The following is a 288358-nucleotide window of genomic DNA, read 5'->3' as shown; positions in this document are numbered from 1 at the left end:
CATTATTCACAACATAAACAACAAGAACTTACGATGTGTTAAAGCAGATTTTCCATCATGTAAACCAATCAGCCACAACATTATAACCAAATATCTTCTTAATATTGTGCAGCTTCCCTCTTTTACCACCAAAAACAACACTGAAAAGTGTCCCTAATATCTTGGACACCAGACAAGAAGACTAAAACACTCAACCTGTCACAAATTAGAGCAATTGCCTGCACCTCTGGGAACAAAACACACCAAATACAAGGAAAACACACAAATTATTTCAGTTCAATGATTTAAATCTGCCTAAATGCAACCCAAATAACAATCAAACACAGAAGAATCTTGTATAAAACCCCATTAAATTAACAAATTAAAAGGCTGATACCAAACATCAACAGAAATTTCAAAAATAATCAAATGTTTCTCACTTAACAAAGCAAGAAAAAGCTGTGAGATGATCAAAATTCATAAGAGAAGAGGGGAAGCATGAAGATTTCGTAATAAAGAAGACTTACCTTCACCAAAATGCAACAAAAATCCAGATATCCACCTCACTTCAAGCAAGCCAAACAGGAACTTGAATGAACTAAAATGCAGCTCCTCTCCTGGTCCTAGTTCCTCATTATCCAGGAAATTTCCACAAAACCAAGTGACTCTTGGATCCAAATCCACTAAGTTTACTTTTATGCTCATAATTTTAAAGCACAGGTGAGCATACTCTGCTCAGGTTAAAAAAAAGAAAAAGAAAAAAGGGGCCAATCTGAGCGTTTTTCCTTTCTGCAGGTTGAAATACAATGAGTGACACCCGGTCTGAGTCCAGCCCTTGTTCTGCAACTATGTTTAGGTAATTTAAAAGTGAATTTCTGCTTGAGCTCATTTAAAACTAAACAAAATGGAGGAATGTAAAGGAAACTGGTGCAAAAACGTATTTTCTCATTTCCTTGAACTAAGAATTTCAAATCTCCTCCTTTATGTGCGTCATTATGAAACATCACACTTTCTTTTAAGCTTAAAACTTTAAAATGTGTGTTCGTTATTGTAATCAAGCACACACAATGTGAAAGTGATGTTAATGATAATCAACTTCAAAAATGATGCTGATGCCACCAATCATCAGATAATTAAAAACATGTTTAAAGAGGAAAAGCTACATTTTCTAACTCAATGTAGTTTGTTGCTTGAACTTAATTTCATTAAAAGTTTCTATAAGTGCATAAAACATGCAAACTGATGTGTTTTTGTTATTATTATTATTATTATTATTATTATTGAGTGTAAACATATTATTTAGAGAGTAATATGCCAACTCGGTGATTTATGTTGGAGTTCATTAAATATTTCATTGACAAACTGGAATTTGGACTTGAATTTAACCTTACATAGATGTTTTAATATAAACACTATAATGTTAGTGTCTTGAATGCAGCCAGCAGGTGGCATCACATCAGCGTTCCCTGTGAAGCTCTGTGAGGATTCTCAGTCTTCCAGGTCACTAAATATCCATCCATCCATTCTCTATACACCTCTTTATCCTCACTAGGGTTGGGGGAGTGCTGGAGCCTATCCCAGCTGACTCGGACGAAGGCAGGGGACACCCTGGACAGGTCACCAGTCTGTCACAGGGCTACATATACAGACACACAATCACACCTACGGGCAATTTAGAGTTATCAATTAACCTCAGCATAATTTTGGACTGTGGGAGGAAGCCAGAGTACCCGGAGAAAACCCACACATGCACAGGGAGAACATGCAAACTCCATGCAGAAAGATCTCAGGAAAGCTGGGAGGTGAACTGGGGATCTTCTTGCTGCAAAGCGAAAGTGCTAACCACTACTCCACTGTGCAGCCCCGAGATCCAGGGTAGATTAAAACACAGATTTTACTGAGTAAACTCATGAGAACTTAATTATTAACTCAAAATCAAATCCTATTCATTGTATTATTAATAAAACAGAGAAATCCTGACACATTTTTACATTCATTTCATCCACCACCGGTCTGTTCAGTTAGTTTGACTCCATTGTATAAAAAGACAAAAAGAGACTGCGGCCTCACCAGCAGATAGATAGATAGATAGATAGATAGATAGATAGATAGATAGATAGATAGATAGATAGATAGATAGATAGATAGATAGATAAGACTTAAAGAGGCACGTCATGAAGAGTCTCAGTTTTCAACCCAGCAAGAAGAAAGCAACAAACAGCTATCAACAAAAACAACTTCTCTCGTGAATTTACAAACTAGTGTTGAATTATAAATGAGCAGTCGGTTGGGAAAACTTAAATATTGAAGGACAATTCACCTTAACTGATTGTTGGAGTTAACTTAGACACTGAGATTACCATAGAAACAACAGGCAGTTGTTACCTGTGTGTAAACAGGGCTTCTTTGTACAAAGATCAATCTGTGCTCATTTGTAAAAGTCTTGGTGAGACCAGTGAGGGACAAATTATTCACAAGCTGTCCCTAATTACCTGCTGTACCTAATTATGTTTGTTAATTGTCATGCCATGTTTTGACTGTATTGAAGACACGATTTAAAATTCATGGAAAACTTCAGAGCCGTGATATAAGACTGTAAAGTGGAGGAAAAGCACCAATGTGGAACAGGAAGGAACCTGCCATGACAAACCAGCTCAGGAAAGGCCTCAGATCTGAGGAAACAATGAGCTCTGCTAAAGTAGCAACAATAAAAATGGAAGGATTACAAATGGTTAGGATTCATAGTGTGGGGACTTGTAAGTTGCAGATTGCAGGAAAAACAACTGATTGTTCATTGCAATGAGATACATTTATCACTTTCAACCCTCTTGACACCACTGTGCTTAAAAGGCTTGTTTTCTTTATTAAAAAAATCTTTAAAATACACATATTTAGAGCCAAAAACTGTAAAAAGGAAAGAATGTTTCAACTTTCAAACTGTTTGTAATAAATACCATCAGTATTGTCTGGTTTGGTAGAGAAATATGATTTATATTAATAAATAAGCTTAAAATCATATTTTATTGTAGTCACTTTATTCAAATTGTGAAATGCAAAAATTCACCAAAAATGATGTGTTTTGCACTTAATGAAAGTTGCATAAAACCAAAAAATTCAACTGAGACGCCATGACTGACTCAGGGCAGCTGTGAGCATCAACCATGTGACCAAAATCCAGACACTTTTTGAGTGAACCTTTCAATTCATTTTCAATCAGTTTTATTTACCGTTTCAAATGTGTCATCTCAAGACACTTCAATTGGAAAAGTAAAGACAAAATTATAGAGAGAAACCCAACAAATCCAAAGTTTCCTTTGGATTCCCTGTCTGAGCAAGCACTTGGCGACAGTGGGGAGGTAAAACTCCCTTTGTTCAGGAAGAACCCTCCGGCAGAACCAGGCTCAGACAGGGCGGCCATCTGCCTCGACCGGTTGGGGTGAGGGTAAAGGGGAGAGACAGTAGGATAGTAGATAGAAAACAGACAGACAAAGCACAAGAGAACAACAAACACTTCAAAGGTTGACGAGGCCAGGAACTGCAGCTCCAGAATGTGAATCCAGTCAGTTATTCGGAGTTGAGAACTTCCACTTCCATTCTCTTCCTCCCGTGTCTTCCCTTTGCAATGTGTGCAAAAGGTCTTTAGAGAAAGACAGAAACTTAGGAAAAATCGTAATTTCAAGCAGCAAACTAACGTTACCATTACCCGGATTCCATGTTGTATTGCTTCAGATGCATCTGCTGGTGGCTCTGCAGTGGTCTCAACTGGTCTGTCATTTTCATCTTCCTCCACTGTAACAGAGATATATATGTTCAATCAATTAGTCATATCTGTCGTTTAAGAAAAATTTTAAAAAGTTGACTTGAGACAAACTGTTTTTCTAATATATTTTGGCACCATCTATGCTAAAGACAAGCACGTGTCATTTCCCTTTGAATTATTTATTTTTTTGATCCAATTAGTCTACATGTTTGAAACTTAAGTTTTTTAAAAAAAAAATTATTGTTACCTTTTAAAATCCTTTTATATATTTAATGCAGCACTTTGAGATTTTGCTTAAATGAAAAGTGCATTATCAATAAGAAAATATTATTTTTATTATGATTATTAAGTCATTTTAGCTTTTTGAATTGAATTAAATTCTATGTAAGCAACTAAGTTATGTTATTTGGAGTAAGCCTTCGCTTACTGGCAGTCTGTCTGACTTACTAGAAGAAGCCTCCAGCAGAACCAGGCTCTGAGAGGACGGCCATCTGCCTCGACTGGTTGGGCTGAGGGTAGAGAAGAAAGAGATCAGGACAGTAGACAGAAAACTCAAGAGAACAATAAATCCTGAAGGTTACTGAGGTCACAAACTGTGAGTCTGAAAGTGAATCCAGTCCATTAGTGCTGCTCAGTCCATCGCATCAGACACACAGCAGCAGCAGCAGAACTTCTTCTTTATCCAAGAGAAGACGCGTTGGAAGCAGTTCTTCTTCTTCTTTGCCTTGCTCTGCTCCTTCTCACTGTCCTCATCATCTTCATGATGGACACTGGCCTCAGTGTCTTTATCATCACCACTGTCCTTTATGTCCTCAGCATCTTCATGATTGACACTGGCCTCAGTGTCTTCATCATCACTATCCTTGGAGTCCTCACACTCATTGATCTCCTGTTTGACAGGTTTCTTATTGTCTTCACTGTTCTTCCTGTCCTGGATGTTCTCAGGATAACCATCCTTTTCCTTCTCAGCCTTGATGTTTTCTCTGTTCTTTTCCTCAAGGTCACTGTCCTCATCAGGCAAGCCTGTCAAGTTACTTCTGGTTTCAGGGTCTGCAGGCTTAACCATGATGGACATGCTGGTGGAGGGTTTAGGTTCATCACTAAAAAAAGGAAACATGCACTGTTGAGTTTACAAGCAAACAATGTAAACATGGAAATCAGCAAAAGTCCATATCAGTCTTTTGTCACCTGCTGGGCTGCTAATGTCTCACATCCTGTGTACAAAGTAAATAGAAACACACTTACCAACTGCTGGTGGGGGAGCTGCTGTTGAGGTAGCTTCTGGTGATAAAGGGATGGTTGAGGATACCACTGGGGGTGATTCTGTCCTTCTCATCCCACTGAAGCATCGCCTCCAACAGCTCGATGCACTCCCTCCTTTCATCAGCCTCTACTGGGTTATCCGTCTCAGAGCATACCTGGTGCAGAAAACATTTTGAAAGTCCAACAGTGGTCAAATCACCTTCCACCGTGAAATGTGAATACAATAAATGAGTGTGTCTTTTCAGCAACTAGTTGCTGCTTCCAAAACTACCTACCGTTTTCATTTCATCCAGAGAAGGGAATCTGTGGCTTGCAGAGTTTATATGGAAGATAAATGCCCCAAAATACTCTCTCTGTGTCTGAAAGAAGAAAACAGTGATGCTTACTAAAGTCTTCATCTTACTGAGGGAGTAAAGGTCAGAGAAAAAAAAAATCACAGTTGGAGTATTGTACCTTCAGCCGCCACAAACCACTTGGCATTTTCTTAAAAAAGCATCGTGATCTCCGGCCAGCTTGGATGAGATGTTGCGGCGGCAGACCCAGCAGACAGATCATTTGTTGGAGCTGCAGACAAAACACAACACCACGTTAGACCTGAAGCTATTCCTGTGACAGCTTCTAATGTGTTTCAGCTACAGTAATTTACTCACTATGCTGTAGTTTGTGTTTGCCATGAAGAGAGGAGTATGAGCCACCATCCTGGCCATCACGCAGGCCAACGACCAAACGTCAATGGCCTCTGAAAACGGCAGGCCCAGGAAGATTTCTGGAGCTCTGAATGTGGAAAAAACATCAAATGAAGATGTGACGCAGTGGAGAGTAAGGAGACAGCACTGAACTAAAGATGTCTCAAAACTTATCAGCATTTCATACCTATTTGGCGGTGTTTGGAGAAGCATTCCTGCTCTGGGTTCGGACGTGTGCATGGCCAAACCAAAATCTATGAGTTTGACCCTGAGGGGCTGCTTCACATGATCCACCATCATGATGTTATTCGTCTTCACATCAGCGTGGATTATGCCAGCATTCTTTGTTGTATTCAGAGCTACAGCCAGCTGTAAGTAACAACAGAATATTTATCAAGAGTTTGTTCAAGAAGTCTGTCATATGACAAAAGTAGAAGTTGTAGAGGTTCCTGAACCACTGACGCTGATTATAGCACCACTGTAGGAGATAAATATAAGGAGACAATAGAAGGTCACACCTGCTGAATAACTGTACGGACGTGTTCCAGTCGCATTGGCTGTGATAAACTTCGCACATATTGCAGCAGGGTGATGTCCAATTTTTCCAACACCAGGAGCCGCGTGTTTTCTATGAAGACATCTCCTTTGCACTCAATGATGTTGGAATCATCCGAGTTGTGGCGCTTGAGCTCTTTCAAGATTTCCGCCTGTGGAGACAGAATATGTTTGCTGAGCGGCATAGTCCAAGCAGTTCTTCTCAACAACTATAAAGTATACTGACAGTCAATAGAAACTTTGAGGTAGAAATGTACGCAGAATTCTACTTGTAGGGGGGTTGTAATTATTCATTGTGGATTTACTGATGATCTAGTGCCCTGGTAGTTGAGATCATGATGAGTTGTCATTTTGCATGATTCATTGCACATGGGTTGGTCACTTTGCAAAAGTGAACCAAATACACACCAAGCAATACTCAGTGAGTATCTGCACAATTTGAGAATGGGGTTTGAAGGCCTATATAAAGGCCCAAAAAAGGCCACCATTGTTAGTCCAGTGAACAGCATCATGCCGCGTCTATCACATGAACAACGTCTCCGGGCACTGGGTATGGTGGAGGCCGCTTTGAGCTACAGTGATGTAGCCAGGCGTATGGGCTGTTCCCAACCCGCAATCAGAAGCCTGGTCCAAAGCATGCGCCGACGGATCGCTGCCTGCATCCAAGCAAATGGAGGCCATACTCGGTATTGACTGTTGTGACTTTGTGTTTGGCAGGTGCCGTTTTCTTTTGTCAAATTCTTTATTTTGAAATCATTCTTGAAACTTTAGATTTTTGTTTCTGTATGCCAATATGCTAAACAAATGATTCATATGAAGAAAATCCAGTTTCGGGCTTCAAAATACAAATTATGTAGAAAAATATGGTCTCAGAGTTTTTAATGACTGTCAGTGTACATAGCATGACCAGTAACACTACTGAGAGTCTTGTGGTGGTACTACCTCTGTTTAAAAAAATGTTTTTTTGTGTAACTGTTTAGCTAAAAGAATACATTTTGCACCACTCCTTGCAACGGTTATCCCACCCAAATAGTATGTTGACTTCATTCCGCTCAAAAGGCTATTTTCTGTTCAACTATATATAGTTTTAAAGGTATATTCTACCAACTATACAACTTTCTGAAAGTCAGTTAAAATCAGTGTCCTACCTCGTGGTCCAGCTCGTACATTTCAGACACCTTTATACCCACGTGCTCTCCGGTTTCTTCTTTCATGCATTCCATTACTAATCCAAAGCCGCCTTTTCCCAGGACTCTCACAAACGTGTATCCTTTTGGGACTGGGACCCATGACGGCTTTTTGGTCCTCTCAGGGGGAGATGATGAGAGTAAACGTTCAAGGCACATTTTTATCTTGTTACAGAAGACTGAAAGGGAAACAGACACAAAAGAAAGCCATAATCTATGGATGTCCTGTTAAACCGTTGGTAATCTACCACACTGCTGTGATCTCAGTTTTCAATCAAATTTGTTAAATCTTGAACCAGTTATCACAAAACAACAGCAGTGAGTGTTACAACCTGTTCTGAATTGTGCTATAAGACATATTGGACAGTACTGTAGCAAAATTACATGGATGCTTCCTCAGAAACTCCAAAGTGTTTACTTCATTAAACAGAAGAGTGGAGTTACTTACTTCACAAAAGTTTGCTTATCTGGATTTTGTTGAAATGTGGATGTCTCCGAGTTTGGTGTTAAGCTGATCTCACTAAACTACTCAAACTAATAAATAACTGAACAAAATAAGATGAAAGGCTAATTCCACTCTGAGTGTGTTTGGCAGGAATTCTAGAATGCATTTAAAAACAATCAGAAAGCATTGTATATTTTTGAATATGTCATGTTAAATTACAAAAACTGGCACTGCTTTTCTCATCTGTCTGCACTTAATAACCTATAATGACATGCTCTGATTAATGTTATTATAAACTGCTGAAATCTCAAATTTGTTTGAATATTTTCTGCTCAACCATGTCTCATTTGCATGATTTTTTATAGCACAAAATATGGATATTTAAACCTGTATTTGTGTTTATTTTTCATTGATATCAAATACTTTCAGATAAATAAGAAACATAAAATGTTTAAATGACAGTATCTCAGGAACTAAAACAGATAAAAGCTGAATTTTTCATTATTATTTCTCATCTACTACAGGACAAGTAGACGAAATAATCTCTGATTATAGTTGAATTGAAATATGAAAAACAATTGAAGCTGTTCAGGAAAGTCCCATCTTTGAGCACACATTACCCCAAAAAAATATTCGACCAATGATGCTTTCTAGTTGCATGCCAGGATATTACAAAACAAACAGAATAATGTTTTAACATTAAATGCTTGTTCACAAAAATGAAAACGAAAATGTGACGAACTTCAGTAACTGATTGAGCAGATAGGACAAGTTGTACCACAAAAAAGAAAAATATTGCTGGATAGTGCAATCCCATTTCATTTTTGTATCCCATGTTGTAACTTGGAGAAACAGAGCGAACTGTTACCTTACTTATTACACTTATTGAATTAATTTACTTAGTGGAAGAGAATTTACCTGAAGTCTTGCTCACATCAACACATCAGATTATCATTAAATACTCCAATATGAATATTTGCCAGTAGAAAAATCCTGCTATTCCAACATATCTATGCATTTGGTCATGGTTATTCCAAGTTTGGGGCTTGAAAACCAAACTTTTTATCAACAAAAAAGTGTTTTTTCTGCACTTTACAGGAGTAGTGGTTGGTTTTAATTATCCAGTTATGACCAAACCTGAACACATCACTTACCTACCACACTGTTGAAACCTTAGTTTTTCATAAAAATATGTTAATAACTGTAACCAACTACAAGACAACAACAAAACTGAGTTCCTCACCTCAAAAATGCTTGCTGATTTTGTTGAAAGGTTGACGTCGTTGAGTTTAATCTCAATGTCCTGCTAGTTTCAATGTAGTCCTGTTGTCCTGCTGAAATCTGTAAGACACTGGTTCAGAACTGCCTGCACACTGAGATTTAAATGATGCAAGAATTCTAGAATGTCTAATTCTGAACTATTTTTTAGAGGTGTTCATTCTGAATAGAAACCATTGCATATCTTGACAACGGTACATCAGATTAGGTTCAGACTTGGTGGGAGTATTGCAGAGGTACTGAGGAAGTGCAGTGTGGAGTTTGAAGCAGATTAAATGAACAGCGGTTGTTTTTTGGGCTCCTTAACTTACAACAAAGTCAAGGTTGTTACATTCTGACAGCCCTGTTTAAATGTAAACAAACCCAATGAAGCAAAAGAGAAATGTTGTTATTGTTTAAACTTTTTAACTGCCATTGTTATAATCCAAGGGCTGCACAGTGGAGTAGTGGTTAGCACTTTCACCTTGCAGCAAGAAGATCCCCGGTTCAAATCCTGGCCTGAGCCTGGGATCTTTCTGCATGGAGTTTGCATGTTCTCCCTGTGCATGTGTGGGTTTTCTCCGGGTACTCCGGCTTCCTCCCACAGTCCAAAAATATGCTGAGGTTAATTGATAACTCTAAATTGCCCGTAGGTGTGAATGCAAGTGTGATTGTGTGTCTGTATATGTAGCCCTGTGACAGACTGGCGACCTGTCCAGGGTGTCCCCTGCCTAGGCTCCAGCACCCCCCACGACCCTAGTGAGGATAAAGTCTATAGAGAATGGATGGATGGATGTTGCAATCCAGCCTCTAGGGGTTGGCTGGATGCAACAAAAAACAGACATTATTGGCCAAGGTGAAGGGATTTATTGCTTAGTGGTGAATGGAACATAAAAGTGGTAACAATGAACACAAAACTGGTGAGTGTTGCTAAATCAAAGAACAGAATAAAACCAAATGAAGGCTGCCCACATCTGTGGCATTGTGCTGTGTGATAAAACTGCACCTTTCAGAGTGGCCTTTTATTGTGGGCAGTCTAAGGCACACCTGTGCACTAATCATGGTGTCTAATCAGCATCTTGATATGGCACACCTGTGAGGTGGGATGGATTATCTCAGCAAAGGAGAAGTGCTCACTATCACAGATTTAGACAGATTTGGGAACAATATTTGAGAGAAATGGTGATATTGTGTATGTGGAAAAAGTTTTAGATGTTTGAGTTCATCTCATAAAAAATGGGAGCAAAAACAAAAGTGTTGCGTTTATGTTTTTGTTGAGTGTATATGAATGTGTCTGATAGGTTTTAGGCTGTATTTGCTGTTTAATAATTCTATTTTTTATTTTCATTTTATAATTCATCATTTATTTATTTTTGCTATGGTCCGCAAAGGCCTCCATCACAGCCAAATTAACATCCTGTCGCTTTTGTTGATTTTTCACCGGCAAAAAAATAAACATTATCTTACAATCCATCAATGTCTCTTTTGAAAAAAAAAAACAACAACCGGAAGTTCCGGTTCGCGGTTGTTGTTGTTGTCGCCCCTCATTGAGTCTAACTTGACTCCTCGTTTCTTGTTTCGGGTTTGTGCACGTGTTGCTCGATTCATTGAACATTTCGGAGGATTAAACGCCGCTTTTCTTTTCTTTTCAGACCCGTTCTTGTCTCTGTGTGTAAATACGGTTTCATTCATTCATTCATTCATTCATTCATTCATTCATTCATTCATTCAGCTTTATTAAGGACACAAAGATGGTCCATAGATTTAAAAAACAAACAAACCATGAGATGTGAAATATATACAGGTAAATAAAACGAGAATAAGAAATAAGATGGGGTAAAAATAAAGCTACCACGCTTTTAAACGGCATACAGACAAAGGCCCCATTGCTGCCACATTTTTGATGTGAATCTGGCTGAACTTACCCTGGGACAAGCCAAGGATTGAACAATGCAGTTTTGATGACCCAGAAGATGACACATAAATGAAAATGTACAATGTCTCACATTAGCTGCACAGGATCTGACATTGCAATAGGCAAACATCTCACTAGCACAGCTGTGTCTTGGGATTTTCAGCAACAATTGTAAGGAGTCATTATATGCCACTTGTAATGACTGCAGGCTCTTTTTCTTGTATCTGCACCAAAGCTGTGCAGTGTACAGAGGAGCACAGAAAGATCGAAAAAGCGTACATTTAACATGTGGAGAGCACATATAAAACCTGCGGGCCAGAACATTTGCCTGGCCATAAAGCTTACATCTCTGCCTGTGGGTATCTCGATCATCTGATAGGTCACTTGTGATGTAATGTCCAAGGTATTTTACCTCATCAGTTATATGAAGTGCATTACCACTGAGATAGAAATCAGGAAAAGACATGTGTTTATCATGTTTTGTTCTTACAATCATCATTTGACTTTTTAAAGCATTATACTTTATGTCATACTCAGTCCCATATGAAGAGCATATATTTAAGAGCTTCTGCATACTCGCACTATAAGGGCTGATCAGGACTAAGTCATCAGCATACATCAGGTGGTTACAACCATTTAACTGCACAGACAGATCATCCATATAGACATTGAACAAAAGCGGGGACAGAATACCTCCCTGACGAACACCATTACTCACTTTAAATGAGTTTGAGATGGAATCCCCCCATTTTACCCTCATAGTCTGGTAGGAATACCAGAAAATTAGTATTCTAATCAAATATCCAGGAACCCCTCTTTGTGCAAGTTTCATAAACAGCTTATCGTGATTGATCCTGTCAAATGCTTTGGAGGCATCCAAAAAGCATGTAAATATTGTGGATCCTGCGGTATTGTATTTATCTATTACTTCTTTCAAAGCATAAATGCACATGTCAGCTAAAGTTTGATCTCAAGTAGAGGGCCACAAAATATCGTCCCACGGGCCGCAGTTGGCCCGCGGGCCGCGAGTTTGAGACCCATGATTTAAAGCATTATTATTATTATTATTATTATTATTATTATTATTATTATTATTATTATTTTATGACTGGAGCGGCCCAACAGTAAAGCGGCCCACCGGGGATATCCCCGGTGTTCCCGATTACCCAGCACTCCATTGGGCATGACCATAGTCAATCTTCATATTTACAATGGAGGCATGACCATCTACAGTGCTCACACAGTGGTCAAGCCATGATGTAGTGTGCCAAGCATCACTCACATAAGTGTAGCTATTAATTGGAAGCATCGCCTGGCTGGACAAAATCAAACCACTATCATGACAGAACTGCTTCAAATGATTGCCAAACATGGATCTAGTGTCAGAAATGTCGGTATTCATATCCCCAATTATATATATGTGTGAGCAGTCCATATCTTGCACAATCATGTGCAGAAAGGCTAATCTGTTTATGTACTCATCTTCATTCTCAGTACATTCATAGGGCACGTAAATGTAACCCACAGGGTCTGCACGTCTGCTATATTTGGCGCCATAGGCGTCAGTTTAGGGGGGACGGTGGGGATGTGTCCCCCCCCCCCCACACTTTTTGTCAGGGGTCATTTTGTCTCCACCCCATTGAAATTCTTCACATGTAAGCTGTTGTAACCCCAGTTATTTTCAGCAGTATAGAAAATCCCGACGCTCCTGAACGCACCATCCGCACTCCGACCCAGGGTGTGCAGTTCCATCTGACAATGCCTGTGGTGAGTTTGAAAACCTGTTTGCTTGTTTAACCCTGTGATTATCATATTTAATAAATATATGCAAGGGGGGCGGTTGTTTTGTTTTGACGAGTGGACAACTACACTGAACACACTATCATACCAAATTTACTAATGGTACAACTGGCCATGAGTAAAACGCTCTGTCAGGAAAATGTGCATTATTCCTGATATAATAATACCAAATCCAGTTAGAATATGGGATGCCAGATGAATTTCAGCACTTTTGGAACAACATTTTGAAGCTGTTCGGCCTTATCTTAGCAATACCTCAGTCGGGATGGAGCGGAGCTGACGTTAATTATCACTAATAATTATCATCCCTGGGATAGCACCACATGGTGCTACTGAAACTAAAGAAGCTACTCTTTGTATAAAGTCACCTGCTTTGGCAGATCTTTGTTTATTTCTGTTGAACTCTGCTTCTAGACAAATAAAATAATGGAAAAACACACCTGAGATTGATGGTTTTCTGTGTTTCGCGTACCTTGAATGTTCAATAATGTCTGTACTTGTGTCAATGGTAAGGTCACCATTTTAATATATTTCTTTAATGGTGCCAGAGCATTTTAACCATGGCAAAAATGTAAATGTTTATATTTGGTATGTTAGCATGTTGAGTCTAAAGATATTTGAGGACATCTAGTGGCGATTATTAAGGATTACCAGATTGTTTTGATTTGCCTCAGTGAAAGCCAGAACGTGGTTGTATGGATGGACAGAGTTTTGATAAAATGGCTCCTAAGGCCAAAATGTTTCAGTTGTCATTTATTAACTAAAGTTGTTGATGACAGTAATGGTAGTCAAATTGGTCCTGCTAGCTAAACCAGAAGGTATACTCCGTTATATTCATGGAGTTATTGTACAGTAACTGTACAAATATCAGTGCTATTGCTGTTAGATGGCACTTACGTTGCATTTCTGCGTTGTGAAAAAAGCTCTGATGTCGGTTGCTTTTCTTTTTGACATGTTCATTGGGTATTTGCTGAGATTTTATTAATGAAAGAAGGCAAAAGAATGAATGGCCGCACACCGGTTGTTTAGGAGGCGGCAAACACAACGTAGCAAGATCGAACTCTTCCAAGAAACGCCTCAGAAGAAGAGGAGGTCATGACCCGGATTATCCATCCATGGCGGAATTTCACTTGAATTAATAAAGAAAGTAATCATAATTATAATAGTAAATGTTTCCAGTCTACAAACAAGAAAGGTAATAAAATAAGGCTTCATATTGTGATATTTTCTTCTTCCGCTGCTTATTTACTGGGTTTTTGCTACAGTTTGAGTTGAGTTTGAGTCATGAGACAGATTTATCGTGGTGGCTTTTTTGGAGAGCTGGCTATCTGTGTTTTTGTAATTTTTCCTTTTACTCCTTGAGTTGCTTTGTACTAAAACTGTTTGATTTGAGTGGGAATGGCTGGTTAGGCTTGAAGTCAATATTCTCCCGGTCACGGATATACGATGCGGTTTGAATGGGTTGTCATGGTAACAGCTTGTGCGCCGATGTTACTCCAGCTATGGTCCTCAGTGACCCCTGGTTTATTCTTTTGTATTCAAAATGGCTTAACCTTTACCTTATTTGCGATGAAGAGAGTTGAGTGGGGGCTGCTCAGCGGCGTAGTGGTTAGCACTTTCGCCTTGCAGCAAGAAGATCTCGGTTCAAATCCTGGCCTGGGCCTGGGATCTTTCTGCATGGAGTTTGCATGTTCTCCCTGAGCATGTGTGGGTTTCCTCCGGACACTCCGGCTTCCTCCCACAGTCCAAAAATATGCTTAAGATGGGGAGTTTATCCATCTGAATGAACTTTGTCCTGACGGCTGCTCGGTGTTTGGGACGCCCCGCCCTTCCCGTGGTGGAGGCCTTGCTGTGGTCTACAGGGACAGCTTCTTTTGTAAAGTTATGGATTCTCAAACTTTCCCCTCTTTTGAATCACAGTTGCTAAAAGTTGGGTCTTCAAATCCATTTTATTGTGTCTTGGTTTATCGCCCACCTGGCTATGCTTCTAACTTCTTAAATGAGTTTTGTGTATTTTTAACTACAATTATAAAATTGGAGAAGGTTTTAATTCTTGGAGATTTTAACATCCATATTGATGACAGCAAATGTCGCCAAGCAGAGAAATTTTTAACAATGATTGAAACTTTTAATTTTGACCATCATGTCTCTGGACCAACGCATAAGGAGGGCCATACTTTAGACTTAGTGTTTTCACTTGGCCTAAATATTGAAAATCTCTGTGTTGAGGATGTTCACATGAGTGATCATAGTTTTATTTCTTTTCAGTTGATTCTTACTCCTGAGCCTGTACCTCCCAAGATGAGAATAAGGAGGCGGCTCATTACTGGAAATACTGCAGATAGTTTTTCTGCTTTGTTTGATTCTAATTTGCTCCTGAACTATCACGATGTAGATAGTCTCACTCTCGGCTTTAACAGATACTGCGAATCCATTTTGGACCAGGTTGCACCCTTTAGATCTAATTTGGTGTCCAAAAAACCCGTATGCCCCTGGATAAATGATTCTGTTCGCGAAATGAAAAGACTTTGCAGAAAAACAGAGCGTCTTTGGAAATCCTCTCGACTTGAGGTTCATAGATTACACCTCAGGGGTCTTTTGTCTTCTTTGAACAACATGATAACTGAGGCCAGATCTGATTATTTTCGGAAGCTGATTACTGTTAATAAGAAAAGGCCACAAGTTTTGTTTGACACGATCAACTCTATTGTATCCCCGGCTGCTCCGATTACACCTGTGTTCTGTAAGGCAGATTGTGATAATTTTTTAACATTCTTTACCGGCAAAATCCAGGTTATCAGGGACAAAATCCAAATGTCATCCTTTACGTATCCTGCTGTTACTGAGCATGTAACATTTAAGTGGTCCTCCTTTAAGCTGGTATCCCAGGATGACATTTTAGCTTTTGTATCCAAAATGAAGCCTTCGTTTTGTTCTTTTGATACCTTGCCGTGTAAACTTTTTTTAAATTTGTTTGATGTGATTGGTCCATGGATTACTAAATTGACAAATATGTCCCTTTCCAGTGGTGTTTTTCCTTCTTGCTTTAAGCATGCAATTGTCGAACCTCTTCTGAAGAAAACCAATCTAGATCCGGGGGAGCCAAAAAATTATAGGCCAATATCCAAACTGCCGTTCATGTCCAAAGTTCTTGAGAAGGTTGTTTGTGAGCAACTTATGTCCTTTCTTGGGAAAAATTATATTTACGACACTTTTCAATCAGGTTTCCGCAAACAACACTCGACGGAGACAGCATTGTTAAAAGTGTCTAGTGACATTTTGATGTCTGCGGACCATGGCAAATGTACTGTTTGGGTGTTGTTAGATCTTTCTTCAGCTTTTGACACAGTAGACCATGACACCCTGTTAACTCGACTTCGTGATTTTGTTGGCCTTTCAGGATCGGTCCTGGCCTGGTTTTCCTCGTATCTGTCAGGCAGGAGTTTTAGTGTCCTTGCAAATCAGTTCCAGTCTGTTTCTACTGACCTTCGGTGTGGAGTGCCCCAGGGCTCTGTTTTGGGCCCAATTTTGTTTTCTCTATACCTCCTCCCTTTGGGAATGTTAATTCAAAAGTTCAGCGACGTTTCATATCATTTGTTTGCTGACGATATCCAGCTTTACTGTTCCTTTAAAGTTTCTGAGATTCATAAATTGAACTCATTATTAACTTGTCTTTCCGAAATTAAAAAATGGCTGGGCGCAAATTGTTTGAGTCTTAATGACGAGAAAACTGAAACATTGGTGTTGGCTCCTGATGATGCCATTGCAGGGATCAATCAGTACCTATCTAATTTTAATTTGTCAGGAAAATCGAGTTTCCGGAATCTTGGTGTTATCTTCGACAAAGACATGTCTTTAGAACACCACTCAAAGCAGCTGACAAGAAATTGCTTCTTCCAATTGAGGAAAATCTCTAAACTTAGACCAATGGTATCTAAAAATGACCTTGAGTTGATAATTCATGCTTTTGTTTCTTCTCGTTTGGACTACTGCAACAGTCTGTTTTCATGTCTTGACAAAAATGAGCTTTCTCGTCTACAGCATGTTCAAAATGCTGCAGCAAGGTTATTGACTCGTACAAATAGGCGAACTCATATTACCCCAGTCTTAAAAATCTTCATTGGCTTCCAATCCAGTATCGCGTTTATTTTAAAATTTTGGTGTTAACTTTTAGAGCCCTCCATGATCAGGCTCCTGTCTATATCAGAGATCTTGTGCGTCCTTACGTTCCCTCCCGGACGCTGAGATCATCTGATCAAATTCTTATTGCGGCTCCTCGAACCAAGTTTAAAACTCGCGGTGGTCGTTCTTTCCAGGCTGTTGCTCCACAGCTCTGGAATGCTCTTCCACTATCCTTGCGTTGTCTTGATTCCGTGGAGGCTTTTAAGCGTAATCTTAAAACCCACCTGTTTCTCCAAGCATTTTAGACTCACCTGATATGTGACTGTTTATGATCACCATTCTTATTGTTTTAAGTTATACTTGTTATTTGAGTTTCTATTGTGTTTTCTTTTCTTTTATGCTGTTTTTTGTGAAGCACTTTGTGACTGTATTTGTCTGTGAAAGGTGCTATATAAATAAATTTTACTTACTTACTTACTTACTTACTTACTTAATTGCTTACTCTAAATTGCCCGTAGGTGTGAATGCGAGTGTGATTGTTCGTCTGTGTATGCAGCCCTGTGACAGACTGGCGACCTGTCCAGGGTGTCTCCTGCCTTCGCCCGAGTCAGCTGGGATAGACTCCGGCACCCCCCGCGACCCTAGTGAGGATAAAGCGGTATATAGAGAATGGATGGATGGATGGATGGATGGATGGAGAGTTGAGTGGTTGGTTTATGTGCTGTCCTTAAGCTGTAAATCCTGTTGAGATGTAGGTGGTCTATTTGACATGCTGATTTCAACATCGTTAGGGGTTCGTAATTCATGTAAAAGTGTCGGCACAGCTCTCAAGCGGGTTTTATTCAATACATGACAATTACTTAAAACATGAAATAACTCTTAAGCATTTTATAGTAGCATACCAAAAGCAACATCAGTTACAGTCATCATCCCAAGCACGTCTCAAAAGTCACTTTTGCCAGTCTCCATCCCCCCCACTTTTAAAAACAAACTGACGCCCTTGCAAAAGTACTATTTCTAGAAATAACAGTATTGCACATATCACTGGTATTGCATGAGTATTCCAGGACTAGAGCTAGAAATAATGAGAGAGGTATTTATATTGCACAGATGTACACTGTTCAAGCTTTGGGTTCACTTAGAAATGTCCTTATTTTTGAAAGAAAAGCTTTTTTTTCCCAATAAAGATAACATTAATGTAGGAGCCTAAATGCAGTTTATTTTATGTTGGACATCGACTTTCAGTGATTTAGAAGTTAAGAAATACACAACTCATAATTTCAGTAAGATAATAAGTTAATTGTTAAAATGTCTTATAATGACAGAATGATTGATTGAGTTAAGCTAAAAACGTTTAAAAATCTCATTCATATTACATTTGTGGCTTTTTGGAGCAAGTTGTTGTCAATCAAGTTGTTGATAATCTTATCTGTTTGTGGTTGCACTACTTTATTTTGGTAGATTCATAACGTGAGATTAGAGTTTGGGCCAGGTGGTCACACCCACAGCAGTTCAGTCAGGCTAAAGGAGAGTGGAGCCACACAGTTTTTTGACCTCTCTTTTGTGGATCGATTCCTGCTTTTACTAACTGTGGAAATAATTTTGTACTACATTTTTGTTCTAAGTAAACCTTTAAACGATTCTAGTCGTTCTGTGGATTTTTTCGTTGTGGATTAGTAGGAGTGGAATCGTTGAGCGTCAAGCTAACGGCTACATTCATTAGGAACTACAATTAAATAAATCAAAAATACAGTCTAGACGTTGTTAATAATGTGGTAAATGACTGTTCTAGCTGGAAACAGATGATTTTTACTGGAATATCTCCATAGGGGTACAGAGGAACATTTCAGTAACCATCACTCCTGTGTTTTAATGCTACATTGTGATAGCTAATGGTGTTGAAAGGCTAATTAATGATTAGAAAACCTTTGTGCAGTTATGTTAGCACATGAAAAAAAGTCATGGGAAACATGAAATTGCCTGGGTGACCCCGGACATTTTGAATGATAGTGTATATAGTTCTGCATCACTGGAACCCTTTTAGCTCCATATATACATTTAAATAAACAGTCATGATTTAGATCCACCTTTCAAAATAGAAAAGCATTTCTGCCTGTATGTGTGTTGCAAAAAAAACTTATTTCCAGCTGTTTCATTGAATTATTTAGCCTTTTAAAACCCTTAAACTGTGTTGTTTTGTGACATCATTGTGATCAAATGAAGCTAAGTTCTTCGTGTTTTTACTCTTTGACTTTTTTGCTCGGCTTTTTATACACATCCATTTAGATGTCTGTTGTGTTTTTGTCCATGATTGTAACTCAATATTATATTGTATTGTTATGTTTGTCTAGTACGTGTTCCTCAGTTCTGTTTGTCAGTGACTCAGTGTTTTTTGTTGTGTTATTTGAGGACAGGTCTCTCTTGAGAATGAGACCCCCTGTCTCAGTGAGATTACCTGTATATAAAAAAGCAATAAAAAAATAATGCCACTGACAAATATAGAACATTATCTCACTTCTTCTAGAAACCTTTTGCTTTAAAATGATCTGCAAACCAAACTTTCTCGTGTCTCACTGCTCTCCTGTCTCATAATTGGCTTCCTCACTTTTTACAAGCACCTGTAGGTGAAACAAACACACACTCCGGATCTTCATACACACAGATGTATGTTCATGCATCCGCACCATGTAAAAGCTGCTGCAGACAAACACATTCTCATGCGCGTTCAGGTGTATACAAACACACAGCGAGCTACTGCAGGAGTGTGAACACACCTCCATCGGTAACGAGAACGTTCTCACACCTGATCTGATAGAAGTCACCTGCTGAAACACTCACAGATGTCATCAGAGACGAGTCGAGGCTCTTTGTTACTTTCACTTCTTCTGTTTTGAACCCTGATGAATCCAATTCCAGTTCAGTTGGGTCTAATTGGGGTCTGAGCTGAGGTTCTTCCTCCAGAACTCAATGGTGAATGAAAACAGTCAATTCATAAATGTTTTGTTGTTTTTAGCTTTTCACAGAGAGGTCAGCTTACAAACCCTGAAGAGATTAACTTAAGAAGAACGCAGATAAATGGAGGAAATTTAAACATGTATTCTGTAAATTTACATTTCAAATTTTAACTAAACATTTTAAATTACAAAACTTGAAAAAAGATTAAATTTTAACTCTTAAACATATACATGCTCTGATATTTTTGTGGGAAGTAAGACATCTTAAACCTCATTATATCAATAAGTAAATTGCTCTAATTTTATTTTAATTAAATTAAATGTATTACTTAACTTCCAGCGTAATTTTGTCCTTCAGTCAATTTAATTGCATTTTTCAAAATAAAAAAAATAAAAATGATTGAATAGTAAAAATACAAACTCTTAAAATTGTACATTTTTGGATATTTTTTATGGGAAGCAAGACATCTTAATAACTAATTTAAAGTGGTTGTTTATTCAGGACCAAAAAAAGTACATTGCTGTTAGTTAGTTCAATTTATTTTTTATTTATTTCATTTTTTTGGCTTAATTTTGCTCTTTATATGATTTAATTTCAATGTTTAAATTAAAAGATAAATAATTAAATTTTAATTTAATTTTATTTTTTTAGTAAATTTTACCCTTCCGCTGTTTAGATTTCAATTTCTAAAATAAAAATCAAAAATGCATATATTTTTATGTATTTTCTTTACATTTTCATGGGAAGTAAGACATTTTAATAATCCATTTAAAACCACATGATTAAAACTAATTAATTCAGGACTAAGCTAATAAGTAAATTGCTGCTGGTCTAGTTTATTTTTATTTTTTTGGACTTTATTACTTATTTTTCATGCTTAATTTTTTAAAAAAAAGCACTCAACCACATTCTGCCCCTGAAATTGAAATTGCTCCACAGTTGATCAAGTTGCTATAATGAGCTGAGAGCAGTCGCTTAACAATTCACACTGAAGCGTTTTAGCTTCTTTCACCTCATTTTTTTGGTTGTGCAGCAAATATCACAACTATCACAGCTGTCATCAATGGAATTTATCACAATTTGAGGCTGCAGCAACAAAACTCCAATAAACCAACTTTAAATCACCTGATAAACAGCAGCACAACGTTTAGGAGCCACATTATTCCCTCATTATTTGGATTTGGTGACAAAAAACGATGCTAAAAGGTAAAAAATTATGAGAAGCAAAGCAACTCTGAGAGAGACAGATGTTTTTATGACTCGGCTGATCTCTGTGCACAGTGCTCTTTAAATCCATGGCGTGGTTACAGAAACTTTAAACTTTGTTATTATAATGAAGGATGGAAGTGAAAAGCTGCATATTCATGGCCCTGCATCTGACTGCTGCAAGTGTTGCCATCAAGTCCTGCGTCTCAGTGTGTCTGATAGAAACTTTAATAGCTACCAGCGTGAGACACTGATCAGCCAAGCACATCAGCATAGTGAGATCCAATATGTCACCGCCATGCAGCGCTACATAAAGTGTGTGTGAGTGTGTGTGAGAGGAAGGCTGCTGCATGCGTGCCTTGTTAGCGCGGGGCGTAACAGTGGAAGTGATGGCAGTAATTTGGGAATGACAAAGGAGCTCTTACTGTGAGCTATATGAAGACATGTGAGATGAGGGCGGCTCCTGCAACATGTTACATCCAACCGTGTGTGTGTGTGTGTGTGTGTGTGTGTGTGTGTGTGTGTGTGTGTGTGTGTGTGTGTGTGTGTGTGTGTGTGTGTGTGTGTGTGTGTGTGTGTGTGTCTGTGTGAGAGAGAGTGCGCATTTTTGGCAAATTAATCCCACACAACACATCGAGCACATGTTCAACATCAGTCCCAAAAAATATCTAAATTAGCATATGGTAACAACTGAATGTAAGATAATTTCTATGCTGCTTTATTCTTTACAAACAGCTGAATAAATTTTGTACAATTTAAATGCACTTGCAGTTGTTAATTGTTGCTATTTATATTTTAGAAGAAAGTCAGATATTTTGAATTTAATGTAAATAGGTATATTGTTGTTGTTTTCTATTTAAATTAAATTATTATTATTATTTTTTGCTTTTTGGGTGGGTGTGAGTTAATTTTGCTCTTCAGCCAATTGAATTAAAATTCTGAAAAATAATTTTAAAAATTCTGTGCCACTTTATTCTTAAGTAATTGGTTGATTGGATAAATGAAGTGTATTATATTAATACACTTGCCAACAAAATGTAATTTTTAGCTGTAAATTGTTCCTAATTATATTTTAGGGGAAAGCACTGAAATAAATAAAATTGTTGTTGTTTTCTAGTTTATTAAATTAAATAACATTTTATTATACTTTATTTTATTTACTTATATTCTAGCTTAATTATCAGTAAACTGGATTTAAAATAAAAATAATGAACATTGAAAATTTACAGTATTTGAACTATTTTTAGATTTGAACAGCTAACTTTTATTTTTCATAACATTACTAGGATTTAGTTCAATTTCAAGATTCTGGCAAATGAGTGGAAATCAAGCAAACAGTATTTGTCTTTTTAAGTTAAAAGAGCAAGATATCAAATTATGTTTTAATTTTTGATATTAGTAGATTGAAACTGAATTGTACCCTCTCCGAATGAATGCTAGAAATAGTAATTTATACGTATATTACTTCACCTTTGACTAGAATACTTTGAATTTCTGTTGTGTCGATACGGCGATCTTAAAGTGAAGTGCATTTTTGAAGAGTTGGGCCGAATTCCTCAAAGAATATACTTGAAAGGAGGCTGTATTTCATTGAACTCACTTTTAATGCTTTTAAACGGTAGCTCTGCTGTCGAGTAGCTGACGTTTGATTTCTTTTTCAAAAACAGTGTCTTGTTATTGCACTCATTCCCATCCAACTTTGTAGACGTTGATTATCACTTCAGGATGTATTTTAATCACTGTGGTGATACAGTGAAACTGAAGTTTTGCTTTTTACCAAAGTTTCTAGTGTTGCACCCTCAGGAAGAACAGCTTTAGTGACCAATCAGCTATCATCGTGTCAAAAAAGTTGATATTTCCATTAAATTTATTGCATTTCTAAGACAATAAGGTTCTAAATACCGGTTTGAACATTCACTTTGGCATCGTCACTGTGAGCATTTTAACATTATCATTTAACCCAAAGTAATGTGTCTGAACACAGCCTCACAGCCACAGATTCTGCTTTGTCAAGAAGTACGTAATGAATCTACAAAATCCAACTGAGCGTAAGATCATGTAAGATCCTAACTTGGTCTAAATATCTTGAGCCTGTTAGTGCAGAGGACACTGTAGTCTGTAACAACCTAGTCTTACTTGTTTTTATTGTGAGGTTCATAGTAGAATATAAAGATCTGTGTCTGGTAACCTCAAACCCTTTGTCCTGTGAAAGGTTTCTGTATAATATTAATACTTCTGTTCAACTGATGCATTAACTATTTTGTGTTTTTTTTATTTGGGCTTGATATGAATATTACCACAACTTCCATCCTGCTAAGGTGCCATTCATTTCTGCAGACTGCATTAGTGCCGGTTAGATTTCCTTAACAGACCTGGAAATATCCTAATGTTAAACTGATGTAATCTCCTTTCAGCAGCTGTTTTTGACCATTCTCTCCTATTTCAGCCTTCCCTGTCCTTGCCTTCTCTCCTCTCTAATTACCGTCCCTCGTCCCCGGCTCTGGTCCAGCCTGCAGCTCTCGGTGGGATCCACAGGGACCATGGCGGCAGCTGGACCCCAACAGGGGCTCTGCTTTCTGGGGAAGAAGCTCTGGATGGTGAGGCTCACTGAACCAGAGTGGGAGGTCATGACAGCTGAGATGTAGAGCAGAACAGGCTGTGACCTCTATCTATCTATCTGTCTATCTATCTATCTATCTGATATTTTAAGGGTCAAAAGTAGACACTAGGTTTTAACACTAGAGGGTGCTGGTGGTTCAGCGGTGGGTTAAATTTAGCGCATTTGGATTCCTTACAAATTAAATATTTGAGCTGCTCAGTGCATTAACCTTGACAGAAACAGTCTTTTTTTAAAGACTAATAAAACTTCCTTTCTCCATATGTTCCCTTTTTGTGCCCTCATTATATCTGCACATACGCTTGGATCAACAGACTTCCTAAAACTAAAGGGCACCAATGGGAGTCATTGAAAGTACATCAAAATCATGTGACTTTAGTGAAAACTGCCCATCAATCCTGTGAGCAGAGCAAGCAAAAAGAGCAGCAGAAAGAGACGGCATTAAACTAGATTTAGCAGATGGAATTGCATGTTTTACAAATTAAATATCTTCAAATACCTTTGTTAAAACACAGATATCAACAGTGAGGGAACATTTGGAGTTAATAAATCTTTATTTAAATCAAAGAGCAGATAAAAACATTAAGGCAGACGAGCAGCAAGCGTTGAGCTGCAAAATGGAACGTCAGAATTTGACTATACAAGGCTTGATCCATTAATAAAAAAATAGAAATTATAAAGCCAGAGAAAACAACAAAACACAATGTGACAAAGAGCGTGTTTGTGTGTTTGTATATGACTGCATTTAGGAGATTTATTCTGTGTGTGTTTGTGTGTTCATGCAGGTGAAGCCTGGTCTAGCCTGTATGTGTGTGATGAGATGAGCGAACGGGCGCTTGCAGGACGAATTTTCAGACATTTACTTGATAAAACAATAAAGTGCTGTTATTATTGACCTTCTGTGACTGAAGAGAGTTCCAGTCTAGAATTAAAAACTATGAGTCAAGCAGCCAGCCTCTCCAGGAGAGAGTTAGTAACAGCAAACTAAAGTGCATGTGTCACAGTTTGTCTTTTTTCCCTGTTCGGCTCGCATCAGCTGACATAAACTATGTCAAAATGACGCCATGCATTTCTTTAACGAGTCGCTCTGGTTTAAGTTCAGGGAGGCTGTGACACACTTCTTGTTCAGAAATGCTGAGTTGAATATTTACAGTCCAGGAGAGAATTTGGGATGTGGATGAATCAAAACATGACTCGCGTAAAAGTGACTGCAAAAGTCTGCAAAACAAACTTTTCAAACTTTCCTAAATCAGTCAAGTGAAGCAAATTACGAAGAAGGGCTTTATGTTGTGGGCTTGTTGTTTTTAATCGAACAAAAAAATAGAATAAAACCTGTGATACAGAGCGTGAGAATAAGCAGAAGGTGGAGGCAACAACCAGCCCTGAGCTGTCCAGTGTTGTGGAGGCATGAACACACGTGGAACCCTTGTAGACTTTTATAATGTTTGAGGCTGCCGCAAGCATCCTCCAAGAACATGTCCACAGGCATGTTTGGGGTACAATAAAACCAACCAGCGCTGCCAATGAAAAAAAAAAAAAAATCACTTCTGCTTGTGCCACTAAAACATGACAAGAGACACCAGGAACTACTCCAGACATGAACATATCATCCAAACTTTTGCCTGCACTCGAGGAACAGTCTCACTATTTGGGAAATATTTGCTTTCTTGAGAGAGAAAAGTGAGAAAAATGAACTAAATGCTGAATATAAAGCTTATCACAAGCACTGGAAACAGGGGAAACAACTGGGCTCTGTTTAAAGGTTGAGGTTATATTTAATTAGTGAGGCATAGAGGTGGGCTTTCTTACATCTAAATAGAGCTAAACTAGCAGCCTTGAACTATTTGTAATTTATATGATAAGCATAGCTAACCTGTCATACGGGATTTACATTTTTCTTACAGATATGAGAGGGTCATTAATCTTCTCATGGACCTCGTGACAAGAAAGCAAATAAAATTTCCCACAATGTTGAAGTACACCATTAAGTCCATTATTTGCAACTTACAATACACCCACTTCAACTTACTTAAACTTCAGTTAGAGTACTTTAAAGTCTGTCAAGAAAAATGGAAATGATAGCACTGTTCTTGTAATTTTTAGTAGACATCGTCCATAAAACTGTATATAAAGACAGACAAGGAGCAAGTCTGGCTGCCCCATAATTTGCATGAAAGCACAGCAATATAAAATGCTTTTTTGCAACTAATTTATCACTAAACTCATCTAATTCAAGTGAGATACAGGCCTTTAATTCTAATGCAAACTTTGTCGCAAATCATGATGAGTTTTTAAAGAGCAGATGCCTTAATTTAGAGGTTTTTACATTTGCACGTGCACAAGTGTGACTCCTAAAGCTACAAAAAATGGACTGCTTCAAAGCTTCTTTCAGTTCAAAGAAAATCAACAAGAAATGTCTGCGCAGGGAAAAGATCAACAGTTGGTCAAAACACGCAGTATGAAGGTAAAGTGCTGTTAACAAGTAACCGTTACCGGATGACGTGACTTTAAAGTTGTTTTACTTGCATCTATGCACATTGAAAGGGCTAAAAGTACATACCCGCAACTTGACTGCTGACTTGTGTAGTATAGTACATTAGTGCTAGAAAAGCTGCTGTGGATGCATGAGTTTTAACTGGTTTTGCACACCTGTTGTCCTCCCCAGCCTTATCCTGCCTGTGAGATCACATAAGCTCAGACGCAGGCATAAACGATGAGTGTTGACTTAAAAAATGTCTAATCTGAAGCACACAATCATCAGATTTTCACCTTCTTGTGTGCAAATGCAGCTGTGAGAATTGAAAGAGGGTGGTGATGCTTCTGGAAAGGGGCTTTCATGTGAAAAACAAAACAAAAACACAACCATAACACTTAAAAACAATCAGACGAGAAGGATTCAAAAGAGACAGTGAGTGAAGATTAGACTTCCAAATTTCTGTGTGTGTGTATGTGTGTGTGTGTGTGTGTGTGTGTGTGTGTGTGTGTGTGTGTGTGTGTGTGTGGTGTAAGAAGCTGCCAGTGACAGGCAGCGTGGTGTCACTCCTGGAGAGCCCAACCTCCAGAAACCTCCTACACCACAACACCAGCACACCTCATTGGTTAAACAGGCCGACGAACACACGAGCTAACTGGGTGTTACAGCAGAGTGTTTCTCATCTAATTTCCTACGTTCAAAGCTTGCTAAAACACCGACTCCAACATTTACATAATCGCTCGAACCATTGTTAGATTTTTTTTTTTTTTTTTGCAAACACGGGTTTTCTTTGAATGTTTGCTCTTTAGCAAAAAAAGCAAGAAGCACAGAGACATGAGTTAAATTTATGTGTGTGTGTCTGTTTCTCCGCATCCGTTTTTTCTATTTCTACGTATTTGTGTCTGCATGCCCATTCCGCCGTTCATCCCTCTGTGTATTTGTGTTGTTGTATTTGTTCATCAGTCAGTCTTCTTCGCCCATGCCATGTCGTCTGATCGTGGTTTCTGCCCTGTCAGGTGTTCGATCAATCGCTCCATCCGTCTCCAAAAGCCCAGCTGGTCCAGTGGATAGTTGCACCAACCTGGGATGTAAGAAAACAAGAAAAAAAAACTGTCAGGAAGGTGAGGAAAGACGAGAAAAATTAGAGAGGAAAAAGCCAAAAATATTCCAAGATAAGAACTGACCAGAGCAAAGGGTGAGTGGTTGATAATTATCACTGAACATCAAGCACAGCTAATGAAGGTAGCAAGATTAAAATCACTGACAGATGAAGTGCATAACAACGGTCATCTTGTTACAATGCAGTGTCTGCAAGGAAACCTTGGATATTACTTTGACACCCACCTAAAAATTGTTTCAAACCAAACACACCTGCTCAGGTAACAACAATCCTTCAGCAAGTCAATTCATCCAACATCTTGCAAAAACGTCTCAGGAATCGCTTGAGGAGTGCAACAAAGAGCCCAAGGCATTGACCAAAATCCCCAGATCCTGCTGTGGCCAAGGATCCACAGGATGTGCCCAAAACCAATCCCAAAGGATCCGCTGGAAATGTCCCAGTGCCAGACAACACAGAACACCTCTCCACAACAGCGACAGCCTTCCCCCAGCAGGACAGTGTGTCTCACCACATCACAAAAACTGCTCAGGAATGGCCTGAGGAACATAATCAAGATTCCACAGTGTTGACCTGGTCTTCAAAATTGCTCAGATCCAAATCTGATCTAACGTTTGTAAGAAATGCTGAAACAAGCTCAATAAATGGTGACCAGAGGCTGCAACACACAAAAAATCCCACTGGAAACATCTCAGTGTCAAACACACATCACAGAACACTCCATTCATGGCAATGATACTGCACAACAGTGGCTGCCTCTCCCAGCAGGACAATGTGTCCTACCAACTGCTCAGGAATGGCTCTAGGACCACAACCAACATTCAAAGTGTTGACCTGGTCTCTAAATTTCCCATATCCCACTGTGATCAAGGATGCACAGGATGTACTGGAACAAGCCCAATCCATGGAGGCCCCAACCCGCAACTTCAATGGCCAAACAGATCCACTGGAAGCATCCCCAGTGTCAAACACCACAATACACCACCGCATGGCAATGATACTTCTAAACAGCACCAAGACAAGGCATCCCACCACATCACAAAAACTGCTTAGGAATTACTGAGGAACATGACCAAGGTGCTGACTTGGTCTCCAACTCTCAAGAACCCAATCTGATGAAGCATTTGCAAGATACACTGAAAGGAGCCTGATCCATGAAGGCCTCAACCTGCAACCCACAAATCCTAAAGACCAATGTCCCACTGATGGACACATACACAGAGGTCATGTCCCACGTCCATGTACTTGCAAAAAATATGCCATTATATCTTTCATCAACCGCAATAACAGGCAAGTTGAAATATTTGTGTTGTCTGGTATGTGTGACAAAAAAGAGCTTTAAAGATTCACATATCTTACCGTAAAACTGCATTATGTACAAAAGACACAGACTATACTACTGCCTGACATTAGTTATAGGCTTGTTCAGGGGTTATTTTTCTGAGAGGTGGTGACATTCTAAGCTTACTGCTCCGCAAACAGACATTTTGGATCCACACTTCAAACACAGTGGAGCCCTTTGGCATTAATAAAGAACTGAATTTATCATGTTTTCTCTGAGGTGTCAAGTTTGACAGATATTTATATATTTTGTGACTTTAAAAGAGGTTGGTTTTGTTTCTGACATGATCTGAGCCCTCTGGCATGAGAAACTGCTTGATTTGTCATGTTTCTTCTGGGTTGTCACCTATAACAGATGTTTGTTCTGATTCTTTTTGTACTTCTGTTCCCGTAACCCAAACTGTATTCATATATGTCTGGCATGAGGTGTGGCGACTGCTGCTCCTGGATTCATCTTTCAGGAGATTTAAAACCCTTCCTAACCAACTATTCAGTGAGTATTAGGCTAAATTTGCTTCATGGGTTTGTCCATTTCTAACAAGGCTGAGAATAGAGGAACACCAAACTCCATCCATCCATGAATGACTGTACAGAATTAAACAGCCATCCATCTTGGGTTCTTATAATATTTTACCATTTCGAACAAAGTGGTGGATTAACAAACACACTGTAGAGCCAAAGCGCTAATTCTATAAAGAACATATATATAAATAGCAAGTCAGTAAGCCAGTAAATATAGCAACCTAAACAGCTCAATGTCTGCATTTCTAAAGCAGATTTTGTCAGACACAAGCGATGACACTGATGTACAAGCCTAAGCGTTTTAGACAGATCACTCCACTCTTGGACCCGAGGGGAATTTCGCGACTGTATTTAGATATTTGTTTTGTCTGTGGCCCCGCCCACTGCTCCAACTACACCCACAGGGCAAACACTGATTCACATTGGCCTATTTCTAAATATCCTCCTCCTCCTGTCTTTCTCTCTCCAGACATCCTGAACGGCTCCTCCTTAACTCCTCTCAGCTTCACCTCACATTTCACTCTCCTGTCCTTAACTTCCTCCAGCATCCATCGTCTTCCCTTCTTTAAAATTCCTTCATTCCTGATCCTCAGTTGTTCTCTCCGCATCTAAACCTCCCCATCTCACTCTCATCATCAGCCTACATATCAGAGCGTTGGAGGGGATAGAGGGACTCTCCCGGGAGACATCTTTAGCCCCGACTAACACACAGAAACACCCACACATGCCTACAGTATCTACAGCTTCTCCATTCTTGTGCACTTTACAGAACTCTAATAGTTACGAATATATGTCTTTGAGGTAAATACATTAATGCATGTATGACTGCAGCCAAAGTACATTTACATGTACACATGAATGCATGCATGACTGTCGAATACTCTCTGTGAGCACATGTCTACAGCGGGCACATGTACAAGCTTTAGAAGCAATCCCCCGACAATTGAAACCCAATTTTTACCATTATTACAACCGAATGTAGAGACTCAACACAAATGCGGCTTTACTTGCAGAAGCCCATAGTCAATCACACGCACATTCGGTTACAAAGAAGACACAGAGGCAAACAGAAACATCCACATGGGCTGTGTGTGTTTAAGCTACCCTTGTCTGACGCACCGCCACCCATGATGTGTTTGCATAGGGTGCATGCTATAGCTGCAGGGGTGTGTGTGCGCACGTGTCCCTCCGGTGACCCTCTCTTGGCTAAAACACAGTACAGCAGCCAGAGGTTTTGTTTGATTTCACTCTTCCTTTCCCTTCTTTCGCCACACACACACACACACACACACACACACACACACACACACACACACACACACACACACACACACACACTCTCCTCCTTTTGTTTATTCCTCCAAATCCCTGCTTCCTACCCACCCTCTCCTCTCTCCTCGCCCTCCCTTCCTCCCCTGTCCTCCATTCCCCCTTCTGCCTGTGAAGTCCTATTTGTTAGAACAGACAGCAGGTTAGCATTAAATATACATGGGGATTGTCAGCCGGTGGCAAACACAAAGGCAGCTAGGCGAGCCCCAGTGGAATCCAAGCGGGGCCCAGGCAGCCGGGCTGGGGGAGCAGGGGGCCGCTGACGTCCCCTGTGGGCCCCCGCGACCGCCACCAACCCGCCACATCCACACACACACGCAGGTTAGAATCCGAAGAGGAGGTCAAAGAGACTAGTGCACACACAGATGCTCGAGTATGCAGATGTACACAAGTGTGTGTGCACACTAGTTTGCTGCGCCGCCGCCGCCGCCCCCTCACTCACACGCACATCTGTCGTCCGCTGGGGCGCAGGGTGACGTACAAGCCCAATCCCCCCTGCGAATCCTCCCTCTTTTTTTTCCTCTCTCCCTCCTTCTCTCACCCAGATGCACACAGAATACCGAATGTGGATCTATTACGGAGGCCTCGCGTCTCCGAAGACCCAACGCGCACGCAAACAGAACATTTTCTTTTAGTTATTTATAAGAAAGCCGACCGACAGACAGACACCAGCCACCATTTTATTGTAATGTGCCCGAGATCTGCGAGGGAAATCGTTCCGGAGTCATCAGCTTCAATTATGGCGATTCTAAAATGGCCGCCCACGACGATCACGCTGATAAACATGATACAGTGCTCAAAAGTGATGTTAGATACAGTTCATTGTTCAACTTTTAGATTTTGCGACAGATGGAAAACTTAAGAAGGCGAACTATGCATTCACACTGTTTAGAGGAGACTAACACTTCATATACAAACAGAATTGGTAGTAGCCACGATTACACGACCCAAATTCCATCATGCACTTGGGGTACAACTTTTTTTTTGGCCTTAGTCAAGAGGCAGAAGAGTGGGTCACACACTCATCCATTTGAGCTATCTGGGCACCCTGTAGTATAACTTTTTTGTACTTAGTTTGTGTTTAGTAGTTTTGCGAAGAAAATCTACTACAACATTAAAACCATTGACAGGCGCAGTGAAGGGATCGTTTCGTTACTGGGAAATCTTCAGCTGCATTGCAGGAAGTTGAAGAACAGTTCGAGGACCACAACCAAGAGTCCAAAATGTTGACCCAGTCTCCATGTCCTCCAGATTCCAATTTGATTGAGCAAACACCAAACAAGCCTGATCCATGGAGGCCCCACACCACAACCCACAGGACCCAAAGGATTCCAGTGTCACCCCTCTACGAATCAGATCTATTTAGGCTGCAAGTGGTTTGAATATTGTGGCTTATCAGAGAGTACTCTGAAGGCTTTTTTTGATTTGTTTTTTTGAAAATTACAATTTGGATCTCACTGTGCAGAGTTTGACATGAGTACCATCTTTGCCAATCAATCTTTTGCAGATTGACAGCTTTTCAGAGCTCACCTTATGAGATGGAAATGTGGAACTTTCTATTTCCAATCTATGATGTCCTCACAATTGTTAGTTGGTATTCTCCCTTTTTTTTTTTGTACTGTTATTCAAAGGTGGAGCCCCAAGCAATTTTTAGATGTTTTTTTTACTTTCTTTTCAATGTAATATAAAGTCCTACACCTCTTTGGAAACCGAATACATTGGTTGGAAGAACTCAACAATGCTGTCTGCTCAATTTAACACAGTCATAAATTAGGGAAAAAATAGTTTACAAAACCCCGGAATCAACACGTACAACATTGTGTCCAAGTATTATCAAAAACAGCAGCTGTACAGACTACATGAAGGTAGCTGGTGTGAGAAAAGAGGATGCAGCAGACAGGGTTAGATGGAGGCAATTGATCCGCTGTGGCGACCCGTGAAGGGAAAAGCGAAAGGAAAAGAGGAAGACAGACTATTATATTTTACTAACCACATTTTTGTTTCAGCTTTTCTCTCATGTCTGCTCAGATTAAACACATCCTGCAGTTCAACCTAGTTCAGCTAATAAGTCCCAGAACGTTCAGCCATAAAACCACTATCAGCTTCAAAGTTGTGCTTACTGACGCTTTTTTTTTTTACTTTTAAGAGAATCTGGTTAGAGCAAATGGTGTATTTTTGGCAAATTGTAAAATTAAACATGAAATATAAAGTGATTTTAATTAAATACCATGTTTTTAAGCTGACATATAGATCATTATTCTAACTTAGCAACATGTCAGACACAAGAGAACCGAGAGGAAGTTAAAAATCTGATGATATTTTCTGTTCTTATAGTGCTATATTGCTCGGATTAATGATGTAATTTTGGCGACTATTTTAAAGATAATGTGCCTTACGCACCCATTGACAGGTTTTGGGATTTAAAAGGTGAAGTATTTTGATATTCTATCTCTGCCAAAACCTCTAATGAAACTCATTAACTTTATATAGGTTGAATACAGTGTACATGTAAAAACCTGAAACAAAGGCAGCTGTCCTTCATTCACATTCCTGTTCATTTGTGACTTGTTTTGTGTTTTGAATACACAATAAAAGTATGAAACCTTTGCCTCTCTACAGTATTGCAGTGAAGCATTACCACTACGTACCTGTAGTAATGCAGTAGTACGTCTCGTGTGGCGAGACGTGGTGGATGCGGTGGTGTTTCCGTGGCAACACCAGATGCCAGTCCTGCAGCAGGGTGACCCAACGCGGGAGGCCGAAGTAGGAGTGGCTCCACTTATGGATCTGATTGGTCAGCGTCACGAAAACTGCCAGGGCAAAGACGTAGCAGTCCCAGGGGTAGGACGCCGCCAAGGCCTCTGGAAGGAGACGGGAGACAGACGGACATTTACAGAGAGGGAGGAAAATAAAGGGAAGAAAGCGAGAGTAAAGTTAATAGAATAATTGATCAAACTGTTTAGTGTAATGAAGAGAGGCCAGCACGAAGGCGTCGCACTCCCACAGAGAGGATGTCGGCGAGAACCTCGGAGAAATGAACAGATAGAGAGGGGAGGATGAGGAACGAGGAGGGGGAAAAGAAGAGACGGAGAAAGATGAGGAACAGCAGCAGCAGGAGAGAGAGGAGGACGGAGATAAGTAGTGAGAGATGTGGTGAGAGTGTGTAATAGTCTGTAACGTCAAAGAAGCTTCCAAAAAGTGCCAAAATCAGAAAGGCTGAGAGGAGATCAGTCATCTGACACGAGCAGAACAAATTATTCCATTTCTTTTTTTTTTTTTTTTAATCACAGTGCTTATGATGCAGCATCACACACTTCTAAACCAGTCAATCAGGAGTGAGACATCTCATCTATGCCTGCTGCCGCACAAAAACTACACTTTTATTCCGTCTGTACTTTATTGAGCCACTAAGAGTCCAACTGATGTGAAAGTGTAACTGTGAATCATCACCCCTCACCTTTAAATATTTAACCAACTCTCATTCTCCAGAAGAACTTCACATCTTTCCTACAAAGCCATCCTGGGACCGGACAGACAGTGTGCCGCTGCGTTTTTATGTCGTATTCACATGGAGCTGCAGCTGAACTTCAGATGACGGCCCGATAATGAAGGACTGTGGTTTACCGACTCTGAGAGGAAGTCACATGCAAACAGAACTTTACACCGTAAGACGTCATTCAGTAATGTAAACCAACGGCATTAGTCGGGGAATAAAATATACATGGATGTAATTGGTAAATGGAAGGGAACGGTAATAAAACCCTTCTATTCAGTGGAATTTTTAATTTGTGCCTAGAGTGAGGTGAGTTATAAATCTGCTGTTTTATAGGAAATAAAAGAAATTAGATTTAGAAAAGAAATTTAATTATTTGATCTTAATTTGCACTTTAAAATACTATAAAGTCTCAAATGACAGATGCAAATCCTAGTTTGAGACACTCATCCGTTTGTAATGTTCAGCAGCTTTACTCCTACTACTCCTTCTGTCTAATATATACACAGAATATACACGGTTCAGCTTAAACATAAAACCATGGGCAGGTGATGTGACAGCCTGGACCCTGACATTCATGTAGATGTTACCACCTACTTACCATTGTTTCAGACCATCTATACCCACAGGACAAAACACTCAACCACACCACAGGAAGTTAGCATTGCAATCATCCAGGTTTGTTTTGCAGTTAAGTTTGACCTTTCTATCTAATGTCCCTGTTCTATGCATGGAAACATCATAGGTTGCACAGTGACTTGCTAATTTTGCTATCAAATCTCTACCTGGAGAGAGGTACATTGCAAACAGTACTGGCTTACATGCTAATAGCTAAATAGCTTGTTAGCTAAATATCTTTAAAAAACCTTTAAAATCAGCATTGGATTATTTCATTGCTAACAGCTGTGGGTGCTACTCTTTGATACCACTGCTAACACAAAAAGCATCCTTCAGCTTTGAACAACAAAGCCCATTAGCTTATCTAGTGAATGTAGAGTAAAATATAAGCAACATTTTCAAATATGACAAAACAAAGGTAAAATCAGGAGTAAGTATTCATCTGTACCACAGACATGTTGGAGAAAATGTTTGGATGGAAATATAGATCATTCTCATGTCTTTTGGCTTTTCCCTAATATTATAAAATTTTGGAAAGATGTCCACTTTGTTATTGTCAAAATTCTGGGATATGATATACCTAAGTCATGTATGCTTCTGTATTTTGGCAATATGACAGGGAATGTTGTGGCAAAAGAGGACAAATATTTATTGAAAATCTTGTTAGCAGCGTGTAAAAAAGCAATCACAAGAAAGTGGTACACGCCAGATCCACCAACACAAGTTAACTGGTAGAAAATTGTGACTGAAATACACGTTATGGAACAGTTGATGCATAGGATAAGAACTCAAGAAGACCAATGCCGAGGAAAATGGGAGAAATGGACCATCTACTCACCAACAACAGGATAAGGACTACTACACTAACAATACAGAGACAGAACTGTAGAGACATGGCAATCCAACATGGTTTTTTTGTGTTTGTTCGTTGTTGTTTGTTTCTGTAATGTCTGTGTTTAATCGAGAGATACAGTAACTGTTGAAAAAAGTGCAATAAAGAAAAAGTACAAAGAAAACAAGGGATTCTTTGGTTTCTTCAAAAGACTAAGATGGCAGGAAAGACAGAGGAAGAGAGAAGGAGCAAAAAAGAAAAAAAAAACATGGCTGCTGCAGGTAGTTGCATTGAAGTGCGACGATGACAGCAAGCTCAGGAGGCTGCTCTCTCAGCGTCCTCCCTCTCCTCACCCTTTCTCCATCCTCCACCTCTCCATCCTCTCCTCCTCCACGACCATCCACAACCATCTCCTTATTTTCTTATTTGTATTTATTTTTAAACATTTCAAGCATTGCTTTCTAGAGTGGATGGTGCTCAGAGTTACAGTGAAATATATAGTTTAATTAACAGAATGTTTCATGACTATCCAACTATTACACATTTATGGGTCAGTCAGTGAGTCTGTCATCTCAGATTTAGTTCAGAGTTGATTTATTTGTTACTTTAGACCCAAAACTAAGTTCTCTCAAAATATTTTGGCTGAATTTGAGAATTGAGAAAACTTTCACACCCATGAGAATGAGTCGAGGAAATTCTCAGAAGCCATTCTCATGTCTCTGTTGGTCTTTATGTCAAGTTTGTATTATCCTTTCAGTCACATTAAGCTTTTGTTTGTCATCTCCTCCTCATAGTAGTTGGAGTTGGGATGGATAACAACTAGTCCAACTACTATAGGGAGGAGATGACCACAAAAGTTCATTACAGACAGTATTTAGTGAAGAAGCTTATTATATATGATTAGCTTGGGACCCCACAGCAGATTCAAATTTGGAACTGTTGCTACAAGAGCTTGTCTAAAAAATATCCATGTTTTGCTCAGGACATCCACCTGTCCAATTTGGACATCTTCACTTCGGGGTGTACTCACTTTTGTTGCCAGCAGTTTAGACATGAATAAAGAGGCCAAGCTATTCATGACAGGCTCTCTGCTATCACATGATGTTAAAACATTACATTTAATGTTTAAGTTTTGATTATGTTTCCTGAATGTAGATTGCCGACCTGTCCAAAGCCATAAAAAGAGTTCTTAAAGATGTCATTGGTAGCTTGGAACTGTGTTTTGTGTCAGAGCTGATTTGAGCTGACAGGTGACAAAAACACCAGGACTCACACATAGGAACAGCTGGGAGCATAATATCTGGAGATAATGCATGAACACAACATTGTTGTAACACGAGCAGCATTTGGATGGACATGTAATTGATCCACCCACCCTCGCTTAATCAAACGGTCCGGTTTCCACGTCTGTGCTCTGCAGAAAACCAATCAGAAGTGTGCAGCCTGTCTGTCACATTGCTAACTCCTGTTATTCACTGGAGCCTTTCTGTCGGTATGACTTACACCTGTCCTCTCTTGTCTGCCTCCATCCCTTTGGTTAAAACTGCAATGCCTTGACCCCGGTTCAAGTGCAGACATGACAGCTGGAGATGTCACCTCACGGTTTCCAGCTTCCCCACATCCACCTCCGTCTCCGTCTTTGTCTGGTGACCGCCTGACACCGCGAGGAGCTTGACATGACAGGTTTAGATGTCATCTTACCGCTACATGACCCTCTGCTACCCCCATGCCTCGCTCTCTCTCTGCTTCCTGTCCTCTCCGAGCGCTCTCAGCCTCTGTCTGAAACTCTTAGCGGTGACCTCTTCAGGTGCAGACATGACAGGTGTAGATGTCACGGCGTCTCTCTCCGTTTCTGTTTCCTGACCTCTTGACTCCCTGTGGTGTTTGACATGACAGGTGCGGATGTCACCTACAAGTGGATCTCACCCTGCTCTCTCCCCTCTAATCTTTCCTCCCTTGTCGCCTCCATTCGCTGATCCCTGATGTGGACAAACAGTCGACCTTTGCACCTGTGTTTCCTTTTTGATCGTCTTTCCTCCATTTCTTTATTTCGACAGATTTGTCACATTCTTTCCAATTTTGTCAGCCTATAATCAACTCAATGACAGCAATCATCTCTTACATTTGTCCTATCACTGTCAGAGAATTCCACTTTTAAACCTAGTTTTCATATGTTGTGGTTGACATATTAAATGGGAAGAGCCTTGTTTAGCTCATGTGCTTCACTTGAATCATCACAGGACAGTTAGCGATGCTGTAGTCGTGTGTTATACTTTTATAAAAATAGAACTGATCATATAATAGCTTTAAGACAAAACCTCTGGCCAACACAGTAAAAAAAGGTAGTGGTATGTCACTGGTTAGGGCTCAGAAGGTTGAGGGTTTAAGCCCCAACAGCTCCAAGCTGCCACTGCTAGACCCCTGAGCAAAGTCCTTAGCTCTGTCTGCTCCAGGGACACCTTAGTGTGAAAGAATTTCTACATTTCTACAATACGCTTTAATCCAAAGTGATGCACATCTGAGAGTAGATACAACACAAGTAAGGATATAGTCGGGAGAAAACAACCTGGATAAGTGTCATAAAACATATTCAAGTGTAATAATAGGACCTTGGTGCCTGCAGGCAGAATTTATAAAATGATAATTTAAAAAAAGTTATGTGATGAGGTGTCGTTCATGCAAATGTCAGGCAAAAGAGAAGACAAAATCTCTCTGATAATACATTTTTTTTTTTGTTATTTTTTTTGGCTTTTTAGCCTTTATTATATAAAGAGTAATGGAAAGAGACAGGAAAGTGGGGAGACGAATGTGGAAAGGACCTGCACCTATGAGCACCGAGTCAGTGAGCCGCTGGTTATGGGTCACCTGCTCAACCAGTTTAGATACCCCCTCTTCGATCAGATATTTAAAAAAAAATTGAGACTTTGATCAAGAAGTGTCTTAACCCGTAATAGAAAGTATGCTTCAATTAACTGTTTCTAGTACAATAAAATATGTTATGGAAACATATTTTGCACTGTGGATAAAACCAACATCTACACTGCAAACCAAAAACAAAACAAAAAAAAAGCAAGGATCTATTGAATGGAAAAAAATTAAGTGGAACCCGAGTATTCCTTTGTAATTTAAACATGAGTGCATGTTGTTAGCTTTTTACATTAAAGGGTCGCTCTTTCCATTTCAGCTTTTTCATTACAAATACCAAAATGTTTTCTTTAAATACTGAAAACTACCTCAACTGTGTATTAAAAGCATTACTGTCCTAGGAGTCTTTCTTGGTGTGGCACATTTGGTAAAATTCTGGAGTAGATACCAGCAGTGATTCTCTGAACCAGACATTGTACCTCTAAATGTGATGAGTGTCAACTTGCTCATCAATGGGCTTGGGCTTCAACTTGCTGTTGCTCAACTCTTCGCTTACTTTCAGATGTGCGTCCAGTCACTCTGCAATGTTTTGCTAATTGTAACACCAAACTCCAGTACATGGGTGTTAAATATGCGTGCCACTAATACCACAGCACAAAAAAAATGAACTCACTCCTGCCCAACTGAGTCATTTTCAACAACAAAACAATAAAATATCAAACAAAAAGTCGCCGATTTGGGACAGAATTAAGTGTTTGGCAGCTCTTCATATATTCATAACTTGTAGTTAGCAGTTGGCTTAAGAAACAAATGTTCAATTAACTTTTTTAATTCAAACAGAGATGTTCAGTTGCAGATGCTTGTGAACAGCTTAACCCCACCAACTCATAGCTCCCCAAGCCTTTAACCTAACAAAGTGAGGCCGCTGCCCCTCCTCTCCTCCCATTACTGACCTCTGAGCTCCAGTTGAAGTGCAGACATGACAGGTGGAGGTGTCACCTCCTCAATAACAGCTTCCTCTGCTCCTCCTGCTGATCCTCCTCCTCCAGTCCCTCCCTTCCTGCCCTGCACTCTGAGGTCAGTGCACATGATTACCACCAAAACTGCCCCACACCTTCCTGCAACTTCCCATGACTTCCCAGACTTTGGCACCTTGCAGCACTAAGACACTAGCACAGATAGTTGGACACCGAGTACGCAACCTTCTGAAGTCCTTCCATTCAGGTTTATGGGATGTGTTCATGTTCGTTGATAAGAAGCAGATGAAGGATCATATTCGTGTTGCTGCAGTGGTGATTCTCATTGCTTTGTTGCATTTTTGGGTCCTCAAACTTCTCCATCACAGATATTAAGAAGGTGAATGACATCAATGAACATTTTTATTCAACTTTCAACACATTTTTTGCATGTTGAAATTTGAGGCTATTTTTGGACAACAATGTCTCAGGAACTACCAAAGACAAAGCATGAGATGTTTACTGGTATTAGTCATCATGGCACTGATTCAGAATTGGCAATCTAATAAATATTTTAATTCTATCTTTAGAACTATTTTGAAACTCCAGACATCTGTTCTATTTGGATTAAGGCATCCAGCAATATTTTTGTTTCTGTGGTAGAACTCCCTGCTCAATCAGTTATGAAAGTTCAACAAAAACTCAGAAACTACTTGACATATCGAGCTAACATTTATCCGGTGCCATTTTAAATATCTGCACTTCATGATAAAAAAGTTTCACATGCGGCTGAGCAGAAGATGATGATCATATATTTGCATATGTGCATGTATACCTGGTGTGTACGTGAGGAACTTGTTGGCCATGTGAGCCAGTGGCAGGATGGGGATCATGCAGTTGTCGCCGTTGGTTTCGATGAAGTCGTGGCGAGTGATGGCAGTTGGATCGATGTGGTGCTCCCTGAACGGTCGGATAAATGCCTGTAACGAGTTAGAGACAGAGAGAGAGAGAGAGGTTATAGACTGTAAAAGAATGAAATAGTTATCTTTATTTATTGCTCCACTGTCTGAGCTCAGTACAACCTCCTGCTCAAACATTTTATGCCTTTAACATGTAGTACTGGGTTTAATTTGAGAGGAGGGACTCTCATTAACCAATCATTAGCTTATGTTTGAATGGAGACAGAAACATGGAAATCCTCATGATGATAATGTTAATGACTCCTTTTGATAAATAAAATGAAGATTTAAAAAAAAGGATCAGTTTCCACAGACTGTAAACAATCTTGAATATAATGCTATATAATTACTGAAACCTCAATCATTTCTATTTTCAAAATGCTCAAAATCAGCAACATTTAACTTTAAGGCCAACAACATCTGTACATTTGCTTTTTCCTTTAGTTGAACGTACACATATTCAGTTTCTGTTAACGGAACTAATGAGGTAACAACAATAAAGCACAGAGACAAAAAGCTGAACGTCACTGGTAGACTCCTTTGCTTCATTTACATTCACTTTATATCACAACGCAAAACACTGTTTACAATCTTTACACAAACGCAGATCAAACACACAAACACACGCAGCACATTTAGCGATGCCAAACATCCTGCGTAACCCCAGAGCTCATATCCAGCATCCTAATAAACCACAGAACAGCAGTCAACTCCAGCAAACACGCTCATACGCATAAATGACCCGTGGACGGTGCACATAAAATCAGAAATGTGAGCTTCACAACACAGAGGCGCTCATGAAAACCCCACCTGCCCTGTGCAGAGGCAGACACCTGTCTGTGAGAACATGGGGGTCTCAAATGAAAGACTGGATCTGAATCTCAGAAGCACAAAAGAGGACAAAAAGAAACACACCCACATGCACACACAGGATAAAGGTAATTTATTTCCCTCTGTGGAGAAAGCAAAAAAAAAAAAGGGAAGGTTTGCATGTGTTTTCACTCGCCGTGCATGTGTCCACAGATGTGTGTGTGTGTGTGTGCAGCCACGGAAGCATCAGCATGAAAACTCATTATAGTCGGCGGTTAGCTGTTCGAAACAATCGCACTCGCCCATCAGCGGCCACATCTTTTGGTAGGTGCCACTGCAAACACTGAAACTATCTGTTCATATCTTCACAATTATGTACCCATCTCGCTTCTCGTCTGCCTCTCCCCCACCTCTCCTCCCCCGTCTCCCCCCTCCTCCTCTCACTGCAGCCCTCAGCTAGATGAAAGGCCGGCTAAGCCGCGGAGGTCGTGCCGAGCAGGGCGGCATCGGCGCTCCCAGTTAACGGCGGGCCACCGGTCGCTGCGTGTCCTCTAATCCCACACCGTTTAACGGCCTGCCTTGCAAGACGTCCGTTAATCACCAGCTCACATCGCCCATCGCCCCAGCAACCAGCGCCGTCCCACTGCTCCAACAGACACGCCCTTCCACCCCCTTCTTTTTTAGTTTTTTTGTCCTTCCGACCTTTTTTACGATATTTTCATCGCACTTTTTGCTGCTGTTTTTTGGTTTCCTCTCTGTCTTTCTGGCCAAATATTTCTGTGCACCATCACTCTCCTTTCTGGCCTTTAAACAGGAACTGACTTCCATTATTCAATTAACTCTCCTAATCAGTGTCACTAGAGATCCTCCTTGAAAGAGACATGTTGGTTAAAGATGCAGCCAGAAAAGAAAGAAACAAGGAGAGAGAAGTGCTGTTGCCTTTACCAGATGACTATAGAAGTAAAGCAGGCAGGGAGAGAGGATCTTCAAACATACATCCCTAAACTGGAAGCACATCTGGCAAATTTCAGTGTGAATCGAGCATCATTGGGAACTAATGAGCGTGACTTTGTCCTCAAAGTGGTGTCATTAGAGGACTGCGAAATCCTTGTTGAGTCAATTAAAGCTCAACGACATGATGACGACAAAATAACAGCATGGCCCAAAGCCTCGCCGAGGAATTGTTCTCAACACTGTTGGGAGATTGTGGTGCACTTTTTTTGAGAGTGTACTGCAATTTTAATGCTGCGGAGAGAAGAAAAAAAAGGCTTTTATAGGCCTGAATCAAAGCAGTTTGTAATGATGAAGAGCAGCAGCACAATGTGGAGTCATTCTGCTTCTTCTGAGAAACACTAAAGGAGGTGTGATGAAAAACTATGTCACTTTTGTCATTCAGGTTTGGGATTTTGCACATCGGAGGTTTGTGCAAGAGAAAAGTGCATTTTTTAAAACATTTTTGGAGGAATAATGTGAATAATATATGTTTTGAATGTCTCTGATGAGCTGCTCAGGAGGCATTAATGGCGTTCTAATTAAATCAATTGCTATTTAAGTAAAAATAAAAATAAATAAAATGTGAAACAGTGCATGTTTTCATTAACTACCTTCATGCAAATATCTTCAACAGGACATTAGGAGGTTACATAATTAAATGGCTTTTTTTTTTTTTGCTCTTCACACTTATTTTTGGGTTTTTATCAGCTTTTATTTTTATTTAACCTCCATTTAACTAGGTAAATCCCACTGAGGGTAGCAACCTGTTTTTCAAGGGAGACAGGACAACACAACATTGGGCACACACACACACACAAAAAACTGAAATCAAGGTTTGAAAAAACACAGGTGAAACAGAATATGTGCAACCACTTAACCCTTAGATGCAGAAGTGGGTCAAAAATGACTCCATTTTTTTTGCAATATCTTTGTAGTGACAAGTTTTTATCATTTCATATTCCAGATATTTCTCAAAAATGTTTTTGATATCATTCCATTTAAATTTTTCGTTGCCTTTTATACTTTAAAAGAAACTGTGATATTTGTATTGCTACTCCACGCTCTTTACCAATATCACACAAGAGGACATGCAGTGCACAGACTTGGAGGGACAAACAGTAGCAGGTGGAGGAAAAAAGTGGAAAAATGTCAACAAAATGGGCGTTCTTCTATTGCTGTCCTGTGTAATATTCTTTTTCAATTATCAAAAAGCTCAAAATCCACCATAAAATGAAAAGTAAACCTATTTCAAACATGAAATCTTCCTTTTGTGGTCAAAAACGTAATAAAAACAATAATACAAATTATTATTCTTACCCAAAATGTCAGAAAAACACAATGATTCTTATACAGGTCATATTTGACCCACTTGTGGAAGAGTGTAGGGTTCAATCACTCGTGCATCTCGCCTTCTTCACTGGCAAAATTGGTTACGATACTACAACTGAAGATTTATGAAACTGCAGGCTAAGTATGGCAAAAAAAAAAAAAAAAAGAGAGAGCCGGAGTCCATATGAGCAGCCAACATGTGTCTGCATTAATACTTCTACAGCATGACGTCTTTAAAGAGGTCTTAACTCAGAAAGACAACAGAGGAGTGGAAACAAAGCGAGGATGTACACATGTACACACAGGACATACTTACAGAAACAGAAAAAAACAACTAACAAAACACAGAACAAACAGCGACAAAGAGCGACACCGGCTTCAAATGTTCCGTCTAGCTTTATAACTGCAACCACTATTAGCCTCAGGTGTTCTGCGCCGCGCTCCTCTTTCATATTCAAACTAGCCTTAACTGGGAGCACAGGCCTGCTTTATTCTCAGGCTGCAAACACACACAAAAACACAACTGAGGTGTTGTACGCCTGAGTTTGTTTGCTGCACACACTCACACACTGGATTTCCACTGGCCTATCGTCATCCCTCTGTTCTCTGCAAAAGTCCATTCTTCTCTTCCTGTTAAAGTCTTTATTAGAGGTCTCCTACAGCGTCCGACACACCATGCAAATCTGTGCCTGCCGCTGAGCCTTTGGTCCCGGTAACTACCCCAAACCTCAATAAATGCCACATCATAAATAAACATCAAACCGCATAATACCTTGGCGCAAACACAAACAGTAACACGGGGCTCCAAAAAACATCATCGTTTAGAGGCGTCAGACTGTACAGTGCAGCACAATACAGTAACGAAACAATCCTTATTAACAAAAATACAGGACGCACACAGAAGCAGGTGACACGAAACAAACAGCAAGTCAAACGAGAGTGACATCAACTGCTCATCACACCAAACACACAGTCAATTAGCGTCAGAATAGATTATCTATTCTGTGATGACACTTCCAGAAAGCTTCCAGTTTCCTGTGTGGAGATGAAAAAATCATGAAATATTGCTGGTTTAGCAACTAACAAGTCTAATTATGCAAACCAATCAAACGCTGCAGCTCATTATTGAACCAATAACTATGACTGTTTGGGGTCTCTGCAGCTACGCTAATTCGTAATCTGCTTTTAATTTGACTCTGTTCATTTTGAAAAACTTTTCCCATAAATTTGAAAGTGTTGCAACTGCAAAATCTTAGATATCATCTTAACTAAAAGAAATTAGGTTGATGTAAGACTTCCACAGGATGAATTTTGAAATTTAAAGCAGAATTCACGGTTCAAATTTAGCTTTTTTTTACTGCTTAAGGACAGAAAAGAAAAGTATGATATGAACACAGCAGTGTGATATTATTCTTTTATGAAATCGTCACGGAGAAGAAGTTGACAACCAGCAGATATTTATAAAAAAACTTTGCCATTCCTTTAGAGACACATTTCTAAGCGTCTCAAGGTCTAGTATTTTTTCCATTTTAGCTTTGTTTCGGTCTCCACCAAATTCTCAGAAAAGTATGTGGCTGTTTAGCTGCTAACTGCTCTCACAGTCACACAGAAACAACGCAAATCTGACAAATCTTGCAATAACCTGCAGGTTCACTAACTGGGGATGGTGTCAACAAATGAAGCTGAAAAAAGCAGTTTTTTTTACCTTTTTTGCATGTTTTTTTAAGCATGACAGCGCAAGTTTGACATTTGGACAAACTTTATCCCTGTTAGAGACAAATATGATTTCTTTTTGATTTTGTTGTTAAAAATGTATCAAGTATTCATATAGAACAGGCGGCTCTGGGTTGAAGTAACATACCTGCTTAGTTCTCTCCGTTCCATCAAAAATGAACCGGATTTTTTACACAGATACAACCAAACCATGTATGAAATGTAGAATTCATGCCTTAGAATAACCAATTCTGATTCATGTAATTGTGACTTTGCTACAATATTATAGACAAATATACATAATTATTCACACTACGCAGCAATAAAAGTAATACAATGATAATCTGTGCTCCCTGTGGAAAATCAGTGCAGCTCTACGTTGCGTTTTAGTCGGCAGTCAGAATATTTGTGGGTGCAGAAACACATGTGAGCAGTAACGGTCAGGAATCCGGCGGGAGTGGGATTAAGGAAACAGTCCCGCACAGGGTTCTAGTTGCTAACTCTGTCTGCCGTCTGTCTGATGCCGAGCGAGTCGCGTACGGTGGTTTATGTGAGCGGTCTCACGGCAAACAGCTGCCTGAGGTAATGAGAGCAGTGAAGGACAACCGAACAGTGGAGCTGTGGGCTGTTAAACCAAAGCAATGAGTTGGAAATTGCTAAAATGTTTCATAAAGCTGATAGGAAAAAATAAAGTGTTGACTAATAACTAAGAGCAGGTTAGCTACGATGAACAACATCTTTCAAATTAAGCTCATCAGATTGTTGAATTACTGTCATATTTATGGAGCTTGGCTCAAGTTTCTCCCATGAGAATTCAAAAAATGACGGCCTGTTCAAGTTAAACATCTATTTTTGTAACATATAGTCTGTAGAGTTTTACATGGGAAGAATTAGAACAATATCAAAGATCTAAGGTGTGTTAGATGCATCAGGCAGCTGTCCATTAAGAGAAAATACAGTGTTTGTTGTATCATTTAGATGAAACTAGAAGTCTATTTCTTGTTGTTTTTTTTGTTTATTACATGAAAATTTAAGGGTGATGCTCCTTGTTGAACATTTTGTAATTAAAAAAACACAGACTTGCTTTTTGTTCAAGGAAGAGAATAATCTTTGGGGAAGATGCTGTTGAGCAGCTTTGGACAGAGGACAACAAGAAACAACATTTCTGATGTCTTATAAGTCCATGTGGGCTGGATGTATATGCAGGGCTGTAGATTTTAACTCTTACACAATCCAATTCTCATTTGTTAAACAATTTGTGGTGTGACTTTCATAAGGAGAATAGCTCAATATCAACAGTCTTCCAGGATTATTCAATTATTTTTGGGTGCTGGAGGAACAAACTACCGGCGAACACTTTTACGTTTTCACAACTTTGATCTGGCCCAACCTAATGTAAACTACTACGTCTACATTTAATGTTTGCTGAACTTTTACTTGGAGTCAGTTCAAAGCTTACTGCCTTATAATAGAAATGTTGAGAAAACAGAGAAGACCTGAGTGTAAACTTCATAGATAAACAACCAATATGACAAATTATATAAAAACAGTTGATGAAGTTTTATTCTCAGGAGTAATATGAATATGGGACGGTGTGTGCGCGTCTACTCCATAGAACATAAGCACTAATGGTTATACTGTAAATGTGCAGGTCATCTCTAACAATCCATAAGAAATCCATTACTCTTCCTTAATTTATGAGATGCTTTCCATCTGCACTTTTCAAGGGTCACCGTCCTGTAGGTTTGTAGTGAAAGAGGGAGAAAAAAAAAATTCCAAAAAAACCACAAAATGACAGACTTTAGTCACTTTAAAGGACTTAAACCGCAAGTCAAATGCACTTTTAAGGCTTCAGCGGTCAAGCGTGACCGTGTTAACATATAGTATCAACTTATATAGGCTTAAATAAATACATGAATCATCACTAGTGTGTAGGTTTAACTTCTGACATGTGATAATTCATTATAGGGTTGATTCTGTAAATGGATGCTACATGTGTGACTGAGCATTAGAGTGTAACCTTGTTAGAGTAATGACATTACACATGAATACAAATGACAACACTACTGATTCAGTTCTCTTATAATGAGCGTTTGTAAAATACACATTTTGTCTCACTGAAGTTCATGGCACAAATTACATGAATTTTAATTAAAGTGTGAATAACATAGTGTGATTATTAATCATACAGTGATAATATATGAGTCCGGCACGAATAACAACTATTGTTTTAATTGGGATTTCAAAACACACATTAGCTTCAACATTTCATTGAATTATTTATCTATGAATAATTCATAAATACAAGAAACAGTAGACGAAACACACACAAACGCAGACACATACACACACATGTACACCCACGAAATTCTCATCCCATTAATCAAAACAAAGTTCACATGAACCAATCTGCATGCTGTACCTGATCACCCTGATTTTAATTGGATGAAATGAAGGTAACCTTTACTCTAATTGGCTGTGGGAAATGTGGCAGAAATGTGTGCGTGCATTAATGCAGGTGATGTATTTTAATGTGTAAATGAAGTGTGTGCGCATCCGTCTTAGACATTTCCATTTCCATATGAGGCATGTGTTCTGCGAGGTGGCAGGTTGTGAGGATTCAAGGTGAGGTTATGAACAACATGTGCCCCGGAGTGTGTTGGGAATCGTGGACATCACTGTCTGCAGGGAGTTTCCTCCGTGTTACGGTGACATTTAGTTTCCAGGTCACTGTGGCGGTCCTAAAACTCAGGGGAATAAGGTGCAGTACGATGCTGCCATGGTGACACAGCCTCAGGAGAGATGAGACGCTGCTACAGTACAGTGTCATTAATCCTCACTGGGTCATTCCAGTGTTTTACAATAATCAGAAACATCTAAAGCAGTTATAAGTGTGTCGTCTGAGTTTGTCACACATCCAGCCGAATTTGAGTGATTCAATAAAGTTGTTAACTTTAAAAAAAGACTTCAAAATAGTGGAAAATGCTGGAAATGAGACTGAAATTACAGTCCTCTCTTTCCTCCTATAGAGTTGAATGAAAGTAATCTGAACTGTGCTGACCCAAATTTAAAATCCTCCACAAAAATATTCTAATTCATGGATGTTGACAGACACAAGCAAAGGTCCTCGAAGCTGTTTATTTCTGTAGCAGCAAAGTGAACTCTAAAGCATCAATGAGATGAAGAATAATGAATTTAATGATTTAAAAGCAGAAAAGTACTTCTAAAAGCATTTGAGGTAATAAATAAGCTGTGCAGTAGCTGAATCTGTAATCGTTTTAGTTTACCGACGGCTAGTTTAGATGTTTGACGAAAGTTTCGCGATGCGTCAGAAGGAACTGTGGCAGCTCAAACCGCATTGCATGTTGCAAACTTGTCTTTTTGTTTACCCGGAATGGGCAGCAGTTCCTTTTGCATAAAGTAGACTCGACATCTATTTTATGCAAATTTGATGCGGTCAAATTTCAAATTTCACGATGCATCGAATGCATCGTGAAACTTTCGTCAAACTAGCCATCAGTGAAGTGAAACAAGGACAGATTCAGCTACTGCACAACTTATTTCTCACCTTAAATGCTTTCAGAAATACTTTTCGCTTTAGTGTTTTCAAAATAAAAGAGAAAGTTTGCGCCAAAGTTGTGGCCCACTAGTGACCATCCACCATGCGTGCGATTTTCAGATGCAGTGTATTTACATGCTGGAGAAACGCATCTAGTGGACATGTACCTTAAGAAATGTTCTTGCAAAACACATTACGAGTCAAATGAACTTCCTATAGTCGTATTTGCTGAGCTAATCTTGCCCAATGGATCTCAAAAAGTAGTTTGTAAACACTTCTAAAATCCATCTACAAACCAAAAACAAACAAAAGCCAACTACAGACTGTTAAAATGGCCTCAAACTCATTTCTAGCGTGCTATCCCAGGGAATTTAAGGACAATGAAGTTTTATTTGGGAGAGAATTGATGTGAAATTACCAGAATGTGTTCATTAAAGCCTGGTTGTGTGTTTGTGTGTGTGTGCTCACCTTGCCAATAACAGGGATGTCCACAGATCCCCAGGTATCTGCCCCCCAGTGGACCATGCCCGATGCAAAATCTGCCGTCACGATTCCCAGGACTGGCAGGTAAACACAGAAACAGAGTGGAAATAAAAAGAGGAATAACATATGTTGGTGTTCGATCCAAACATTGAAAAATAATTTCCAACATTAGTACGGAAAATGTTTCTAAATGACACGAACAACTCTCTTGCGGCGACTACTACGGGTAGTTTTAATTTAATATGTGTGGAAGCTTTATCTTAATTTGGTGATATCTCTGCAGCAGCTCACCGATGCCGAGGATGATCTTGTAGATGTGAACGGTGGAGAAGTGCAGGAGGAGGAAGGAGAAGTTGATGATGAAGAGGAAGAGGCACAGAATCACACACACCCACTCCTGCAGCCGTTTACCTGCAGAAACACAACCAAATTAGTTATCTAGGCATCGTGAAAATACAGAATTTACTCGCTTGGCAGACAGGAGAAGAGAGAGGAATCAGAAAAATGCTGGAATGAAGAAGAAATTGAGGGTTTTTCGGCTCCGATATTCTGTTTTAATGAACTGGTCGAGGTCCCTGCAGCCGCTGGGAGAACAAGTCGCTCCTCGCTGAGGGTCAAAGGACAGATTCACCCACAATCAGAGAGTGTGTGTGTGTGTGTGTGTGCGGGGTGTTAATATGTAATCAGTCAGATGAAGACAAGTGTAGTCCAGGCTGCAGGGTCACGACCTCTCATATGTGAAACACCAGCGCTGATGCAGCAGCGACACACACACACACACACACACACATATAAAGGCTGTTTCAGGTGGGAGGCGTCTCTCTGCAGGGACGAGGCCAAATTCACAGGTCAGCAGTATGAACTAAAGGACGCAGGGAGAGGGACCAACTGGAACTACTCGCACTCCAAACTGGCAATTCAGCAATATTACGAAGGAGGGTCAGACTCCAAAGCCTTCAGCCACACAGCGCCGAAGATCAGAGATGCTGAATTATTGAGAATGCACATATCATTGATCTAATTTGCACCATATTCCGTCCTGGTGGCTTCGGTTTTCCATCCACTTGTCTTTAACTTGTCACTTCCTTTCTTGTTTTCCATTGTCCTGGCTGGAAATATGGCATCACCTCATAGACGTGCAAAAATAAACTCCAAAACGTCCAAATATACACTTTTCTAGTCACTTCCTCCTTCGAAACCCTTCCCCCCTCTTCCTCTAAATCCTTCTGTCTTTGCCAATCTAATGTGCTTTTAAAATTTTAATGTGTTCAGATCCTATTGTATCACACAGCATTAGCAGCCTATAAGATATTCATGACAGTTTTTTCTAATAAAGCACAGCGGCCTGTGCAGTGTGTGCGCCTATAGACCCGCACCACTATGAATATGCTATCAGCCTCTCATAAGGTATGGACTGAAGCGGTCACGGGAGATTTAGAATATGTGATTATGGATATTTCGCGAATCATCAAATGTGACCCTTCACCTTCTAAAAATAGACGCTATCAAAGATGCGAGGAGACAGATGGCTAATTCAAGTGGAGCTGGAAGTTCAGTTCCTGAATGAGTTTGACTTTGCGAGTTGTTGCAAGCTGTTTTCAAAAACTCGTTTCTGCTGCTGGCTGGGCTGCAGTTGGACAAGAGAAAATATCAAACGTCCACTGGCTGCTGTGAGGCTCTGCACTCCTACACGAACCAGATACTTCTTAAAGTTTGAAGGAATAATTTAACATTTTGCCAATTTTTTTGCCTGTTACCACTCTCATATCTGGATGATAAATATAAACTAAACAGCTGGTTGGTTTAGCTTCCAAACACTCCACTGGTTCTGCGTAAAATATCAAAACCTACTTCTAAAACTAACTTGTAAAGAAGCAACAATTTGTTTAAAACACACTGAAAGTGTATTTGGTGTAATTTGTGTATATTTGCAGGTCTCATCTCTTGCCTGGCTGTGGTGATTTCTTGGTGTTTCTGAGTCCATTTATACATACATGCTACCATCACAGTTTTGAGGTTCATTATCCTTTTAATCATATTTAGAAGACAAGATTTACATAGAGCACTGAGAAATCAGGTTATTCATTTGCCCGTATCCGTCATAAACAATAGCAATACAGGGTGGGGAAGCAAAAATGTCCTGTCAGGTAAAAACAACTATAAATGGGTATAACTTTTTTATTCTTTGGAATTTTGAACTGATTTCTTGAAGAACACAAATTTAAAGCTTTCAGAACACGTTTATTCAATATGTCCTCCATCAGCCATGATGAAGGCCTCGATGCAGCTCAGGGCACAGGCCCTCCTGATATCCTCCTTGGGGTAGGCCTCCCATTCTCTGGAGAATGCAGCCTTAAGTAAATCCATATTGGCATGAGGGGTGGCATTAGTCCTCAACTCAATGGCGCCCCATCAGAAAAAATCCAGGGGGTTTAGATCAGGGGCGCTCAGGGGCCAAATACCTTTGGGCCAGAAGTTCACCATATTCTACTCACAGAACTTTTGAACCTTGATTGATGTGTGAGCAGGAGCCCCATCTTGCTGCCACACATAGTTGTTGTCAGGGTAGGTGGTCTTCAGCCAGGGCAAAACGGTGTATCTCAGAACTTTGTAGTACACATCAGCCCCAATTTTCTGATTTGGCTTGAAGAAGTAGGGGGACATCTTATTGCCATCTGAGCCCAAGACTCCCAGGACCATCTGGAGATCTCTTGGTGCCCAAACTGGATTGTCTGCAGGGTTCTCACCAGGATTTTTTTTACAGCGTAACGGCAGGTCCTCCCACACGCGCAATAGCCTTCATTAAATCTCGCGAGCGGCCGGCCCAAATGTCACCCAATGAGCGTCATGCAGATGCTCCAAATGCTCGTGATTTAGGTCACTATTCAGCATACATGGCATCACGGAAACAACCGAGACATGCTAATTGTAACCCCGAGATTGGAAGCGACTCTTAATTTTAGACGGGAACGGGTCAATCGACAGGAAAGTATGGCTGAGGTGGGGAGACATAAATTAACCTAGACAGGCACCCAGTTGATAAAAACAAACACACATGGCTTTATCTGTCAAAATAACAGCGTAGCGGTCCTAATCACAGCGTAATCTTTTAAACTGACAGCGTAACGGCCCGTTGCGACAGCGTAAATACGCTGGCGAGAACCCTGGTTTGGCATGCTGGATGCGGCGAATGGTCCTCTCACTGATGCCAACAATCTTGGCAATGTCCTTCTGAGGGATTTGGGCATCCAGGAGATCACAAACCCTATTGCGTTTTGCTTGTTGCTTGCTCACTTCACAATGCACCAAGGTCTGACAAATACTAAAAAGACTGGTTAAAGGTAAGGAACTTTGATTTGAATTATTGTTTTGATTACCCTCACTGTTTGGGCAGGACATTCAAATTTGTCAACAGGACATTTTTCTTTCCCCACCCTGTAATCTGGTTACTGATTATTGGGCTGGTTATGCTGTAAACATCATTGATGCCTGCACAAACTTGCAATCTAATCTGACATTCCTGTACCTGTTAGCCCACATTTAAATGAATTTAACTGTGGCTTTTGAAAATGAAACAACTTTTACGTATAACAGGCTGAGCATTGTTGTGGATTTTGGTTTAGCCACATTTTTTTTCTGCAACAGGACATGAGAACAACAGAAAATGGCAAACATTCCCTCCATTTTGACCGGTTTTAACCCGACACTGCTCCAAAAAAGGACAAAGAAGACATTTTATGAAGATACGCTGATGTGAATGATGGGATCAGAATCAGAATCAGAAAGGTTTTACTGCCAAGTAGGTTTTCACGTACACAGAATATGACTTGATGTTTTAATGTGTAACATCCATACATTAACTATGCACCACTTAATCCTCATTAGGGTCGTGTGGGGCTGGAGTCTATCCCAGCTGACTTGGACCAAAGGCATGGGACACCATGGACAGGTCATGCCTTTCGCAGGGCTACAAATAGAGACAATCACACTCACATTCACACCAATAATCAATTAACCTCAGCATATTTTTGGACTGTGGGAGGAAGCCGGAGTACCTAGACAAAACTCACACATGCACAGGGAGAACATGCAAACTCCATGCAGAAAGATCCCGGAATGCAAACTTGGGATCTTCTAGCTGCAAGACAAAAGTGCTAACCACTACACCACAGTGCAGCCCTTTAATGTGTAACAGTAAAAGTAAAAGTGTTGCAAGTCAGAAGGAAGAAGGCAATGGCAACGCAGTACTTAAAAATTAGTGCACTTGACCAGGATCTTAGTGTGAATGAAAAATTATTCTTCCCGCTAAGGTCATAATGGCCTTTAGACAGACAGACACAGCGGGAGAACAGATCTCCATATTGATCTGTAATCTAAATCGGACATTCTCCCAACTACAATATTTACCTAAAGATCAAAGAGAATCCTCAGAACTGATGCTGGCATTGCTTGCATGTACTGCTGCTCGGTTGGTGTCACTTCTCCTGTTATCAGTAAGTCATCTGAGTCAGCATTGTGACTGTCTGTCTCCTCATACTCTCCCGACATCACCGAACTTCCACCACACTTAAATTGTCTCTATGAATTAGGCAAACATATATAACAGTTTAATTACGGAGATCCAGGGTAGCTACTTCTTACTAGTTCCAGTATTTGGGTTGTGCTAATCAAACCAGCAGCTTGATAGGTTCGATGTCGTCATGGTTTAGATCAATGAGTATGAGTGACTATGTGACACTTTTAAACTGTGTGTAAGACCAGAGGAAAGTACAGAATGAGCACCAGTTCTGGTACCAATGAAAGTGGTCATCATCTTATACAAACTCAGTTTGTGTTTCTGTTTGTCAGCCGGATGAAGCTAGCCTAGCTTAGCTAGACTGTATTCCCGTTATAAGGGATATACGGGAATACGGTCTAGCCCTCCTCCATTGACACATTTTGACAGGTTTTCAAGCTCCGAGCAGATCAGACCGAACCAATCAGAGCACCAGAGGCGGGAGTTAACGATGCGACCGCAACAGAGCGAGGTTTCTCTCGTGCGCTTTCCTCTGTTTTGCACGGGCTGAATTTGTCCTTAAAACCTCAACAAGAAGCAGCTCTTAAAGCTTTTCTTTTTAAAAAGGATGTATTTTTAATTCCGGCAGGCTGTACAATAGAATGCGTAATGCTGCCCTCCACTGTTGAAAGGGAGAGCTTAGATTTTCCTCAGGACCCCTGTACGGCGAAGGAAGCTGTTAAAACTACAAAACGTCATGGCGGAAAGGCAATTGTTAAGTCGCTTAGTGATTGCGTCACACATATGTTACGCTGATTGGCTCTCTCCAATTCAAGCTGTGATCGGTAGTCCCGCCTCTGGGCTAGATTTGGTTCAATGGAGCAGTTCCAGACTGACTTTATGTGTATTTGTAATACACAATATAAAGGCTGTCTGGTCCCCAGGCAAGGATGAAGCTGCACACGTAATCGGTAGCAGTCACAAACCAGGAAAAGATCAATACATGGCTCCTTGGGGCAGGCATGATTAGGTTCATCAACACTGGAATGAGAGGTTATCAAGCTGTCTGATATTAGGATATGATGCACACACAAAAACAGGCTACAAACACACAAACAAGAGATGCAAATGCATGTGAATAGAGTCTCTGCTGGTTGTCTAGCAAACTCACAACACCAACATAATACTTATACTTTGGCCAGCATCTTCATTTTTCTACAAATTAAGCAAATTCCAAGATAAATATAACAATTTATATGCCGATGGGAGTTTATTCCCACTATTTCCAGTATTCGTGCTGTGCTAATCAAACCAGCAGTTTGTTATCGCCTCACATTTACTGCACAAACATGACTGGTTCTTCCAACTTTCAGTGAACAAAAAGCACTTAAATACATTCCCTGATGCTTTTAACAAGTTTGATAACTGTATTCAGCTTCACCTTTACATCATCTGCTTCCCTTCAGGTATTCCATCGCTAGCAACAGTGACTAAATTAAATCGGAAAAAAAACAGACTAGACCATATGTTGAGGATGTAACCTGTTTACAGTCAGCAGTATATCTGCTTCACAGTGGTAACAGGATGAGAACATCTGTTACTTACACAGAATATGAGCCTTGTGTGCCTCGGCAGATGAAGCTACTCAACAGGCGAAACAAAATGTCACTGAGAACGCAGCAAAAGTCAGATTCAAGCAGATAGAATGGAAACACCGAGCAGATTTCATACAAGTCGCTGCCGGTAAACGGCATCTTCTGATTTCCACTTTCACTCATGTCAGTCTGTGGATCTGACACCTTTTTAGCACCTGTTCTGCTACATAATGTGGCTATTTGTTTAAATAAAGAATGCTTTGTTTCTGCATTCTAATACATAAACAACACATAGAAGGAACTCATCACTTATGGTGATACATCCTTAACACTGGGTCTCTGTCAATTCAGTGTATTAATTCAGTAACATGGGTGCTGCTAACAGGAAAACATTGGATAGTCACAGGCCTGAGCACTGCTTTGCATCATTTTATGATTAAAAAAGCTGTATAAACCTGTTTTTTATGCATTGAAAATTGCTTAATGTGTATATTTATACATTCTGCGGTGAATTCACAGGTTGCAAACCAGCTGTGTGATTCAGGTAATTAGATATTTGCAACATTTAAAGTGAGTTGATGCAATTTAATAATAAAATGTTTGTCCCTCTGTCTGCTTTTTTGCAATAATTATACACGTTGCAGTGAATTTCACAGGACTTTAATTTCTGCATATGTTTATATTTGGCATTTGACACTTCATGGTGCATTTTCTTAATACTTAACTACTTTTTAAATCATAGTATATTTTACATGTAACTGTGCAATTTGTACTTTAGTATATTTTTCTTATTTATTTGTATGATAGTGGTGGTAAATTTACTCTTTCTGCTCACAACAGTAACAACAGCTTTTCCTTTTGGGATCTATTGTATTCTATTCTAACTGATATACTGTAACAGGCTTTAAATATTCTGTAAAATGACCTGCTGTGCAAACTGCAATCTGGTGCGACTCATATCAGAACGTGACAAACTATTTAGCACTTTTTTTCCCTCATCCTTTGCAACAAAAAGCATCTGTTTGGGAGAAATGCACGAAAAGTTTCACCTGACCTGCAAAATGCATCTCCATATGAGCGGCGTGTAAACAGTGCAGCTGCATCAAGCTGTGGGGCTGTGACAAGTGTTTACTGTACGAAGTGGATTCCAACACTGTGTTCAGATCCGGTGCAATAATTTACTGTGTTTACATCATACAGTCCAGGTGAAGTGTTTTTAGTACACACAGCCGCAGTCCACACTGAGGTTAAGCAGACCGCATTTAGCTCTGTTGTCTCCGAGCTTCGGGTGACACCATTTTCTCCACACACACACACACACACACACACACACACACACACACACACACACACACACACACACACACACACACACACACACACACACACACACACACACACACACACACACACACACACACACACACACACACACACACACACACACACACACACACACACACGCCTCCAGGGATCAGTACACCAAAATTCTCTCTCTTCAACTCTCCCTCACTGCAGCCGCAGACAATCCGCCAACACAAACACGCGCTAACAGACATACCGCGACGCTCCAGCTGATGGATTTCCTAACGCATCTCTTTCTATTACACACACTCTGACACACACCCAAATTCAGACACTCCATCTCCGTCACGTACACACACAAACACACGCAGGCAGACACACACCCATGGTGCAGGGCCGTGGAGCAGTGGGGCGGCTGTCAGGTGATGTGCGTCAGTCCTTGGATCCTCCGGCTCCCTGGTGAGGGGAAGGAAACTAGGACAGGCCTCCGCAGAGCGCATACACACTCACTCACTCACACACACACACACACACACACACACACACACACACACACACACACGCACATAAGCCCTCGTCCCTCAGGCCATGGCATTGCTGGATATCACACACAGCTACTCGACAGACACACAAAAACAGCCTCTACAAGCATGTACGATTGGACATATGCTAGCTCGTTTTAACATACACAAGGCAGACATACACTCACACATCCGACCTGCCTTCACTTGGCATACAAACACCCAAAATTAAACACTTAAACACACACACAGTCTACACACACACACACACACACTCTTAGGGCCAGAGGAGCGCACTCATTAATATCGTTCTGACAACAACTGGCTCCCTGGCAACCTCTCTGCCATCGCTCACCCAGCAGCGCCCCCTCCTTCCTCCACCCGCCTGAGAGCGTGCACGTGGGTGTGCACGGGGATTTAACCTGGGCGGAGCCGGGGGAGGGGAACGAGGGGTGCTAATAGGCTGAAATTAATCAACGCCGGCTGATTCGCTGTCTGGGGAATGAGTGGCGGGCAGCAGGCAGGAAGGCAACACATCCTGAATACTAATGGACTAATGGAGAGGGGAGACGGAAAAGTGGATCCCTATACCTCTTCATGCTGTCTGTCAGGTCACGGGGATAGACAGGGAGAGGTTGAAATATGCTAAAATGAGAAAGATTTTGACCAATATTGGCAGCAAAAACACAAAAAAAGACATCATGGGGCTAAATTAGAAGTGAAATTTACACTGCATGTCGGAATTTTATTGGAATTTAATCAAACTCTGCTCCTTAACAGTCCCAGATAAGAAAATGCAGCAACAAAATCTGCACTTTTAGTACAAGAGGAGAGTGCAAAGAGTTCTTCAATCATCACTGTTTAAAAAAAAAAAAAAAACAAAGAAAAGAAGAATAGCAGGGTCAAGTGTTCTCCACACTAAGCCAGCTAAACATGCAACCACATCTGTTCTTTCCTTCTGTTTCGGCCTTTCAACTCCAAGAAACTGGAGCAAGAAGAGATTTCGCCGCTTTCTCATGCATCACCATTTCAGTGTGGAGGTAGACGTTTTAAAAACACCAAAGTCAAAGCAGGATTTACATGCGAACATGGCCGGAGCTCAGCTAACAGAAGCTCAGCTGCTTTGTGCGAAGAAGCGCACCAGGCGGCCAATCAGGAGCATTGATTTGTTCTTATTTGATTGCCCCACAGCCACAGCGAGTGTACAGTAGTTAGCGGGACAATAAATTGAGCGCAGGTCAACACTGATGACTGTGGAAGCCCGAGAAGGAACTTAGAGGGAGGCAGATTTACTGTTTTACTAAGTTGCTGCCCATCGCGGCGGGTAATTAGGCCACAAAAGACTGCCCGTTTTTGCTGGCGTTCGGCTCAGTGGGAGTTATCAGATCATATCCATTATCAGGAAACCAGGAGAGACTCTGTCCCCTAATGACCTCAATGGGCAAATGATGGAGGACGAGGAGGAAAAAAGGGTAGCGAAATAAATGAAGGATGGCTTTTGTGGCTTGTTTGGTTAAAGGAAAGCATAGTGAGAGGCTAGAAGTTTACAGTTTTTTTAGACAATGTAACATAAAAAACAAATATGTCACCTTTTACTTGTAAATTGAGGTAGTTTTCTGATTTGTCCAGTGAATTTGTGCATCTAAAAACCCTTTTATTGTGTGTCTGCATCAGCCATCATGACAAATGGAAGCAAAATATAAGAAAAATTGCAGCCGTCTCACCCAAAAAGTGATGCTCCCAAACAACAAAAGTGCATCTAAATTCAGTTTTTAGGGAAACTAGATTACATTTGTTTAGGACGTATCACAAATATGTTTTAAAATCAGATTTTTTTCCTCACATGTTGTTTCTTCTCTGCTATCGCGCGATTTCGGAACGAGATTTGCTTTCTAGCGTCCTGAGATTTGGATACAGACCACAACAAAGAGCGATTGCCAAGTAATGTGGAGGTTTTCGTTCACTTCTCATCCCTAGTATGTTGTGGGACACTCATTGAGACTATCTCAGCCGGTCAGTGTGGGGAAAAAAGCACGTTAGGGCGGACTTTGGTGCGGGGGGGCCAGCTGCCCCATACTTTTCGCTAGCCGAGCTGCTAGCTGAGCTGCTAAGCTGCCTGCCTGGCTAAATACTGGAGCTATGTCGAAAATTCATTTCTCCATCACTCACATGTATGAAATTACATATGGAAACAGACCCCAGGTTGAAAAAAACCGAAGTTCCCCTTTAAAGAGTTACTTTGCATTTCACTGCACATACTGTACAAACATGTCACAAATCTGAACTCTTGAATCATGAGAAGATGGAGGAGAATCTTCAAATATGTTGAAAAGGGTCATATTTTAACCCAAACTGAGCTATTTTCCTAATCAAGTTTCTAACAGGTAGTTATCAGGGTGAAAGTGTTGCACCAAAGTGTGGTATTTACCCAAACCTAGCTAAAAAACAAACTGAAACCCAAAGTAAATTCCAAGAATAACAGCGTCATATGAAACTCTTGAGTAAAAGTCATGTTTTTGCAGCCATCTTTCTGGAAACTTTGTGACTCTTTAAAACTGCAGGTCTTTTCCTACATTGTCTCTTTTGTGGCGAAAATAAGTTTCTTAAAAATAGAGTTTAGTTGTAAAGGAACTCAGTTTTTGGGGTTGGTTAATTCCGCTACAGGAGATACTTGACATTCTCCGCAATTTGGTGCAAGAAATAAGTGTAAATATCAGGAAAAATCGGTCGCAAAATATCAGACATTTGCAACAATCCAATATCGTGCCTGCCTAGTTTCCTGGTCTGCAAAATACTCACACAGTTCAAACATTTTATCCCTCCTGACAGTTTATTTCATGTGCAGAGGAGTGAAAACATGTAGGAAGCGTCTTCTTACTCACTCAATCACTATGGAACTACAAGTGGACTTTGTGGTTTTGAACAGAGCGGAGCATTAGGAGTCAGCAGGCTGCAGCTGCTCATTAATTGACTCAGATACATTTAATGAGCGTTTCAAATAATATGCGGCTCATGCCTCCTTACAGGATGTAGCTACAGGTTGTAAAGGTTAATTAGGCTGCCGTATTTCTCAGCCAACAAAAGGCGATTAGACATCTTTGAGTTGGTTTAGTTGCTTGTAGATGCTGAAAGGTGAACCTATAAGACTTTATGCTGCGCAGCTGTAAACACCTATAAACTGTCAATACGTCTCCACTGCCAAGGACATATATTCCCATGTTAAAAGAAAAAACAAACTGTCTTTTTGATTCTGTTACGACCAATCAAGTGAACACATACACTCAGCGAGGGACGAAACCAAAGGCAGGAACACAGAAAAAAAAACCAAACAGCAAAACACACTCACTCTGAACAACCACCTACGGAGCCTCTGACAAAAAGAAACTCTGAACAGGAGCCTGACAGCAGCTCAAAGAGCGATACCTCGACCACGCCTTTTTTCTCGCTGTTTCTTTCATGTCCTCGTCATCTACGGCCTGAAACAGACTCCATTTACAAACACTTACTCACTCTGATGTATAGACTGTTAACACACCAAACCACAGAGGTGTGAGAGAGAATGTGAGAGCAGAATACAGTAAGCTCTGCCACTGTTTTTTCTGTTTTTTTTTTCTCTTTTAATTCTCTGTCTGTCTCTCTTTCTGTGTCCCCTGGTTTGCTCTCAGCGGATCGTCTTCAGATGGGACTTGGGGAGAGTGAGAGGGGGAGAAAGGGGGGAGAGAAAGAGTGATGTGGGTGGTAAAAGTGGGTCACATGCTCAGAGAGAAAGAGAATGAAAAAAAAAAAAAAGGAAGGGGGGAGAGAGATGAGGGAGAGCGACACCGAGGGAGAATGACAGCAACATGGAAGCATGGGTGAGAGAGGAGGAGGTAGGGAGACACAAAGAAGGTGAGACAGAGAGAGAGAGAGAGGGAGAGAGAGGGAGAAGGGGGGAGGAAAAGAGGGGAGGTCGAATTCCCTTGTTCAGAAGGAGTGGATCAGTCACAGGCCTCTTTCCTTTCATCTGATCTCGGCGGACCGCAGAACCTGGGACACACACACACAACAACAAGTACACAACACAGCCAACACACACTCCTCACACACACACACAAAACCAACATCAATCCAAAGTACACACACACCACAGATGAAGAAACGATACACACAAACACAATATGGACGTCTTTATGTGGATGTGCGCACACAAACACACAGTCCTGCCAGACAAACTTAATAAATCCATTACCCTGTAGATTCAACAGCAACAAAGAGAGGAATGTAGCAAATGAGATTCAATAATGGCATACCGACACAATGACTCACACACACACACACACGCACATAGACAAACAGATGCATATATCCAAGCACAATAACACACACATGAATTTAACCCACATGAGAGTGGAAGTAGGCGCTGCTCCAGCCTGCCTCCCTTGTGGAGACACACACACACACACGTAACACACACACATGCAACACACACACACATATACAAAAAAAGGATGGACAGATCCCATCATGTGTGTTTTCCTTTGTGTGCGAGTGTGTGTTGTGTTGCTGTATGCCATCCCCTCATCTCCCGGGCTTTCTGCTACCACAATATTCATCTGCAGTCCTCATAAGGATAATTACACACACACACTACACACTACACACTACACACACACACACACACTACACACACACAGCTCATCTCTGAAAACAGCATTCCCAGCTCCACTCCTGCGCTGGTCAAGGTCAATAGCAAAATCCTGCCTAGAAGGCTCGCCTAAAGCCATGGATGCACTGCGTGTGTGTTTGTGTACAGTGTGTGTGTGGCTGTGTCTAAATTCTGTGTGCACGCCGTTCATGCGTATGCGCGCTGTGCAGTATCTTTGTCTGCAGAAATAAAATGCACGCCCTCAGTTTTGTCCATTCAGAGAAAACACATCAACCTTCTGACTGTTGCTGGTTAAATCCTCGCTGTTTACTAATTAATGGAAATGCTCGCGTTTTGACATGAAACTGTGAATTTAAAGCCATTGAAGGGACTCATTTTAGAGCTTAAGATAATGTTCTTTATGCCGCTGTCACTGTAGATTCTCTTTTTTGACTGGGTGGAAGCTGGAGATGCACTCTGACACCAAGAAAGCAGGTAAAGTTCTACATTAATGTAGCTGCAATAAACGACAGCAATAAAAAGATGAGGAGATTCTGCTTAAGAATAGCACAAATGTAACTGCAAACAAGATTAATATTTGCGAGAATCTGAATCTTAGCATCAACTAACCTCAGGACAAGGGATGCGACCACCTGTAAAGTGACATTAAGCAAAAAAAAAATATTTTTCAGGACAGAATAAGTGTGTTTGAGAAGGCACAAGTTAAAAAAAAGTTATTTTTTTCCAGAATGTGTCCATGTCTTGTGAACGTCTTTCTGTGTAGCGACGTGTGCTTCTGATTGCTTCTGAACCAGGACACCTGCTGGTGGGTTTAAAGGCATGTCCTTTTTTTTTTTTTAAATATTGCCAATATCACACCATTAATCACAGCAAGAAACTCAGATTTTTTACTTTCTGAAAGTCCTTGAACTACTCATGCGTGATATTCATTACTGTCGGGAAAAACAACCAAATCGAAGCTAAAAATCTGAACATTTCATCGAAATGTCTTTATTCTACACATCTCATTTTGAAATATGCCAAAAATACACCACTTGCAGTGATTGCATGGTGTAAAAAATTGAAAAAAAAAATGTGAAAAATTCAGGAACATTTCAGCTGAACTGGGCTGAACTGCAGGCTGTGTTTACACAAAGCTGACGTTAGTAAAATATCTTTAGTATTCATTTTCTCAGTGTTGGTAACACATGTGGGCAGATGGGATTGAAGATGTTGAATATGTTATACATGTTAAATCCCGTTTTTTTTCCTCTCTTTTTCAGCGTTTTCTCCTCTTATCACAGAATTTCTCTCAATAAGTGAATCATACCGCACAAAAGACATGTTTGAACTCTCTCTACTTTTCGCAATAGCTGTTCTTTTCCCGCAGAGGAGCAGGACTTTGTATTGCAGTGAAAAAATGAGCCCACAGTGAGTGAAAATGTGACAAGAGCAAAAAACAAATGCCCTCACACTGCCTGGGGATAAGAGGCTTAACAGAAAAAAACATTCAAAGAGATGCTATAATGAGACACAATTAACAGAAATGAAAAGACACAACATCAGCTAAAAAAAGAGAATGTTTCTTTTTTCTTTGCAAAAACTTGAATGATTCTTGCTATTCTGGTACAAAAACATTCTACTTTGATCAATCATGAACTGAACTGAACCAATCTTCTGGGTGCTCAAATAAAGCCTATGAAACACGACGTGACAAGTATTCAGTGCAGTAAAACTGCAGTAAACTGTGAATGAGGCAACTTAATCAACGCTTGAATGTTTTATGTTTGCAGAAGGTTAAATTCCGCTATTTCATTTAGCAGACACTTTCATCCAAAGTGACATACATCGGAGAGTAGATACAACACAAGCAAGGATCTAGTCAGGAGAAAACAACCTGGGTAAGAGCCATAAAACAAGATCAAGAGTGATAATAGGACCGTGGCGCCTACAGGCAGTGTGAGCGTATGAAGAAGTTGTTGTTTTCTCTTTTTCCGGAGTCTGTTAAGTGAAGAAGTGTTCAATGAATAGCTGGGTTTTTAGTAACCTTGCCAGCAAGTTGATTTCTCGCGATATTTGTGAGTTCACAAATCTCTCAAGAAACCATCTTGCTCCGCTCCCGCATTCACTGTTCGTACAGAGCCAAGTTGGCACGGGCCAATCACGCAGCAGTATTCGTGTGTGGGGCGGGATATCCGGGTGTGAAGACGACACCAAGCGCCAGTAGATCAAAACAAACATGGCAACGGAGGACAACGATCGTGTAGATGCTGCTATTAAGTCAGTTTTAGCTGAATCTCCTATCGCTTCTTTGAAGGAAGAACAACGAGAGGCGCTTGCGCATTTCTGGATGGTAAAGATGTTTGTGCTTTTTTACCTACGGGTTTTGGTAAGAGTTTAATCTACCAATTGGCTCCGCTCGTTGTGAAGATCCCGCGATTGGCTAAAAACAAACCTGTCAGAGGCGGGACATACTGTTGCATTGTCCAATCCGTGCCTCTTTCCTCCGAACGGATTTACATGGAGCGGTCCCAGATTGATATTGTGGAGTACTATCAAGTACTACACAATTATTAATCTGGCTATTGCCAGGTTAGGTTTTTAGACTGATCATTGTACAGTTTGGTAACTCATTCCTCCACCAAGAACCACAGAGGAGAAGAGTCCAGCTATCAATACAGCACCCTCCATAATTATTGGCACCCCTGGTTAAGATGTGTTGAAAGCCTTGAAATAAATTCAATTTTTATTGCAGAAGCATACTCTCACACTGAAAATTGTAGAAAAATGTATTATAGGAGAAGATCTGGTGCTGTTTTGTTGGCAAAAGGGGGTTGTACAAAGTATCAACATCAGTGATGATAATAACTGTGGCACACATGATTTGATGTAAAAGAATTATTTCTTAATGTGTGATTTTTTTTCCCCACTGAATAAATGCACTTGAATTAAAGGTTTGGATTTTGCTCTTTTTTTCATTGTGGTCCTATATTATTTAGAAAAAAAATGAATTTATTAGAAGCTAAAGAACACATCTTAACCAGGGGTACCAGTAATTATGGAGGACGCTGTAAATGACTGTAGATAAGAATAAAAAAAAAGCTTGATAAAAATGTCAGACTTTTTTCTAGGTCAGAAAACTGATGTAATCAATTTGCACCCACAGCATGAGAGATCTCATCCAAAAAAAGAAGGAAAAAACGTGACCTTTAAAATTACAGGATTATTCACACTTGCAATTCAAATAACATCTGAAACTGACTCCAGCTCAAATATTCCAGGACACTTGATGTGGGTTTCTGCTCAGAGAAAGCAGGAAACACAGAAAAAACATCTCTCATTCTGACCTCTGACCTGTAAACCCTGAAGTCAGCAGTTCATGTGTCACTCACCAGAAGCGGCTGATCTCACAGCAGCATCTCTACAACAGACAAAGCAGACATTTCAGGGCCGAGACCTGGAAGAATTTTCTGACATTTGTCTTCACCGCTGGACTCTCATCCACTAAACCAAAGTGTTCCGTTTCTGAAATTATTCTTTTTCCAAACAGGATAATTGTTCCAGGACTCTCTCCCCGGAGCACATTCACGTCTTCATTAAGATCTGCTGTTAGTGCTCAGTCAGCTACAGCAGGTGGTTTTTTTTTTTTTTCTGGATTCATTTTGTGCTCTTATTCCCCAGTGACAGGAGAAAAAATAATAAATCAGATGTAAAAGATGCAAAGTTTAAGAAATTTTCAATCAAAGTCCTGAATGTTGGTACAAATTCATACATTCCTACTAATGTCAGTCTGGGTAGAATCAGCCAAACTGAGATGCCTTTGGAATTCAAAAACAGCAACAAAATAACGTTTATTCTCTTTGTTATATCAGATTCAAAAACCCTTGAATGAAAGAGTGAAGCATGTTACATTTAGGTTTTCGGTGATTCCTTTTTTATGCGTTTATTTGAACCAAAAACTAAAGTCACGTGACTTTTTTTCTCCTATTCCCCTTGTGGGACTAATAAAGAATATTCTATTCTATTCTAATTCTAAATTGTCTTAATTTTAAGACAGAAATGAAGAAAAATCACTTGCTTTTTTTGTTTCCAAATGAGAAAACCAAACTCAAAAATTCCTCAAACTTTGCTTTTCTCTTTTTTTGCTTCGATGAATTAAATCAACATAATATCACTGATCATAATTTTAGGGAAAACATTTAATTCTCGTGTTGTTTTTATCATACAAATTGGGATAAAGCAGCAAAATACAAGTTGCCTGCTCAGTGAGAAGACAAACAACAATTGCCAAAATGCTTATTCGGTTTCACAGTTGGTAAAAAAAAAAGTCTCGAGCTTTTGAAGTGGAACCCTTTTGGTCAATTTTCCCACTTTCAAACTGAAAATGAAGCAATGCAACAGTGAATAATAATAGCTTGCTGTATAATTTCATTATCTGAGGAGATAAGGCTTGCAGAGTCAGTAACTTCTTTGAAATTTTGAAATCGCTTCGGAAAACCTGTTTTTTAAGACTTGCTTTAATGTGAACTTTAGTTAGTTTAGTTGTAGTGTTCTATTTTGTATTATATCCTATTTATTTTAAATGTCCTCTCCTGTTTTATTTCATTTTTAGCTGCGTCTTTCTTGGGTGTGATGTCATCTCTTTAATTCTGTAATTCTCTAATTTTAATTTCTAACTTTTACCCTTAATATTATTCTTTAAGTTTTAAACTGCGTAGTTCTCTTGTTTGATATGAGTGCTAATCAAGCTGATTACTCCTTAATTTATTATAATTTCTACCATTTATTTTAACTGATTGCTGTGACTTGTCTCCTACATTTTGCTTGATTGTGTTGCATGTTTTGACTCTGTGAACGCTGCTCTTAAGGGTACTATATAAAGAAGTTATTATTCAATATTGAAGATTGTACTGTGTATGTTTTATTATGGATGCAACACAAAAACCTCATTGTTTTGCATTTCTTGTCACAAAAAGTTCAAGATAATGCTACACATCAAACCACTTCTACAATCAATTCGCACACTTTTGAGATCAGAAACAAACACTGTAAATCTATTTTTTTTCTATCAAACAAGCTAATATGAGAGAAGATTTGCAGCATCTCCTTCTTTCTCTTTCACCATTCCCTAAGAGGAAGTTCAAATATTACTGCACAAGTCTGTTTGCCGTTAACAAAAACGCTAAATTACGGCGGTGCTCTGTAGCGTCTTTGTGTTTAACGGCAGCAGGTGGACATGTGAGAAGAAGACGAGCCGAATGAGGCTGAAGATCACCTTCACTCTTTAGATCACAGATTACATGAAGGGACTGCAGACTGCAACCTGAGATCAAACACACGCCAGACACGCATGCGAACGGAGACATCTGGCAAAAGAAACATAGGAGAGGAAGAGGATGGAGGATGGAGGAGACGGAAGAGGAGATGGTATTCAGTGGACCGTGACACTTCAGACATATGGGAGGACCGAGGAGAGACGAGGGGATGAATGGAGGGTTGCTGAGAGAAACGGCGAGACGCAGAAACAGAGGGAGAGGGAGCAGCATCCAGCTGTTTGTCCATCCTCGCTCTGCCGTAATGAGCCCATGTTTGGCTCTGTGGAGCATTGCCAACGCCTCATCTAACTTCTCCAAACTCTAACAAGCCAAACTGCTATTTAGATTTACCTCCTACCGGCGCTGAACCGAGCCCAAACAACTAAGCACATAACAGCGTGGCGCTCCCTTAAATGGACACTTTGACATTTTGAATTTCAGCTGTTTATTTTTCTTTAAACAGACACTTGTCAGCATGTGGGGAACATTTTTGCTTTTAAGTTTTCATGAAATGGCTCGGCAGCATTGTTAGCGTCGCTGAGCATATCTTCCACTTGCAGCCTGCTGTGCCCTTTGGCTGAAATGAGGGAAAAAGCTTCTAAGTCATTTGGAGATTCACCTGCACAGATTCACACAAACGGCCGTGTTCTTATTACAGCGACGAAAACAATGGCCAATAATTTGAACAAAAAAGAAAAAAAACACTCCCCCCCTTGCCCAGTTTTTATAGTTTACCCCCAAAAGTGGCTCTGTCCTGCTGCCATCATCCCTCAGCAACACAACCTGTAGTTTTAGCAATAAAAGCCGAATAACTACAAAAAAAACACCACAATCCACTGATGCAGGACCAACAACAGCAACTTGTCTCTGCTGGTTTTATTTTTAACTCAATGAAGCTAAAAATACTCCAGAAACACATTCTATTTTAAATGACTCTTTAAAATCCCCAATTTATTAAAAAAATAGCTGCTCTAAGCCTCGCTTTGTACTAAAAATGAGCCACTAAAACTAGAAGCTATTTTTGTTTCTGATGTTAATTCTCGTCGCCGCATTTATCCATTTATCTGAAGCCTAAAAATGATTTCTGCCTCTCCTCTGTCCTTTTTCTCCATAATTCGTCTACATGCGTCAACAAAGGCGGCGGCAGCTTTGAATGTGATCATGAGGTCAAGTGAACCTGAACTAGTTTTAATCCCAGAGTGCAGATGATTCGTACGGAGAAGGAGCTTACGGTTTTAAGGATATATGTTAGATCTATTTCAGAAAAAGCATCAGTACAAAACATATCTTGGCTGCAGTTCTTTAAAAATTGAGTTTAAGGGGTAGTAATTAAAAAATGGGCAAGACATCCTTATCAGATGGTATATATGCATATATGTGGGCCATTCTAGGATATATTCACCACATGCCCAGCAGATTTTTTAAAAGTGTTTCATATTGATTGAGTCTGGGCTCATAGGTAATATTAGTTTTTTAGTTCTAAATTCTTAAAGAACGTGGGTTGTGTCAATTTTTGCATCATTTACTGCACTCCAATCTGTGAATCAATGATTAAAGTGTCATAACTTGAGAAATAATTTAGCTAAAGTCTTGAAATTCTGCAGATTTATTGGTATCTACATCCAGTCTTCAATGGTACAACCCTGCTTTGATAGAATAATACAAACCAGTTAGATTATTGGTGCAAATTTGGTCAAAAAATGTACAGGCTGACTGTTAAAAGTTCTTCAGGAAGGTGGGTCCATGTCGATTTTTGCATCTTTTCTTTGCACACATGTGAATCAATGTTCCAAGTGTCATATTACCATGTTTCATAAAATGTATTTGAAGCACTATCAGTTGGAAAACCCCTATTTTCCATTTGGGACACTATTGGAATGGTTCCACCATCATACCTGCTCAATGCATGTTAAATATTGGTCAGAAATGCAAAAATAAATAAATAAATAAAAAATTCTCATAAAGTTTGCCTCTAACTGGTACCATACTCTGCATTTTTAAAGCTCCTATTGTTGCCAATCATAGGAAAATAACCAGCCTCTTGAGGAGATTTTATGATTGGTGGAATATTGGAGTACACATTGACTTTTTTTTTAACAAATTTACACCATCATATAACTGGTTTGTATTATTCTATCAGAGCAGGGTTGTACCATTGAAGAGCACATGTACATATCAATAAATCTGCAAGATTTCAGGACTCTAGCTGCATTATTTCTAAAGTTATGGCACTTTAGGCATTGATCCACAGCATGATACTGCCACCACCATGCCCTGTAAAAATGGACATTACCCCACCTTCTTTAAGAATTTTTAACTCAAAAACTAATGTTACCTAAGAGCCCAGACTTTACGTGGACAACTCAATAAATATTCACCACTGTATAAAACAACATTTGGAACATTTTTTTTAATGACGTGGAATGACACATACTTCACAATCACTAATTTGTTTAATCACTAATTTAATCATTATTGAATTTCCCTTCGGGGATCAATAAAGTCATTCTATTCTATTCTATTACATAACATTTTTACCCAAACAGATAACAGTCCAATTTTGACAGAAGGTTTATTACACATATGGGACTCCATCATTCTTTTTGAAAATACTTTTTAGGGCATGTAAGTTTACAAACTCCAGCCCTTTCAGCGTCTTGCTTAAAAATGGTTCAAAAATGTGGCTAGCAGGAGCCACGGAATCAAACTGGCAACTCTGCAGCCATTTTTTCGATTTGAAAGGTGTTGTAAGCAGAAAACAAACAAAAAAACTTCTCTTAATGTGCATTTACTTTTTGCACAAATGTGCAGTAAATGCATCACGAGTCACTTTGTTGCACCTGCACCCGATTCCTCAAAGCAGCAAATTCTACACAATAAAGCTTCCTTCCAGCACTAGTTACAACATCAGCTCGTAGCCGGTAGGTCCATGGATTATTCAGTGTCCAGGATATGGTTACTGTTGGATCAGGTTACTGCTGATATATGAATATCTTGCTACATAAAACAATGACCGTCTGCACGTACACTGTTTCGTGTGTCTCTAATAAAGGTGAACTAACCCTTTCATAAGAGTTTGACCCACATCTTTTAAGATTATGATGCCTTTTTATTGCCTGCACTCTTGGTAAAGTTTTACTGTCACTGTTTGATCTATAGCCCCTGACCTAGTTGGTTTCTGTCGTATTTACTCACGTACTCTGACTGAACGTAATTCACAGCTTTACAGAGATCTACATAATTAAAATAACTTATCACAGGGTTAATGATTCACTAGATGGACTAAGAGTGCAAAAATAAATATGAATTGAAACAAAGGCAAAACAGAAAGGCTCCAGAAAACTGTGTGATTTGTCTTTTCAGCCTGTTTTATAGCAACTTCTGCTGTCGTTTCCCTGCATTAAACGAAGAGTCACGAATAAAACCTCGATAAAACACCAGGTTCAATGACCGAGCGTAAACTTTCCCACTGAGTAGCTTTGTGTAACTCACAAATGTGAAGTTTAGCAGCGGAGTGTGTGTTGCATCAGGATGCTGCCCATGTTACAACCTTGTCTGGGCTATTTTTACCCAAACTCAGTGAGCTAACTGAGCTCCGTGGCCACAAAGTGAGACGGGATAAAGTGTCACCACCCCAAATGCATGTGTGATCCTCTTAGGCATCAATCAGCGCTACACTCAGCGACAACAAGGCGGCAACACAAACACGACTTCTCTATCAGCATCTTCACATTTAGTATCTGTACTATGTGTCGTCCCCTTATACATGATACTTTACAGTCATTATTGGTGATTTCAGGCCACTAAAGTCCACCTGAGGACACTTATTTCATATTACGACATAAAATTCTGCTACAAAATTCTTATATCAGCACAAAAAATGAATGGCAATAGCATGAGATTGTACCTGTAAGTCAGGCTGATGGTTGCTATATTTTTCCGTCATAAACAAAACAATTCATTCTGAGAAAATTCTTCAGCCTTTGAAACACACTGTAAAAAATTAACTTTAAATAGTTTTGAACTACTTACTGTTGTATTACAGATTTCCCTTTTTTGTTTTATTACAGACAATGACTAGTAAAATCATTGAAAAATAAACAACAACAAAAAAGATTAACTTACAGGTTAGACTTTAAAAAACTGGTAAAATTATCCAAATTGAATGTTATATTTTTTTATATTTTATTTTTATAAAAGTTAATTGGTTCTTTTAAAGCTTTTGACTGCAGATGTTTTTTACTGAGTTCAAATGAGCAAAAATATGATTGTTTGACACATTTTTGTTATTTTACGAAGCAAAATCACATGTATCTTAAAGATTAATGAAAGGCTAAATGATTTTTCAACTACTATTTAACAAAATTTCCATGTTTTGTTAAATATTATTTAAGTAAATTTCCATGTTTTATTAAATAAAATGTCAAGTAAAATCACAGAAACGTTAAAAAAAAGGCTCAAAGGCATCAAAAATAATGTCTACATCAAAAATCTGTATTAGTACAAAGAGCAAATATTTCTTTAATTATAATTATAATTTTATTGTATTTTAATTTGCTAATAATGCAATTTTTTTAGTGAGATTTGTCATTGTTTTCACCAGTTTTTTTTCCAGTTTCTGAGCGTTACAGTGGTCCACTTTTTTTTTTAACAAACTGTTTTCTGGGATCGTTGCTGCCAAATTTGAATTCTTTTTTATTTTCATTTATTTTTCTTAAAGGTTTACTATTTAAAATTTGAGTTTGAGCCCTTCACTTTGATTATAATGAGTAAAACCTTTATCATGATGAGTGCATGTTTACAATTCAGGAGATGGATTTTGATGCCATTGACCTTTCTGTTTAAAATAACACTGAAATCAGTTTAAAACTACACTATTTCATTTAATGGGAATTAAATGGAAACATATAATATAAAAGGAGTCAGTGGTTGAGATAAACCAAAGGAGAATGTGTGGTTTTCCAGTTCTGTTGAGCCTTTGTGTGTCTTTCACTTTACTGTTTTATTTTTACAGCCTATTCCTTTACTACTTCGATCATCTGCTGTTTTCTCCTTAAAAAAGCCCACAGTTTACTACCTGCCCAGAAAACACATACAGAAACTAAATTATGACCAACTTCTAGTCATTGAAAGTAACTTCAGCTCCAGCTCAAAGCCGAACTCCACCCATTGCATAATTTTGTAACAATAACAACCCAAGGCCAGAGAAAACAGAGAGCATGACAGAATCTAACATTACTGTGGTGGAGGGTTTTAGTGCTCCAGAGCTGTTTTAATTCAAGACTTTGGCTGCAGCTCTTGTAAAACCTCGTGCAATCTCCTCGTGCAACCTGACCTCATCTGACTTTATGTGAGCTCTTTACATCTGTTTGCTTCTCTCCTGCTCTCTGTGCTCACATAAACTGCGTTTTAATACAGTCAAATTCCCAATAAAGCTGTTTGCATTCACGTGCTTTCTGTTTCCGTTGGCAGACAACAGAACGAGGATGAAATACAGACTGAAGCTCGGTCCATTTAAACTACATGTTAACCAGCACTCTCTTCCAGGTTGCTGCTCTGCACCGTTTAAATCCTGATTTTATCACCACAACCTCTCCGTACACGAGTTAAAGACGACGGCTGTGCTGTGAACTCGGCTGTATTTCCATGTGAAATAATCACTCAGAGAGAAGACAGAAGTAACAGAATGTCTCGGTCTCACATTCATTCATGTCAGCTGCTGTTCTGTCAACTGTGCTGCTCAGTGAACAGAGACGAGGCAGAAAAGTTACGACGCAGCACGGGAGACTTTTATGAGGAAGGCAGCTAAAGTTTCAACAGAAAGTTGGAAGATTTGCCACTAGATCCATTTTAGAAAAGTAAAAAAGTCAATATGTCATTCTGAAGTTAAAAATTGGTACGTTTGCGTTTACAGACTCTCACTCAAGAGTGGGGCCACATCTGTTCGAGTGTTAACATGAATTTTTTTGAGTTTCATGATGCAAAGATGTCTCAAATGAGTATCTCTCTGTCTGTATGGAGCTGGAAAGGTTCAAGATGTGGCATATCACTCAGCTTATGGCTCAAAAAAGATGTTAAATTGTGCAGTCCATCTTTAAACCTATAGCCAGCTCTTCAAGCATACATTTTCCTGATTTCTGCCAAACTGTATGTTCAAATACTGACAAAATCACAAGCATGGTTTCATATTTGACAAGTTTCTGGGGTTTAGTTGCTCTATACGGGATGATAAGTTGTGATTTTTTCAAGTGGTCACCTCCAAATGTTGTTTGTTCGTTGCTGTTCTGCAGAAAAAGTGGACAAAAAATAATTTAATACAGCTTTAAAGTTTGTATGAGTTCATTTAATGCAATAGTTTTCATTCTTCAACTTGTTGCAGGAACATTAAAAGTGGACAGAACACTAAAAGTACTCATATTATGATATCAATGAGCAATTTCAGCTTAGGTAAAGGTTTATAGTTGATTTTGTCTAAATTTAATGTCACATTTTGATAAACTTAATTACTTATAATTGCTTATTAACAGCTTAGTTAGAGCAACAAAAACAGATTACATGTGCAGCAAATCACACAATATTACAAAGAAAACTACGCAACGATTTGTAAAATAGAAAGGCTAAAAACAGGTGCAGTGGTCCTGAAGTGTTTCTCTAACTGACTTTTTAAATGACGAGAGCGATACATTTGAGGTGAGATTTAGGGATTGTTGCAGAGAGTTCCAGTCATTAGCGGCAGAAAACTGGAATGAGGATCAGCCGAGAGTGGTACGGACTTTAGGAATGTGGAGGTTGGTGAGACTGAATGAAGAGTACATGTGGAGTAATGATCACAGATATGGTGGTGTTTTACCAGTGAGGGTTTTTTAAATGTACACAAACTAGTGTAATTGTCTGTGGGAGTGAGTTACCTCTCTGTGTACTGTTTATATCTGACAAGTCATAATTGCCAGTCACTGTGTTGCATTTCTTATAAAAAGTTAAGCGCATTGAATTAAACTTGGTTCAAGAGTAAACTAAAATGAAACCCAAGTGACTAAAAATGCTACATAAACTACTGTTGTGTTGCTGCATTGTAATCAATTAGCAGTAAGAGACTTTACAAGTGGATACATTTATCACTATGATCTACGAAACCTCTTGGTTCTAGTCCAACATTCATCTTTAATTAAGCTAAATAATCACTACTGCGTGTGCTAGTGTTTGTGTGCACGTATGCTAGCTCAACATGAATGTGTAATGTTAGCGTTGCCTGGGAGGAGGAAACACTAAATGCCAGGATGGAGATGGTTATCTCTCTAATGTAATTGCACTGAATAATAACGTAGATCCAATTCCATTAAGGGCGAAGGTGACTCTTTTACTCGCCGCATCTAAAAATAGGACGGCTGGTCTCACCGGCTTTAACTGAAGCGAGGGCTTTGCTGTGTGACGGGCTGCACGCTGACAGGGGTTAAATGAAAATAACGTTTTAAAACACGTTAAGTCAGGAGTCGGGTCAGGAGATCCTGCTCAGCTCAGTGAGTCAGTGGGAGGCACGTAGGCTGAAAGGGTCAACGGTTTGTGAATACGAACACACTCATTGTGCTGGAAGGGATTTGGATTGAAGCGCCAACACGATGACATATGTCGCAGCCTCATATGAACCAGACAATAATGTGGTCGTAGCGGCGCAAAAGCTTTCTTTTCTCTGATCATCAGTCCTATTTTAGAAAGTGTCAACAAGTTGCCAACACGGCTCGACTAGAGGCAATTAAAATGCTCAGTGAAGTGAGACGCAGGGCAGATGGTCAGGCAGAAAGTGGCACAAGCCAGCTTGATGCACAACTGGTACACAGGTTTTCTTTGCTAAGGTCTGGGCCACAGTGTGTCTGTCGTCACGCCAAAATCAATGTATCTACAGCGATAAAATGGCTCAATTTATCTTGTGGGCTTGTTTCTGCCTTCTTCCCCCTTTCACTGGTCAATAAAACACAGTAGAGATGTGATGTGAGATGTGCCTGGTAGGAATACAAATATGGATCATGAAGTTAAAGAGCTGAAAACCTTGCGAAATGTTTTTCTCTGCCACTGCTTTTGAGAGTAAAAACAACTTATCCAGGGTGTTTTCTCCTCACTTTGGATGAAAGTGTCTGCTAAACGAAACTGTAGATTGAAAATTGGGAATTAGAATTTTAAAAATTGTAATTATTATACAAAATCTAACATTTTATTGATGTTTTTTTACCCAATTTCTGTCCACTTGTTTAATTTCACTTCAGTCTCTACTGCTGTCATTTGCCGTTTCCTATTTTGCACCACAGAACATAATGTTACATGAGTTGGTCACTGCTCTCCACATTGGAAGTTACCAACAAGTCTGAATCTGTCTGAAACCAAAAATGGTCAGCTCAAAAAAAAACTAAATTTTTTTCCTGCATCCATGCACCCAATCCGAGTCTGGCCACGGTCAGAAGGATACTAGAAGCAGGAACTTGTGGGAACCTTTATGGGCATTACAATTGCCCCTGTAGAATCACCTTCAGGGATATTTTTGGCCAGAAAAAAGTACAGACTCCGACTTACATACTTCAGACAGGTACAGAAGTTTCCAGTAAGTGTTAATCCGTCTTAAGCTAAAAATGGATAGATGTCAACAACGATAGATTTCTCAGTCAACCCAAATATCAGCATGTTTTCTTGTATCCATGCACCCAACCTCAATCTGTACAAAGTCGTAAAGATACTAGAAGCCTTAACTTGTAGGAACCTTTCCAAATGTAACAACTGTCACAGTAGAACCTTTATCAGGGTCATTCCTGGAAAGAAAAAGGTACCGACTCCAGGTTACACACTTTTGAGAGGCATAGAAGTTTCCAATAAGTGTTAATGTGTCTAAAACTGAAAATGGACAGACGTTGACCCCAATAAATATGTCAAAGTCAGTCCAAAACATCAGCATTTTTTCTTGTATCTACGCACCCAACCTCAATCATGTGACAGTGTTGAGGATACTAGAAACAGGAACTTGGAGGAACCTTTATATGTGTACTGACTGCAACATCTGCCTCTGTAGAATCTCTTTCAGGGCTGTTTTTAGGAGATGAAAAACCTAATGACCCATACTTCTATGCAGCACTTAGGTGGTACAGAAGCTTCTAATGAGTGTTAATCTGTCAGAAACTAAAAATGGACGATGACCCAAATAAATCTCTCAAAGTCAGTCAAAACTGTGTTCATGTTTTCTTGCATCCATGCACCTAACCTGAATCTGGACACGTTGAAGATACTAGAAGCAGGAACTTGTAGAAAACTTTTCAACTTTCAACAAACCTTTATCACGGCCATTTTACGCAAGAAAAGGTACCGACCCTGGATTACATACTTATGAGCGACACAGAAGTTTCCAATAAGTGTTAATCCGTCTTAAACCAAAAATGGACAGACAATAACCATAAACATCTCAAAGTCAGCCAAGAAAAATCTGCATTTCTTCTTGCATCCATGCACCTAACCTGAATCTGGACACAGTGGTGAAGATAGACGACACAAAAACTTGTAGGAACCTTTATGTGTGTTCCAACTGTGAGAACTGCCCCTGTAGAACCTTTGTTAAGACGGTTTCAGGGAGTAAAAAGTATCAACTCTGGGATAGGGCTGGACACGAATATCCCGAATATCCGAATATTCGTTCGCTACGGCGGTATCCGGATATTTGGCCCGCCCCCCCTCTCGGTCGGACGTTACCGGGCGGAACAAATATTCGGCGTTACTTTCTTCCCTCTGCCTTTGGCCCACATCGGCTCATATCGGCTAATCCCGCTGTGTTCGGCTCATCTCGGCTCATCCAGTTGTGTTTGTTACCACCACCCGATTGGCTGGGTGGCTGCCGACTCTGACGTCACGCTTCACTTCGTTGCATAACCAGAAGACAAGATGCCGAAGACCTCTGCTGTTTGGGAATTCTTCAGTTTAACTGAAGACAAAACGAAGGCAGTGTGCAAAATTTGCATCCGGGAGACCAGACGAATGGATCCAAATACTCAGGCAGGTCTCCTCTGGTCCGGAAGACCAGATGAATGGATCCGAATATTCGAGCACAAAAATTTCCAGTCAATTTTAATCTGTCTTACACAAAAAATGGACAGATGTTGACATTAAAACGCCTGAAAGTCTGCCCAAAATATCAGCACTGTTTCTTGCATCGATGCAAGGTTTATGTAGCTGTTGGTGAGATTGTGGTTGAAGCTGTCGGATTTTGCACAACAATGGAAACAGAAGGGCTAAAAGGGATGACTATAGTAAATTTTGCCCCATATCTCGACTACTCTAATGTTACAGAGAGAAAACACTCCTCCTGGCTCTACAAAACCCATACTGATCAAGTTGAATGCAGAAGGAAACACAATTTAAGTCAGCTCCATGCAGTTTTGTGGCATTCAGACTACCACAGTCAAGCTTAAGGCAGAAGCAACAGAGAATTCATCAACTATACCAGAAAAATATGCATGACAACTGAAAAAAATGGTCATTACTCATGGAAATAAATGGAAAAAAATACAGAGAGAAGCCAACTGAAAGGAGAGGAATCATCATAAGCATCCTCTGGAAAACATTGATCAGGTCAATGTAGCAACGAGTGGTTAAGAAAACGAAACTCTTCTGCATCTCGGATAAAAGTGTACATGTTTACAAAACAAAAAGTACCAAGTAAAAGCTCTAAACTAAAACCTCTGACCTCTCAGCTCTGTCCACAGCAGCACACACTGTAAGATCTTTGGTCAGAGGTCTTTTGTTTGTTCTGGGGTCCGGCAGAAAACTAAAACAGACGGAGCGTTTGTAGTCAGGACCCTGAGGCTCTGGGAAGATCTGCCCGAGGAAATCAGGTCAGGCTGAGTCAGTGACCTCTTTAAGTCCAGTCTTAAAACATACTTTAACTGGAGAGTTTTAACTTCCTCTAAACCATCCATTTATTTACTGTTCTACACTTAATGCATTGATCTGTGTTTTAAAACCTGCTGATTTCATAACTAAAGTGCTCTATAAATAAAGATTAGTGGTATTATTATGAAACAGAAGAGAGTGGGAGCTGTGGTGAGGCCTGATGGGAAACGCTTAATAAAACCACAATGTGTGATACTCAGGATCATGACACAGAAGCAACACTTTGCTGGAACGGATGCAGGCGATTCTGCAGTAGTTGTAGCCTGAAATTCAGTCCTACAGGATCCAGACTGCTGCTTATTTTCTATTCCGCCAGGCAGTTTTCATTCTAGACACCTAATCACAGACTTATTTGGACTGGGACGCCAGGTGAATTTAAACTAGCAGGTGGAAAAAAAGAAAACCAGCATCAACGCGGACCCCAAGGACTAGATTGGAGGATTACTGCTGTAGACTCTGTCACAGACATTGATTTTGTCCTAGAACTAAACACCTGAAGGCAACAACTTCACTAGCATCTGAAAACTTTACCCAGAAGCCCTGTGGGAGCACGGGTCTTTATCTGAGATATTTGACTGCAAGGTTTTTCATGCTGGGAGCATTTTAAACATGTGTACTTTACTAAGGTTAGCTTTAAAGACCCCAAATTTCCTGCAAATATTCCAGAGTACTCCGGTTTATTATCGTATTTCCATACAGTTGGAGGATTTGCAAGAGAGAGAGGGAAACAAAGAACGCTGAAAACTGATGCAGCAAATGCAGTGATATCCTGCTAAATACAGGTGAAGATTCAAAAGCACTGCATCCTACACCTCCCCTGAGGACAGCATCTTTCATGGGGGATCTGCTCGCCTGGAAATGCCTTCGTCTTTTCTAACTCCGGTTCGTGTCTCATGCTTTCTGTTCAAATATTTTGTCTCCGGGCCCAAGCTGAGATAACTCCGCTGACTTCAGGTTTATTTTCTTAAACTTTAAATGCTCTCGAGAGAAAACCCACAGAAGAAACAACAGCTTTAACAGGCAGAGCAGTGTTTCCTGACAGGTAAATTGATCTTAGAGTGAAAGAACCCCTTCAGCAAAACAGTCGCCCTACCTTCACCAAGTAGAAGCACAGGATGAGTTCATTCTTAGATCTCTATCAGTATATAATATTCATGTGTGCTGCAAAAAAGTACCACTGCTGTACAACAAATACATTTAATTGATGAAAAATAGCAGTTAATAGGTCACTGTATTAATCTTTGAAAAGGACAGTCAAACTCTTCAGGAGGGACAAACCGATTATCAAATTATCGTGGCCAATTTTGGCATTTTTAAGATAATCTGCATCGGCAAAATATTGGATGATTATTAATTAATTAAATGCTCTATTTCAGGTCTGTCTGTCGTCACTCTGTGGTTGCAGAAATGTCTCTCAAGCAACAAAAACTCAACAAGAAACACAAACCAGGAAATAAGCTTCTCTCAGAGTGGCTAAAGCTACGCTAACGGCTAGCGGCTAAGTTAGAAGGCAGCCCTAGATTAACCTGAAACAGAATCTGGATAACGATAAGTATTAATACTTCAAGATCTGGACCTTAGTGGGCAATAAAAGTCACAGAACAGTGAAATATTTTAAAAAAAATAGAGAAGAACCTCAAATATAAGGGCAGGAGACAAACTCATCAATCTCAGTTGATCCCACATAAACAGAGGAGAGCGTCCAAATTTAATCCCTCATATTTCTATTTTACATCTTCAGCTATCATCACCATTACTAATGAAGAAATCTAGCTATGAATGACAGGTTCTCTGATAACACATGCTGTTAAAATATTACATTTAATCCATATCAGTTCTAAATATTGTCTGTCTAATCTGTCTTTCATGATTACCACTAATCTGCATCGGCCCTAAAAATAACCATATTGGTGTTTCCCGACTCTTCAGTTTCACATACACGTATCCTCGTGATCAATATTTTTGAGGAACATTGTGACTAAATAAGGGACAAGAGATGAGATTAGAGAGATGAGACACAACAAACAGCAAAGGTCACCGTGGGAACCATACTTCCTGTGGGCCATGAAGGAGTCTGACATTGAGGTTTGAAAGTATAAATACAAAAATACCCCCTCGAGTCTGTGAGTCTTAAGTTAGCAGCTGGTTTTGAACACTGAGCTGCACTAATGTGACATGAAGTGTTTCTGGGTAGGTCAATACACAGCGATCAGCCACAGGATTAAAACCAATGACAGGTGAAGGGAATGACACAGAACATCTTCTTACAATGCAAAGGTTATCTAGCATTTATGTGCAGGTTATGTTGGCATGCAATCTAGCAACAGCCTCAACAGGTGCAGCTTCTCCCAGCAGATCAGTGCATCCTGCAGTACTGTAAAAACCGCTCAGAAACAGCTCCAGGAACACGACCAAGAGCTCAGGGTGTTGACTCAGCCCCCAAGTCTGACTAAGCAACAACTCTGAACTGTGTAGGCTCAATCCTGGAACCCACAAAACCCAAACAACTACACATTACACCCCCAGAGGCCCCATATCTATAGCCTGACCAGTCAGAGCTGCTTTGGTGGCACAACGAGGACTTACACAGTATTAGCTAGGTGATTAAAATGCTGCTGACTGGTACATTTAGACCTCAGGATAACCCTCAACTTTATAGAAGTTTTACAGGAGAAGATGCAATTTGCTTGGCCAACTTTAACATAGAACGCCACATTCTGTGAAAATCAAATTCCTTATCTTGCAAAAAAGTTATTAAGGTGATTTTAATATACTGGAATATGGATCCTGATGGAAACAAACAGTCAACACCTTGAAACTGCAGCGTACCAAAGACTTGCTTTAAAACACAGATCCAAACTTCCAGGGTTTCATACATTACAAACCACAGGAGCCACTCCTGTCAGCTTGCAAGCTGGGGTTTGCCAGATTCTGTCAAATTCATATTAGAAACATTACCGTTCAAAAGTTTCATGTTTTCAATGAAAACTCACACTTTCCTAACATAACTGCACAAGGGTATACTAATCATCAGTTAGCCTTTCAGCACCATCAGCTAACACAATGTAGCATTAGAACACAGGAGTGATGGTTGCTGGAAATGTTCCTCTGTACCCCTATGGAGATATTCCATTAAAAATCAATAGTCATTTACCACATTACTAATGTCTAGACTGTATTTCTGATTCATTTAATGTTATCTTCATTAAAAAAAAGATTTTCTTTCTAAAATAAGGACATTTCTAAGTGACCCCAAACTTTTGAACGCTAGTGTAACTTGCCATTGTGTAGCTCAGAGTCGTTAAACCCTCCTGTTGTCCTCATTTACAGGCACCAAAAAATATTGTTTCCTTGTCTGAAAATTTTTTTAAAAATCAGCAAAAAAATTCCCCAAATTTCTGAAAATTTGCAAAACCTTCAGGAAGAAAATTCCAATAATTCCTGAAAAATTTACCTTAAAAGTTTTGAAAAAAAAAAAACAAATTTGACAGGAAATTTCTTGTAAACATTTTCAAAAAAAATGAGTACAAATCTTCTAAAAAAAATCCTAAAAATATCTAAAGTCATTATATATACATCAGTAAAACTAATATTTTCTTTAGAACATTCACAGAAAAGTCAACGAATTTCGCTGGATTTTGGTTGATTTTTTTGTGAATGTTCCAAAGAAACATTTTTAAACATTTCTTTTTTTTTCACAAAAAAAAAATCGAAAATTGCCCAAAAATGTTGAAAAGTTTTCACTGTGAAAATCTATTTTCTGTTTTTTTCCCCCACATTTTCAAACTTCAAAACAGGTCAATTTGAGCTGCAGGACAACATGAAGGTTAAGCAGAGCTGTAGGTGAGCTGAAGTGCTTGAGCTGCAAAGAGTAACAGACGTGGGTGCAGATAGCAGCACATTCTAGAGGAAGCTGCTTAGTTGCAATTATGTCATTTTAAGGCAGGAACGGATTATTGCTAATGGAAAACCTTGACAATATGTAACTTGAATGCGGAGAGATGAGATTTTATGGGTTGAATCGACAGCCAGAGCTGGACTGTAGCTGAGTGAGACATGATCCTGCAGATTTTACAAACCCAGCATAGTGTAATCTGGTTGTAAACTCATCTGCAGACTAGAAGTGTGCTCCTGGATCTGTGCAGCAGGCCTTCTCACTGCCATGCAATAATTCACAGCCTTCTATATTCCAGCCAGTGCAGGAGCCACATAAGCTTCGTAGTAATTAGTCATGAATGACAAATCGTTGCTGAGGTTGCCTATAGCCACACACTTAGCAATTTGTAAACAAGAGCATCCTCCTCCTCCTCTTCCTCCCTGCGTCCATCTGCCCTGATGTCGCACTGTGGCTTTTAGGCCTCAGCTCAAGTCTCAGACCTGCGACCCACACAGCTCACAGCACACACACACAACCAGGCGTTTTTGCTCACCTGGCGAGTAGAGCCGTGCTAGCTGTCGGGCCCCGGCGTGCTGCGGTCCCCAGCGAGGCGCCGCGCTGCGTGCAGCCGCCCCATGCTCGTTCCCGTTCGGATCCTCCTCCGCCATCGACCGGTGCCTGATGTCGGTCTCGGAGAGAAGCGACGCCGCCATAGCTCCTGCCCGCTGCCCTCTCCCTGCTTTGGCTTTCAGCTACAAGACATCAACCGGGGGAAGCGTCTCGGTCGGTGGAGCGTGTTCGCGTCCCGGCCTCCGGCGCTGGCTGCGGCTGAGCGGAGGAGGAAGGCTGAGCAGCTGATGCTCGCTGGGACGTACCGGAGCAGCTCGTACCACCCGGAAATACACGGACGGAGCTGCGCTGACACACAGACCTATTTCACAGTTCTTTTTGTTTTTTTTTAAACAAGCAGCTCCTGCAAACACCGAGCCGCTGTCACCGTCTGGAGCGGAAAAGCTCCGCCGGCACGTGTTGCGTCGCGCTGCGTCCTGACGCACCGGATTTGTGCACAACAAACTTTTATTTGCGCGTCCGGTTTAATGGAAGGTGTTGAGAGTTCAACTCGCTGTCACGTCAGATTTAGGGAGCGTCTGCAACGAGCAGGACTCAGAGAAAGAGGAAGTGGTGCCTAGAAGAGCTGCACGAGCAGCAGTGGTTCATGTGAGCAACAGTTCACCGCAAACCTGGACGTGTTTATCCAGCTGGTTCATAAAAACAGCCCAAAACGAGTGCAAACCCTGCACATGCCTGCTCAGGGAATTTAGTGAAATAAATATCAAGCATTAAATCTTATTTGAGCCCGATATTCTGGAGCTGAGTCTCGAGTTTATAAAGTCAAATTATGTCAACATTATTTGCAAATCAACAGACATTATATTACTTAAAAATATACAAAATATTCTAACAATAATGTATACTACTATACACGATATGACATTGTAGTAACAATAATAATATTAATGATAATAATAATAATGACAATAATATTGCTAATAATAATAATACTAATAATCGTAATAATCATAATAAACAGAAATAAAATAGAAAAATAATATTGTTTAACCTAACCAGTTTAAATATTGAGGTTAAGACACTACAGTGTTATTTATAGTGTGCACATATCCAAGAAATTTAAATATTAAGAATTAAAACTATACAAAAAATTCTATAAAATACAACTTTATCCGGTTCTAATAAAAATTAATGCTAAGCAAATACAGTATTATTAATTATAGACTGACAAACTTGACTAAATTGGAGCTACCTTTCAATAATATACATATAAATGCATCAAATTCAAGGATTCCCTATAAATGAACTTTCTTTTCCTCCGTCCTTTATTTCTCCCTTTATTAACATAATCCCATTATAGAGCATTAAGACACTGTAACTTCTACATTACATTTTTAAAACTTTTTCACATTGTATATTGTTTGAAATTACATCTTAAGAGTATCTTATAACCTCATTCCAAGTTTTAAGTTGTACTTTGGTAGTAGATCCTGTGTTCAGTGGCACATGTGGGTTTTTGACTGTGATTGTAAGTTGCTGTAACAATGCAAATTCCTGCAAAAATTCAATAAAATGTCTAACTATATGTCTATCTACCTAAATTACACCGTCTACACACACGTCATAGTCGTGACATTATTATAATATCAAAACAGTGGGGACCAGAAATCTTTAGGTTTTAACTTGATAATTGCAGAATTTGTTTGCAAGAGACACTGTGTTCCTGCAAAGTAAAGTCATTCCACTTTCTTTCTATGGTTTCCACATGACCTGCATTAGATTCACAGCGAGTGTCGACTAGCTAGACTAAACTGTGTGCTACTGAATTACGGTGATTTACAGAGCTCTATATGACACATAAAGGTGTGAATCGTGACAAAAATGACCCACTTAGTCTGACCAGAGATGCCTGTTTAAGCTGCCAGCTGGAGTCAGAATGTTATGTTTTGTAGGTTAATAGTACTCTGTAATCTGGGTGAGTGATCCTGTAACTAGTCCAGAAGAAGAGATGCAGGTGCTGATGAGGGAAAAGTTCACCCATAAAGTTCCACGACAAGATAAACTAGAACACAACTATCAATAATCAGAGCACATCTACTGGCAGTGAGAAAAAAAACACTGAAATTCTGTTCAAGTTTAGCCTAATTATAACAGAATATAATTCTTCCTCCTCCTCCTAATGTCTGCACTTTGTAGCTGTCACTCTTTTGCTTTTTAAAAATGCCTCTTGTATCAAAAACCTTCCAGTCTTGCCTTCGTGTACAAGTTAACCGACTGGTAGCAGATGCCAACTATGACAAACTCTGTAACTCATACACTCATACAAAATGCACCAAGCAGTGTGAAGTAGATCTGCACAGAGCACGAGAAAAATGGCACTTTTTGCGCTTTTGAACTATAGGATCTTGTTTTTGAGGGCTTTAATGCATAATCACAACAGCAGATAACCAGATCTGGAGCTATTCAGAAAACAGTTACAACAAATCACTACACCACTGCATCATGTGTTTTCTGACTCGTTTCATTGTTTATATATGGAATATACTCACATTTCTCATATTAATCTGATGTTTAAACATGTTCAGACATGAACCCCTTCTGTCATCTGGGCAACAAGTGGACGAGTGGATGAGCAGTCATTAGAAAATGTGCGCATCAAATGTAAAATGTCACACAACTCGCTCAGTCTGCTTTATGTTACCACAGGTGCCCTTAAAGACTGTAAATATGTGGACATTTATAAGTGTTGACTGGAATTAGAGACAAATAAGGATGTTCTAGCAAATACAAATAACCAGAATAAATTCCACAACTGAGCTCAGGGGATTTTTGGGAACCAACATAATCAACTGTACACATGTTACAGTCAGCAGGTGATTTTTAGGAGGGATAATCCTCCGTGTCTGTTTTATTATTGTCAAGTGCAATCTTTCTAGTGCAACACATCTGTTTATTTTACTTTCACTTCACTTTCTGTTCATCTGTTTCTTGTTATTAGTTTGCAGTTTACATTTTGTACTTGTGTTATTTCATTTAATTTATATTCATTTTTTTTAGACACTATTGCCTGGCATCCACTTAGACACTTGACACAAACATTTTGTACTTTGTATTCTTTTTTTGATTTCTATTTTACTACTAACCTCTGTGAAAGTGTGTACATTTCACTAAGCTTTGTTTATTGTATTGTACTCTGGCAAAACTATTTCCTCCGGGATGAATAAAGTTGATGTTATCTTATCTTAAAGGGTGAAGCCATTCCAATTTCTCTATCTTCTTTCAGCAGAGAGTGCAGGCTTAGAGGGGTTGTTCAGCTGAGTAATGTTGTTTGTCTGAATGATGGATCCTTTATCCGACCGAGGTTTGTGGATGTTAAAATCTCTGGACCGGACTTCGGCTCTCTCTATCGATAAATCCATGTCGCTGTCCGTGGTGCTGAAGCAGCAGATGGATTTGCAACCTCACCTTTCTCTGTCTTTTCTCTCTTTTCAGGATCTAAAAGTATTCTCTGAACTATTTCACAGTTGTTTCTTCTCTCTGGATCAGGCTGGAGATGAGCTCCAGGCTGCCTTTCAACAGCTGCAGGATTAATTGCATGATCTAAAGTTGGTTTTGAACACTAAGAAAGCCAAATTACAGTCTTTTCCAAAGCTGAGTCCCAGTTTTTAGATACTGCTGGCATTCACACTTTAGGCTGGATATCTTCCTACAAGTACTTGGCTATCTGGGTGGATGATAGGTTCTAGTATGAGCACATGTTGAGCACTTACTGATAAAACAATAGATTACCCTGATATTTTATTATCAAATGGCCTGCCTTAACTTCCCAGTGTCTGTATGTGCTATTTTTAAAAAATGTTTTAGACTATTAGGACACTATTATTCAGAAGCATATTTCAAAACATTCTCAGCCTCACCAGAAGACGGCACAGATGAAAGTTTGTTCTTGCATTATTAAGTTTCAGCATAGTCTCCTTTAACTTCAATGCACTTGTTCCACCAGTGTTAAAGCTTCAGTGTCCCATCGTGGAGGAGGGTTGCATCTTGAGCCTACACATTCTCCTCAACAGCATGCATGACTTCAGCATCACTCTAAACATAGTGACCAGACAAATTTGGGAAACAGAAGTCACATGGTACAGGTCGGATAAATAAGGTTCATGTAGCAGCAGTGCAAAGCTACATTTGGCTGCTTCTGTCACCTGTATTGTGTGGATGGACTGATCGTCCTTAAATGACAGCAGACATCTCCAAGCTTTACTCTTCATTTTCCTTCATTGCTTTAATCATCTTATTTTTTGTGTACATTGATATGAGGCTTTATTTTATACAGCTATGGCCCTAAATGCAAGTTATGGCCCTTGTTTGCACTTTACGGGCTCGACTCTGTATAATCACAGCTCTTATATGCAACTTAGAGCCCAGAATCATCACTGTGTGCTTCAACATCTGGTTTCTTGTCCTTCATTAAGCCTGAAGAGACAGCAGAACTAGTTACTTTTTATTTACAAATCTGAGTAAACCTGTGTAATTTTCTTTAACTTGCCAACAGCTCTTATGATTCCTGCTGTACAGGTTGCTCAGGATTTACTTTAAACGTTCTCCTGTTTTGCACCCTGGTCCTGGAATAACCTTCAAAACCTACTACAGCTTTATGAGTTTGTCTGCTCGGCGGAGTTCAAAGCTCTGATAAAATAAAATAAAAATGTATAACTGAAGAGCGCACTTGCTCTTGAGCTGGATTTTCCGAATCTTTTAATCCTTTGGTTGTTTTAATGTGTTTTGCTTTTGTCTTATCTGCTGTTTGATTTTATCATTTTTTGTAACTTTCTAATGGTATGAGTTCTTGGCCATTTTTTTCTACAAAAACACTTTTTTTTTTTTAATCTCAAGGGTCTTGCTGGTGAATAAATTGAAATAAATATAATATCAACACTCAGTTCTACATTATATTGCACTTAAGAGTGATTTAATTTAACTTGATTTAATTATATGTTTGTTTTTACACACCAAGCGAAGTGTCTCATATATGAAAATCTACTTTGCAAAAAAAAAACTGTTTCTAATTCTGATTCTGACAAGCAGCAAGAAGATCACAGATAAACACACATGAACAAAAACATAAGCAAAAATGTATTAGCATCTGCACTGCTGAATACACCCAGACCTAGACTTGTCTACAACAAAATATTACATTGTGTAGTTTTACATCATGACAACTACAATGTGTTTTGTAAATGAGGCATTTACTGACCATATCCAGTTAAAGTGTAGGCCTACACAAAGATGCATTGATAAACAATCTGCAGTAAAGTCCTTTGGGATGTGTACATTGATGTGGTTGGTGAAGCTAAAGAAGGAGATTGTTCCCACTGGACTTAATGAGCCGCTAAATAAATAACAATCATGTATTGACTACAGTGTCAATGAGACGACAAACACATGTTCAGGAGCTGAGAAGAGGAAAAATAAAATCTCTACAAAGAGCTAAAAGTGTAGGTCGGTTGTACTTAAAAGGTATCATGTTTGGAGTTGTTTCCTATAATATTCCTTAAATATTTATCAAAAATGTGACTATTTAGGACCATCTGTCCCACCTCTATAACAAAATACAGGTTTTCATATCAGTCCCATTGAGAAGAGCAAATTTTTAATATCATCATCTCAGGAGGTTCTGGGATCAGTTTGTAGTATTTTGAACATGAACAATAGGTTTAATATTCACACTGACATACCATTAACACCAACTTGTTCATGTCTGGTGATAAATGTTGGTCTTAACGCCAGCATACAGGTGCACTACTGCCAAAAGATTTACTAATGTGGTGCAGTAGCATTTATCTCTGAACGCAGGTGAAGTTAGGTGACTTAGACAGAAGCTTCTATTTGTCACTTATCTATTTGATTCCCATATCTGCACTCTGAGAGACAAAAAAACACAGAAATAAAGTAAAACAAATTCAATTTTAAACAGTGGAGCCACATAGTGTTCCTAATTCTTAGTCAATACCTTCTAAGTAAGTAAAAATGTGCAAATATACTACCAAATATACTACCATCTGTGTAATGCCAAATTCAGTTAAACAGTGACAAATGAACCTCTAGAACAAATTTTCCTAAATATAATGTGTCTTTCAGGTTCAGCCAGGCAGAGGTACAGTATTCTCAGCAGAAAACCTCAAAACCTGCTGCTTTATACTGTATGCGAGCCACTGGTCAACTCGCACACAAACAAGCGTACAAGTTTTAAAAAGAGGCAGCGAGATATTAAAAATCGTCAGTGAACATGATCCGAGGAGCCAAATCATCAGTATCTGTTCAGGAGGGAGCAAAGTGAAAAATCTGAGCCCCCTTTAGACCGAGGAGTCACGCTGGTCTCTGCAGGTCTGTGCAGCTTTTCAACTCTTCATCTCGTCGCTTTGACCCGTACAGGACTGTGGCGTCTCATGGCTCATGCATACCAGATCAGAATATCTGTCAGATCTTCCAGATACTGTATTCATCAGGTAGCAGCAGAGACACAACTTCAGTGGGAAGTTTGGGATTCTCCTTTTTTTCTGTATTCAGGTTTTGGTTAGCGAGAACAATTTGCTAAGCTAATAATTCATCTTTATGTCTTACAAGCCTGAATGATGCTTCAAAACTTGGGTTAGCTGTTATAAAATGGTTATCATTTAAAGATTATTCTCCCTGTAACAGATATTTGCAGCACTGATTTTCAGTGAAAGACTTCTGGATTGTCACTGTACTGACAAGAGTGAAATTGAGGACACGCTCCCCCCAAAAATCTGTCTTTTTCCAACCAGATATATTCATAAAAGATTGTGGCAAAGAGTGATCAATCCCACTGTTAGGTTGAGAAAGAAATCCCCGGGTATAATGACACTGCACAGGCTGACAGCACCGTCCCAGAGCTCATGACACACAGCCCATCTTCTGTTTTCTGACAAAAGAAGATGGAAGCATTTTGCCAACAACTGTTAGCTTTTGCATTGTTTAATGCTGTCAGCTATTCTTCATTCTACAGCTTGCATTGTTATTCACCAACATCACTCCTGTTGCTGAAGCCTTTACAGTATTGACAGCAAGTTTTTGTTTTTTGTTTATTTTTTTCTCGCTCCTTTTGAAAAACTTTGATTTGCACAAAGTGTCTGTAGGTCTCTGGGTGTCGAAATGTTGCAACAAAGACCAGTTAGTGCTGCTAATGTTTGCTAACTGGCGCTGAGCGAATGTGCAGAAGGCTTTACACCGCAGCGACATGAACGCTGAATTTAAACAGGATGGAGAAGAGCTGGTGTGGAACATGAGCGAAGGAAGACGCCAACGTGATGTACTCACACTTTCAATCACGTTCCCTTCAGTTTAGGTGTCATCAGGCTGCAGTTTTGTCTGAGCTGTGAGCTGTTTTGTTTCCTGTGCAGATCTCTGTCACTCTCCGTATCATTTCCATCATACCAGGAGAGCAGCTGAATAATAACATTTCTCGGGATGACACCTCAGTACATATATCTGCATCCTCAAAAATCCTCTCCTTTGAATAAACTCACATCACACAGTGGTTCTTTATTTGTCATTTATTTATTTGTTTTATCTTTTTTTTCTGTACTAGATTATTGCAATCTGGTTAATTCACATTTAAAAAGCAGTCATTGACCAGACGCACTGAAATCGATGATATTCATTTTTACAATAACCATTATAGGCCCCGTAGAGACTGGAAAACCCAATCCAAAAAAAGAAACATCTGTATGGTTTTCTGCACTTTATTTTGTTTTGATGTCTTTTTTTCATAGTAATTACAAAAAGGAAAAATATATATAACAATAATCATAAAAAGGATAGTTCGGGGGGGAGGGGGTTTAAGGAATATTACGACTGGCAAACAAACAATCACAACACAGCACAAGTACCTACTTACTGCAAGAAATGAAAGGTACAAAAATGAAAACAAAGAAAATAAGCGCATATGGAATAAAGAAATATCAAAGAAATTGGCACCTATGAAGTTGAATACAATAAGCAACTGAGGGGACAAGAAAGTGTAGCCTTTTTTCTACAATCTATTTTAAAAAAATCCCAAAACAAAAGGTGTTTTCTTGCTTTTTTTCTTTTCTATTTGTTAAAAAAATAAAATGCATGACCTGGGGAGTGACTGGTGGGAGGAGAGGAAGGGAGAAGGGGAGGAGGAAGAAGCTGGTGGGGGGGTTTCTGGCAGGGGCAATAAAAAATACTGCACGTACAATACCTTTGTTCACCCATCTCTTTCCTTCATCTTGCTCTTACCGCTTTCTTCACCCACTTTTTCCTTTCTTTATTTAATAGCATATCCCATTAATATTCCTTTCCCCCGCTGCTCCTAATAGCCGCGCCCAGTGGCGCGATCGTTAGAGTTTTACATGTGAGTAGCAAATGACACTTTGATTGGCTGTGATGTGGAGATGGGGGTCCCCTGCCGGCTCCGGGTCGGGGGCCCCGGCTGAGCTGAGAGATCCTGCCGGGCCTCGGTCTCACTGCGCGTGCTGACTCAGTGTGTGGTTCTGGAGGGAGAGAGGGAGAGGCAGAGATAGGGAGAAAAAGTGAGAACACATGATGAGAGAAATAATGGGCTACATGAGCATAGTGCTTTCCACTTGCCCCCACCCAATAATAGAACAGAAAAGAACAGAAACACAACTGCCTCCCACAGTATAGACAGCGAGGCCTCCTTGCTTTATACATAGTCTGACGAAAGAGGAGAAAGAAGGAGAAAAGGAGGGAAAAGAACCAAATAAGGGACAAGTACAACACACTATTAGACACAGTAAGTAACCTTAAAGTCTGTTATTTTGCTGTTATGATACAACGAATACACACACATTTTCAAGCAGATTTTTAAAATCATTTTGACGGGCATTTTAACACACATGCATTGATTTTCTTTTACATACATCATCACTGGAGGCTGCTGTGCCACATTCTGACACACACTCAAACAAATAGCTCCAATCCCTACAAAGTACGCTGTCATCAAATACCGCTGAACCCGGTTTTGTCCAGAACCAAACAATTCAGTTCACACTGTATTTGTTCTGTTCCTGTTTTATTTCTTATCTGTGGGAACCCGGCGCCTCGATTTGTTTATTCAGATCTGTGAAACCCTCGTGTCTTTTGATATTGTGATTAATATTTTACAGAAAGCGTCTCCATACCTCCGAGACGCCTACACTCACAGCTCTCCAAAGGCGTCTGCGCACTACACATCAATACATAATCACAACGCAAAAAAAAAAAAAAAAACACCACCTTTTTTTCAAAAATTAAAATTCACAACAGCAGTGAGAGCACAAAGGGAGACGGATGCGGTGATCTCTAGGTAAAAACTGGAGTGGATGAAGTGCGATTCACCGACAGCTTTGTATGCTAAATGAAGACGGCAGACACACAATATAGATTGAACAAACTTTCTGCATGAAGCAGCTCATATAAATACAGGTAAACTAGCATGTGAAGCTTCTCTTGATGTGTTTGGAGCACAAAGAAATGATGCAGAAAAATAAGCTCCGTGATCACATCAGTCCTCTGTGGCTGTTTCATATCAGCAACAACGGGGAGCTGAACTCATGATAATCTGGATTTGCTGGTTTGGAACTTAGCATCACATCTAAAGCTGGGAGATACAGTTTGTGTGTGTGTGCAGAAGATGAGGAGATGATTGGAATGATTTCTATGGGAATGTGTGTGTATCAGAGAAATTTCCACCAGGACGCTCTCCTCCTCCTCCTCCTCCTCCTCCTCTCTCCTCATTTTCCCCAGACAGTAAAGCTTTCTCCCTGTGAAACATTCCCTACCTCTTTCTCTCTCTCTCTCATACACAATACACAAACTCCCTCTGAAATCTTTCCCCATCATCCCTGCGTCTTCACACATACACACTCTCACTTGCAGACACACAGCACACACACACAATTCCCAGCGAGATTTTCCCAATCAACACCCCCTCCCCTCCTGCGTACCCCTCCCAACTCTTCACCACCACTAAAAGCAGCTTTCTCAGATTAATCGCTCTCTCACACAGATAGGCCCCACTACGGGGGAAAAAAAGGGACAAAAAAAGAACAGTGGATGGGAGACTGAGGGGGAAAAAAAAACAGAGGAGGGGATGAACAGAACAGGGAGGGACGAGGAGGGGTGGATGGGGACAGAAATGTGAAGGATTATACGTGGTTTGGGGTTGATAAATACTTATTTGTCATTCTATGGCCCTTATCTTGCTGTGCATGTTTTGTTGAGCCCTTTGGTGTGTGTGTGTGTCAGAGAGAGCAAATGTGTGCTTCAGAGTGTCACTCGGCTTTGGAGGCCAAGCTAACCGGTCCAGAAGAGGAAAGCAAAGGGTATTAATGCCCTACGCTGGAGAGGCCACTGCACACACACACACGTATGCAGACACATGTGGGGCTTCAGGGGAAAAAATATGTGCACAAGTGAGCAAAATAACGACAGGGACAGTGAAAAATAAGTGTCTGCTTCTGCCTGTGTGTGTTTGTGTGGAGGCCTCTCCGGCGAGGAGGGAGATCTCATTGGGAGCCACTGACCCCATTATGATAGAAAACCCTCCTCTCTTTCTGTCTGCTGCCTCTCACTCCATCGCTTCCACTCGTCCTTCTCCTGCTTTTCCTCACACTGCCAGAAGAGGTCAGGCTCATTCCTCTTTATGGTAAAACGTAAAGAAGAGAGAGAGAGAGGGAGAATCTGTCCAGAGCATTTGTCCAGTTTCCTGGCGGAGCATCATCCATGTCTGGTTTTCGTCTTTACTCACTTGCCTCGTACATGACCTCTAACACTAAGGTCATCTATCAGGCTTTAGGAAAGAAAAAAGTGAAGACGGCGCAGTGATCGGAGGATTGCAAGAAGGGAAGTAGGAAGGAGCTCGAGAGGGAAAAGGGGGGAGAATGTCTGTTTTCCCTCAGGTTCTTTGGTTCTGTTGGTGTATTGATTTGTAGACGGAGAAAGGGATGGAGAGGAAGGACAGAGGAAGAGGAGGGATGGAGGCCGTGGTCACTCCCTGGAGGAGCTCACAGCGCTGCAGAGGACTGCTGGAAATAGCCCAAAGGAGAGGAGAGGGGAAGGAGAAACAGGGAGAGGGATGAGAGAGGAAAATAATGGACGAGTGAATGACAGTCTGCCACAGGACTCACAAACACACACACACACACACACACACACTGTGACACCTCCTGGTCGCCTCTCTTCATTTACGTAGTTGTTGGGGGCTCGGTATTGATTATGCAGCACTGCAATCGATCAGTGTGAGCCAGTATGTGTGTGTGTGTGTGTATCACAGTGTGACATGTGCTCTACAGCGCAGTAATTGATATATTCTACAGAAAAAATGGGTGACAAAAGCAGGGAAGGGAGTTAAGGAGAGAGAAAGATGCAGTGTTTTTATATTTAGTGAGTAAATTCTTAAATCTGTGCACCTTCACACACAAAAAAATCTTCCAGCAAAGTGAAGGGATTATGTCCCCTAAACTGCTGGGAGCGCCTTAATGTAAAACAGATGAAACAACTGTGCAGGTGTTTGTATTGAGAGTAAACAACAGCGGGAAGAAGTTCTTACTAAAATACGACAAAAACATACTGGAAAAATTGGAAAAAAAAGGCCAAGCTAAAGCCAAGTAAGGCCTCATCCACCACCTATGTGCTGTTTATTCTGAGTAACAGAGGGTGGGTGCACTGCAGTGAGAACAGCCTGTCTTCCAGGCCAGGCCAGACCAGACCAGTCAATACAGAGGCCTGTCATTGTTTTTCCTGAACTGCTTAGAGAGAGCGAGGCTAAAGCCTGCAGAGCCACGGGCCCTGGGGAAATATGGCCCTGTCGCATTACCCACGCGCAACGCTGCCACACTGACACACACACACAGGAATAGATTCACCGACTCGCAGCTAAGAGCACATGCATGTACAGACACATGATGCCAAAAAAAAGTACAATAGAATACACATACACACGGTCTCATGGGGAAAGGGAGAAGGGGACGACAGAGGAAACCAAGAGATAGAGATAAGAGAAAATCTAATCTGCCTTGTCCTGCTTCTCTCTGCTATCTACTGCATTGCACACACACAGAAAATGCATTTGTGTTGTGGTGATGATGCTGCTGGATATTTTACAGGGAGCTTTACTATGCATGTGATCACTGTCAAGTCTGCTCAGCCTCATATATATTTATATATTGTTTGCATTGACATTCTGAACTGCAGTGGAGAGGAAAAGTCGCTTTGTGCTCTCTAACATCAGATTAAAGTGAAATAAGAACGAAAACAATCACACTGACACACATGGCAGTGACCTTGTTAGAGATCGGGATTAGTACGACGGCAAATTCACTTCCTCCCAGCTTCTTGAACACACAAACACTTAGCTGTCCTGTGATGATGTAACAACAACACCTTGAGACGCATGTGCCAAGTCTCTAATAGACACAGGAAGAGGAAGCACTGCTGTTGGAACAATGCCGTGTGTCTGTGTGTGCTATCAGCGAGTGTCTGTCAGTGCGTGAATTTGTGTCAAATGTGTGTGTGTGTGGGGGGGTAAACTGGAGGCTGTCCAAAGACTGTGTGCATGTGTGTGTTTCTGTGTGAATGTGTGCCCCAACTTCATTGCTGTTTTTAACACCAAATGAAAAATCACCTAAGTCGCCTTGTGGTCTTCTTTGGGTTCAGTGTATTTATAGCACGGCATTGACACCCTTCCAGCAGAGCACGTCTATGTCTGTGTGTGAGTATGTGTGTCTGGGACTAGCAGATGGGCTGTCTTAGCCCTCTTCCTCTGCTCCCTGGCTTGTCTTTAGCCCCACCCGTCCAGGACAGGATGCTGCCTCGGGAGTAGATCAAAAATAAACGCACCCCCTGCCCTTAACATCCCACCGACACGTATTCCCTTCTCCCCTCTTGCTCTTCATTTTCTGTCTCTCATCTTCCCCTCGTCGTCGTCATCCCACCATCCCTTATCTTCTTATTGTAAATATCAACACATGATCTTTAAATTACTTCCTTTAGCCTCCTCTCTCTGCAGCCGACCCCCTCTTTCCTCCTCCGTCCCCACCCCCAGGGTGACCTCCCCCGGCCACGTCCTGTTTGGAACGCACCCTCCTGCTCTTTCTCCCACGGGGACTTCCCCTCTCCTGTTGCTACCGGCCCGTCCGGCCAGGTTTGGACCAGTAAACAGGACCCAAAAATACACTCGCAGCATGAAAGGGAACACACAGATAGGAGCGCGAAACGTCAAAGGCGAGCACGCATGGATCGACACCAGATTCGCAGCGAAGGTAAGGGCTCCTGCTGGAAGCTGTTACACAAAATAGGAAGTGACCTCACCTCCTGCAGAAATAACCAATCATTCCTGAGCACCACATGACACATTTGAGTCCCACCATTATGGAGAAAAATGTGTGTAGGTTCAAGTGAATGATCTCTCTCTGTCCCACACACATATAATTATAGTGCTGAGGAATGTTGTGAAGCAGAGCACCGGATGATGACTTCAGAGTGTGCAGAGATGGGCGATGAGACACAGAGACATGTACATTGTGCAGCATGAACATATAAACACATAAAATGCAGGCAAAATGCTGATGACATGACATGCGTGTACTCCAGAAATGGAAAGTACAAATAGGTTACAGACGGACAAATAAATGCACAGACATGATTCACCCGACACACACATGTGCTCGCAATTCAGCAGAGCGTGCTGGCTTTCCGTGTCACTGTCATATTACTGCACACGCCCAATCCCCATGAGTCCCCAAGGGGCCGGCTTTTTTATTTATTTTTTTCGGATTATCGTGCACTCCAAAGTGGCAGAAAAAGAAAATCAGAGATTGGAATAGAGTCATAGATGTATATGTGGAGGTACACATGAGCCACCCTGAGATTAAAAACATGGGCTGAGAATGAATGGACAGATGGGTGCACGGTGGAATGATTGGAGAGAGGAATGGAGGTATTTTCAAACAGATAGAGGATGATCATAAAGGACACATGTATTAGAGCAGAGAGAAGAAGTGTAAGAGGATTGGATCTGTGGATTCAGCTGATAGTGGATACTTGCAGGTTTTGTTAGTCTTGAACGACAGCAAACTGAATATTTTTTGCATTTGGGACTGTTAGGAAAAATAATCTGAATTTGTCAGCTTGTGCTCTGGAAGGCTTTGACAGATAGTTTACACTACTTTCTAACACAATATAGGGCTAACTATTGATTAACTCAGACTTATTTTACTGTAAGAGACCACAAGCAAAAAAGCTGAGAAGTATTGAGTTAAATGGTGTAATGGAAGACTGTAGCAAAAAACAGTATTGTACTGCTTATAAATGTTGCAATGTCTTGATATGGAAACAATTAATGTAAAATATTTAACTATAGCATCAGGTAGACATTATATTACTACAGGTAAAAGAAAAAACAACAGATGTATTATGACAGTGCCACAGTTTGCTTTTATCTAGCTTGCTTCTAATGGAATGCTTTAAACAAAACAGAACCCAAAAACAAGAACCAAGTCCTTATATGAAAGTTTTGCCATGACACAAGCATTATGTTGTATCCCTGTACAGTTATTTAGGACTAACGGGATCAGGCTCCTATATGAATGAATGGAGAGAGAGCTCTAGCTGTACGTACATGTATAAAATCACCAGTCAGATCTGATTAAATTGTTTAAAAAGATTGGTGACTTTGCCCAAAATAGGTAAAAAACGGTTATTTTTACAGGTTATACTGTTGCTATACATCCACACAGTTTTCAATGCCACGTGTTGGTGCAACAACAAAATTTTCAAGCAGATGATTGGCCTTTTGTAAGGAGGGATGGGATATGTTTCATACAAAGGTAATATTTGGCAATCTGGAATTCTCCAATAGATTTTTTAGGTGGAAAGTCAGGAATGCATATTAGGAATCACATATGTGCAAAAAGAGTAAAGAAATCTAATCAAAGACCGGAAATGTTGGAAGAAAAATAAAATGATGAATCCACTGACTGTAGAGCCAAACAAAAGACTGAATGAAGATGCAGTGTGTTACAAGTGCCGTGCCTGTATCTGTAAGAGTGTATTTTGGCAGGGTTGATAGAACACTACGTCATGCAGAGCCTGTCCTGTTCTATGACACATTGCCTCTGTTTACCTGTCACCATACACACACACACACACACAAACCAAATGACAGGAACACGGTCCAAGCTGTTAGAAACCCTCCAGGTGTTGGCTCAAATAGTGTAATTCCTTTGTATCTGTCCCTAACTCTGTTTATCTTCCTCCCTCTTCAACTCACTGTGTTTTTGTCTCTGCACATCCGCACATTTGTTCCTCTTCTTTACAGAGACGCAACAAGTAAGTACTTTTGACTCTATTTTTTCCCCTTTTGTCTCCTCCCTCCCCAAGTAACACTGCGTGAGTCTTTTTTTTACAGTGTTCTGGTTTTAAGTTCCTCAAAGCATAAATGACAAAACACACACAGGTGTGCACACACATGGAAACGTAAAATTTACAGATGATTAACTGATCCCACATTGAGATTTTCTTTCCTCTTTTTAAATGCAACACAAACAGAATGTGCCTTGCATTCACAGTGTGAAACAACAGAGACTGCAAAAATTCCAACAGTGTTAACAGCCACGGACACAATTTGTATGCAATTTTTCCTCAGGTGGTCAGAGAAGGAGAAAGTCTGCCAAGTATAAGGACAGTTAGCTGCAGTGAGAGCAACATCTTGTACACTTTTCTGGGACACAATTTTGTTCATATCGTTTGTTGTTTCAACGTTTGCCTCAGTTTTTAATAATTCATTTTAGCGCAGTATTTTATAAAATGACACTGGTCTACAAGTGAAAGTGAGCTAATGTGAGTCATTCATAAAGATAAGTAACAAGTGCTAATTAGCTATAGTTTTGAAGATACAGTATTCAGTCAATATCTGACATTTTATGCAAATTAATTAGAAAACAGGTATTAATCAAAAGGAAAGGCTTGTCTCTGAGCAACCAGTTCTACTTCAAAACACTGTCTGCACATTAAAAGCGTATTCATCTTGGCCAGAGTGTCAACAGAATCTGCTCTGATTGACAGAAATCTGTGTTTTGAAAGTGAAAAAAAATGCATTTTATGAGCGGTGACACACATTTATCTATGCGACTGAAGCTTGAAAATTTGGAACTGTCTTATCTTGTTGATCTCAGGAAAAGGAGATGCCTCGAATCCATGCAAAGAAAACTTCTAGCATATTTGTAGTCAGGTAACCTTTGCATCGCAAATGTAAAAAAAAAAAAAAAAAGTCATACTTTATTCTGCCTGCAAAATAAGGGATTAAACAAGTATTGGGCCCACTTTGCTGGTTTATGTGATGTTTTAGCTTTTAGTGTGTAACACATTTATTTACCAAAAGTCATAAGACCTTCCTTGTTGAATCATTGACAAGTTAGGATGAGTAAAATTTAAATTTTTTTTTTAGAAAATAAGCATTTTTTCATATACCTGTGTCTATAAATACACATAAAGATATGTATATTTGTCACAAAACGTATCACCTTTCATTAAATATCTTTTTGCCAACCAGCACTGTGATCATGTGTTTTCCAACCCATCTTATCAGTTTGTATTCAAGCTTTAGCAAATTTTATCTCAGAAGCAGATTTGTTCCCAAAAAACTGTGTAATTAGAGCACTTATAATTATTAGGTAGCTGTGGCAGTCGTAGCGGTATGAGGAAATCACTTTTGGTTGGCTTGCGGTCTTTCTGTCTGCTCTCTCTTTTGTTTTGAATATCTTTTTGTTTCTGTCTGTCTTCTCCCTGCAGAAAAAAACCCTTCAAGTCTGGGGATTCGGGGAGGTACGAATGTGTGTGTGTGTGTGTGTGTGTGTGTGGTTGCGATTATGTTTGTGTGTGTGTGTGTGTGTGTGTGTCCCAGGTCCCCATTCTAATAACACAGAATCTCCCAGTGAGCAGTGGGGCAGCTGAGTACGCTCCCCCGGAACGCCACGGGGATCTACGGATCAAATTCATACACACATCCACACACACACAACCACACAGAGTCGAGGGATACATGGATCAGAGAGTACACACTATGACTTGACACAACACTCTCAACCGAGAGCAACACCCAGACCATGCCAAACACACATACACACACACACACACACACACACACACACACTCAGCCTATTGCCAGTTCAACCACATCCACACCTTTCCATAATTCAGTTAGAGGGAGACAGTGAGGCACTTAGATTCAGACAAAGACAAAGATAACATTATTCACAGACAGACTACTAAACACAGCTCGTTTCGCAGCACACATTCTGCCCTGATACCAACAGCAGGCAGTGAACATGTCTGAAGAGCTATTCTTGCTGATGCTTTCTTACAGATTTAAACATTTCTTCCACTTTCCAGGTTACTAAGGAGGTTGGCTGATGATTTCAAGCTGCTGACAACATGGAAATTAATAACATGACTGATAAAGTCTCTCTGATGTTGGAAAGTAGATCAACTTTAAACATAAAATCTAAACACTTTTAGTAAGATGTGTACATTTCTCTCCCGCATGTTTCTTTATACATATGTTTATTTCCAAAATGAAATGAAGCTTTTGTTCAATTTTTTTTTGCTTTGACAGCACAGCTTTCAGAATTTCTTTCACTTCCAAAGTACAAAACAGAATGCTAAGGAGGTTGGCTGATCACTTTAAGCTGCTGAACATATGACATATGTCAACGTGTTGGAAAGCAGCTCATCTTTAAACACAAAATCAAAATGCTTTTAGTTAGACTTCTGCACATTTTTCTCCATCTGCATGTTTCTTCATGCACATGGACAAGCTTTTGTCCACTTTTTGTGGCACTGAGAACACAGGATTTAAATATTTCTTTCACTTTCCAGGTATAAATGGGACGCTAAGGAGGCTGGTTGATCACTTTAAACTGTTGACAACATGCAAATTAAAAGTAATACCAATAAATTATCTATGGTGTTGGAAGGTATCTCAACTTTAAAAGCAAAATGAAAATGGTCTTCGATTTCTGCACATTTCTCACCTTCTGTGTGCTTCCTTACAGATCTGTTTATTTCCCAGTTTGCTACTTTTCTCTTCCTGTCATGCATCCATCACTGTATGAGCACACTACATGCTCTTTTAATTGCGTCTACAAGGGAACACACTCCTGCTCATCTGTGTGGCTGTGTGTATGCATACGCAACTCTCAAATATTCAACACCACCGAGACAGGCGGAAGGGGAGAAAAGTGAGAAGATCCTGTCGAGGAAACCCACACACACACACACAAACATAAGGATCCCCCCCACATCCATCCATTTATTCATCTGACCACCAATCCACCCATCTAGCAGTGTTTAAATATTTACCAGAGCTAAAGGAAATGGTGTAGCACAACAGACGCAGAGGCAGGGAAAAAAGGAGATGACTGGGGAGGAGAACGGGAGTGATGGATGAATCGAATGGATGGAAGGAAGCACTGAAGGCAGAAGCTGCAGTATAGCACCCCCTGGAGGCTTAAGAAGAATGTCAGGGAATGGGAGATGTAGAGCTGGAATACTATTTTGAAATAGAGATAACTCCACAAGAGGGAAACCCAGCTTTCAAAAAGCAACAACAACAACAAAAAAAAACTCCTACTGTACACATTTTACATATTGTGACAGTGATCATATCCTGGGAATTATGCAGTCTAATAATTACACTGACGGATAGAGTAAAGTGTGCTTTAAAGGGGTTTATGAATGCAAAAGGATTTGTTTGCTGGTGGTGTGGAGACATTATTTACACTACAAAAACTGTTTCTACTATTGTGCTAATTGCTAATGAAAAAGAGCACAAAAGAAAGAAAGAAAAAAATGAAAGAAAAAGAAGGAAAGAAAGAACAAATCTGAAATAGAGAATGAGAAAGTCGTCTGTGAAGTCTGGGAGTAAAGGCAGAGAGAGATCCAGAAGGACCTCACTGATCAGGGCCACAGCATTTTTTATTTACACACTAGCACACACTCACACACATGCAGACACACACCAAAACATCTCTTATTTACCAGCTTACGTCTGCACTATTTATGGGGCACTGGGGAGAGGCACAGAAGAGAGGAAGAGAGGAGAGGGGCTAAAATATGCATAGGGGCTGGTTCTTCTGGGACGGACCGATGGGGGTGGAGGGGGGGTCAGGGAGGGAGAGGAGGGAGGGAGAGAGAAAGTGAAAACTGAGACAGAAAGATGTGAAAGCAGAGTGATAGAGAGGGTGCCGGAGAGAAAGTGAGAACTTTGTATGCAAAGGGAGGGACAGAGATGGAAAGAAGGGGCTGAAGGAGTGCAGTCAGAAGGGAAAGAGGATGATGCAGCGACATGTCCATGCTGCAGTTATCCTTGGGTGGGTGGGTGGGTGGCTGGGTGAGAGAGAGTGAGCTGGACATCATATGGCCCCTCTGAGGGGTTGAAAGAGGCCAAAGCCTTTTCTAGCTGGCCAACCAGCCTTCTTCATCCATCCACACCTCATTAAAACACACACACACACACACACACACACACACACACACACACACACACACACACACACACACACACACACACACACACACACACACACACACACACACACACACACACACACACACACACACACACACACACACACACACACATTACCCTATTCCACTTTCCTCTGGCAGATGCATGCACACACAAACACGTATCGACTCGCACACACATGCGATAACAGCTAGCAGTGGCATTAACCTCCATGGTTGTAGCTCTCCATCTCCCCCAGTCAGCCTTTCTGTCTAGCCCACTTAGAGAGGCCTCCCATGGGGCGATGGAGCTGTGGCAGGTCAGCCTCGGCCTGCAAGTTTTCACACACACACACGCACAACATGCACACACTTGGGCCAGGACCAAAGAGTAACAAGATGGATATAGCCGTGGTGCAGCAGCCAAAGAGGAAGAAGTACAAGGAGCTGAGGGAGGGAAGAAGTTGAACTGAGCTCAACTTAGCTGGAATGAAAACAACGGAATAAAACTCAAATGAAATGACCAAATTTAGCCAAGATGAGGAGAGGAGTCTGTTGTTGAGTCAAAACTAACTTCACATATGCAATAACATATCACTAAGAATACATATATATATTCCACTTCAAGTCCACTAATATTGACCTCTGACTGGCACTGTACTCGAGATTTTTAAAGCTCCTATTGGTGCCAATCACAGAAAGAAAAAAATATCAATCAGCCTCTTGACTGAGTAGACCATGTGTAAAATCTGGGCTCAAAGGTTAAAAATTCCTAAAGAAGATGGGGTCATTGTCTTTGCAGCAATCTGTGGAGCAATATTTGAACTGCCATATTACCACTTTTTATTAATATTTTTGAAGCCCTATGAGTTGGAAAACCGTAATTTTTCTTTAAGCCCAGGAACAATTCGATATAACTCGCTTTCAGAGTTCCACCATAATACCTGCTCAATGCATGTTCAAATATTGTCCACAAATACAAAAAAAAAAAAATCATTTTAATACACATTTTTTTCTTATAGTGTATGCCTCTGACTGGCACCATCCTCTGGATTTTTAAAGCTCCTATTGGTGCCAATCACAGGGGAAAAAATCAGCGGCTTAGGATGAAAAATAAGGCTTTTATAGTTGGTGGAATATCGGAATAGAAAAAAAAAGTGGACATTTTGTGACCAAATTTGCCCCATCATCTAACTGGTTTGTATTAATCTATCAGGGCAGTGTTGTACCACTGAAGAGTATATTTATGAACCTGCAAAACTTCAGGACACTATCTACATTATTTCTTAAGTTATAGCACTTCAAACATTGATCCAAATATTGCTTTGAAGAAAACGGTGCCAAAACTCGACATGACCCCATCTTTGTAAAGAATTTTAAACTCAAAAACTAATGTTGAGCTCAGATTTTACACATGCTCAAATCAATCAATATTCACCACTTTAAAACAATCTGTCAAATTGAAGATAGTCAGGCGTGGGTCATTCAGCGAACTGAGGCAGAATGACCTAGAATTCAAAGAAAGATTAAATTAGCATTTTTAACAAAGCTGATAACAGTATATACTCTGTTCTTCTTCGACTCTACTCTGCACTGATAGTTGAATTGGTGCTTGATACTGTTAAGAAATGCTAAAGCAGACCACTCATTTAAGCACACAGTGTGAGCTGACTTCCCCTGATTTCAAACCCAGCAACTGATTAATTCAGTTCCTTACTCTATGAAGATGTTGTGACCCGGTCAGATGGCAGGAGAGAAGTCATCAGGGATAGAGTGTGTGTGGAGGAGTGGTGAATGAGTTGAGGGATGTGTATGTGCAGAGGACTGTGGAGGTTAGCAGGAGTGTGTGAAGTGTGAGTGGTGCCTGTGTGTGGACATTAACCGACAGGGTCCAGCAGTCACCCTGCTGTTAAATGGACTGGCCAGCCATATGCCCACCACCTCTGGCCCTATATCATTGCCACTTTATGTGAGTGTGTTTGTGTGTGTGTGTTGGCTGTGGTAGGCCTTCTTAGAATCAAATAAATGCTATTACATTTATTTATTCTTTTTTTTTTTTTTTTACAGTATTTCTCTCTTTTTCTGGGTCTGACGACATCTCCACATGTACACTAACTGCTCTTACAAAGGGGAACATGTTAAGTTTTAGACTGTAGTTGACAAAATAGAGAGAGAGGAGTAAAAATTTACAGTGAAAGACAAAATAAAGTATGAAATGGATGAGGAAAATAAGTGCCTAAGATACTAAGATAATCTTTCCATTCATTGTTTAGCTAAGTTGATGCCCAGTTGTCAGTGCTCGGACTAAAATTTCAAGACTGATCATATAATATCCTTCCAGGGATTTTAAAAGCCACTTTCTTTTCAAGCTACTCTACAATAGAGAAAATAACAACAAATTATGTTAAACCTGATGTGTGCAGACCCAACACAAAAACATGACCAAGAAGAATGTGTAGCTCTCAAACACAATGATGGCGCTTGTGTAGATTTAAATATAATATAAAACGTTTTTTTGTTTTCCATCTGTGTCTTTAAATAAAACACACACCCCTGGATCATTTTTCAGATCGTAGTTGGAGATACTCTGCTAATGAGACGTCACTTCGTCATGGCATGTGGGGTTGCATCTGTCCTGTTTGACAGTGTCAATAAGTTATCATTCAGACAAAGACGCATGCTAGAAGCATTTACCCGGAAATTCATTTGTGCATGGTATATATGTTATATGTTAGATTCAAATACACTGTAAGCCTCCATGCCACATTTCACACAAACCATGCTGTCTTTGCACCTATGAGGCCTCACATATTTTCATGGAAATTTCACTGCCTTTACTTTTCAGCTCTTACCTTGTCGATTACGGTAATTTTTCTTTTATTAACCAGATATCAAGGAAAAATTTATGATAAAATTGTTTTTCCATGTATCTTACAAAAACAGGCTTGTAGTAGAGACATTTTTTCTTCAAATAATAGCATAACATTGCAGATATACGTTAACATCTATGCAATGATTGCATTGCAACACGGAGCTACAGGCAAACTATCATTAAATGTAATGTAAATTCAAAACAGTTTTTGCCACTGACACTTTGCGGCACAGAAAAGCAACTGGTATTCTTGGAAAAGTAAAGTCGTGCAGTTTTATTTGATATGCGCTACACTTTGCTGCAATAAATATTTTAAGAGAAAACAGAGAATTTGTACCTTAAGTGCATCTGTTGGGCTCTAAGGGTTAATGCACCTCTACGGTCAACCAAGCAGCAAGTGTTGACATAAATCATGGATTTCACCTTTAACAGGACTGATGCTTGACCTGAAGATTGTGCAGATCACTGGTTTGCTGCCAAACGGTTACAAGAGATGGAAGACAACAGGGAGGTTTACATCATACGGATCTGGCCACAGCTGGCCCAGGACCTACTCTTGGGTGACTTATATGCACTCGTGTCTTTCACACACTCACACATGCACACACACCTCATGTGTCTGGACCCTAATGACATGAAGCTTGCCAGAACCCTGCCCAGACCTCATGAGGAGAGACGGGAAAACAGGGACAGATAAATGGCAAGAGGGTGAAGGGAGACTATGGAGATAAACAATAAATATAGAGATTCTATGAAACGGACGTAGCTAGGAGCGCCAGGAGGAGTTACTGAATAAAGTTAGAGTATGCTGAGGGATGGTGGAAGCCCAGAAAGTACAGAGAAATTCATGTAATAATCAGTCCCTCCAGAAATTTGCGATGTTGTGATGTTGCGAATTCATGTGAAATCAACCAATCTCCGCGAATTTTGCGAAGCCTTGCAATTTTGTCCAATCACCGCAACTTTCCCGCAATTTTGGCCCGCCTCCTGTGAGTTCCACCAATCATAGCAGCTCCCAGCGCAAATGTAATGCACGTACATCACTGAATTCACTTCCTTGTTTATGGTTTGAAGATGCAGACATGTGCGATACTAATGTCTCTCATTTACCAACAAAAAACTGCTGAAGGCCGTGATTAACAATTAATTCACTGATGTTCTTCACCAAAGCGGAGCTACACTGTTTTACACCTGTGCAATATTGTGGTGGAATAAAAAACAAGAAAAAAAATCATCGATTGATACTTTAAAAGAAAAAACACACACGAAACATATTCGAACAGCTTAAATGAGCGGACAACAGACCATATAAATCACCATGATGGAAACTTGCTTTCAGATCCATTAGGGCACTGCAAGAATGAAAGTGAATTAGATTAATTATTTCACCAAACAACACAGCAGAGTTATGTGACGATCAGCGTGTGTGAATCATTCCTCTGTTACCAACATCACTCAAAAACACACACAGGGATTTGAATGAAATTTTCAGGGTTGGTCAGAAATGACACAAGGACCAAGTGATTAGACTTCGGCAGTGATGCGGCTTAATGTTTGGATCCACGGATTTGTTAAGAATTTCCCATTGAGGAAGCGGCACGGCGTCTGATAGCGGCACGGTAACCATGGCAACAAGTGAACGCTACCTCAGCGGCCCACTGACGATCACATCTTTGTGATCCTACTACAAATCTACCTCTGTGGACGTATTGGAAATGATATAAGGAACAGTTGATTAAATTGTGGGGGTGTTTCTGAGTCCCATCAATTCCCGTCGCCCGCTACATATTTAGGTCACGTGATTCGGTATGTACACATGCAGAAGGAGGACTGTGCTCTCTCAGTGCTGTTCTTGTTAGTTGACGTGACAAGGCGTGAGCGTGTGTGTGAACACGTGTGTGCCAGGATGTGAAATTAACTTTTTAAGCCACTGACATATGTCTGAATATGATTCATTCAATAGTAAGTTAGCATTTTGTGTGGCAAATCTACCAACCACGTCATGTTAAACCAGTATCTGGCTGCTGCTAATTCCCACCATGGTGCGCCAGCTTTTGTGGAAATGGGTTGGAACGTTAAATAATTAATTTCGGAATAAATATTGTCAATTACAGCGTTGAAACATGTTCTACAAGCTGGAAAAAATGCAGCTTTTTAGCAATTGTCACTGTCTCCTGCAATTTCATCACAACAAATAAGCTTAAAACATCGCAACTTTTATCGCAATTTTTTAGAAAAGCTCCCGCGAATTCAGGCATTTTCGGTCGCAACAATCACAAAAAACGCCCGCGAAATCCTGGAAGGACCGAATAATTAAGAGATGAACAAAAGAGGGGGAGTCTTTTTCTCTGTTCATCTTGTTCGCTTTCAGAACCTTAGTTGATATGCTAGTATGTCAGTACCTGCACATGCTGTTTTTTTAATTTATCTGTAACAATAAACAAACAGGAATGAGGTCAATGTCAACACAGATACAGTTTTAAGGCGTCCTACCTGTAGTTCTGTCTGAAAAAAGAACTTCTGTGGACACTGGGAACAGTCGTAGATCTTGTCTTCCTGACCATGCACGGCAAAAATGTGCTGCTGGAGCTTGTTGGCCTGCACAAACACTGGGAGAGGACAAACACAGAAACAGAACGCAGTGTTTATTTGATGAAGTCAGCCACCCAAAGGCCAACTGAACTATACAGACCAAAAACTGCATCCTTACTGAAATAAGATAAACGTGCATTGATGTAGATGTGTCTGTTGTAGATGCCAAAATAAGAGCCAAAAAATCATTTCAGCAGTTTCAAATTGAACTGTAATGCAAAGCCAATGCAACTCTTTAGTGCTTAAATCGAACCTTTGCAGAAAACTGATTCCATGTCTGTCAGTGGAAAGCAATTGTTAGAAACAGGTTTGAGACTGCATTGCACGTAGCTTTGCATTGCCAAGCAGTAACCAAATTTCTTTACAGCTGGACAATTGCAATGAACACTGCAGGTTTGGAATTATCTATCATTTATTGTATTTGTAGAAAATTAACCAAATTGCAACCGAGTGTTCAGCATAAACAACCTCACAAACACACACACAAAGCAAATGAGGGCTGACTGGAGAAGAAGGGAGTATACAGGATAAAATAAAGCGACAGAAGGGATCAAGAGAAAGAAAGAGAGAAAACAGGAAGAGCTATCCTCAGCAGACCATGTGATATTTATCAATAAATTATCTCTCTTTTTTTAACTTCCGCTCCAGTGTTGTCTCACACTTTTTTCCCTTTCTTTCTCTCTCCTTTGTTTCAGTAAACTTTTGGTTTTCACTGTGAGTGTGTATGTGTTGAATTATTAAGCCTCCCCATAGGAGTGGTGCCCATCTTACTAATTCATAAGCCACCAAGGAATAGAGTTAAAGTTTAAAGCGTTGCTGTGTACCTGGGGGGTAGGCACACAACACAAGACAAACTCAACAACTGAAGGGGGGGAAAGAGAATGATGGAGTGACACACAGAGAGAAAGAGAGAGAAAAAGAGACAGAGAGACACAGAGAGAGAGAGAGAGAGAGAGAGAGAGAGAGAGAGAGAGAGAGAGAGAGAGAGAGAGAGAGAGAGAGCACATACGTATGGGAATAGAGAGTCAGAGATGGAATGAGGAAAAGAGAAAGCGAAGGTGCTGACTTAGTTTCTGCTAAAATAGGTGCTGAAAGCAACTCTGAACACCACAGACCTAATTTGGTCATCCAGCATTTTGTTTCTGCCCTCCAGTGGATTGCATAGGTTTAAGGTACTTCATATTTGACCACTGTGAAAGTATTATTGTGTTTACTTTTGCACACACACAGTTTTGGCAATACTTCTTTAGCGCTGGCACCCTGCTGCAATATTGCTCCCCCAGTTAGAAATGCTAAAACAATGAATATTCCTGATGCGATTTCACTGCTTACCCAAAATCTTAAACCCCACGGCCATTACTGATTCAATTCCGAACACTTTATTTGTCCCCGAAGGGCAATATGTAGGGTCATGTAGAGTAGCACAATTACATAGTATAAGAAATTTAAAATGTACTGAATATATCATGATGTAGGTAACCCGGAGAGAGCCATTTCTGAGCCACAACAGGTACAGGGGATGATATAGAAGATTTAAGGGGCAGATCTTGCTTCAAGCAGCAATACTAACCTCACTTTGCATTTATATCATGATAAGCTGAGACCACCTTGGTGCCTACAGACTGCTGTGCAGAGAAAACCTTTTAGTCAGTTTGTAGTTTTAATTAGGAAAGTTAAAACCTGGAAGGCATGAAAAACTATTTCAGTTTCATATTTACAATTTTAATAAATTAAATACTAGAATGCATGTGAAAAACAAAGCCAGCTGAATAAAAAAAAAATAGTTTCAGTATTGCAATATTATATAGTATATACAGTGCTATGCAAAAGTCATTACATTTTTTCCCCACTAGTATAAAAGGAGACATTCCTAAAGACTGGCCCCAAATCAGTTCTGAGTCATGACAGCAACCCCAAACACAGTCGGTCATAAAGAAGTATTTTCAATGGCAAGAAAACATCATCAAGCCAATACGAGATTACAACAAGAGGCAAAAGCAACTTAATCTAAAATCACAGAAGAACAGTGGTAAGTTTATCAAGATCAATAGAAAAGTTACATGAGTATACCTGAGAGAACTGACAGCCACATACTATATGGATTTGATTTAATTTTTTTCTGCATTTTGAAAGTTAATTAAAAAATAAATTATTCATGCAAATACACTGATTAGTCACAACATGAAAAACACCAGTGCAATACTGTGTAAGGTTCCTCATGCCATTAAAGAAGCAAACTCATCAATACATTGACTTCACAAGACCCCAGGCATCGAAACATTAGCACCAAATCCCTTCAATTCCTTCACTTCCTGGAAGTTGCGAATTGGACCTACATAAACTGGATTTTTTCCCAGTGTATCATCACATTGAGATCTGAGGACTTTGGAGATCAAGAGAACACCTTAAACTCTTTGTCCAGCATCCCAAACTGTTCCTGAACTATTTTTCAGAGGGTAGCACGGTGCATTATCCTGGCATTCGGGAATTCTGTTGCCATGAAGAGCTTCCCAGCAGAACAATATCTTTGCACTGCCTCCAATGATTTGCTTTCTTCCCATAGTGCATTCTGCTGTTATCTCTCTCCCAAGTAAACTATGGACTCAGCCATTCAATTTATGTAAAAAAAAAAAAAAAACATGATTCATCAGTCAATGTCAACATCTTCCATTGCTTCATCATCTAATTCTGTTAGAATTTTTATAATAACCAGCATTAAGGTTTCCAGCAGTCTTCGCTACCGTAGTTCTTCTGTGGGATCTGACCACACAGACCAGCCTTCACTCCCTGCACGCTTCAGTGAGCCTCGGATGCTGATGACTCTGTTGCTGGTTCACCGGTTGTCCTTTCTTGGACCACTGCATACTGGGAACACCCTACATGATCTGCCGTTTTGGAGATGCTCTAACCCACTCGTCAAGCCATCAAAATCAGGCTCTTGTCAAAATCAGGCTCTTGTCAAAATCAGGCTCTTGTCAAAGTAGGTCCTTGTGCTTTCACACATTTCCCACTTCCAATGCATCATTTTCAACAAGCAAGTGCTTCTAATATATCCCACCCCTCAACAGGTGCCACTGTAACAAGACTATCAATGTCATTCACTTCACATGTCAACGATTTTAAAATTGTGGCTGATAGGTTGCACTGTGTATATAACGTCTTTTTGTGTTTCTGTGTCTATTTTTAACAGAAATCAGATGGGACAAAAGTGAGAGGGGGTTGACTGTGTGACTGTCCTTGAAGGTAAATGTGTGTGCGTCTGTCTCTCACCTGTGAAGCAGACGGGACACTTGAAGGTACCTCCCATGCCTTCGAAGCTGTGCTCTATCAGGTGGCAAAGCAGCTTGGCAGGTGAATCAAACATCTGGTTACACAGCTTGCACTCGTGATTGATGCCCTCCTCTGCAAATAGGAGACAGACACGCATGTGTAGGCCGGATTAGACAACATAAAAACAGAAACATGTGACATCATTTTGAAATATTAATACAACATTCATGGCAGATGTTTTAAGCACACAGAAAATTTTGGACATGTTTTCTAATATGTGAATAACAATACATAAAACCCTATGAAATTGGTGGATATTGGAAAGAAATTGTACATAGTAGTGACAGGAATCCTTGAAAGAAATGAACAAAATTGAGATCACATTCAAATATGATTGACTGAATCTTCATCACAAACACACAAGAGACTGTTCACAACCAACCTCCACCCTCACTTGGGGTTATATCAGTGTTTTTGTGTGTCTGTATCTATTTTAGGAAGGCGTGAGTGACATCACAGCACCCATGGTGAAAGGCCAGATGAAGGTGGGCGTCGTAAACACACACATGTACAAACACACACATGCACCCCTCGACGACCAGGTCTCCCGCCTGTCGTCCTTATCGCTGTTGTACCATACAGGACCAATGCCCCAGTCGCCCACGCACACTGTGTGGGACCACACACACATGCACACCATAGGACAGTACTGCCGGGGGACATCAGATGGTGTCTTCTGTGGGCCAATCTGTGACCCCCGTGGGGTCACACACATACACACTAACATGCATACACACCCTGACTCACAGACACACACAGACAATTCAGGGAGAACACAATCTGTGTCTTTTTCCCTTTTTGTCACTTATCTCATGTCCTGTAAGTGTGAACACACACACACACACACACGCATTAAAACAGTCTGCAGAACTTCAGCTGCAGAGCTGCAGGGGATCGCAGGGTTAATAACGTCTTCAATCATACATCCATGACACCCATACTGACGAATACACACACACACACACACACACACACACACACACACACACACACACACACACAAAGATTCCTATCTCTCTTTGCCTCAAAGGCCGACACAAGGGTGCCCTAATCCCGTCTCAATAGCTGTGGGGGTGTGTGTGTGTGTCTGTGTGTCTGTGTGGTGGGTGCCACATGGGCTTATATGGATGAGATGGTATGCTCCGTGGTCCCGGTCCCCAAACATCCCTTTTCCACACACACAAACCTCAAAGGCTGCTAGGTTGTGTGGGGCGCCAGTGTGTCCGAGACGTACTGAGACAGATAGAGGTTCATTATCATTTACTAGGAGATTGAAACAGCAGGAGACAGTCACATGGAGTGAGACACACAGAGAGAAAGAGGTGGAGAGACAGAGGGAGGGAGGGAGGGGTGTACAGCACTACCAGTTTAATCAATTGTTATGTTTCATATTGTCATTATAATCATTTTCTTGTATTAAAAGTATCGTTTTATTTCTTTCATGAAAACTGAAAAGTATTGCTTTGGCATTGTAAGACAGAACTAATGTAAGGCAGGGAGACATACAGAAATACAAAACTGAGACAGACGGTGAATACTGTAAGTAAGTAATGCCTACGGTTCAGTGATCTCAGCATGTATGTGTTTGCGTGTCTGTGTATGTTTGTGTGTGTGTGTTGAAGGGGCCTCTGTAGAAGGCACCTTAAAGCTCATGCCCTCAGTAGGGGTAAAGCTCTCTTCAGAAGTTGCATCTCACTCTCCCACGCTGCCAGGATCAGAGAAAGTGGTCAGACATCAGTTACCTCTGTATGCATACAATGATGCGCCTACTGCCCAGAGACAAAGATCTTAGAGAGCGACATCTTTACTAGTCTGGTACATTCTGTGTGCAGCAAAGTTCCTGCAAGCATTCAAGAAACCAAAAGTTCAACTGTGGACACAATTGCACAGTTAATCAGGATGAGCTTATATTTATAATTCCTGACAGTTAAGTAAAATTTTTTGGTAATTTTCTAGTTTCTAATGCAAAATATCTACAGTCAACTAGGACTGCAACTAATGATTACTGTCAGTATTCGTCATTCTTTTGTATTTTGCTTGTATTTAGAGTACATATTGTCTAAAAATCCTTTAAATTGGCTCATTCAATCTTTCCAATATTCAAGTCAGATTTGCTTGTTTTGATCAAAGAACAGAATTAAAGTCAAAATCACTGAATTTACAAAACATAGAAAAGCAGCAAATTCTGTCACTGAAGAAGTTACAACTGACAAATGTTTCAATTACAAACAACTATTTCAACAACGAATCAATTAGTTAAATTGTTGATTGACAAATTAGGGGTGTAATCATTTCACTACTAAGCACAAAGTGAAATTAGCCTAATATGTGTGTCATCACGTTCCATTTCTTGTTATGTGACACAGATGAAGACATCAGCTTCACAAAAGAAACTCTGCAAGCTAATTAATGGTCAATCAATTATAGGGTGAGCGTAAAAGTGGCTGGAGATTAATAAAAATAAAAAATCCAAAACGAGAGTGAGAGAGGGAAAGACAGCAAAGACACACAGAGCGAGAGAGAGGGAACTGAGGGGAAAACAGTGAGGTGCAGAGAGATAATTGGGCTGTCCGGAACAAGGGCATGGAGAGAGGCCTCCAACGCCTGTGTGTGTGTGTGTGTCCCATGAAAGAGTTCTCTTTTCTGACAAATACATTGTTTTGATCAGTGTGTGTGGGGACCGCTGTCTCTGTGTGCTGTCCCCCTCTGAGACCCGGTCCGTGTGCGAGCGTTTGTGTGTGCGTACGTGACCCATAGTGAGATGACAGAGTTGTAGAGCATCCTGCCGTTACGCTTTGTCTCACAGAGTGCATTTGATCCACCAGCGCACACAGACACACACAGACCGACACACAACCCTGGGAGGCCTGTGCTGGGACAGAGAACACAGGGGAGAGAGGGATGAGAGGCAGAGAGGCTGGGTGAAGGTTAGGACTCGGAGTTTGTTACCACCCAACAGAAAATTAACTTTTTCTGTGTTTTTTTTATTTTTGTATGCACATTAAAGCAAGTTTTGGGATTATTTTATGCTTTATTGAGAGTCGCTTTAAATTGCAAACCTGGAAACCAAGAATCTCTTTTTAACAATGAAGAAATTACATGACAAATTACACGACAATTCTTTCTATACACAATGAGCACTGCAATTACCAGCATTCCTTTCACAGTGGGCTGAAGATAAATAAGTAATTCAAACAACATATCGGACAGACGGAGAGGCAAACAGAGTCTGATAGGGAGCTATCAAATATGACTGAGAAGAAGAAGACAGAGCTTGACCCCAGCTCCAGAGCTTCCTAAATGAGAACCCCACACACAAGTAATGGTCGAGTGCTGCAGAATTACTGATGAGGTTTCACCTCAGAGACAGAAAATATTAGAGGAAAAAGAGGAAAGAGAAACAATGTGAGGAGAGAGAGCAGTGCAATGTGTGTGGATGGCCAGAAGGCAGGAAGGAAGGAGGGAGGGTGGACACTTCGAGGAAAGTCCATACTGCGGTCAGACTCATCATTACAATTCCACTACCAGTACTGCTGCACAAACACACATCCTCATTGCTCATGCTCTCCATCAGTCTCATCCTCCTTCTCGTTAGCCGCCTCTCTGCTAATTGACCAGAGGAGAAAGACCAGGTGGCATTATCCCTGTCACACCGACACACACATGATGCATCTAGCCTCATCACAGACCGCTGCAACATAAATTAGCTCCTCGGTTTGCACTGGAGACAGATCCCTGAGGTGCTTCCTTTCTCCATGCACACACACACACCTTAACCCTTTACTAGTCCGGAGTAGGAAACTCCTTTGAGTGCCGGAGTGCCCACAAGCCTCAAACTCACACCTTCCCCACCTCTCTCTGTCTATGTATAAGCTCATGGGGGTCCCCTGGGTGTCTGCCCTCCATTACTGGCCTTCCCTGCTCCTGTCAAAACCCTCCATCCCCAAACTATATGAGGCTATGTGTGTGTTGGAGAGTGTGTTTGGTCCCCCGAGGCGCAAAGAGGCCGTAAACCAAGCCAGGCGATTGATGGGGAGGACAGCGAGGGAGAAAGAAAGACTGCGAGGAGAGAGAGGGATGGAGCGAGGGATGATGGGATGGACGGGAGGAGAGAGCAACAGAGGCACTGGGAGAAGAAGAAAAGAAGAGCAGCGAAGAAGAGAGCAGTGGACGGAAGGAGGAGGAGGAGGAGTGTGCACCTCTCTGGGGGGCTTGCTCAAGGTGTGTTTCCATGGCAACCAGGGGCAGCGGGGGGGCGTGCTGAGGGTGTCGGCGATGGTGGTGGTGGTGGGGGCTGATATGGGAGGGTGGTGGTGGTGAGCTTGACCCATTGGTAGTGTGGGGGCTGGAGAATATACACACTCGCACATTCATGCACACACACACAACCTGCTGCAGTGCTGGAGGGGTCCCAAGAGTGCCCCCCACCTTTACTCACCCTCTCCCCCCTCTCTCTTTCTCACACACACACACACACAAACACAGAAAGAATGCTGCAGTGCCGAGGTCCCGCGAGTATCCAACACCCACACACATTCTCCCTCCCTCCTCTCATCTTCCATTTTCCCTTCTCTGTTTCCATCACTCTCTCTGTGAGGTAATTGTTAATATTTTCATCACTTGTTTACTCCCCATCCTGTCGTGGTGTGGATTTTTTTAATTTATTTATTTTTTTACATATAGATGAATGAAGATGTGGCGACTTATGCCCACTTTTCATGCAGAAGAATCCCATATGGCGTGAAAACAAACCACCTCTGACCCGTTCATTTGAAGACATTTAGGTCAGATTCCAGGCCGCAACTTTAATTCCACATGACTTCTCACAAAGTTTCTGTTTTACTTTAGTTTGTTCCGGCAGCCAGCTACAAAAATGTTGTATAAGCGTCAATAACAAGCAGAACAAACTCAGACAACACACTGACCCTCTCAAAGTAACCGCAGACACGCGTAAAACCAATTTTGCGGTAGTGGTTCGAAAGATTTATAAAAGGCTCCTCATCTGGAAGTTGGGCAATTACTGCAGACTAACAGCTGCACACAGAAAGGAAGTGTTGTTTTTTTTCAATGAAACATAACTTTAGGGCTTGTCAGATTGCATAAGTAAATGTTTGATGGAATTTGAAAAGTTTTAGTGCCGTCAACATATAATCGAGAAAAGAAAGCTATGTGGGTCAACAGAAAACAAAACGTTAACACTATTAGTACAATAGAGAAGAACAAATCAACCTTTCATATGTGACTAATAAAGAAAGATGACAGCTCTGAAGCTCTGATCGTCCTCCTCCCTCCATCTACTGCTTCCCTATTGGACGCATTCCTCATTTGCACATCTGACATTACCCTGTAATAACTACTTCCAGTGGAAAACTCTCTCCCTCGCACACATAAGTGCACAAACACACACGCAGACAGACATATTATTGGCAGACGAGAAGAGCATATGGTGATGACCAGTTTGTGCACAAATTGAGCATATTTGTGTAGTGCATAAGTGCATGTGTGTCTTGGAAGGAGACTGAGTGTGTAATGTGTGTGTGTGTATAGCAGCTTGGATTTTCCCTATCAGATTACATAACAGTAGGAAGCTGGAGCGCTCTGTCCTGCTGAAGCCAAAAGCTTCTCACTAACACACATGCACATGTGCATAATGTAGATACGCACACACACATTGTACATCATCATTGACTCACTCTCTCTGGTTGTGGGCTGTTGTATGGATGCAGTTACATTTTCAATTTAAATTCTAACTTCTAATGCTTGGATGTTTCTACAGCAATATGCAAACTGATTAATGGATTTATGAGTTCAGTGGCTTTGTTTTTACAACATTTGTGCATGAATGAGTTAAAAAAACGTGAATCTGTAAATGAATGAGAATGTTAAATGTGAATTAAACACAGATGCAATAAAGGTTATGCTTTCTTACTATATGAATCACAAATTGCAAAAGCTTGAAAGTAGAAACACATGGCATAAAGATTTTTCTGACGAATCAACTGACATTCTGTATTAATTATACTTGATAACACAGTGGATAATTAACCCCCTGAACCCCAAAGCAGTTTTGAAAGGAATGTTATCTTCTAAATGTGCCAAATTACACTGTTTATCAGGGCAAGTAACTGTAAAAAACGGTCTGTGATGTGCTGTTCTGTTCAGAAAATCAAGCAATCTCATCTAAAAAAAAATGGTTATTTCATTGGAATTATTTTATTTTGCATCTCTCATTTAAAGAATTGCCAAAAATTAATAGCTTGTACTAAACAGAAACTTCTGTGCTCTTTGGTGCAAGCAAAAAGCCATTATGTGACAAAAATGAGACTAACAAAGACTATTCTGTTAAACTGAGCTGAACTGCAGGCTGTGTATACACACAGCAGATTGGAAACAAATACGAAACATATCTGAAAACAGAAGTGGTAAAATAGTTTTAGAATGTAGAGCCAAATTTTTTTTCTCAGAAATGTAAACACCTGTGGTCACTTAGGGGTTTGTTTGAAATGTATTTGGTGAATCTGTAAGTCTGGCTTTTTCATAATTAATATAATTGATGCCGAAAACTACAAATTTAGGTCTCAAGTCTGAGAAAAACATGAAGAATTTTTAATGATCTTTAAGTGGGGAGTAAGTGAGAAACCAAATAAATTACTGATACCAAGTGCAGTTGCTCACATGGTGAGTTATTAAAGCTGTTGTCTGTTTTGGAGAGCAAGAAAGCTGGTTGATGCTCAAAACCTTTTAATGACACACACACACACACACACACAGACAAACACATTCAGTTCACAAATGAAAACCAGACATACAAAAACACACCAACCCACGATGTTCAGTGTCATCTTGAGAGCACTTGACTGTAACAACAAGCAGCTGACATGTAAGTCGTTGCATTATCATACGTAATGAGAATTTAATTAATATTCAAACAGGAGAGGCGCACACATCATCGCTCGGGCCTTGGAATCATTGCTCAGGACTTTCACGGGAAAACTGGGAATTACCGTTTTCTCCAATAAGCACTCAGAAAGCGGTAACACACGCGCATGCACCGATACACACACCTCTTTTTAGCTCGTTAGCAGGGATGAGAGTAATGAATGCAGAGTATATTTGTGTTTAGAATCTTAATTGAAAGCTTGAAAGTGGCCAGGAGGGAATAAGCCTAATCACTGTGTGTGAATAAACCATCAGCACACACACACACACACACACACACACACACACACACACACACACACACACACACACACACACACACACACACACACACACACACACACACACACACACACACACACACACACACAAAGACAGACAGACAGACAGACAGACAGACAGACAGACAGACAGACAGACAGACAGACACAAGCTTGCCACTCCCTGGGATAACATTTAAAACTGAAGTACCTGTCATTCTCTAGTCGTCCATTTCATCCCTCCCTGTGCCCTCACTCCTCCTTTCCTCCTCCCATTTTCTTTTTTACACACTCATTCCATTCTCCCATCTGTTTACATATGTAAAACACAACTACAGCCCCCTGAATGCACATCAACAGCATGTGTATGTGTGTTAATCTGTTTGTGTTTTGATGCTGGTTGAAGCTATAGCAGACATCCACCAGGAGTTATAAAAGGGTTTATGGTGGGTTAGGGCATGTCCTAATTAATTACTGGTATTTTTATTTTTTACTGCAGTTGCTTTTCATTCAGTCTCTGGCATTGTTCTGAAACAGAACTGAAGACATGCAAAATGTTTAGCTTTAGTTGACTTGCTACCTTGTAATTTGTATCTGCTAGAAAGGAAATTATTTACAAGACATTGTAAAATTACCTGAATGGCATGCAAGACAGACAAGCTGACTACAAAACATACTCCAGTGCTACAAAATGAAGCAAAAGCTATTGCCAAAAAGCTCCTCAAATGGCCATTGGAGGCTGACCCAGTCCCCATAGACCTGCCTGTTAAAATGTCCACTTTTACAGCAGAAAAACAGGTTTAAAGCCTGATACAAAAGGCAGTTATGGTCTCTAAAGCTAATTTAACCTGTGATCCCAACTGTACAGGTGGTGAATTTTTATGTAGGTGATCTGCTTAAATTGTATTATGCCCAGAAAGTGTGTGACTGCCTTGAGTGAAAGATGGGCATTGATTGGACATCTACAAAATAATTACTGGTATTTCTATTCGTACTAAAGGTGTTTTTCATTCAGTCTGATGTGTTTATTTTTAGCTTTAGTTGACTTATTAACTTTTTAATTCATGTCCACTGGAAAGGAACTGATTTATAAGACACTGCAAAACTCCTTGAATGAGTTGAGACAGACAAGTTGGCTACAAAACATACTCTAGCACAAGAAAATGAAGCAAACACTAATGCCATAAAGCTCCTCAAATGCTCACTTGAGGCTGACTCATTCCCTATAGACTGTCATGTTAAAATGGCCACTTTTACAGCAGGAATAAACATGTCTAAAGCCTAAAACAAAAGGCAGTTTTGGTCTCTCTGGCTAATTTCACCATTCATGTCAACTATACGAATAATAAAGTTGTAGGTAACCCGTAAAACTTTATTAAGGCTTAAAGTTATGCTTACCAGAGGTGTGGCTATCTTAAATGACAGACGGCATCATCGCTGGACAAGCAATGGCCCAGAGATATTTGCTCAGTCTGTCTCACGTAAAGTCACCATGCACCTCTGGATCATTTTAGCATCTTATGTACAATATCAATACTCAGACTTTTCTATTTTAAATTTTATTTTATACCATTTTAACCACCACATGGCTGCTAATACGAAGTACAGTTGCTACAACCGTTCTGAGAAAAAATTGCTCTATGCCTTTTAATTTCCCACAGGGGTCAAATAAAGTTTTTTGAATTGAAACTGAATTGAATTGGCTCCACCTTTTGATTATTTGCTGGTTATCTGAGAGTTAAAAGGAGTCTAACTCCACACTGAGCTTCAAAACCATCGTTCAGGAAGCATACTAGTGACGTCACAGAGGGTTCGTCCATCTTTAAATACAGTCTATGGGTGGAAGTTGGAAAAAAAAGGTTACTTTATAGTTCAAGGCTGAAGGAACTAGACCTCTGACATCCAGGTTTAGGTGCAAAGTAGAGCAAATCTGGCAAATCTGCCACAGATTAAAACACACACACACACAAACTCATCAGCCCATCCAGGTTAAAAAGCATGTCGGTATCCAGGGCTAATCACCAAGGCAACCGTAATCAAAGCTCTGATCTAGTTGTCAAGGTGATGAAGAGAGGGTCACCCCTGGCTGTCTCTCCTTTTCTCCGAATGACTAAATCGGTGTTTTTGGAACCGTTATTTACATTCCTATTGTCGTCTACAGAGAGATTTAGAAGTTTACTGGACATTTTACTGAAATAAAAAATGTGTTTGTGATAATGGGGGGGGGGGGGGGGGGGGGGGGGGGGGAGGTGACAGAGAAAAGACACTGATGGAGAAGAAGGAGAAAGGGGAAGGGCCAAAGTGTGTGTTGATCAACGTTTCAATAATCATTGCTTTTTGGTGTTAACAGAAATGTGTGTATGTGTGACTATGTTTACTTACCTTCATCTAATCCTATCCTGCTGTCTAGTGGTGTGTTGTATGTGTGTGTGTTTGTGTGCAGCATGTCTATCTCTATCAGTGTGTGTTTGTTTGTTTCTTTAATCTGTGCTCCCAAGGGGAGTCAGAGGGAGCTAGCAGGCTTATCCTCACTGCATCTCTGCATCCAAATACCACTAAAAAGCCAATCTCCATTCCACAACAACCACATTAACACACATTTGCACACACTCCAACCCATAGAAACACACACAGCAAAAAAACAGAAGAGAAAGGCCTAAGAGACGCGCTTAATTTTCTGTTCAAGAAAAATCTACCCTAAATGCACCTCCCTTGCACACACTCTTCTTCATAAGCAAATATATCTGATAAAGCTTTTAAAACAGAAGCTACAGATATAAGAAGCTAAATATATGTCATTTTTCATTCGCTTTCCACTAGTTTGCTGCTTCACATTTTGAAGATATCAGCTCTCTTAGAAGTAGCACATACCTCCAGCATTTAGGGTACAACAACAAATTGCTTTTAATTTCAATTTAATTACCAAAGAAAGATCGAAACAGCGTAATTTTACATGTACATAAAACTGACCATCCACATCTAATTCTGTGCAACTGTAAAACACAACCCGGAAAACTGACAGAGGAAGAAGAGGGAAGAAGGAGGAGTGGAGGAGAGGAGTAGAGCCAATAAGAGCTCACAGCAGGATGCTAATAATGCAGCTCCAGCTGTTCCAGTTAACCTGCAAACTGCCCATCTGGACCCAGAGAGACAGAGACAGAGAGATATATGGAGAGAGACAGAGAGAGGGAGACAGGGAGAGGGAGACAGGAGGAGCTATGGTGAGATACAGAAAAAGAAAAGTAGAGGGAGGTTTGAATATTTCTTTGATTAGATAGAATAATGGTAAAAAAAAAAAGGGCATACTGTTTTCTTGTTTCACCAAAAGTATGGTCGCTTTTTTTTGGTCACATATTACCAACAGTAATTTACTTTCTTGTTGTATCAGATGAAATGTCCAAGTGCTGGAAACAAAAAAAAAACACGAGTTAAATAGAAAGAGAAGGGAGTTTGCTACATCCTCAGCTGTACCGGCGTGGACAAGTGGACATGGATATGGAAGTACACACACACACACACACGCACAGTAAGAGTGACCTTGGTCCAGCCTGTCTGTCCTCGCCCCCTGCCCTGGCCAGCTTCATCCCCCACTGAGCCACCCTGCCTGTCTTTCTCTCTCACACACACACTCACAAACACACACCACAGTGCCATACTAGGCCTTGCCAAACTGAACCACGCTGTGGTCATAGAAACAACACAACAAACAGACTTCGAAGATACTAGAAAACCTGGGTAAAGAGTAGAAAGGAATAGAAAAGCAAAGGGGGGATACTGTAACCAGATTTTTTTTATCGATTCCAAAAAACTCACACACCAAAATACACTCAACTTTAACACACAGCTAGCCAACTCTAACCTTCCCTAAAGCGCAAATGTATCGCCCACACATACACACTCACACACAAACACAGAGTGCGGAATAGCATGCTAATGAAGACACTAAATCACTACTAGGTCATGTGTGGAAAAGCCTGCCAGATACCTGCAACCATGGCTAGAGACCTCCCTCAGCCTCACACTGTGTATGTGTGAGTGTGTGTGGGTGGTTGAGCAAGAGAGATTGAGGATGCCTGTTGGCTGTAAACATGACTGCTACAAGAAAACAGAGCAAACACAGAAGAGGCAGCAAACTGCAAAAACACACAGTATCAACAGTGAAAGGTTGTCTCTATTTCACCTTTCACCAAAGACAAGCTGTGGATGGACAAGAAAGACCAATAGCACCGCAGTACAGGAAGACAACAAAGTCAGCAGTGGCTCTTTTTTAAACTGCATGAAGAAAGGGAAAAGATGCTCAACCCATCACGTGTTCCTCTGTTCTCTTTGACTTATATTTCTTACTATGTGGCAAATGAACAAACCTCACAACACAGAAGTTTCTGCGAAGCCTTTATCCAACTACCATTAAAGCTCTGTGTTGCTGCCACTGTTTGTATGTGCATCAGTGCTTCCATGCGCCCAAGCTATCCTAAGAACAGCTAATCAAGGTAACATTTGAGTGCAAAGGCATCTCCAGCTGGGTGGACCAGGTAATGATCAACCTTACAAGAAGCACAATCACCCCTGAATCACCAGCACCAGCATGGCCACTCCTATAAAGGAACAAGTCGCCGATTACTTGCTTTGAGTTGCGATGAGCAGCGTGACCTTGTGAGATTAAGCACCAATATGATCTGATTATGTTCAATTACTCTTGAATTATTTTGTCTCCAAGGGCTACAGTATGGATAATTAAGGGCATGAGGTGCTGTGTATTAAAGGGCTTATTTTCTGTCAGAGACTTCGGCGCCACTAATATAGAAACTCCAGCACAACAGAAATTAAAAAACCAAAGTTTGATAGTTGCCCTGATGGATTATACATATCAGGATATTTCTCACACTTCAAAATGTGCTGGTGTTAGCAGGTGTATTTTATCTTATTCATACTGGAAGAAACACAGACAATGAGATATGGCGCTGAGATATTTCCAGCACAGCTGCAATTGAGTTTGCCTGGTGAAAAATTACAGCCGTCTAAAACAGTAAATGTCAGGGTTTGGTGCCAGTCCCTAAAAATCAAAGAATAAGAGTTTCTTTCGACTGTACTCTCATGATTTTGCAACTTCACACTGGGAGAGGACCATTAGAAAAGAGGCAGAAAGCAGAAATGCCAGAGAAATTTAGAAGCTGTTCTTTCTTACCGTTTCTATTTCTATACTGATTGATCTCCTGACCTATGAGTAAACTATGAATTTGCTGAGGGGGGTCGAATTTCAACTCACTCAAAAGTAACTGAGGAAAGTTGGGAAAAACATGTATGCCAAAACAGAGAACTGCACAATAACTGTATGTACAAGTTATATGGTATATGACATGTATTATCTCAAAACGCCTTTTCACTTTGCAATTTAATTCTGATCCACTGCATTCGATTTTTATTAAGGACACAGCTCATAGAAGCTCCATAGAATAGATAAATGATCAGTGTCATGTATAATTTGGCTTCAAACCCACAAATGTGTACTGTATGGCTGTGTTCCCTGGCAAAATAACGTACATTTTCAATGTACTGCATTTGAATAATAAAATAATAGCTTCTTCATGCCCTCACACACAAGAACACAAAAAAACACAAGCACAAACGCACACTTCTCACTTCTGTCAGCCTCAAATACAAACAAATAAATAAATGAACACAAAGTTATTAATTATTCTGAGGCAGGAATCAAATATACATGTATCTTGAGATTTATGTGTGTGTGTACTGTACATGCGGGTGTGAAGATTTCTAAACAGACTCCCCAAAGATAGTCAGAGAGGCAGACCAACAGAGCAACTGACAGACAAGACAGACGGATAAAAACAATGTAGTGAAAAAAATACCTAAAACTGGATAAACTGTCACATTCAGTAATATAACGTGAGTAATTTACATGCATTTGGGATTAAGGTACATGACAAAGAAGCTAATTTAATTTAAAAAAAAAAACCTTGAGCTCATCCAAAGGTCATTTGTTTTACAAATCTTATGAATCTTTCCTCCCGTATGTTTGACCTCAGCTCACAAAAGCCTTCTCAAAAGCAGGAACACATTACTATTCAAAATAAAACTTCATCCCTTCATATTTGCTTTTTTCAGATATGTCTTCCATGCACTGTGCAGTAAATGTTACAGTTGCACTAAAAATCAGTGACTCATCACACCAATGGCAGAGCTCCTGTTGTCTGCAAATTCAAAATGTGCTCTCTCCTCTGCAGCTAATAAGCATAAAAAAGCTGATAGAGGCTACATGACAGCAGCTTTTGGATTAAACATTCAGCCTGACACACACACACACACACACACACACACACACACACACACACACTAAAATGCCCATCCACACACATGCATAGAGAAATGCTCAGTTAAACAGTCCTCCAGTCTACTTCAGAGGGTTCACATGCAGAGCAGAGCCACTACTGGGAATCACAGTTTAGCCCTCTTCTCTCACTCATCGCCACTGTCTCTCTGTCTCACAAACAGCCCGACATGTAAGAACACACAGATGTGTTTATATTCACAAACCCTCAGATAGTCGTGCACATTTAATACTCGGCCATTCTGTCGCTCTGTCAAGGCTTCATGTTATATCATTAATTACATTTGACACTGCTTCTCTTGTGTGTGCCTGCGCGTGTGCGTGTGTCTACAATACATCCCTGGGGGCTTGAGTAGGGAAAGTGAGGTTCAAAGACCCCCTGCCAGAATGCTAAATCAATATTAATACATGCTCACACACGTGTGCGCTTACACAGGCGCACACACTTCCAACAAAGAGATGTCAGTGCAGTGGTTAGAGGGCATTGTTTCATTGTCTCTATGGTGCTCTCCTTCCTTTCCATCACCCTCTCTCTTCTCTCTCCACAGCTACTCTTCATCTTTTCTCTCTTCACTGCGCTCATTCTCTTTGGATTCTCACTTCACTACAGACACACCAGAGCCACACAATAGATACTGCTCCCATAAGCTTTGCGTTGTTGTTGTTGACTCTTTTGTTGAGAAAACAAACACGAAAAATTATGCACCGAAAGCTAGAATGTCTTTTTTGATGGATAAGGAACCCATTACTATATGTTTCATGGCAGTAAAGTAATACACATTTAATTGTGTAGCTCTTCATCTATGATTTCTATATACTTGTGTGTGGTGTATCAGGTTCATAACTCCTGTAGGCAGTTGTCTGTTTGCTTCAGATTGTCCAGTTGTGTTTGTTTGGAATGGCCGATGTCTAATCCAGTCAACGCAGGGCCGTACTGTTGGTGTTGTAATCACCAGCTGCTTCAGTAGCTTCTTTATCTTTACTGTATTTTGCACCACAGATCAGTCCCAGATTATCGCATTGAGCTGCAGTCACTGGCTTTTCTGGGCTCCGTTACGTATACACATGTAAAGAATTGGAGGAGACACAGAAAACAACTCAACTAGACAAGATCAACTGTAGATGTGACTCTAGACAATGCTTAAAAATGATCCAAGTGCATCATTGAGTGTCATGAAAGAATGAGAAAGGAGGCTTGCTATGATTATGTGTGCTTGGAGTTCACTATGACAATCTTGTTGAGCACATTTTAACAGCAAACAGGATGGATCTGACAAAAATATAACTTAACATGCATATTAAACTATTAAAAAACATTTAAAGAGTGATTATAATATTTAAAAGACTTAAACCTGAACTGATATGTATCAAATAACATACCTGCTAAACTTGACACACTCTATTTTGCTGCTATACTCTTACTTGGTCTGGTAAGATGAGTACTAGCTAGCTAATGGTAGCAAACTTTCATTACATCTCTGGCTGTACACCTTCTTTCTTATTGTGGTACTGCTACTCCATCTTTTCACATTTACCACTTTTTCATAACTTTCGCAGTAGTTGGCGTTCAGCAAACATGAAACAGAGTCCCTTTTAGTTGCTCCATTATCCGTATGTCCATAAATCCACAGTTTACCGCGCATCTGGAGGACAGATTACTAGCAAAATAGACCAATTATAGTGTGAAATACAGTTTTACTGCTGTTATGTTTAAAAGTAACTAAAAGTGCTCTTAGAGAGCGAAGTCTTCTGAAATGGTAATTGTCAGATCTTGCCGTCAGATCACTAGCCATGCTAAATCTCTCCACCAAGCTGAACAGAATTTAGTCCGGTCGTTTATACATAATCCTGCTAAGTAAAAGCAAACAGGCCAAAAAAAAAAAAAAATCACCATTGGAAATGCATCATAGCCTTTGCTTGGAATAATTTCCTAAATCTTGATGCAGAGTTGCAGGGACAAGATATAAAGCAGCCGTTGTGTTCACAAAAATCAGAGTTGTTAAAAGCAGATGACCATGACATCCATGACTCAACAGTGAGTTTTGTGATCTTTTGCACCACTGTTACTTCAAATGAAATCAAAAAGCAGAATGGTCTGTAATGATTAATATATTGACATATTTATATACATACTGCTGAGTTAACAGGTGCACAAGTGACTTCCCTTTATTATACAGAAATATCCAGCCACACAGAAATGAGCTGTTTATAGTCAGAAGCATGTGCTTGCTCCAGCAAATCTAGAAATAGAATTGCACACAGCAAGCACACTGCCAGCAGAGCTCTACTAAGATTAAGCTGATAAATCCGATAATATTTGTAAAATTCTACAACAAACTGGCTAGGTTAAAAAATCTGCTATGAACTGGGCATTTTTAGAGTTAAAGGCATCAATCCAACAGTTTCAGTGCAGCAGCCAACAGTCAAGTTCACTTCATTGTGTTAAACTGTAATAGCCAACATTCGTGTTCCTATTGCTCATGGTGGGACGATATTACACTCGGCTCTTTTGTTCTTTAAACAACATGTTGTTGTTAACAATTCTGGGTGACGATGAATTATATATAACACTTGTTTGCATTAACTGGAGCGCACAAATACAGAAACACATACGCAAGTGAAAATAATTGACAAATTTGTAGATACACAACAGCTGGAGTTGGAGACACATCACCTATTCCAGCCTATGTAGCTTTTGCTAATTGCCTCTCCACCCAACCATGCTTGACCAAACATTGTCTCATGGCTGACTTCATAGCAGATACTCTGTGTTTGTGTCTTTGTGTGTGTGTGTGTCAGTGTGTATGAGCACTGTATTGTTGTCTATTCTCTTTGTACTTTGACACTCTCAACACTCATCAACATCAAAATAACATCTGTCAACTTCTGTACAAATACACCTGACAGACACAGCTGATGTCTGGACACACACACACACACACACACACACACACACACACACACACACACACACACACACACACACACACACACACACACACACACACACACACACACACACACACACACACACACACACACACGCTTGAAAAAAAAAAAAAAAACACACTCCACCCCTCTAACCAAAAACGGTAAAAGCCCCGAATGTTACTGCACTGTGTGTGTATCCGTGTTTGTGTATCTCGCTAGAGCACATCTGGGTATAGTGTGCTCTGTCTGCTCCAGATGTGTGTTTTTAACCACCACAGGCTATATCACACCTGGACACCGCAGAGACACACACACAAACACAACAAAAACAAAAACAAATGATCCATGTTGCCGATAAACAGCCAAAATCAGTGAGTTTCAGTGAATTTCGGCACTGAAGCACTTTGTAGTGTTTGCAAGTTTGTAGCGTCTGTGTGAAGGGTGCTTGAATACTGGATAGTCAGATAAATGAAAACATCATTGCCTGTCATTATGCACACACTGCTGAGGAAATGACTTAATTTCTGAATCTACGTAGCTTCCCCTTTGCTCCCTCTCTTTCTCAATCTTTCTTAACTCACACAATGGCGTGCGATGGGAGGAGGCGCTACCAGTGTGGCCCCAGGAAGCGAAGCTGAGGACCCTCCTAATGACTTAATTGAGCTAATTAACAATGATAAGACATCCAATCAGCACGCTGGCTTCCTGAAGGCTCTTGTTAGGAGCTAATTAAAGAACCAATCACAGCAGGAGAAGCGATGGCACTGCGACACAGTAACAGGGAAAAAGATTAAATATAATGCAATAGTTCTCTGCAGCACTTTGGTTGAAGGCTGTCTCGTTTTTGCTTTTTTTTAAAAAACAACAACACAGGCTCATAAAGAGTATTTTCACAGTGTAATAATAATACAGACCTCTTTACTGAAGTGGATTGTATAGCATTAAGTCTATGTCCAATGAAATTGATGTCTTAGTTATGATTTGGCATTAGGCTATGTGACTTCTGACAGTTATAATTACAACAAATCAAAGTTAAAAGCACTGATTTTTTCTTTATATATAATGAAAAAAACAATAATGGAGTGGTCATTAAAGTTTTTCTTAATAATCTAGCATTTTGCAGATCACACTTGTTTGTCCTTTCACAGCATTGCCTTATTTCTACTGCCTCATTTCTGTAGCCATGCTCTTGTTCATCCTCATTCACTATGCTTCCTCCTTCTTAGCAATATTATTCAATACATTGCTTCTTCATTTAACTAGATTGGCAATGATGACACTTCTTTTTTCCACCTGTCTCTCTTGTTAATCGTTTCGAGATGAACAAATCTTGCTGGGGTGAAGGTAGATGACAATTCAATGAACATTAATGACACACTGGCATGAGAACGATTTATTTTACTCTAAAGTCATTTTTGTCATGCACGAGTCTGAGTTGCTTGAACTGCAGTGACTGAATGGAGACTAGAGGCTTCTCTGTTCACAGCTGCATAGTTAGCCTCTATAATTACCTGCATGTGAGGATTTTAGGCAAAATTTAAGCGTCTATCACTAAGCAAATATCCAGCAAGTAAGGTGCTTTTGAGTGTAATGCAGTTTTTATTTTGCCTTTAGGAGATGCACTAAATTCAGGAGAAGCAGAACACTATTTTAACTCATATCTGAATGCAGATTTGTACATTAGTCAGAATGTAGCATTGCCACCTAGTTAGGCACTACTGTAACCTGCATGTGAATTTTAATGCTTATCAGCAAACAAATAGTCAGCAAGTGAGGTGTTTTGAGTGCAATGTGATTTATATTTTACCTTCAGGAGATGCACTGAATTCAAGGGAAGAAAAACCTTATTTTACATCTTAATTGGATGCAGATTTGTACATTAGTTAGGACGTAGCATGGCCACCTAGTCAGCATCTACCGTAGACTGCATGTGAGGTTTTATTAATCACTCAGCAGATATTCAGCAAGTAAGCGGTTTTGAGGGCAATGTGATGTATATATGGCTTTTTAATTCAGCTGAAGAAGAACTTTATTGTAAATCTTATTTGGATGCAGATTTGTACATTAGTAGTTTTGTGGCAAAGCAAGTGTAAGTGAATAAATAGTCATTATCTCGATATTGTATTTATAATCTAGCAATTATCATTTTGTTCATGATCAGCCCTTGGTGAAGGACATCTTTACACATTTTTGTAGCTCTACTGCTAGAAGTGATGAAACAACAACTACTGTATTCACTGTGCTTCTGCTATAACTATAAATATTTTTAGCCCAACTGTAACCACTTGTACATAATTGCAACAACAATTACAACAAGAACTCCAGTATTTCCCGCCGTTTTCTCCACCGTTACCCCCCATCATCACACCATTTTACCTTTGTCCTATCTCTACCCATCACTCTCCCTCTCTCACTTCCTTCTTCTCTCCCTCCTCATCCCTGTCTTCCAGGGGTACTGTTCATGCAGCGTGGAGTCCTCTCTCCCTCTCTCTGTCTCTCTCTCAATCTGGACTCCATGCTGTGCAGGTTTAATTGCAACAGCACCCTCGTGTGCCAGTCGGGCACCGAGTGTGTGTGTGTGAAGGAGAAAGAGAAAGAGGGAAGAGATGGAAAGAGAGACCTCCTCGGAGTGTTCAAGGATAAGCAGCAGGGTGCCAGGCCACCTTCCTCTCTCCTCTTCCACCTTGTTTTCCATTTCCTCTTCTCATGCTCCTCCTCTGATGTTCCATCTTTCCTTTTTTCCCAGCTTAGTCCTCTTGCTCACTTTCTCCTTCCCCACTAGGCTCCTCTCTTCCTTTCACCTCCTTCATGCTCCCCCTCCACTGCATCTTCTCCCATTGGCACCCTCGTCTGTCTCACCCCTTCCATCCAGCCGCCTCCCCCTCTCCTAGCTGTACCTCCCATGATGCCCGTGGAGACCCCCTGTCAGAGCTCCCTGCTCCTCACTCCTCTCCTTAATCAGCTGTCAAATATCAAACACTCACTTCACTCCTCTTCCCCTGTTTCCCCCTGTGGGCCCTCATGCCCAGACACACACACACACAAATATATATACACACACATCTGTATGCATCTGCCAGTGACCATATATTTAACAGACACAGCAACCCCAGAGGTTGGTATGAGTGTATGTGTGCGTTTGTCGGCATGTCAGTCTGCATTTAACTGAATAATAGCACGAGTTGATCAAAGGTAGTCTGTTCGTGTAACTCACTATTACACAGGCTCATCTGGGTACTATGGGATAATGTTGAGGAGGATATTTGGACATCGCAGCTTAGTGAACATGGGTGGCACCTGAACGCACAGCCAACAGCTATGGATATCTCTCCATAACTCACACATGGCTCATGATGATGGAGAGCTGGTGTTTCCCACTTAATGACAGCAAAACACTCGCCCACTCCGTCTATCTGTCAGCGTTGTTTATGTGGTCATGTCAATGTGTGCGCGTGTGGTTTATTAATTCATTCATCTCCTAATGTTGTGCAGCTGGGGAGAAGGAATCAGAAGGATGAGGGGGTTGAGAAGGAGAGTGTTTGGATGAGAGGAAGAAAAGGGCTGAGAAATTTAATGAGAGAGAGGGAGGAAAGAGAAAAAAACGGAGACAATGGATAAGACAGAGAGATGAACGGGTGGTCCAAAGTGGATGAAAGATTGAGGTAACATTGTTTAATCACCTTAGCTTCTGCTGCTGTTTCTACACACACAACACACACTTGTCTTAATGATTAGTCATTAGCCAATGAACCCACTGGCAGACAGACAGGCAACAATAAATCTAACAAAGCCATCATCAGTGTCTTGCAACCCTGAGAAAACAAACACCACCACTGACCAAACACGGATTTATAATTTCTATGATCTTGGACAGTCAACAGCGGGAGAATTCATCGGCAGCTGCTTCGCTGTGAAGCTGAGTTTGGGAACCCCATAGACATACATTACAAGCAGAGTGCTGTCTGTTGTATCAAGACAGTTTTTCACAACTTTGTTTCTAATGCACTGCTAGGAGGGATGTGACTTTAGTGCAGTGCATGTGCATCTGAGGATCGGTCACAATACTTTACACTGAGTTAACATTTGACTAATATGCCTTTTATGATTGAAATATTGTTGAAATTCAGACATGAAACGAAAGCAACACTGCTCCTTCGATGAAAACATATGCTTCTTTTATCATACAGTGGGCCTCCAAAAAGACTCTCTGTGGGTCCTGAGCTCTAGTTCAACAACACTGCTTTAGGCTGATTAGACATCTAGCTCACTCTATTGTCCTGTCTGACTAGACAGGGTTTCCAAGCCAACAAAGCAGGGGCCTGGTCCCAGCGGCCCAGCCCCACAGAGCTGCTGTGATGCTAACACACTTACACTCTTGCACATACTGTATAATGTAGAGGAGGAACCCTGGAGCTCAGCATCCTGTAGTGAAACAGGGTAAATGGCAACCAGACGGCCAATACACACATGTGCCAGCTCAGAGGAAGTGACTGAGTCACCCGTAACCTGATCTCTATCCACAGCTGTCCCAACATGTGACAAAAAATATATAAATAGTGTCAAAAGAGGAAAAGTGACACATGAATGACATATGTGGAGAAACAATGTGGGGGAGTGAACAAAATGTGAAACCAAAAGGAGAGACAAGAGCAAAAACAAGGAATTAAATGGGAAACAGAGGGAGGGAGAGAGAGACAGAGAGGTGGTGCAGCAATAAAGGGGCCCCTAGGGGCCGGTGGTGTGGGTTGGTCCATTGAAAACATAGTAGGGGGTGCATTCTTCCATCGCTCTCTTGCTCTCTCTCTGCCTGGCATTTGCCTCCAACTCCTCTGTCACACACCTTGCACACCAGGAGATCTGGACCAATAAATTGGGCAATGTGTGAGTGTGGGTGAGAGCTGTATATGAGCAAGACCACACATTAATATTGTACAGAGTGATGTGTATTGCCATTTTTTGGCTGCAGGTGAGCTCCGTTGCAGATTGTTTGTGTGTGCATGTGTGCTTAGCCCCATGTGAGCTGGGTTATTTCTTATACTCTTATACGTGTTTTCTACTGGGCTTTTGCCCTTTTGTATGTACAGTATAACTGTGTGGGTGTGTTTCCAAGGCAGGAGACAGAAAAGTCTGTTTAATCCACAGCAGCCCTGGACACACCAGCACAGCATGCTAACACAACCATAACACACGCACAGACACACACCAGCGTTGATGTGGTAGCGTGTGTGTGTATAGCTTAGGGAGCTGTCTTGATACCACACATGGGTAATCCATCCACCACCTCACAGAGAGTGGGATATAGCAGGAGAGAAGGTAGGAAAGATGGATAAATGTTAGGGGAGAGGGATGCATGCTTGAAAGAGTGGTGGAGACAGAAGGAGAGTGAGTGTGAATTTATTTCTCTTAACGCACAAATTCTCTTTCTTATAAGTTCACTTGCAGATGTTAACTGCTACTGATGACTTTAAATAATATTAAGAGGAATTATTTATCACTCTATTATCCAGTCAGGCTGTTATTGTGGAAAATACATCCTTTCATTCATATGTCCCTTTACATTAAATACATGAATTGTATTCTAAATAATATTAAGGAAACTGAGGAGTTTTAGGAGGTTAACTGATTCTCTAAGACAAGACGTGAGAGATGAACTGAAGAAGAAAAAGTGGAAAATGAGATGGCAATGAGACATTTTTGTAATGCCGGTTACTGAAATAAACCTTCACTCAGATACTCATACACCATCTCTGTGTTTTGGTTTTATTATAGCTGCCACAGTCACATAACGTGAAGATCAAATTAAAGTCTGTCTCACACTAATACAAACAATTACCTGTGTGTATGGACCCAGTGATTTTTTTTTCCATCTAAAGCGATGATTATTTTTTGTGTGTGTGTATGGTCAGAACATGCCCATTGTTGCCTTGTGTAAAGCATACATCTAAGAAACAAAAACAGTCATGAAAATTATTTTTTTTAATATTTAGTTTGCACTAGCATTTACAGTTTACAGCTTAACTTGGCATTGCTGCATCACTTCACTAGCATGAAAAAGAATATTTAACAGCTGCAAAATAGTACCTTTTCCTCAGCATCTGTGGTTTAACCCACTGAACCTGAAAACCTGCCTGCAAGTTTGAAAGGCATGTTATTTTCTCCAAAATTTCTAAAATTAGACAATTTATCAGAGCAATAAACTGTCAAAGCAGGAAGAATTGAAAAAGAAAAGCAGGATTTTTAACTCTCTGACTGTCTCTCAACTAATCACGTGTAACGTTGGGTTTCCTCAAGAAATAGAAAATAAAAAATATATTAAAATGAGTTTGCAGTAACCAGTTTCAGTAAACTGCAAAACACTCTGCACTCTTTTGTGCAATAAAAAGCCATTAGTGACTCAGCGGCCATCAACAGCAAGGTGAAACAAATTCAGGGACTTTATTTTTGTGAAATGAATAATCAGAAATATCCAACTTCAGGCTTTCCTTTTTTAAATGATTTCTAACACTATAACTTTATTATACTGTACATAAAACATTTATAATTTATCTTTACATCTAACCATGGTTGTGCTGTTTACATAGCGGTGCAGGACTTTACAATGCAGTGAGCAAAAATATGACAGGAGCAAAAAATGCTCACAATCTGCTTGGGCTTCATTAATTTAAAGTCTGCTGAAATGATGAAATGATGTCTTTCATGACATTTTGATGCATCGTTAATACAATCTGGCCCAGCATACTTGTCAGAGCATTTAGAGTTTTTTTTGCATTCTCGTTTGTATAGAGATATTGTATAATACAATGGTCACGTGGGCAAAATAGCAGTTTAAAAATCTACATATCGGTGTAGTTAAGGCCTAAAAATAAAGTGTCTTCATGTACCTGCAGCAACCTTTTTCCACTTTCACCAACTCTGCTTCTTTGTTACTGTGTTTCTGTGTCACACCCACCTCCAGTGTAAAGTACATTACTTCATTCGTTGGTGTTAATGAACACTGTAGGCTTGGATCTGACACATATTGATGGGGGAGGATAGATATATTCATATAATCATTATCTGTGACATAAATTTCTATAATATGATATTCATGCAGACAGGAGACTAGGTATTTAAAGAACAGGTTAGTACGAAATTGTCAGAAGAAGGCTGATTTTATTCACATTTTCTATCTTGATATTATATTAAAACTTTCAGTTTTACATCATATTACACTACATTGTTGTTGCCATTTAATTGCCCAGCCTTGATGGACACCTAGTGATTCAAATGTTGAATGAAGTCTCATTTAAAGAGCATTTGAATACATTCCTGCATTGAAAGCACAGAGTCACACATAACACTGTACAAAGAGATAATACACAGCAAAAGTTAGGGAACCAGATTGTACCTTATAATGGTGCGAGTACACAGTATGCATCACACCTCCCCAAGGACTCCCTCTGTGTGCTGTCTCTCCTGATCTCCCCCCCACCCTCCCCTTCTCTATCTTCGCTCTCTCTTTTATTTGAACACCCTTTCCTCAAACGAGGCCTTCAGCTGGGAAGCGACATCCCTTTAACAGTGGCAGGTAAAAGGGCCAGAGAGACAGCGTACAGAGAGAGGAACGAAAAAGAACAGAGGGAAGAAATCCTAATGACTGGCCGACCCCCTGCTCCCTCAAAACAAAAAAGTGCAGCGATAGAAGGATGTAGGCAGACGTTACGGCAAAACGTCTGCAGAGGGGACGGGGGAGGGGGGAGCGAAGGAGGATGGGTGAGGAAGTGGAGGGGCTGGAGGCAAAGACATGATGGTTAATCTGTGTTTAACAATAACTGGGGTGGAGAAAGTACAGAGAGAAGGAGAGCAGAGACAACACACTGAGAGGGGTTAAAATATGAGTGAGACGGAAAAGAAGAAAGGGCTGGAATATGAGAGAGACAAAAAAAAAAAGAAAAATGGGATGATATGAAACTAAAGAGTGGGGACCAAAACCTGAGCAAAGACGAGAGAAGAGCAGTTACATCTCTCGGCAAGCTACTTAGTTTGATATAGTTTTCAATTTTATGTACGTAAGAGTAACTTGTTTCACATGTGATGCAGGATTTAGAGATTATTCTACTCGAAATACAGTGAGTCATGCTCGATAAGAACATCTGCTCAATGCAAAAATTTAAATGTAAATGTGAACGTAATGAGAAAGACGAGAGGAGGCTGTGCAAGAGGAAAAGGGGGGGGGGTGAGGAGAGAGCCATAAAACCATAATTTAACAAGAGAATAGATAGAGGAGTAATGGAAGGATGGGGCGAGGGGAAGGAGGGTGGGAGGACCGGAGGGGGACCTGATGAAGGGACGATGCGGGGGGCCGAGATCTAAGCCGTACCACTCCTCCCTACACTCCTACCTAGGAAAAGAGGGATTTGCTCTCCCTAGGAGGGATGGAGTGATGGAGGGAGGCGGGGGAGGAGAGATGAGGAGAACAGGAGGACCACTGAGAGACAGAGGGAGGGGGGTTATGGAGGGAGGATTGGGGATAAAGGCAAAACAGATCAAGAGGGAAAAAACAGGGAGATTTATCATGAAAATCATTCGCTGCTAAAAAAAAAAAAAAAAGAAAGAAAAAAAAATCCCCACCATGCTCACCCAGTAACTGATGCTCAGGAGACAGTTTTAATGTGGAGACACAGTGGAGCACCATTTTCAAAGCAGACGAAAGGTCCTCGCTCCCACAATGCAACATTTAGCCTACAACACACATGTACGGCTTTATTCTCCTGACGTCTTATTTGGTGTCCATTTTAAAGGATTAATTGGAGGTGCCCAAGTTTGACTCCTGCAGCTTTCAGATCAACAACATCGTAATGGCGAATAAAAATCCAACTATTTTAACCTCGGAAGGCATTTAAAAGGCGGCAAAAACTCTAAAACTACAGGTTAGTGCCTTTGTTGTCTTTTTTTTAGAACAACAATGTCCCCAATTCAAGACATTATTATTCAACTGTGCCACCTAATGAGCCTTTAAAACAGTAATATGAGGGATTCTTCCATTTGTCTCTCCGTATGTACGATTGACTTCACTAATGTGTTCACATTTGTGTCTGTGTCACTTTACAAAGGAATGTTTCCACAACACATGACAATATAAAACAATGTGTTGTGTGCAATGCATCACACTGCTTGCAACCTTGTGTCAGTGCATATTTGTACTGTATGGCTTCCAAAAAAGCTTCAAAACAAACACAGGCAAGCTCTGGTGTGAGCGTACATGACGGAAAATTGCAACATTTTATCACTGGATAAAATGAACCTATCTCTCTAAAGACAAACATTAATTTCCTGCATTAAACTCAAAACACTGCTAACAATATGCTTTATTTACTATGAGCCCTTAAGTAAAATGATGAATTACACCAGTTAAGAAATCACTGTTCTGAGGAAAACAAAACCTCATTCCAGCAGAAACAAATCGAGTCTGTTTTCTTTGCTAATCTTAAACAGACCTTTGAGGAAATAACTCGTCACTACCCAGGGGGATGATGGCAAATAAGGAAGAAGAGGCAGCTGGTACTGACATGAACCCCCTGATGGCTCCACCCAAGACCTCCCCATCACCTCCTGCCCCTTCAACTGTTCCTATAATACCTTTAACGTCCACCTCCTTAACCCTTAACAATCATATCCTAGCTTTCTATATTCTTTCCCCTTTTTGTCCATTAACCTATTTATTACTCATTATTCTGCTTGTCACAACTCCACCCCAATGATGCTACTTTTTCCTTTATATCTTAAAGTATTTATAAGTTTCAGTACTTTAAAATGTTGGTTCCTTTGTTTTCTAGTGCCATATCATTAGCCAGCCCACTGGAGAAAACTTACTCAAGCATCTGGTTGATTTTTGCTGAGCAGTAAAGAAACAGTACATTATGTAAGATGGAGAGGGAGTTTATCTTTACAGATTGTTCGTTGTAGGTCATTTTATACGTGTTAACAGATAGTAATTTAGAAAAAAATCTATGTTTAAAAAGAAACACAGCTTCTAAGGGGAGCAGTGTGTAGGGTTTAGTAGCTTCTGGCAGCATTTTTGCACAATGACACCAACTAAACACACCTACGAAGTGTGCTAGAAAACGCATGGTTTCCATTAAAAATGTGAAAGGCCTTCTCTAGAGTCAGTGTTTGGTTTGGTGAACTGATCTGTAGATTGAAGGGGCTCATTCTAAGGTAACAAAAACACAACAGTTTATATTTTCGGGTGATTCTATACCAATGAAAACATAATTATTACCATTATATTGTACATGTACCAATAGTTCCCACTAAATCCTTCACACTGCTGCATTAACACGCTGCATAATTTAAGTTTGTCATTCTAAGTTTTTCTATTTCTTGTCCATTTCTGTTCTGACTGTTCACCCCTCCATTTTCTTTACAGGGAAATGTGGCTGAAGTGCATTCTGGGAGATGTCAGGCTTCTTTATAACCTACCAGCAGGCCTTCACAGCTGCCAGTCAGCTACCCAGCAGACGTGTACATACACACATACAGTGGATGCCAAGTGGCAACCAAAGAATTGCATGTGTGTTTAAGAATGAGAAAGACCAGAGTCATGCCATACCAGCACATAGCTAGCACAAAAATAAAATTAATCTTTTATCTCCCCTCTCTCTCTACTTTTCTCAAGAAACATAAGAGTTTTTCAAAAGCCCCGAGTGTATCTCTTCATCCCCTTCTCCCTCTCCCACTCTTTTGCTGTCGTTCCTTCCCAACTCAAAACTCAATTAGTAAATTAGTTCCAGCTCGCTAAGCGATAAACAGCAGCCTGGGAGCGCGTAAACACACACTCCACACTCCATTAGGGCTCCACAAGCACCATATAACCCAAAAACCCTTGGTATACAGGTACACACACGTACACACACACACACACACACTCCCAGAGTAATTAATTTATCCACTCACAAAGGAGTATGTACGCAAACACAAACCTGCACACAAACACTCTCATGTATTTGGTCATTCTTCCATTCGTGCTATTGTTTAGAATTAAACAGACAAATCCACCCACAACAGACCCATATACACAAAGACTAGGGACTGTCTACTCATTTAACTTGTTTCAAGTGTAGAAGTAGAAGGAAACAGTGTAGGAAGAATCTAAAACGGAGCATCAAGTGCCTTCATACCCTCCCACAGACGTGCGCGCGTCTGCATGCAGTCACACACAGCACTAAAGTGCAGCTGAGCTGGTTAAAAGCAAGCTTTCATGGCCTTTAAAAATTAAAACACACACACTCAAGCTCAGTGGTGTATTTTGACAGTGTGTGATGACCGTGGGTAAAGCACTTAAGCTGCTGTAATTAGCCTGATCGCCGTGGCGACAGAAGATGCTTTCTTTCATCCCCTCACTTCAGAAACTGGCATGACACACTAAGACACACTGACACAAGGAAAATGACTGATATGTCTGTTATGCCCAAGTACAGACCCACAGGGGAGGATGCATTACACACTAACATGCAAAAACATAGAGAGACGCGCTAACACATGCACACACACACACAAACTCAGTATGTGGGGGAGTCACAACAGTGACAAGCAGACAAAAAGCAGCTTGATCTTGGTTATGTACCAAAAGTTGGCTGTATAAAACTGAAATGCATGCCTCTCTCTGTCTTGCTTTGTATATCACCTGTCTCTCTCTCTCTCGTTGTCTGTCTGTCTGCATCTCTTGCCTAACGTGTGCATATGTGGATGAAAATATAGGATGAAGGAAAGTATTGAAACCAAGAGAGCGCAAGATTTAAAGATCTTTTCAATCTGTTTAATATGATTAGCTACTATTCATTATTATTACTACTTATATTTATATTTCAAGGCATATTTTTCATTTTTCTTTTATTGGCACTACTTAAATTTCGAAGACTTTGAATGGAGGTAGCTGTGAGCAATTTTCTCTTGGGGATCAAAGTATTTCTGATTCTGAAAGATTGCTGACTATAAGTAGTTATTGCAGTCAGGTATTACACTGCATTTCCTGGAGAATACATGTCATTAAAAATAAAAAATAGAAGTTACGATGTCTGTAGACGGCACTCTTTTCTTTGCTTTAAAACTCAACACGGCATGTTGACCAATTAAAACATCGTTACGTGACATCAATTTGCAAAATACAGCAATTTATATTTAGAGCACTTTAGTACTTCTACAAGCTCGGCAGACACCTTTAGTGGAGATAGAAATGGATGATGCACGCGAGAACAAACACAACACAAACAGACAAACAAAACAGGAAAAAAGGGCGAAAAACTGGAAAGATGGGGGGAAAAGACAGCTAGAAAGAACATGTAAGAATAAGCTAGAGAGGGAGAGACAGAGAGAGAGTCAGTGGAGCTGAGCCAGGGCTGAACAAAGAACTACAGTAACAGTCCACTGGCCTTACAGCTGCTCTCTGCACACACACTCCCTGGGCTCTGGCTCTGGGTATGCAGTGTGTGCAGTGTGTGTGTGCGCGTGCGCATGTGTGCATGTGTCAGTTTGCTGCTGTGAGGGTCCCCATAGGTGTCCACCCTTTCAGCAGTCGGACTGCCAACTCATAAACCCCCAACCTCCAGCTCCTCCTGCAGAGAGGAGGAGGAGGAGGAGGAGGAGGAGGGGAGGGATGGGTGGGTGGGGCTGAGCAGAGGAGGAAGGGGAGACAAAAAGAAAGAGGAAATAAAACGGCCCTTTATATATGTAGAACTCTTGTATGAGGTGTGCAATTACAGGAGAACTTGTACAGTATAACTACTGGAGCATGCAGCTGGAATGGTTTTATCATTTGCAGCACAGCGGGAATCAGTGTAACCGAATTGTAATTAGGAGACAGTCCACTTCCTGCTCTGCTTTTCCATGCTTTTTCCAGTTTATTCTCAATTCACATGCAGGACATTAATCTCTACTGTGTGAAGTATCTTCTTCTGCTTTTTTTTTTTAGTTCAGTAAACAGCTTTGCGTTTCCTTGTTAAGATGCTGCTCTATGACACTCTAAACTAGCTTGTTGTCAGCGTGCTAACAAACTAAGGCGATAATGGCACTGAGACTGCACACTAACACAGCAAGGCAGCTAATAATGTTGAATTCTTCATTTTAGCGACCTCTAATCCAAATAGCTTGTATTGCTTAAATGAAATACACCCAGCTGCCCACAATTTTAAAACCACCTGCCTATCGACCTTACAAAACCCCTTAAGGTGTCCTGTGGTATCAGGCACGGAGATGTTAATGGCAGATCTTTTAAGTCCTGCAACCTGCAATGTGAGTCCTCCATTGAATTATTTTTCCAGCCTTTCCCACTGATGCTTGATCAGATTGAGAGCTGAGTCCAAGTCTTCTTTTTGTATTGTTCCCTAAACCATTTTTAAACAGTTTTTACAGTGTGTCAGGGCACATTGGGGAAAAGCATTGCCATGGAAGGGTGTATTGAGCTGTCCACATTACATGAAAGAAAACTTGATATATCTGGACAGAGCTTCTTTAACAGTCAGCATTAAGTTTTTCTACTACAGGAGCTCTTCTAAAAACACCAATGTGAAAACCTTCCTGGCAATACATTTTTTCCTGATTCTCATCCTTCTGTGGGATCACATCACTCAGGCCGGCCTTCACTCCCCAAACACATCATTCAGCCTTGGATGCTGGTGATCATGTTGGTTGTCCTTCCTTGCACCACTTTTGGTAGGTGTACCCCACTACACCTGATGTTCTGGAGATATTTCACTCAGTCACTTAGAGTCTTATGATTGCCTATATTTCCTGCTTTGAGAACATCGAATTCAAGAAATTAACTTGCTGTCTAATATGTCTCACCACCTCACAGGTACCACTGCAACAAAATCAATATTATTCACTTCACGCGCCAGTTTTAATGTTGCGACTGATCAGTGTTTGAATGTAATCACAAAAATAATCACACACTCATGCATTTGGAAATAAATACATTTTTTAACACTTGTTTTAATCACACATGCTGCTAATGATGATGATAATCCAGTACACAGTAGCAAGACTTAATATATTATTATTGTCCCCCAAAGTGTTAAGGAACGATTATCATTTTGAGATTTATAAGTATTGAATCTGAAGCAACACTGCCTCCTAAAATGTATATTTATATGTTACTTAATTGTTTTGTAATTAAGTTGTGCCGACAAACATAATTGCTGCATGGATTATGTTTGTAAGCATTTTCTTTGAGTGAATGAAGCATTACATTATTACATCAGCGTCACAGGGAAGTCGTGTAGAAAGCAGAAGACTGTGACACCAGAGACTGAAGTTTACATTCGACTGTGGAATGTTTACGCAGCGAAAGCGTTTTGGTTAAAGATTGTAGTTTTGTCAAATGTTGATAATCATGCTGTGTTTCATAATTAAAGCCCCTTGTTGATTTTGTGGTTGCTGAACGTAATCATAATCCAGTTCAGTCAGTGCCTTAACAACCACAAAACGTTCAATAATATAGTCACCACTAGGAGATTGTAAAAAGCAAGATACTTTCATTTACAGTTTCATTTTCAATATGTTTGCAACTTGCTTTATGTAGAATCATCTCCTCCATGCATAATCCATGTGGCATTAAGTTGTTTTCATAACGTATGTGCTGCTGCAATGTCGCTGTACATAACTATAATTTCTAGCAGAGAAGGTATGGAATAAGTGGAGAGAAACTGTTGCTATGGAGGTCTTACTGAAGCTCATGTAAATGTAGCATCATCGTCACTGTTCACAAGTGTTAAAAGCACGCTACGTGTCCAGTCACATAGGAGCTTTATTTGAAACATGGACTGTACCTCTGAAACCTTCAACAGGCATCTAAAGTTTTCTGGAATTATGTTTAATCTTGTGTGTATGCTTTGTCAGGTACCCATAGACACAGCCCCATATTTAAGTACTTTAACAATAGTGTAGATGTGACAATAAATATGCTCTGACCCCTACTATGTCCATAATATGGAATTTTAATGATATTTTTCAGTGGGGTGTACAATTATTTCCTTCTTGCTATTTTGATTTCATTATTACAAAAGTTCTTCAATCATGACACAGAAAAAAACAAAGCAAAAAATGTGTTGCTTTGATTTATTCAAGGACCAACTGTAGAATCTGTGGTTTACCACAACAGATGTAACGTAATATTATTACACAGTAATTGATTGGGAATGAGTGTGAATGACAATATATGAGATCCGGTTCTGTCTGAAAACCGGAAGGTGCTGTCAACTTTGTCTAAAAAAAAAATGCATTTCTTCATGGTTTAGGGTGCATGAACAAACACACAACTGTCAAACAAAAGCTGATCATCTCACCAACAAATGCAATTCATTAATCGGCAACAACCAGCTCACACCCACACACAGACGAGCACACTCACACTCACAGAGGAACCCCTGCTGTTGTAATTAAAGGTGTCCTTGACAATGAGATAGACCGCTTTCACACTCTTGGACGTTTGAACATCAGTAGTCCTATTTAAATACACAGACGTGGACACACACACACACACACACACACACACACACACACGCTTCTTGCACCCACCATACCTTTCCACATCAACAGTTTCATGGTCCATCTGGTGAGTCCTCAGACACACACACACACACACACACAGCTGGACCAAAATTGTCACCTCTGATGTCTACCCACGTGCCTGTTCACTGTTTGACAGAGGGTGCTAATATCTGACCAAAGCAGTTAATGAATGGGTACACACACATGTACTTGACCAGACAGGTCATGCACAAAAACACTTCACACACCTTCCTGAGCACATACACATGAGAAGTATTGTGTGTAAATGACGAAAAATAGCATATTAACACTTTCAAACTTTCTCACTGTCTCCCCAGCACTGTAGATGAGCCTCTTCTTTACATTTTTCTCAGTGAAAACCCCTGGAAGCATTGTCTTCAGCAGTGAATGTATTTGTGTTACAGGCCATGTCTGTACTTTAAGCTTAGTGCTACTGCAGCGCACTGGGACTGCTGTGTGTACTCAATCTGTATGCATGGTGTGTGAGTCTGTGTGTCAGGCAGAAAGTGTGTATGAGAGTGACAGACGGAGAAAATGAGAGGAAGAGAGAGGGATGGTGAGTTATGTGTGTCTGGAGTGTGCATCTGCATCTGTGTGAGTGAATGTGTGCGGTTGTGTAGCGTATGTGTGAGTGTGTGTACATGTGTATGCTTGGTCCAGGTGCTGGGACCTGTGTGTGTCCCTGGGCAGGGAATGCAGGGGTCCCTGGACTCTCCTCTGCTTCCTGCTAACGAGACACACACACACACACTCCTGCAGACACCCACACACACCTGCACAACACAACACACATACACACGTACATACACACTGCATCGATCAGGGTGAGGATCAGGGTCGCTATGCGCCCCGTTAGCCAACCGCTAAGGACTGAGCGCCTCAGGGCACACTGCCCCCTACCTACGCACATACACACACAAATACATACATGCAGATATCTCATCTGAATTCAGCCCCACAGTAAGGCTCCGATGCTGCCTCACATACTAAAAAGGCACAACTTGCAATTCACCACTGGACCGTGCACAGTTTACCATAGCAACAACTTATGATGACAGTGTAGCATAGCATCAGCTGAGGGTAAACAGTGTACCATGGCAACAGCTAAGGGTAAACAGTGTGCTACTGCCACAAACAATGAACAGTCCAGCATAGAGCAAACTGAGGGTAAAAAGTGCAGCATAGCAACAACTTAGGGTAAATAGTGTACCATAGCAATGACTGAGACTAAATAGTGTGCTGTAGGAACAACTAATGATGGACAATATACTACAACACCAACTGAAGGTGAAGTGTACCATAGCAACAACTGAGGGAAAGTAGTGGACCATAGCAACAACTATAGCCCACCAAAGCAACAATGGAGGATAAATAGAGCACCATAGTAACAACCACGGGTGAATAGAGTACCATAACAACCACTTTGCATAAATGGTTTACCATAGCATCAACTGAAGGTAAGTAATGGACCATAGCAACAATTCACGACAAATACGGTATCATAGCAACAACTAAGGACAAATAGTGTACCACAGCAACAACGGAGGGCAAATTGGGTACCATAGCAACAACTGAATAGTGTATGATAGCAACAACTGTCGGTAAACAGTGTACCATAGCAACAACTCAGAGTAAATTGCCTACCATAGCAACAATTGAATAGCATACCAGGGCAACAACGGAGGGCAAATGTACCATGGGAACAACTGAGGGTGATGTACCATAACAACAACCAAGGGTAAATACTGTTCTACACTATAGCAATAACTAAGAATAAACAGTGTATCATAGCAACCACTGAGGGTAAATATTGAACCATAGCAACAACTGATAGTGCGCAAAGTCACTACAGATCCCATCCAGACTTATGGAGCCATATAAACGAAAATGTTTCTTCACTGTCATGCTAAAATAAACCACAGCATTTAGTCTCTAGTGAAAAAACATATTTTGATTGTTTTATACTCACTTTTTGGTCTCTTCCACAACATTATTCCTCTCTCCTACAACGTTAATTACAATTACATGCAAACTGGGAAATATGCAAAGTAGGCGATGACGTAATTTAGCGACTTTCCTTACTGAGGAGTTGGTAACAGTGCCTGCCTGTCTAACTGCTGCGCGCGAAATGCGAAGAGAGTAGAGACAACAGTCCGACGTGGAGGGAGAGAAAAGGGTGAAAGAAAAGTACCTAAACTAGGTTGTATTTGATACAGTTTTTTTCAAACCAGTGAAAACGAAATATAGATGCATTAGGCTACAGAAAAAATCCTGAGTCGTGATAAATGTGTTATTCATTGTTTAATACAGGATACGCATTATCATTATTTCAGAGAGATTCTTATTTTTATTTTATTTTTGTACCATTGACACTTGTTAAAGAGAGATTAATCTAGGCCTAATAAAGCATGTCGAGTCTTTGGTTATACAGTAGAGAGATAATATTTTGTTGTAGATTATTTTTTAACTGTAAAATTAAATTTTCTGTTGATAGAGGAAACCCGTTACGTTTCAGATAGACGTTTTGAACAGGACAACATAACGTTAGCTTAGGTCATGCCCAGGTAATTTTCTGCCATGACTCTTTTCTGGTCACATTTTCAGATGAGTATATTAAACTATTTTCTCAAGAAGAGAAAGGTTCCAGAGGAAGAGACTCAGGTAACCTTACAAGCTCAATGTTCTTGAGACTTTTGTCGTGATGTAATTCCCTCAAGTCAATAGAAATGATAATGAGGAGACAGAAGGGCACAGTTGTATATAGTTTTGCTACAGCTTTTTACTTTTTGCCTCTTTGTTTACTGTTGTTGCCACAGCACTAGGATAAAGCAAAGGCTCAAGCTCTGTGGCACTGGCAGATTGACGCCTCTTCTAGATGCTGCTTTAATTTGTCGTTGTGTTTGTTGTTACTGCAAGATAGTCTTTTCAGTTATTATTTTCAATTAATGTACTGGAAATCTGATAATAAATAATGTATTTAGAAAAACATTCAGTTTGAAATAGTCATAATTTCACATTTCAAAATTTGTCATCGTCGTCACCCCCCCCCCCCGTCTTCCACTCGGGCAGACCTCCCCCACAGTTTAAAAAAATCCTGGAGGAAACCCTGAATGTCTACCATAGCAACAGCTGAGAGTAAACAGCATACCATAACAGCAAGTCATAGTTAGTAGTGCACTATAGTAACAGCTGATAGTAAATCCCTTGGCATCTATTGTTACAAATTCGTAACATACAGCTTTCATTCAGACTGCAGCCGTGATAGTGTATCCATTCCCCCAATGCCGGTTAGTGCATATTCAATACATGCCTAGGAACTTTTTGCAAGCACTGGTTTCTCATAGGACTGGTCAGAGTGGGACCTAACTATTATATATCTGTTATTATTATTATACATGTATGTATGTATGTTCTATGTGTAATAGATAAATTAACATGTATTTTAGCATCAGCTGGAAAGCAAAAAGACACAAAAAATGTTTTTATTTAATTGTAAATAAATTCCGGCATCAAAAGGTTAACAGTGTACCACAGCAATGGTCAATGTTTTAAAAAACAACTTTATGGACATCAGACTATCATCATGGGAACATCTGATTAAAAGTGGATCTCCTTCATATGACAGTTTTCTATAAAGCACACATACATTAAGACAAGGCTCAGACTAATTACAGCAGGAGCGATCATAACATCTGGTCTGAAGTCAATCATGTCTTGGGACTAGTTTGTGGGTGCATATGTCGTGGTCACTGGTGGCTTGAGGTGTGTGGCAGTTCTTGCCAAAAAGCTTGCACAAAGTTTAAATATGGTAGCAATACAGTATGCATGAGTAAAGTTCACAAAGGTTGTGCAATAGTAGAAAACAGTTGAAATGCAGCTTCTAGCATGGCATGAAATCGATTTGATCGTGTGTGTTTATGTTAACAGGTACAGGGAGAGACTTACACCAGCTTTTTTTATGTATTCTGTAATTAACACCAATCCCACATTTGTTTCCTCTTGCAGAGCACACATGATTGGACTACGGGGACCACACACACAGAGAAATACACACACAGAGAAGCGGCATCATTAAAAACCATTTGCAGACATTATGTTACAACATTAAGTGGCTAATGGCTACAACAACACCAGGCTATTAAACTTTATGATCATTATTATAGGAGATGATTACTGTTGGAATTGTAGAGCAGGTAATTTCTGCATGATTACAGCAAAAGAATGACAGATGACAAACAGAGGGTTATGACAGATGTATGGAGAAGTGAAAATTGAACTTTTACATTCACTGTTTTTTCACCACTTCACTGAAAGGCTTTTTAGTGGTGTGATGGATCTTATTGCACATATTTTGGTGCATCACTATTCCACCATATCACATCCTTACTTGACAAACCACTAAATGGGTCAAAACTCCTGACTCAGATTGCAAAAAACATAAATTAGTTTCTACTAAATATTATTAATGCACTGTCCAATTAGTTTTCATAGGATATATAATGAAGTGAAAGACAAGAAACTTATTAAAAAGTTTGCAAAGCCATTTTGCTGTGGGGACAGTAAAGTTATTAAAGGCACATTTAAACGAAATCGCTTTTTTAAAAATAATGCTGTGTTCTAAGCGGTATTATTAGAAACTGGAATAAAAGACACAGCACACAGGAAAGAAAATGTGCTGAACGAGGCAAGTATCCATGAGTAAGCATCTGGGTGAACGAGAGGTTAAAAAAAGGAGACAGAAACAGGGAGGCGGGGCTGGTCTGCTCTTCTTCTACTCTGGGCTAAAGGGAACCAGAGAAAGAAAAAGGAGACGAAGAAATGAAACAGAGAAAGATGGGAGGGAAGGATTGGAGACAGGGAGAGAAAGCAAAAGGCCAGATTCTTCTCTGATGCAGTATTCTGTGTGTGTATGTGTGTGTGTGTGTGTGTGTGTGTGTGTGTGTGTGTGTGTGTGTGTGTGTGTGTGTGTGTGTGTGTGTGTGTGTGTGTGTGTGTGTGTGCAGCTGCGTATTTGTGCCTGTTTGTGTGTATGAATAATTCAGGTCCATGGAGAGGGCAGCCTGCTGTGGTAATGAGGAGGACATGCATTGATACAAAATATTGCTGGTGGGAAGCTATCGATCCAACAGCCATTTGTCCAAACTTTAGTCAGGGAGCCAGCTCTGTCTGCAGGTGTTACAGTGACGGATGGACAGACGGACGGACGGAAAGACAGATGCTGACAACTCTTAGGGTGATAAAAGTAACAGTGATTATGATGGCAGGAGATTAAGAAGAAAAGCACTCAGAGAGTGCAGTACTCCGCCAAGGTGGCTCAGTCAATGTATGATTTGTGACGGATGAAAACTTTAAACAATTCATGGTACGCAGTGGTTGATTTTTAGTAAGATCACAATCATGTGATCATCAGCAGGCAGCTGACGTAGTGTTCGCTTGTTGTCATAGTTACTGTCACGCCGTGCCACTATCTCGCAATGATAAAGAAATTTTTAACAATTCCATGGATCCAGACGATAAGATGTATCACTGCCAAAATCTAATCAGTTGGTCCTTGTGTCATTTCTGACCTTCCCTGAAAATTTCATCCCTTAGTCTTTTTTTGAGTGACGTTGTAAACAGACAAACAGACAGACAAACGTATGGTGATCGTCACATCATAAAGACAGAAAAAAGGCAACAAAAACTGCCTCACTGCTCAGTATTTCACAATTTTTAAATTTTTCAAGAACACCACACAATCTGGAATAGAATGAAAACTGAAAGTTAACTGAACGCACTCGCTGTCTTTTTCGATGTTTCAGTTCGGACCACCACAGTGTGAGTTTGAGGTTCAATCACTGCTCTTGCTTGGGATTCAATTCCCTTCTTGGAGAACTCACTTTCTACACTACAGATGTAAAATTCTACAGACCTAGACTATACTTCCTTACAGTACATGTGAAAAGTCCCACGACAAAAAAATGTAACTTTCATTGGAGGCAGAAATTCTCCAGTTAAAAAGGCCAAAGAAACACTTGAGACTGCACCAAACCAATCATGCCATCTATTTTTCTCAACTGTGTATTTATATTTATATTTCACCATTGCAGTAATTATGGCCATTACTGCTTATAACAGTCAGCACAAACAGACAGGAATGTCTTTCCACATTACAGGTGCATTTAAATGGTAGGCATATAAAACCTACTAATGCTTGGCCTGATAGCAAACACAAAGTTTCCACTGCAAGAGCCATCTCTGTAGAACCTCTTTCATGGAAGAAAAAAGTACCTTGAGCTTTGGCGCACAATCACCAAAGCCTAGGAATAGACCAATGATCGTGGCTGATATTTGCCATTTTTCGTTATTGGTATTGTTATTTTTATTATTAATAAATGAAATGCCCCACTTCAGGTCTGATGCAGCCTTCTCTCTCTGTCAGTCATCACTCTGTGGTCTCAGAAATGTCTCTCAAGCAACAAAAACTCAACAAGAAACATAAGCCGTTGCCACAAACCAGGAAATTTGCTTCTCTCACTGTGGCTAAACCTATGTTAACAGCTAGATAGAATGCAGAGACTACTTTGAGACAGAGTCTGGAAAATAATCATTAATAATGCTTTAAGATATGGATCTTAGTGGGCAATATAAATTATAGAACAGTGAAAGATTAAGAAAATAGAGAAGAACAGCAGATGCAACTGCAGGAGACAAACTGATCAATCTCTTGATCCCAGAGGAGAGAGTACTAATTTAATCATTCCTATTTCTATTCTACATATTAATTTATAGTTACCCTTATTAATGAAGGACTCTAATTATAAATGACATGTTCTCTGCTATCACATGCTCTTAAAACATTACATTTAATGAATATTAGTTCCAAACATCGGTCACCGGCCTTTCTTGGTTACCAATAATTGGCATTGGCCCTAGAAACCCATAATTGTCGATCCCTTATTTAAAAAAAAAACCTTCTGTGGTAATTTTCCAACATGCTCATAAAACTGGAGTCACATTCAATAACTTCTATTTGTTGCCACAGTCAAGGCAGTCACGTCCTACACCACAATGGAAACAGAAAGTCTGCAAGTACCGATTACTGGGCTCTTCCTGAAAATGTTCATGCAACCTTGCTCCTGCCCCGAGTTCCTACAGTGGAAAGCCACCTTATATTATGTGTGATTTACCCCTAAGCCCCAGCTAGTCCTGTTCGGCCCCATTGTGAAGCTCCTGTAAGGGCTCACAAAGAAAAATATAACAAACTGAAAGCCCCTTTGAACCATCAGACCTCTCCCCTCTTGCAAAATTTCACATCTCCCCATGCACACACACACACGCACACACACACACACACACACACACACACACACACACACACACACACACACACACACACACACACACACACACACACACACACACACACACACACACACACACACACACACACACACACACACACACACACACATCTTCGTTTTTTCTGGTGTCACAGTGTCAGATATTCCAGGTTAGGGAGAACACTGGGGAAATTACACTTCTACCTAGGCCCCTAGCGCTGTGTGTATGAGAGAGAGTGAGTCCAGTGAATCTCGTGGGTAAACCTGTTACCTTAGGGGAAGTGGACAGACAATGAATAGAGGGAAGTACTGATGGGGGGTTGGTGGTGGCGGTGAGGGGTAGGGGGAGGCATAGGATGATGGAGTGCAGGAGAGAGCAGCAGGGATTAAAGAAGAAGAGGACAGAGGAACAGAAGCCAGATATACCAGGCCATTCAACCGGTCCCATAGCTTCTCATTATGTGAGTGGGGATTTCACATCACAGTGTCCAAGATATTCTCTGCTTAGATGTATTACCAATTTAAGCTGCATATGGTATAATCAATACAGATGGTATAAAAAAATGTATTTGTGTCCACATGTGTGTGGGAGAAGATGGAGTAGAGGTGAAAGCTGTAAACTCCGGGAACATCACTGGATTTGCAGTGTGTTCCAGCTAGGGTTGGGGGAAAAAAAGGACATCCACTGTGCCAACACCACTACTATATAATACTGTTGATCTCATTGTGCTGGGTCAGGATTAATGGAGATTAACTATCTGTTAAACCGAGCAGACACTGTGCGGATTAAGCCAGGAATTATTTGTCCCAAATTATTTGGGCTAATTTCAGAATAGAAATGTACAATTCAAACTGCTGTGATTTAAAACAGAGCGCCAGAGCAAACAGACCATATTGTGTGCATGTTCCAGCCATCTGCAGCTCCATATTTTCTCCTCCTTGCTGTCCGCTCAGAGCAGAATTGCACAAACCAATGCTTCTTTATTCAACATTGTTCACAACACCTTTATTCTATTATATATGAACTGTTGCCTTAAATACACTTAAATACAGTATCAGGCACATCAAACTGTGAATGTGAATTGTGAATGTATAGTGTCTGACAAGGTTTTCACCATGCCAGAAAATTTTTGGTAACAAAATGGAAAAACAGGGCAATTTTCATGACTTTTTCTACATACAACTAAGCAGGCCTCCATAAATTAGCCTCAAAACTCTTGAACAACATATTATTTTAATGTAATGGTATATAACCACAATGTAATGAAGTGAAAAAGGGTTAGGTTAAAGGTACTAAAGGTAGCTACGCTAGAAATACCGCAATCAACGGACTCAAATGGCTTATTGTCTCAGTGACATACAGACAGAGCGAAAGCTTGTCACCTGATTGGTCTTTAGCACCGATCCATGTGACTGATGCAGGTGCTTTATTCCGTGCTTCCTGTGGCACTAAAAGCTCGGACTGAAAATGGAATGGTGGGAGGCGTTTCCAGACCCTTTTCACAAAGCTCAATTGCCTTTGGCTCTGCGGTAAGTCTGACACAAAGTGGCACCGGGAATCAAACCTACAGTACCACTCTGAGCAGCCACAGCGGGCACTATGAGGCCACGCTCGCAAACACACACCCACACGCTTACACACTGAATGCCAATCATACTATAAATACACACACACAATTACTGTCAATCACACTCATTCACACTCTTTCTCTCTTTTCCTGTCTTTCTCTGTCACACACAAAAACCCACCACCCGCCCACCTCAGACAGCAGCACTCCAATTCAGCCTCTCCTTCACCTGTACAGACCAGTAATTATAATGTGACACCAGACAGACTAAAACAGCCCTGTGGAGAGAGGAGTGGGGGGATATGTTCGATGTATTTAGCATGTGTTTCTAATGATGACAGTCTCCATTTATAGCGTCTTCATTTCTGGTAACTTGTACTAGTAAACAAGACAGTAAAAACTACAATTTACAAATTGCCACACAACAGTTTTACGGTGCAAAATCCACTACTTCCATCCCAGAAAGACCTGAAGTGATACTCTCTGCTGCCCACTTGCTGTCTACGACGTGATGGCTAAATTAGACTGGACACTGCTATGAATTGTGGGAGAAAGACAGAGAAACTACTTTGTATGTGAGACAGGGAGAAAAACTCAAAACACTGAGCATACAGGAGCAGGGCAGTTGCATCTAGGACACGCCCGACTCCTCAACTATGAAGAAAAAACATCTGGATAGCATCCAAAAGCACCATGCATCAACACACACACACTCACACACTCTCCACACACTCTAATGAAGCCCCGGTAGTGACGAAGAGCAGCAGGGAGCGGCGCGGATCGCCGAAGACAAGTGTGTGTGAGCTTTCGTCGCAGAGTGTGTGTACGCGTGTGCAAGTATGTGCGTCTCCGGCGGGATAATTATGGCGCTCCTCGGCAGCTGAGCGTGCCAGATGTACTGGGAGAAGGAGAAGGAGGTGGTGGGGGAGGAGGACGAAGAGGAGGAGGAGGCGCGGCGCAGAGCAGAGAGGGAGCCCAGCACCAGGAGCAATGCAGCAGGGAGCGCACAGAGTTTTATGTGAATACATTAGTGTGAATGTGCTGTGTATCTATGCACTGATGTGTGTCCGCGCATGTGTTATGTGTGTGCATGTACCTGAGATTGTGTGCTGCATAAGAGAATGTCTCGGTATGCGTTACTTCCACACCGGTGTTGGTGTTTGCACGTACAAATACTGCGTGTGCGTCTGCATGTGTGTGTATATTTGGCATGACCAGTTTTGTTTCTTGCCATCCACCATTAGCAGGTTGGCGCCGTCACAAATGAGTGTCTCTCATCCAGGAGAGATGCAAGGATGAAGAGCGACAGAGATCATGAGACGAGGAAGAGGAGAGGGGAAGGAGAGAGCTGCTAGACGAGAACAAAGGGTCATAAAAGTAAGAGGAAAAAAGTGGACAAAGTTATTAAAATTACTAAACGGCACATGGCATGACAATACAAGATTAGCATAATGATTGTAATTATCATTATGCTGTGGGTGTGGGGTTGATGTGGTGTTCGCGGCACCGTTCTGTACCCAGTCTACAAATCTGCAGTATGTCACCAGCTTGAAAAGTCGTCACAGAACAGAAAACATAACCATGTGATAGAGCGCTGCAGGTGAGATGTTTTATGCTGTGTGGGACATTGTGCAGGTACAGGTACAGAACGCCAGTAAAAGAAGCCCTACTAGCGTCTTCGACTGCAGGCTACCGGAGCGCAAAATGTGCTTTTACAAGTTAATTATTATATCGTGTACAATGTCTCGAATGCTGTTGTGCATGTTTTCCTTTAAAAAGCGTTTATTTTGATGATTCAAACTGGTCGAAAAATAGCCTGTGTCCAGATCTGCTGCCCACATCTGTGATGTTTTCAGCAATTCAAATAGATCTTGGTGCTTTGAGCATTGATGACTGTTTCACAGGTTGAACAAACAAAGTGAATCAGATATTTTATACACAGGACTGAGATTGGGAACATCAGAAAAATTATGCAGCAAAAACATCATCTGAACCTCACACAGTCTCTATGCATTTTGGGCTCATGTCACATTTTTACTCATTGTGGGCTCATTTTTGAATGCAATATAAAGTTCTGCATTTGTACAGAAACAGTGAAATCAAGGGTAGAAAAATAATGTGCTTTATGCAGTGTGATGTAAGTATAATGCTATAAATTATGAAAGAGGAAAGCAAATTTTAATTTCTTTGATTACTTATTTCACAAAAAATGAAAAACAAATCCAGAATCAACATGTACAAAAGTGTCAACAGTAGTTATCGACACTTGAAAACAATGATGACTGCGTATAATACAGATATTTTACTACTTAGACTTTTAATTGGCTTCGACCCTTTGTGGACACAGCCTGTAGTTCAGCCTGCTGGTCGTAGCTGAGTTACTAATGGTTTCATGGTGGTCACAAGGAGCGCAGAACTTTTCCTTACAGAATCTGGTGAGAGCAAACGGTTTATTTTGGGAGAATTTGTTAAATGAGACGTGCAGAATAAAGACTAAACCGAACCGGTACATCACAGATGTGCAGTTTGAAACAACAGAAAGGTCAGAATCCAAGAATTTTCTCTTTTTACACAGTGTCTGGCTGTGATAAATGGTGTATTTTTCAAACTTACTGGTACACACATCTTCCATCAGCATTAACTACACTAAACTAACTGTAACTATGAACCTCTTTAATGTCAACTGAAAGTGACATTGTGGGATGGTTATATTTCCTGCTACTGATGGGTAATAAAACAACAACTCCCAAACAGAAAAAATGAACACAGCGTTAGTTTGTCTGTACGTCTTCTAACTCAGATCAAGATAAAAGCAAATACTGCAAGAGTTTCCAAGAATTTATCAGAATATGAATTCATTGCTGTGGGAAAAAGTTGCATATTTTGTAAATGTACACACAATATGTAAAGACGTAAGTGTGTCGAAAGCAATAATGGAAAGAAAGAAAGCAAACAAGGGTTAAAATAAGAAGGGAAGAAAGTAAGAGATTCTCTCCTTCGCGCCCGGCTTTGTCACCTTGCTCACCCAAGGGGGGCAGAGCAAAGCACCTTGGGAAATTACTGAAACCAGAATGCATTGATTTATCTGGGATGATGTGTGTGCATGCCTGTGTGTGTGTTTTTGTCAGAAGGCCTTTGTACTGCAATAAAGAGAACAGCCTGGTCGACATCTGTTTAGAGACGAAAGATAAGAGCGACGTTGTACACCGTTGTATCAACCTTTCTCTCTTCCTCGTGCTCGCTGCTGCCTTCTCCTGTCTTCTGCCGTGTAATTAAGAGCCAAAGAAAACCCTTCAACCTCACCCAGCATGGCTTAGCATCCCATCTCGTGCTGTGCTGTTGCCTTTTTTTTTTTTTGTAAATCGTCTTCCCTTTCTCTCCTGGAACTGCATGGTGACTGAAATATGATTTTGGAATTTGAATCAATAGCTAATAGTTGTGACAATCGTGACAGTCGTGATTAGTTCTTGTGAAGTAACCAAGACTGAGAAACTTAACAGCCAATTTATTTTTAGCGGCTCTATTCATTAACACGTTTAATACGTAATCACCTTTGGCCACATGCCCACATATACAGTACGGATGCCAAATGCATGACATCTGTATTTAAAGCCAGTTTACAGTGAGGCAGACACCAAAAAGGTGAGAATCAGTTTGCCGTTGGGTAAACTAAGAATGTCATTTGTTATATAATCCATAATGTCCTGTAAGTCTGAGGAGCATCTAGTAAATCTGATGGATCCAGACAATGCTTAACAATCACAGAATATTTATTTGCCAGCTTATCAACATCTCTTTCAGCTTAACTACAACATATTCTTTGTGTTTGCTGTGATTTAGTCTGTGATGAGGTCATGATCTTGGTGAAAACAGACCATCATTAAAAGTGACACATTTCACAGTTTGTTCACAATTTTATTACTACACTCACAGGAATTTGTAGGGCTCATCACGTCAGCACTACAAGCATGTGTTGTAAATTTTGCACTGGACTGACTCAGTGTTAGATAATTTAGGCCACTCTGCTGACATGTATGAACTTGGCTCTGCTGCAAAATGAGTCACTGTTGTATTGATTAAAATAACTTCTCAGAGACACAGAGAACACGGATAAAGATTTGTTCGTGCTGATTTAATGTTTCAGAGGCCTTTGTTGGAATCACCTGTAACACCGTTACGCCTGTCTGAACCTTGTCTCAGCTGCATTTCAGAGGCCCTGCTTTGATGAAATTTGTTTTCTCTTTCTGCATGAACAGCAGGGAATCAGCTGGTGCATGACATCAGCAGAGTCGGAGTAACGAAAACATCAAATGGAAAGATTGAGAGGAAGAGATTCTGAACACGCAACTGAAGGAACTGCGATCGAAATTTTGAAATCTACGGTTGGGTTCTGAAATGGCATGTTAGTCTTTTTAATTTCAACAATACTGCCACAAACGTCTGCTATCCAGAAGGCAAAATTCTCAGTTTTTAAATTAAATTAGTGCCACTGAAGAAGCATCAGTCTTTTCAATGCACAAACCATCGCTCCAAAGTCAAGATGATTTAATAACCTAAGAAAAAAAACGAAGCAACTTGGAATGATCACCTGAGCCAATCACACTAAACTTAAACATGCTGTTTTATGTACAGTGCATCCAGAAAGTATTCACAGCGTTTCACTTTTTCCACATTTTGTTATGTTACAGCCTTATTCCAAATCGGATTCAATTATTTTTTTCCCTTAAAATTCTACACATAACACCCCATAATGACAAAATGAAAAAAGTTTTTTTGAGAGTCTTGCAAATTTATTAAAAATAAAAAACAAAGAAATTACATGTACATAAGTATTCACAGCCTTTGCCATGAAGCTCTAAATTGAGCTCATGTGCATCCTGTTTCCACTGATCATCCTTGAGACGCTTCTACTGCTTAATTGGAGTCCACCTGTGGCAAATTCAGTTGATTGGACATGATTTGGAAAGGCACACACCTGTCTATATAAGGTTCCACAGTTGGCAGTGCATGTCAGAGCATAGACCAAGCATGAAGTCAAAGGAATTGTCTGTAGACCTCCGAAACAGGATTGTGACGAGGCACAAGTCTGGGGAAGGGTACAAAAAAATTTCTGCTGCTTTGAAGGTCCCAATGAGCACGGTGGCCTCCATCATCCGTAAATGGAAGACATTTGGAACCACCAGGACTCTTCCTAGAGCCGGCCGGCCATCTAAACTGAGCAATCGGGGGAGAAGGGCCTTAGTCAGAGAGGTGACTAAGAACCCCATGGTCACTTTGTCAGAGCTCCAGCGTTCCTCTGTGGAGAGAGGAGAACCTTCCAGAAGGACAACCATCTCTGCAGCAATCCACAAATCAGGCCTGTTTGGTAGAGTGGCCAGACGGAAGCCACTTCTTAGTAAAAGGCACATGGCAGCCCGCCTGGAGTTTGCCAAAAGGCACCTGAAGGACTCTCAGACCATCAGCAAAAAAATTCTCTGGTCTGATGAGACAAAGATTGAACTCTTTGGTGTGAATGCTAGGCGTTTTGTTTGGAGGAAACCAGGCACTGCTCATCACCAGGCCAATACCATCCCTACAGTGAAGCATGGTGGCGGTAGCATCATGCTGTGGGGATGTTTTTCAGCAGCAGGAACTGGGAAACTAGTCAAGATAGAGGGGAAGATGAATGCAGCAATGTACAGAGACATCCTGGATGAAAACCTGCTCCAGAGCGCTCTTGACCTCAAACTGGGGCGGCGGTTCATCTTTCAGCAGGACAACGACCCTAAGCACACAGCCAAGATAGCAAAGAAGTGGCTTCAGGACAACTCTGTGAATGTCCTTGAGTGGCCCAGCCAGAGCCCGGACTTGAATCCAATTGAGCATCTCTGGAGAGATCTGAAAATGGCTGTGCACCGGCGCTCCCCATCCAACTTGATGGAGCTTGAGAGGTGTTGCAAAGAGGAATGGGCAAAACTGCCCAAAGATAGGTGTGCCAAGCTTGTGGCATCATATTCAAAAAGACTTGAGGCTGTAATTGCTGCCAAAGGTGCATCAACAAAGTATTAAGCAAAGGCTGTGAATACTTATGTACATGTGGTCTCTTAGTTTTTTATTTTTAATAAATTTTCAAGAATCTCAAAAAACTTTTTTCATGTTGTCATTATGGGGTGTTGTGTGTAGAATTTTAAGGGAAAAAATGAATTGAATCCGATTTGGTATAAGACTGTAACATAACAAAATGTGGAAAAGGTAACGCGCTGTGAATACTTTCCGGATGCACTGTAGATAATTTAGAAACACAGTTTGTTTAAAAATACCCACTGTAATCGAAGCTGTGACTTCCTTCTTCACAAGAGAAGGTGTTAATATATCGGTTATACTTCTTTCCCAGACTGTCACGCTGTTTCCACTTTCAGTGTCTCCTTGTACATTGTTGAAGAAAAATAAATCATTATCTTGGTCCTAGTATGAATATTATGGTTACAAGTAAATCTTAGCACTTCTGAAACGCATTTGGGTTGCTACTTCTAGAAATTCTATTTTGACTGTGTTACCCAAAACCTCCATCATGTGTTATCAGTATTTTTTAGCTCTCCCCTGTTCTTGTGAGCTACACTGTTTGCACTCATTTACAGATTCTAGCATGAATGTAGCATGATTACTGCTTGTGTTTGACTGTGGCCTGGGATACCTACAGTATCACCTGTCCATCTACCCGCTGCTTACTATGCAGCTGTTCAAAATACCATTAATAACACAGAAAACTCCCACAGTGGACTGACACTTGTGTGTGAGCTCCCTCGATTTCTGTTTTTCTGTCTGTCTGGCACCATCTCCCCCTCTCTCTGCTGGTTCAAACAAGGCTAGCAAGGTGACCCTGAATCACAGGCTGTGTGAGTGTGTGCACATGTGAGTGGATCTATTAGTGTGGGTTCATATGTGTGTGTGTGTGTGTGTGTGTGTGTGTGTGTGTGTGTGTGTGTGTGTGTGTGTGTGTGTGTGTGTGTGTGTGTGTGTGTGTGTGTGTGTGTGTGCGCGTGCGTGCGTGTGTGTGTGTACAGTCCCAGTAATTAACACCAGCCACTAATGAAGTCCAGCTGCTCGGCAAGAGGACTAAGCATGAGCCAAAATCTGCCAGAAATCGCTCTCATCCTCTCTGTCTCTCTCTCCTCCCTCCATCCCTCGCTTTATTCATCTTGATCCATCCACACCCCCACTCTCTCTTCATTTCGCCCTATTGATCTGCATTCACTTGTCTCTTCCTCCCTTCACCTGCTACCCCTCCTCGTCCTCTGCAGTTTTTCGCTCTGCATCCGTCTGTTTCCTCTCCTGCTGTTTGCTATCAGTATGAATCTCACTCAATTGATCTGTGGTCACCACTTTTTCTCCTTCTCATTTACAGTGTCACCCGAGCAATGTACAATATCTGTTGTTACTTCTGTTTGTCTGTCTGGCCCATTTATCCCATCAGCCCATGTTCAAAAGCCTGCTTCCTTCAGTTTCTACCAATCTTGTTCTATATTTAGCATAGTGTTAGTTTTTATACACTGTTTGTACATCTGAGTATGCAATAGAGACAGAACTTTAACTCGCAGGATGAGTCATATTTCTACAGGTCCAAAAACATTTACTATGGTGTAGTGAAATAGGCAAGCTATTGAATGGATTAGTTTGCAAAATTATGCATTATTGACGATTGTGCCACCACTTACATTTTACTGCTTTACGTACAGACACGTAGATGAAAAATGTAAGAGTATTATGTACTATGATACTGCTGGAGGCATCACATTCATTTATCCAGTGCCTACAAGCAATAAATTGTGATTTCTGGTTTCTGTACTGATCAATTTATGGGATTTGATGTCACTTAATCTCGCATGACCAGTATCCGCAATGCTCCGTCAGTGCTTGATAATTGTGTGGCTACACCTCATTATCATTCTGCTAAAAGGGAAAAAATTGTTCTTGCTTGTTTTTATTTATTTTAATCAATCACAGGCCTGTTAGGAGGCAGTGATGACTAGGATGCAGCGATGGTACCTCTGCAAAACAGCGTCACGGAGAAAGTGTTTTGGAACTTGCTATTTTTTAGTGTCTAATAGCTGCTTAGAAGTTATTTTGTTTCATTAGAAAAAGGGGTTTCAAAAAAAGTTTTGAAAAGATGTACTGTAAAACTTAAATTTCATGTGTTTGTTTATTTTTTGTAATGCATTCTAAGAATACTATATGCAATATAAGGTTGACATACGGATGAATCTGCAGTATTGTATGGTATAAGTGCCACAGATGCATAAGTTACCCTGACCCAAAAGGTGCTGCAAAACAAACAGGAGAGGTAGAGACTTACCAACCATTCTGATCCTAAAAAGAGCTCTTATCAATGAAAAGTGAAAACACCTGTATGACTGTGCCATAGAAGTGCAAATACTTTATCAATAAAAATTAAGGTCAAGACATCTCCGTTAGGGGTATTAACGACTTCACCCCTACCTGTCAGTAACTCTAATTTAATGATTTACGATTTTAGGGTTTTTGGTTTTGCTACTTGTCGTCCTGCCTCATTTTATAAAAACTAATTATCACCAAGCATTTAAAATCATGGATCAGAATGTGCTTCTGTTTCTTGTCTCTTTCAGAAATCATAAGCTGTGTTCCATATTATTATTGCATATTTTTTACTTTAACTCTAAGTTTCTTCTACAACTGCACTCAGAAAGTACATACTGTTTCATTCAGCGTGCATACAATTGGGACACACTTAATAATAAAGCGCCTCATACTTTGACCGCAGCAGTCTGTAGGATCAAATGAACTGTTGTCTGACACCATAAAAGTATGCTGACTTGCACATTGCAAAAAGTGCAAAATCTGATGGGATGTAGTAGAACTTTCTGGCATCCACATCTTTGACATACTGGGGTATGTTAAATCTTTTTCTCATATGCTGTATAGTAAGGAAGAATGGATATTGGAGAAGACCCATAGTCTGATTATCGCTTTCAACTCATGTAGCATGCTGTTTTTTGTTTTTTTGCACCTTTATAACTTACTATAAACTGTTGTAGCTTGTCTCTAGTATCTTTATCTCTCTTTTAAATAAAATACAGGTCAACTCGCACTGCCGCATTACATCATGATGCTTTGAAAGAGCTGCCTCCCCCTGCTGCATCTATACACACAAATGCAAACAACACATCGCTCAAGACATGCACAGAAACCAAACACCAACGCATGCTCGACGTTCTCTTTGTTCACACGCTCTGAAAAACTCTCCGGTGTCACTCGCTCTTTCTTTCTCTCTGTTGCTTTCCTCCACACCTTCTTTCACCTGTGGCACCGAATCCTACTCAGACGATGTAGTAATCCACCTCAACGTATCCCGTTTAAAGGCGCAACCTTACTGCATTACTACACAGCCTCACACTCTGCCTCTAACAAACACACACACTCTCTCTCTCACTCGCTACCAGCTGTGACAGATGTGCCTGTCACAGGAGAAAATGAATTCAGAATAGTTAGTGAATTAAGCAGGGAGTTAATTGTTGCTTGGCCCCTGTTTATGAAGCGCATAAAGGCAAAGCGCCTTGTTTGTCTTGTGACAATTAGCCAGCAGAGATAGAGAGGGAGAGAGAGAGGGGAGGTGTGTGTTTGTGTGCTAATGTGTGTGTTTGTGTAATTGTCCCGTTCTCTTTAGCAGCTGGTGCAGCCACACCTGGACGGGTTGAGAAAAGAGAGAAAGGAGCTGGGAATGTAAAGGGAGGGTTGCAGGTACGGTGTGTTATATCGCAGTCTATCTTTGGCCACCAGCTCAATAAACCCACACAAAGAGAGCTAAGAAAGACATCACTCACACAAAGTAGACAACTTCTATACATGAGTTAAGATAGCTGATGTTGCATGTACAAATATCCTCACAAGGCAAACGTGGAGCACAACAAACACACACACGCTCCCACTCACAAACACACTCATTATTATTTTGTGTTGCGATGCCTATCCTGGTTGGGTCTCTCCCAGTCTATTTGTCAGTGTGTCCTATTAGGTTTCCAAACAGCTTGTAATGACTGGTAATAAACAGCAGAAGAAGAAGAAGGTAAATCAAGCGAGAAGACGACAAAATGAGCTCTCCGGGGGACCACCATGCTCCCAGCCTTCAAAACGCTCGCACACACACACACACACACACACACACACACACACACACACACACACACACACACACACACACACACACACACACACACACACACACACACACACACACACACACACACACACACACACACACACACACACACACACACACACACACACACACACACACACCATAAGCAGAGATACACCAACAATTCTGTCTACGTAGTCATGCACAGCCAATAAAGCAGACAATGGCAGGTTATGGGGACTAACAAATAGCAAACACTTTATTTTAACAGTGTCAGAGGCAGTGAAAACATCGAGAATGAACAATACAGGGTGAGTAAATGGACTCTGCCCTTAATGAATTCTGATAAATGTAGCGCTGTGATTGCTGGAAACATGATTGTGTAGGCTATATTTGCATGCTTTGTTGTCCCCTCTTGGAGAGAAGAAATGCATCTACTAGCTTTGTCCAGAGTGATTATAACTCAAGTTCCATTTCCTTTTGATAACACATTTAAATGCAAGCAAAAATCACGAGCACACTCTTGGCAGACTGAGGTTAAACAAACAGGTTTATGGGCAAAAAGTACAGCACATTAAGGCTGCACTAAACAACTCCAAGCTGTGACTGTGTGTAAATATGTAAATGTGAAGTATGTTTAAGTAAATTCAAATTCCCAGGATAAAAAAATGGTCCAAACTAGCGCTCATCCCATCTCATCTTTGATCCTCACATCCTTCCCTTCTTCTATGTCTCCTTCATCTAGCCCTTTGTGGTCCCCTCTCTCCCTCTTTCCTTTTACTCTCTTTTTTCCCCTCTTTCTCTATTGAGTCCCTTGTCCCTTCATCATCACTCCCTCCTTCCCTCTGGTGTCACAGCTCGCTGGCTCCAGGTGGTGAGGGAGGAAGGGAGGAAGGGATGTAAGGAAGGATGGATGGAGGGAGGGATGGAAGGCAGGAGGAGGGGCTTGCCGTCATCTGTTCCTATGTTCATACCATCACAGGGAAGACCAACATCCTACTCAGTATTATAATTATTCCTCTTATCCTGTGATAGAATAAAATCAATATCATGTAGAGTTTGGATTACTAATTACTTTTAAAACAAAGTTCTGTTATAGTAACTTTGCTGGCTCTCTTAGTTAACAATCTGGAGGTTTAAATAAGTATTTTTATGTTCAATGAAGATATACTAAGTGAGATATTTCCTTTTTTTTCTGTGAAATTTGATTTAATATGGTAAATCGACTTTCTATAAATGCAATATACAGTGTGCATTATAGTCACGTATTAATATCAGTGATTAAAATAACAATAAAATGGTTTAGGAAATAATTATTTTTAGCCTGAACCACTGAGCAGGTTTTGTGATTAACATAGAAATTTAATAACCAAACAGTACGAATAAGCAGTGTTATCAAAATCATCATAATGCTGATAAAACTGGTGTTAGCCATTTTCAAAATGTCTGTTTCTGTTGTTCATAGCATCACAGTGTAGATCAACATCCTGCTCAATACTGCTTCAGCCACTTTTATTACTATTATTTTTCCTTATCTTAAGAAAAGATGGAGATAAAATGACAATCGTGTAGAATTAGAATTAATAAATCCTTTTAAAATTCAAAATTCTGTTATAGTAACTTCGCTGTTCTTTGTAGTTAAAAATCTGGAGGTGTAAGTAAGTAGCTTTATGCTACCTGAAGATACAGCAAGATACTTCTTTGAAATCAGGAAATCATATATACCGACGAATGTAAATTTCTGCTTCCTACAAATAATACATGCAGTTGGCATGACACTGAAGCCTTACTATTAAAGATTATAGTATTATTTAAAGGGGTTAAAAAGATTCATTTTATACTGAACCACTAAACCTGTTCTGTGATGAAAACATAAATTAAATACACACACAGCAGCAATATCAAAATAGCATAGTGCTGATAACAGTGGCGTCACCAGTTTGAAAAATGTCCATGCTTCCGTCAGGTAGAGCAGGTTTCTAAGTGAGTGAAAGGTGTGTAAACTGCTTTTCCTACTTCAGAGTTCTCCTCAAGAACACCAAGTCATCGGCGTGTTGAGATTTAAAACAGACTCCTGTGAGACGACATGTTCTCGCCTGTGGTGCTAAAAACTGTCTCAGATGGGACACTTGTGCCTGTGACAGGATTAGCAGTGTTCCCGCAGTACTTCAGAGCAGTTTTTATTTTTTTGAAAAGCTGTCAACTTACTTCAATATACCCTCGGATCAGGCAAACGTTAAATTACCCTATTCACTCTGTTTAGCTGTTTGTCAAATTCTGACATGAGATCGGTTTGTATTACAACCGCTGACCCCAGGATAAACAGAAAAAGTGATGCGATTTCTTCAGTTCAGAGCACCGGAGCAGGTACTGGTGGTGCACACCGACAACAGAGAAAGCAGCCTGTGTCTTATTAGTTCAGGTGCAGAAGGGCAGAAGAGAACAGCAACGTTGCTAGCCGGTGGCAAAAACTCTGACACATACACACACACAGACACATAGCCACACACACACGTACATACATGAGTGAGCCCTCAACCACATTATCCACCTCCACTGACTCTAAAAGCTTCTTATTCGCCTCATTAAGTCTTCAGTGACACAAAGTAACTGCACTACCACATACACATACGTACAGATAGGTGTGTGTGTGTCTGCATGCATGTGTGAAATGAAAAAAGGGGAGTTGGGGGCACTTAGAAGCACAGAAAGATGTGCGCACAAACACACATCGGCTCAGGCACCGCCCGTGGGACGGCTGCTTAGACAGCAGACCAGCATTACTAGTCAGGCGCATCACAGATTTGACTGCAGGCTAATAGACAGGCTGACTGGTTTGAACTACCAGATAAATGCAACCTTCAGGTACAAAATAAAAGCAAAACCGAGCTTATTTAATGCACTATTCCAGACGGAGTGGTTTATAAACTATTTGTGGTCTTCACATGAAGGCACCATCAAACTGAAAAGTGGGAGTGACAGTGATTCCAATGAAAAGAAGCTTTTTGGGGACCTTTAAGAAATAAAATGCTCAGATTGAAATACCCCCCAAAAAAGGGGGAAATGATCAGTCATGTCAAGGCAGTTTAAAAGTGTTTCCCTTGTTTACTGATTGTCACAATGTGTGGAATGTGAATAAGGAAGGGTACCTACAATTATTAGAGTGCATTGATGTAAATAGGTAAGTAAAGCTCATGCTGAGGACACATCATTAGCCACCACACTCCACGGGGAGCACTTAGATCCAGGTGAGTGGCCACTCGATACCTCCAAGGCATCTGTGTGTGTGTGTGCGTGTGTGTGTGTGTGTGTAGTGTGGACGAGGTGGGAAGGACAATGAAGCATGCAGCTAGCAGCAGGGACTGGGGTGAATGAAGAGTTGAGGTGAGGTGAGGGGTAATTGTGCAAAGACTCTGCTAAAATGTGTCTAATTCAAAATCCTCCCTCATTTATTTTAATACAGTTTATATTGTTCCACTATGCATACTGATTCCTGCTACTGAGAAATAATGAACTACTCCTCGCCTGTGCTGAAATTTCTGCCTCCAATTTGGTTTTTCCACATCATGCAATGTGGATTTTTTTTCTTTTTTTTGCACATGGTTGCTGACAACTTGTTTTCAATAATAAACAATCCAATCTGATGCATACTGAATGCTAATCTATACAAAAAGCAGGATAATGTTTATGATGATGGGCAGGCAGTGGGACAGCACAGTGCTGCCTTGCTCACAGTGTGAGCTAAGGAGACAGAAAGGGGACAAACCTTGCCGACAGGTGGGCTCTTCTACGGGCCATCCAGTGGGCAGGTGGGGATGGGGGAGAGCGGAGGAGAGAATGGGCAGGATTAGTAATACGTATCGTGAACGTGGTGAGTGTGGGGAGGAGGCAAAACGTAGTATTATGGACAAATTACCTCGGTATCATTGAGAAAAGCCATTTTAAGTATATAAATAAAACACTCTCACAAAGTAAATCTAAAAAAATGAATTCCACTGCTAACAGTGTTGTTAATTTTAGTGCTGCTGGTATGTAAAGCTATAGAATACTTCCTACACTCTCAGGAGGAGCAGGAAGACTTAAATGACACGTGGACACAGACGTATAATTAAGGCTTAAATCTGGTTTCTTAACGCTGCTGCAGCTTAAGGCTACAGTGGTGGACAGAAAGGAAGTAAACAAAAGGCGATGAAGGAAGAGGAGTAAATTAAAGCAACAGTTTGGGCTTGAAATTGTATCAAAGGTGTGAACAGAGTGAGGACATTGTGTATTGTTAGTGGTAGATCAAAGTGAGTGTTACAGTCGGTATGCTAATTGGACTCTGGTCTCTGATTAGGACCAATGGAAAGGGGAGATACCATGCTGTGTGTGGCTCTATTGTGCATGTGTGTCTACGTGTGTGTGTGTGAGAAAGACAAAAAGTGAGAGCGTGTGTGTGTGTGTGTGTGTGTGTGTGTGTGTGTGTGTGTGTGTGTGTGTGTGTGTGTGTGTGTGTGTGTGTGTGTGTGTGTGTGTGTGTGTGTGTGTGTTGACATGTGTTTGAGAAGTGAGGACTCATGCTGTGAAATCTAGACTGAGGTGATTAGTAAAACATTAGTGGCTGCATGCAACACTCAGAACACGCTGTCAAGGACCTTATTTAGTGATGTGTGTGTGTGCACGATTTCTTTGTTGCTCTAAAAACCACCAAATGCAGAGTTAAATTTAATGGTTCTGCTTGAAGGCACACAAGCTGCTTTTTCATTCCATTCAGGCCGAACTGGAAGGTAAACTGGATCAACACACACGCATGTTTAGCTGCATACCGAATCTTGTCTTCACCTCACACTATCACACAGGGAGGGAACTTCTTCATGATGTGCAGCTGCACAGCAGAAAACAATAAAGCCTGCCAAAAGTCGCTGCGGTGCAGTCCAAGGAGACGCATGTACACACATAAACAAACACACATGTACATACAATGAAAGGGTTGCAGAAGAAACAAATCGAGTCATCATAAGCAACTAAAAATACACAAGCTATTGCATTTCTTCATAATCTTGCCACGGAGTCTTGGTGATAATGAAATAGAGCAGCATGAGGTTATCTGAACCCAACAAATACCCCTTTTTAATGGTACAGGTAATGCAAACGTCACCTGGTTTTCTGTCAGAATTAGCAGATCTTACTGGGCAGCTGTATATGTAGAGATAACAACCCTGAAGTTTACCGTCTTCCCTCTATCTCAGCGCCGCCCTGCACCACCATCAGCTCTGTCTCTTTCTCTTTTTTCTGTCATCTCTCATCTCTCGGCTAACCCCCCTCGTGTCTTCTCCTCCCATGAAGTCTTACCCCCCAAGTGTGACCAGCCCAAAACACAAATAAATACTTTCTGCATTCTCCTCTCATCTCCATATCTCCAGTGCCTCCCTCCTCTTTCCACCTGCTTAGCAGTGTCGGGGGCTAGAAAAACCGAACACACACTGCTCTGTGATTACGCACAGGTGGGATATGCCCCCAACCCACATACAAACACATACACACTGCAAAAACCTGCAAAAACAAAGACTGCTTTTTTCTACTAGAAAGAAATTACAGAGAGGAAGAGAGCAGAATGGTGCTGTTCTATGAATACTCACTGAAAAAGGTTAAAGAAATAGTCTAACTATCCATTACTCTGTTCCATAAAATATTTATGTTAAAAATGCTCAATAATTTAAATAATGCCTGCATTTTTGTATGCAGTTTGTTGGTTACATATTATGTATAGGTAAATGTACATGCATGGTATATGCTGCTTTCCCTTAGGCCTTTGTCTCTCACATAAGAACACCAAAAAAAAATCTCAAATGGCAAGTTAGTACCTGAGGCAAAAATGGATAACTCAATTTCTCTCCCTATCTCTCTCCTCGGTGTGTGGGAGATGGACTGAGGCTGTGTGTGAATGTGTGCATGTGTGTGTTTTAATAGTGTCAAGTGTGAGCAATACCACTTTAGTCTACTGTACCCTGTTATTCTTGGTTCAGAACCAAATGATATAAGGTGTATTTTCTGCTGTATCTCTAGCTTCCTGAGCAAATCCACTGTAGTTTTCTGCTGCTCTAACAGCAAACTCTACCAATGCTGGGAGCAATTCGGTCAAAATTTGGGGTTTCTAGGGAATAAAAAAGCTGGACACTTGTTCAGGGTGCTCTCGTTTGAACAAACAAGCGGAAACGATAACCGGATCAACACCTGGCAGATTAGCTAACTGCAGCATGGTTATACCAGTCAAGAATCTAAGCAGATATACACAATACAGAATCACTATACTGTACAGTTAAGCAGCCACAGATCAGTGCTATCTGACTTTACATCACAAAAGCCCTGGAGTGGATTCAGAACCAGTGTGCGCAAAATCTACTAAAAAACGATGAACAAACCACGACTGAAAGAAATTCAGCTGCTAATTTCCTTTTGCCCCTTTCAACCTTCTTGCACGATTTGCCTTTGCCTCCTATTGTGCCTCTCTCCTCTTGGTCTCTTCCTCTCTGCCTCCAGAGCAGGGCATTGGCCACATGGTGTTTTAATTAACTTGTGTGCTGTGTAAGAGCCAAGGCTAGCGGGAACACACACAGGGTGTGACTATACAATCACAGTAAAGCTGAACACGGGGCTGAGAACCGCTGGCGTTTTAGGATCCATATTTTAAACATTAAGTCTTGCAGTCAGGCCAGTGTGACGCACTAATTCTTGGTTCAACATCAATTAAAGCGGCTCTTTTAGAACTGTAGAACATTTAAATAATACAGTGATTGCAGAACAATGTAGAGCTTCTAAAATGACCCGTCTATGAACCAGCTCTTCACTAATGTTAGTTGCTGGAGAAAATATGGGGAGCACTATCATCATTTCTTGCCTGAGGAAAAAAACACATCATGTTTCTCACTGCTTTCTCAGATACTCAACATTTAAAAGCACTTTGGTAAAAGAACATCTTGAGAGTCCATTCGATGCGCAGTAAGGGCCAACCAGTGATCATCCTATCTGATTATTGGATCCAATATTCAGCCGTTTGACGGTTATCAGAATTGTTGCTGATTCACAACAAAGTAAATTAATTTTAAAATGTGCTTCTTCGACTGTGATGTAGCCACATACGTCATCAACACTGAAATGTCAAAAAGTTCTCTTTATTTGAAGATGTGTAAAACATAAATAAAGGGATTTGAACAAGGCTGTGTGTTGGCGTTTGTGTTATTCTCAATTTTGCTTTTAGATATCAGTTGTAAAGTAGTAGTTTATATAATTTTTGTCAAGTGTAAACCCTAATATGTAAATTAGTCAAGTTTAACCACAACTTAAGGGACAATACAGGGTTTTTAAAGCAATGTTAAATCTTGTTATCTAACTTAAGTAATGCTATTCGTAAGCATTTTTATTGAAATGCGCTTTAGACTCAGCAGTAGTTTCAGATTACTATATAAAAATATTGTCTTGACATCATTATTTTATCTTGTGTTTGCTGCATGTTTGTGATCTTATTTATTTATTGAATATGCATTCTTATGTAGCATTTGTTTCATTATAAAGCACTTTGTAGCTTTGTTTTCAAAATGTGCTATACAAATGAAGGTATTCTTCTTACTATAATCAGTTACCAGTCTCAATGATTACTAACAATTAGTATCACCCCTGAACAAATTAAACTGGTCAATATATGTGTTGCTATTTTCATATTTTTTAAACAAGTCATAGAAGCTAAAAAAAATAGACAAAATGTACATGTGATATTGCATATAAGAAAACAATGAAGGCTAACCTAAGTTGTATGACGAGTAACATGTTGAGTAATAATAATGTTTGTGAAACGCATGATAAGCCATAAGTAGTGAATACATTTTAGTGAAAAATGTCCCCTAAACTGTTGCTAGCTTGAGGCCAAAATACATCTTGTGCAGTCTTTGTGAAGACTTTTCCTCAGCGCTACAAGGATTCCTCTCTAGACTTCTCACTTTGACCCTCTCTTCCTCTATCTGCCTGTATGTTGTGTCTCTTTCTCTTCATGACAGCATAATTAACAGGACCGTGGGGTGCACCATGTATTACCCATGGAGCAATGTGACAATCACATCACCGGACTCGACTATCCAGGAGAAAATTCCCTCCTCCCTGTTCCTTCAACCAGTATGAACTGTCAACGTAGCGACAACAGGTTTGCAAGACTGAAAAACGGCAAACACTTCGGGTTCAGTCGCTGGATACAAACAGACCCTTTAACCGAGGTGCATCACTGCCTTTATTTCATTTCATTTCTCCTCCATGCACATATTTCAGTGATATTCAGGCAGGCAGGCAGACTGAGAGGTAGTCTAATGCCTTAGGGTGTTTCACTGAACCATGTGACAATATCAAAAGTGACACAAGCACACCTACCAGTGGCAGAGAGTATTGGATGTGAGAGCTGGTGATAAAGCGTGCATGTGTGTCTTAATGAGGCTGGTAGACAGGCAGAAACACTTTACCAAAGATGATAATGGAGAGTACCATAAAAGAGAAAATGAGGATGAAGGAGGTGAAGACAAGAGGATCAAAGGAAGAGAATAAGGCACTGAGAAAGGAAAAAGCTGAAATATTCACATTTTTGTGCTCAGGTGTGTGTGTAGCTTTGAATGCACGAGCATTTAAACTGTAAGCATGTAAAAAACTGCTTTATTAGCATGACTAAACCTGCATTCGGATTTAAGTGTCAGTAGGTAGAGCCTTAAAATTGAGACTTCCAACTTTCAACTGACTGGAAATAGGGAGGTAACAAGTTTTTCATTCAGGGTAAAACTGATTTACTTCATTTTCAGCACAATTCAAGTATCATATTAAAGCAGTTTACTGAGTTGAAGTGAAAGAAGACGCTAAAGGAAGGGAATGGCTGAAGAAAAAAGTGACACAGCAAATCTGAAAAGGTGAGAGAAAAAATCCTTTTCTCGTCACCAGAAACACTAAATCCATTGTGTCTCCTAATTACGACAAATAGCAGTTTACATCTGGCATTCTGCTTTATAGATAGGAAATGACACACTGCTTAACAGAGGAAGTAAATGTTTGAGCGGTAAATCAGTACATACAATTGTGTTTGGGAGGTTTTTTGAGCTATACCAACAGCAAATTGACCACGCTGGTCCTCGGTGAAGCTGAAGACTTATTTTTGATCGTAAATTCTGAGGGTTTAATCAGACCCTAATGACTCTGTGTTTACATTTATTACTGTGCAGCTGTGATCGGCTCAACAACGACAGGTAACATCTTCTTTTAATATTGGTAGTTTTTCTCCCCATCAGTGCTTTTGCGCCAAATAGGATCTTTCAGTTTCCTCAGTTTTTGCTCCCTTCTTCGCTAAGGAGTGGGGGAGGAGAGGCCTGCAGCAAATGTAATAATAGGAACTGGGCAAGCTCTTAAAAATAATCTGCCTCAATTTCATAATTAATCTGCGCTAGGTTTTCACACAATTAGCACGTTAATTAACCCAAAACTGCCACCACAGTGTGGGGATGTGAGTGTGTGTGTGATTGGGGGAGGTGGGGAAGACAGGGATGAGTTCTCTAATCAGACAATGGAGAAGGGAGAGACATGACGATAACAGTGGAAGAAATAACTGAATGACTGAGTCGATTCTCAGGGTGGAGGAAGAAGATCAAAAAAGGTTAGAAGGTGGAATGATACAAGAACGCAAGGAGACGAGGAGGACAAAATCGCAATAATGGAAAGGGGGTTATTTGAGAAATGTGGAGAAAAGCAAAGAAGACAGGTAACAGAAACGATACAGAGAGTGTGTGTTCTTTTATTTCTGCATGTGTACCTGTGTTTGTGCATCTCAGACTGTGTTAGACAGCGAGTGAGGGCGGGGCTGCACAAGAGGGAATGAAGTAAAAGTTACTCCAGCTGTACTTGTGTTTCAACCTCCTCTTCTCGCGTCTCCAGACATTACTAGACAACTCTCACACACAGACACACACACTCTCTACATCCACTTCACACACACACACACACTCAGAGTACATCAGTGACTCTGGGATCGCCTGTCAGGTCTGGCGAGGGGGTTGAAGGTGTGGGGTGTAGAGCATTTGTTCCCCAGAACAACTCGCGGGTCCACCTCGTTAATCTCCATGACGACAGAGATGCTAAGGCAGCAAATTAGCAGCAAGCAGGAGAAAACTGTCATGGGGGAAGCTCATAAAAGAACAACCAAACTACAGAGGTAGGTTTTAGTTAAGCACAGACACCACTTAATATAGATGCACACACACACACACACACACACACACACACACACACACACAGTTGTTTATGACCCTTTCTCAGCCCTTAGCAGATGAAGTGAGGACTTAAATGAAGCAGCTTAACACCACTGCAGCGCCTTATTTTCCTTCAAGCAAAAGCACCTGGCCAGCCAAATATAAACAACTCCAGCTACATGTGTAAGATTTGCAATATACACTGAACATAGGAGGTGTCCATGTTTTAACTGTCAGCAAAAACCTCAAATTTAAACTAACATGTTTAGATACAGTAAGTTATCTTCACTACCTTAGTGCCTGCTGAGACACTGTTAATTAGTATAATCAACTCATAACACCTGCAGCATCATAATAGCATCACACTCTAGTATGTGTTGTTTGACTTCAGCCAAGCCAAGACACGAACACTCATATTACGTGACAGCCAACTGTTTAATGTTGGAGTGATTATATGAACTTTTCACTTTGACTCTTCGTTTTATGCGCTGCACAATCAATAAAATTGTACCTATAATTTCGACTGTTTTCTATGCCAAGCTTTCCAACCCTCAGAGGTGCAGCCAAGTGGTAAATTGCACAACAGCTGGTTCACACAGCCCACAAGTCAAAAAGACCTCTTCATTTCACTCGTCTGTCTCACACCTCTGTGTCTGCGTGAGTGCGTGTGCACACTTGTGTCGCATGAAAAAGAATGCAGTTGTATCATAGTTCCAAAGTGGCATTTAACTATGAAACAGGACCAGAAAATGACATGTTAACGGTCACTGGGCTCACACCGGATGCTACGCGAACGCACACTCACTTAAGTACAACACAGAGAGAAAGATATGTGCCTCACTCACCGATCATGTGATTCGCGACATGAATCTGGATTTCTCTTTCCGTCTCAAACGTCATTTGGCATTTAATACACTGGTAGGTCTTCTTCTGTAATATAAAAATTAAAAAAAAACATTGTTATTGCAATGATATACATCTAATCTAGTAATTTCGAGTATAAAAATAACCTCTAGTGAAATCTGAAAAAAAATCTTACATTTCATGCACACAAAGTACAGAAATCTTCATTAAAATAATATTTCATTTCATTATTCAACATTAAAACAATACGTTCCACTCAAGAGTAAAATATTTTTAGTGTAAAACAGCTCTTCAGAACAACGTGTTTAATCATAAAAACTATTTACCTCTAAGCAGAAAGAAGATGAACTGCAAGGCTCAACAATGGAAATAATACAAGGACTTAGTAATAGCTAATAAAACTCTGAAACCAATCCAAACACTTAGTCTTTTTGTTCATAAAATTGAACCTTTTGTTCCTTTTGCAGTCATCCCTTAACATGTGCGACACATGAATCTCACAAAATCTTGCACTGAAAGTCCAAGTCTGTGGAGACTCGGTAAAGAGAAGATGAGGTATGCAGTTACACAAGTAGGACCTCTGCAGAGAATGTAAGAATCGGAAATTAATAAGGAAGGGAGTGAACAGGAGAAAGATTAAGGGAAGAAGCAATGAAACAGAAACAGGGGGAAAGGATGGAGGCAAAAAAAAGGACAAGAGAGACAGAGAGAGATACAAAAGAGCCAGAGAAACAAGGGTGAGAGACTGAGAAACAAAGAGAGAGAGAGGAGCAGAGGCTCTGCTTATCCATTCATAGCACATAGCGATCACTCATGCACAAACACATACAAAATACACAAAGGCCCCACTTCCACTATCTCTCTGCTGCTTCAGCCTGCTAGAATGAGTACACACACACACACACACACACACACACACACACACACACACACACACACACACACACACACACACACACACACACACACACACACACACACACACACACACACACATCCTACTTTGTCTGCTTTGTGCTGTTAGACTAAGCAGAAACAAAGGTGCAGGTAAGACAGAGGGTCCCTGGGAACTGTCTCTAACACACTCACACACAGACACACACAGACACACAGACACGCGGCAGGTCCCGGGGAGCCTGACTGTCAATATCAAGTAGAGCGAACAGCTCCCACAATGCCTCAGCACGCCCCAGCCGCAGGACCCAGTGGGGCTCAGCTGACACACACCGACATACACATAAGCACACGTATGCAAGCTGCAGACACAAAAGCAGCAGCACGCACCAACACTTCATTCACACACACACACCTCATGCAAACATACAGTTCAGCAGGAGTCTCTGGTACTCTTGAAAACGTCTCCATCTGTTAAATGCAACCCTGGCCATAATCATACAGTCTGATGTTTCTCCTTCCACACTACACTGACGATCTGAGCATGTAAGATGCAAACACGATGAGCCACAATCAATTGCAAATATGCTTGAGCTGTTTTCAGAGAAAGATTTTCATCCAACACGTTCTATCAAACCCCATATCTCCGTCTCATCTTTATTGATCCTGCCTCACCTTAGGTGCAGGTGAAGCCTCAGCCTTCTTTCCTGCTGCGCTGGTTTCAGGGCTGACCTCAGGGTGATCTGTCTGGACGTGACTCTCCAAGTCCTCCAGGCTCTCAAACTTCACCCCGCACTCTGGACACCTCAACCCGGCCACAGCCTTCTCTCCCTGCGTGTCTCCGGGCGTCACAGCTCCTCCCTGGTTGGGACTCTGGCCGTTCGTGCCCCTGGTTTGGATTGAGCATTTCATTAGTTTTAGCTGACCTCAAAAAAACTGGTGTTTGTATACCAGTTTGTGTGTTGTTGTGTTGTATGTTAACTGCATCTAAGGTTTGAGAAAGTATGAGTTCAGCTTACTGCAGCTATATCGCATATAAAGACAGCATAAGCAGAACAGGGACTTATCATCTGAAGTGCTCAGAGGAGTGTCTTCGGAATTTTTTTCCCAGAATTTCCTCAGAGTCAGCAGTTGAAATGTACTTTTACCATTTCAGTGTGCGCTGTGATGGCAAACTTAACAACTACTAGCACTAATAGTACTAGTAGTAGTAGTAGTAGTAGTAGTAGTAGCAGTAAAATAAACTGCTCAAAGATTAGTATTTTTTGGGATATTTATTGAAATTACCATTATCTCAGTCTATTACAGGCAGCAAAAGTAGGTGCTGTTTGTCAGTTTGATTTAGCTCAGCTCAGTCCTCTGCTCTTTCACACTCTAGCAATACATTCAAATCTAAGCTTTCAAATACCTCAGAAGAAATGTTGAATGTCACCTGGCACTCATAATTCCCTTTAGTCTATGGTATGAACAGTCAGTTATGTTTTCTACATAGGTAGTCTACCTAGTTAAACAGTAAGGTTTTAGATTACATGTGTGGAGGGGGCTTAAATCAGGTTTGAAATTCTGCTGCACCACATGTGTTTTGTTCCACAGTTGATTGTAAATGCACATCATTATCAACAAGGTTAAAAAGATGGCCGCCTACCTGCTCATACAACCAGCACAGAGGCCGTAAGGCAGGCCATTGACATCTAGCTTCACCAGCTCGCCTTTGTTCTTGAACTCCTTTAGGCAGAAGGCGCACTTGTACAGCTTATGCTGCTGTAGCTGCCCATTAGGGGATGAAGAGGCTGAGCCGTTGCCTCCACCTGCTCCTCCGTTCCCGCCTACTCCTCCAGCTCCTCCAAGCGCAGAGCCGGTGGAAAGCTTCTGCATGTGGAAGGTGCCGTGGATCTTCAGCTCCAGGGTGGAGGTGACAGTCTGCATGCAGACGACGCAGCGGAAGCCGGTGAGAGAGTTGCGGAGGTCGGGGTGCATCTGGCAATGCTCTATAAACTCCTCCTCACTCTGCAGGGGCATCTTACAGATTCGACAGGTTCCCGTGTCCAGGCTTTTACTATGGGTCACCTGGAGAGAGAGAATATCCTCAGGAATTATCAGTATAATGGTAATAGTCAAAGCACAGGCTTGTATCTATCTTTGATCCAAGCACAGAAGCCCACTTGTTTAAAAAGCAGCTGAATTATTAATCTTTATGGTACATTAAATAGTTTATTCAACTGAAAAGCTATAAAAAGCATTACTTCATAAGCCTCTAAATACACTAAATAAGTCACCGTTACCATAATAACTGACTGTAGCCGCATTACACAACACATTCGTTGAGTACGCCAACATTTTTCTTTGTTTCAGCACAAATTGTCTCTCTTAGGACAATTTAACTTTTTTTAAAGTCTAAAATCAAAGCAGTCAAAGATGTTTCAGGATCAAAATACAGGTACACAAACAGAAAACAACAAAAATGTCACACAGGAGAAAAACAAAAACATGCATCTTCACAGACAGCTACTTTGTTGTACCTGTGAGGGCATCCCTACTGCATTTGCTGTGTAGAACTCGAAACCCAATGCTGAATCATACGGACTACACACGTATTCAAGCTGGAAGACAGTAAAAGTCAACTTACCTTGTGTTCGGTGAGGGTTAGCAGAGATGGGAATCGCTCGCCACATATCGGACACATGTAGTGTTTGGCAGGACCACGATGTGTTTGAGCGTGCTCGCGGAGCCCGTTTTCAGAGAAGAAAGTTCTGGAGCACACATTGCACTTGTGGTTTCCTTTGATGAAGTCTGCCTTCTTCTTTCGAGAACCTAATATACAAAATATAATTATTAGGTATCATTGCAAATATGATGAAGATGAAGTAAACTGTAATTTCAAAGAGAATCTGTCCTTACAAGCATCATCTTCTCCCGGCCGGATGTTGTGATCACGCAGCCGGTGGTTCTGCAGGAGGGACTCCATGGTGTAAGCCGCCCCGCAGATGTCACAGGCATACATGGGCTCTGAATTGTCCAGCTCCTCCTCTCCCCCACTTGCCTCGTGGCTGTTGGCTGCATCTCCTCCCTGGCCTGATCCTCCTCCCACAGCGCTACCCTTTAGCAGCATGTTCTGCAGGTCGGCTTGTTCAGCAGCCACGACTGTTGCTCTTTCGACACCTGCAGCGCCTCCGTTGCCACTTCCTCCTCCTCCTCCTCCTCCTCGCTTGGAGGTCTGAGCGAGCCCATTGGGTGTCCCGTTCTGACTCCCACTGCTCCCTGTGCCACCCCCGTTGCCGGTGATGTTGCCGCCATCGAAGATGCAGTGCTTTTCTCTCAGGTGTCTCTCCAGCAGTGAGATGGCATGGAAAGCTTTGCCGCAGAAGCGACATGTGAACTTCTTGCTGTGCGTGGTGATGTGACACTGCAGCTCCACTTCTGTTCCAAATGTCTCCCCGCAGAAGATGCATTTACGAGGTTTGAGTCCTGCAAAACAAAAATCAAGTTAATGTGAAGATTTGACCAAACCTCTGTCTAAAACATTGTAAAAAATGGGAAGAAAATGTCAACTTTTGTTAGTTTTTATGATATTTTGCTCTGTTTTCTACACTGATGATTTATTTGTTACCACAGTCCGGTTTACTTTACACATGAAACTTAACACGACTCCAGGAAAGGTGTACATTACCTGTGCCGAGACCCCCTGGGAGGCCCGACCTTTGGCCCAGGTGGTTATGCTTAACATGAAGCTGAAGATCGGCCTCTTTTCTGAAGTCCCAGGCACAGGCTGTGCAGCGAAACAGTTTCTTCTCGTTGCTATGCTTCACTGCCAAATGCACCTGGATGACAGAAGGTAGAAGGAAGAAGCAATCCAGGGTAAAAAAATCTTGTGCATGTTTTAAGAATGGATTTATTTTTCCAAACCATCTACATCATTCTTTGTAAAAAAAAAAAAATGAGTACAAAGTAGGAGGCTGTCAAATTTACCTGTATGGACACTTTAGAGTCAAAGACCTCCTGACAGAGAGTGCAGTGGTACAGGACAAACGTGTGCATGTCCAGTAGGTGTTTCTGCAGGTCATCCACGGACGAGAACTGTTTATCGCAGCTCTCGCACACATACTGCGTAGACGTGGTGGTGTAGTGTACTGTCAGGTGTTGAAGCAATGCCTCCTGGGACTCAAAATCCTCCTTGTTGCACTGGGGGCAGGACTGGCGCCTCAGCAGCATCTCCAGGTGTGACTTGAGGTGGGCCTGGAAACCCTCAAAACTAGCAAACCGCAGGTCACACTGGTTGCATGGATAATCCCCGTTGCTCCCCATGGACGGGGTGGAGTCGCCTCCCAGTCTGTGGCGTTTCGGAGAGGAGATCTCGATGTCGGAGGAGGCTGGGCTCAGGTCGGCAACTTTAGCCTGCCGTTTGTTGTTGGCCAGCGGGATGTTCTTGTGGTTCTCCTTTATGTGTTTGGTGAGCTTGAGGAGTGAGCCGAAGATAGGAGAATTGGTGCAGTAAGGGCAGGAGTAAACCTGTACATGGACAATAACTCTTTACTTTTTTTAAGATTATTATACATTGACATATGCTGATATACTGTTTGGTCCTGGGAGACTGAAAGAGACGACAATAAAGATATGAAGACGGGGGAAAAAAACATAAGGCAGAAAGACACAAGCGTAGGCCATAACTCATATTCAGCCCATAACTCTGCAAGCTCACCTATAAAACCTGAAGTTTAATATGTCATTTATTAGCAGGCAGTGAATATTGCATAGATCTGTGTCTTTCTGGCTCTGAAAACCCAAGTTTATAAGAACCTATAAATCTGTGGCTGAAATTTATAGAGAATAGTCTGAAGCATTAAAGCGGGCATTTATTTTCTTTTTTGGTGCATCTAATTGGTGTGGAGTGCCTGTGATCAATAACACACATATTAGAAACGTGGTTTGCATCAACTCCTGTCCAATTTCAATTATGTTTTGAGCACAGCCGGAACTGTGGGTCAGGAGGTGAAATGAACCACATTTTGCAAAGTAACTGAAGACTCATTAATCACAAACTCAGCACAGAAAACAATCTATAAAACTATCAAAGTTCTTTTGTCATGTCACTTGAATCACATGATTAAATAGCAGCCAGATTACTGCTACTCAACTCAACAACTGTGTTGCAATAGCGACATTTTGTTTTATCAGTTCTCATCAAGTCCAGTTAAAGCTTTGGTAGGCAGTATTTTTTGGTATCACTGGCAAAAAATTCCACAATAACCTTTCATTACATTGCAATTCTAGTGGTTTGAGAGGCTGGACTTCTGTATCTCCTCTTGGCTCTGTTTCCAGAGTTAAAAACATTTAGCTTGTGTCTGGAGACTTACTCCACTCACAAAAGCTGTTTTGACTGGACCATGTGAAGAAAACTGAGAGCAATAAAGTCCACAATTAAAGTAAATTAAAGTTAATTTGGATAAACAGAGAACTTTTGAGTAGGTGGTGGGGCTTGAATCCTGCGTGAATGATTTTTGGCCTAACTATTTTTACAAGTTTGTGTATTTTGAAATTCTGATAATTTTGTCTTTTCCAGATTTATGTTCACTGCAGCTTTAAATATTTATTTTTAAAATGTAAATCTTGATTAATTCTCGACTCTCACCTCCATGAAGGACTGAGATGCAGCCTGTAGCACAGGAGACTCCAGCTTGGCCACCACTCCACCAGATGCATTTCCACCACCTGTAGCGGAGGTGCAGTGTGTCTGCTGAATGTGTTCTGTCAATGAAGACTCTGTCAGGAATCCCATTGAGCATTGGTTGCAGAAGAAGGCATGGTTCCCTTCTAGGAAGAAGAAGTTAAAATATATTGTTTTAGAGTGAAGAGGATGTCTGTATGGATTCTCAGTTATCCAGGTCATGGTAATGCATCTGTAGAAAACAACTGGAAGCCTTCTACTGAAGTTCCTAGGATTCACAACAGGATAATTTATGGATATTCCAAACATTCCAAACAGATATTCCCTGCTAATAGTCGCCTACAAATCCCAAAATCATGCAATATATCACAACAGCATTTGTCTAACCTTTCTCTGTATACTATACAAGCATTTGTGATCACCAAAAATACATACTTTGACAAATTCCATAGTTTAATTTTAAACCCACCTAATGTGGTGGATCCTGCCATAATCCCACCAGGCAGGCAGTGGGAAACTCGGATGTGTTCCTGCAGAGAGTTGATGTCCCCGAACATGTCCGGACAGTAGTTGCAGTGGAATGCTGTGACGTTGGTGAACTGCAGCAGAGGAAACGCTGCTGCCGCTGTGCCCACAGTTCCTCCGCTGGCACGGTGAGCTTTGCGCACATGTTCGTTGAGGTTGTAGAGTGTTGGCAGGGTTTCCAAGCAGAGTTGACATGTATGGCTCTGTTGCGGCTTGTCCGCATGGATGGTCTTCAAGTGGATCTCCAGTACTGCCAGACTATGGAAGTCTCTCTTTGAGCAGTATGGGCAAGAGTATGTCACTTTACTCCAGTTCCCTCCCCCACCTGTAGTAATAGAAAGTACAAATGGTACTTTAGAAATGCACAAAAGTAGTTTTAACTAAGAAGTGTTGGCAAGTGACGACCATACCTCCACCTTGATGACCTAGGCTAATCCCCATGTCCTCCCCAGTATCAGCGCCTCTCCTGCGGCTTCGTTCGCTACCCTGGCTGTGCTTTAGTGTTGAGTCAGGTGTCGAGCCTCTCTCCAGACTGGCACTAGAGTCAGGAGTGGCCGAGCTCATTGAAGCCACGCTGCCGAGGGCTGGGTCTGGACTGGCAGCGCTGTGATTAGAGGAGTCGGGCTGACGATGGCTGTCTAGGTGGCAGTAGACGTCCTCTACAGATGGGAACTGTTCTGAACAGACAGGACATCTGGGGATACAGAAAAAGATCAGTAAAATTCAAGTTCCACCTTAATGAGAATTAGTGGGTTGAAAACTTTAAGCCAGTACTTGTGTTTGCGGTTGGCATGCTGGGTTTCAATATGCGTGAGGAGCGACGCCTCATCTAGAAAGATCTCAGGACAGTGGATGCATTGCAAGTCAGCTCGGTCGGACAGCTGGGGGTGTCTCGTCAGGACGTGTTTCTCCAACTCGTCGGTCTGGCTGAACGTCTCCTCGCAGTAATCACACATATAGAGGTCCTGCTCGAGGTCGCCTTCTCCTCCTGCTCCCTTCTTTCCACCATCTCTCTCGCTTCTCAGCGCAAGATGTTCTCTGTTCTTACGATGAGCCTGGCAGAGATAGAAATAGTCAAAACACCAAAGGAAGGTAGGGCATCAACTACAGCACTTCTGCTGTTCTTCTCTTTTTTCTTAATCTTTCATTCTTCTATCACTTTTATTGCCCGCTAATGTCCAGATCTTTAGGCATTATTATTAATTATTGCTTCCAAACTCTCTTTCTGTGTCTTGACTTATTTTTTTTGTCTCCTTTTTTATAGACAGCTTTAGCCATTAGCATAGTACTAGCCACTGTGAAAGCTAACTTCCTGATTTGTGGTGACAGCTTGTGTTTCTTGTTGTTGTAGTCTCTGCTTGAGAAACCCTTTTGGGAACGCAGAGTGACAACAGACAGAGAGGGATGGCTACATCAGACCGCTTTTAATTTATCAATAATCTGATTTACTGATACCGATAATCAGAAAAATGCAAAATATCGACCATGATAATCGACCAGACTAATAATCGGTCTGTTCTTACTTTACTTCCTAAAAAGAAATCTAGTATTAGTAACTGGTAATGGGAGTAATAAGACCAAGTAGTTTACACGAGAGTAGTGATATCTTAAGGTGTAACTGTCTACCTGCATGTGGCTCTGCAGCGATGAGGTGGAGGAGAACCCACGTTTACACACGCTGCATTTAAATGGTTTGCTGGAGCTGTGGAGTTAAAAAAAACACAGTCACAAAACACGCTGAAAAAAAAGAATCAAAAGCAATTTTTGTACAAATTTCCTTCTAATAACCTCAGAAGCAGTTACCTGTGTGTCTTGAGATGTATCTTCAGGTGATCAGAGCGGGAGAAAGCAGCTTCACACTCCTGACAGCTATACTTCTTATCTCCTGTATCATTTGACAGTTTGATCAGAGATAATTACTTCAGAGAATAGTTCCAATGTAGAACGCAGCTCAAAACCCAAGACTAATACTGATATTTCTTCATTTGCTTTATTGAATAACAAGTTTATCATTGGCCCTTAATTCCTCGTAGGTACCATGTCATCACGGCTCACCGACATTTAGCAGGTGAAAATGTTAATAAAAACTGAAAGAGCAGATTTGGAGGCAAAACTGCTCCATTCTTGTGCATACCTGTGTGGAGTTTGACGTGGCGATCTCTGCTCCTCTTGTGTTTAAACAGACGGCTGCAGAAGGTACACTTGAAGGGCAGCTTGTCGCTGTGGATCTGCTCGTGTCGTTTCAGGTAACTCAGGCGGCTGAGGAGGTAGAAGACGAACAGTCGTGATAACAATGATTACCTGTTATTTCAGACACGCTTTATAAAGTGGCTTAATAAAAACAAACACCCGCATCAAAATAGCTTCAAGTGGGAAGTACTTTGCGATTAAAATCAGCTATAAGTGATATGAAAGATTAAAGAGACTATGCTTGTTTTTGCTGCTTGGGACTGTCAGTTGCTTAAACTATTTTTAAAAACAAGGCATACATACATACAATAACAAGAAAGCAGAAAGAATAAAGGAGAGCTCAATGAGAGTGAGTAATATAGAGGGATAATAATGATGACTCTATGGTGTGTGTGTGTGTGTGTGTGTGTGTGTGTGTGTGTGTGTGTGTGTGTGTGTGTGTGTGTGTGTGTGTGTGTGTGTGTGTGTGTGTGTGTGTGTGTGTGTGTGTGTGTGTGACAGCTGTTCTTAAAATGGGTCTTGACTTAGTCCCTGGAGAAGTGAGTGAGAAATGTATTCACCTCATTCCTTTTACTGTTTGCCTTAGTGGTCTATGTTACCATGGTAATATTGAGAATACAGTTTATTCATGTACACATTGATATTCATGAGTAGGATGGGAGGAGGCAGCTAAACATCCAAATGTGACATTGGTGTGATTGTCTACAATCCGCAGTGTGTTTTAGTCAACCGAGGTGGCACCTGCAGCCTCTTCGGAGACCACACATGCAGAATTTGCTACCTGAAGGACTTGTCACAGAACTGGCAGGGGTATGGCAGACCAGCACCTCCTTCCTCCTCGCCGCCAGTGGCCATGCCAAGGTCGCAGCAGCCATCAGGCATCTGCGAAGGCGATGCCACGTCTTTACTAGAGGGCGACGAAGGCACCCAGGACAGCCCTGCTGGGTCATCATCGCCATCTGATAAAGAGGGAAGACAGACGCAGAAACGTTGAGAAAGTATCTCCAAATCACCTGCAGCAAGAAAAACATAAATGTAACTTTTGGTCACAGCTGCATGATTTCAAATGAACACACAGGTGAGCGCAGACGGGAAAAGGTGGGGGTAAAATGGGGAGCATTACAATGATTAAAAAGAAGTTTTCTTGGAAGGCAAAAGGAGGGAGAGGCAGCCTGTGGGAGTTTAAAAGAGAAAAAAAAATATGATATAAACAAAAAAAATAAACACATTTATCCTGGTTACACACACACAGACCGAAAATGAGGATGGCAGAGATAAAGAGAGTGAATGAAACAGAAGAGAGAGACGCACTCCGGCAGTAGCAACATCTAAATAGAAAGCTCCAAGAACTATGTATCCCCGATGGAGCCCAGAAATAAGGACAGAGTGTATTTTCTCTCCCTTCATCCTCCCTCTGCAGCCATCCCTCGTTCCATCCCTCCCCTCAGCTCCCCTCCCCTCCCATCCCTCCATCCGTCCCCAAAGACCATAGATCCGCCTCATCATATTTTCATTAGGGCCTTGGCAGATTGAAACGTCGGAAAAGCGATTAGGAGATGTGGAGAGCAGAGCGGAAAGATGGCGATATTCACTCCCTTTATCTGTCATACATAGGAGATTATGCATTGCTCTTTTCCTTTTTTCCTCTCTCTTTTTTCCCCTCCTGTGTAGTCTGGCACAGAGGCGACAAAAAGGCCACGACTCCTTTAATAGACACTTCAGAATGGATTTCAGGCGACAAAAGAGGGGGCTGAATAATGCTTGATATTGTTCTGTTCTTCTTTGTGCGCTCTGTGAAGCAGCACAGTGAGGCTATTTAGCATTTGCCTGAAAAATGTAAAGGCAAGAGGAGATGAAGAGAGGCTGTTTTCTTTGGTTTCATGTGATAGCTGTATCAAGTAGGCCAGCAACAAATCAAAGAAAGTGCCAATATTCATTATAGGCACAATATCTCTGCAATGCAAACATTCCAGCTCAGCAGCACAGACGCATGTGCAGGAGAGAAGTTTCTCCTGATAATTTTAGAAACCTCTCCAAAGCACACACCGTTTTACCTCAACCAACTCCTACCACAATCTTGTGCTTCTTCTGTGTGTGTGTGTGTGTGTGTGTGTGTGTGTGTGTGTGTGTGTGTGTGTGTGTGTGTGTGTGTGTGTGTGTGTGTGTGTGTGTGTGTGTGTGTGTGTGTGTGTGTGTGTGTGTGCGCGCGTGTGTGTCTAGTCTACTGTGTATTACGCCTTGCAGAGAGGAGGTGGAAAACAGATTCTTGTGATGAATCGATCGCGGGGAAAATGTAGGCACGGCGATGAGCAAATAGAACTCTGCAGGGGGGTCCGGGTTAAAAAAAAAACTGTAAGCGCATTGAATTATGAATTTGACTGGAAGCAAGAAGGAAAATAAAAAAGGCTTAAGAAAATATAAGGAATAAAGATATCAACATGAAGCCTAAAAGAAAGGAAAGAAGGAGTCGGTAAGAGAGAAAAAGTGAAAGATGGGGCAGTTGGAGACAGAAAAATTGGGTGTATGAAGGAGGCAGGGAGGGTGAAGAAGCGGTAACAGGGTGAAATGAGAAAAACAAACAGTAAGTCAGTGTAGAGCTGTGCAAACAGTGAGTAAAAATGAGTGCACAGGAGACACTTCAGGAAAAAGTTGAAAATTAGTGCAAAAGAGATGAGAAACATTGCAGAGGATACAGAAAGTTATTGGGCCAAATCTGTCTGCAACAAGTCAGATAAACAAGAAAGTATGATGCTAAACTCAGATTATTCTGATAAGCTTCTCCAGATGAAACTGACATGTATTTCAAATTAATTCAGATTCTGTTTTTCTAAATGTCTCACTTCATTCTGACGTTTATTCTCAGGATACAGTAACCAGTGATGCTATTACAAAATATTCAGTGACAGGAATGCTTTTTTATGCATTAAATGCCTGAGTAGATGTCCCTTTGTTCACCTGATAAAGATAAAGATGAAATTTGAATATTACATAAGCATTTAGCAACTAGGGAATAAGGCAGCCCTTCTTTCAATCAATCAGAGTTATCCTGGGCCTTACATCAGGCAAATACAGGAAGGACAGACTGCAATACTAAGTATTGATCTAATATCGGTATTCTAATTTTCTCAGTTTTCCAAAATTCTGCCTGTGGGGAAATCTAACAAACAGCAACTATAGGATTGCCATGGTTGGCCTGTGGTGACTGAAGAAATTGAAGTAATAGCAAAAACATGGAATTTTATGAAGATATTTACCAAGAAACTGCATTTAATTGGGTTCGACCACATCAAGCAGCATTGGCATTGATGCTACTTCTCCATCGTTAATCAATGCAGTCGCAGAAACTAGTTGTCTCTTCAATTTTTATTGGTTTTATTTATCTGAAATCAGTAAAAATGCGGAACAGTGTAGTCTAAAAATCAGCAAAGCATGATGAAAAAGCTAAATATCTGACACAAGACTCAGCAAACAGATCCTAGAGCAGCAAGAATTTCTATCAGAATGTATATTCAACAGTTACTGTGATTTACATACATGTGCTTTCACCTTTTCTATGTAAAAATATTGACCTCACTTTCCTTTCAATGTTAGCGACATCAAAAGAAAACCTGATTATATGGCAGTCTCCAAAAAATATATTCTTAAATGTACCATTTGCCTGGAGTAAGAGCGGTGTTAAAATGCAGTGTGTCTATAAAATGCCAATCCAGACACCCCCTGCTGCCCACACAACAGGGTCTAAGTATTTAATGTAGCCTGACAAAGATGCATGATGTAGTCTCACACAAATGCATCACTCTCTCACCTTTGGTCTCTTTTTCTTTACTTTGTCAAGCAAGATTTCATGAAGAATACACAAGCTGAGAGAGTCAAACGGCAGACACAAAGAAATACTCAACCCAAAATGTTCAGCACAAAGAACTGAAAATGAAATCTCAAAGAACTGTGGCAAAGAAGAGAGAGTAAACAAACGCCAAAAACAACGAAAGTAGTTTTTTTATAATCACAGCGCTGGTCTGGACACATGTGGATCATTATAGAGACACCAGTATGAGTCAGTTAAATGTTTCTGAGGTGGGAAAGTGTGGTGAGGAGGGATGAAGGGAGGAAGGGGGAGATTGCACTACAGAGATTCAGTCGGAGCAAGAGGGAGAAATCACTTTTTGAGGGGGGGATGGAGGGGTGTCGAGAAAGAAGGGGAGGAGAGATTAGCGTCATTAAAGAGCCCTAATCCTCTGACTAGCGTGGCTGGCGCTAAAATGGAGGATCACACGGCTTTTTAACGGCGCCTTTGTCAGTCGGCCACGAGGGGACCTGGCAAGACAAGGCCGAATGGCAAACTGGGAGAAACTGGAGGACGGGGAGGAGGGGGGGAGCGAAGAAAATTTCAATGAAAAGTTAAATTAGAGAAGAATCCTCGAGAGGAGAGAAGATGAGGAGGAGGATGGATGGTTGAGGAGGGAAGAGGAGGGGGGGATTGGAGAAAGGAAAAAAAAAGAAAAAGAGGAAGAGAAAGTGTTGGAAATTAAAAAAAAAAAAAGGAGAAACAGCCAGGAGCAGGCGGACGCCGACACACGCTGTTCCTACCCCCGTCTCCTCCTCCTCCTACTTTCTGTTCTTCTCTGGCGAATGAAAACGAACGAACGGAGCGGAGTGGACCGCGGGGCCCCAACCGCTCAGCTCCCGCTTTATCTCTCACTCTGCAGTCTTCTCCTTTCCCATCCATTCCCTCTATTCTTCATCCCTCCCTCTGTCCTCAGCAGTCCCTCTACTCTTCTGTCTTCATCTCTCTTCCACTACCTCCCTCCCTCCCTCGCTCCCTCCCTCCGTCACCTTTCATGTTGTTACTCATTATAGCACTGACATCTCTCCCTCTGTCCCTCCGTCTCCCCGACAGTTTCTCCCCTACTGGTGTTGGCCTTCACCCCTGTGTCTCGGCCTGGACGGGACCGAGGGAGAGGAGGAGGGGGGAAGATGTTCCAGATGGACGGACTCTGAACTCCAGAAGAGAGGGAAAAGATGGTGGGATGAAAAGGGGGAGAGGAGGAGGAAGAGGAGAAGGAAGAGGAGAGGAGAAGGAGCCCAGGGAGTCTGCAATAAAAAATTGGAAAAAAAAGACGAGAAAGGAAACTAAACAGACCGCCTAAGTCTACCTGAAACAACAGACATGCACACGCAAACGCACACATGCAAACAACACACGCGCTCCCTGCATGTTTCTCTAATAGGCCAGACAGTGAGGCAACGTGTGGAGGACACAGCCTTGGTGAAACACTCTAATGAAGAGACACACACGCTGATCGATTTCTCTTTATGTTCCTGCCACCCTTGTCTCCGTCCCCCCCATCCGAACTCAGTGCGATTGTCATAACTGTCACACAGAGGGAAATTATATGAAAGCTGCAGAGTTTAGAAAAATGGAACCATCATTAAAAGAAACTTTGGAGACTATTTTGATCTTCATATGTTGTGATTAACAACTCTATTAGCCAAATTCCAGCAAATTGCATCCAAATTTCTGCTGCCACCGACTGAGGTTGTAACCCATTTGATGGAACCAACAGTCGAGAACATTAGTACGTGTTGTCTGCTCTGGATAACTTTGTCGGCTAAATGCCTGAAATAGAAATATAATCCATGTATGTCATGCTTTCTCTCTTTTATATGGCTTTGATGTTTGAATCAAAGACGCTCAGCTGGTAGCAGCAAAAGGGTTTTAGGTCCCAGTGCTGCTACTACAAGAGTTAACATTGTCTGTTACCTACAGTGGTGTGCAAAAAAAACAAAAAAAACTTAGGAACATTATGAATTAGTAATACACAAAGTGATCGGGCAAGTTTGACATGCATTTAATTGTCAGAGTAAAATATTATTTCAAATCAGTGCATAAGTTGGAGTAAAATTCTTTACCATATCTTTCCTTCCAACCCATTAGCATGGCTGACATTTGGTATTTTTTCGATTATAGGTATCTGTATTTTTATTGACCAGTTAATGTTAAATTAAAAGCTCTACTTCAGGTTTGTTGCACCCTCCTCTCTTTGTCGTCACCATGTGGTCTCACAAATGTCTCTCAAGCAGCAAAAAATTGAACAAGAAACACAAACCGAGAAGCTTAATTTCCTGCAGGAAATTAATTTCTCTCACAGTGACTAAGGCTATGCTAACAGCTACCGACTAAGTTAAAAGGTCTGTATTTATATAGCGCTTTACTATACCTGCAAGGTACCCAAAGCGCTTTACATGATACGTCACATTCACCCATTCACACACACATTCACACACTGATGGCGGGAGCTGCCATGCAAGGCGCTAACCACGACCCATCAGGAGCAATTCGGGGTTAGGTGTCTTGCTCAGGGACACCTCAAGCACGACGGGGCGAGGATCGAACCGGCAACCCTTCGGTTGCAAGACGGCCACTCTACCCACTGAGTCATGCCGCCCCTTAGGTAGTTTCAGAATAACCTGAAACACAGTTTGGAAAACAATAATTATTAACACTTTAAGATCTGGATCTTAGTGGACAATAACTGTGATAGAAGAGTGAAAGATTAAGGAAACAGAGAAGAACAGCAGACATAACTCCAGGAGTTATGAATGACAGGTTCTCTGCTTTCATTTTCTGTTAAAACATTATATTTAATGTATCTCAGTTCCACATATTGGTTATCAGCCTGCCTTCATTGGGATTTGTGTCAGTATCGGCCCAAAAAACCCTGATTATCAGTCAATCTCTCGTTGTTCATATGGATGCTATTCTCAGTATCCACAGCAAGGAAACCTAACTGCTTTGCGATACTGTCCCAGCTTAAATAGATTTGTTCATCTTGCTCAAATTTTAATCCTCCTATCAGCTTGCCTTTCCCTGCACCTTCCCTTCTTGCTTCCGTCCTCCACCCCACTGTCCTTTCCACCTTTCTCCTTGGCCACTGGCCCAGACCTGCACCTTTCCCTGCAAGACCCCCGCTGACCTCCTATCCCTCCATCCCTTCCTCGCTCCATCCCTCCTTTCACCGCTCCCCAGGCCCCCTCCGATGGCCCCAGGCTGCCCCAGGCGAGCACACACACACAGCCCCAGACTCACCATAGGGGGCAGAAAAACAACTTCCACCCTTGGCTCACTCTGGGCAGCCCGGCACACACTCATTCTGGCTTTCGTCATCTCACATAGACAGACACACATGCGCACACAATTAGGGAACAATTCAATATCCTGTACTGAGGTAGGTTTGGTGCAAAACAGTGATACCATGCGCCTTATTTGTTGTAATTTCTCCACACGCATCTTTATTTTTCAGAAGGATTTCCCGCTGAGTAAAATAATAGTGGCTGTCTCCTTTCAGATTCCTGCTGAAAATCATCTCTAAATTTAGTGCTGCATTTCCCTAATAAATTTCTTAATTTGTCTTGTTTGATATTTAAGAAATGAGACCATACAACTAAGTAAAGACTATTCTATTTATTGACAAGGTTGTATATTAACTGTACATAACAATAAAAACTTGACAGCTAAAACAAATTATGAATTACTACTGGCAGAACGATCTGAGGATTTATTTCCAAACACTACGCATTGGGACGGCTAGACAGAAGAACAATCCCTACCTGGCTCTGTGATTACCATATGAGTTGACATGGCAACCGGTAAGCTAGACACAGCTTACTGGTTGCCATGCATTATGAGAATTGCACAGTAGGAACTTTTCTTTGACCAGTCAAATTGTTTGGCTGAAACTACCTGTTGCGTCGTCTATCTAATGCAGCGGTAGGAAAAGTAGAAGCCTGAATTCTTTCTGCTGCAGAGAACACAGAAGATGGCAATGTCCACAGATAGAGGCCTCACAAGTGATCAGTTTCTCATATAATTTCTTTCAATAAGCATATCAGGACATGCTAACAACATGGTGTAGATGCAACACACAAAGCTCTGCAAAACGCATCCACAACACGGTTTGGATATTAACTGGGTGAAGCGGTTCACACATATGCACATGGCTGCAGTCCTGGCCCTGTGCTTGGAGGAGCCACAGTCCTCTGCTGCTGTCCTTGTAGCTCACATGGGATGCAGTCTGTCGGGACGAACACATGCGAGCCACAGCGAGGACAGACAGAAAGGACGATGCGGCAGTCTGTCCGGGGCCCGAGCCCACGAGGACGCGATGGATGGACACGCACACAAACACATGCATTCATACACTTGCAAGCAGGCTGTGGGGACCCTCACCTCCTGCCCTGGGAATGGGTCCGGCTGCTTTGGACGCTTTTGGGCGCCAACTGCTCCATATGGGCAGTGTGTGTTTGTGTGTGTGTGCGAGTGTGTTTGAGGGCAGAAGGTTAGGGGCAGGGGGCTAAGGATGGGGGTGGGTGGACAGTGGGCCGGCAGATGACAAGTTTGTCGCTACCACACAGCATAATGTACAGTATGCAAACATCAAACAGAGCACACACACAACCTACACAGGGTAGCTACATGTTTTGAGGCAAGGTCAGTGCAGGTAACAAAATGAATAAAGTAAATTTTGATTTAAAAAGAACTATTTCTTACAGTATCTAAACCTTCCAGCTACTATATTTAGTCAAGTAGAGGGACTTTGATTAAACAGTGAGGCTTTCAAAATTGATGTAAAACCATTTATGTGCTTTCCAGAAGTGAGATACAAGATATGGCAAAACTGTCAGTATAGATTTTCAAGTATTATTGTTAAATTTTCTTTTGTTTTTAGTTTAGCCTTCTGAACCCCAAGTAGTTTCTGGTGTTTTTGTTTGTTTGTTTTCTTTGCTCCTGTGACATTTTTACTAACTGTGGGCTCATTTTCACTGCAAAATAAAGCCCTGCATCTCTATAAAAAATGCTTTAGTGCAGTATAAACAAGTTCTAATGCCATCAAGCACAAACAATATAAATCAAAAGCTGAACTTTTTTTAAAATTTATTTTACAAAAATTTTAAAATTTTTGGAAACAACATGTACAACCTTTTCCACAGGTGTTATCAGTACCAGAAAAAAATGACTCTACATACTCTAAAACTTTAATACTCACATTTTTGCTTTTTAACTTCATGTTCCGCAGCCTGAAGTTCAGCCGAAAAGTCCCTGAATTGTTTCTACATGACTGTTGGTCAAAGCTGAGTCATGAATGACTTCATGGTTGCACTAAGGAGCACAGAAGTTTTCATTTTTTGCAGAATCTAGTTAATGCAAGCTTTACTTTAAAATGCAAACTCATTTCTAAACGAGGCGCGTAGAAGAAACAGTGACTTTGGTAAAACACCACGATTAAAAGGTTGGGTTTGGTTGTGTTTTAAGTTAAATTGTAAGCATGTTACAGATGAGTAGTTCAAGGATTGTTGGAAAACTGAAAATCCATTGATTCTTTCTGGTTTTACAGTTACTGACTTAAAAGATAACATGCTTTTCAAACCAGCTGATTGGTTTTGAGGTTAAAACAAAATATGTGGAACGTTGCAGCACATGTCTGCGATGTGATGCCAGTCACCACATCAAAAATACACAAAGTTCAGCCTTAATCAAAATCAGTATTAGTGTGATTTACCAACAAAGTGACAGCAAAAAAGCTACAAGGCATGAAGAGACACACACACATACATGAAACAGCACACAAGGCCTGTCTCTCCCACACACACACACACAAACATACACCATGTGGTAGAGGAGGGCTGGCATCTGCTTCCTCTTACCACATTTCCCTCTTTTATCACGCTCTCTATTTCCAAACTCTTTATCAACAAGCCTTTTATCTCTCCGTGCCCTGGTTTCTTCTGAATATTTCTTCACCATAAGACAAAACAGAGAGCAAGGCACCTCAACCAGAAGGGTGAGCAGTTCTATTCCTGAGTTATCCGTCCCTCCGTCCTCCATCCATCCCTCGCTCTGTCCATCTTGTCTGCAGTTTGTTCGCTCAGAAATGGGAACCAGCTGTCAGGCAGAGTGTTAGATAAACAACAACACCATGCCAATGCACACATCCAGCATGCCGCATATGCACACATGCCTTCATGAAGACACATACATACACAAACACACACACACACACACACACACACACACACTGGTGTGATCCCATTGTGTGCATGCCGGCGGCTATATCATCTATTTATAAGAATGAGGTTTGGTGGACTGGCAGACCGCTCACTAACCTAGAAACACATTCACCTGAGTCACATGTGTGCGCACAACCACACACACACACACACACACACACACACACACACGCTCATAAATGCACACAAGGAGGCTCTTGGATGGTTCATGAAATACCCACAGAAGTACCCACATAACTGTAATAATAAACACACTTATGAATAACAACAGCTGAGTTGTATTTCAAAGCATTATTAGTGCTACCTTGTGAATAATAATGGATAATTAGTGTTTAGCCAGAATCTCACATAGGATCGCGTGTGCATTCATCATTTTAAACAACAAAAACATCATCTATAAATGGATGTGATTGATGTATCAACAATATTACTCAAACACAAACACACACAAGTCCTCCCACATTCACCTACGCGTACGTGGGACTTATAAATAAGTGATGTAGGCAGCTGGAGCTTGCTGTTGAAAACACAAACACACTGTTACACACATATACAGTAGTAAACAAACAAACCCATTTCTGTATACAAATACACACACACACACAAACTGTGTTTTTAACCAAGCTGGCAACTTGCGAAGCCTCTCCAACCAGAGCAAAACAACTAAAGCGGTGTAAGCTGCCAAGAGATGGATTTGAAGGGAGACTAGGAGGGAAAATGAGGGGAGAAAGAGGCAACGAGGATTCTGCAGTCCCAGGGGAGAGGAGTGGGGGGGGGGGTCCTGTGCCCAGGGGAAGCCCGAGAGCAAGCTGCGAGAGGCGGGTACCTCCAGCCCAGAGCTCCCCTTCCCTCCCTTCCCTTCTGGAGAACAGGATCCTGGACAGCCCCCTACTCACAACTCCAAAACCCCCCAAGAGAGGAATATGCGCACATGCTCGCAAACACACACTGAAGGGGGGTCCCCAGGGGAGGAGCAGAGCAGAGCAGAACACCTGGACCTGCCATTACTGACACACTCAGGGATTAGAGGCACAGACGGCAAGAGAGACGGATAGAGAGAGAATGCACACTGGGATAGATGCACATCCAGAAAGCAATATGCATAAACGTACACAAACACATGCAGGGGCTAACTAATGACAACTACACCAAAATGACAAAACACTGAGGAGCACGGTTTCTCTTTTAATGCAGGAATTTGAATATTTGGGGTTTTTTTTTCCTTGCGTAAAAACTAACTGTGCAGACATGAACTTGAGCTGCTTGTGTACGTCTATGCATAGTAGAAGAGCTCTGATTAAGTCTTGAAGCTTTTAGTCACTTTGACCTGAATTCTGACTTGAATCAAAAGTTTTTCTACTCAGCTCTTGACACGTACCATTTGCATTAACAAATGTTGACAAAATATTCGAGGGACGCAACCTGATATTCGAGTGGTTATGGCGTAATGGTAGAAATATCCTAAGCAGCAGTCATTCCCTTGCTCCTTCTTCCCAAATTTCCTGTCGCTCTCCACTGTCGCAGTCAGATAAAGACCTGAAATACCCAAAGAATAATCTTAAAGGAATGGAAAATGTGTTGAATTAAGGGTTTGGAAGCCCCAAGATTGAGATTTCTCCATAATTTTACCTCAAGGTCACACGCACACTTACTTACAGTCTCTACAATTAGCCGGACAGCATTCAGTAACAACATGAGCTGTATATACGGATGTATAGAGTCTAATTAACCCTAAGTTATGTGTGAGTGTCTGAGTAATTGTATAGTGCTTCCTGGATGGTGTTAATAATTACATACACAAACAAGTGCTGGTATATGCAGGCAGTCACCTCATCCCACCTGGACAGAGTGTGTGCACTGTAAAATAATCACTCATGTATTAAACCTTTGCCTCCCTTGAGAAAGACGAGATTACAGCTGAGAGTCAAGGACAAACAGAACGAGGAAAGGGAAGCAAAAGGTGAGGGAGATGCAATGAAGGAAAGCAAGGGGAGATACAAGGACTAAGATGAAAAAAAAATAATGGAAGAACATAGCCAGTAATGGATGCACAAACAAACGGAATGTGTGCTAGAAAGACAGATATCAGGAAATGTACACACAGTACTGGAAACAAGTGTTGTGTATGTTAGGAAAAAAAACAGATGTACAGTGTCAAAACTCAGCACAGTGGGAGATCACTGATTACTGTAACAAATAAACCTGTGCAACAATAACATATGATCACTTTGCCAGCTAAACTGAGAAAAGAAAGCAGCATCTGTGTGTGTGTGTGTCTGTGTGTGTCTTACGGGAGGCAGCCAATTTCACATGTTTGTGCGTTTTCACACACTTTCATCTCACAGACAAGTAGCTGCCAGCTTTTACTTATCAAAATGCATACAGACAAAGAGACAAACTCATGCCAACACACACTCACGAGGTCAGTAAGAAAAGGGGAATAATCCCAAGTATCAAGTTCAATGTGACGGTGGAGAAGGAGAAGGTTTCAAAACAAACCGTCCAGAAAAGAGGCTCCTATGTGAATTAAAGACCACACACTGGCTGCAACAAAAAGCAGCGCTCAGACACACAGGGAGGGACGCACAGGCAGAAACAAAGGTGGATTTGGTAAGAAAGAAAAAAGTGTGTGTGTGTGTGTGTGTGTGTGTGTGTGTGTGTGTGTGTGTGTGTGTGTGTGTGTGTGTGTGTGTGTGTGTGTGTGTGTGTGAGAGAGAGAGAGAGAGAGAGAGAGAGAGAAAGTCAGTCTGTGTGCGTGAGCTGGTGACATGAAACAGATCAAAGGGGGGGAAGAGGTCGGCAGGGCAGGGAGGGAAAAAGACAGAAAGAGAGAGGCCAGGGGGTCCCGTAATTACAAGCTACATCCGCCAAGCTGAGCCGTGTCTGTGTGTGTGTGTGTGTGTGTGTGTGTGTGTGTCTGTGTGTGTGTGTGTGTGTTTGTGTGTCTGTGTGTGTGTGTGTGTTTGTGTGTCTGTGTGTGTGTGTGTGCGTGCGTGCATAGGTAGTCCAAGCATGGCTGTGGAATGAAGGAGGGTTTTGAGGGTAAATTGCTCTCTTTCACACACACACACACACCTATCTCACCACTTTCTTCTCCCCACTGTGACTGCCCAACAGGAAAAAAAACAAAAAAGAAAAGCACACGCAGAGATATAAAAAAAATTAAAAAACAACACAAACACTGAGATATGCAAAGATCTTGGAAAGCAGATGCAAGCACCGCTGCAAAAAACTGCAAAAAAAAAAAAGAAAGTGGAATCACAAAATTTCTTAGCGCAAAAAAGGTGAAGGTCGTTCTTATGGCATAAAACATGAATGTACATGAATGTGGATGCACACATGGGAAACACACACACACACACACACACACACACACACACACACACACACACACACACACACACACACACACACACACACACACACACACACACACACACACACACACACACACACACACACACACACAGTGGGGTTGGGAGTGTATGTGGTGAAGGGGTGCAGATCAATGGAGACCACTGACTGGTTGGTCTCCGCAGCAGAAAAGCGGATTGCTCTGGGACCCAAACTATTGTACAGCACCACACTGACTTCAAACACACACAAACACACATAGCTGTAGACATGCAGCTGCACACACACACACACAACACAAAGTCAGAACATGAGCACAGGCGACTTCTGTCTCACACACACACACGTCACTGACAGAGGACAGAAACAGTCTAATAGAGCGGTGAGAGCAGAGAAATGGAAATGGCTCTTTGACTGACTGCGCCTCATTGTGCTTTCATGCCATCAGAGGGGAACCCCTTGCATCAGCACCATTAATCTCTTTTCCCCTTGTGTTTGTTCCCCTATTCTGACTCCACATCCCTCCATCCTTCTCCAATATCTCCTCTACACCTACTCATTTTTTTTCCCTTTCTATCCATCTCTGCGTCTACCTGCTGGCGTCCCAGTTGTCCTTTGCTTACTCAGGACATTCAAAACTCAAATACGCATTTAGAAACTCAACAATACAACTACTTATTCTTTAATATGTGAGGAAATAAAACTGTCTTGTTATTAGATGTGCAAATTGGAGTATTCTTCTCTCTAAAGCTATTTAAGGAACTTTAAATCCTGTCCTTGTCTCTCTTTCACCATACATAAACACCTGTATGGTTGTTCCTCCACCTGCAGCTTCATCTTCCTGAACAAACCTAGATTCCTCCATCTCTCTTCTGTCATTCCTTCCTTCCCTCCATCTCTCGTCTATCTCTTTCCCAACCCCCTCCCCCTCTGCGGAGGAGCAAGCTAAAAGCACAAGCATGCCCCAAAATTAATTTAAACGGAGGAATTAAATTAAAAGCGAAGCCTCGGGAGTTTTATTATGTACTAATGTTTGAACCGTTAACTTGGATTGTATTACTAAAATATGAATAATTAAGGACTGGTGGGGGCTTTTATTACATCAGGAAAGAGGAAGGAAAAACATACTGTACCGCTGGATTTAATGGAGAAGGGTTTAGTTTGTGTTAGAGGATGAATTTGTGGGATGCAAAGGTAAGCAATCATTAAGAACATTAGCCAGACTTTGAGTATTGGTACATGGCTAATTCACTGTGGCTGTGTCCTGCTGCAAAAGTGTAAATCAACCTACATATTCTCTAATTTGGTTGTTTCAGTATGTTTGAGTATATAAACATGAGGACTTATTGAAGAAAATTAGCTGATTAGGACATTACAGACATGTAGTCAGTCAAAAAAAAATCTAATTTTCTTTCTGGAAACAAAAGAGAAGCGCAGGTTTATTCAGAACCTGTATGGAGTTGCAAAGACCCAGTTACTTTAACAGGTTTTTTCAAGGCAGACATTTGCAGAACAGGTGTGATCTGTGACACTGACCGCACCTGCATGACGTCTGATTGCATCTACAGGGCTGTAATATTATGCAGACTCAGTGAAACAGAGCCATCACTGATGTTATACATCCATTATACACCTGTGCTTTTCCTGCAATGCAGTTTTGGAAAAATCAGAGGTGAAAACAGGGAAAACAATTAATCACAATGTTTCATGTTTGCTGATATGGATAATTACTGATAATCTTCAATGACCTATTTTGAATAAATATCAAGAAAAAAAGTTTTTTTAAAGATTGCACCTATTTATGACAATACGCTATTATTAATATTGCTCACAGGAGCAATATTACAATAAGTAATAATCTTACACAAATATAAAAATTCAGTTCCATTAAAAAAAAAAAAAAAAAAAACTTTGTTTGTCCCCTGGTGGCAATTCAAGGAATGTGGAGGAGTTGGATCAACAAATAAATAATTTAAGGTGCAGATGGATTGAGCATAAATTAGTTCAGTGCCTTACGTGATGTATGGAATATGCAACGTCCCGATGCAAAAACACACTCAAACCAAAACACATAAGGGTAACACATGATCCATCGTGATACGCATTCAGTAACAATAAGAAAAGCACAGGGGCACGTGGAGAGCGACCAGGACAAAGCAGCTGCACCACACAGCTGAGGTCAAGGTTCCTCGAGGCTGGCCTTAACCAGGTGTCGCCACATGAGGCCTCTGTCCTCAGAGCAGACCACCAGAAGTGCATCACTTAAGTGGAAGTAGTGTGGCACAAAGCTGAGTATTTCTTGTTGCAAAGACGGCCCTTGCAAGAGTCACCGTTGGTCCCTGCTGGTCACAGACTCAACCAGAGGACGTCTGCAGGTTTGGACGAAGGCGGCAAGACATCCACAAACTACAGCACCTCAAAAGACCTGTATGGAAGCAACGAAGAAAGCGACAGAGGGCAAAAGGGCTCCATTATGAAGTTATCATAGGCCGTTTATGAGCCAGGCAGGGAGTTTTCAGTTTGTTCATAAAATCAAACTTTGTGTATTTGCTTTTTGCGGTTTGATTCTGATGCATTTAAGAGAAACTGTCTAACATTCTATAAAATAATATTCTCATTGTTACTGATTAAGTGTCAATCACTGGTAGCTATCAGTATCTATTTATCTTTAATCTTTACATTAACCCAATTTCCACATATGCATGTCATGATATCTCAGGTAACAAAACAACTGGACACATAAAGATTATATTATTCTAGGGCCAGATTAATGTGTTTGTCTCTAACTGTACATTTATCTACTCATGAATCAATAAAGTCACATTTTACACGAATGCACACATCCATCCTGTAAATCTTTCAGATTTTCTCTCTCTCTCTCTCTCTCTCTACACTGTGAATCCACACTTCCTACAATGCACACATCTAAATCTCCTCACGGTGTCCCAGAGCCCTATCTAGCTTTCTTTAACTTTTTCTCACACAGCCTCCCTTCTATGAGCTTCTATGCATCAGTGTGTATGGGTGCGCGCGTTGCACTGCAGAATTATTAGTCTTCTCGTCATGTCTCTGATGTGAAGCCCCCCTTATCAGGCAGCGAGCAGTCAGCCCCCCCCGGCCCCCCTCTGCAGCTGTCACTACACCCCCCCACCACACATAGTATTCTCTGAGGACAAACTCCCCGACACACACACCAAATACCCACATACACTCAAAACACGGGCGCATACAAATCTCTGTACATGAGCCCGAGCAGTTCTTGACTTGCACACACAATTTTATCTGCTCGTTCGCAGGCCGCACGGCTTGGCAGCCTGCGAGGGGGGGAGGAATACCCGCTCACCCTACCACCCAAAACCCCCAAATGGCCCCTCTCCCATCGTACATTCCCCCATTAAAAAATAAATAAAAAATCAACCCTGGCTCCAACAATTTCCCAGGAAAAGAGCGAAGGGGAGCCCAGGATGGAAGCCCCTAACAGTGCATCTTAGTCAAGCTGAGCACTCCCTCCGGCCACCAGCCAGCAGCACCACCACGGTAAAGAAGTAAGGCCTCAGTCAGCCACAGAGTCGACTGAGTGTGGTGTAAAACTCCACCTGAGCTGCTCTCATTAAGGGCGAGAAAAAGTGGGCAGAAAGGAAGAAAGAAAGATGAGACAAAGGCTACAAAAAGTGAGGAAATGAGGAGAGAAAAGATAAAAGTGATGACATAAACATTAGCGCTAGAGATGGTGGAAAAAAAGATGATGGACAGAGGCAGCAACCATTGCAGCGACCCATTCTGGCTAATGCAGTGTAAGAGTTTCCCCTCATCTCCCCCCTCTTTCGTTCTCCCATCTTCCCTTTCCTTCATTGTTGTTGTCGTTTGTGTTGTTCTGTTGTTTATTTGAGTGCCCCCTTCTTGCTGCGCTCTCCGGCAGGCCTCGCTCCTGACTTATTTAGCAGTGTGTTTTCTATCATATTTGAAAAATGAAGAGCAGATTGGTTAATATTTCAAGACATCCCAGTTGCAGGGGTGAGGCAGAGAGAGACAAAGACAGAGGGAGAGGGGAGAGTTAGAGATGGGAGGAGAGCAAAGAGGGAATGTGAAGAAGGAATTCTCTTGTTCCTTAACCCCAATTCTAAGATTCATGCTGCGAGCAGGAGCACGAATGAACACGCAAACATGCACGCACGCCCAGAAAACACTCTGAAGGGAAGCCTACATACAAAATGTTCACTTAGAGTTCTGTACATACGCAAACATACATACAAGTATGAATATTGACAAAAGATACATAAAAAACAAACTAAGTCTGATTATTTACACCTATAATGCTGTATTACCTTCCACACACGTATTAATTTTCATTCAAATCATTGTAACTAATGTTTAATTTAGTCAATTAAATCGGCATTTTACTAAGGCAAAATGCTAAACATTTTTAAGTTTTATCATCTTTATTTTGAATTGTCTTTCTTACAATGATAGCAAGCAGTTGTTTTTTTCTGACATTTCATTAATGAAATAATTAATTTAGTAGAAGAATCCAAAGATTACCTGTTACTACTAACAACCATTACTTGCACAGATAATTAACTGCAGGCCTTAGTCACAGGCACATTGCTTCAGACTCTTCACTTCATTCTCCCAATGAACTCCAAAAGCAGCTGGCGGGTTTTGAAAGGCATGTTACTTTTTCAAAATAAAATAAAAGCATTTATCAGTGGCAGAAACAGTAAAACTTTCCAGTGGTTCTTAACTAACCATCTATGAAATGCCATTCTATCAGGAAACCTAACCAAATATAAGCATATCTTAATCTTTCATTAAAATCACTTTATTCTACATGTTTCATTTCAAAATTCATCAAAAAAGAATGCTTTGCACTAACTTTAACCTGTAAAAAACAAAAACAAAAAATCACACATGCCTCGATGCAACTGAGAAACCCTACAAGACTCAACTATGACCAACAGTCATGTGACAAAAACTCAGGGTTTTTGATCGAACTGCACTGAACTGAAGGCTGTGTTTAGACAGAGCAGATATGAAACATACATGGATTCCTTTTTTTTCAAAATGCTATTTTCAAAATTGTGCTTTCTTGTTTGTGTTTTGCACATTTTTCAATTCGCTAAACCTCTAACCATGGTTGTACTGTTTCCATGGAGGTGTAGGATTTTATATTGGAGTAAAACACAAGCACACAGTAAGTAAAAATGTGACGGGAGCAAAAAAAATGGCCAGAAACTGCTTGGGGTTCAGAGGGTTAATTAGTCTGTCGGGACAAAAATGGTGGCAAGTTGAATATAACTGAAGGCATGGCCCCATTAACAGCTTTATGCTATCAATGACAGAGCAGAACAGATAATTTTTTTTAGTGTTTCCAAGCATAAAGTACTGTATATGTTGTACAAATCAATTGTAACAAAAAAAAAAGCATGACATAAGCAACACAAAACACGTGTTCTCCATTATGAGGGTTTGTAATCAAGGATACAAGAGTGAGAAATGATGATCATAATGGTTCGGGCTTATCCGGCAATTTGTTTGAAAAGTGTTTTAATAAACAGAACAATTACTTCATGTGGGATGTAAAAATCTTTTCTCTGTTAACAAGCTGCACAATTTTAACTGCAGTTTATTTCCTTCTCGACACAGAACGACCACTCACGCACACCTGAGCAAGAAATATGCATGCCCTCATGATCATGTAACACACACACACACACAAAATAACACACTTACACACATATGCATGTGAACACACAAACACACACTTGACAATGGCCCTCCCCTGTGACTTCCCATAGTGAAGTGAATTCCAATCAGGCAGTAAGCAGGACAGCTATTTCTAGGGACAAAGGACAGGGAGAGGAGTGAGGAGGGGTGGAAGGAGCGATGGATGAGGAGGGAGGTGGGGAGGGAGCATGGGGGAGGGAAACAAAGGGTTCTGGTAGCACCCAGGGGAGAAGGCCCAGAGCAGCTGACGTCAGTGTGTGTGTGTTCGGCATCGGAGTGGGGGTAAATGGGAGTGTGAGAGAGAGGCTGGCAGAGTTGGTCCTCCTGCCCCCCCAGGGAGCTCTTGAGGCGTGGAGAGAACAGAGCAGAGCACGGCTCCCAGCCCCCACATAACCAGGGGCCAAGACTGAAAGCTTGGCAAAAACAGCTACTCACTCACAGTCAGTCAGTCAGCTGCTTAAAAATCTCAGTAATTTAGATATAACTACAGTACGCCAGCACAGTTATTGAGAAAAGACAGTCTGGCGTTCATGTCATTAACTACAGATTCGGCCTAAAATATCCACTTTGTCAGTCACTTGGATCAGTCTGTTGAGAAATACTGGCGTTAAATATGAACTATGCATTTAAGTCCCTTTTCTGCATTTCTATTCTCTCCCTTGATCCTCTTCTCCACTCTGCTTCGCTCCCACCCCTCCACCCCTAACCCTCTCCCCGGAGTTGTGCTTTTCTCTGACATTTGGCTGGACAAAGGCGAGTCACACCTGAGCACTGGGTTAAAACTATTATAGGCCCTCTCCCTGTGGTACACTGCCCTTTGCCACCACTGTCTGTGACTGAAACTCTGCATGTGTGTGTGTGTGTGTGTGTGTGTGTGTGTGTGTGTGTGTGTGTGTGTGTGTGTGTGTGTGTGTGTGTGTGTGTGTGTGTGTGTGTGTGTGTGTGTGTGTGGCTGCTCACATGCGCCTGTACACCTGGATGTACCTTTGTATTAAAACTTAGCATACTGTATGTTGTCGTATTCGTCAAAGCACTGGAGCCCTGAATTCAAAGACAAGCTAAGAAGCATCGGGGCAAGTTAATTATTATAAATAACAGAGCACGAGAAGAAAGAAATGTAATAGGCCTTTAACGCAGCAGGCACTTTGGCTCGTCCTGGAGGGAAAACCACAGGTATTTCTGCTAACACTGAAAATATCTGTTTTAGGAAGTGTCCCAACACCGGATATGGGGAAGTAGAGCAGACTGCAATTGGTGACACCTTTCCTTGATGGAACAGTATTAAAAGTCACAGAATAGTTGACAATATTTGCACTCTTTTCACTACAACACATCGTCAGTTCTACTTGGAAACTTCAGAAGTACTCATAAAAACAGAGCAAAATGAGAATGTATGGGTGTGTATTTGCAGAAACTGTTGTAATGTTTGAGAAGTGTTAACATTTGAATATAAAAACAAAGTTCCCAGAACAGAAAACTGGAATTTGATGGAAGAAAGTGGACTAAAACATAATATTTCTTCCTATATGGCCTTTAGTGTCCATAATTCATAAGGTTTCTGCATGTGTCACAGATAGGGCTGTAACTAATGATTATTGATTGTTGATTAATCCGGCAGTGAGTTTCTGAATAAATCCATAGCTTAGCTCAGAAAGTAAATCAGTGTTTCACAAAGTCAAGAGAATGTTATCAAATGTCTTGTTTTGTCCGCAATGAAAAGACTGCATACATCATACTGGAGAAAATAAGGTAGAAAATATTCAAATTGATGATACTTGAAACATTTTTTCTCCTAAAAAAAACAGTGTGTTTGAATAATCTTTGCAGCTTTAATCACAGAAGAGTAAGCAGTGTGAGAACTGAAACATGTGATGCTGTTACTGAAATTAAGTTCAAAACTTTCAGTCAACTACGTTATTCAAAAGCCAACATGCAAAGTGACCTAGTGCAGGTTTAATAACTAGAACAAAGAAGCCTTTATTCCTTATTAAACCAATATAGTTTGCTTTTGTTTCTGGTAACCAAGGGACTTATTTAAATAGGATAATTGCCTTTACTTTGGCCACATTTCCAGCTTCTGTTCGCAATCCAACAGTTCAAATTCACAGGTTTCGTGAGGATACAGTAAAAGAAACACTGCAGTTTTAGGATATGATTAAGGTTCTACTGTACATTCCTAGACACGGATATCAACAAGAACACACAGGAAAAATGCACCATATTACATCATAACAAAAATTCCTAAATTACCACTGGAAGGGATGTACGTGAATGACTTACAAGAAGTCATGTTGCAGGACAATGACCTATTCACCCAAAACTGTAAAAGTACAAAATGTACAATGCAATAAATTGCTGCCTTTAAAGTACCAACTTGAGAAGAAGGGCTTAAGTGAAGTGCATAACAAATCTAAAGCATCAAACAGGGTGTGGGACATAGAGGTGGGGAGAAAAAAAAGAAAAAGAAAGAGTGGAAAAACAGAGGGAGGGATACAAACAGGGGCTGCTTTGGGGCCAGTCACCACAGGGTGCATGTGTGTGTCCATGTGTGCGTGTGCATGAGTGTGTGTGTGCATGTGTGTGTGTGTGCATGAGTGTGTGTCTTGGGAGGGCACAGTGGGGAGGGTTGGGGGCATGGAGGAAGGGATCAGAGCTTTGGGGCCAGCTCCACAGGGAACAGAGATGATGGGGAGCGAATGGAGGGAGGTTATGGGGGAAGGGAAAGAGAGGGTGAAAGGAAGGGATGTGGTCAGTTTTGAGTTTGAGAACTCAGCGGGGAGGGACGGCGAGGAGGGAGGGAGGAAAAGGGGAGACAGTGTGGTCTGTGTGTTCTGAGAAAGACCGGGAAGATGGGCGGGTGAGGAAGGAGAGGAGAGGAGGTATATGACTTTGGGTGAGGGAAGAGATGGGAATAAGTGAAGGAAGTGGACAAAGAATAGTAATGGAGAGAGGGGAGGTGTGTCAAATGGAGGGAGGTGGCACGTTCCACTTGGGAAGAGAGAAAGAAGAAGCAGAGAGAGTGGAGGAAAAGGGAGGAGAAAAGTCCCAGGTGTCAGCAGGAGGGGGGAAGAAAAAAAAGGAGAAGAAAGGGGGGTAGAGGTTCTGGGGGTCCTGGTTGTTGGCAGGGGTGCAGGAATCCAAGGGAATGGCCTGTTCCTCATTATCCAGACACCCCCCTCCAACCTCCATGCATGCACACATACATAGAGGAGGCCCCCACATGGCCCCATGACAACTCTATCCTGACCCGTCCACACACAAACACACACTCAACATCCACACTTACAATGCACACACACTCCGAAAAGACATGAGAGCACACACACATATGTATAAATATATATTGATACTAACTCTACATGCGTGCTCCGGCGCCCACTGACTCGCTAACAAAGCTACATTTCCCAGCCAAACCAAAACACAATTACAGACAAACAAACATAAACACACACACAAACCCACAACATTTGGGGATAAGCATGTCTAAAAAAAAACTCAGTTAAGGGATTATGGTCCAGAGGATTTTTGGGGAAAAAAAATCAATTACTCGCTTTTGTTTACTGGGTTTACACCGGTACATGTAGTAGAAATAGTAAACAGTGAAAGAGGAATTTAATGCAAATTTGTCGTAATGGCACCATTGAGGACAACATAATGGGTGCAAGTTATATTTGTGCAGCAGGGAGTACAGAAGGTTAATGACAGTCAAAAGTTTCACATGTTTCAAGACAAGTGTTTTGGTATATAGAGTACATTGATGGCACAGTAACTAAATCCCACCGAGGCTATTGTATAGATCTACTTTTCATCCCTCAGCAATAAACCATGAGACAGTTTAATGAGGCCTCCTTATTTCAAAACCATCTAGCAAAAGCAAGAAAGAAATGGACATGCGGGAAGCCAGTTCAAGCAGTGGATTCAAACTCAAGTGGGCTACTTAGAATTTCAGGTGAGCTTGTTGTCACTAATTGGCTGGTCCAGTTACACAGTTAAACTTTCTGTTCATTCTCTACTGCAACTGCTACCTGAAAAAGTCCAACCACAGCACAACCTCAGCTCCTACCTGTGGCATGGTTCCTCACGGTTCCTCATGGGGGTTATAGATGACCTCTACCTTGCTCTCACTTTTATGCTTTGCCTTAAGTTATAGAACTTCCAGTCATGACAATAAATTTGATTTATTTGACTTCATATGAATTGTCACACTCGATGCACCAGGCAAAAGTGCATAAAATGCCGTTAGACTGCCAAGTTCTGCTAGGAAAACTCAGCTCCAGAGGTTTACGTTATTGCTACTTTGACATGTACTGCTTGCCTAAACATTGCTGCAGACCAAGCCCACCCCTCCAATGCACCCTGCTGCACTGCAAAGACAGCTCAGGAACAGCTCGAGGAACATGACCAAGAGCCCAAGGCACTGGCCTCCAAACTCCCCAGGTCCCATTCCAATTGAGCTTCTGGATGAGTCCAATTAGCCACAACATTAAAACCAGCTGCGTAATATGCTGTAGGTCCTCCTCTTGCTACTAAAACAGCTCTGAACAGTTGGAACCCAGAACCTCTGATGGTGTCCAGTAGTGTCTGGCACCAGGACTTTTACAGTGGTTCCTTTGGGCCCTGGTGGGTTGTGGGGTGGAGCCTCTATGGATCGGGCTAGTTGAGGTGCATCCCGTGGATGCTTGATTGGATTGGGATCTGGGGAGTTTGGAGGCCGGGTGAATGCCTTGGGCTCTTCAGCCTTGATTATACTCCCTTGCGGACGAACACAGACAGCTACGGACACAATGGACATGCAGTTGTTACACTTTCTAGTGGGCTTGGCGTCCCCTCGGAGGACTATGTTTCATACATGACAAGTAGGTCAGTATCTACATATTCCATATATGAGCTCTCCTGTCCTTGTAGGGTAGTTGCTGCCGAGATGTATACATCACAAATTAAGTAAAACTAAGAAGCTATTGAAATAAAGTTCGCCCAACTCCAAGGTTTTACAACATCTTGTCAAGCAGCTTGGTGCTAAAAAAACTATTGTGCAGGGACATCATTCATCACAGTCCCAAAACTGGTGTGTTTGATTATCCAACAGATAACCAGTAGGCTACTTCACACTATGATGGTGACACGATGCTCAAATAAACACCCGTGAGAAAGACTGGTGATCAGAGCGAGAAATGCCTGGCATTCAAAAGATGGCGAGGAGCAGCATTAGGTCTGAAAAGAGCCGATGAGATCTTATCAGTTTAGGGGGAGTCTAGCAGCTGCTTCTGTTTGAGATACTGCAATTAGCCAGTGCATTGACACTCCTCCTTTGAAAAGGTGTAGCTAAATCACATCTTTCACTACATTATGAAAAGATTGAACAGGAAAAAAGAATTGGCTGTTTGTGTACTAGTTGTGTTGGTAATTATTTTAGTCTGCATGAGAACAGTTTAGGTTGAGATCTTACACTGTTTACGTAATTTTAATCACCTGCTAAGGCATCCCTCTCACCACTTGGACTACAACTAAGGATTATATTTATTGTGGAATAATATGTTCATTATTTTCTAGCTCAACTGACTAGTTGTTTAGTCTAGAAAAGCTCAGCACAAGTTATTGATCACTGTTTCTCGAAACCAAGGAAAACATCCTTAAATGTCCTGACAACCCAAACATATTCAGTTTGCTGTCAGAGGAGCAAAGACACCAGAAAATACTTTCATTTAAGAAGCTACATTTAGAAGATTTAGACTTTCTTTCTTAAAACATTGTCCAAACTGAATAATAAATGACAAAATAGCTGTTGATTAATTTAATAGTTGACAGCTAAATGAATCAATGTCGTAGCTCTAACAGCCACATGATTTGAAAGGAAAGTATTAAAGACACATTAACAGCATATTAAACAACTGTATCAAGCTGGCCAAGATTTCAAAAATCCCAAGCACATTAAAGAACACATCTCTAAACATACTGTGGCATCAGCTCTTCTTAAAAGTGTGCTAAGAAATGTTTAGAAGTCTGTAGATGAAATCAGGCTGCAAGTACTGATTATTTATATTAGCAACATAAATTGTATCTGGCTGCAATACACAAAGTCTATAAATAAATGAAGAAAATACAAATAAGTCATAGATGACTACAGTGTAATTGTATCTTACTTTGCCAGAATGATATAAAAAAAAAAGTCAAATTAACTGATAACAGCATGAAATTCAAAAAGCCTTCATGTTTAAGAAGCTGTAGTTTTACAATTTTATGATAAATTTCTTCAGCAATTGAATGATTTTCTGTTGATAAACTCATAATATTGTCATTTGATTATTTTAGTTTCTGAAATAAAGTATTTACACAAATAATTTAGACAGAGCAGTGTTTAGTGCCAAAGCCCTATAAAAACTCCTAAAACACACATTACTGTAAGCCAAAGTTATGTCATAGCAGGGGACTCTAAAGCTGAATTGGTAACAAGTACAGGATCTACTTCTTGTGGGTAGAATTCAGTGTCCACTCCAGACAACAAAAAAAAAATTTGACACAGCATCCAAATCTGAAATCTGAACAGTCTGACTGGGAGGATTAGACAAGTTTTATTTATTCAGAGATATGTAAATATATATTTCTATAATCTTGCAGTGTAAATATTTGATCAATAAATGCAGACACAAACACACTGACACACACAGAGAAGCAGCAAACCCTTTGGCTTAAGAATTCTAATGAATGTTTGGAGACAGAAGCGCTCATCTCTGGTTTTTATGCTTTACACAGCAAGCATAATCACACACACACTGTACTGGACTATAGATTTAAGCTTCTCCCTTCTACATGCACATACCATTACACTCTCAGACACACACGCACAAATATTTACTCTCTGCAAGATCCACACACAGTCACACAAGGACACAGAGCGAGAAGACATGAGAGGGAAAGAAGAGGGGAAGAAGGAAGTTACATTTTTAATCGAGTGTTTCTTTTCCTCTGAGCAAAGTAGGGCTGAATACAAGGGGGTTAGCTGGTGCCAACACACACACACACAACACACTTTCTCGTGTCCTTTGGCAAATTCTTCTTTTTCACTCTTGCATTAAGTAAGAAAAAAGGGGAGAGTGTCAAAGTAGGAGGGAGAGGGAGGGAGGGAGGAAGGGAGGAGGAAGAAGAGGTGGAGGGAAAAGAAGGGAAGAAAAGAGAGAGGAGAAGAGAGAAAACGTCCCTGCAGAGTCTTTCTCCCTTCCTGGAGCGAGCGCGGGCCCCTGCAGCGCCGCCTGTGTAATTTCCAGTGGCAGTGAATACAGGTATTAATAAAAGCCCCATGGGGAAGAGCACACAATATAACCCTACATTTTCAGGCATTATGAAAGGACGCCCCCAGGGGTCCTCGGGCTCAAATTTCTGAGATGCAGGCATTGTAAAAAGACGCCCCCGGGGGAGGACCCCGCAATAGAAATCTGCTGAATTCAAAGCATTTCCAGAGCCCTGGTGGGAGCCATTACTCCCACTGGAGGGGGAGAGACTTTTTTTCCTCTCCTCTCTCCTTCCAACCGCTCTCTCTCTCTTTTTTACCAAACATGTGTTGCTGACATGTTGACAGATTGCTCAGTGAGGTGTTTAGGTGCATGCACAAGGCACGTCTGCTGAGACACGAGCTCCATCCCTCCCTCCCTCCCTCCCTCCCTCCCTCCCTCTCTTGCTCTCTCTCTCTCTCTCCCTTTCTGCCTCCCCCTCCCTCCCTCCCTCCTTCCCTTGCCAGTTCCCAAGTTCCATCCCTCCCTCTGACTGCAAACCTCTCAGCGCCCAAAACTGCTCCCATCCATATTTCATAAAGGAGAAACTAGGCTGAAAGAGAGAGAGACAGACACGGAGGGAGGATGGAAAGAGTTTAGGAGAGGGAGAGAGAGAGAGGGAGAGAGAGAGAAGGAGAAGGGGAGAGAAAGAGAGAGAGGTGTGGGGGGAAGAGTGGGAGAGGGGAAAAAGAGGAAAAAGGGAAGATAAAGAGAGACAAAGCGGGATCAAGGGAGGGGAACAGGAGGAGGAGAGGACAGATAAAGAGAAATAGAGCAATGTAGAGAGTGGGAGAACTCTGCAGTGAAAAATGAACCCTGTGATGAAAAATGACTTCACAACAACCCTTCTCCGTCTCACCCCCTCCCTGCCATCCCTCCATCCCTCCCTCTCCCTCTCTGCATGTTGTACTCCCCCCCCCCCTTCTTCTTCTGCTGCTGCCGCCACTCTCCTCCCTCCATCCCCCCTTCTCTCCTCTGGTGCCGGGCTCCTGCTCTCTCCCTGGAAAACCTGAGCGGCAGCCAGCTGTGTCTGTGTGTGTCAGTGTGTGTGCGCTGTGCACTTGTATGTATGCCAAGGGCTTAGCACAGGAATCTTTCGGGCCACCCCCGGGTACAGACACACGGAGGGGAAGGAAAGGGGGAGGGCTGGGGGAGAGAAAGGAAGGGAGGGAAGTGTGGAGAAGAGGGGTGCATGGTGATGAAGAGGGCAAAAGGGAGGGAGAAGACAGGAGCTGAGATGATGGAAGCAAGAAAAAAAGCATAAAAATGAATGAAACAACTAAGAGCATGAAATTTATTTTGTCAATCAACGGCAGCAGCCACCAGACCAGAAACACAGTAAGTGTCAAGTCAGAGTGCACGAGCCTGTCTGTAATTTTGTTTCAGATTACACCCCTCCTACCTCTCTCCCTCTCTTGTAGAAAGTGATCTGTGGTTTTAATAAGAGTCTTGGCCTCGCAGGACTCAGCTGCTATCCTGACGACAGACGCAGCGAGGTGTGTGTGCGCGCTGTATGCATGTGTGTGTTCAAGAGTGTTTCTTTGCATGCATGTTTGTGACAGCGGGTTGCGACAGACGGCAAGAGCTTAGCAGTGCAGAGATGTCCCGCGGGAGGCAAACCAGTCACCCAAGGGCCCATGCACTAACAGACACACTCCTTCCCCTCTACACATAGTACCACCGCTTTCCATCGTCCTCCCTCACCTGTCTCCTATTTTTCCTCCTCCTTTGTCTCCTGCTCCCTGGCAATCTCTCCTTCCCCCCCAAAAGAGCGCAAAAAAAAAGAATGCAGCTGTATGTGCTCAATTAACAGAGACCTCCCAAATACCTTTAGAGAGAGTATCTTCACAGTATCCCACTCTCCTCCATGCACACATACACCACCATCTCCCACCCACACCATCTCACCGTCTAAGAAGCCACTAGCTGGGTTAATGACTTGCTATTTGTCACTGACAGCGCCGGTTTCCGCCCCCCTGCCTTGACTGACAGCTCCCTCGTTTATTTGGTGTCTACCTTCTCAACACTTCCTCTTCTCCCTCAAGTGGTTTTTACTGACATCTTGAACAATCTCTCGTCCTCTCACAGTTCTCACTCATACCTAGAGTGATTGTGTGGACACTGTTGACTTTAAGTGTGTGTCTGCGTGTGTGCTAAACAGCTTGATATATATATATATATATATATATATATATATATATATATATATATATAACTAAATGGACAGCGGCTGCACAAACACAAGGCCTCCATGGCACTTTTCATCTCTAAAGCACATCACATTGATCCAACCTAGGAATGCTGTGGCTGGTAAAGGCGGCTTTTTGGGTTTTCCCTAATAGGATGTGTGTGTGTGTGTGTGTGTGTGTGTGTGTGTGTGTGTGTGTGTGTGTGTGTGTGTGTGTGTGTGTGTGTGTGTGTGTTTCTGTGTTCATGTGGCAGAGCAGGGCCAGAGAATGTTCTCCATTTGATCTGTAGGAGGTTTTTTCCGCTCCTCCTCTCCTCAGGGAGCCTCTGCTCCACATTCTGACTCCTACTGAGACCCATCAACACTCCCCCGACTCACACTCTCAGTCTGTCTCTCTCTCATATACTGTACACACTACAGGATATAGACTCACATGTACTATAAGTAGCAGAAACACGTCACACGTACAAAAATTACCCACTATAGACTATACACCTTAGCGGGCAAGTTCATCCGGAGCATCTAAACCATGTGGAACAGTTCAGAATATCAAGGCAGTGCTGCAGTATAATGAACACAAAATGATAAGGCAGTGGAGTTGCTGCTGCTGTCAAATACTTCTTGAAGAAATTGAGTGTTTCTAATGATACTAACAATAGTATCACAGTGGTTTGGGTGCTAACTAGACACAACAACATATAATTACAGTGTAAGGAAGTACTTACTGTGTCAGTCAAATCAGTTTACACGCACACAAGCTGAATATCTTATCCACAATTTGAAGGCAGAGCTGTCACACTGGCTTAAAGCTGCAGTGGAACAGAATAACAATGGTATTGTAATAGAGGCACGTAATCTCCATCACACACACACACACACACACACACACACACACACACACACAAAACCAGCTGAGCTATCAGGCTCATGCACATTAATGTGGCATTACATTAACCAGATGTGTGGGGTCTGTGGGTATGTGCGTGTTGGAGTGGGTATACACACATTTATGTGTCATTGATCTGTGCCACTGTGTGTGAGCGTGTGTTTGTCCAATTTCCACTCAAATTAATGGTGCCTCTTTATAGGCCTTCTGCTAGAGTGGCACTGAATTACTTGGTGCTTCACTCTCGCACCTGGGACCCATTCAGTGTTACAGCCCCAGCTAGCTGCTAACCTGGGACCCATTTGCTACAACAGTATAGTTAGCATTACAGATACCAGCGCTTTTTCTGCAGAGAACTCAGCACTAACTAACATCGTTCTCAAGCCAGCACCTGGGACTCGCAGATGCACATGTTCGATATCATTCAATAACTGATCATGGACAATGTCGGCAACATTTCTACAGGACACTTTAAAATATCAGCGCCAATGTTTTATGTTAAAATTTCATGTTGCTGAGATTCAGAGATGCTGTACAGAAGGTACACTGTGTACATTCATTATGTGTAGAATGACTTTGTTCAAAAGCGACCTCAATATAATGGATCACCTGCAACAAAATAAATGCTGTGTTTTTGTCTGAATTTGAACCAAAACCATGTTTAACACAGTAAGTATCTACTTCATCTGATAAAATTACATAATCTGTTCTCCCTGAACAGAGAGAAAATGGTTTGACAAATCATGGGGACACTCTTTTTCTTTGTCATTTTTTCTCTTCCTGATGTTAAAGTTGAAATTAAATAAAATGCAAAGTCCACCAAACCACAATCTTACTCAATACTCAAAATCATTAAAAAGAGAAGCTGCAACGGCAGTAGATTTTACCTACTGTGTATCAAGTCCTCTACATCAATAGTGCTTAGTGGTTCCAAGTGAATACAATGTAATGTTTTGGGTTTGGTTCAACTTGCATTTGCATTTTGGTCATGATATTTATAGATTTTTGAGTTTTTACATGAAATTATAATTCTATATGTAGAAAAATTTGTTCTTGTTTTAGTTTTTCTCATGCTGATGCAAAGTTAATAGCGAGCTAATGTCATTGCTACATCACACATAGCTACTTCTGGCAAGATGGCCTTATTTGTCGCCACCAACCAAGATGGCTGATGTCTGAGTTGTTTGGTTTCTGCACAGGGAAAAACATCAAACTACAAAATGCATGAACACATTAAATCTCTCATGCAGATCCAGAGTGGCGTGTGTTTATCCCCACAAGGTTAAGTGTTTTGTGTATGTGTGTGTCCCATGCCCTGACTCCCAGGAGCCTCCACCAGAGAATTTAAAAGGATTCTTTACTCTATGTGTTTTCATTTAGCCTTCTCCTCAATAATAACCAGAGACTCATGATCCTACCGCTAACTTCAGACATACATGTGCTCTCCTGCATGCTCACTGACACACATATAAGTGAAAACACATCTACAATGACACACAACGGTACATACATGAACCCAAGTACACCAAACCCTGCATGCAAGTGCACACACATCCTGCCGAGCCGTGGGATTACTCCGCAATCTCAACCACTCCTTCTCCGGGGAAAAACATGTTTTATCATTTCATTTCATTTCTTTCTTGTGCGCTCCCTCTCACCCTCCCCTCCCTTCCTCCCTCCATCCATCCCTCCCTCTCTCTCTCTCTCCCTCCCTCAGCTTTCTCGCTCAGCAACATGTAGCCCTCCCCAGACTCTTCTGCTGAAATCACAGGCCACATCCTGCGCTCTGACAGCAGCCTTGCGCTTTTGGCGGTGTGATATTCTCTGAGTGTACCCTGTCTGTGTGTCTGAATGTGACATGACATGGACAAGGAAATGAGCGTGTTTACTGATGGAAAAGCAAGAAAGAATTTTTTCAAGTGTAGCAATCGCATGTGTTGTACGCTGTATTATAGTTGGTGTAGGATTAAACTAATGCAGCAATACAATGAGCTCTGGCTAAAAACAAAAACAAGTTATCAGCTGTATTCCCTTTGTTTGCATTAAGATGCTTTGATAGAAAGGACCACCAGGATGCTCCAGTGTTAATGATGCATGCTGCATGACATGATTGCACTTTATAGTCAAGAGACCCTTGTCGCTTGTCATCCCTCTCTATCTCTTTTCATATTTTCCATCGCTCTTCACTGCAGAGAATCTAATAAAAGTAAACAAAGCATTATTCCTGTACTGCTGCATCTCCAAGCATCCTCCCTAACCTGCATGTGAGGCCTGTATGTGCTGAGGGGAGTTGGATGTCAAGCCAGTGGGTGAATAAGAGGTTGCTGAGGCAGGGGTCTTACCATCTATATTACACGGTCTCTGGAAACACTATCTTTACCAGTTCAAACAAAGCCCTCCACTCCCCCTCCCAATTTCTTCATCCCCCTATCAAAAGTAAACACACACAGCCTCATACGCTAAGACGAGGCTGCCTCGCAGTAGCAAGAAAGTGAGTGCGCAATTGTGTGTGTTGGCTTGTTAAGGGAGTGTTTGGATTAATCTGTAGGAACCAGATGCCCCTGCCGAGTTCCTTTCAGCCCCTCCATTAATTACACCAGTACTAATAACGGCCTTTGTGTCTGTACGTGCATGTGTAAATGCATGTGTTCGGGCACAAGTCTGTCCCTGTGGAACATATGTGTATAACTGATTCCAATAGCTATAGGTGTTCAAGAACAGGGGAGGGCCTGTGTCACCCAGGAAACTACAAGTAATTCTGCACGATGCAACTTAACTGTTACATCTGAACTACAGTCGAAAGAATAGCCTCCTTCCTGCTGAACAGCATGCGGGACTTCTAATTATACACTAGATATGTGAATACGGCACGATGCATGAGTTGTAATTAGGTGAAAAAATGAAATTGTATTTTTTACACATACAGAACGTGTTATGTTATCATCCTGAACCCTTGGCTATGGTTATGTTAGAGCATTGTACAACCCATTCAACAGGATGAAGTGCATTACATATCTTTGACATATCAGGATTGTGGATATTCAGCTGCTCTGTACTAATGACTTTGTTAAAAATGTACAAACAGATAGAGTGAAACAGTGATGTGAGCCTTTTAACTATGGGGAGAGACCAATTATCGGCCGGGTTGATTATCATGCCTGATATTTGGCATTTTTACGATTATCGATATCTGTATTTTTATTGGCCGATTATTGATAAATGACCTACTTCATGTCAGATGCAGTCTCCTCTCTCTGTCTGTAGTTAAGTCTCTGGTGTCTCAAATGTCTCTCAATCTACAAAAACTCAACAAGAAACACAAGCCGTTGCCACAAACCAGGAAATTAGCTTCTCTCACAGTGACAAGGCTACCCTAACAGCTAGCAGCTAAATTAGAAGGCAGCCACAGATTAATGTGAAACAGAGTCTGGAAAAGAATAATTATTAATGCTTTAAGATATGGACCTCAGTGGACAAGAAAAGTGACGGAACAGTGAAAGATTAAGAAAATAGAGAAGAAACAAACTGGTCAATCTCAGCTGATCTCACATAACAGAGGTGAGTGTCCTAATTTAATCACTCCTACTTCTATTTTACATATTCAGTTATAGTCACCTTTATTAATGAAGTAGCCTAGTTGTGAATGACAGGTTCTCGACTATCGCATGCTGTTACATTACATTTAATGTATGCTGTTTCAAATATCGGTCATTGGAATTTCTTGATTGTCAATAATCAGCATCAGTATCGGTCCCAGGAAAACCCACATCAGCCAATTCCTACTTTGAACACTCAACAACATCGATCTTACCAGCCGGGCAGTGGTTGGTTCTGTGTTCGGTGAGCTCGGCCAGACAGTCAAAGTCCTGTTGACAGTTGTCACAGGTGAAGATGGACTCGTCGTCTAGGTCATCATCGTGATCTCTGTCATCACGCTCGTCGTGCTCCTCTTGTTCTCCATCTTCAGCTCCGCCACCTTGGCCTTCTTTGGGCTCGGCCTCTCTGTCAGACGCCGGAACTTCTGAGGACACAACGACATAGCTGTTTGGTTACCAGCAGCAACTTTTTGAGCTTCATTGCACAGCTGGGTCCATCTCACGTTGATTTTTGAGCTCTTGTAGTAACTAGTTTGTGAAGATCTTATGGACAATTTAATTTCTCTCTGCGCAAAGTAAATTTTTTGTCTCTCTACCTGTTATTTTGCAACAGCGATGTGTCCAATTTGACATATCACTGGTAATTATAACTTGAGTGGATTATTATTTTAACATGTGATGTAATGTGTGTGAATGTGTGTGTTCTGCTTGCAGACAGCAGAGTGTGAGAGGGGACCAGTGGAAGGCTGTGTCGGCCCAATCCACACTGCTCTATTGTGTCTCCATTTTCACACCTTATTATCACATTATAAACGCTGAGGATCCAATAGGACTGACACTGAAGACACTTGGCTTGAGAGGGGAGAGCAGAGGAGAGGAGTGTGTAGCCTCTAAAACGTGTATGTAGAGGAAGTGAATAACCAACCAGAATGTGCAAGATAATCATTAGGAGAAAAGTAATCAGTCTAACGAACTAAGTTAGAAAAAAAAGTGCTTGAACCTTGCAGCAGAAGATGCAAGGAAAAATTGTAAAAGAAAGTTTGCATATTCTATAACAACAAACGTCATTTAATATCATAGGATTAGGAACAAATGTCTTCAAAACAACCACAGTGCTGAAGTTACATCTCTCTTTCTACATTTGAAGTGTTGCCCAATACAGAGAATCAATAACCTCCATTACTTTTAATGAAAAACAGACTTACTTTAGTTGAGTGCAATTACAGGTCAAAAGGATTAAGCTCTCAGTCAGTTTTGTCCATTAGGAGTTTCAAACATCATTTTATGTGCGTAAGCGGCGGAAAAGGCACTTTATTATGATGTGCTATTCTTGGCTCCACATTTATATGATTGTTATTAGAAAAAGTCTGACCAGTAAAACCTGGTTGTCAGCTCAGCAGCAGTATGTCATTCATATTTTTATAATCTGCAAGTCTGATTAAGATTAAGATCTCATTTGCAAGAAAGCATATGTGAGCAGGTCCGATAGTAAACCATTACATCATTTTTTCAAGTTACTATAAGAGCATATATACATATAAGAGTAACAAGGCTTAGTCTAGTTTGAGAGAGAAAGTCTGTTCGAGAATCGAGTGAGGGACAGAAGCTCCATCCCACATTTATTATGGGAGCGATATGATGGGAAAGAGGGATGGAGGGATGCTGGGAAGTGGGGAACGAGGGACCGAGGTGATGGGGTGTTTGGGGGGCTGCAGCAGAGGAAGACAGTGATGGAGGGAGAGACGGAGGAATAGAAGAAGGGATATGGAAGAAGAGAGGGAGGGTGTTGGCCATCTGTCCAGTGGTGAGAGCACCGTCTGGCCAGGGAGAGAAAGCAGCCCCTTGGCTGACAAAACACACCGACACACACATGCACGCTCACGCTTCATGTATGCACACATACACACTGGTCATTGTGCATGTGCGTGCATAGATACAAACACACACAGATGTGCACATGCCAGAGGTACACTGAGTGGATTTGTAAATAAATGCAAACATGTACAAATTCATATACATGTGTGCATGCTGGAAAGTACATATGTGAAGCTGTGTTTTATGACAACTCTACATATCACAGAATATGATCCGTCCTTTTTTCAAAACGTCACTAAATAAAACGCATATGTTTAGTTCATCTCTTATATTCCTTTAGTAAAATGACAAAAACTATAAAATGGAGTCAAATGATAAAAAACACCATCACTTTCTCATGCATTTTGATAAAATCAATGTTGTTCATTCCTTTAAATGCAGAATTTATACTTGTCTGTTTTTTGAAAAATTCTTCACAAATTATCATCCTTAACACAAAATGATGCACATTCTCACTGCTTGCAAAGATATTTAATACCATTATGCATTAAAACTAAGAAAACGTTCACACTGGTTCACCGTTTGTGCAGATCAAATGCATACTTGTGCAAAAAGCATCCGTTCAAACACACACAACGTGCACCAAACATGCACACACACTCTCCCCTGGGTGTCCTGATGCCAGAGGTGAGGGCAGCGCCAACTCTAGCACATGCCAACACAACCTGCTGTCATAGCAACAGAGGGATGAGACAGATGAAACCTCTCCATCTTGCACCCTCTGTCCTCATCTCTCCCTTCTTTTCTCTTTGAGAACTTGTTTTTTTCTTGTCTACTCATGCTTTAATTTGCTCTTCAGCCCCCAATCACTGTGCACTGAGACAAAGAGAGAGATGGGTGTCAGAAGAGAGGAAGATAAAGGGATGAGAGGAGCTAACACAGTCGGCGGTGTTTCTATTTACACATGGATTTGTATGGTACTCTGCCACCCATCCGTCTCACTTCACACAAGGACAGAAAAATTATGTTTCCTCTTATGTATCTATGAGAGAACTTTATGGGAGGCATCCAAGCAAGTACGAGGTATGATCAAGTTCCAAGAATGGGCCTATAAAAAGCAAAAACTGTACTTGTAAATTTGGCTACTATCCCCTTTTGAAGTAGTCTTTTTGACCACTTGCAGGTGCATGTTTGTGATTTCAACACGGACCTCAAACTTGCACAGAGAGGTAACATCAAATTCTGTGTTGAACGTGATTTACCTTGACATAAACCGCCAATGTCAAGGAAAATCACTGGTGACAAGAATTAGGTGTACGAGTACAATGCAGAAACCAAACAGCAGCCTTCAGTGGCAAAATCTACAGTCTGCAAGACCGGTAAGGGTGCAGCATTCCAGCAGCAAGAACAAGCTTGTTGTTCCATTTGACATTCATGAGGTTGGGCACTGTGATTTCATCTTCTAGGGTCTGATTGTCAATTCCGAATTCTACTGTAACATCCTGAAGACTCAGAGTGGCCAAAACTGTGGTACCTGCCATCATACCAATGTGGCATGCTTAGAGCGTATTTAAAACACCTTCAAGTTTTTTGGCCGAAACTACAACAATCGCCACTTTCTATCCACCCTACTCATCAGATGTGGCTCCCTGTGACTTTTTACTCTCTACCAAAATCAAATTTAAGCTGAAAGGTTGCTGTTTTGACACAGTGGAGGACATCCAGCATGCATTTCAGATGCTGACATAAGTACAGAAGCGTTCCAAACGTTGCAGGAGTGCTGGGAGCTGTGTATGGCTGCACAAGAAGAGCTCTTCAAAGTGGATACCATCCAAAATTTAAATCAAGTACAGTTTCTGCTTTATAAAAGTGCCAACTCATAACTTCTTGATCACTGTACTTTCCTGTGACATACTGTAGCTGTTATGATCATTGCCAATCAAAAACATTCCTCCTGGCTAGGCCATAACGTGTACAAGCGTTTATCACCGTGTGAGTGTTAAAGTCCTGTCATGAAATAATGATGCGTTACATTTTCAGCAAGAAAGCAGCTCTCAAATAGTAAATTCTCACTTTGTAACAACCAAAAGCGCATGTGTACACTAAATTTGACAATAAATCTGTAACTTTTTATCTGTACCAAACCAGCATTACTTGCATTTATGGTTGAGTTTTATGGAAACACTTTGCAGAATGAGTAAATGCCTATCTCATAATGTGGACTGGAAAAAAGAAGCTTGTTCAAAACAATGACACACACTGTCCAGATGGTTGTCTATGATGCACGGTCTAATCAAGTTTATACTCATTTAACTGTTTGACCTCACAAGTATAACTGTGTTCCTGGACACATGAAAACACACCAAACACCTGAAAGTGATTTTATGGATGTAAGAAGATTTCCCATGTAAACTGTGTTTTCAGAAGAACCTGCCTGAAATATGGCTGAAGGCTGCTCCATAAATCACATCCTTATGATCTTTTCCCCCCCATCTTGCTCTTAGTACTTACAAAACTCCTTCACACCTCCTTTCTGCGTCTCACTCCCGATATTCCACCCCCACCACACCAGAAAGAAAGCAGCAGGCCTACTTAATGAAAGCAGGAATCTCCCATGGGTGCTTGGGGTGCAGAGGGGTGTGCGAGTGTGCTGGGGTATTGATTGAATAGTATGACAGTGGTCCCTAGCAAATAGCACTCACATTCTCCCTTCCACACACACACACATCAGTGAGATATAGCTGTGGTCGCTCACAGACACACGGACACACACACCAACACACTCACTCTACTGAGAACCATTATCTCTGAGTCACAGACTGTCCCTATGCCAGGAATAACTGCACATTCTCTCTCAAACCCACATCACACACACAACTGCATGCTCATGCACACACAAATCTTCCATTCCCAAGTGCAGACACCTTGTTTTATTCTTATGTCATCCGAACAGGCGAGCAATAATAGAAAATCTTTTCATGCAGTTTTAACTCCAGAAAACGTGAGAAATACTAATTTCCACCCACTAAACAAACAATAAGATAATTTTCCCCTTCAAGCATATGTTTCAGAAGAGTGGTTTCCTACTATTCCTGCAGTTACAGAGCCCCGCTGATTTTTATTCTAGCCATATAATGAGGGACTGAATCACACATGGGATGCACAGTGAATGCAATTAAATGAAATTAACTAGCTGGTAGGACAGAAAACCAGCTATATTTCAGGTAGCTAAAGACTGGATTGAAAGTCACAGTTAAAGTCTGCAGTGAAAGAAAAACAGAGTTTCTTTTGTGTATTCACTTACTCATCTGCAGTATAATGAAGATTTTGTGTTTAAATGTTACTATAGAATGTCCACCAGCAACATTAAGATAGCATTAAATGTACGAAAATATTTTTCGTGAATATATGCATTTTATGATTTGATTAAATCATGCATTACATAAACTGCAAAATGATAGGGTTTAATCATACTTGCCTGCAATATTGATGTATGAAGGTCTGATTTGGACACATAAGGAATGAATGAAGTCACATTAAGTATTACAAGCTGTTTTTCATGCACAGGCCCGATTGTGTGACAGCATGCAACATCAGGTATGAATGTGGAGAAAAGATGTTTTTCATGCTTCGTGCTTCTCCTGAGGAAAGGTAATAAGCAATATTCCTGGATGCACCCACCAGCCTCAGTAACCTGAGGACAATAGGCTGTTTATTAACAGATAAAAATATAAATATATAAACGGATACCTCAGGAATAATGAGGTCACTTTGCATATCTGCAGGAAAGATATATGCAGGTGGTGTGTGTGTGTGTGTGTGTAGCATATTGGTGAATGTGTGTGTTCATGTGCACCCAGGGTAATTAGATAAAGAGAAGTGAATTAGCAGAGTCCACAGTGCAGAATGATGTTACACAGAATAACCACGCCTAGCTGAGACCCACTAATCACCACTCGTTAGGCTCATAGTGGAGTACGCGTGGATGCTTGTGTGTTTTCATAGCATGGGTGTGTTTGTTATAGATTGCGTGTGTGTTTTCTCTCATTAACCACATTAAAATGAGTTCATTGAGGTAATTAGCAAGCTAAATGATAATAAGCCATACCGGATAAGAGAAGCAAAGACACACAGAGAGAGATTTTATTCCCTCTCCCCTTACAGAAATGCTAGAGCCAAGTACACTCAGTATGGATGCACTCCATCCTACAGGCCGACTCCAGTTCCATGGCACTGTTGTGAGCAGTTGCCAAGATTAGCTGGTTGAGACACAAGCTGGAACACCAAAAGTGAAACACACACAGTCAGCATGACCACCGTACATCTCTATATATCCTGTGGGAAGAAAACCGGGGAACTAATGAACTCTGGGAAATGTTCCTGAACTGCCCCAGGGTGATAGAAGTGCACTGAAAGAGCGTGCCAGAGCTGGAGGGGGAGTTAAAGGGGAATAAAACATACTGTATTACTGCAAAGGTAAGGCAGTTATTCAAGTGTTAGATTTGGCAGACAGGAGCTGGTACTGTGTCCTGTATGGGACACACTCTGCTGCTCAGAGAGATGTATATCTGCCGGCCAAGCATGCATAAAACACACACACACACACACACCGCTGCCTGTGTATGCCTAAAAGAGGCATCAAAGGGTGGAAAAAGTGTGTGTCAAGCTTCCAGGAGAATGTTTAGAAACCCAACAGTTTCGACACAAGGCTTTCATTCTACTCCACATCACACTCTACACCTGACCAGGATTCACAGGCACCTGGCTGGAAGCCGCTGCACTCAGCTATGAGGTTAAAATCAGACCTGCATGACATGGCCGACATGGTGTTTCGTTTAATTCTTACGATCAAAGATTTCTGGTCATTATTTGCATCCATGAAACCAGCCAAACAGTCCAAATATGTCACCATAAAGCATGTTCATACACAAGTACAAATCTCAGCATGTATTATTTGCTCAAGATGTTTCAGGTGTGACTGTAAACGTCAGAAAGCAAATGTTTTAAATTATACTACTGTACTATTATTATTATTATTGATAAATTTAATGTGCTACTTCAGGTCTGATGCAGCCTCTGCTCTCTGTCAGCACTCTGTGGCCTCAGAAATGTCTCTCAAGCAGCAAAAACTGAACAACAAACACAAGCTGTGGCCACAAGCCAGGAAATTAGCTTCTCTCACAGTGGCTAATGCTATGCTAACAGCTAGCAGCTAAGTTAGAAGGCAGTCACTGATTAACGTGAAACAGAGCCTGGAAATCAATAATTAACAATGCTTTAAATATGGACCTTAGTGGGTAGTAAAAGTGACAAGACAGTGAAAGATAAAGAAAATAAAGAAGAATAGCAGATATAACTGTAGGAGATAAACTCATCAATCTCAGTTGATCCCACATAAACAGAGGACAGTCTTCTAATTTAATTAGTCCTATTTTTATTTTGCATACTTGGTTACAGTCACCTTTATAAATAATGTCATAAATGACGGGTTCTGCTATCAAACGCTGGTAAAACATTAATTACCATTAATTAATCGGCTTTCGGTCTTTCTTGATCACCAATAATCAGCATCAGTATTGGCCCTTGAAAAATACATCAGTCGATCTCTTCTTCCAACACTCAGTTTCCACTTAATTAGCTATACCTAGCTTCAGCTAATGCAGCACATTACAAAAGCTGGCAGAAAATCCTACCTGGATGAAGGCTTTATTGGTTCTTGTTAAATGTTTTAAAGAGGCAGTGTGGTGCAGTGATATTCAGTTTGGTCTCATTGACTTACCTGGAACTACAGCACATATTGTAATAATTCAGTGTGGCTAAAAACACATTACTACTCAGAGAAAACACTGTTGGTTGGATGGCAACTGTCAACACAATGGCGAGTGTATTTGAGCTCGAAATGTTGAAAAGTGGGAAGAATGGTGGACACATTTGGCACCAAGTGTACACTCAAATGCACACTGACACACACAGACTGAACAGGTGCAGCTGGACACAACAACACAGGCCTGCTCTCCGACTCCCCCGAGAATCCCTCCCCCAACTCACTCTCCCCCTCTGCCTCCTGTTTGTGAGTGCTAGTGTTTTTGTGTGGGTGTATGTTAGGTGGCTATATAAAGAAGCTCATCTCTCCTCACCTCCTCCCATTTACCTCCCACCTCATGTTCTCCCTCTCACCACCTCCATAGCCAGTGTGTATGTGTGTGTTTTCAGTACAAGGCCTCTTCCCCCCCAGGAGGAGATCTGCTGATCCACAAAGTACCAGTCACACACAAACGCACACACACAGAAACACATGTATATGCACACATGTGCACACACACACACCCCTGGGATGTACTGCGGCAAGGGAGAGCAGCACCCAACACCAATGTCTGGAAACAGGATGATGAAAGAGCCATTCACGTCATGGAAGGAAGCAAAATAAAAAACACACAAATACACTGCATATACACAAACACACATATTAAAAAAAAAAAATCAGCCAGACATGCAATGCACAGACTCACATTGATTGGCTGAAAAGCTCACAAATAAGTTGACAGCTGCTCGCGTATTTTCATTTTTGCGTGTGTGTGTGTAGCATATACACACCCACACACACTCACACATACCAACAGAAATTGCACCAAAAAAAACATAGGGCTTAAATGCTGCAAAACAGACGAAAACACAGATGCACTGTGCACTGTCACAAGCAGACAATAAGAGTTCACACACACATATACAGGAACTGTTTTCCTGTGGTAGCCTTGGGGAAATTAAAACTACATTATGGACCTCCAGAGGGTAGCGGTGAGCGAGTGATAGAGGAAGAGGAAAAGAGGGAGAGGAAGCAGGAGAATGGGAGAGAGAGGAGGGCCAGTGTCCTGTTTTTCTCAGCTCTGGCCATCATAAAGATATTACAAGGAACTAGGAGAACACTGATACTGCCTGTAATCTCTCTTCATTCGCTCTCATTCTAGATCACGCTGTTTCAACATATATAAAATATTTCACTTCTCAACAGAGCTGCCCCCTTGAAGTCGATGCTTCGAAGCATCAGATGAAAAATCCAGATTCGACTCAAGCATTTTTTAATCCACGTGACAAGATGTGCTGCACTCATGGCTAACTGATGAGAAAGGCTACATGTTAAGTTGGCGTGACACTTAAAGGAACATGATCTTATGGGTAACTTATGTGAGATTCAGATCTAGGATTAAATAAAAAACAGACCTGGTCAAAGTAACAAATGATGACTTCATGAATGCAGACTCTGATAATCTCACTATTCTCATTTTTGCTGGATCTGAGTGTGGCTTTTGACATAGCTGATCATATCATTCTCCTCACCAGACTCAGGAACTGGATTGGTCTGGGTGGAAATTGCTCTTAACGTGTTTTCATAATGCTTACCTGACACAGAATTCAAAGTTAGTGTTAACAGCTGTTGTTCTTCAACTGCGTTCATATCATGTGGCATCCCACAGGGTGCAGTCCTTGGCCTCAATTTGTTCAGTTTACATCTGCTGCCTCCTAATCTCAGTTTCAGTTATACAACTATCCATATGTTATGTACCATGTTTGCTGCCCTAAATTAAAGGAAATAATGGCCTGATTCATGCAAGATTACAACCACTGACCATGTGAAGGCCAATTCGTGTTTTCTGCATCTGCAAGGGTGCGTGTGACGTAAATTTTGTCATCCACCCAAATCACTGAAGGTCTCCAGATGTTTGCATGAATCCCAAAAGCTGTGACTACACGGAATTGCAAGGAAAACAAATGGTGCTCAAAAGAAATGCTGTGAGACTATTGGTGGAGATTATCATTCATCCAGATCTTCACAGTTCATCATTAAGGAGTTGTAATTGAAGTAGTTGCTGCAGGACTTTGGAGGAGCTTTGATTTGTACGTGCTTTTTATTGACAGAGTGGGAAGGTCTTAATTCTCCAGAAATCCTTTGTTATGTCCACCAACTGTACCGGAAGCACCTCAGGAATATTCGGTGACACATTTCTACAACCCGATATGTAGGAAGCTGCTAAAATGCGCGCTACTGGAAAATGCTACCATCTGCATGAACCTAATGTAGTAGGAACAGACATCACATGCACATCCACTTTCCACTTTCAAAAGCTTTATTAGTCTGCACACACGGATGCAGAATTGGTCCACATTCACCACTCATCCCTGTTTTCTACCACTGTTACTTCAATGACTCCCAGTTGCATGTCTCGTTTAGGTCTGAAAAACAGCACAATCTGGAATCTTGGCACGACCACCTTGCGGCCATTAATTATCGGATAGCCTTTAACTTCCTTCACCTTAATACAGGCAAGACTGAAGCCCTAGATATTGGTCCAAACCATACTTCTAGCATTTTCATCCCCCACCTTGGACCACTACCACTGAGCATGAAGCATTCAGCCAGAGACTTGGTGTTGATGTTTCTGATCACAACATCAACTTTGATTAGCACACTAAGATTCAGGTTCAATCCTGCTATTTAATTAGCAAAAAATAAAATAAAATACAGTTGAATGAAAATTATTCTAACCTAACATTACTCACACTACCCTTATGGATGTATTATATAAATGTATCATGCATTTTAATCAATCTACTCGTGTGGTTATCTGCACATCTGCTTGACCTTGTGAACTATAAAGCTAAAATGCATTTCTTCCTAGTGTGTCTTGCTACCATAAGATTTGAGGCATCAAAGTAAATGAAACTAATTTCATTTGATTTATATATAATGTTGCCTTATAATGCTCACCACACTGCATGCTGCTCATTTAATCAGTTTTATAATTAATATTATTTCAATGTCCGTCATAAAAAAATGAACCTCCTTCATTTTCCTCAAAGACAGATTTTCTCTTTGTTCCAATTATTAATTATTTTATTTCTGCAGTTTATCAGTCAACAAATGAAGTGAATGTAAAACACAGGATCTACAGTGAAGCTGACCTTGAACTTCAGACCTCCACAAAGACAAAAAACGTGCTATATTTAGACATTCATTTAGAAGTTGCATGCTGATGTAAACTGAACTGACCCAGCGATAATTGAATACTCAAACACACTTTGCTGATATTGATAAAGATCTGTCATCCGATAGGTGGAGGCAACAGTCTCACTGGTAAGTTCTGTCTGTGTCACCACAAATATACACACACACACAGACGCACACATTCACATTGTGAATAATAATAAAGCAGTAGGTCTCAGTTTCTCAGTTTCAGCTTTGGGACCTGACAAACCTTTTCCATGATGACTCATTGGCTCTTTCTGTGTGTGACTCTGCGAACACAGTAAGTGTTTGTGTATATGTGTGTATGTGTCGTCTACAGTAGACTGAAGAAAACAAGAGGAAGAGAAGACGATATCATCACTGACACGGATTATATACACATGCTTTGTAAGTGTTCTCCTGCCTGATTTGACATGTGTCCCACGCCTTCCAGGGTCTGTTTTCCCACATGAGACTGAACATACAAAGAGGTCTGAACAGATGACTCATAAAAAAGGGCAACTCTGCTGCTGCTACCTTCCCCGTCCAACTATCTCTCTCATTTCCTTTCTCTATCCCTGGCAACTTCTGATTGTTTCTTCTCCCAGCACACTGGGGGAGCGAGGCAACGAGGGAGGAAGGGGACAAGTTGTTTTTCTGTCCTGCCGAGGGGCTGCAGGGGCAGGGGGAAGGAGGAAAGGAGGGTTGTTGGGGCACCTTTGGCCTCCACGAGCTCCTCTCTGGGGCAGAAAGGCCAGGGGGGGAGGAGGAAAAGGGAGGAGGAGGAAAAGATGTAGGAAGGGGGAGAATAAGTTGGCTCGATGCTATTCCCTTCAAGTCACCCTCCCACCTCCATCCACCTTCTCTCCTGCGGGTCTTTCCAAACTCAACACACATTTTCCAGTGAAAACGAAAAGGGGGGGAGACGACGGCGAAAGAAGAGAGCAGGGGTGGAAGTCTGTGAATTTAGTAGCAGGATGGGAGTGGATATTTCTGCATTCTCTTTCTTTTTTATCACCTTGTCGACACCATCTCCCAGGGAGCAGAGGAAGCAAGGTCTTTTCACTTCTTAATCTGCTTAAATAAGGGATATGGATATTCTAATATGTGCACAGATAAACAGTGAACAGAATGATGAACAGTGGTAGGAAGAAGAAACAGGGGCTGATAGAAAGAGACAAACACACAGCGAAATAGAGAAAAGCAGAGGACAGCGAGACAGGGAATTGACGGTAAAATCCAAATTGAAAGAGTGGCTGAGTAAGGGAATATGGGACAGTGTGTTTTTATGGGAGGAAGACTTTCAGATAGGTGTGTGTGTATGTGTGCATGTGTGTGTCATGGGACTCCAGCTTCCTGCAGGAACTGACACACACAGCAGTTCTAGCGAGCCACCCAGGACCTCAGTCAGCACCCCCCTCAACACGCACACTCAAACACATAGACCTGTATAGTGGCCCCTGGAGGAGAGTTAGCACAGGTTTGAGGAAGGGGGGCCGAGGATGGGAGGGTTCGGTACGTCATAGACACCCCAGGGGTCATACTTTCCTATCCTCCCATCCCTGCAGAGCTTAACGAGAGATGGGGCAAGAGAGGTAGAGAGAGAGAGATAACTGCATATTTACCACATTCAGCAGTATCTTATTTCCCTGCTGGGATCGAGTCAGAGGAAGTGTTTAACTGTTCTCTGATAGGCTGCAAACCGGAGCAGAAAAACTAGCTACGGCTGACAAACACCTACAGTAGCTTGACTGTTTTATTTTTGCTACGGTTGAGGAAAATATGTACTTTGATCTTTACTAAAGCGCTAATGACAACAGTGAAGGAAAATGTCAATAGCCTTGTTGTGCCAGGGCTAGCATATGGGCCCAGCAGATGCAACTTTTTTTTTTTTTTTTTTTCCCACACAGAGACCTTTAACTCATTGCAGCAGTTTGGACACAGAGTATCGCTGCACAATACTGGAGAAAAAAAAGACATTGTGGTATAATATTCTACTGTGGCACATATTGCAAGCTGAAAAAAAAGCAGAAATTTTCACCAGATTACTAGAATATTGCAAAAGGATTTATCAGTTTCTGATGATTGGCTTGATTTTGTAGGGGACTGCATCCAAAATGTAAGAATATTTAAAAACTAAAAGCTGAAAAGGGGCATTTGGATCCTATTTCATAAGGTCCAACACTCATAAAGGCATCTAATTTTATTTTTTTTTTTGCTTTGGATGCCATTCAAATCCGGCTGCACACTCATAGATAGCTTGGTATTGCTGATTTAAATGGTTAAACAAATAAGTAGTCTGTTTTTGGTCAACATCATTGTTTTTGTAGCTGAAATATTCTCATACCACTGTTTCTTTTTGCAACCAAATATTCATTTTCAGAGTTTCTCTCCTGTCCCTGCTCATTTTGCTGTGCACAAGTACAGCCTGCATGTCAACAAACTCCTCTAAGTGTAGTTAAAAAATTCCAAGAATAAGTAAATGAAATCAGAGCAAATGATGCTCTATCAGACAGACTTGTCGTATAGATTATGCAAAATTAGAATTGTTAAATTTTCTCTTTTTATCAAGCAGTAAGAAAGTTGTAGCGTGATGTGTTTGAGTTAATTTGTCACATTGTGTGTCTTAATATATGGCCACTGCATATGCACACATTGTAATGTTGATGCTTTAACACAGAATTTCCTATATAGTACATCATCTTTTGCCCCCTGAGGACAAATAAAGCTTTCTAAATCTGAATGTTCCAGTCATGTCATTTACAATTATTTACTCTACAACTGTAATGACTGGTTGACCAAGAGAGAATTGATTTTGATAGTTAGTAAATTATTGATAGTTAGTATTTTTAGGCAAGAATGACAAAATTGTAACTTTGTCATAATCTTCTATGCCTGTAAACTTCTCATTTTAAGACAACACAATAAGGTCTGGAAACTTGTATTCAATTTACTAAAAAATTAGGAAAAATTAGCAGATTAACCGGTTATGAAAATTATTGACTGATTAATAAAGTAAAACTGACTCATACAGTCAGTCATTACTGCAAGCTTACTGCCAAAATTAAAAAAAACTCCACATGCACACGGCATTAATTAATCAGTGTGGGATTAGTTAGGTTTCATATTTAAAAATTATCTTGATTTTTCCTGAAATTGTGTGCAACATTTCATATATTGCCCATGCAAAGCAGGGACTGCAGTTATGCGGAAAGTTTTTCTCCTGGCATAAATACAAACAATCAACTATTGCCATTCTCTGTTGGACACAAAAACCTACATTATTTCTCTCCTCATTTCATACACGAACCTCAGAAAGAAGTTGACTTAGTTGCTAATTTTCCATCAAGGCAAAAGGGCAAGTGAGGATAATTTAAAATTTCCATCCCAGTGTGGAAACAAAAGAGAAGACGGAGGAGGGGAGGCAGAGACAGAAAGAGACCGAAATGGAGAAGTTGGTTTGGAGAAACCACAAGGAAAAACAAAATCCAAGAAAGAACAAAAAGAAAAGAAAAGCTCCACCATCTCTCCGATTTCCTCCCAGGATATCATCAGACCATAGAGAGTAGTGAAAAAGCACACAAATCTCTCTCTTGTCCCCCCCCCTCCACCACCATTGCTTTCCATTCAGTGTGACTCCTGAGACCAAGTGCTCTGTCTCCTTCCACATCTCCCTATCATACTTTCTTTCTCTTTTTAAATCTCCTCTTTTCTCTCTTATGTTTTTCTTTCCCCTAATACTTTCATAAATCCCTCCACCCTTCCTTCTACGTTCACTAAATCTCTCCATCTTTTCCACTCTTTTCTCCTTGATATCCCTCTGAGAAGGCCCTTATAAATCACATGGAAGTGATATTACGAATTGTCTACGTCTGTCTGTTGGTGTGTGTGAGACACATGCAGACTTCAGCATCTTGTATGGATCTGACAGCTGGCTGGAACACTGCTACAACGTCAACGTGTGCATGTGTCTGTACACTAACCTGTCTGGACAGTTGATTCATCCCAGGTCCCTCCACACTCTGAAGACTCCCCTTCTTCTACCGCTAAGGAGAAAAGAAGAGGGACAGGGAGACAGACACAAGTAAAAAATGGGTTTAGAATTTATTGTACGTCAGCAAGAGAAAAGGGCTCAATTTTCTACATGGAGAGCAAAAGTCTATCACATATTGCAGAAGAAGAATGTAGAGTCACAGCCAAGGCCTAAAGCCCAAGGAAAAAAACCTGGGAACTGAAGAAAATTGAAAATTTTCTAGTAAATATGTCAAACATTTATTGTTTCCAGCATTTCTATTTCGAGCATTTGTTTCTTTTTAATCGATTTTAAACTGAATTTGAGGGGGGTTTTGACAAAGCATGCTGTCTGATGCTGTCATCTTGAACTTTTTTACTGTTTTAGAATGGATTAATTGAGAAAATAATTATCAGATTAACTGTTAATTAACCCTCTGATCCCCAGAACACACCAGCAAATTTAAAAGGCATTATGTCTTCAATGAAAATCAAAAAAATTACACCCTTTATCATTGAAAGAAACAAAAAGAAGCAAAAAATAGGAAAACTGGCCAGATGTTCAGTGGACCTTGAACCATTCATCTGTGTTTTGTCAAAAAGATGTTCCAAATCTTAGCTTAAAATTGTGATAGGTCAATAAAAATGTACTTTGCTCTACATGTCAACCCACAATCCTGAACACAAGTGATAAACCACAAGCGACTTGCTGTCACCAATAGTCACATGATTAAAATTCAAGAACTTTTTGGATGCACTGCAGGCTGTGTTTACAAATTTAAAGTGTAAGTAATAAAACATCTACAATGTCACCAATTTTTTTCCAGTACTGGTAATATATGTGGGCATGTGGCAAAATGTTGACTCCTGTTTTTTTTTTCAAATTTTTGTAAGGTGAATAAAATAAATGGAATTTTTGTTTATGATTTAAAATTTTGGGCAGTTTTACTTCTTTAAACTGGAAAAAAAAAAAATCCAGTTCCCCACATGGTTGTGCTTTATAAGACTTTACATTGCAGTGAAAAACTGCCCCACAGTGAACAAAAATGTGACAGGAGCAAAAAGAAAAAGATCAGAAACTGCTTGAGACTCAAAGGGTTAATATTATTGATATTTGCAACCCATTTCCTCACAAGTCAGACTGGCACATAGAGTTCATCTAAAAACACAGCTGTTTTCCTAGACAACACTAAAACTATGAGACTGAGCATTAGGTCTCGTTATAAATCTCTAAGCTTCCACTACCCTTTTTCCCAAACACAAGTCTCAGGTGGCTCTCTAAATCAATTTTGTTTCCCTTTGCGTCTGCCTAACCTTGGATTTAGGGTTTAAGCAGTCTCTGTAAACTATAACAACTTCATTAAATGGGAGATTGCAGAGTTGGTGTGAAATTATTTGCTTGCATTAGTCTCTTTGAGTGTTTATATGTGCTTTAACTCATTTTAAAAATATACGAAGAAAACAACAAACATGTAGGTATCGACAATGACAATGTCCGGAGATCTCTGTGACACATTCACACACGGAGCCGATCAGAGCTGGAATGTGATACCGACTTCCTGGGTACAACAGGAAGGAGGGAAGTACAGCTGGCACACAAACAGGAAATGGCTGGAGCCACCACACAATGGGATTTCCTGTTCACCCCCTCCCCAGAGCTTTGCTTCTCACTTACTCACCTCTGTCTCTGATCCTTCAAAATCCTTTGCTCTCATCCTGCTCTCACTGGTGACCTCCACCCTCCAACTCGCTACACTTCTCCTCATATTCCTCATCAACTCCCCCCCAACCCAGCCCATCCTCACATCAAGCCTGAGCCAAAAGCTCACATCAAAACAAGAAGTTATAAATCATTTAAGTGTTCCTTTTAGGAAAAAAATAAACAGTGTTGAGGTGTGCCGTTGTTGAAGCCACTGTTTACTTGTTCACTAAAATCATCTGGACCTCAACCATAACAATAGAAGGAGCTGCAAAAAATGTGGGTGTTCAGTTACATCTGTTTGTTCACTATTTTCTCTTAAAATTAAAACAACAACAAACAGGCACTATTCATACTTTGGTTTCTGCTCATCAAGACTAAACCCTGTAGCATTCTAACTAAAACAGAATTAGCTGTAAGAGTCCAAAAACACCAGAATAATGTGGATACAAGGCGTAAACACAGTAGATGTTACAAGTTTTAAAATTAAAATGTATTAGTGTGGAAGTAGCCTTAGAGAGAGAGAGAGAAGGGCTTGTCTAACAATACGGTATGTATAGTCGCCAACAGTAACGACTACCTAGCCAATAATCTTAAGCCTTGTCTTCGAATACTACCATTAAATTAAAACTTCTGCATATCTAATCTTTATGGTTTAAGTGTTCTTGAATTAATCAGAACTTATTTTCCAAACATTTAACTGCCCTATGTACTGAACTTGGAGTTAACACCCTCCATGTGGGTAGTCTCTGTAGCAGTTTATTGCGAGCTTTAAAAACTCAGACTTGAAATTTTTACACAAGCATTCACTAGTAACTAACAATGTAGTGTAGTGACAAAATAAATCTGGCCAAAAATAAACCTAAAGCATGACTGCATAATTTAATGCACAAATATCACAAGCACAAGACGTGTTCCTGCCAGCCGCTCCATTCATGTTCACTGTGCTTTTCCCTGAATGTATGCTGCTTTAAAAAACATACATATATACATATATATAACACAAGTGCTGCTTTGTAAAATTCAACTGAAGCTTTTCATAGAACCAGTGAACAAGTCAGAGTTCCAAAATGACACAGTGAAGTCACCATAGTCTTCACATCCAATGAAAACAGAGGCTAGCCATCAGTCCTTTCGCCATACTCATTTAAAAAGTCAAACAGGTCTGTAACATGAACAGTTACAACCCAATTTATTATAACTCAGAAAACACAATAAGGATCCATCCAACAAACACTTGCAGTTCTGCTGTTCAATAAAGAGATCTAAAATTTCTTAAAACACAAATTTTTGTCAGTTTTCCAGCATTTTTTTCAGTGTTTTAAATGTTACACTGAGGTTTTAGCCAAAAAAAAAAGGTTGTTGCTAGAGGTACGGACCCGTACCCGTAGCCTGTGGACTACGGATACGGCACTTGCCATTTGCCAATCAGATACGCGAGATCTGGTCACGTGACTCCCGGTAGACGCTAGCTGTACGGACCTGTAGCATCGGTATGACAAGTACGGACCCTAAACCTGACCCTAACACTAACCCTAACCTTAACCTTTGCTTACCTTTCAACAGTTTGCAGTGGTTAGCAGCTTCTTGACTCGCGAGACTCGCGTACGGGTCCGTATCTGTCTGGCAAATGGAAAGTGCCGTACCCGTAGCCTGTGGGCTACGGATACGGACCCGTATCCGTAGACACTACCAAAAAAAAAATGCACGGATATGGGAGAACAAAGTGGCCAAAACCCAAAATTTCTACTTTCTCCTCAGGTGTTAGTCTGGTTTTTGTGGATTAAGGCAAGAGAAGAAACTATTTTTACAACAGGAGAAAATTACTGGTACTAAACCGAGGATGAATATGAGAGCCGCAATCACTGCAGAACATTTTCTTCCATCATAAAAATATGTTTAAAAAAATTTGATTTACCACAAAGTCAAGTTCTTTGTTCTGCAGCAGAAAAGCATGAACACAAACTAAAAGCAGCACCTCCCAATACTTGCAAGAAATTGTGTAAAGAGATAAAAAACAACATCACTTTTTCTTATAGTGTGCAAACAAACAGAGAAGGCCCCACACTGCAACAGCCAGAAATAAGATGCTGTGGTAGCGGCTTAAAAACAAACAGAAGTATATTTCGGTGTGGTGTTTTCAAATATGCAGACTTTTGTGTTTTGCAGACCTAAGAATATTTTCATCAGTTTTGGTATGTTTGGTGGCGCTGCGTTTGGAAATTCAGTCTGGAGTCGATCCCAAAACAGCGGTGGTCGTGAGGTTTACTTTCAACAAGCGTCAGTGCTCATCTCATTTGATTAATGAAACTTCCAAGACTGAATCTTTTTCCTGAAATTCTAAAGAAACAAACTTGGGTCAAGACTCATGTATTTTGGATCTGAAGTCTGAAACATCCTTTTGAGTATGTGGGGCTGGAGCTAGTTCTGAGGGCCAGATGTGGACCACAGTGTGCTAATAACGGACTAATGGATCCCTGGACAAACACATATGCACACAGATACACTCGAGGCACGCAGGATTTTGACTTGAAGGCTATACGTCTGCCTGAACAGAACCCTTTCCCACACAGAGACCTCCCACCATGACGAGCATGTCTGCCAAACACAGCAGAAAAAAAAACATATAAGAGAAGCTGGAGAAAACCAGAGGAAAAACATAGTACTTCCTCGAAGCTAATAAAAAGGGGTTATTTCCAAAATACCTTTAACAAATTACCTTGTCAATGAACCATTTTTGGCTTGTATGATTTATTATCGTGATTCAATATACCTGCAGTATGCTTAAACAGATGCAATGCAAACCTGTGCATGCGACACTGCAGATTTCTTTACAGCTAAACTGCATTTTTATCAAAATTTTTGTAGTGATATACTACAAATACATGTCTACTCGGCATATCTTTGCTATTTGATGTATTTCTTAACATACATCCCTTTTCAGCTCACTATTTATATATGAGGTGGGGCAGAAAAGCTTCGAAAGTGTTGAGAAAGAGTCGTATTTTAAGCCAAACCGAGCTATTTTCCTAAACCTAACCATGCTGTTTTGATGCCTAACCTTAACCAAGCAATGAGTGAAAAACCCAAAGTAACAAGAAGTGACAACTAAATTTAAATCTAAGAAAAATGGTCACACACAGCAAATGAAACCTATTTTCTGAGACAAATATGGATGCTATAGCTCTTTTAAAACCAGAAGACCCTCGCATTACATCACAGTTTTCTAAATTAAGTTTCTTTTAAAACATAAATGAGAATTCCCTGTAGGCAAAGAGGATTAGAATTTCTGGGAGACAAGCTTGAACACTGATGTATTTGTTTCTAACTAATCTGAGGTAAAACATATATACAACGTAGACACACATTTGCTAATGTTCGCAAATTTTGAAGACTAAATTCTTAAATACCAAGACATATTTGATGTTGCATCGCATCTCAACAACTTGAAAATATACTTTCTGCCATCTCACTTATTTTAAGTGAGACAGCAAGAAAGAGGAGGCATCTTTCTACATGAAAATATGGATCTGTATCACTTTTGGACTGAGATTTAAATCAAAGCTTTCAGTCCTCTGCTGTGAACACGCTCCGCCTGAACTGGGCTTCCCTCATCGTGTTGTGACAAGGATTTTCTCTGCATCGCTTGGAAAAAAAACAGAGGAGAAATTATGATGAAAACTTGTTCTTCTGGTAGTGTTTTTGGATGTTGTAGAGACCTAGATGTACTGGTAACTTTGCCTCTGATAAAAGCCCATTTTTCCTGATGAGACTTTGGGGAATACAGTGTGTTTCATTAGCCAAGCATGCATAGCTTTATTTAGATTCCCATATCCTCCCTCTGTCCCCCTCAGAGACTCGCACACCGTTACTGTGAACTCTGCACACACCAGGGGGTCGGTGGGGGGTGTGTGTCTATGTGCGTTTGTGTGGAAAGGGTTAGGCATGCTTACAGATACTATGAGTCAAAAGGAGACGGCAGAAGAAGTGAATGTGTAGTAAGACATCCTGTAGAAAGATATCTGCATATGGGCATCATTACGGGGAAGGATACGTGTCTGTAAGGTAAAAAATACAGCATTCAAGATGTCCAATTAATATATCTTTTCACTAGTGTGTGTTGCTGCATCTCTTTTCTGCCTACAGTACATCTCCCTTTATATTCACGAGTTTGAAAAATGTAAATTGGCACAATAAGTCGATTAACAAGCCAGCAGTAAGTTATACAGGCACCTACAAAATTTCCTGTTTGCATAAGTTAGCATTCCAACTCACAGCAACTTTTTTTTCTTAACAAAATATGCCAATTTGCAGGGAAATGGGTTCATTATTTTTTGGATGTTTGCATGCTCTGTAATTGAAAGTCTTCCGACAGGTTGCTATTTGCAGAGCATCCCTTTAACAAGCTGACAAGCTGCACAGATTCCTGTCTATTTATACCAGATAATTGCGATATTGATTTCAGGTGATATCAGCAAATCCTATGCAACACTGACACAAACACAAATATACACACAAAGACATTTACACACACAGAGAGATTCACACACAGACAAGATGTATTATACCTGTAGGCAAGGCAGTAATTACTGAGACAGCAGAAGGCTAAAGATCAAACAATCTGCGCTAACAGCAACACACACGCGCTGCAGTAATAAAGCACAAATGAAAACCCCGGAGCACGATGCATGTGCGACACAATGCAAGGGGGAAGCTACTGGGAATCCTCGGAGCATCTATACGCACACAACTCAGCCTGGCTTTTGCTGTTGCTTTTGTTAACCCCGGAGACGTCTTAGTCGATCAAATGTCTGTTTTAGATGCGAGTTTCAGCAAAGACGCCAAATGAAGTTGCTATTAATGAGAACAGCAAAGTGGTTATTTCCTTGGAAGTGGGGTGTACTTTGAACTGGGGTGCTCTTTGAGTCTCGTAAAACATGGACTGTTTGTTTTCATTTGGCAGCCTGGGTACGTTGCACAAATTGGTGTACAAAGTCTTGCAGATGGCAGGAATTACAAAAACAAAGGCTAAAGGTGCTGTTTTGTCATCACTTATGCCAGAAGCGCTGCTGTTTACGCCCTTTCATTGTACCATGTTCCACTCTAGATATGATCGCACAGTTCACAACAGCACGAACGCCACTCATTGTTACAAGACACAAGAGGATCAGAATCCTTAATCTGCATTCTACACAATGCCAACAAATAATCAGATGCAAACACATGCAAAACACATATAGCAGCGCACACACTGCAACACAAGACTACGCAACACTCCTGTCTGCATTTTAATGGACTGCTACAGTTCATTAGCCAGTCCACAGTGACAAAACACACGTGCACACATTCATATGCATATGCAAAATAGGGCCCATTATGCAATGCAGAAGTTCCCAATATTAGTCTCCAGGTAAAAGCAAAAGAAGATACAGGAACTAGAAACATCCTTGCTGATAAGAACAGACAAGAAATATTTTTAAAATCTAAATTTGAGACCTGTAAGTGTGCGAACATTATCTCATGCAAAATTGTACCACCTGGTTTTAAACTCTCACAAGAATTACAAATTACAGTAAGTGATAAATATTGGTGGCACTGTGCAACTTTGACCACAATTTGCAAGTCAAATGCATTAAAATGTTATTGTTTAATATGAATACGGCAGAGTCTTTACTGGTCGAGATTAATCACTGGGTTACACACAACCCCTCCTTCTCGTTTTCAGGTGACTGAACACCTGTAGGCGTCATAAATCCCAGAAATGACCTGCCAGTTGCATCAGTCTCTAATTTTAGCAACACACTCAAAATGGGTGAGGTCTATTAATTACATTTTCTGATACAAACCCTGAATTTAGAGGGATAAAGCTATTGTTTTACAAACTGGTAAGCTATTCCAAGTTCATACAATGAGTTCATTTGTAGCCTAAGTAGCATTTTCTGGGGAAAAAAGTCAATATGGGTGTCTTGGGAAAATTGCAATAACATTAAATACACTTCACAGATGATATATTTATTTACACTTTGCTCTATCTACACCTAATCCTATCACATGTTCATTTTGTGAGGAAAACAGGTTGCGACCTGCTTCTATTAAGCTTTCTTGACAGTGACGGATTTCAACTAGAGAAGAAGTTTACTACCAAAATAAAGCCCTCAAAATCGAAAAGCAGGTTACTTGTTAGTATTATTAATGTGTTTTAAAGAACAATAAGAAGTGGCTGTTTTGTCGTGCTCCATTTTTAGTTTTGTGTACATCAGACAGGAGAGCTGCTAAGTAGACCAGTAAAAGCAAAATGATTCTATTCCTCTGCATCGTAATGATGTTATCATGTACAAATATTTGCACAGTTGTTGTTATCATTAATTATCCACATGCAAACACAAGCAATCAAACTCTCCCACACACTACTACAAACAGTACACCTCTCTCTTCATTCTTCTTCTCTTCCTCCTGTTTTTACAGCCTCATCTATTTTCTCCTTTTCCCTCGCTTACTTCTCTATTCCGTCTTTCATATTCTGCTGCCATCTTTCTTTGCTATTGTCTCTCTTCTATCTCTTAAGTGCTCCTCTTTTGACCACTTTTCACCCTCCAAGCTTTGTTCCTATTTCTCCCATTTTCAGTTTCTTTTCTGTCCCCCTTCAACGTCTCTTCTACTCCCTTCCAACTTGCTTCCTCTCTATCTTTGTCTCTTCTTCTCTTCTGTCCCATGAAAGCAGTTTCAGCCTCACTAAGAAAATCCTTTGTCTTTTTTTTCCTCCTAAACAACACATGCATGCACGCACAGTATCAGGGCCATGTATTCCCAAAGCAGCCCAAGGCTCCGGTGTTCCCAGATCTCTTTGACGAACGGGTCACTGTGGCCAATCATGCATTGGCCAGGACGCCCAGAGAGGCGGGATGTGGGTCAGCGTAGCCAATAACGGGTGGGTTTCTATCCCAGAGGGGCCGGCTGATTGACAACTAGTGCTGGACTGAAGTCAAGAGGGTAATTGTCATCTGACTCTCTCTCTCTCTCTCTTTATCTGTCTGTCTCTCTTTCTCATCCTAGACACTCGTTTTTTTCTTCATCCCTCTTCCCTTTCTGTCTACTCCCTCTTTTACTTCCCCTTTCCAACCCACTTCCCCCCCAACATCCCGCTTTCTCCCTACAGCTCCAGAAGGACTCTCATTGGCTGCCCTCCCCGTCCCTCAGGAACGACTTTGTGGTGCTACTGGCCGAGGGCTGATGCCAATCTACATCCCCAGCCCGCCCCTCGGGAGCCCCCCCAACTTCAATGGCCTGTGTCACACACACACAAATACACAAACACTTCTAGCCAGGGGACAGGGACAGAAGCTGATTAACCAAATACTTTTATCAGCAGTAAAACCGCTCTCTCTGCCTGCCTGCATTCTGAACAAAACAGCCTTAAAATACATAAACACACACACAGAAACACATCCCAAGCACTGAGCCACTGGCCAGAAACACCAGGCTAGTCTGAGGTTTGGGACAGTGCGAGTGTGTGTGTGCATGCGTGCTTCTGTTTGTGGGACTGTGTGTAGAGGGACAGAGTTAGCAGAGGGCTTAGATGGATGGCAGAGAGAAAGAACAACAACCACACAAAGCCTGGCGGACAAGCTCCATCGCCCTCTCTATCTTTCTCTTTCCACTGTCTCTCTTTTCTGCTTTTCTTTCCTGTCTCCCTCGCTTTCGATCCAAAAATGTTTCCACTATCTGATTTTGTTTTCATAGTTTGTGCTCATCTCGAACCTTCGGCCATCACCATTTTTTCCTCTTGCCCTTATTACTTCCAATCATGTCTTCACCCGTTTTGTCCTTCACACCTCTTTTGTTTCTTTCTGTGCCATGAGGTCAGTGTGGTTGAAAACCTTGCTTTATTGCCCAACTGAGTTGCTATGCAACCTTCCCAACATCCTCCAACAGACCACCAACAACATATGACAACACAAACACACACGCTCTCTCGCTTTCTGAAAAAGAAAAATGATGCAAGACATGAAAGCCTAACAACACAGCCAGAGTGACATCACTAATACAGTTGCAAAAGTGAAAGACTTTCTCATTTTATCTCTTTATCCTGCTGTATTAATGCACTTCTACACACATGCACGGTTTTTAAACTAAGAGCTACTTATTAACACACAACAAATTCACCTCTCTTAACATCCAGAGAGCAGAACGCTCATTTTCGCACACACACACGCTCAGACAAGCGCAGAGTTGATGTTCAGGGCCAAACAACACAGCTTGAGATTAAAGAGCCTCTCTGATCTGACATTTGTTTTTCTGTCTGTCAGAGAGAGTGCGGCGCAAAGAGGAATCGATAGCAGAAGAGACACGTAGAGGGGAGGAAAAAAAGAGAAAAGGAAGGAGAGTGAGGAGGAGTAAAGGGAAAACAAATGGAAACAGGAGGATAAAAAAGATAGTAGAGAACGAAGGGAGAGGAAAAGGTGAGACAGAGGTGAGGATGAAAGCAACGGCGAGGAAGGACGAGAGGTGAAGGAGGGCAGCAAGGAGAAAAATAAGGAGTAGGACAGAGTGAGAAAGAGAGGGCAGGAGGAGGAGAGGGAAAGCATTCCTCTGGAGTACCTTGACTCTGGGGAGAGCTCCAGAAATAACTGAACTAGAAGTTCCCCCAGCAGCCTCCACTCACCATTACAGACTGGTACACATACAAGTCAAATAAAGGCACAGAGTTCAACATTAGAACTCTGAGCTGCAGCAAACAAATTATGAGATATGGCAGATATAATTTAAGTATATTCATTCACACATAGACACACACACACACACACACACACATTCGTACATAAACACACACACATATATATATGCACAGTGCATGAACAACAAGAGCAGAGAGGCCTGGAGGGTGGAGGGGTAGGGAGGGGTACATAATTGCCTTCTCTTGTAGTACAGGCTCGGGAGTGCTTTTTGACTGAAGACACCAATTTCACGCTAAGGCATTATTTAGCTTGATACAAACTTGATTAGGCTTTACAGGAGGAGCGAGAGAGCAAGAGAGAGAGGGAGAGAGGGAGGAAGACGGAGACAGAGAGGAAAAAGGGAAATAAACAGCTTTGTGTCATGCCGCATCGCTGGCGGACAGATTAACTCGCTCGTCACGCTCCTTCTGGGAGTTACAAGAAAAATATACACACAGCGCGTGTGCGCTCGGAGCGTGGCTGGTTGTTTGTTTGTTTGAGCAGACGTGTAATCAAGCATCTTATAAAATGTACTTTCCATTTTTGAAACGACCCAAAATACTAACTTTGCTCAACAGTTTTGTTTCATTTTGTGTTTAATATTTATGCATCACACATTCAACTACAATTAAAAGCTTCACTTTAAACTACTTTTAAACACTTATCTTCCAGGTAAGAAGTGAAATCGTCCCAATAGTTACCCAGTAATTCCTGCTAAAACGATCAATAATCCATGTTGCCTGACAATAAATGATTAAAAAAGTGAGCAGAGCTTTTGCTAATATTGCTTTGTTACAGATTTTAGTTCCAAAGGCTAAAATAACAATACAGAAGCAATTCAGTCATATATAAGGAGGAAGCCGAGCTAAAAATATTAATATTTTGTCACTGTGATGACAACAGTATCTTCATGTCTGCTCAAAAAGTTCCTCACCTCATGTACCAAAGTTCATTAAGGCTACAGTCAACCTGTATTTAGGCTACAGTACCATGATCCCAACAGCTGCCTCCTAGTTCCTGCTAAAATGATCAATAGGGTAATGCTGCCTGACAATAAACACTTAAAAAAGTGAGCAGAGTATTTGCTAATAATGCTTTACTGCAGATTTTTGTCCCAAAGACTTAATAAAACAGAAGGAACTCAGCCATAAATAGCGTGCGAGTCAAACTAAAAATGATTAATAACTAGAATCTGTGTTGACAAAACTATCTTCATGTCGACTGACTGTATAAGATGTGATTTCCATTTTTTAAACAACCCAAAACACAACCTTTTCTCAACGGCTTTTATTCCATTCCATGCAACAGACACTCAAACTGTGATTATAAGTTTGAGTTTCAAACTATTTTCAATCACAATTACCTTAAAAGTGAAAAGTCAAAGTTCTGTCTAATTATCCCAACAGTTGCCGCCTAGTTCCTGCTAAAAAGATCAAAAAGTTAATGCTGCCTGACAATAAGCTGCTCATAATGCTTTGCAACAGATTTTAGTCCCAAAGATTAAAATAATTTAAACTAAGGCTTGAAACAGAAGTGACTCAGTCACAAATAAGGTGGGAACTGAGCTAAAAATATCAATATTTTGTATCTCTGCTGACAACAGTGTCTTCATGTCTGCCGAAAGAGAGCTTATTGTCAAGTACCAACGTTCACTGAGGCTGCAAGCAATCTGCATTTAAGCTAAAGTACCACAATCCCAACAGCTGCTTCCTTGTTCCTAGTGCTAAAATGATCGATTAGGTAATGTTGTCTGATAAAAAAATACTTAAATGACCAACGTTTTGCAACAGATATTAGTCTCAAAGATTAAAATAATGAAACAGACATGACTCTGCCATAGCAAAGGTGAAAGCCACGCTAAAAATATTAACATCTAGAATCTCTGCTGACAACAGTATCTTCATGCCTGTCGAATCAGATTTTATTCTCAAGCACCAAAGTTCATTAAAGGCGACAGGCAATTTGTATTTAAGCTAAAGCACCTCTGTAATTGTTCTGTAATTGGAGTAATCAGCATGCTGATGCCACTAAACAAGAAACGTACTTGCAGATATTATTCTCCTCAGCTGCTTAATTATTTGACTGTTTACAAATGTAGTAATTAGGTTGTTTCGGGGTCAGAGAAAGAGAAAGGAGAGAGAAGAAGCTGAGTGTGCTGGTCCCCAGGCTGCTTATCAACTCTGAGTCTGAGGCAGACGGCACTTCTGCATTTTTAAAATTGGACTGCACTGACCAACATGCACACCTTGACACCAATCTCACCAAGCAATCTCTTATTCTCTTTCTGCTTTTCCTCCAACATGGTCTCCCTGTTTCATTCCGTCTTGATATGGGTATAAAGATTTTATTAGAGAGCAGACATACAAGAGACAACACCACCTCATTGTTCTCTGCTGTTGTTTCGGCACAGAATAAGGAAAGTCACTCTGACTTTTCTCAACCTCCTGGTGCTGTCAAGGAAGTGCACATTTGTTCACCAACTTTCTAGTAAGTCTGGAATAGAATTTTCACCACATTGTTTTTTTTCCAGCTTTCCTCAAGTCCCATAAACTACGATTACTCTACAACTGATTGTAGATACTTAATAGGCTTAAGTATCATGTATGTTTTAGTGATTCTGATTTCCAAATCTTTGACAATAAAATCCTGCTTCAGCATTAAAGCACGAGCAATATGAATTTAATAATATAAATACATGTGTTATATAACAGCACGCACTTGTTACATTACTTTTTTAACAACATGGTGCATTTTCCTGATTATCCTGACATATTTTTTATTTTAAGTGACATTTTACATTGTGGTATTAGTATATCAGTATTTACTGCACCACTGTCTAGCTATCAAGGTAAACAAACACTAATTCTTACATAATTCTTACTTAAAAGAAGGTTTTGTAAGAAACTAGTGGGTTTGTTGTGTGAAATGAGTCTCTTCTGACGTGTGAGAGGAATAGCTGCTGCTGTCACAGAAAAGTGTTGATATAAAGGGCAATAAAGCTACTTTAGTCCATGGTAACATGATTAGAAAAAAAGCTTAATAGTTTCTTGAAAGTCGGTGTATTGTGTTAACTGTCACAGAAGAAAACTACAGCGTCCCCGTTTGTGTAACGTTACTATTGCACCCTTCAGTTTTCACAGCAAAGTTGAGTAAAACGCGACTTACCACATTAAAATGTTAGCAGTAGAGCTACATAAAGTAATCCTAGCCATAGCAAGGGTGGTCTCTTTCTTAGTTTCTTGAATACTTTGTGGTTTATTTTAGCAACCAATCCCATCTTTGTGAAGGATTTTGGAGCCACATTTGTTTAACTAAGGTGACTGCTACAAGACCATCACACAATTCTAATCATGCACCTCCACAACAGCTGAGTGAAATGATGGTCATGACTAATTAATACAAATGCATTAGGGGATAGAAAAGCATCGCATGACTAATCGAGCAGACTGGTAGTTAGGCTCTGGTAGATACATGGTTAGTTTGACTCATTGGACGCACACTGTGACTATAAGCCTACCACCTGCCTCCAATCTCTCTGTGTTGCGGTTTTCAAAATCCACTTCATTAGGAAAAACAACAACATCATCAAAAAAAAACTCAGAGCGGCAACTTATTCACTAAAACCGGGAAGCTTTAAAGATTTGGATTCTGCAATAAGTCAGGTCTGCTTGGTTCTTTAAGTTATTTTTAATGATACTGCTTGTCTAGTTCCAGGGCACCGCCACTGCATCCTCGGCTTAGCACCGTCTAAGACAACTTTGATTGGTTTTGAGAAATACAAACAAGCAAGCTTTTTGTTTTTCATCCAACACCACAATGATAAAGACATGCAGCCAGACTGTTCTCAAACACTGGCATAGCACTGAATGTGGGTTTGGCAATGCAACACTGGTCTACAGTAGGTATTTGTTGCACGCTGTTCAGAAATCTATGCAACTGAATTTAGTTTCGGGAAAAAAAATTCATTACAATCTTAATTTTACTTTCAAACTCAAACTTAATGACTATCCACTGCCCCTAAAATTTCCACCAATTTATATAATACAAAAGCATTTACATTTAAGTGCCCTCAGACAGGCTTTTTAAACAGGGCGGGTTCTAATATAATATTAAGTTTCAAAAACTGGTCAAAATTACATTTTCTTTGACACAGTTTCTATTATTTCTTATTCAGTATGGAGTCTCCCTCTCTCTCCATCACTGTCTTGCTCTTTCACTTTCTCCTGCTCTCGCTCGCTCCATTGTATGTCTCACAGCGGGGCGCTCTTGCCTTTTGACTGGGAGGTGAATGAAAAGGAGTTAGAAAAACCAACTGAAGTCTCGAGCACTAAAAAGAACCATTGGTAGGTCTATAGTGGGGTGCACTACAAAGACCCAGCAGAGTGTTTAATAAAAAAGGAACACAACACAAGCAGCTTGTTCTGTTGAAGACTCCACGCTCTGAGGACAATGCACATTAGTCTGGGTCCATGATGTGTGTGTGTGGTTGTGTATAGGCATACAAATGCATGTGTGTAGGAAAAAGGCAAGCTGGTATAAATATGAATGAAAAAGGAGGGAAAGCTTAAAGGTTTGGGGCTCCATGTAGTAAAAAGCAATCCATATTTAAATTGGTAGACATGCAACCGGAGAGCTATCAAGATAGCAACAAAGCAGAAAGGATTCCTTCTTAATTTTCTCACAAGACCATGACACTTTCTGAGATAAGGGAGCTCTTTGAGAATTAAGATAAAGAAGATATGCTTGAGGTTTATCTTATCTCACACAGGAAAAAAAATATGCTTTTCAAGAGGGTGTACCGATTCAAAAAGAACAATTATTTTGAAGAATACTAGAACAGTGACTTTTGACCTGGCTTTAAGCTCAAACTCAGGGGTTATGCAAGGTCAGACCTAGAGGCGCAAAGCTCAATCGTACACACAGATATCCCATTTCCCAAAAGTCACCCTTTCATCAACAGCAGAGAGTGAGTGTGTGTGTAAGGGAGACAGAGGGAGGGTAGGCCAATAAATATATTATGCATCAGCCAGGTGTGCAGAGGGGCACTGCTAATTGCCCCCACCACTAATGTTTAATGTACAGAATATGAAGGAGAAGCAAGGGGGGGGGCTGGATCATAGAGGGAGGGAGGAGGTGGAAGGGAAGGAGTGCAGAGGATGAGGAGGAAAGACAACGAGGAAAGGTGGGTATTTGAGAGAACAGACGAGTGTAATGCTGTCCAGAATAATACTAGTAGTACATAATCCATCATATAAGATAAGAACTGGTCATATTCAGTTCACAATCTTGTTGGTAAAACCTTTATTTTTTTAAAAGTACATTTTAAACCTCGGGAGTAGTGGTACACAGTGGAGTAGTGGTTAGCACTTTTGCCTTGCAGCAAGAAGATCCCGGTTCAAATCCCGGGGTGGGCCTGGGATCTTTCTGCATGGAGTTTGCATGTTCTCCCTGTGCATGCGTGGGTTTTCTCCGGGTACTCCGGCTTCCTCCCACAGTCTAAAAATATGCTGAGGTTAATTTATAACTCTAAACTGCCCATAGGTGTGAGTGTGATTGTTTGTCTGTATATGCAGGGATGGGATCAGCAAGTTCTGATTCCAGCGGAAAGTTGTTGACCGGGGGTGGGGGGGGATATGTGTGCGGCGGCGGCGCAGCGACTTCCAATCGCTGGGCCGTTTACAATAGTCGATAACAAGCTATCGTTAACGTCGTTACCATCTCGCGGGAGTATCAGCGACAATAAAGTGTTCAAACTTGAAATGAAATCGGCGGATCCGCGGAAAATTCCCATCCCTGGACTCTACACTTCATGGTGATTCGATTACAGTACTGTACATGACTGCTCTCACTGAGTGGCAGCTAGCATTCAGCGCGGTGGATATTAGCAGCCGTTCGATATTACGACTCGCCGCCCATAAACATACCTCACCCCCCAAAAAAAAATTTTCTCCTCGAATTTAGACGATTCACAAGAATGACCCTGGCAATGATAAAATCCGCGGAATTCCGCGGATCCGCGGAAAATTCTCATCCCTGTATATGTAGCCCTGCGACAGACTGGCGACCTGTCCAGGGTGTCCCCTGCCTTCGCCCGAGTCAGCTGAGATAGGCTCCAGCACCCCCCGCGACCCTAATGAGGATAAAGCGGCGTATAGAGAATGGATGGATTTTAAACCTCAAAGCAGTTTTTTGGATGTTTTTTCCTCCTGTCACATTTTCACTCACTGTATTCTCATTTTTTACTGCAATATGTGGGTCCTGCAGCTCTATGGGAACAGCACAACCGTTGCTAGAACTTTGCAAGACTCAAAAATGTGTGTTGTGCAGTACAAGAAAGCTATAATGCCATAAATCAGAAAAAAGTTCAATTTTGTATAAAGCAAGTGCCAAAAGGCATTACACATACTGCAAACAAATGTTGATTCTACATCCAATATATACTTTATAGCTTGCACTGCTTAGCTTCACACTGATAAATGGTGTAATTTTAGCAATTTTTAAAAGATATCATGTCTTTCAAACCTGACTATAAGTTTTTAGGTTGAGAGATTTGAAAGAGCAAATCATTTTTAATGTATGAAATCTTTCCAGTAATTCATTTACTGGAATTAAACTGACTGCTCAAACTCAGTCAAGGCAAAGTTCTGCTGCTTTTTAACATCACATATCACTGTAAATTAAATCATTTTGCTGTATTGGATTGTTTCTCACTAAAAGTATAGTACAGCACATTTTTTATATTTAGGGGCAAATTAATGATTCAAAATTGATTGCTACACCATTTAGGAATCCAATAGGATTCAACTAAGATAACCAACACTACAACACACCAAACTAGTCCCCAAATCACATAGAAAAATACACTTCAGGCAAACAGTCTGTGCTGAACAAAGAAGCAAGCATAATCTCTTAGTAAGACGCTGTAAGAGAAGCTTACAGACAGACACACACATGCACACACAGACTTGTAGGAAACTTAGAAGGGCTCATGTCCTTAGAGAATATCTGGTGGTAGGGGGATACAGGCTTGGCAAGCAGGGTCTGGACTGACTGAGTGTGTGTGCGTTAGTGTCTATGTGTGTGTGTGCACGTGTATAGTCACACCAGCATCATCTTTCTCCTTTTAAAAGCTGAGGCCATGGGCACGCACAAAGCTCAGCTACAAAGTGTGTGTGCTTTTTGTGTGCGCATGTATGTGTGTGTGTGTTTGTGCGCCTCCAGAGGGGTGGGTGTGTGTTAAGGTCCAGTGAGTTTGCAGCTGATAAACGAGGCTAGCTAAGCCGCTACAATGGCACAGTCCTGGCCCATGACGCCCCGTTCTCACACACTCTCACACACATATGTACGTGCACAACCACACCAGGCTGGCCGCTGATAAGGAGTTGTCGCTGGCATACACACACCTCACTGAGGGACTTCACCCTTTCTAGACACACAGACGAGTTCACGCACACACACATTCCATACAATAAAAAACTAACCAAGCCTACCAGATGACATGACCTTCTCCCGTCCATTATTTCAAACAAAACCTCATTTTCACTGCTCATCCTGAATAATGGATCTTAAAACCAAGGACCATTACTGCACACTTCTCTGCTTACACAACTATACTTCTTTCACCCCAGTGTTTTTAAATCACAGTTTGCAAAGAGGTGAAAAGACGATAAACAGCACACAGAGTAACCACAAGAATATAAATTAGTGATTTGTGTACAGTGCTGCTGTCCTGCAACAGATACCAACTTTGTGAGACATCATCAGAAAGGTAAGGCAAGTTTTGAAGCGGTGGTTAGTCTGCATCATACTGAGCATTTCCTAATATTTAATTTATAGAGAAGAGAAAATGTAAAGAACGCGCAGCCATATAACAAAAACATCACAAATTATTACCTCAATGGTTCTCACAGCACTCAACCAACCAACATATGCCTGACATGGTGTGAACTTGGGCTGCACAGTATATCGTTTCAGCATCAACACTCTGTGCACAGTGTTATAATAACACTACAGCAAGCTAAAGCAAAGCAAATCAGCTCAAATACATCTTCTGTAACTTTTTACTGCTTGACTCAAAAGAAAACTTGCAAGATTCTCATTTTCCACAATCTAATCTACAAAAGAAGCCCGCTAAAACATCATTCACCCTGATTTCAGAGGTCTAGGATACACTGAGCTTTTTTTACTTCATTTACAAGATGCAGAGTTTGTTGACATGCAGGTTGCACATGTGCACAGCGAAATGAGTGAGAAACATTGCAGAAACTCTGAAGGATCATTTTTGTTGCAAACATTGCTTGTATGTAAATATTCTGGCAACAAAAAGGATGATGTTGACCAAAAATAAAACACTCTGTTGGGAACAGAATAGTTTGTTTAATCATTTCAATCACCACAAAGTGTAAAGCCAGAACTGATGTCATTCAAAGCAAAAAGTTACTTTGCACGCCGTTGCCAAATGCTTCTTTTCAGCGTCTCTCTCCCTTTTCTTGCTGTGCAAATGTGGACTTTGCATGTCAGCAAAGTCTGTGTCTTGTAAATAGAGCAACATAAAAACCTCAGTGTGTCCAAGAACTCTGAAAACAGAGTAAATGATGTTCTATCAGACAGGCTTCTCTTCTAAACTAATCAAGTTATTGTTCATTAGTCAGTGCTTCACCAGTATTTTTCTGTTGTTTTGTAAAACAAAAAAAGAGTGATTATTGATGTAGTTGCACTTTTAAAATAAATCAAATAAAATTCAAATTGTATTACAGACGACTGACAAAACAAAGGATGTTAAAAATAGTGTAAGATTATATCGCATCATGAAAGTGTTTGGACTTTTAGCTAACTCAGGTAAAATGTTTGAAGCTCTTTCATGGGAATTCCAGCCAAAGATGACAGTAATTGTTTGACTATAGTCTACAGTTCTACACAGCAACGTCAGCAGTTACAGTAACACGTAAAATGAGTGAGCTCTGTCCTATTCAAGTGCCTCAAACAGTCACAGCAGTGTGACAGCAACTACGCATGACATCCTGAAACTGAAGCAGCTAAAAAGGAATTCAGTCATCCGCACTTTTATTATTTACACCTGCACTTCTTTTCTCTCTACAGTGAACAAGGTCATATTCTACATAGTTATGTTCTACTCTTGGAGCTTTCAATTGTGCAGTAATTTGGTTCTAATTGAGTGCAGATCCACATGAGTCCATTACATTCAATGCATTGTACTGCTGGGCTCCACCAATCACCAATTACATTAGCTTGTTTTGTCCCATTAAAAAAACAACTACCAAAAACTCAAATCCACCCCCTGCAGAGGAGTCAATGGAATTTCTAACAATGCTTTCAGAAAGCCATTTAATGGTTCAGCAAGCCTTAATGCAAAGCCACTACAGGCTTTTATACAGGAGTTAGTCAATGTGGCTGTACGCGTGCAGATTGCTAATGCTATTTATAGCTGCACAAACAAAAATGAACTGTCCATTTCTAGTATTCATAAAAGGAAACTGACTTTTACAGTGCTTTCAAGCACTTATTCACTCAGATGTACCTGCAAAAAAAAAAAAAACATTGTTGTATTTGAGTAATCCAAGCCACATGTGTAGGGTCTCTGAGTTTTATAGGAGCCAGTCGCCCTATGAAAGCCTCTGAGCTCTGCCAAAGGGTGACATTAAAAACTGCTTTAATGGTAAAGCCAGATGGGAAGAGAGACGCAGAGAGAGAGAAAGGAAAAGAGAGAGGAGAGTGAGAGAAGGGATGAGAAACGAGAGATTAACTGTACTGTATTATACACATCACGCAATCCTTCATACTGAGGCTGCTGTCAGATATTGTTGTGATACTAGTTTCACATTTGCACCAGCAAGAAAGGTGTTGATATTGTCCTTGCACACATTATCTGCAAGGCTTTCTGTTTACTCCTGTTTTTGAAAACTTTATTTTTCCTTTGTAGGTTAATTACATTAAAAGAACGACCAAATTGGCTTGTAACTTGATGACACTTCCAGTCACAATTAATTTTTACCCACATTTGACGGCTTGGCAGTTGTTAATTTCGAGTCTTGAGCAGTTAATTGACAATAACTTTAACTCCAGGCAATGAATAATTACTATCCCAGAGTCTCCTATTACATTTAAGTCACATACTTACTGGAATTATTATGCATCCCTAACCAGCATAATAAAAGTAAGATGTTGTAGAGTACAGCTGAAGCCATTAGTCCATTATGTGATTAGTCATTCGACATAATTTGAAACTACTCTGATGATGAATTAGTCATCTTTTGAGCACAAATACCAAGCATTTTCTGCTCCCAGGCTCTCCGATGGGAGGACTCGCATTATATTTGGGTTTTAGACTGTAACGGTGGAAAAACTGTGATGGACATTTTAATTTCATTTAAGTTTCACGGGGCCCCGCAATAAATCGACCAGCGCAAACAGCAGCTACAGCGTCTGCATCTTGTCAGTTGGTTGAACGCAGGATACAGGGGAAATTAACTAACTGGTGGAAGGTGAATAAGAGATGTAAGAGGGAGAGACTAAAACAGATAAAGCAATGCACAGAGAGAGAGAGAGAGACAGAGCAACAAAAAAAGAGGAGATCGAGTGGAAATGATGTCATTAGCCCAAAAGAGCTTGGCTCAACACACGCCAACAGCAAGCCCAGCCTCCCCTCGTTCTCCCTCTTGGTCAAAGGGCTCATTTGGCTCTGCCGACTATAAACAACACTCTAAACAAACCAAATAAACGCTAAAAAGTAAGTGCTCCCTTTTCCTCCTCCCTCCCTCCTCCAATCTTCCTGCTTGCCTCCATCTCCCTGTCATATGCGCTCAACTCCCGTTTAATGTCCTGCAAATGAAGCGGATTTATTAATGTGTAATTAAGTAATAATCATCACTACATAATGCATGAGAGACTCAAGGGGCTAAGGGCTGAGAGAGGGAGAGGAGAGAGATAGGATAGCAAGGCTGCCGGAGCAGACAGAGAAGGAGATTTTTTTTTTTTTTGCTGCTTCGCCTCGCTAAAGACACACATTAAAAACGGATTAATCCACTGAAATAATATTTTGATAAGAGAGAAGCCGCGCTCTTTCATTGCTTCCTCCTGCTCACCCTCCCCCCCTTTCTCTCTCACCCCATCAGCTAGTTTCATAGCCCATCATTGCGCCATTAGTCCATGTTCAATTAACAGACTGCAATTAGTCAAGTCCCCTCACTGCTAACAAGGCCTAATCACTGTAAAGGCAAGACTGGTCCAGTAAATCCATCAGAAGAGCACAGTCACAGTGGTGAAACACAGAGGAACATTAATATGAGAGCTAATACTTCTGGATTTTCTAGGCTTGCACTGACTGGACTTTTCTACGGCGATACTCATCCATAATATGAGCACATATTATGATGGATTTAAAGGCTATACTTTCATATGCAACAATAAACAAGTTACCAGTGCAACTGAATTCTTAGTTCTCCGTGTCTCTGCCTAGTGTTGTGATAAAACTACTTACAGAATAGATTTATTTAGACAGACTTATCCACTCATCTCATACATGCTGGGGTAAATATATAAACATATGAGAACAGTATATAAGGGTCAGAGTATGTATAGAAAGACAGTATGGAATAAAGCATGTGCAATATAACATCAGACAGACATCTGTCACTGTGGGTGCCCCTTTTGATGCAAGAAGATACCTCAAAAACTGTAAATTGCACTAAATTGTAAATTAACTGGCACTATTGCACACTCAGAATTTTCATGGCTAGTATTACAAATTAGAAACAAAAGAGCAGCTGTACAACATTTTATTTGTAGACTATTTAGAGCCAGTTTTGAAAAAGCTGACAAAAAGGAATTTTGGTCTGTTGTACAAAATAAAAATCCTCAATGATCAGAGGAAATCAGAACATAAAAAAGCAAACATGTACTGTGTTATTTTTACAGTTTGCATATAGCTTCAGTACTCAAATAAAGTGAGGTACAGTACAAGTGGTAAATGTCACACTTAGGAGATCGGAAAAACTTCCCCAGTTACACTGCTAAAAACTTTAAGGATTTTATGTCAGTTTTACAGCATAAAACTCCTCAAGTATAAGAGGAACTTTAGAAAACAAAAATGCAAACATGCATCAATGATATTTTAACAGTTTGCGCATAGTTTCAGCACCCAAACAAAGCCAGGTATAGTACATTTCCTAACCGTCACGCTTAGCAAATAGGGAAAACTCGTAAAAGCCCAACTTTCCCAGTTACACTCCTGAGCATTTAAACCACATGTTGAGCCTTTTCAGCTTAGACGGATATGCAGTAATCAGGGTGTTAAGTCAAGTAAAAGCCATAAACGTCAACAGAAATTATGGATGGTGGGTGATGTCTCTCCTTTCTCTAATGCAAGTAGCACATTAGAGTGATAATAAAAGACTGATGTCACCGTGAGTCAGGAGAAAATCTATAGCGGTGGATGGATGAGGAAGGATTTAGTGACTTCTTTGTTATTGTTTTGGTATGCGTGGCTGGACGATAAGTCCGTAAGCCAGTCAGCCAGCCAGTCAGAGTTGGGTGAGCAGGTGAAAGACAGAAGAACATGAAAACAAAGATAATCCCTCGGTGATGCTCACCTCGTCCTGGCCTCCATCGCTTCCCTCCCTCCTGCCCACTCACCTGCCACTGCTCTGCTCCCAAACACCTCTCCTCTCCCTCTCCACCTTTTACCCTTCACCCCCTCTCTCTTCCTCCTCCTCCATCCCTCTCTCCATCTTCCCCCAATGCCAGGTCTCGCCAAGCTGTCAGTGGGGCAAGGTGTAGAGGGGAGATAGCAACACGCATGTACACACACACAGATGAATGAGTACACAAAACACATGGTGCTTATGCAAGCTAGACTACAAGGGTTGTGTTACCTTTGCTGCATACACACACACACACACACACACAGAGACACACACAGAGTGGTGGTCGTCTGCCTCAGCTTTGCTTCGCTCTGCTTCGCTTGGCTGCCTGACTAAAGCTAAGCTCTGGTTATCCAGGCTGCTGAGACCAGGCTGCCTTAGTGACACACTCGCACAGACACACACAAGGCTTTCATGTCCATGATGCATGCAAACACAAAGATGTAGATCTTGCGAGCACAAACACACACACACACACTCAGAGCAGCAGTGGACAGACTCACTTGTCCACAGTGGCTGAACTGTTTCTCTGACAAACTACACTGAGTGTCAACAACACTACGGCAGGGGGCAATATTCAACCCCATCCTTCACATACTGATCAAATCTGAATCAAATGCACATTACTGAGCACAAGTTGCAATTATTCACTGCCAAAAGTCACGACTTCCAATCGTAACGGCTGCGGGTTGTGTTGACATTCTTTGAGATTCAACAGAAATTAAACACTACATTATGAAAAAGTGCAGACGCAAAAATTATTGATAGGAAATCCAAAGCATCTAAACGCATTTATTTAACACTATTTTGATGCCAGTTCTTTGCAAAATTGGGGGAAAATGGGAGATTATGAGTGATATTCTAACCCAAAACAACCACATGTAAGATGCTGACATCCTATTCTTGGCTCTAGAATATTTACAAACACACATCAAAACTGGTTCTGAAAAATCTAAATCAAACGCACATTATTGAGCACAAGCAGCAATTATTTACTGTCAAAAGTCACGACTTCCGATCGTGATAACTATGAGTTGTGTTTATTTTGTTTCAGATGCAACAGAAATAAAAACTACTACGTGAAAAAGTGCAGATGGAGGTGATGAAAACTTGATTAATTAAAACCCTGTTCGAAAATAAATCCCAACTACCTAAAGCATTATTTAAATCTTTTTTAAATGCCAATTCTTTGCAAAAAATGGGGGGAAATGGGAGATTATGAGTGAAACCCAAAACAACCACATGTAAGATGCTGCTGACATCCTATTCTTTACTCCTGCATGCTTTACAAGCACAAGTCAAAACTAGTTTCTGTTTTAGTGCATATAAAATTTTCATTTTATAGCATACAGCATCCAAGTATTGTTACTGGATTGCCATATTTGTTGCGCAGCTATTCGATTTTTATTATACACATAAATATGGGTTTCATGAATCAAAGAAAAACAGCTTTACAGTAGATTCCCGAGGAGAACACGCAGGCTGTCACTGACAATCGTATCCCTCTTCCCTTTGATAGCACTGTTTGCCTGTACAGTGGACTGAGCTTAAAAAACCCTCTTAAGCAGTTTCCCTGCATATATAGCCCACAGTAATAGACATTATAACCACAAACATGTCCCCGAGGGATCATAGTAACACATTCTGTCAGTACTTCTTGTGTGGCTTCTCCTGCTATCGACAAACTCTATCTCAACCAGATGAAACAGGCTTAACCCTCAGAACCTGCATGGGGCTGTAATCCATCAATGAAAATCACGCCGCTAATCAAACAAACGACATGTTTGTTTGCTTTTTTTGAGCGTCTGTCAGAAAATCCGCTAGATAGTGGCAGAAAAGGGAAAGCCTGTGTGGTGGTGGTGGAGGAGGAGGAGGAGATGGGGGAGAAAAGGGAGGGGATGGCGACCACATGGTCAGCCCGTCCCGTTGCCCATCTGGGTCCCATAAAGGAAACACGGAGGCCAAGGACACCACATGCCCCCATGCATGATGCCCACTCACCCATGCACTGCAATGAATACTATTTTATGATCAAGGCAGAAAACGAGGCCCTGTACTGGCAAAATTCAGCACAAAATTTGGACTTTTATGAACTTTTTAGGGAATGAAAATGTGAATCCCAGCATTGACAATGTGACAAACCCTGTAGGGCATAGCTGTAAAGTGAACTTACACCTGTTAGTTTTTGATAAAAGGAGTTAGATATGCACAACCATACACGCTTCCTTACGTAGTTGGAGATGTAAACAGTGGGGTTGTGATTTTGTTGTGGTAAGTGACTTGGTTAGCAGTTTAAGATGAGGTAGATCATACTATTTTGTTTTACACTGTCAAAATTAAGCAAAAATGTAGACTTTTATGAACTTTTAAGAAAACTCAAATGTGAATTCCAGCATTGCATGTGTGGCAGGACTTAGTTTTAAAGTAGGAAGGTGAATTTTACACCTGGTACTTCATGATAAAAGAAGTTAAACATGCAAAATCATGCACTCTGAGTTAAGTTGTTGCAGATTTTAGCACTGGGTCATGACTGTGTTGAGCTAAGTGACTTGGTTTGGAGGTTGGTCATGTAATGTTATGACTAATGCAGAAAAGGAGGCCTTCCACTTGCAAAATTAAGCACAAGGATTTCCAAAATTTCCACTTTTTTGAACTTTAGACAATTAAATTGAGTTCCAGCATTGTATGTGTGACTAATCCTGCAGAGTATAGTTTCAAAGCAGAAAGGTGAATTCTATACCTGGAAGTTCATGATAAACATGCTCAGCCATGCACTCTGAGTTAAGTAGTTGGAGATTTAAACATGGGATCATAATTTTGTGACAATGAAAAGTGCAAGAAGACACCATAAAAAACATGGAGATAATCTAAATTACATGGGTCCATTATCAAAGTGAATTACAACAAGTTGATCCAGGCTGTCAGTAAAACCAGTGAATCATTTTAACCTGTCAGCTAATTGAAAACCATTTCAAATTAAACATTTTACTCTTCTTTCTGACCATGATGTGACCATTTATAGCAACTGGGAGAGCAGACAGCCGAATTAATCTTTGTTTTAGGCAACATTTTCACCATTTTCTGAGTTATCAATTGCAAACAATTAGTAAAGCTGACACTAATTGTTAAGGTGAGAGACAGTTTAGTTCCATTGTTAAACTAAAGGCTACACAGGCTGCTTACAGCCCTTTGGGGGGAAATAAAATTAAATTAGGCACCAGAGTTGGGCATGAAATCTCGGTTTTCTTCGCTCACTACTGAGAGAAGTGTCCGTTCACATGCAAAAAAAAGAACAGTTTCTTACCTTTAACGGAGCGCGGTTTGGCCTGTTTTCGTCTCGACATCTCTGCTTTGTTTTGATTTTTTATTACAATTATTATTCTTTAGTTGTTTTTGTTGCAGCTAAACCATGCAGCTGGGCTCCTCTGTCCTCCTTCCTCCTCCTTCCTTCCTTCCTTCTTCTTCCTCCACTTCGCTGCTGCTTCTTCGCCTGTTGCAATGCGGCAGCTTCAGCCTTCTTCTGCGAGCGACTGTCGGCCGTTTTAGTCCCCGACGACGACGGGGCGAACACACCGGTGAGTCGAGAAGCGACGGAAGCTTCCTCTCCGGTACTGGTGGGTTGGGGGGAGGGAAAAAAACACGCAACCTGTAGAATAAACGGGCGCAACTTCCACCGCCGTCGGTTCTTCTTCTCCCTCCGTTGCAGCAGCGACTGTCTTCTTTATTTTATTTATTGGCTTCTTCTCTGAGCGGTCGCCCCGCTTCTTGCTTCCTTCCTTCCTTCCTTGCAGACCTGTGCGCGAGCTGCCACCCACGCGCGTGCCGAACACCTGAGCAGGTCCCGCGCCGTGTTTGAGGAAAAGTGTCCGGGAGCGAGGAGGCGGCGGCGGCGGCGAGAGGAGATGGAAACACAGCGGTACGTGACGGTCCAGGTGAGGAGAGGAGTGTTTTTGTTTTGTTTTTGTTTTTTTGTTTTGTTTAAGGTGGAATTTTGTTTTCAGAATGAGCGTCTTCTTGTTTTAGTTTATCGCAACTATCTCAATCTGTCTCTCTGTCCCCTCTCCAGGAACCGACCAGCCTCCTCCCGTGTTCCGTCCCTCTATTCTACTCTAGGTAGTGGTGCTGGTGGTCTGGTGGCATGGACATTGCGCTCTTCCCCTGCATCTCCACCCCGAGGGGAATGCTGCTTCTAACTACCCACGCTTTCTGTTTTCTGTCTTTTTCCTCTCTCTTTCTGTTTTTTTTTTATATCTCCCAATGTCCTATGAGCGGTGTTGATAATATTTCTCGCAGTCTAACCCTCCGCTAGCCTCTGTCTCCCTGCTTTTTCTTTGTCCTGACTCTGGCTACCAGTCTCCCTCCTCCTCCTCTGCCTGCCTCTGCTGGCGGGGCTGCGGCGCAGACACACATAATAAAGCCAAGGCAGGCAGTGCTTGGCTGGAAATGTAGCCGCGTCCCAGCAGGGGGATGTGAGAGAAGGGTCCCGGCGGGGGAGCGCTCTGATCCCGCAGGGAGCAGCTCGGCACAGCCCGGGTTGGCTGAGGCAGAGAGGCAGGAGAGAGGCAGGCTGGGCTGGCGGAGAGAGAGAGCGGAGGCAGGGGGAAAGTGAGGTAACAGCGCCCAGCCGTGGCCGAGCGGCGCCACTGCAACGGGGACCCTGAGAATACGGAAGGAGGAGACGCAGGGAAAATGTGGAGTTGGACTGAAGGGAGAGGTGGAGGAGGTTTCTGTGATTTAAAGTGAGGTATAAGGGAATGAGGGGTCAGTATGCACAAACATTATGTCTATAATGTCCCCGAAATAACATTTCTACTCATGTCCTACTGCTCTATTTATGACTTTTTCTAATGCAATAACATATGTCTTCAGGTGCAACAATTTTTATCATGTAACACTGTTTCCTATTTTTGTATCTCTTCCAGTGGAACAGCATTGGTTTAGCACTGTTTTCTCTCCTTATAGCTTTTTCAGTGCAACGATATCTAAACTCTGTTTCTTCTCATTGTAGTTCTTGAAGTGCTGCAACATTTTAACCATCTTTTCTATATATATCTCCTATTGCAACATTTTAATACTGGTTTTTGTCTCTATCTCTTCCAGTGCAACAACATTAGTTTAGCACTGTCAGACTTAGCACCTCTACGCATGTCCAACTGCTCTGTTTATATTGTTTTCTAATGCAATACCATCGTCTAGCACTGCTTTCTCTGCAGAGCCCTTCAGGTGCAACAATTTCTATCATGTAACACTGTTTCCTGTCTTTATGTCTCTTCTAGTGCAGCAGCATTAGTTTAGCACAGTTTCCTGTCCTTACAGTGTTTTCAGTGCAACAACCATTTTTAATACTGTTTTTTCTCTTGATATCTCTTCTAATGCTGCCATCTTTTAACACTGTTTTCTCTATACGCAGTATATATATTGCAACATTTTAATACTGTTTTTTATCTCTATCTCTTCCAGTGCAACAACATTAGTTTAGCACTGTTGCGTTGTCACAATCAACACTTCTACTCATGTCCAACTCCTCTATTTATATCTGTTTCTAATTCAAGAACATCATCTTCTCTTCACAACCCTTCAGGTGCAACAGTTTTCATCATGTAGCACTGTTTCCTGCCTTCATACCTCTTCCAGTGCAACAGCATTAGTTTAGCTGTGTTTCCTGTCCTTGTAGCTTTTTCAGTGCAACATCTCCTGTTTCTTTTCCCTATAGCTCTACCAGTGTACCAGCATTTCTTTATCATTGTTTTTTCCATCTGTCTCTTCTAGTGCAACAACATTTTTCACACTTTTTTTCTCTATATGAGATCTATACAATGAAGCATTTTAACACAGTGTTTTGTCGATCTCTAGCAATGCAACAGTAGTTTAGCACTGGTGCACTGTCAGACCTAACACTTATACTCATGTTCAACTACTCTGTTTCTAACGTTTTCTAATGCAAAAACATCATCTAATGCTGTTTTCTCTTCACAACCCTTCAGGTGCAACAATTTTCATCATCTAACACATTTTTTTTCCTCTTACGGCTTCTCCAGTGCAACAACATCAATTTAACACTGTTTTTCTTCTCCTAATATCTCTTCCAATGCAACATTTTTAAACACTTTAATTTTTTTTATCCCTATAGCTCTTCCAGTGCAACAGCATTAGTTTCGCACTGTTAGAATTCATACTGCTAGTCATATCCAGCTACTCTGTCAAAAAAAAAGTTTTCTGAAAATCTATCAAAACGGAGTTACCTGTTTTTACAAATGAACTCTTCATATATAGATATATAGATATAGATATATATAAAATGCAACATTTTAATACTGTTTTTTGTCTCTATCTCGGCCCAGTGCAACAACGTTTTTGAACATTGTTTTTATCCTTATATCTTTTCCAGTGCAACATTAGTTTATGCAACACTTCACACTTCTACTCATGTCCAGCTACTCTATAACTTTTTCTAATGCAACAACATATTATAATGCTGTTTTCTCTTCACAGCCCTTCAGATGCAGCAATTTTCATAAGTTTTCTTTATATCTCTTCAAGTGCAGCAACATCAATTTAACACTTTTTTTTAGTCTTTATGTCTCTTCCAGTGCTGCGGCATTAGTTTAACATTGTTTCCTCTCATGCATTGCCTTATTATATCTTTATTTTAATCCTTAGTCTACTTTTTATATTACTTGTCATGCTTCCTCAGAGCAAATACATTTCCCCAATAAGGGATCAATAAAGTTGATCTTATCTTACACATATGACTGCAACTCTTGCACATTGTACATTGCACTTTTCTATCTGTTTTCCTCATTGTTTAAGATTTTTTTCTATATTAAAGAATGTTTTTTTATCATTAGTTGTCGATATTGCATAGCCTTGTGTTTCACTCACACAAATGAAGATCTTGAATATTGAATCTTGAATGTCCCAGTGATTGAACGATTATCTCACCGAGTCAAATTGATGCTTGAGTGCTATGAGCAACTCTTGAACAACACACATTTCACTTTTCTATCTTTTTACTCGGAAAAATGGAGTAAAATCGGTGATATTCATCCACTTGTATATTCATTGTACCCCACATGGACCAAAATTTGTTATGGGCAGCTGAAGTTGTCACAGAGTGTGTCAACTTACTAACAACAACAAGAACTAACAAGATTTTTTCTTTACCCTTTACGATGTATGTCACAGATCTCCTCTAAGTTTGATTATCACCTGGTTCTCACCTTGCACTGTGAGCTCAATCACCACATCCTGTGATCATCTTCACAGGCTTTTGTATACATTCAAACTCTGTACGGTCTTTGTTTTCAGTAGATTTTGTAAGTTAAATATTGAGGCTGCAGAATGACTCTTAGATATATGTATTTCATAAGATCTAAGTGGTCCATTGCCTTTTCTTACATGCATATATCATCCAGTATGATTTTCATTCCCCTAAATAATCACAATCCTTGTATTTTAGCTTCTATGACTGCAGCATGTCTATTAAATGCATGTAAACAGAATGAAAACTGCCTGCTTGGACATATACTCAATTATAATTTCAGTTGTGGATCAAAACACCATGTTCTGAGCAGACAGCGGGAACAAAACAGTGTTTGTTAGTTTAACTGTGAGCAAGAACAAAAGCATATCTACAGTTACAGTACACCTTTCGGAATCTTTCTTCTGTCTCTGCAAACCAGTAACTGATAGAAACTCTGCTGGAATTTTTCTTTTGCCTCCTTGTTTATCCAAAGTTTGAACAGCAAGTTGGATGAAAACATGGTCACACATGGACAGCGAGATTTCTCTTATTTGACTGAGCCAGATGTGGAACACGACTTCACCTAAATGAGTCCAAATTTGTCCTTGCAGCTGCGGCTGTGGAGGCCTGAGTCACCGTGCAAGCTGGAAATAGACTTTTATTTCTATTTCTAGGCATGTGTTCATGCACAAGCACACATGAAGCTTCTTTTAGACAAAAATGAACCGAAGACGGTTTAAATTAGGTTTTTGGTGACAGAAACAAGAGAAGTTTTCACCTTTTCTGCATCAACATTCTTCACATAAAGGGGTTTTAGGTACATTTGTAATTTGAAAGCTATCTTTTCTCACCACCCTCCTCGTAGAGACATGAGTTCAAATTTTGTGTTTGTTTTATATTTTGTCCAGATACTCAGGAAAAAGCCTCACAAACCACAACAGTAATACTGCCTGAGCTTGCAGGAAGCATGGATGGATTCTCCCTCCATAAAAATTCTCCATATCATTTGTGTATAATTTTGGGATACGAGACATTCTCCTTTCATTTTTGTGTGGGTTCATCATTTCACTTAATTGTGCTGGATTAATCTCTTTGCTACAGTTTCTGACAGGATTGCTTTAAGCCTGTTCGTATAGGCTGAGCAGAACCTGCCCGTGCATAATGTACATTTTCTGCACTTTAGATGCAGAACACCAAAGCACGGATCTTTGTGTTACAGTGATGTAACATCAAAGGTTTCAAATCTGCTGAGCCACTTCCTTAAAAATATCTGTGTCCTTCGTTGCCCTTTTCTCTTGTGCTTTGGATTTGCCCCTCCAAGAAGAAACCTTTTTTTCTTTTCACACTGGAAGGAAGGAAAGTGAAAATAAAGCATTTGACTTACTGTATGGACACAATTCAATTAGCTACACAAGTGTGTACGTTTGTGTGCAGCTACATGCATGTGTGTTTGCGCGTTTTCTCTTTAAGGCTCCTTTATTTCCAGTCAAGAAAAGAGGGACACGTCTATAGACAATACAAAGCAGACAAAGAGGGGGAAAAAATGAAAATCACTGGGTGCTTTGTTCTTCGCTCTCTGCTCCAGCCGAGCGCTCTCTGACCGCAGCTGAGCTTTTCCATGTTCCTCTGTCTCTCCGACTTTCCTTCTCCTGTCTCTCTCTCTCTGGTTGTCATGGATAGCTGGGTAACGTGGAGCTCCCTGTGCTGACCAGCAGGGCCGCAGATTGAGCCTCCCCGGCCCCCACTCCCACCCCGTCCTCCCGCGGAGAGACAGAGCGGCCTTTAAGATTGACCCCCTGCTGGGGTTTGGGAAGGTTGGAGGTGGAGGGGGGGACGCTCTCTCTTGTCTCCGTGCACTCCATCCCCTCCCTTGTCTCCCTCTGCCTCACCCTCCAACCTTCACCCTTCCCTCCAAATGAAATGAGTGCACGCCAGGAGACCCATGTGTGTGCCTGTGGGTGTGTGTGTGTGTGTGTGTGTGTGTATGCGTGTGCATGTAAAGCTCCCCCAGTAGGCTGCCGCTGGCATGGAGGGGCAAAAGCCCTCCACTCAGCGGTTGGTCCTCCCCCCACCCCCGTCCCCCCTCCTCGTTTCTGCCGGTAAATACAAAGAGTGGGAAAAAAGCCCACATTACAAGCTCCTTAAGGGTCAAGGACAGGCCCCACTCTGAATAGCTTCTAAGAGTCGTATTGTTGAATCACATAGCTAGCGATTACACCCTCTGTCATCTCCACACGGATTTGGCTTTTTTATACACACAACAAGAGAACATCAAGTAGCAGCCACTGAATAAGTCGGCCAACAGACATGCAGTGGGAATTGATACAGACAGGACATCAATGGAATAAACCGAGGGCAGATGTAGAATTACAGCCTCCAAAATGGGGATTTGGCTTAAAGATTTCATACCTTAGCAGCGGTCGTTTTTACAGTGATATGGAATGCGAGAGCGCTGAGATTGTGACACAGAAAATGAGGTGCCAGAAGTGTGCGTGTTTTCATAAATACATTCTGCATGTGTTGCTCTGGTTACGCTGTCTCCCTGCAAAATCCACCTTTGATCTACCCATGCATACAGTATATGCCATTGTGTACTCTTCACCCGCTATTATGTGAGTTGTTCTTTCATTTCAATAGATCTGAGGCATAACTGGATGGAGCTGCATGTTTTCTGATAACCAAAAACAAGGTATCACAGTCTATGAAAACTGGGTTTAAAGGAGACAAAACTTTTTAGGTATTTTATTTTTTCTTGTTTTAACCCTATCTAAAGACACAGATAAGTGGCAAATTAAAGGAAAAACTAAAAGAAAATGCCTTATTACGGTGAAGGGCCACCACCAAAACCGCTTCGGACTACTAAAGGGTACCACTTCTCCAAAAGATATTTTTTCATTCAGAGATTTGATGATGAAAACTTTCCAAAATCTCCCATTTGTGGTCACGTTGCTTGAGATCTGGTGACTGTGAAGGCCAAACATACAATTGTAGTGACCCTTTGTATCCTATAAATAGGGGTATCTTCAAAGGAACCACTAACATCAGGTTCGAAAAATTAATAATGATCTGTCAAGAAAACTTTGTATTGATTTGCAGTGACTCTTGCCTCTAATGGGACAAATAGACCCAAATAATTCAAGCAAAATACCCTTATAGCATAACAAAGCAACTGGATCGCCTCAATGCAGAAGTCAAAGGAACAGGTTTTCCCTTTAATTTGTCAACGGCCTTTACATAATATTGTAAAAAAATCCAGAGGATGAGCATCATCTTGGTCTGCATCTTCCTTACACCCCTCAAAAGCAATCACTGGGTCTCTCTATAATATAACATTGTAAGGTCTTGACTTTTCTAAGCGGAGTGCCCTGACATTAAATTAAAACTATGTAATTAAGAGTGCTGTGGAAAACTAGAAACATCTTCACCACTTTTTTTTTAATTTTATTTTTTAATTTAATAAAGAGTCTTCATCAATAGTAGTTGTATTTCTCCAGAGTAGCACTGTCATATTCAGTAAATAACCCAAGGCATCTGGTATGAAAGCTAGTAAATCTCATGGCAAGTGAGGTGACATTATGTGTAATTTAGAGATGCAACTAATGATTGTGTTGATTGTCTATTAATTTGTCATTTGCTTTCTCATTTAATAAGTTCGTTGTCTGGTCAATGAAGTCTCATTAAATGGTGAAACATGTAGATTGTAGATCAGCGTTTCCCAAAGCCAAAGATGACGTCTTCAAATGTATTGTTTTGTCCATAACCCAAAGATAGTAAGGAGTGCAACTGTCATTGCTCATATGTTCAGAGTGGTAAATTAATTTAGGAGTACAGTGTGCACAGGCCGAAAGTCAAATTTTTGAACATTTTCTAACATTATTGTGTATTTGTGTGATCTGTTACAGTCTATAAAATATGTGAAGTGCTATGAGATGGCATATGTTTTGAATTGGTGCTATATAAATAAAATTGAACTGAATTGAATTAACTGTGCATGGAAATCTGCAGAGCCATTTGAACTCTGACCCAAGTTGTGCTGACCTTTGCGGATGCTTTCATGTAGCAAGAAAATTAACACTGACTGAGCAAAATATCATTGTGCAGAAAGAGCAACCAGGTTTGTTAAAAAAAAAAAAAAAACATTATGTCAGTCTGCGAAATGAGGTGATCCACTGCAGGCAACATTAGCAGTCTGGCTAAGGTGGTGCTATTTGGTACAAAACCACAGGAGTTATGGAGTGAATACTGCACAAGCCAACACAGAATGAGCAGTGAAAAGCCAATGTTTTGCCACTGTAGTGTGAATACACAACTAGTAATCACTTGTAATGATTTGGAAACAGCTAAAAAAAAACTTAAATAATGGGAAAAAAATATGATTGATTTAATCCAACTATATTTAACCTCTGCTTTGTTTTTAATGTGCTACCCTAAGTGACTGACGATTGGCATTACTGCCTTGTTTTGGAATAAACCGGTTAGTGGAAGGAAGAATGATGCTGTGCTGTAGTGAAAACCATAGACTGTGTATGAGATGCACGTAGCGTCCATGTCTAAAAAGTAAAACCAAAACTCAAGTGCCTTAAGCCTGCATTCTTTCTCACAGCCAGCAGGGGGCAGTTCTTCTGGTTGCAAAAAGAAGTTTGATTGTATTAAAATCTGTGAGAAAATGACCCTACTTCTCACTAGATCTGCTACGTCAGTAAATGTTTTCCCAAGGAGTTGATGGTCTCAGTCACTAGATTTAAAACTTTATATGTACAGTATGGTGTTTATTTTATAAATTATGATCTCATTTGGAGTAAAGTAGACAATAAAACAAGTTCAATTTTACGACATCGGTTGCGACCACACGGACATGAACAGTGCCCACCCCTTAGTCTTTATGTCCAATTTCAAAAAGAGCAAGATAGTTGTGACCAAATCCCAAACTCAAGACTTCACAGCGGTAGTTCACAAACTAATAGACTACATCCTTCTGTTATGTACAGTCTATGATGCAAACCAAGCTGCATGGATGGTTCATTCCCTTGTTGCTGTTTAGTGACTCACAGTCACGGTGCAGGATCCAGATTTTCATTTCACCCACTAAGCCTTAATGCAGCATATTCAAGCATATATTAAGTCTTTTTTTTAAGTCTTCGTACAACTACCTTCTTCATTTCATCTGTATGTGAAAGCCAGTTTAAACTTTTACCCACATATACAGTTGCGTGACTAATGAGTCTAACAGCCTTGGACTGCTCATGCAACACCAAAGGTTGCGCTGTTTTCACCAAGAGTAATTTTAGGAGTGATAAGGAAAGCTGTGTAATTGTGATGAGGCATTTCCAACTGGGAAGAAAGGGTGAGAACCCCTTAAACAAAAAACGTAGGGATTTGTATAGTAGGTGCCAAAACAGGTTTAGCATACTAACACTGCAAAGACTTTGCTAAGAGCAATGAATTACAAATTAATATAATGATGAAATGTATTTTTAAATGGATTTCTTGCTTAGTGAACAACACTGAAGTATAAACTTACACGTGATTATTCCATCCATGAATGGCCCCTTGCAGTAAGACATTAGGCTTCTGAGCTCTGAAACAAACAGGGTGTAACAACAGGACAGAGAAATGACACCACAGTGCAGCATCCTGAGCAGAAATTAGAATAAGAAGCCGAGTTTGCTGAGTGCAGCGTCAGGGTCAGGTACTGCTGAGAGCCGACTGTTTGGCCTCCACATCAGCAAACCTGTCGAATGTGTGTTTAGTGCATTCACTCTTCTTTTGTCTTGACTTCACACACATGTTCTCCCGTGTACCGCTCTCACCGTCTCCCAGGTATCAAAGCCTGATCCTGCTGAAGTGAGGAGGTAGCGCAGCCTATTCTCCACGCCCTTACAAAGTGCTCCATGAACACGGGTCCATTGTGCTGCTCGCTTGCCTGCCACTAGTGGATAGAGTTCATGTTATATTTATGTAGCCTAAAGCGCACTCTCTCCCTATCTTCCTTTATCATCCTCTCCCTCCCTGCCTCCCCATCTCTCTCTCTCTCTCTGCCTCTCTTCTGCTGTGTTGAACTCTCGCCAGCTCCACTAGGTCTCCCCTCTGCAGACAACAGTGTTCCATCTCGTTGCTTTTGCCCTAGATATTGTCTATTTTTACATGGAATAATTAGACACATAACTGATTTAAATACTAGTACAAAGCCGCATTCTTTTGTCTCCACTTAATGTGAGCTGAGTGCACAATGCCAAAGGTGAGCGTGTGCACACACTTCTTCAGAATTGTGCTCGTTCTGAAGTAATTTGGATGTTTTATGCAGGCAGGATCCGGCAGTGTGTGTATGGGTGCAATGCAGCCTTCCAAACTTACATGAATTTCAATTTAGCGGATTTGTGGATGCATATGGTGCGCCCACATCTACATGCATGAGTGTGTGTTTGTGATTGTGCGTGCTCACAGGGGGCAGTACCATGTGGTGTGTATGAGTGTGTGTGTGTGTGTGTCTTTGTAGGCTGCATTCATTATCTGATCCAAAGGTGAAAACAAGGAAGAACATTTAGCCTGCGGTTACTTATTAATAAATATTCAGCATGGAGACACGGAAAAAAAGATCAACATTATTTTTCATATTTGTTTTGAGCGTTTGTTAAGCCTGTTAATTTACACCCAGCCTCGCTTGCCAACCGCAAGGTCTTCGCCGAGTGTGTATGTTCATGTTGTGTATGTCAGACACAGACCGGATGCCACAGGATTCTAGCTGTCTGCAAAGTCTCCGAAGAAACATGATCGCAAAGATGATGATCATGATCATGATGCTTGTGGTGATTATGATTTCATTGAGGAAGACACAGGCTTGACTTTGAGCATGATTGCGATTTTAATATTTGTGGTTACTGATGAGTAATGTTGCCGCGTGTAATGATGATGATGATGACTCCCATATACATGAGGGATGTTGACAATAGGGAATAATTTAGCTGCGGTATTTGTGCTGTAATGGTAGACGGCTCCTGTGGCAAATAAAAGCTCAAGGTTTCGAATAAATAAACGAAATGGAGACACATTTAAATGGCAAATCTACTTCACTTGTCAGTCGGAGCACACAAGCCTGCATTTGGTGCATTTACAGGCTCAATGTTACTGTTTTTCTGTTACATTATATATACATATATATACTGTCATGCCAGTTTTAGTCATTTCATAGAATGAAAGATGTTGGTTTGTTCTGGTGTCAAAAATGGCAAATTTGTGATTGTGTCTTAGGTATTTTTAGTCTGACATTGTGTGAGCCTGCTTTTTGAACCTCTCTTACAATTAACAGTATTTATTTATTTTTGGTGTGAAACACTTCCTGTTTGACTTAACATATAAAATGAAAAGGTTCACTTCACATATTTGCAAAGTCAACCCAAACAGAAGAAATAAAAATGCAAAATATAAAAAAATTTCAAAAAATCAACGTCATGTAAAACTATTGTGTTAAATATGTTGGTCTTTCCCGTGTACGTTAAAAAAAAGTTTTAACATGCATTTTTCATGAAAAAAGAGTGAGTTGTATGTGAGAGGTTAAGGAACACCATTACCTGAATATTAATTGAAATGGTTAGTAACAAAGTTAATAATGAGATATAAGCAATGTTTATTAGGATTCTTTTTTGGTTTCTTCCATTTTTGGATAATTAAATATGGCCCTGTTCCTGAAAAACAAACCGAACAGGAGGGTTAAGTAAGACAACGAACAGTTTTTAGTTAAATGTTTGTGAGAGGAGAGAGACTACAACGAGCTACAAAGTCTATAGTCCCTCTCACATTGATATTTTTAAGATAGCATATGATTTGAATGGTGTTTGGCTGCTCAGAGTGGCTGTATTGTTTTAATGTTTGACATTTGATTTAAGGCAGCAGGGTGGTGAGCACTGTCACCTCACAGCTGGGAGGTCCTGGGTTCACGCCCCTGCCTCGGGTCTTTCTGTGTGGAGCTTGCATGTTCTGACCGGGTTCTCCGACTTCCTCCCACAGTTCAAACCCATGCTGAGGTTAATTGGTGACTCTAAATGGTCTGTAGTTGTAAATGTTTGTGTGCTCGGTTGTCTATCTCTAGTTGTAGCTCTTTAATTGACCGGTTTCCTGTCCAGGTGAACCTTACCTAGTCAGCTGGTATAGACTCCAATCCCCTCGCAACCCTACAGAGGATGCAGCAGTGTATAGGTAATGGATGGATGGATGGATGGATGGATATTTGCTTCCTTTTCAAATTTTGCCTTGCTTTTTAGTATTCCAAATTTACTGATTTCACAAATTTGTATCCTGTTTGTAAACTTTGTAAGCTTATATTGTTTCAAAATGTGCATCATAAATAAACTTGATTTAAATTGATCATCACTCCCACCATTGTCAAACTTACATCACTTCATTCAATTTAAGACAAACTGTGTCTGTATAAAAACATCTATTATTGTCTGCTGAATTTTTCGGTTCAGCCAAAGGACTCATAAAACCATTTCACTGTTTGTTTTGGACAAAAAAGTGAGAAATTATGAGTGTGTGTGTGTGTGTGTGTGTGTGTGTGTGTGTGTGTGTGTGTGTGTGTGTGTGTGTGTGTGTGTGTGTGTGTGTGTGTGTGTGTGTGAAAGAGACACGCTTATATTCCTGAGTGTGTGCCTCCGTCTCTCAGGGTTGTGCCTGCCTCAGTCATATGGGGTTGTGTTAAAAGAAACAGTGGCAATGTGACAGCGCCTCAATGCAAACCAAATCCACTTTCTTTCATTCTCTTTCTTTCTCCGTGCTCTCCGTTCTCATTGAGCGCTTTAGCTCCTAACAATGCCACGTTTCCCCCGACGATCTCCCTCTGCAGGGAACCCACCCCCTTCTTCCTAATTTCCCTCCACCTCGACAGAAAAGAGCCCCGTTAAAGAGCGTCATTAGTGCCAGGCCTTTTATTTTTTGTTTTCGTACTCTCAGAAGAAAGAGGAAGTGTTATCTGTGGCGGACAAACTTAACCCAATTAAGATCTGGTGGGGCGTAGGGGCTTGGCTTGGGACACAGCTGAGGCTGCCAGCTTGCCAACCAGGCACCGAGCCAGCCAGTCAGCCAGACAACCAACCAGGCAGGCAAGTAGCCAGCCGCCCACTCAGCCAGCCAGTCAAACAGTCAGCCAGGAAACCAACCAGCTGCCTGCCCAGTGTACCAAGCAGCCCGACGGTCAAACACCACAAACCTGATTTCCTGTTAGCCGGGCGTTCAGTCATTCAACAAGAACACACAGAAAACCTCATCTTAGAGGTGATTTTGTGCAAAAATTGGTCTTCAATCATTCTTATTGGGAGCTTAATCGCTCTATAAGACCGGCAGTATATCTACAGTGTGTGTATATTGCGTATTCTTTATAGAGAGCATGCAGACAACTCAGAAATATATGAATTTAATGTGAGCATGAACGTGAGCCTGCATATATTTGATTGTGACAGAGCCGCATTTTGTGTTTTCTTGAGATTTTTTTCATTTTGTTGTTGTTATATTTTCTGCGTTGGCACCACTGCTACATCAATGGAATGGCCAGAGGGAGCTGTGTGTTTTTTATCTCACATAGGCCTAATGTCAACTTCAACGCAGACTGGGGGGGAAAAACAGCCGTGGGTTAAAATGAAGCACTGACAGGGCTGTGCTGCTTCAGGTTCTGATGGGACAATAAAGACAACTCCAGCTTGAGTTGAAGAGATGAGAGTTTAAAAACTTATCAGACAACAAAACACTGCAGAGCGGTTTATCATTTCATGAGAATGGAAAAGAAACTGAGGCTGCAGTTATTTTATCTTTTGATGCAATTATAAGGTAGATAGAAGAAATATGGCATTTTCATAGTGAAGTTATTTCTGCAGAGTGCATGCATTTGATTGGATGTAGTGAAAAAGTTGAACTTGGCTCAGCATTCTTGTATTTTGAAGTTGAAGTCCTCTGCTTTGCCAATGCTGTTGAATTGTCAGTATCTTTTTTTATGCACATACATGTGGGCATGTGAGTATTGCATCAAGATAAAGTATAAAAATATTCATACTTATCCTTTAACTCACAGTGGATTGATTATTAAAGCTGGAGTGGAGTCTAAACTCAGAAGAAAGATTAATACAAACAGCCGAAAGTGTGTCCGTTGTGCTTATAAAGGTCCAGTACTGAAAAGTACATCAAGACGGATGAACTATCACCACTTCCTCCATGTAGCCAATGCCATTTTGTTCCATTTTGTGCTGGAGATGTCATTTGGAACCAGAGTTTTTGCAGTAACAAGTGAATAGTGGAGATATTTTATCACCACAGCACCCCAGAACTAGCCTAGCCACGCTAGACCCATGCTCTGAAGACGCAAGGGTCTAGGCACGCTCGACAGGGAGGGAGGCGGGCTAAAAGGTTGTCTATCAAATCACTCTGCAGCAATTGGGTAGGTATACAACTAATCAGTGCAACGAATAGGCTCCTAGAGCGCCGGAAATCAGAGGATGCGGTAGTTCGGTGAAGCATTATTTATACAGTCAATGGGTGAAGTTCAAGTATATTACAGATATGTTAACAGAAAGATTATCCAGAGACGGTGCTAATGGAGCTCAACGACTGTTGTCGTTTTTGTTGTCGACCCTGGCAGAGAATTAAATTCGTTGCCGTGGGTTGTCTAGCGCGGCTAGGCTAGTTGTTTCCGGTTGTTTCTGTCAGAATCTTCGTGCCTCTGTCGTGACTTAGTTACGCCCGCCTTCTGACTCTACACTTCATGGTGATTGGTCCGGCCAGTTTTAGGAGCATCCAACCTCGAGCCTTATGGAGGGTAACTAGACCCACCCTGGCAGAGAATTAAATTCGTTGCCGTGGGTTGTCTAGCGCGGCTAGGCTACCCCAGAACGCTACAGGAGGTCCTTCCTACCTGAGGCAATCAGACTATTCAGTTCCTCCTCCTTCTGCAGAAGGGATGCATAATGAACAAATTTTTCTATATGCAATATAACCGGACGCTTTCCTAGTAGACTCAAGTGCAATACATCTGCTTACTCTACTTCAGTTCATTTTCTGTTTATCTTTCTAATTTTTAGTATTAGTATAAAGCTTACTTCTTATTTCATTTTTCTAATTTATTTCAATTCTTATTTTTTCTAGACACTTTACACACTTAAGACACTTTACACACTTAAGACATTTGACACACTGTGAAACTTGACACAAGCACCTCTAGAAACACGCATTTTGTATTTTCCATTTTGTAGTTTGTACTCTTTGTTATTTCTATTTTACTACCAGCCCCTGTGTAATTGTGAATATTCCACTAACCTTTGTTTATTGTTTGTTGTACTCTGGCAAAATAACTTCCTCCTGGATGAATAAAGTAGATCTTATCTTATCTTATCTTATCTTATCTTATCTTATTACCTCCGCCAAGGAGGTTATGCGATTGGGTCCGTTTATTTATTTGTCTGTCTGTGTGCGTGTCTGTGGACAGGATTTCTCGGAAACTACTTGTCGAATCTTCTTGAAATTTTCACCAGACGTGGATTTTGGCCCAGGAAAGACTCCATTCAAATTTTGTGTTGATCCGGTTAAGGATCTGGATTCTGGATCCGGATTTAGATTTTCCAACTTCGTATCATCTTCCCTTGGCGGAGATCATAAATCTTGGATTGCTCTTATCTTATCTTATCTTATCTTATCTTATCTTATCTTATCTTATCTTGTCTGATCTTATCTTGTCTTATCAGTATCACACCTCCTTCCTTATGCATTCTACATTCTTTAGACAGACTAATTTATCCATTCAACTTGTCATATTTTACATACAAGTAATAAGTAACCTTCTGTCTAGTTAGGTAGCTGTATGCCAGCTGCTTTTCTCCTCAGACATTTCCCCAAAAGATGTTTTCCACTGTATTAACCTGCAGATTTTATAGGTCCCAACCGCAGGAACTGCTGCTGTAGAACCTTGATCAGGTCTGTTCTCAAAGAAGAACTCCGGGGAAGGTACTTTTGAGCTACCATAAAAAACATCTGCGCAAATTTGGTGAAACTCGGAGAGGAAGACAACAAAAAACACAACTTTTCTGGCCTCTCAATGTTCTGTCCAAGCCTTCCCCTCTCTAACACCCCCAATGACAGCGTAAAATTTACAGTGAAATATGTTGAAGGCCATGTAGCTGTGTTTATTTAAATTTTATTTTATTTTACGGTTTGTGCAGTTATAGATCCACAAGTGAGATGTTTATCTTCTTATGTTGTACATTTTAGGGAACTATGATGTGGTGCAACCTTGTAAGACTGTCAGTGCAACAGGGTCAAGTCAACTCATTCAGATGACATGCCAAAAATAGGCTTAAGAGTAAAATGGAAGAACCTAGGAAGCTTCCTGATGTTGCAGATATGTTCTAAACTCAAAGGAAAGACTCGTACAAGCAGCTGGAAGTGTGTCAAACACTGAAGAGTACGAGTGGGACGTTTGTCATCTTTGGTTGTACGTTTTAACGAAATGTGACAAAGTGTGACCTTGTAAGATACCCAGTGCAACTTTTAAGGAAAAGTAACCAAGGCCAAGACATTCCAATGCAGACTAATGGAAAGGACTGCATGTCTAAAAGAGGCTTTGGAGCAAACTGGAAGAACCCAGGAAGGTTCCTGATGCTGCAGGTGAAAAAAAAAGAATTGCAGTGATTCACAGGTCACAGCATGTTTGTGTAATTACTGTCACCACCAGAAGGGGGATGCAAAAGTTAAGCACTGCAGGTTTAGATCAAATATTCCTGCTAATTAAAGATCCTTGGACATGTGTTCTGTGTTTAGCTTCCTGGGCCTCCGGTAGCCTTAAATGTTATCACATTTTATATAAATCTCAGAGGCTCAGAGGACTAAAGTGCTGTTTGCTATACATGCGGTCATTTCTGTGTGTGTCTGTAACGCGACAAACGCACTCTCAAATAGAGCGCTTGCAATGAACCAAACAACAAAAGACCCCCTTGTCATATGCAAATGTGGATGGAGACATCATCACCCCATACATGAGAGCACACAGCCCTCACACACACAGCAGCCGCATTTCAAAATCATCAAACCTTCTTCCCCTGGTGCCACACCTCACACTGGCACACACACAAAAAACGCTCACCCCATGATCCGTACACAAGTGCCAGATACACACTCCGACAGCCAAACATGTTGATAATTAGTGCCTTGTTATTGGAAGGTGTTATCACAACAATTAACACCCTAATGTGTGCACGCCCGTGTGTGTGTGTGTTGGGGAGGGAAGTGGTTGTTGTGGGCGTATGTGTGTGTGTGATGCTCGATTGCGAGGAAGTGTGTGTGCATTCCATTAATTCTGCCACACAGCCCCAACACACACACACACACAGATACACACAGCGAGGGTTCGATGTAACAATGAAACAGTTTCCCGTTTGATGAAGTTCCTGTGAATTCTGACACAAAGGCAGCAGGAATAGGTGGAGTGATAGATTCTGATTGATATCCAGTGGGGAGCAGAGGAAAAAGAGGGGGAGAGAGGCGGAGCTGAGTGTGGCGTGGAGGTGGGGGGTGAAAGGTAAAAGGAAGGAGAAGGAATTGGAAAGAGTCAGGGCTGGACTGTGCAGAAAATGATGGAGGAGGAAGGAGAATTTTCTCTATTTTTTACCAAATTTCTGCTTAAGTATCTCGAGTTTTGAGATTTAAAAAAAAACGGAGCAAAGGGAGAGAGAATGACTCAAGATTCGAGGAGGCTGAGGAAGGCTGACAGAGGGATGGGGATGCAGGCGGAGGTGGGAAAACAGGAGGAACAGTGTTAAAGGGCGAGCAAGTAGAGGAGAGGATGGGAGGAAGGGAGGAAAACACCTGAGACAGAAAGAGGGGGAGTGATTTCTCAAAGTGTGTGTCCCTACTGTGCATCCCTGTTGGATTTAGTGCATGTTTTTAAATTTTTATCCACAAATCCCCCCAAAAATCTTAAATAAATCAATTTGAATGTGTCTGTTTTCTCAGTTCCTGTAGTTTTTTAAATTGTATTGTATTCTGACTGAATGAAACATTTGCTTTAAAACTTTTTACTGTAATCCTTGTCACTTTATTTTGAACATTTGTTTCCCCCAATAAAAATACTACAGATGCTGTAACTTTACTCACAAACCTGAACCTTGTGTTTACCTTCATAGGTATAAAGACATTTTCAAAATAAAGGGATGCAGAAAACGTACAAATTGGTGCAGAAAAAATTTCCTAAGAGAGGACATCTAAGCCTCTGCTGATTTTGTTCCCTGAAATATTTAAAGCAAATCCACATTCATGTCCTCAGGTAACATTAAGGGAACAAATGATGACACCTTTGGAAATGTCTTTGTAATTTGGTGATGAAAACCATGAAATCAATCAAACAAGCAACAAAATCAGACTAAATATATCCCGCGTTTGTCATGTTACAGCAAATTGTGTACATGTTCCTGAATCTGCAAGTTCACATAAATGTCAATGTTCAGAGAATAAAAAAAGATTCGAGACGATAGCAGAAGCAGGATTTTCAAAATAAAATCCCTGGCATCTTATTCAAAGAGACAGCTGAACACAAAATGACTTTTATTGTGGCAATTTCGTGCACGGACAGACATGAAATTAAAAATAAAATTGAAGTTGCTGGCTTAAGTTTTTTTGTAAAGGAAACTAATTTTAAATAGCTGTATTGGCATCTATAGGATGATGAACTGGTGAAGCTGGTGAGAACAGATATAAAAATGCTTTTGGTCTTTTGGGTCATCAGTTATTCTTCACATAGGAATTTAAACATTTCTAACCTTTTTTTTTTTCCATTGACGTGCTACATTCAAAACTAGAATCACAAACCATCACAAACAAAATGAGCATTTGCAACCTTTACAGCTTTGATAAACACACCATTCATGGCGAAAATGTTATTTAAAATGGAAAACACAGTGAAAAGTTCACCTGGTGTCTTAGTGACACATGCAACGAATGACTGCAACAACTTAGGTCTGAAAATAACAGCTGATGCAATAGATCATCATCACCGACACATGTCAGTCTTATCTGATGCAATCTGTAAGAAACAGTCTCATATAATTAGACTTTTCAGACCACAGTTACAGTTGTAAGGGCTGATGCGCTTTCTCTGAACACCACTTTATCTAACTTACTCAGAGCTGTTGATTCAGTGTAGCTGTTTATGTCAGGAACCACCCAAGCTGAAGCTTTAAACCTTTTTTTTAGAAGTATGCACAACGCTCTGCTGTTAAAGAAGCCTCAGTTAGGTCATACGTCTGTGCAGATTCTCAGTCATCCAGGTCATGCTAATCCTGGGAGCTTTAGTAAAAAGCAGCTGCACTTCTCTTTTAGGTTCTTCAAGATGTTTCACGTCTTATTCAAGAGGCTTCTTTGATTCCTGAAAGTGCGGGCAAATACAAATGACGATGATCTGATGATATAGAAGTTGAAAGCTACATATATACACAGTCTGATTTTCAAATGCTCCATGCTGCATTTTAACTGAAGTTCTGAGGGTCACAGGTCTATGTCACGTTTTTTTTTCACATATTAACCACAGAAAAGACGAATAAAGGTGTCAACAAAAGGACATAATATGACATAAATTATTATAATAAAGGCAAATTTGGTACATTTTATCACTGAATTACAATAGCAAAAGTGATTTAATGCTTATCCACACATGCATTCTAATTTATACATGTATGTCTTCATCTATATTAACTGTCACCACAGGGTCAGGATTGGAAGGTAACTAAATATATTTATTTAACTACTTTCCCACCATTTTTTTCTGCTCTATTCCTTTTACAATTCGTCAGATAATTACAGACAACAATGTCAAGCATCTCTGTAGCTTTTACTGCATTTTTTACATTTTGGCTCAACCAAAATCCCCCCAAAAATCAAAAAATAAATCAATTTGGATGTGTCTGTTTTCTCACTTCCTGCAGTTCTTTCTTGTGTTGCATTATAATTTAGTGGCATATTTATTTTTCAAAGTAGTTTTTACCTAAATTTAGTGTCTTCCTGAAATAAATTAGGCATATTTGGGCAAAAGAAAATCAAAAAAAATTATTATGTATTACTATGGATCAAGATAAGACTCCGTTAAACTCCCTGTTACCAAGCAGTGCAACACTATTTAAAATGATTCCTTGTGTTATCAGCTAATTTCTTAATTATAATCCAGGAAGATAATATTGTTATTTCTGAATCTGAAATACGCCATTTTGAAAAACAATTTGATGCATTTGTTTTCACTCTAGTAACATTTGAATGTGTGAGTTTGAGTATTTCTACACTGTAATTGAAGGCCTGAGTACTTTTCCCGTCACTTTCTTAGAATGAACACTCACCAGGGATCAGTGAATGATTGAGATTCTGTCAAATTTGTCGCATATGGATGCTAGTATTTTTGAAATTCCGCACTGAATTACCATACAAAACTCACAAATTAAAACAGAAATGTCATCCGTCGCAGTAAATAATGTAAAGTATCCCAAGTTTTGCATGACTGTGAACTGAGGAGAAAACTGCAGAGAGGGAAAACAGCGCCTGGCAAATGAAATCAAAAAATCTTCTCTTTAGGGCATTTCTGTAAAAGCAAAAGAAAAATACTTGAGTGAGACGCTTAAATTATGAATTTAAGATAGTAGAACACCGACCGTACACTGCCTTCAAACACACACACAGTGTCCAATCAGAGAGTGTGTGTAGGCTGGTGTAATGAGGTGAAGACGCTTGTCCATTACTTCCTGAGTTGATGGGCTCCTCGCAGCGGCATCTCCACAGCTGGAGGACTGGAGGAGGAGGCACCATGAGGAGAAAACCAGACGCATTCAGCCACATTCACCCTCTGAGCTTTTGTATCAGTCTCCCTCTGTCATTTCTAATATCACTGATAATAGCGATGATAACGCACTTTATTTATCCAGCAGGTTGCAAAGCAGAAGTTACTGACTGCTTTTGCACACATGATGATGAAATCTTTGAATCTATGACAGGGGGGGGGGAAAAATCACACCTGGAATGAAAAAAAAGCAGCCTATAGATGATTTCAGATGGTAGATTTTAAGAGTTTCTGTTTCTTGTCAGGAAGTTTTATACAGAAGATCTAATATTAAAAACCTGATCCTGTCTGGAAAACTACGGAAAAGCTGAAATTTCAAGCTGCATTCAGGACTATTAAAGAAAAAATAGTAAAAATAATTATTATTCACAGAACACTGGTCAAAAGAAGTGTTTGCACTTTAAAGTTGTGGCTGCTATAATAGTTTTAATACTGAGAGTGTCGAACAGAAATGTACAATGAAAGTAAAATGATTTAATTGATGGATTTGAAAACGAACGTTACAAAATATTGTTTAAAAAACAAAACATAACAGAACAAACAAACCCAAACAGATAAGTTGGAGAATCATCAGACTTTGAAAGACAGATAGAAACTAAATTTGGCGTCAAAAATACCAATGCAGTGTTAAAAGAAAAGGTGAAGATATAATTAATAAAGATGACAGTTTAGAGGCAAGTACAAGGTAGAGGAAGGGCTCTCTGATAAATTTATGTTTAAAGAGAGATTTCAAAGAGGTCAGCGGCTCAGACGACCTGATTTCCTCGGGCAAATCATTTTCAGCCGGGACCCTGGAACCAATAAAAGACTTTTGCCCAGAGATCTCAAAGTGCATCGACTCAGATGAACTTCATTTTCATTCAAGCATGACGGTGCACATTCAAAGGACATTACGTTGCATTGGCACATTGTAGCATAAATATGACTCTATACCCTCCTATCAAACAACAAGGTGCTAAGATAGCAGTGTCTGAAAGTAACTAGAGCAACAAATTTAAATGTAAATACATATAAAAGTATTAAAGAACAGTGTTGTGTGTTGCATATTGCACAGTGCCCATACATAGGTGTGTGCAATACTAAGACATCACAGGCAAAGGTGGGATAGAGGCTCTGAAGGGACTGAAAACTTATTGGTAAATCTCTCCTATAACATAAAGAGGCAGAAACGGGACCGATGTGAACGTGCCTCTTGTTTCTGATCTAAAGCCTGGCAGCAGAATTTTGTACAATTTGTAGTCGATCAATAGAGTTTTGGTTCAGGCAGGTCAAAAGGCTGATGCAGTATTACAGGCCTGATGAGATAAAAGCATGCTAAATGGTTTCTGTGGCTTCAAAAAGTTAACATAGATTGCATTTTTAAAAAACAATTTATATCTCAAAGATGCTAAAAAACAAAGACGATTGGACAAAGTCTGCAGTGTCCAGATCAAAACTTAGATTACAGTCAAACTAAACCAAGAAATAGACATTAGCGCTGTCTGAAAAAAGAAAGAAAACCTCCTATAGCAAGTCTAAACTGTTGCAATACAAAGGTATAGCCAATGGGGGACAAAATATAATACACGGTTAATTTAAGCTTTGCAAGTTACAGATTTATTCATGTAAATTTAAGCTTTTTTCAATATTCATTTACTTGGACTGAATCCAGAGTGTTTTTCTGAAACTCAATATAAACATCATGCAGGTGATGAAAAACATTGTAGCATCACACTGATTTACATTAACCTCCTCAGATTTTACCCCAAACCTAACTTTAAGCCAAGTCTTCACACTATAACTTATTAAGTTTTGGTGATTTCCTTGTTTTCCTCAAACGGAAGCCACAAGCCCATAACGTGATTCATAAACAGATACAACAAAAGTAACACAAGTAAAACACACACACACACACACGGGAGAAAAGACATAAAACAGTACAGCATGCATGGATAGATGCAAAATTAGATATTCATCATATAGACTGTATTTAAATAAGATAGATTGTCTAATACAATTAAAACAGCTTTTCAAATTGAAAATGAATCGCTTTATGGAGCAGGTATTATTGAAACATTATTGTTGACCAAAATTATATTTTGGTGCTATTTAAGTGCATTTTCTTTGCTTTGGATTATCCAGTGCAGTCTCTGAATTTGCACAATAAGAACCACATTAAGACAAGACAAAAAATAAGATTATAACCATAGGACGTGAAGATGCAAACTTTCCTTTTGCTGTGTGTGTTTGCATCTGAAACTCTCTCCGCATGTTGCACGATGTAAAAAGCAGGTGTGTGTCGCCATCTAGAGGTCATATGATGTAACTTCACCGTGTAAACATCTATGTACAGATATGACAAGGGGTTGCATGGTGTAAGTTTTTGTTTTTCAGCCTAAAAATTCACTCTCTCAGGTCAGGAAATGAAGGGTCATTTTTCTCAGTCTGTCTTTGCTTGCAGAGCTTCACAATGCAGTTTAGCCTTTTTCTGAATGCTGCTGTACATGAACTTTTTCCATTTAAAGAGCAGGAATTTCAATAAATACAATATATTTGAATGAAAAATCTAAAAAATGTAGTTTTTTTTTCCAGCAGTTTCTGACTGATTGCAAACTTCCTGAGAAGACTATGTGGGCATATTCACGCTAAGCTTGATTTTAAAGTCTCTTGTTAGTTTCATTGAAGCCATAAAAGACACAAAACTGGACCAGCAACACCAGTGGATGAACAGAACATTTATATTGTGCTCAGGATCAAAAACAACCAGCTTTTACATATTTCGTGACAAAGCAATATACATGAAACACAACAAACGTATAAACCATAATAAAAAGACTTTTTCCATTTTTTTCTATTTTCAGCCCTCCTGTTGTCCTCATTTACGGGCACCAAAAAATATTGTTCCCATGTCTGAAAAAAATACAAAAATTCAGCAAAAAAATTCAAATGTGCAAAACCTTCAGGAAGAAAATTCCAATAATTCCTGAAGTTTCCCTGAAAAGTTTTATTTTAAAAAATATACCCCAAATTGGAGGACATTCTTGTAAATATTTTTTAAAAAATGAGTAAAAATCTTCCAAAAACATCTTAAAAATATCTAAAGTGATTACATACATATATCAGTAAAACTTCTATTTTCTTAAGAACATTCACAAAAAAATCAAGTGAAATTTGTTGGATTGTGGTTGATTTTTATATGAATGTTCTAAAGAAACATTTTTGGCATTTCTTTTTTTCCCACTAAAGAATGTTCAAAGATTTCCCAAAAATGTTGAAAATGTGGACATCAGAAGTTTCACTGTGCAAATATATTTTTTCCCTACTCATTTTCAAATTTTAATACACGTCAATTTGACCGCAGGACAACACGAGGGTTAAAACAGGTAGAACTAGGTAAACATCTGGAACAATATCTACAAAACCCTCTGAATTATCCAGCATTTTGCCTCTTCTTAGGACTCAGGAGGATTTTCTGTTTGGTTTGATGAAACTGAGAATGTAGGACAGAATACACTGTTGTCATGCTTGCCATACTTTAAATGATTTATGTCGTTTTCCACAACGATCCACTCATCTTGAAACTGAAACAGTTAACAGCTAATCGAATTGGATAACACCTGCCAGCTGCTGCTCCACACTTCCCCCCTCAAGCTGCTGCAATAAAAAGCAGACTTCCACGTTTTTGTTTCCTTTATAACTATCGTATAGTGCACAGCTGAGGTCCAACATAATGCAGTTGAGCTTTTTCCTTGTGATTGCAAATGCCATATTTAGTGTAGTCGTCACAGCATACATACAAAAAGAATAGAAATAATAGAGTACTGCAACCACGATGAGGCCTGGTGGCAGCCGAGACATACAGTTAAGTCCAAAATGACTCAAACCCATGTTAGTATTTAAAGTGAAGCTTTATTTGACCAATAAGTTTGTACTGGTTGTACATAAACCAGTGATATTTGATGGTGAAACACTGTGTTAGGGGTGCTGTCGGTGATTTGTATTTATTTATTTTTTGCTATTCCCTTATGTGTCCAAGATTATTTTGATTCTTTCTCAGTAACTGATGGCAAAACCTTCACTGGCCACCACAGAAATCAAAAAGTTTGTGTAACTGCTAACAAGCTTTTTGCAAGTCTATACTGTGACTTAGAATCACTGCTCTTTTGTGATGGAGGAGTTTGAAGATTTCCTTAACAGCCTTCGGTTTCGTCTGCATATTTTCCACTGGACTCTGGTTCAGAACCCAAACTCTGACGGTTTCATATCTCCGTCCTGTTGGAAGATCCAATGCTGCACAGGATTGAGTTCTTCCTGGAGGCTCCAGAATCTTAATGTTCTCTTTTCTCATGATGCTGTTTATTTTGACGGGGTTTTCTGGCCCCTTGGTTGAACAACAGCTTCAGAGCATCACATTAACAGAACCACGTTGGACCATGAGGTTGGTGATTTTGGTTTCTTTTTGGTTGTTGTCAAGGTGAGCTTTTGCAAAAACTAGTCTTGTAAACGTGGACTCCTCTTTGCTTGGCGTCCACGGAGACCAGCCTTGTTCAGTGTCTGCTCTGAGATGTTGGTACCAGAATTGGAAATCAGGACGGTCTTGGTGGTGAGTCTTGGATTCTTCTTGGCCTCTTGCACTTCCAGTCTTGCCAGTACAGGAGTCACTTTTGGATTCCTACCACACCCCAGGAGATTTTTCACAGATTGGAAGTCCTCACACTTTTTGATTACACTTTGCAATGTGATTACTGGCGCTTGAAAACCCTGGATATGACTTTGCAGCTTTTTTCAATGTTGTGAGGAGCAACTGACTCCCAATAAAAGGCTCAGATATCAGGCTCACTAAAGACTTTGGTTTTAGTCATGACTTGTTGAAATGTACTCACCATAAAACGACTGCAACAGCTCTTCTCAGTATACAGATGGTAAAAATGCTCCAGAACAGGGGTGTCAAACATGCAGCCCGTAGGCCAAAACCAGCCAGCCTGAGGGTCCAATCTGGCCCACCAGACGACTTTGTAGAGCGTAAAAATTACAGAGAAGACATCATTTGCAGATTGTAAATATGTAAAACTATAAATTTACTCATTTCTAGACTATGACAAGTTGTTTTGATTATAAAGTAAAATACTAGATTGCTATTTTTGTCTGACATTTGTTGTCTCATGTTTTTGTCATTTTGTTTCTTGTTTTGTCTTATTTTTGTCATTTTGTGTTTTGCTGTTTTCCTGTCGTTCTTGTTTTGTGTTTTTTTTCTCACTTGTATTGTCCATTTTTTGTTGCTTTGAAACCTTTAGGCATTTTTTTTCTTTTGTTTCATGTTGTTTCATTTTTATAATTGTGTGTCTCATTTTTGTAATAGTTTGTCTTGTTTTTTTTGTCTTTTGATTATAAAGTAAAATACTGTATCATTCAGTTCCAGATACCTGTGACTAAATGCTTTGCTCCTTTGTAGACACTCTGGAAGCTGAAATATGGAAATAATGAGCTGAGGCTTAATGTTGCTGAAATTCAGTTTTTTTTCTTAACAAATATCAGGTCGCTCATAATATTTTATAAAAGATAATTTCTTAAATGAGGACATTTTCAGACTGCACTTTTTTTTTTTTTTTACACAAAGGAAACATTTGGAGTTGTGGTTAACTAGAGCTGAACGAGAATGAGTTTCACACCCCTGTGTCAAACTCAGTTCCTGGAGGGCCACTATCCTGCATGTTCTAGATGTTTCCCTCTTCCAACACACCTGATTCAAATGATCAGCTTATCATCAAGCTCAGCAGAAGCCTGATAACGAGCCTGATCATTTGAATCAGGTGTGTTGGAGCAGGGAAGCATCTAAAACATGCAGGATAGTGGCCCTCCAGGAACGGATCTTGACACCCCTGCTCTAGAGCCTGGTAGAAATTACCAGGAACATTCAGAATAATACAGAAATGAGCATTTTCTCAAACATTAGCAACTATTTCAAGGGGTATGTATAGTTCCATATCTCTTAAAGCATGTAAAAATATTTTAGAAAGGAGTCACAAATCTCTAACACAATTTCTTTCAAATCTTTTGTCATTTTTTCCTGTCATTTCTAACCAAAAGAAACCCAAATGTCAAATAAGTCACGAAAAAACAAAACTGCACCTGATGCAAACCTCCTTACTCTATTATGTTTCTGCTGCTAGGGGTGCTTTATTGTACAATCTATGGACTCAAAAGTAGAATATGTGTTTGGTTCTGTGTTCCTGCCCAAAGTAGATCATCTTGTACAGATTTCCACTTTGACACTGAAGTACCAGTAATCCTAAAACCCACTATGATTTGGTGCTATAGTACATCAGTTAGTACTGATAAAGGAAGCATTTACTTACACCAATGCACCTCTATTAATACTTAATGTTTAATTCTCTTTTGAACAAAAGAAAAATCATCAAAAAGGCTCATGAAAACCATCAAAATATTAAAACATTTATAGATGTTTTCTTTGAAAATATAGTCGCAAATCCCCCGTCATACCTGTTGAACATCAACACTGCTGCACGTCAAAGAAAAATCAAAGCAACAAGTGGTTGAATATTTACAGTATATTCAACAACAACGAAAAAAATACAATAAAGACTTAATGATTCAAAGACTATCTACAAAAGAAACTAAATAAAAAATACAATGGGCAGTTTGAAAGAATGACCTCTTTTATACAAATTTACCGCTTTCTGGTGTGCAGTTCAAATTGTCACAAGCAGATGTCAACTTAAACCGTCTGACGAGTGCTGCAGGAAACATCTTAAAACTCCTTTTAACAACCAGAACAAGCTGTGAAGTGATGTGTCCTCACAACTGGATTCATCCGAACCACGAAAACAGAATACTGCATAAGAATATTAACAACCAAACAGGAAAATGTACGAATTTTTTTCACGAGACAAAAATCATTTCTAGAAAAAACAAAAGCTGCATTAATTAGAGTACAAAACTGCTTGTTCTGGAGTAAACCTAGACATTTTCCCTGAATTACAACAAGCAAGTGAATGCAACTGCTCTATAACATGTCAAACGTTTAAGGTTTTCATGCTGACTGCAGACAACATGTTTAAAAGTGAAAATTCAATTTGAACAGCAAGTGTAACGACAACACAGCATGCTCAGCCAGAGATTCTGCAGCAGAGGTGGCTTATATTCTGTATAAAGACATCCTGCTGATAAGACAATCTAACGTGTTCACTTGATTTGGGGTTCCTCTTGGACGTATGTAAAAGCTTGTGCTTTTATGAAGAGTCATTCTTTGAAAAAAATCCAAGTAACAACACAGCTTACAGTAAGTCAAGATACTGAGAGGGGAGTTACTTTTTGATGAAAACATCACATCTTTATGGCAATTGTCATTTGAACACAAAGCAATATAAAGAAATATCTGTAAAAATATGTCAATGTAAAAAAAAATGCAGTGGATTTTCTGATTTGTTGTAAAAGATGAAAAGGTCGTGCATGCAACTGTAGAACGAGAGCTGTCACACAAAGTTCTTCAGACTGATGATTTATGGCAAAAATAAAAAAAAAGTGACATGAAAAACGTTACATTTGAGAATGCAGCTTGGAAAAACAAGCTATTAGCTGGTTGTTCAAATTCTCCTCGGCAGAGAATCTTGTAAAATCAGAAGCACCATCTTGAAAAACACAGCAGGAAGACTGCCTGTGATGACGTACGGGAGAACAGAAATCCGATTTAGGGATGAGCGTTTACTAAACAGTTAAAAGATGCTACCTTCACTAGCAACCTCATTGTTACAGAATGCCGATGAACTGGTGCTTCTTGGATGTGGCAGACAGCTGCCCTTCTTCACGATGCAGATGTCAGTCGACGAGGTGGAAAGTGGGACAAATGATATCTTGTAAGATCAGCGCAATCTGGCAGTACTTTGTCAGGAAAAAACTGGTGTATAAGAGCTCGACTGTAGTGAAGAGAATCCACATTCAGCACAAGCATATGCACATTATCCTGCAAGGGGAAAACTCTGCTGCTGTTTGCACTGCTAATGTTAACCACTCTTGGCAACGGCTTACCTGCAGACACTGTAATCTGCTCAGTCTGACAAGATAACGGTCTATGATTGTGCAAGACACACTTCCATTCAACTCTGTTGAAGACAAATCCTTTGGAAAGTTACTGGAATACATTGAGCACAAACACAGTTTTTTTTTCTTTTAGACTTTAGCCCAATACCTCTTGCCTTCTTGCTGCTCTAACTATGGATTAGCAGCCAACTGTCATATTTGGTGTTTCTGTGCCCTCAGCGAAACAAGCTTCCTGATGAGGGCTGACCCTGTGCAGCTCATCACTGCAACCAACACCAACATTACAGTTTAAAGAGGCAAACTGGATGCAAAGAACACTACAAATAAAAAAAAAATGAAGGGATCTTGAAAAACATACTTAAAATTGTCAATCTGATTATCACGTAACACTTTCCATGGGTCCATCCACAATAATATAGAACATCAACTATCATTATTTATCTCCTAGCTAAATGTGGTTCACTACTTTCGTTTAAAAAAAGGTCGGCAGAGGAATCCTACGCAAAAGGTCAGGGATCTTCAGCTGAAATGAGCTGAAATGTTCAAAATGCAGCTTGGAGCCTGCGAGTTTTTACAGTGTGTGAGTGTGTGTGTGTGTGTGTGTGTGTGTGTGTGTGTGTGTGTGTGTGTGTGTGTGTGTGTGTGTGTGTGTGTGTGTGTGTGTGTGTGTGTGTGTGTGTGTGTGTGTGTGAGTTTCTGGGATTTCTTAATGATGGGGGCCGAGCGGTCGTGGAAGGAGGCAACCTGAGAGAAGAGGAAGAGGAGAGAAAATAGATGACACACAAATAGATTACAGAAACTGATTAATAACACTGGAACCTACAAAACTCTATTTTGAAATAGAAAAACACACATGATCTACCTGGGGAGGACAGAAGTGGAGGGCGAGAGCTCTTTAGAGATGGAGGAGCTCCTCTGGACCCGTGAGGACCTCTGCTTGGTCCTGGGTGGAATGGAGCAGGAGGAGGGTGGTGGAGCAGAGGTCCGCGAGAAACACCGGGCCCACCGAACGGCATGTGTGAAGACAGGGGGCCTCGAAGAAGTGGGGACCCTAATGACGGACCAGGAAGCCCATGTAAGGACAGCAGTGGTGGAGGTTTGGTTTTAGGGTTAGAACCTAAAGGAAAAGCAGAATCACAGAACATCACGAGGACTAAATGAGAAGAAAAGCATCTAGCTGTACATACTGCAGGTAAAAGGATGTGTTTGTATGCATGCAAGGTTTTTGTATTTACAGTAGTGACAGACCTTTCTTAAAGTGGTCAAGTAAATGCTTGAGAAATGCCTCTGAGAAATCTGAAAATGGGGAACATTTATATGTAAAAAAAAATATTTAAAAAAAATAATAAAAAATACATTTGGAGCATTCAAAACTGCAGACCATTCACTTGCTTTCTAAAAGCTACACCTCAAAGCCAAAGATTGCTCAATAGCCTAAAAGTAGCTAGCTCTAATGTTAAAAACAACATGCAAATGAGTGACAGAATATCTGAACAGCAGAGCAAAGTAGATCTCTTACAGGTAGCATAGGCATATCCAACAGTTTAGAACAGAGTAGAGCACAAGTTCTAACCAATGAGAATACACAGTGCCATGCAAAAGCATTTCCCCCCTGTGGAAATCTTTTTTTTTTATTCAGGTGACCCAACTAGTTATTAGGTTCAGGGGGCAATTACGTATTAACAGGGGTGATGTAGATTTTCAATAAAGCGTAGTTTAAAAACAGCATTTTGTGGGCTATCTCTGTATGATATCGGATTAATAAAAATATTAGTTGGATGATCTGGAACATTTAAGTGTGAATGAGAAATACGCAAAAAGTATAGGATTTCTGTAGGGGGCAAATACTTTTGCATGGCACCGTATACAGTGCCTTGTGAAAGTATTCGGTCCCCTTGAACTTTTCGCCACATTTCAGGCTTCAAACATAAAGATATAAAATTTTAATTTTTTGTCAAGAATCAACAACAATTGGGACACAATCGTGAAGTGGAATGAAATTTATTGGATATTTTATACTTTTTTAACAAATAAAAAACTGAAAAGTGGGGCGTGCAATATTATTCGGCCCCTTTACTTTCAGTGCAGCAAACTCACTCCAGAAGTTCAGTGAGGATCTCTGAATGATCCAATGTTGTCCTAAATGACTGATGATGAGAAATAGAATCCACCTGTGTGTAATCAAGTCTCCGTATAAATGCACCTGCTCTGTGATAGTCTCAGGGTTCTGTTTAAAGTGCACAGAGCATCATGAAGACCAAGGAACACACCAGGCAGGTCCCAGATACTGTTGTGGAGAAGTTTAAAGCCGGATTTGGATACAAAAAGATTTCCCAAGCTTTAAACATCTCAAGGAGCACTGTGCAAGCAATCATATTGAAATGGAAGGAGTATCAGACCACTGCAAATCTACCAAGACCCAGCCGTCCCTCTAAACTTTCACCTCGAACAAGGAGAAGACTGATCAGAGATGCAGCCAAGAGGCCCATGATCACTCTGGATGAACTGCAGAGATCTACAGCTGAGGTGGGAGAGTCTGTCCATAGGACAACAATCAGTCGTACACTGCACAAATCTGGCCTTTATGGAAGAGTGGCAAGAAGAAAGCCATTTCTCAAAGATATCCATAAAAAGTCTCGTTTGAAGTTTGCCACAAGCCACCTGGGAGACACACCAAACATGTGGAAGAAGGTGCTCTGGTCAGATGAAACCACAATGCAAAACGATATGTTTGGCGTAAAAGCAACACAGCTCATCACCCTGAACACACCATCCCCACTGTCAAACATGGTGGTGGCAGCCTCATGGTTTGGGCCTGCTTTTCTTCAGCAGGGACAGGGAAGATGGTTAAAATTGATGGGAAGATGAATGGAGCCAAATACAGGAGCATTCTGGAAGAAAACCTGTTGGAGTCTGCAAAAGACCTGAGACTGGGACGGAGATTTATCTTCCAACAGGACAATGATCCAAAACATAAAGCCAAATCTACAATGGAACGGTTCACAAATACCGTATTTTCACGACTATAAGGCGCACATAAAAGTCTTAGATTTTCTTCAAATTGTGCGGCGCGCCCTATGGTGCAGTGCGTCCTGTGTGTGTTGT

General features: G+C 40.7%; 3 protein-coding genes and 1 long non-coding RNA gene across 7 annotated transcripts in view; 1 reads left to right on the top strand and 3 right to left on the bottom strand.

Annotated features, from left to right (window-relative positions):
• Window positions 1-24282: 24282 nt before the first annotated feature.
• Window positions 24283-82876, bottom strand: si:ch211-212o1.2 (uncharacterized protein LOC492735 homolog). The gene is made up of 6 exons (XM_022206151.2): window positions 82345-82876; window positions 49431-49550; window positions 49125-49216; window positions 40129-40273; window positions 33178-33390; window positions 24283-27301 (listed from the first exon to the last, which is right to left on the bottom strand). Exons 1-6 carry the CDS (start codon window positions 82502-82504, stop codon window positions 27180-27182), a joined length of 852 nt encoding a protein of 283 aa, XP_022061843.1. The 5' UTR covers window positions 82505-82876; the 3' UTR covers window positions 24283-27179.
• A 7044-nt stretch (window positions 82877-89920) lies between these two features.
• Window positions 89921-257195, bottom strand: znf423 (zinc finger protein 423). Of its 3 annotated transcripts, none has more exons than XM_022206152.2 (22): window positions 256432-257195; window positions 230028-230090; window positions 215444-215653; window positions 182932-183109; window positions 182095-182219; window positions 181764-181845; window positions 181587-181662; window positions 180735-181015; window positions 180371-180654; window positions 179905-180285; window positions 179400-179581; window positions 177740-178279; window positions 177441-177591; window positions 176672-177238; window positions 176400-176584; window positions 175419-175840; window positions 174449-174662; window positions 172861-172945; window positions 165535-165555; window positions 110647-110778; window positions 107278-107393; window positions 89921-90898 (listed from the first exon to the last, which is right to left on the bottom strand). In XM_022206152.2, the coding sequence occupies exons 1-22, from the start codon at window positions 256469-256471 to the stop codon at window positions 90869-90871; spliced, it is 4365 nt and encodes a 1454-aa protein (XP_022061844.2). In that variant the 5' UTR covers window positions 256472-257195; the 3' UTR covers window positions 89921-90868. The 3 variants fall into 3 exon arrangements, with proteins under 3 accessions (XP_022061844.2, XP_022061846.2, XP_022061845.2); XM_022206154.2 differs by having other exon boundaries at window positions 177740-178225; XM_022206153.2 differs by lacking the exon at window positions 165535-165555.
• LOC127535132 (uncharacterized) lies at window positions 256586-264351 on the top strand. The gene is made up of 3 exons (XR_007943784.1): window positions 256586-256702; window positions 256919-257059; window positions 257194-264351. It is a non-coding gene; the product is annotated as an uncharacterized LOC127535132 (long non-coding RNA).
• Window positions 264352-283558: 19207 nt separating this feature from the next.
• si:ch211-216l23.2 (uncharacterized protein LOC565061 homolog) overlaps window positions 283559-288358 on the bottom strand; it is a 15428-nt gene continuing 10628 nt past the window's right edge. The window contains exons 8-10 of one of the 2 annotated variants that reach the window (XM_022206155.2): window positions 286502-286549; window positions 286116-286370; window positions 283559-285997 (exon numbers count right to left, since the gene is read on the bottom strand). In XM_022206155.2, the coding sequence (XP_022061847.1) occupies window positions 285960-285997; window positions 286116-286370; window positions 286502-286549 (341 nt within the window). In that variant the 3' untranslated portion in view covers window positions 283559-285959. The remainder of the gene's footprint in view (window positions 285998-286115; window positions 286371-286501; window positions 286550-288358) is intronic. The other variant, XM_022206156.2, reaches the window with a different exon arrangement.

This window comes from Acanthochromis polyacanthus, chromosome 8, assembly GCF_021347895.1.
Source record: "Acanthochromis polyacanthus isolate Apoly-LR-REF ecotype Palm Island chromosome 8, KAUST_Apoly_ChrSc, whole genome shotgun sequence".
Classification (NCBI taxonomy): Eukaryota; Metazoa; Chordata; class Actinopteri; family Pomacentridae; genus Acanthochromis; species Acanthochromis polyacanthus.
This window is presented reverse-complemented; position numbering and strand designations above follow the sequence as displayed.

What these genes read in the sequence shown, in the direction of transcription:
- si:ch211-212o1.2 (XM_022206151.2), bottom strand. Translation starts at nt 82,504, where the DNA reads ATGGCGGCGTCGCTTCTCTCCGAGACCGACATCAGGCACCGGTCGATG. An exon ending in CAAGATCATCCTCGGCATCG is followed by an intron (nt 49,217 to 49,430) that starts GTGAGCTGCTGC and finishes TTTACCTGCCAG; the next exon opens with TCCTGGGAATCGTGACGGCA. An exon ending in GTACTACTGCATTACTACAG is followed by an intron (nt 27,302 to 33,177) that starts GTACGTAGTGGT and finishes CTTACATCCCAG; the next exon opens with GTTGGTGCAACTATCCACTG.
- znf423 (XM_022206152.2), bottom strand. Translation starts at nt 256,471, where the DNA reads ATGTCGAGACGAAAACAGGCCAAACCGCGCTCCGTTAAAG. An exon ending in CAAACCGCGCTCCGTTAAAG is followed by an intron (nt 230,091 to 256,431) that starts GTAAGAAACTGT and finishes TTTTCTCCTTAG; the next exon opens with CGGTAGAAGAAGGGGAGTCT. An exon ending in TGTCGCGAATCACATGATCG is followed by an intron (nt 165,556 to 172,860) that starts GTGAGTGAGGCA and finishes GATGGCCCGTAG; the next exon opens with AAGAGCCCACCTGTCGGCAA.